The following is a 288,358-nucleotide window of genomic DNA, read 5'->3' on the forward strand; positions in this document are numbered from 1 at the left end:
AAAACATTATATTGATGGGTGCCTATGGCATACTGGCAACTGTTTTGTTTGACAACATAAAAACCACTAGTAATTTTTATAAAAGAAATGCACCTTTGGTTTTTGTATTTTAAAATTAACTAAACAGGCAAATACATAACTCCAAATTAAGTTGTTGCCTAATTCATATTTAATCAAATAATGTCAATTTATAAATTGATGATTTACATAATTAACTACCTAATTATGACCTATAATTAAAACCTTAAAAATAATGTAAACAATGTAGCCATTTAAAAAATAACAATAGAATAAATGTAATATTTAATGTATTATCCCTATAACGTTAATTTATATATTATTAAAAACTACCTAAAAAATCCCCATTTAATTGCATCACCTAAAATTAAAATGTAATTGATAGTATAAAACATTCATAGATTTAAAACAATAAGACCCTCATTACAACCCTGGCGGTAAATCCCGCTTTGCGCCGTGCAGAAGACCGCCAACATACCGTTGCTGCAGTGGAATTCCGCTACATGTATTACGACCCACAGCTCGGAATCCACCACAATACAGACACCCACACAAGTCCACCACAACAAAGGTCAGTGATAAACTGGCGATAACAAAACCAACACTGTCACCCCAACAAGAATATGCCCACACTATCACGACCCACAAATCAACGTGGTGGTCTTTCAAACGTGGTAAACCATTGGCGGTACACACCGCCGCCCTCATAATACACACACATATACAAAACACAACCACATTGGACAATTCGAAATACACACACCTGATACACATGCACACACCACACCCACATACTCAACCCACTATAAAACACACACCCACATCACACACAAACCTTTACTACCAGAATTTTGAAACCACGCTACCAAAAAAAACACCAGCATCCAAAGAGACACAACACCATCACTTACACAACATCCACGCACCTCAAACAACACACACCAACACATACCCTCACACCTCACAACAGACACCACCTCACACATAACACACACCACTTCATGGCACCTCAACGACACCCCAGGTTCTCTGAGGAGGAGCTCAGGGTCATGGTGGAGGAAATCATCCAGGTAGAGCCACAGCTATTCGGATCACAGATGCTGCAGACCTCCATAGCTAGGAAGATGGAGCTATGGCGCAGAATGGTCGACAGGGTAAACGCAGTGGGACAGTATCCATGAACATGGGATGACATCGGGAAGAGGTGGAACGACCTACGGGGGAGGGTGCGTTCTGTGGTCTCCAGACACCAGATTGCTGTACAGAGGACTGGCGGTGGACCCCCACCTCCTCCCCCACAACTAACAACATGGGAGGAGCAAGTCTTGGCTATACTGCATCCTGAGGGCCTCGCAGGAGTAGCAGGAGGACTGGACTCTGGTAAGGCAAATCATTACTACTATATCCCCCCCACCCTACCTGCATGCCATCACATACTCCCACCCTTACCCTCACACCCATCACCCCAACAACCCACAGATACCCCACCAACACAACCCACACATCCCAAAACCAAGCCCTGCATGTAACACAAATGCATGGACACCCATCACTCAAACATGTCCAGTAGAGAGACTCACTCATGCCCCAAAATCACCAATCACACAAGGACCAAGCCAATAATGCAAGCACTGGAGTACAGGGTCACTCACCCATTGCACACAATTGCACACACAGATACAATAAATATGCATTTACACCCCAACAGGACCCCTACTCAACGTCACGGGACAGGAGATGCCAGACATATCCAGTCCCCTTACAGAAGTGGCCCACAGTGATGACAGCAGCTCTGCACAACTGGATCAAAATGACCAGCCCAGCCCATCACGGACCTAGGGACAGTTGGTTCCCCTGACACTGGCACAAGCCACCAAAGAGCCTCCCCCTCAGGAAACACCAGCACAGCACCCACCCAGTGGGCCCATCCCTCTGTCCCCAGGACACGTCAATCAGCAGTGTGTCCACCACTACAGGGAACCCAGGCAAACCCACCAACCCAAGAAAATCAGGGACCTGGGGGCAGTGGCAGTGGGCACACGGTTCAGGGGACAGAGGCACAGAATAACAGGGAAACTGGGAGGACTACTGTGCGACAGGGGAAGGACAGGCCCAGGGAACCCACTCTTTATGAGGCACTCTCCAACATCATGGGAGCTTACCATCATTCACAGGAGACTATGGCAACGGTACTGGCCAAGTTTCAGGAGACCCAGCGGTGGCAGGAGGAACACTACCTTGGGATCAGGGAGGACTTGAAGTCCATTAACACCACCCTGGTCACCATTGCAGGGGTGCTGGCAGACCTCGCCAACACCAGGAGGGACACAGTTGTACAACAAGGGGCCCTTGACACTAGCCTGGACGATGAACAGCCCTCCACCTCCGCCGGCGCTAGTGGACAGGAGGCACCGCCACAGGAACAACAGGACACCAGCACCCCACCCCCTGCAGATGGGTAACCACCCTGCAAACGGTCCCTGAGATCCAGGAACAAGACAGAGAACAATGTCAAGATCCCCACCAGGAAATGAGACCCCCCTGAATGTCACCCTTCTGTCCCACTATGTCACCCTGTCCATCCTTAAACTGTCATTGCTCCACTTCCTATGCCCCTTTGGACAATGCACCTGTGAAACAAATAGACTAGACTCTGCCATGGACATTCCTCCACCATCCCCCTAGCCCATTTTACAACCCCCTCCAATTATTTGCACAGGAATAAACACACTTCAATCACAAAACAATCTGGAGTCAGTCTGTGCTTTCTTAAATGGGTAATTGCAACAACTATGGAATATAGCAATGTCAGTTTACTTGTTCACATACCAATGTAACACAGCTGAAGGCCAGCAGTAAACATAGCAGAGGGCACAAAGTGGAACCCAAATCTGTGAAATGGAAAGTCAAAGTGACAAGTCAGGGTCCATACACTGAGTGAAAATGACAGACTTATGCTAGTTCCAACAAGAGAATGAGATGTGGGAAGCAGTGGCATCTTCTTACCTGTGTCTCACTGGAAGTATTGCCTGATGATGTTGTTTTGGTTGTCGATATCCTCTTCTTCTCCCTCCTCTTCATCACTCTCCACAGGCTCCACAGCTGCCACAAGACCACCATCTGGCCCATCCTCCTGCAGAAAAGGCACCTGGCATCGCAAAGCCAGGTTGTGCAGCACACAGCAGGCCACGATTATCTGGCATACCTTCTTCAGTGAGTAGTAGAGGGATCCACCTGTCAGATGGAGGCACCAGAATCTGGCCTGTAGGAGGCCTAAGGTGTGCTTGATCACCTTCCTAGTTCGCCCATGTGCCTCATTGTAGCGTTCCTCTGCCCTTGTCCTGGGATTCCTCACTGGGGTCAGTAGCCATGACAGGTTCGGGTAACCAGAGTCACCTGCAAATGTTGAGGGACAACTGTTAGACACACACTAACCCTTAGGGACAGCCCCATACCCAGACACCGATGTCAACTGCATTGGGACGTTGACCTCACCTATTAGCCACACACGGTGCCTCTGGGGTTGCCCCAGGGATGCTGCTATTCCTCAAAATGTAAGTGTCATGCACAGAGCCAGGATGCTTGGCATTGACCTGGGAGATGTACTGGTCTGCCAAACAAACCATCTGCACATTCATGGAATGGTAGCTCTTCCAGTTTCTGTACACCTGTTCATTCCTGCGGGGAGGGGACAAATGCCACATGTGTCCCATCAATGGCACCAATGATGTTGGGGATATGTCCCAGGGCATAGAAGTCACCTTTCACTGTGGGCAAATCCTCCACCTGAGGGAAAATGATGTAGCTGCGCATGTCTTTCAGAAGAGCAGATAACAATCTGGACAACATGTTAGAGAACATTGGCTGGGACATCCTCAATGCAATGTCCACTGTTGTTTGAAAAGACCCACTGGTCAGGAAATGGAGTACAGACAGGACCTGCACTAGAGGGGGGATTCCTGTGGGATGGCGGATAGCTGACATCAGGTCCGGCTCCAACTGGGCACACATTTCCTGGATTGTTGCACGATCAAGTCTGTATGTGACCAGGATGTGTCTCTCTTCCATTGTAGACAGATTCACCAGGGGTCTGTACACCGGAGGATACTGCCATCTCATCACCTCCCCCAGCAGACGTGCCCTATGGAGGAGAATAGCGATCAGAGTGTCAGCCAACACTGAGGTATCACAGTGTTTAATTTTCAGAAACATAATAAATCCGCAATGTGCTGGTATCTGTCTATATTCCCGGCCTCAATAGGTGTGACGCAGTTAACATCCATCCCATGTGGCCTCCTGAAATGGCGGCTTCCTGACCTGTAAGGTGGGAGAATTTGGATATGAGGTTACTCCGCTGACGTTCTACACCGTTGCGTTGGGCAGTCGAAGACCGTGTTGCAATTCAGCATTGGTTAACATTGGGCCGTATGGGTCCCAGGAGCAAATGACGATGGATGCCGGCAGTGACGGTACGCACCGCCGTGGACATGACCGCCATTTTCTGTCTGTTCACTCACTTGATACTTGACCTTCAACAGGAGAGGACCTACACTGCAAGTGCTGCTGTGACCTGTGTCTGGAAGCGACGATTGCTCATGTGTCTGGGGAAAGGGCTCCTGCCGTCACTTCGGAGGAGTTGGAGAAACTAGTGGATGGGGTCCTCCCCCAGTACACGCAAATGTATGGTCCTCCAGACAAACAGGTGAGTACACTGTGAGCATGCTGCATGGGCAATGCCTGTTTTGAGTGGTGTGGATGGAAGATACATGGAGTGGGTACTGAGGCCTGCATGTGCAGATGGGGAGTGTATGTGCGTCAGGGCAAGGGTGAGAACTGGGGGGCAATGAGTATGACGGTCCGGACGGGTAAGTAATTTCCATTTCCTCCTGTACCATTCCTCTAGGTCAGCGCCCACCAGAAGAAGGGTATTTGGCGTTCCATCGCCAAGGACGTCCGGACCCTGGGGGTCTACCACAGACGGAGCACCCACTGGCGTAAAAGATGGGAGGACCTGCACCGCTGGATCAAGAAGATGGCGGAGGCCCAGCTGGGGATGGCCTCCCAAAGTGGGAGGGGTGCTCGTCGCACCATGACCCCCCTGATGTTCCGGATCCTGGCGGTGGCATATCCGGAGTTGGATGGGCGCTTGAGGGCATCACATCAGCCACAAGGGGGTGAGTACACTCTCATTCATCTGACTGCGTGCATTATGAGGTGTCTGGGTGGGGGAGATGGGCAGTGGGTTCCCCTAGGCCAGGGCGAAGTTTGTAGGCAAGGTCCCTTGTGAGGCAGGCTATTTGGCAACCCAACCCCAACAGTAGTAAGGGCCATCTTCATCTAGTCAGGCTCCTGTGACTTCCAGGTGTGCAGCAATTGATGTTAGGCCTCGTACCCCATGGTCAGGTGAAATTTCTAGGAACTGTTAGTGAATGGCATAGTGCAGAGGGCTGCTCCATGTGTGTTGTGTCCGCCAACGGTAGTGGTGTTGCATGCACTGAGCATGTTTTTCTTCTGTCTTCGCCCCCTTTTTGTGGTCTCCCTGTTCTTGTGTGCACAGCATCATCAGGCGGAGGAGCATTGGCACTGGAGCAGGAGGGAGCTGCAACTCACTTGGCCCTGGAGGGCGAAACAACGTAGTCTGAAGCCACCAGTGGGATGGAGGGCGAGGGGAGCTCCACGGCGAGGACAGGAGCAGACAGTAGTGACAGTGACTCCTCCTCTGATGGGAGCTCACTTGCGGTTTCTGGCACCTCTGTGCCCACCTCATCAACAGGTAAAGACGCCACCCCCCTATGAGCACTGCCCACCCAGCAGCCCCTCAGCGTGTGTCCCGTGCCCGCTCACCCAGGAGGGTGGACATCTCCTATGCCCCAGGCACCTCAGGCTCTGCCCCAGTCAGCCATGCTGCCCTCAATGAGGAGGCTATTGACCTCCTGAGATCCCTCACTGTTGGGCAATCTACCATTGTGAATGTCATCCAGGGTGTCGAGAGGCATTTGCAACAAACAAATGCATACCTGGAGGGCATTCATTCTGAGCAGGCAGCCCAACACAACAGAGAGCATTTCAGGCTGTGTCCTCAGCACTGATGGCAGCAATTGTCCCTGTGTCCAGCCTCCCCCCTCCAACTTCCTCCACCCAGACCCAATCCCCTGTACCTCAGCCTATCCCAAGCACATCATCAGACCAGCATACACACTCATCAACACACAAGAGTGGCTCAGGCAAACATAAGCACCACACATCCCACAGGCACTCACACAAGCACCATCCCCATGCAGACACAGCAATATATACAGCCTCCACTGTGTCCCCCTCCGCCACGTCCTCCTCCTCCCTCCCTGCCTCATCTCCACTCATACCTGCATGCACTACATCCTCAGCCACTGCCTCCATCACCAGCACGCCCATCGCCACACACCGCTCAAGTGCATTCATCACACCCACTACCATGCACACATCCCCAGTGTCCTCTACCAGTGTGTTTGTGAGCCCTCCTCCCAAAGTACACAAACACAGGCTCACACCCACCCAACAGCCATCCACCTCACAACAGCCTCCGGCCCATGCACCTTCACCCAAATTCAGCAGATGTACACCTCCTACAACCACTACCTCTGCCTCCACTCCCAAACCCCCTCCATCTTCCCCTCCCAGTGTGTCTAAGAAACTCTTCCTGGCTAATATTGACTTCTTCCCTACACCTGCCCCCCATCCTTCCCCTAGGGCCTGGCTTTCCAGGTCCCAGCCCAGCACCTCATCCACCAAATCCCCAGTCACAGTGGTGCCAGTAACTGCGGGGTCATGGAGCGCGCCACCCATCAGGGCTGCCAGTGTGCCACGTAGCGAGGGCAAGGACATTCCGCCACCTGCCAAGGTGAAAAAGGTGCCCACATCCTGGAGGGAGAAGCCTAAAGTACCAGCCACCAAGGGCTCAGAAAAAACCAAAGGGGATAGTGGCAAGACAACTGTGGCACCATCAAAGCTGGGGAAGGGCCAAAAGCTGAAGAGCAGGTCAGGAGAGGGCATGGTGACACCGACTGAGGGACCAGTGTCACACTTTCTGTCCACGACCACACCAACCTTTATGGTGGCGAACACCGCTAGCTGCCCTGCCACCACAACCGCCACCACAACCGCCACCTGCACCATCACCTGCACCGCCCCGGCATGTCTACAACCTCATCGACAGTCCCCAGCCTCTTCCCCAGTGGGCAGCCTTCCGAAGCTGCAGGAAATGTCCTGCTGTGTCTCTCTGCAGGTGCTGACCCATGCACTGCTGCCAGCACCGCCGCAAGCACCGCCACCGGCCCCGCGGTGTCCTCGGACACAGGCACCACCGCTGACATGGCTACCATCCCCAGTGGTCAGTCGTCTGAGGCTGGAGGAGAGTTCCTGTACCCTGGGCAGCTTCCATGAGGCATTTCTTCCATCGCTGTTTACATCTGCAGGTGGAAGGCGCAGCCGCAGCATTGTGGGGTATGTCGCTGCCTCCATGGCGTAGCATGCTACCTGATCCTTGCCAATCTCGTGGCACACACATCCAGGTGAGGGAATTGTACCGGCAACACTGCACGTGGAGCACTGTGGGCACCAAGCCCCCTTCGGAACCAGTGGAGAGATACATCCACTATCTCTGTCCTTGGCAGGATGAAGCACTCTGGGCACCAGGCCCCCTCCAGAACCAGTGGTGAGATACATCCACTACCTCTGTCCTTGGCTGGATGATGCACTCTGGGAGAGAGGCCCCCTCCAGAACCAGTGGAGAGATACATCCACTACCTCTGTCCTTGGCAGGATGAAGCACTCTGGGCACAGGGCCCCCTCCAGAACCAGTGGAGAAAGACATCCACTACCTCTGTCCTTGGCAGGATGAAGCACTCTGGGCACCAGGCCCCTTCCACAACCAGTGGAGAAAGACATCCACTACCTCAGTCCTTGGCAGGATGAAGCACTCTGGTCACAAAGCCACCTCCAGAACCAGTGGAGACTGTTAGCCACTTGTGAGACTGTGGCCTTGCACTTCCCAGGATAAAGCAGTGGGCAAACCACCCACTGGAGAGACTTGAGAGACTGTGGTTTTGCACTCCCCAGGATAAAGCAGTGGGCAAACCACCCACTAGAGAGACTTGAGATACTGTGGCTTTGCACTCCCCAGGATAAAGCAGTGGGCAAACCACCCACTGGAAAGACTTGAGAGACTGTGACTTTGCACTCCCCAGGATACATCAATGGGTATGGAGCCCCCTCGTGCAGCAGTGGCGTTCTGCGTTCATCCGGCTGAGGTGCCCGGCCTCCACCTGCACCTGAGGTGCCTGTATATTTTCGATTTGATGCCCAGCAACGTTCTCTCTGTTTCGAGTCAGGTATCAGGTGTGGGCCTTGCCATGCATTTTGGTCCCAGGGGTCCATGGACAATGATTAGTACACTATCCGGACTTGTGTAGTCGCTGTACATATTTGTATATACTGATTTTTTAAAATGCAGTATCTGATTTTTATTGATTACAATTCTTACAATAATTTCCTATTGTCATTGCGTTCTTTCAGGGGGTGAGAGGGGGTATATGTAATGTTGCTGCATGTATTTGTGTGTATGGTGTTGTGGGTGAGGGTGGGGGTGGAGGTATTGCGTGTTGCGTGTGTGTGTCACTCTCTTTTCCCTCCCACCCTCCCCTGTGTTGTGGATGCAGTACTCACCATGGTCAACTGCATCTTTGCTGCTCCTGATACAAGAGAAGGAAGACCAGCATTGGTAACACCTGTAGTTCGGGCTCCAGGGGGTCCAGGTTCCTCGTTGGGTGTTGAGAGGAGAGTGTTTTCCCTTCTGTGTACTGTTTCCGGCGTGCTTTGATAGCGTTGGTTCCGCCCTGGAAAAGGTGGCAGATAGACCTCTTGTAGTAGGGTGGGCGGTACTTTGTCTCCCTCCTGTCTGTTGGCAGTGACCGCCGCGCTGTTTCTTTCTTCCGCTGTGGCGCGCGGAGTGTTAAAGTGGCTGTCTATATTGGTGGTTTCCGCCACAGTTGTATTCCCATTTTTTTCCGCCAGCCTGTTTGCGCTATTACCGCCACTTTTACACCGACCGCCAGGGTTGTAATGAGGACTTAAATGTATAAAATGTTTAATATATTATCCAGTTAACATTAATGAATATATAATTAAAAAGCACTGTCTACTCAAACTTCTAAAACGCACAGCCTGAAAAAACTAGTAAGAAACAAACATTATTATAACTCTTTATTTTTAATAAAATACTTTTTACACTAACAATTATGACAGAATAATAACATAATATTATACAATAAAATAAAGCTCCAGGTCCAGACACAATCCCAATGGATCTTTATAAATGTTGCCCCCAGTTATGGGTGCCCATTTTGCTAAATGTCCTTGATGCTGCAGTTAATGTGGGTATCCCAGATACCTGGAAATAGGCTTGTATTATTCCTGTGTACAAAAAGGTGGATAGGAATGATCCTCAGTCTTATCGCCCAATTTCTCTTCTTGATTCTTTGGACAAAATTTTGTGCTGGATTATCCTAAGGCCTATTGAGGCTTGGTTGGCTGAAAATGCAATTCTGAGCTGGGTACAATTTGACTTTAGGGAAGGGCTTGGTACGCAGGAACAGTGCCTACATTTGCTGATGGTGATTGGGAAATACACTCAAGCTAGGAAAGGCACTTTATATCTCGCATTTATGAATCTTAGTTGTGCCTTTGATAAGGTCAATCGGTCTAAGCTGTGGGAGAAGCTTACCCGGCTGAGAATGGACCCCTTAATTGTGGAGCTGCTTCGGTACCTCCACCAAGGAACGTATGCAAACATGAGGGTTGGAATAAATGGGGAATGCTTGGATGCTTTTGAGCTCAGCAGGGGTGTGCTAGGGATGTGTCTTGGCTCCTACCCTTCTTCTCCTGTATACTAATGGGCTGTTTGATTTTTGGGTGGACCTCTGTAAGGATGTTCCTACAATTAATGGTAAGAACATCCCGGTATTGATTTATGCGGATGACGCAGTGCTTATGGCCCGCACTATGAATGGCCTTCGAGAGGCACTTAGAGCTTATGAAATTTTTATATCAGCTCTTGACTTAGAGATAAATTGCAATAAATTACACTTTATGGTGTATGGGAAACCACTCAGCAGGGTGGGGGGGCTGAAGATTAACGAGCAAGTAATCGGTAAGGTTTAGGAATTCCCCTATTTAGGGGTTAATTTCGATGACAAGGGTTCCTGGAAATCTTGTATTTCCAGGAGGGGGGCACTTTTCAATGCAACAGTTGGTGCCACGTTCGGGTTTGCTGCCAGGGAAGGTAATAAACCTGTTAAGGCCCTGCTCAAAGTATATAGGCAAGTGTCTCCCAGTCTTGCTGTATGGGGCTCCACTGTGGGGGCATACAGAAAACAGGGCCCCTGCTATAGAGGAAAATCCCTTCTAAAGGAGGTTGTTAGGAGTTGGCCAAAATATCTCCAGATTCTGTTTGCATGCTACTTCATAGAAGATACCATAAAGATTGCTCCCCTTATGTTATGGATCTCTATCTGGACTAACAAGTTTGCCGCCTTCAATAGAGAGACTTTGCGAGATTGCATGGCAAGTGAGCGTGCAAATGATATTCCCTGGCTGATGTATATTAGAAAAGTAGCCCATGTACTGGGGCGGTCGGATATGTACGAGGCTCCAGGGAGTCTAACCAGCTCTGATAAACGCTGGGCTAAGGAGAATTTCTCCAAAATTTTGGGGGTTAGGAGGGAGGTGGGGTAGTTAAGGAAAAAATCAGTAAGGGATTTTATAATGTTAAAGATGGGGGTTGGTCCTGAGGCTTCTCTTTTGGAGATAAGAAATGTGAGGGAGAGGACTCTTATCTCGCGATTCCGTTTAGGGGTTATTAGAAGCAATCTGTGTTTTCCGCTAGGTCAGTTTGATGAAAAATCTATAAAACCATGCCCTTGTGATGGAGTGTCTCTGCAGCCCTTAATTCATTTGACTTTGTTCTGTGTTTTTATGCCCCCTTTAGGTGTTGTTATTTACTCCCCATACTGAGGTCTAGTGGTTTCGTGCAATACCGCCCAGACTTCCTCTGGCTTCGTATGGCCTTGGAAGCACTAGTGTGGTGAGGGGTGGGGTCTTTTCTAGAGGGAGCTATAACCTGGTGGAATAATAAAGAGGCTTTTTCAATGATTCTGAATCTGTAATCTTATCGTAATATTATTTTTTAATGAACTTTGGAATGTAATTTTTATATGTGTAAAATGGCTAGTAGGATATAAAATTGGTTTAATGAATTGTTCTTAATCTCTGTTTAAGGTATTTATTGGATAGGATAGGTGTAGGAATGTATTTTTGATAGTGAGTTTTGAGAGTGCTATGTATTGTGTTGCTAATTTATTTGTATTTTCATTCCGAATAAAGTATTATGAATTAGTAAATGATATGTTGTAGTTCAAAGTTGATGAAAAATATTGAAAAATGTATAATTACCTTCAATATTCAGCCAATACTTGTGACTTGATATTTAAATGAAATATCATATGTGGAGGTCAAAACTTGTTTGATGAATGTAAAGTTGCATTGTTTGTTCCTTGGCACAGTTGTTTTTATCTTGGCCTTGTTGTGCTGGTTGACAGGGGGCTTGCTCATGAGGCGTGGTTTCAACATATTTGTTTTGGCTATGAGGTGGCCTTCTGTGGACTTTCAGAAAGTTTGAGATTGAGTAATCAGTGGTGGTGCACTCTAGGTCAGGAAATTCAATTTCGATCTTATGGAGCTTATCGATAGGGCATTCAGATAGGGCATTTAGTGCTGGATACACAGTAGTTGTGGGTAATTAGTGGTGGTTTTGTACATCATATTGTTTGCCTATGGACAGGTATTGTAAGGAAGATTGCTAGATCACTGGTATTTATGCATTTCTTTGCTTTGTTATTAGTTTTATATAGTGCTCTTCATTCTGCGGAATTAGTGGTCTTTGCCTTTCTCTGCAAGAAACAGGAAGCATAGAAACTATAGCACAGTGATAATAAACAACAAAAACTATGGAATTACACTGCATTGAAAGCAGTAAAAAGAAGGTAGTATTTTCAGGTATATGTGGATTATGTTTGTTTTTACTTGGAAAATTGATATAATTTACAGTTCATTTGTGTAGAAGTTTCAAAAAGTATGCATCTTCAGCTAAGATGTTTTGCTTCAGGTCTTGAGACGCCTTTCATTTAGCAGTTATATACTGTCTGCTTGTGTAAGACTTCTTTGGCTACAGGAGAGGTTGAGAACATGTCTTGATAAGGGGAAGGATTTAAATGTATGGCTATTACAGAAAAATATCCAGTGTTGATGATTATTTTTATTTGATGGCCAGTCAGTAAACATGTAGACGGTTGATGAGGATGGCCAAAGTGTGACTGTTTTAAAAAAAAAAAAGTTATGAGGGCGAAATACAGTAATCTAATGAATTAGTGCCTTAATATGGCCATTGAATATTATGGGGAGCTGGTCAGAACAGATTGTCAAGTCCAGAACAGATTAGTGCATATGGAACTTTTGTCAGGTTGACTGGGCGAGGTTTTTTGAAGCAGCACAAATTGAATTTGCCGATGTGCTGACTCCTGTTTAGGTGTGGGATAATTGACAAGGTGAAATCAAGTGCGAATTTGAGGAGATTGAGTTTGTCAATCAGATTTGGCTTCAAGTTGTTCTGTGGTGATGAGAGCTGAAGGGGAATACCGTTTTAGATCGTTTTAGCTAAAGGAAGGATATCCTGTTTTCAGTTTGTGAAATTGAGATGTTTTAGGATTGTAATGAGTTAATCTTTATTGATTGTAACAAAATAGCATGTGTTGATGGTTTTCAGCATGATCATTCTGGATGGGGCATTTCAGTACATGTACCCTACGGAATTGTTTTTGCCATGAAAGAAGGGAGGAACCCATGGCAATTAAAGGAAAGCAAGCCATCAGGGGTGAATTGGAGAAGTGGTGTTAAAGTTAAACTGGCAGAAATTAAATAAGGTTCTGTTTGTCAGGGATGCTCCTGTCAGGGATCCTCAAAGCCCATTGGTCATACTGCCCTCTATATCTGACAAATCCCTGATATGGCCTGATCTTCAACATTATGCCATTGAGTGCTGAGACGTGTCAGTGGGGCCTGGGGTTCATGTTCTTCGTATATTTGGTACCAGTTATCACCTCTGTAAATATGTTGAATTTCATGGGGTCATGACGCCTTCAAGAACTTGAAAGTTTTCCAAAATCTTGTTGGCCATCTTGGGGACAGTTCTTTTCTTGAAAACACAACCACTGATGTAAACCTGCTTTTCTGTGTGCATTTTGAGCAACACTCACACTAACTTCACTGTTCTGTGCGCAGCACACGTGAGAGGTTCGTTTTCCTTATAGTACGATTGCCTTCCTCCACTACCAGTACTGAAGTTGATTTCTCTTTAGTCCTCCGTTTAGGTGATCTTTCCTGGAAAACACAAAAAAAAAGCAAGGTTGCTGCAAAATAATTTGACCACGCATGTCGAGTGACATTTGAATAACTGCAATGACATTTTCAAGGTTATTTTCGTAATGAAAAATGAGTAGTGAAAATTATGTTCGAGCTATCCAAGGCTGAGATTTCGGTGACAAGCTTGCTGTTGCTTGAGACAGTGACAAAAGAAGTTCTAGGTAAATTTGAGAAGCAATCAAATTGCATATATTCTAGAACACTCAACAGTCAGAAGAAAGTCACGATTGATAAGAGTAAATAGAGCACGAGTGATGGAGCGAAAAGTACAAACATTCGTTACAAAGTATAACAGGGAATCATGCAAAATTAAGGTACTTTCTCAGCGTACTTTTTTTTTATTAAAATATGCCACTCACAAAAAACAGTAGATTGTTCTAACATTCTTCTAAGCAATAAGTTTTAGAGTTATGCTCCAATAAACGTGTTCAATTTAAGACAACCATATTCCCATTTGTGAATACACTAATCCTGAAGCCATCTCAGACCTCTTCAATCGATTAAAGCTACACCCTGCCCCTTCAGCTCACTCTTGCAACTTTCTGCTTTCTCTCATTGTGACACTTTTTCTTTTTTCTCTTCCTCCGTCTTTCCCAAACGTGTCTTTTGCTGGCAGCAAATGCTTGAGGCAGAAGACTAAGCGCCGGCCCTCAAAAATAAGTGCCGGTGCTCAGTACCGGAATCAACAAGCACAAATTAAGCACTGCACTGCCAGAAAGAGAAACTACCGAGGAATACCAATTTAGGGGAGGTTATTAAAATATATATAAACTCAACGTTTAAAAATAATTGAACAAAACATCCCATAATAAAACGTCAAACAAATAACTCAGACCTTCGTCCAGTCAAGACTGGACTACAGCAACTGCATCATAGTAAGAATTCTAAAAACACTTGTCACTAACCACCGTGGCTCTGTATGCTGCTGCTAGACTACTCTCAAGTACTACAAACGTTGAACATATTCCCTTCATTCTTCAGAGATCTGTGTACTAAGGAGCTATCTTGCAAGTAAACTATGTCTTTGGGGGGCAAAGATATCTAAGTAGCGCAGATGCTCTCTTTCTTTTAAATCTGAGGAGGAACGAGTCAAAACAACTAAAAACCCTTCTCAGGAAGCGCCCCAAACTATGAAATTCCATTCCTTAAGATATGAGAACTATTACCTTTCTAAGCTGTTCAAGAAAAAACTGAATGTATTTGTTTGAATACCACCTTTTATTGGGAAGGCGTTCATCCCCCAAACCGATAGAATATGCTGACTGCAACGTCAAATCGGTCTGCTTACCTCAATTCACACATGGTTAAGCTGAATCCAGTGCATGTATATCTTCTTATCATTGAATTTCTGTTGCTCAACCCTCTTTCAACTGTAGAGCGCTCTGATGCCCCACATAGTGTCTTCTTCGAGCAACAGAAAACGAACATGAACGACAAAATAACATTAATTGTTCTCAGAAAATATATCAAACTCAATCTTCAATTAAACTCATTTAGAAACATTTCTATATCTTGTCCTTTAATCAGAATTTCCAAGGTGAAAATACCAAGACTGAACGGAATAACTTTATTACGTTATTTTTCCTCTCTTGTCATCCTGACCTCGTGTTTGGTTTTTAACGTTACTAGAGGTAGTTGAGGCTGAGAAAATAAAGCTCGAATCCATGGCGTTCCTGTGTGATTCTCAGCACATGATAAAAGGTTGGACCATTCTGTAGCTCTGCACTGGCAGAGGTGGAGGCGTTTGTGATATGATTCTGTAAGAATTTGTTTTTGGCATAGATAAAAGCAGATTTATCGCCATCGCTTGAGGCTTTCAGTTTAATGTGTAGAATGGTAGGTTAGATGAGTTTCTATGAAGTTTCCACGTTACGACTTTTTCATCTTTAATTGTAGGGAGACAGTAGCATTATAGTCAAGGTCACCGATTATCATTGCTTAGGAGAATGGAAAAGGTTCCTATTAATGATGAAATCAACCAGAAATATGCCATTTTGCAACATCATTAGGTTGAAAGATAAAGATAGATAATCTGAGATGGGGGCAAATAATTTGGATTTAAATGTAGGAGGGTGGTTGATGATGTGAAATTAGATAAAGTACACTGATGCTATATAGAGTTATATCTTGACACATTCTAATGTTAAATACACGATGGGTGGCAATGTTTTTACTAAACTGATGTGTGCTTGTAAGCCTGCATTTTAAAATGATTCAAGCACACAGTGGTTGAAAAGCTTTCACTGTTCATATGTAGCATAGCTGTGTCAGAGTTGCTATAGTTGTTGCTCTTGTGGGAAGCGTGAAGGTGAATGTGAAGAGCTTGCTCTAGTTGGCCAGATGATTGTGGGAGGGAGAGGGCAATTCAATGCAATGGGGAACTTCCAGGTTTGTCAGGAAGGCTCCTAGCTTTTAAAGAGGTATCCGACTGAACCAGATGTGCATATCACACAGGATACCGAGATTAGTATGATTTATGGAGATGACGATGATTGCATCAAGTAAGAAAACAGTGGAATCTGGACTAAGAGAGAACTGATTTTTGTCTTGATGAAATCTTGAATGATTCTGGTTTACAATGAATCATTGAAAATGTGTTAGTCCAACTCGGGCCATTGTTTGGTCATTTTGTGCAAGAAGTTGACATCCTATGCAGGACTTGTGAAGTCTCAACTCCTAGCCATGTTCAGTGAAGAATACTAGATTTAGTTAAAATGTTATATCAGATCAGATTGAAGATATTTAAAAGGTTCTTGTTCATTTATAAAGAGTTGATAAACCATCACCTTAGCTAAGGGAATATGTAAGGAGAGGCAGATAGGGAGAAGAAGAGCTATTAGTGGGATGAGAGAACGACAAGCGTGAAGAACCGCAAGAGCAGGGAAAGGAGCGGGAAGAATGGAAGATATAAGAGACAAAAGAAGAAAGTCAAAGTTGAGTGAATGCTGAAGCGTTTTTTCTTGTTTCCTGCTCAAGGAAATTGAGTAGGGAGCTCAGACTGTTAAAATGCACCAGCAAGGCAGAAAGGTACGATTGGTAAGTTTGTGAATAGGCACAAGGGCACTTATAGGATGTTAGAGGCAGAGAGTATAAAAGGTTGCATGAAAAAGAGTGAAGATTAGAGAGATGGGGTTTGAAAGAGAATAAGAAGAGGCATGGTAGTATGGCTAAATATGCTTTTTATACTGGGCATAAGGTTAGGCTGATGATGTGAAAGGAGCAAATTAAGAGATTAATAAATCAAAATGTAGTTAATAGATTTTATGGAAGTAGCAAGTAATATGAAATTAGCACGTTCAAGAGAAAATAAGTTAGAATTAACTGGGTAGAAAAGAGATGCAACAGGAGTAGCTTGGTGTGTGGGAGAGGTGACAGAGCAGTACAAACATCATGGCATAATAATGGTGCAGATGAGGAGATATTTAGTTTAGAATGTGGAGTAGGTTAATGAGAGGGCAGATAAAGGGGGACAGAAGAGCTTGGAGGCAAGATTGAGGGTATTTGAGTAGTTATTGAGAGAGTTTTATGGAAAAATAGATTGGGGTGGGGTTAGTGAGAAGAGGAGGTGTATTTCAGGCAGAGAGGAGGAGAAGGGGCAGGATGTAGGTAGTGGATATCTAGAGGGGCTTACTTGAGTACAAGCCTATAGTGCAATTCTGAGCATAAGCTCAAGGCAGTACAGTGGTGACAGAGAAGTTGCAAGGGGGTCCTGTTAGAGTGGTGAAGAAAGATCTGAAGCTAGAAAGGGATAAGTAAATTTCAGATGGTGGAAGACATGTAGAGGACATGTGTGAGGGCAAGAGAGGTGTATAACATCTTTGTGATGAGGATATGAATAAAGCATAAAGATATTGGTAGGTGATAAGGTTTTGAAAGCAAGAGGAGAAATTAGGAGGAGTAGAGGTTATTAGGAAGATCAAGGGTATTCTTAGAGTGAGAAGGAAGTGATTTAGGTGGAGTAGAAGAAAGTAAGGCAGAGGCGGGGGCACTTGGAGTGAGGTAAGATTATCTATATGAGGGGACAGGGGATACATTTGGAGAGAGTGAAAGAAGGATGGGTGACCAGGGAGATGTTTTATCAATATGGTCTAGCAGTAGAAGAATGAGGGGTACTAGCAAGAGGAAAGGATTAGCATGATGCAGAGGATGAGGGTACATACGATCAAAGAAATGTCTGAGGAAGTTAAGTAGCAGAGTGAGAGGTTAGAGTGGGGGAATTGAGGCAGGACTAGCAATAAGAAAGGGTTAGAGTGATGCAGAGAGAGGTGGAGGATACTTACTATTGAGGAAGTGTCTGGGGAAATTAAAGCATTGGAAAAAATGTATAGCTTTCATATATAAAGTGAAATTGTTGGAACAGTAATGAGATGCTAATATTAGGCCTGAGCAGAAGTTAAATTAAGACATTGAAATGTGTGTAATTTCAGGAGCTTTGTGTTACAATTATTACTTGAACTTTCCCTAAATTACTTAATTTTGCAACTTTACCATATTAAATGCCAATGAACTGTAAAAATTTACTACAAATGGAGTGGAACAACAAAATGCAAGCAGCTGTTGTTTGTTGTACTTTTCTCTTCAGACAATGTGTTTGTCCAAAAATGATGTGAGATAAAATTTTGCACTAAAATGTAACTCAAAATAACACATTTGCATTTCATGTATTTTGTACAATTTCATGTAATTCTGCTGATATTTCAAATAATTAGGTGAATGCAAAATAAGCATATTTCACAGGAGGCTACCCAAGGGCTGACAGGGCCACAATGGTTTAGCCAAAGAGACTGGTCTTGAGCGTCTTGCAGAATCTGGTAGAATGGCAGAGGTCGGGAAAGGCAGGGGGAGGTTGCTCCATGCCCTTGCTGCAGGATAGGTGAATGAGCAGCCACCGCCCTGCTCCAGCTGATGCAAGGAGTGCAGGCAAGCAGAGGTGTTTCGGTTGGTTTTCAGAAACTTAGTCGGTGGTTGATGTAGGCTGGTCCGGAGTTGTGCAAGGCTTTGAATGTGGCATGATGAGCAAAAAAAATTGATGGATTAAACCCAGATCTATGACTGGAGTGAATGTTTGATTGGTTCCACATTCCGTTCATCACTTGAATTTGTTTGCTTTTGTCACCCTAAGTGCGCTGGGCATGCCCAGACATTGGGCCCAGGCTCACTATGGTGGTCATTCTGACCCTGGCGGTCTTTGACCGCCAGGGCGGAGGACCGCGGGAGCACCGCCGACAGGCCGGTGGTGCTCCAATGGGGATTCCGACCGCGGCGGTAAAGCTGCGGTCGGACCGGCACCACTGGCGGGGTCCCGCCAGTGTACCGCCGCCCCATTGAATCCTCCGCGGCGGCGCAGCTTGCTGCACCGCCGCGGGGATTCCGACCCCCCCTACCGCCATCCAGATCCCGGCGGTCGGACCGCCGAGATCCGGATGGCGGTAGGGGGGGTCGCGGGGCCCCTGGGGGCCCCTGCAGTGCCCATGCCACTGGCATGGGCATTGCAGGGGCCCCCGTAAGAGGGCCCCTACATGTATTTCACTGTCTGCTGCGCAGACAGTGAAATACGCGACGGGTGCAACTGCACCCGTCGCACAGCTTCCACTCCGCCGGCTCGATTCCGAGCCGGCTTCATCGTGGAAGCCTCTTTCCCGCTGGGCTGGCTGGCGGTCTGAAGGCGACCGCCCGCCAGCCCAGCGGGAAAGTCAGAATTACCGCCGCGGTCTTTCGACCGCGGAACGGTAACCTGACGGCGGGACTTTGGCGGGCGGCCTCCGCCGCCCGCCAAGGTCAGAATGAGGGCCTATGTCTCTGGATTCAAGCTAGCCTGGCTGATGAAGAGTGATACCCTGAAATCGGTCCCAGGATGCTTATTTCTGGTCCAGGGAGGACCGGGCCAGGCAGCTCAGACTGGACTGTTCACATGGGTAGCAGGATCAAGAGTGATTTGCATATGGCTGGGTCCAAACTAGGGCTGTGTGGTGAGCAAAATAATTTATGGATTAAACCCATTTATGAGACTGGAAGTAAATATTTGATTGGTGCAACATTCTATTCATCATTTGTGTTTGTTTGCTTTTGTTGCCTTAAATGCGCAGGGTATGCCCTGACCTGGGCCCCAGGTTTACTAAGCCACTGGATGCAAGCTAGCCTGGCTGATGAAGGTGATACCATGAAACTGGTCCCACAGTTTCTTGTTTCCGGTCCAGGGAAGACCTGGCGTGTCAGTTCGGGCTGTACTGTACCCATAGGGAACAGGGTCAAGACTGATTTGCAAACGGCTGGATCCAAACTAGGGTGGCGTGGTGAGCAAAATGATTTGATGGATTAACCCCAGATCTGTGACTGGGGGTGAATGTTTGATTGGTTCCGTTCATCATTTTTTTTATTTGCTTTTGTTTCTCTAAGTGTGGCGGGAATGCCCAGACGTGGGTCCCAGCCTCACTATACCACTAGATTCAAGTTAGCTTGCCTGATGATGGGTGATACTTGAAACAGTTCCAGGTTGCTTGTTTCCAGACGAGGGAAGACCTGGCCCGGCAGTTGAGGCTGGACTGTTCCCATGGGGAGCAGAGCCAAGACTGATTTGCATTTGGATAGGTCCAATCTGGGGTGGCGTGGTGAGCAACAGAATTGATGGATTAAACCCAGATCTGTGACGGGGGTAAATGCTTGATTGGTTCCACATTCCATTCATCATTTGTGTTTGTTTGCTTTCGTCATCCTAAGTGCGCGGGGTATGCCCAGACATGTGTCCCGGGCTCATTATGCCACTTGATTCAAGGTAGCTTGGCTGATGAAGGGTGATAACCTAAAATGGTTCAAGGATACTTGTTTCCAGTTCAGAGAGGGCCTGGCCTGGCAATTCGGGCTAGACTGTTACCATGGGGAACAGGGTCAAGACTGGGGTGGCGTGGTGAGCAAAATAATTTGATGGATTAAACCCAGATCAGTGACTAGGGGTGGATGTTTGATTGGCTCCACATTCCATCCATCATTTGTGTTTGTTTGCTTTTGGTGCTCTAAGTGCGCTGGGTATGCCCAGACGTGGGTCCCGGGCTCACTATGCTACTAGATTCAAGTTTGTCTGGCTGCTGAAGAGTGAAATCTGTGACTGGGGGGTGATTGTTTGATTGGTTCTGTTCATCATTTGTTTTTATTTGCTTTTGTTTCTCTAAGTGTGGCGGGAATGCCCAGACGTGGGTCCCGGCCTCACTATGCCACTAGATTCAAGTTAGCTTGGCTGATGATGGGTGATACTTGAAACAGTTCCAGGATCCTTGTTCCCAGTCCAGGGAGGACCTGGCCTGGTAGTTCGTGCTGAACTCTTCCCATGGGAAACAGGGTCAAGACTGATTTGCAAATGGCTGGATCCAAACTGGAGCGGCATGGTGAGCAAAAGAATGTGATGGATTAAACCCAGAACTGTGCCTGGAAATAAATGTTTGATTGGTTCCACATTCTGTCCTCATTTGTGTTTGTTTGAATGTGTGGATGAGCAGCTTAAACTGGCATCTCTTCTGCACTGGGGCCAGTGGAGCTTTCTGAGGTGTGGGGTGATGTGTCATCATTGAGGAAGGTTGAGGATGAGTCTGTCTGCAGAGTTCTGGTCAGTTTGGAGTCTTTTGAGGAAGTGGGTTTTGATTCTTGTGTAGATAACATTCTTCTAATCCAGACAGCTTGTGATCAGGGCCTGGGTGATGGTGCATCTGGAGTTTTGGGGAAGCCACTTGAAGATCTTGCATAGCATGTGCAGGATGAAGAAACATGAGGATGATACGGAGTTGACCTGAGCTATCATGGAATGTTTGTGTCCAGGATGATTCTGAGGTTTCCGGTATGGTCAGTCGGGGTTGGTGTGGGTCCGAGTTCTGTAGGCCACCAGGAGGCATCCCAGGGGGAGTTTTTGTTTCTGAAGATCAGTACTTCAGTCTTGTCCATGTTGAGCTTCAGGCAGTTATCCTTCATTCAGTTTGCAATTCTAGTCATGCATTGGTGGAAGCTAGTGCTGGTGGTGGCAGAGACTTTGGAGAGGGAGAGGATGAGTTGTGTGTTGTCAGCGTAGGAGATGATTTTGGGTCTGTAGGACCTAACAACTCTGGCCAGTGGTGTCATGTAGGTGTTGAAAAGGATGGGCCTGAGGGTGGAGCCTTGAGGGACTCCACAGATTATCTCTGTGGGTGTGGAGGAGAATAGCGGAAAGCAAACCTGTTGAGTTGTACTGATGGGTAAGGTGCTGATCCATCTGAAGCCAGGTGCAAGGACTCCAATGTCGTGCAATCTGTCAATGAGCCTGTGGTGGGAGATGAAGTTGAAGGCAGCAGAGAGGTCCAGAACAATTAGTGCTGTAGTCTCCCCCTGGTTGAGGAGGGCCTGGATGTCATCAGTGGCTGCGATCAGGGCTGTATCTGTGCAGTGGCTGCTGCAGAAGCCAGATTGGGAGCTGTCAGTTGTGAGTTGCTGGTTGATGGCCTTTTTGATGACTTTGGCTGGAAGAGGTAGCAAGGAGATGGGTATTTAGCTAATTAGTTGTTCAGGGAGTGATGAAGGTTTTTTCAGATGGGCACTGATCTTTGTATGCTTCCAGTCCTCTGGGAAGGTGGCCATGGTCAGGGAGACGTCGATTAAGGTGGTGAGATGTTGGCTGATCCTGGTTATTCCAAGGTTGAAGATGTGGTGGGGCAAGGGTCAGTTGGGGCCCCAAGTGTACCAATTTCATGATGGTGGTGGTTGCTTCAGTGGTGAGTTGGTTCCAGGCAGGGAGCCAGGATTCCATTGTGGGTGTGGAGTTGTTGTGCTGAATGTTGAAGAAGTCAGTGGGCCTGAGTTGGGGGTAGAAATTCGTATTGATTCTGGAAATCTCATTGTGGAAGATGTTTGCAAGGCTGTTCAGAGGTTCTGTGAGGGGGTGAAGTTGTTTGTTGAGGCTAAAGGGTTGAAGAATTACTTTATGATGCTGAAAGATCTTTGCTGTTGTTGGATCTGGTTTCAATGTGTGCCACCAAGGCTTTCTTTTTTGTTTCCCATAATTGTTGGTGGTAGTGGTTGAATGCAGTTTTGAAGGCGTTTCTGGTGGTGGCACCCCTGCATGTTTGCCATCTCCTCTCGGGGTATTTGCAGATGTGTTTGGAGTTCCTGAGGTCTTCAGTGTAGCAGCTGGCTTGTTATGTGAATTTCATGCTAATGGAGGTGATGCTGTTGGTGCTGTCTCTGAGCCAGTGGTTGAAGATCTTAATGTTTTGGTCCAAGTTGTTAGAGCAATCGGGCTGGTTGATAGCCAGGGCTTCTGTCCATTTTGGTTCTGAGATTTTGCCCTAATTGCGATGGGTGATGCTGGGAAGCATGAAGGGGTGGTCAGTGGTGTGGTGATGTTGAAGTGGACACTGGAGTGGTCGGACCATATGTGTTCTGTGGCATGGGTTTACTTGATACTGTCTCTGGAGGTGAATATGAGCTTAAGGGTATGCCCTGCGATTCACATGGGTAAGTTTGGTGAGGCCGATTTTGTCCAGGCTGTCAAGCTGCTGGGTGCACATAGGGTAGGTGCAGTTGCCGAGGTGGAAGTTGCCCAGGAATATGTAGTCCTTGGAGTCAATTGTGAGGGGGTGAGGAAGTCAGTCATGGAGTTGCAGAAGTTGGTTTTGGTCCCGGTGGTCGGTAGGTGAGGGTGTCCCTGAATGTCATTTTTTTGTCCATCTGTGGTCTGAAGTTCAGGTGTTCCATGGCTGGGAATGTGTCGATCTTCTTGGTGGTGCATTTGATGGACTCCCTGGGGATGATGGCACTTCCTCTACTTGGCTTGTTGGAAGCAGAGAGTGATCTTGTAGCCTAGTACTACAGTGGCAATGTCAGGGGCACCTGATGATACCCGACTGTGGAGTATTTATGAGTTCCCAGACCTTATTGGCATGTTTGAAGAGAGAGGGTGCATTGAGAGGTGTGCATATGAACAGGTGCTGTGGTAATGATGTGGTGAGTGCAGTGGTCTGGGCCAGTAAGTATGTTGGTGCAGGTGAAGTGGCTTTGGGTGCAGGTGAAAAATGAAGGTACAAAGAATCAAAATTGAAAAAAAAGGGGAGCAGCAGCAGCAGCAGCAGCAAAAGAGGTACAAATGGAGGGTAAAAGAAGGGAGAAAGTGAGGCCATAGAGCCAGTAAATTAAGAAAATTGCCTGGAGCAGCAGCAAAGAAAAGAGAGACGGAAGAGGAAGTGATGTGGGACCTGGACTGGGTAGAAGGCCAGACAGAGGTAAGTTGGGAGCTGGGCATATGATGCTGAGGTATATACAATATCAGTGAGATTCTGGAGAGTTCTGCACGACATGCTGCTCCTGCTGCAATTTAGTGGCAGTAGCATGAGCAGTACTGAAAAATCAGCATGAACGGTACTATGCAGTGTGCAAGAGTACGCAAACAATCAAGCTGATTTTGCTGCTACTCGAGTGGAAAATCTACTCAAGTGGCAATAAATCTACTCGAGAAGCAGCCCTCAGATCGTGGCCCCCAGAGACCACTCACATATAGAAAATGGCACTTGGGGATGCCTAATCTTACTTGCATTTCTGGAGCCTTGCAGAAAAAAATTCCACCAGACAGCAACTGGCAAAATTTGTCCAGAACATCCTTGTTAAAAGAGTAATGTGGAGTCACCAAATTCTGACAATTCTGCAGGTGAAGTGAAACATTCTGTCCACCCCCTAGTTACAAAATCCCTCATTATGAGTGTGGTGGTCTGAGGATTGCCACACTGATGTTGACAGTCGGACCGCTGCTCTCCGGGTGGTCTGACTGCCCAATTACAACTCTGGCAGGTGAACCTGCCAGGGTACCGTGTTTCCACTGGAACATTGTTCCTGACATGGTGAAGGCAGTCTGAGTTGTGCTCAGCCAGGAGAGCGCTGAACTCAGCACTGCCTTGCTGATTACAACTCCTCTCTGCCAGCCTTTTCGTAATGGTTTCACTGGCATGGAAAGGCTGGAGATGAGGGTGTGCTGGGAGCCACCTCCCATGCCCATGGCATGGGCAGTGCAGCACACCCCTGCCCAGCAAGCACAGACAGTGCACATTCTGAGGGTGCTGGTCGGCCCACTCTGTAATATGACATTGCTCTTGGCTCCTTTAAGAGAGCCGAGTGCTATTTCTTAGCACTGTTCCTGCACATTTGACTGGCAGGATGCTCTATTACAATGTTTCCGCCATTAAGATTGGCCTGAATATTGTAATAAGGTGGGAGAGAGGGGGCACCTTCGCCATGGTGGTGGTGTCCTCAATGCTAGTTTAGCAATCCTGGGTTGGGACCGTCAAACTCTTAGTGCGGCCGAAAGTCTCCTAGTTATATAATAAGTCAATTCTTTTCTATTATCAAATTGTGTAGTATGTATTTCTAAAACTTAAACATTACTATACTAGCCAGTTTGTTTCTGAATTTAAACTGTAAAGTATGAATTCCTAAACTTAAAAATACACATTGAAATTATGCACTATATTTAGACCAGGCATAAGACTGTGCTTAAGAAATGTACCTTTACATTTTTTGTTTAGGTTCATTATCCATTTGGATCTCGGCCTGGGTGAAATTTGCATAATTTACAGAAAGGAAATTATGGGAAAATAAAAAAACATGCAGAATTATACGAACTGCTGGCTTAATCATTTTGCCCTATTTTATTTTAGGAACAAATGCATCCTCATGCCTATTTCTGGTGCAAACGCTCTTTGCATGCTAAAAAAGTAGTGCAAAATCGTGCATTGTCTGAACAACAGCTGCTTGCAATTGGATTGTTCATATTTTTCTCATGCACTGTGAGAAGATTTGCAACTGTGCTGTCTCAATTACACAATGTGGTGTAATAGCATTTTCTCAGGGATAACAATCATAAGGGGAAATGCTGCAAATTACACAGGTTATTCTAGCATAAATTAAATTTTGCTGGGACTAGCCTGGATGCATGGCACTGGAGGAGGCCCATCGACTGTACCTCCCCCTACAGCCATCAAAACCATGGTGGAGACCACTCTGGAGCCAGAGGCAGTACTTGGCATCGGACACCTTGACAGCTCAGCACCAGGGACATCCATAAGTAAGTACCAAAATTAACGTATTTACACCACTCTATGCACCATGCACCTCCAGATTAGCTCCATTCCCAGTTTTGCAACCTATAGAACAGTGCATTATGGGCAATGTAGTACAGTAGTCCAAATATAGAGAAATCTTTATTCTGAGGCATCAAACATATGTGAGGCACTGACAGTGTTTCCCCTGTGTCCCACAGGTCTCCCACAAGGACCCACCAACAGCGCCACTGTGCAGAGAGAGGAACAAGGCATACACACACAAGAGGATGCTGCCAGAGAAACCAAAGGGGAGTGCATAACAACACCACCCATCCAAACTGCACCAGAGAACATGGATGATTCTGATTTGGGTTTAGAGGAAGCCAACGTGACACTGGGGCCAATGATGAGGGAGAGTCGACCACATAGGTCAGCTGGCTCTGTGTGTAGACGGCAAAGCCCAATGCAGTCAGCGCGTAGGGAGGATGTCACCGACGAACAGTTGTTGGGACTGGAGGCATCCTTACTGCAGAGTCACCGGCTGCAAAATAGACACATGCTGTTGATGAATCGTAACCTGACCAGGCTTCAGAACACACTTTCGCAGGGTTTTGCTAATGTGGACAACCAGTTCACTACTGTGAACGCAAACATAACAAATCTAACCTCTTCCATAGACAACTTGGACAGGGAAATGGTGGCAGACAGGGCACATGCAAGGCACAGGGAGCGCAACACTGCTGCCCGTTTGGACAGACTAAGGCGGTAATTACAACATTGGTGGTAAAAGCCGCTTACCGCAGTGCAGAAGACCGCCAACATACCGCCGCGGCCGTGGAATTCCGCCACAGCTATTATGACACACATCTCAAAATCCGCTGAAATTCAGACACCCACACAAGTCCGCCACACCAAGGGTAAGTGATAAACTGGCGATAACAAATCCTCCACCGTCATGCCAACAGAAACACGCCCATGCTATTACGACCCACGAATCCACGCGGTGGTCTTTCAACCGCGGTATTCCATTGGCGGTACACACCGCCGCGCTCAAAATATACACACATCTCCAAAACACTGCCACATTGGACAATTCCAAATACACACACCTGATACACATACAAACACCACTCCCACACACCCATTACAATATAAAACACACACCCACATCACCTACAACCCCCTACGACCAAAACATTTTGACGAAGGCCAGAGAGAGTGAGCACAGCAATAGACAACCCCACCACACAGAGGCACACAACACCATCACCCACAGAACATCCACACACAAAACACCACACACCACTACACATCACCACACTCATCACCACATACACCACCCCACACATCATCTACACCACCCAATGGCACGCCAAGGACACCCCAGGTTCTCGGAGGAGGAGCTCAGGGTCATGGTGGAGGAAATCATACGGGTAGAGCCACAGCTATTTGGATCACAGGTGCAGCACACCTCCATAGCTAGGAAGATGGAGCTATGGCGCAGAATCGTAGACAAGGTCAATGCTGTGGGACAGCACCCAAGAAATCGGGAGGACATCAGGAAGAGGTGGAACGGCCTACGGGGGAAGGTGCGTTCCGTGGTCTCCAGGCACAACATCGCGGTTCAGCGGACTGGCGGCGGACCTCCACCTCCTCCCCCACAACTAACAACATGGGAGGAGCAAGTCTTGACCATCATGCATCCTGAGGGCCTCGGAGGAGTCGGTGGAGGAATGGACACTGGTAAGTCAAATCTTAATTATCATATCCCCCACCCTACCTGCATGCTATCACACACCCCCACCCTCGCCCCATCCCCTATCACTCCAACTACTCACTAATGTACTAATAACACAAACCACCCATCCCAACACCAAGCCCTGCATGACACAACTAAGCGTGGTCACCGCTCACCAAAGCATGCTCACTGCACATACCCATAACAACCCCCTAACCATCATCACACAAACCCACACACAGGAATGCTTGCACTGGGTACACGCACACCCACCCATTGCACACCATTACACACACACATGCAATAATCATACCCTTATATTCCTGCAGGACCACTACGGAACGTCACCACACAGGAGGGTCCAGACATCTCCACCCCACCCACAGAAGAGGCCCACAGTGATGACAGCAGCTCTGGCCAACTGGATCCAGATGACCAGCTCCGGCCATCGTGGGCCTCAGGACAGTCGGTTCCCCTCGCACAGGTACAGCCCAACACTGACCTTCCACCCTCTGGAAACACCAGGACAGCACCCACCCAGCGGGCCCATACCTCCGTACCCAGGACACGTCAATCAGCTGTGTGTCCACCACTACAAGGAACCCAGGATAACCCACCACCCCAACAGGGACCTGGGGGCAGTGGTAGTGGGCACACGGTCCAGGGGACGGAGGCACAGGAACACAGGGTAACTGGGAGGGCTGCTGTGCGACAGGGGGCGGACAGGCCAAGGGAACCCACTCTCCACGAGGCCCTCTCCTCCATCATGGAAGCATACCACCACTCCCAGGAGACGATGGCTACGGTCCTGGCCAAGTTTCAGGAGATCCAGGCCATGCAGGAGGAACAGTTTTTGGGGTTCAGGGAGGAACTCAGAACCATCAGCTCCACCCTGGGCAGCATCGTAGGGGTGCAGAAGGACATACAGAACACCATGAGCGACACCGTGGCACTCCAAGGGGCCCCTGACGCTAGCCTGGACGATGAACTGCCCACCACCTCCGCCGGCGCTAGCGGACAGGAGGCACCGCCACAGGACCACCACACCAGCACCCCACCCCCTGCAGATGGAGAACCACCCCGCAAGCGGTCCCTGAGATCCAGGAACAGGACAGAGCACGATGGCAAGACCCCTGCCAAGAAATGAGACCACCCTGATTGTCATCCCACTGTCCCACTTTGTAACCCTGTCCAGATTGGAACTGTCCCAGTTCCAGTTCCTATGCCCATATGGGCAGTGCACCTGTGAGACTAATAGACTGGACTCTGCCATGGACATTCCTCCACCATCACCCCTCACCACTGTTCCACCCCCTCCCATATTTAGCACTTCAATAAACACCCTTGAACCACAAAAAAATCTGGAGTCAGTCTGTGTTTCGAAAATGTGCATTAGCTATAACAATGACAAAATCCGTTCACAATAGTAATGTCAACATACCTATGTCACACATCACAAGTCCATGAAGGATGCAAGCAGATGATACACATTGGTAACCACACCTGTGAAACCATAATGGAAACGTACAACTCAGTTACCAAATACTGGTTGGAATTGACAGACAGGATAGAGGTAGAAGTGTGAAAGTAAAAGTAGTAGTAAATAAAGTGTTCTCACCTGTGTGTCACTGAAAATATTGCTGTAGGACTGAGTCCCTGTTGTCAATGTTTTCTTCCTCTGCTTCCTCCTCATCACTGTCCACAGGCTCCACAGCTGCCACAACACCGTCATCTGGACCATCCTCCTGCAGAAAAGGCACCTGGCATCGCAAAGCAAGATTGTGAAGCATAGAGCAGGCGATGATGATCTGGCACACCTTCCTTGGTGAGTAGAATAGGGAACCACCTGTCATATGGAGGCACCTGAACCTGGCCTCCAGGAGGCCGAAGGTGCGTTCGATCACCCTCCTAGTCCGCCCATGGGCCTCATTGTAGCGTTCCTCTGCCCTGGGATTCCTCACTGGGGTCAGTAGCCATGACAGGTTGGGGTAACCAGAGTCCCCTAATAGCCACACGGTGCCTCTGGAGTTGACCCATCACATAAGGGATGCTGCTATTCCGCAGGATGTAGGCGTCATGCACAGAGCCAGGGAACATAGTATTTACCTGCGAGATGCACTGGTCTGCCAAACATACCATCTGTACATTCATCGAATGATAACGCTTCCGGTTCATGTACACCTGTTCACTCCTGTGGGGGGGGGTACCAAAGCCACATGGGTCCCATCAATGGCACCTATGATGTTAGGGATATGTCCCAGGGCATAGAAGTCACCTTTAACTGTAGCCAAATCCTCCACCTGAGGGAAAACGATGTAGCTCCTCATGTGTTTCAGCAGGGCAGACACTTTGGAAAACATAGGCTGGGACATCCCTGATGCCATGGCCACTGTTGTTTGAAATGACCCACTTGCCAGGAAATGGAGCACTGATAGCACCTGCACTTGAGGGGGGATATCATTGGGATGGCGGATTGGTGACATCAGGTCTGGCTCCAACTGGGTACACAGTTCCTGGATTGTGGCACGGTCAAACCTGTAGGTGATGATTAAATGTCACTCCTCCATTGTCAACAGGCCCACCAGCGGTCGGTACACCCGAAGATTCCGCCATCTCCTCACATGTCCCAGCGGACGGTGCCTAGGAAGGACAAAAGAGACCATAGAGTCAAGCAATTCAGAGGTATGTACCCACAGCAACCCAGAACACGAAACAAATTCCAAAAAGTTGTATTTATGTGTGTTGAGTCCAGGCCTCGCTATGTGTGACACAGTTGAAAATGAAGTCATGTGGGCCCCTGAAATGGTGGCTGCCTGACCTCTAAACTGGACCAATGGGATGTGAGGTAACTCCGCTGGCGTTGTACACCGTCGCGGTAGGTGGTCGGAGACCGCGGCGCAATGCTTCATTGGTTAACATTGGACCCTAGGGGTCCCAGAAGCCAATGAGGAAGTGCGCCGGCGGTGATGATACGCACCGCCGCAGACGTCACCGCCGCGGACGTCACTGCCATTTTCTATCTGTGCAATCACTCGATACCTGATCTTCGACAGGAGAGGACCTACACTGCAAGTGCTGCTGTGACCTCGGTCTGGAAGAGACAATGGCACGTGCGTCTGGGGAAAGGGCCCCTGCCTTCACTGCACAGGAGTTGGAGAAGCTCGTGGATGGGGTCCTCCCCCAGTACACGCTAATCTACGGTCCTCCAGACCAACAGGTGAGTACATAGGGTGCAAGTTGTATGGGCTATGCCTGGGTGGAGAGGGCTGGTGTAAGAAGGAAGGGGGCAGAGTTCTGCGACCATGAATGAGTGTGAATGCATGTGCCACATGGCAAGGGCAGGGATGTGGGCTACTCAATTCGACGGTGCAGTTGGTAATGACTTCTCTTCTTCCCCTGTACATGTCATGTAGGTCAGCGCCCACCAGAAGAAGGATATTTGGTGTGCCATCGCCAAGGACGTCTGGACCCTGGGGGTCCACCAGAGATGGAGCACCCACTGCCGTAAAAGATGGGAGGACATTTGCCGCTGGAGCAAGAAGATGGCAGAGGCTCAGCTGGGGATGGCCTCCCAACGTGGGAGGGGTGCCCGTTGCACCATGACCCCCCCCTGATGTTCTGGATCCTGGCAGTGGCCTACCCTGAGTTGGATGGGCGCATGAGGGCATCACAGCAGACACAAGGGGGTGAGTACACTCTCATTCTGCTGACTTTGTGCGCAGTGTAGGGGTCTGGGTGGGCTGTGGGTTTCCCTAGGCCAGGGTGAGTTCCGTAGGCTAGGCCTGTCTGTAATGCAGGCCATGTGGCACTCCACCCCACCTCTGTAGAGTGCCAAGTACAGGTATACATGCCCCTGTGTCATCTATGTGTGCAGAAGTCCACCATAGCCATGTAGGCCATATCCCAGGAACTGCATCTGTAGAGGCCAAGAGAGCGGCATAGTGCAGGGGGCTGCTGTGTCTGTATTGTCCGCCAACGGTAGCGGTAAGCCATGCACTCAACCTGTCTTTCTTCTGTTTCCCACCCCCTTTTTGAGGTCTCCCTGTTCTTTTGTGCATCAGCATCATCAGGCGGAGGTACAGTGGCACCGGAGCACAAGAGGGCTGCATCCCACATGGCCATGGAGGGCCACACCACGGACTCTGAGTACACCAGTGGGACGGAGGGCGAGGGGAGCTTCACAGCGGTCACTGCATCAGCATCCAGCGATACAGACTCGTCCTCCGATGGGAGCTCCCTTGTGGTGGCGGCACCATCTGTGCCCCACACTTCAACAGGTACAGCCCCCCTACCAGCACCGCCCTCCCAGCAGCCCCTCAGCCTTCACCCCGTGCCCGCTCACCCAGGAGGGTGGGCATCACCTTCACCCCAGGCACCTCAGGCCCTGCCCCAGTCACCCCTGCTGCCCTCATTGAGGAGGCCATTGACCTCCTCAGGTCACTCACTGTTGGGCAGTCTACCATTGTGAATGCCATCAAGGGTGTAGAGTGGGAGTTGCAACACACTAATGCATTCCTGGAGGGCATTCATTCTGGTCAGGCTGCCCATCATTGAACCCTGCAATCTCCTGCCTCAGCACTGATGGCAGCCATTGTCCCTGTGTCTAGCCTCCTCCCTCCAACTTCCTCCACCCAGACCCAATCCCCTGTACCTCAACCTATCCCAAGCACACCATCAGACTAGCCTGCACACACGTCAACACACAAGGGCAGCTCAGGCAAACATAGGCACCACACATCCCACAGGCACTGACACAAGCATCACCCACATACAGACACAGCAACATTCACTGCCTCCACTGTGTCCCCCTCCTCGTCATCTCCCTCCTCCCTCCCAGTCTCGTCTACACTCTCACCTGCATGCACTACCACCACAGCCACTAGGACTCGCACCAGAACACCCAGCACCACACCCTGCTCACCTGCACTCACCACCCCCACTACCATTTACACGTCCCCTGTGTCCTCTCCAAGTGTGTCTGTGACGCCCCCTCCCAAAGTACACAAACGCGGCCACACACACACCCAACATCCATCCACCTCAAGACAGCCTCCAGAACATGCACCTGCACCCAAATTACCAAAAGTTACACCTCCTATAACCATGTCCTCTTCCTCCACTCCCAGACTCCCTCCAGCTACCCGTCCCAGTGTTCGTCAGAAACTTTTCCTGAGCAACTTTGACCTCTTTCCCACCACCCCCCACTCCAATTCATAGGTCCTGTAGTAGCACCTCAGCCCAAAAAAGTCCGGTACCAGTGGTGCCTGTTAGAGGTATGTGAAGTGCACCGGGCACTAGGGCAGCCAGTGTGACACAGAGCCAAAGCACAGCCAGTCCCCCCCCCTGTGAAGCACCAGAAGTTGGACAGTGCCCGACGGGAGGGGAAAGACTCCTGCTGTCAAAGCCGCTCACAAGGGACCCGGGGGGGAGTGTTGAGTCAGCTGTGACTCCTCCCAAGGTGGGGAAGGGGCAGAAGAAAGCGCCAAAGTGTGGGAAGAGCAGCACGGCGGGGAAAGCCGCCATCATCCCCGCTGCCCAGGACGCCACCGCCATCCCCATCGTCACTGGTCAGGAGACCACCGCCAGAGTTAGTGCCCAGGAGGGCAACACAATCGTCAGTGTTCAGGAGACCACTGCCGGAATCAGAGCCCAGGAGGGCAGCACAATCGTCAGTGGTCAGGAGACCACCGCCGAAGTCAGTGCCCAGGAGGGCAGCACAATCGTCACTGGTCAGGAGACCACCGCCAGAGTCAGTGCCCAGGAGGGCCCCAGCAGCCACTGCCCCGCTTGGCAATGAGGGAACGCCATGGCACACACCGCTGAACAGATCAAGCACCACTGAACAGGGCAAGCACCGCTGAACTGGGCAAAGACCGCCATGGCGAGCACCGCTGAACAGGTCAAGCACCGCTGAACTGGGCAAAGACTGCCAAGGCAAGCACCGCTGAACAGGTCAAGCACCGCTGAACAGGTCAAGCACCACTGAACTGGGCAAAGACCGCCATGGCAAGCACCGCTGAACAGGTCAAGCACCGCTCAACTGGGCAAAGACCGCCATGGCAAGCACCGCTGAACAGGGCAAGCACCGCTGAACTGGGCAAAGACAGCCATGGCAAGCACCGCTGAACAGGTCAAGCACCGCTGAACTGTGCAAAGACCGCCATGGCAAGCACCGCTAACCAGGGCAAGCACCGCTGAACAGGTCAAGCACCGCTGAACTGGGCAAAGACCGCCATGGCAAGCACCGCTGAACAGGTCAAGCACCGCTGAACAGGGCAAGCACCGCCAACTCAGGCATCGCTAGCCCATGTGCGGCAGGGGCAGTGACGGAACTGGGACCGTCACGGGGAGGGTGATGCACTCTGGGCACCATACCCCCTCCAGAACCAGTGGAGAAAGGCATCCACTACCTCTGTCCTACACAGGATGAAGCACTCTGGGCACCAGTCCCCCTCCAGAACCAGTGGAGACTGTTATCCACTTGAGAGACTGTGGCTTTGCACTCCCCAGGATGGTACAGTGGGCAAACCACCCACTGTAGAGACTTGAGAGACTGTGGCTTTGCACTCCCCAGGATGGTACAGTGGGCAAACCACCCACTGAAAAGACTTGTGAGACTGTGGCTTTGCACTCCCCAGGATGGAACAGTGGGCAAACCACCCACTGTAGAGACTTGAGAGACTGTGGCTTTGCACTCCCCAGGATGGTACAGTGGGCAAACCACCCACTGAAAAGACTTGAGAGACTGTGGCTTTGCACTCCCCAGGATGGTACAGTGGGCAAACCACCCACTGAAAAGACTTGAGAGACTGTGGCTTTGCACTCCTCAGGATGGTACAGTGGGCAAACCATCCACTGAAAAGACTTGAGAGACTGTGGCTTTGCACTCCCCAGGATGGTACAGTGGGCAAACCACCCACTGAAAAGACTTAAGAGACTGTGGCTTTGCACTCCCCAGGATACATCAATGGGCATGGAGCCCCGTCGTGGATCTGACGTGGTGCTGTCATCCGGCTGAGGTGCCCCCCCTTCCGTTCCCCCTGAGGTGCCTGCTGTATTTCTATCTGATGCCCCTGCAGTGTTCTCTCCGTTTCAGGACAGGTATCGCGTGTGGGCCTCGCCCATGCGTTTTGGGCCCAGTGCTCCACGGACATTGGATGGTGCATACCTGCACTACTGATCGTGATGTTTATTTTTGGCATTTGTATATATTTTTGTATATATTGGCTTACTGTATTGTGCTACATTACAATGGTTGTATTCATTTCCTTTTGTCTTTGCATTCTTCTGGGGGAGTTGGGGGTTGTTACTGTGATGTTTTGAAATGCATTGGTGTGTGTGTTGTAGTGGGTGAGGGTCGGGGTAGGGGTGGAGGTGTTGCGTGTGTGTCTCCGTGACTATTGCCTCCCCCCTCCCCTATGTCGTAGGTGCAGTACTCACCGTTGTCTTCGGCGCCGCCGTTGCTGATGTTCGTAGAGGAGCAGGAACACAATCGCAGGGAGTATTTGGAGTTCCGGCTCCATGGTGCCCTCGTTCCTCGTGAAGTGTGTAGAGGTGAGCGTTTTCCCATTGGAATGGCTGTTTCCGCCGTGTTTTTATCCACGGTGAATCCGCCCCGGAAAAGGTAGCGGATTGGCCTGTTGTAATACTGTTGGCGGTTCTTTGTCTTCCGCCTGTCTGTAGTAAGTAGTGTTCTAAAGGTCATTGACAATCAATCATGTAGATATTAGGTCAGCTGTTAGCCTGAAAACATAAGTATATTATATAACACCTTTTGTCTGTAGAAATAGATTGAATAGAAAATAATAGTCAGAAGGTAGCCTCTTAGAAAGAAAGCAACATGGCTAAGGTAATGTTTACATACTAACAGAATGTCCAATAATAACAAAACATTACAGTATTATAAGTACGTGTCATAATTCAGAAGAAATGGATTGAGTTGATATAAGGAGGAAGAACAGAAGGTATTGGTATATTTGTGATTAACAAAACACCAGAGAAGAATGCCCTAAGTTATGTACAAGGGGATACATCATATTAAAAGGCTAATCCGAATTTATATCCATTTTAAATATATTAGATCTCGTCGGAAAAGTTAGTTATGACAACTGGACAGAAGTGGTGATGTGCGTTTTAATCTAAAAATGAAAACGCTGTAATAGCACTCACCCGTTTTTTATTGGTGTTGAAAATACAGTGAGAAGGTATTGCTATCCGTCGCCTGCAATAATGTTAGAAAAGGAGGCAGCGCGCCGTTTTTCCTTCGCGTCTTTATACGCGACCGGGGAGTAGTTTCAGTCGTCCTACCTCGATATAAACTATCGGGTATGGACAAAAAGGAAGGACTCTAACTTTACATTCGCACTGGAAGAGTGCACGAAAAAACGGCAGAGCTATCTTGGGGGTACCCAATGAAGGCGCCGGTCTGTTTTTTAGATCCAATTGACTAGGGTAACTAAGAAATTAAAGAAATTATAATAGTGAGGAAACCATATTAATAACATTTATACTAACTCCTGCCTACGTGGTGAAAGGAGCATATTATAGAGAGTCAGCATGAGAAATCGGATTGTTAATTACGAGGTAACCATATTGATAACATTTATACTGACTCATACCTGCATTGTGAAGGAGCATATTGTAGAGAATCAAATATAAGTAAAAGCAAACTTGCAAATTACATAAAGTGCGCATATAACAGGTCTATGGTACATTAGTCAGAGCGAAAAGAGAAGAAAGAGAGAAAAAAAGAAAACAAAGTTAGAAATAACAGAATTGTAGAACAAGTTTAGTACATAACTTACAAAGGTTGCAGATGACTTTGGCAATAGGTGACTCTATTTTACAACAGCCAATAGTGCCACTCATAGTCTTTATTTAGTCCATTATTTACTGTGTCAAAATGGATGATGAGTCTACTTTCCTCCTTGCGTAGATGTAAAGGAGTATTGCCACCTCGAGGGGTTGGTCTGATCCGTCGGAGACCACAGAATGTGAAGATACGTTAATGAGAATGGAATTCTGTGAAATATTCAACAAGAGGGGCTTTCGTTTCCAGTTTTTGGATGTTACGATAGTGTTCTTGAATTCTTATTTTAAGTGGGCGAATGGTGCTGCCTATGTAGGCACGATGGTATGGGCACCATATTGCGTAAACAACATTAGAACTTTCACAGTTTATGAAATCTTTGATGTGAAAACATTGATCATTAATGGTGGCGGTTGTAGTTTTTGAGAGACCCCACTTACAGATTGAACATTTGCTGCAAGTGTAAAAGCCCTTGGGTCTAGGAGGTAGAGACTGGTTGTGAAAAAACGAAGAGCAGAGTTTATCTTTTAGATTGGGAGCCCGTCTGAAGCCAATTTGTGGAAAGTTAGTTATATGTTGATTAATGGAGGGATTATTTTGTAGAAGGTACCAATGTTTGCGTAGAAGTTTCCAAATTAAATGATGACCATTATGGAATTCAGTGATGAACCGAATAGCAGGTTTCATGTTGACTGTTTGGGATTTGTTAAATAACTTGTTGCAGTCCACTTCACGTAATTTGTCCTTGATGATGTTGAGTGATTGGCGAATGTACCCCCTGGCAGATAATCTCTCGGTCATTTGGGTAGAAATGTTGTCATAATCCGATGTGGTAGAACAGTTCAGTCTGGCTCTTTTATATTCAGCCTGAGGAATATTCCGGATAGTGCTAAGAGGGTGACAACTGGTAGCATGAAGAATTGAGTTTGCTGCTGTTGTTTTCCGAAATAATTTTTTCTGTAGCTTGTCATCTTTGATAAAGATCAGGAGGTCCAGATATTCTACTGATGAGTTAGAAATTTGGTAAGTGATATCAATACCCCATCTATTAGGGACTAATGATTGTAGAAATTGGTTAAAAAGATCCATCTGACCTTTGCAGATTAGTAAAATGTCGTCGATGTAACGTCCCCAAAAAATTATATGTTGAGACAGATGTTCAGTTAGATCGTTCCATAGCCAGTGATTTTCTACTGCACCCATCAATATACAGGCGTAGGGTGGTGCAAATTTAGCCCCCATCGCGGTCCCTTGAAGTTGTAAGTAGAATTTGCTGTCAAAAAGAAAGTAGTTGTTTTCTAGGCAGAATTGCAACATTTCCATGATCATCAAGTTGCGTTCCAAATACTTCACAGACTTTGTAGATAGGCATCTTCTAACAGCTTCTAAGCCGTCACTGTGTTTTATAGAGGTGTAGAGGCTCACAACGTCAATGATAACCAGAAAATAGTCAGATTGCCAGTCGATGTTTTGTAGCTTATGTAAAATGTCTTTTGTGTCTCTGACAAAGGATGGTAAGTTTGTCATAAAAGGCTGTAATTCCTTATCAATTAGGGTGCCCAATTGAGAGCAAATAGAGTTAATACCTGATATTATAGGTCTACCTTTGGGTGGGTGGCCTTTTTTATGTATTTTTGGGAGAAGATATAGGGTAGGAATAGTGGGAGATTGTAAATATAAAGCACTTTTTTCTGTGCTGGAAATAATTTTCAGAGAGTGCCAATGTTCCAAAAGGTCAGATAACCTGTGTTGTATTTCAACTGTTGGATTATGTGAGAGTAATTTATAGCATTTCTTGTCCTGCAGATGCTGATAGGCTTCCTGTAAATAGTCTTGAGTATTGAGGACGACTATATTCCCGCCCTTGTCAGTCTCTTTAATGACAATTTGATTGTTATTACTCAATAGTTTGAGAGCCTGTGCTTGGTCTTTAGTAATATTAGATCGAGAATATTTACGTTTATCACAGTAATGTTTGTGCTCTCGGTCCAGATCCCTTAGTACTGCTGTCGAAAAAAGGTCAATGGAGTTCCCTGCCGGAAGGATGGGGGTGAAAGTAGATTTAGGTCGCAAGTCTGAAGGAAGATGTTTGTTGGTATCTAAGTCTAAATCTTGTGCTACCTGAGAGAGGGGTAAGTCAGGTTCGTCAGTATTGGACAGGTTTCGTAACAAACCAATGTCTTCCAGGTCTTGGATTGAAAAATCACTTGAATTGTGTGAAGGGGGTAGTGAATGGGGAAGGGAGGAAGGAGAGATGGTAGAGAAAAATGATTTAAGTTTAAGGTGGAGTATGAATTTAAAAAAGTCAATCTTGGTTTGGGTGATATTCCAAAAGTTAGTGGGGCAAAAGGAAAGGCCTCGATTGAGAATCTGATGGTCTACTGGGGAAAGCTCATGGTCAGAGAGGTTAACTGTTAGTTGTGTATCAGGTTTTAAGGTCTTGTGGTCTTGCTGCGGGCGCTTGTTTGTATGCCTGATGTGCTTGGCGCTTCCATTGAAGTATCTGGTGGTTTTGTAAATTTACTAATGGTCGAGTTGGCCAACATCTTTCAGTATCGTCAAAGGATTCAAAATCTGAGGATGGTAAGGTGTCAGGACAACTCTGTGTCTCCAAAGAGAGGTTAGAGCCTTTAATATTGTCATATTTTTTATGAAAGATGTAGCCTCTCCCTTGTTGGTAATCATGGAGATCCCTTCTGAATTTTCGATTCTTTCTTTGAATGATATCCTCTTCATAACGGTCAATTATATTATTGAGAATGGCATAATTTTTCGTAGTGATTTCACCCCAGTTAGCCTCCTCTATACTTTGAGTTAGTTTATCCACTTCTGTTCGGTGTTTGTCATATCCATCTTGCGATATTTCAATCAATTGTTTGATCATATTGGTTGATGCCAGTTTAAGGTTGGCTTCCCATTTTTGTAGATGTTCTGGTGAGTTGGTGTCAGTAGGTGGGAAGATCAGAATTCTAAGGCCTCGTGGGATTCGATCATTCTCCAAATATTTTTTGAGAGAGGCTACTTCCCACTATTTGTAAGTTTCCTTTTTGAGGGATTTTTCTAATGCTAGAAAGGTACTTTTGGCTGATAATCGATTGGTAGTTGCAGAACTTGGAATGCCAGAACCTGAAGAATTAAATTCTTGATCTACCTTGGAAATGCGTGATTCCCGTCTATTTGTATGAAATAACATCCTAGAGTTTTTGTTAAATTAGTCATAGGCTTAAAACAGGTAGTAAAGTTGTTGTGGTTTAACAAACATTACTAAAGAGGAGGGTCCAAAGAAACCACAAAACTCCCTGTGTATGAATGCCTAGTAATATTTATAAGGTGTAGGAACTTCACCAGAGGACATTGGACCCTAGTCCTCCATGGGAAAACGTAAGTCAAAAAGATGGTGAGGTGCCCACTATGTAAATGTGATTATACTTCTTTGAGTCCGTTTTGTCTAAAGACATTTGGATTTCATCAAACAGGACTAACGTCAATATTAGTGTTGCTCCAAATCCAGTTTATTTGTTTGGGATTTGTTTGTAGCATAGGACACAGATGTTATAGTACAAAATTGATGTACACTGAATCCAAACCCACGATCAAGTACCATTCAACACATACAATTAAGGGGTAACCAAATATTTATTAAATGCTAATCACAGATGAGGAAACTGAGGGAAAAATCTTACCTACCCTAATCTACCCTGACTACTCATCACCCACAACTGTCCCTAACTAACCTAAGATACACTTACTTATCACATGTAACGAAATGTTCTAAACATCTACCCCCCACCCCCGTTATGAAACAGGACAAATGGAGGACAACACATACTAACCTAAACACATACTATACTATCCTATACAAATATATATTTTTATGTATTATTATATTGTAAGCCCACTAACTATAAGAACAAGGAAAGAGGAGGGAGGGGAGGGAATCATGTCCATCAAAAAAGGTCTAGAGGTTGGCCCTCCGGAGGGTCCTCATAATGGACTTAACCCGCTGGTTAATGTGCCGCACATCCCGGCTCAGATGGCTCAACTTGCGCAGCACTTTGTACATCTTATATTCTATTTGGTTGAAGGCTGCAGGGTCAACAGATGGAGCAGTGGCAGTCTGGGTACCTGTGGAGGAGGTCTGTGTGGGTGTGGTGCCAGGCCTAGTGGGCTGTCCTGCACCGGTGGCAATGCTGGGGCCTGGAAGCCCAGCAGATGTTGGACCAACAGTGGCAGCTAAGGGTGGGGCCACCTGGCTCGTATTGGTGGTTGTGCTGGTGGTGGCTGTGGTGGGCAAAGTAGGCCCACCCTGTGGGAAGGCTCCCCATGCCCCGGAGGCCCGTTCATGGCGATATCGCCGGGCCATCCTCCGGAACCCCGACTCCACCAGCAGGATGTGCTAATATTGCATGGCCCGGTGGTGAAATTCACGGACCTGGTCTGGAGTCATGTTAGCAGCTGTGAAGACAAATGCAGATATTCTACATTAGTAACTGCATTGTGTGAAATGGCACAACAAGTTTATCAGACATTACATCTACTGTACTTGTAACAGCTCATATCACAATACAGAGGATTGCATGTCCCTGAGGAAGTATTTGGCAGGCCAGACTACAAAGGTCACATCACACAAAGCACATCCATAACCTACAAGATGGGTAATAACTGGCTTTGACTTGCAATCTGAGTTCTGCCAGTTATCAGCTAAGAATCATGCTGCATATCCTCCGCCAAGACCTGGGCTACAAATGTCAGTGTACGGAAAGCAAAACTAAAGCCACATGGTCTGCAAGTTGTAACTGGACTTGCCAGTATAGTACCAAGTGCCAAACCTGAGTGTGTATACTAGTATGCAACCAAACTGTCACTTATTCACATGTATGTGTAACATACTGGTAGCATCAGTACTAGGTACCCCATTCACAAACCCATGGCCGTGTTTGAGGGGGGGTGGATACACAACTATAATTTGACAACAACATGTGCACAGAGGAGTGTATAGGAAACTGCACACATATTTGTCTCTAGAGACACTCCACAGGTAAGGTCTATCTACAATTAGGAGTCAGCAAACTCTAGAGCACTCATAGGGTCAGACATGTCAGGAAATGCAGAACTTGGTACACAACATATACTTCCAGTGAGGCCTGACTTACATCAGACACAGAGTTGCTAGAACACCCATGATCATGAATTGCATGCACACCTAGGCCATTGCACTCAGGTTCCACAGACTTGTTGCACTAAATGTGGAAGTACATGCTGCTAGGAGGTTCTACCTACTGTTTCAAAATAACGTAGGTAAATAGGGAAGCAGATGTCAATTGGAAAGATATTTGCTGTACCAATCTTAGAGAATGTGGGTCTGACAGGCTGACTAAATTGGGGCTGACTTCCATTGCGACTCTTGGTGATACAAGTGTCATACACATGAATAACCCCTGTACTCACAGTGGGGCCTACAGGGATGTCCTACAATCCCTACATGATACCATTGGATATGCATTGGCAAACTCAAAACTTGTGAGAACTGCATTCCCACTCATGGAACAAGAGAAAAGCTTGCCCAACGCATCACACCTTGCTATTAGTCCAACTCACTTGAGTCCATAACTACCAAACACAACACATAACAGACATATCAACACTTACTGGAGTGGTCGGGGTCCTCAAAGGTCGCCTCCTTTCCCAGGGTGTAGGATGCCGGTCCACCTGTAAGGTATGGAAGGAAGAAATGTGCTCAAAATCTGTGTACAGTGCAACAATTTCATGAACATTTACAATGTGTAGGCTGAATAAGGAAATGGCAGCCATTCAGACATGATGGTATCACGGCCAACTTGTACATAGCATGGGTCTCCTGTGACAGTTACACACATATCTGCACACATACATTGGCCCTAACTATCATGTGGTTGCAAATATGCCCCGTAATTGGTGAGCAGTAAAAAATATGGAGTGTAATCGTCTCATCATGTGCATCCAAGAGAGACATCCAAAGCCTGGTTACTTGACGACTGCATTACCAGTCAAACATGCCTTGTGGCCATGACACATTTATTGCACATAGGTCCAATGTACAGAGGGAGGGGCAGGGACTTTTGTAAGCCATCCTGTTGTTACAGTTTATTCAATTGATGTGGCACAGCTATGGTGATTTGTACCAACCATAGAGATGTGAGGCCATGTGCATACACTTTGACTGCCATCCATATTTGGATTGTGGCTCAACTAATTCCAACAAACATCTTAAGATGTTAGCTGAGGGCACCTTACACCTTTTCACAATGTTTTCAAATCAAGAACTGACATGTATCAAAAAAGATCAAGGAACACAATAATCCTACACATTCATAGTACTTCTGTGAACGCTTTCCTTCCACACTCACCAGACTCACATGAGACATATGTCTGAGCCACTTTGCTATTATCAATTGACGTGAAGGCAGCACTCATTTTCTGCATCATGTAGTGATTCTAAAGTCAGTCTAGCAATTGCGTCGACAAAGTTGGCCTAAATGTTGGTACATCTGTACTTCTCTGTCAATAGTACCCTATATAGACATGATTGGCTCATATTTTGATAGCTGTTCTGACAAAAAGGCTGCACCAATTTCCTTCATGGAAAAGTAACCTGTAAGTTTGCTGAGCACGTGCTACCTGACAGCTAGCAATTGTGATCCTTGCCATAGTGCATCAATGATCCCTTTATATTTCCCCAGCATTACACACAGTCAGCAAGTTAGCTGGCAGACATTGTACTAATCCCATGATGTCCCTATAGAGCATTTAATCGTGCACATTAACATAATTCATACTCACCAACAGTGCCACCAATCATGATTTCCAGGTGGTCCAAGAGATCCTGCTCCCTGGTGATGAGGTCAGCCCACCGGTGCTTCAGCTGGTGGTCACTCATCTGGCTGGCATACACACGCTGCAGGTGATGCAGCACCTTTCCCCACCGGATTCTGCGTGCCTCTGTCGGATACCCCTGCATCACCCTGCCCCCTGCCTCGATCATGAGCGGCAAGAAATGCGTCACAAGCCAGATGAAGCCCCCCAACTCCTCTTCCCCCATCCTGCTAAGACGTCGCCTACCAGACATACTTAGAAGTGAAATGGAATAGGGGTAAAAGAAATAGAAAGGGGAAAAGGGGGAAAGTAGGGGCACAAAGACAGAAAAAAAGTAAACCTAAACACTAAAAGAGCCCAACTATCCCCAAACTAACACTACCCACAACAGACTCCCACAAACAAGAAAAACACAAGATAAATGGACAAATGTAGACAAAACACAGTAGAACAGTATACACCAACAATATTTATTTCACAAATTGACAATACAGATAGCACACAGGACAAAAACAGCACAAAATCTCAGGACAACACTCTCTACACAGCCACACAGTCTAGAAGGATCATAGACTGCAAAGTGAAAGTGAAAGTACACCCACTGTACATGATCTGTAAACAGGATATCCTATTACATCACTTCCTGTATGAAAAGTCCTGCTTTTTCGCATTTGCGTCATTTTTTGTTTACCAAAACTGTATTTGCGTAATTGTTTTTGATGCACAGAATTGAATATTAACCCGCATCCACATAATAGTACATGGACTGTACAAATATCTGGATGCTGGCTAAATTTCACTTCTGGGCGTCAAAAAAAATGACGCAAATACAGTTTTGGTTGTCAAAAAATGACGCACAACGCTAGGGATGTAAAAATTACACTGCATTAACTGGTTTGGGGAATTTGGGGAATTTTTACTTGTTTTTTGGTTATGTTACATTTGGGACACATCAGACATTGACTAATTGAAGACAGTATGGTGTTGATGGTGTATGTTCACATGCATGACATCATATTGCAGCGGAACATGATCCACTACTCCCTTCACAGTATTTTTACAGTTGGCTGACGCAATAGATGCTCATAAGTGTGGCCTACATATATGTGTTGCACAAATTGGGCATGTTTGGCATAAGGAGAGGATAGCAATGTGACACACATATGTACAATACCTAAATGCTTTTGGCTCAGATTGTGTGCTTTGGCAACTAATGTGTTGGTTGACCAAGTGTGTGTGTATCAAATGAAGCATGATTGTACATATGGTTGTATGAATGTGACGTCCATATGTCCAATCCTTAGATGCAAGTCATATTGGAAATGAGCGAGGGCATGTGTTAGTCATACATGTAACAACACCGTAAAGTGTACTTCCAAGTTTTAGGGTCACGTAGACACCACATGTGACATAGCATGCACCAGATGGATGGCAGACGCTTGTTCATGTCAATGGTCCACATTTTCTACATCCTATGTCCTAGAGTATTGGTAAGAGCTTCCTAGGCACTACTTGGAGAATCCCACAGTGAGTCATACACATGCATTGAGGAAGTGGGTATCATGTTCTTTGCACAGACAGACAAGTGTGAATCTCAAATGTATGATGACACCACAGTTGAGGCCATAGAAGTGAGCCCCAACTATCAGGTTGCTGGGGTAGTCCAGCATACAAGACAGCACGTGTCTAGTTATTTCCAGTGATCAATTGCACATAGGTGTCTTGTTCATGTGTGTGGTCCAATGAGGATCCTGTATATTTTTTGGGGGTGTAATTTGTCACAGTTCTGTCCAGGACTTATCATGAGTCAGTGGCAGCTATTCCTGTATCTACTGAGTATCCTTGGTTGATCAATGTGAGTAAAGTGGATGTGGACATGTGAACCAACATGTGGTTGGTCCCAACCTGTCACTAAAGACATGTAATGAGACAGTCAACAGGGCAACCTTGGTGTGCTGAGTGAGATAATGTCTCAGGTGTCATGTTCCGGTAGGTGTCATTACAACATTTGTACACAGGTTGGCCTCTGCACTTCCCACTGCATCTGGGAACATCATAGCCTCTGTGCTGATTATTCTTGCAGCTATTCACCACACACGGCCCATCACTATGTTGTGCGCACTGTGATTCTGTGTGTGAACTGTCATGGTCCTGACATTTGTGTATTATTCATGGACATTATCAGAGGTTGCTGGTTGTGCTGAAAGCCCCGTACCCAATCCCTGCCTGCGGCCCTGGGACACTGTCATACTTTGTCATTCATGCATAAATGCAACCCAGAGAAGGGATGGGCCATGAATTTTGCTTTTCCAAGAGGATGTAACTCAAATGGTACAGTTAAAAGGCAGATGATGCAATACAATGCATTTGTGTATGCATGGAAGAAGCCCATGCCCAATGCCCCCTGATGAATGAGAGGTTTGCAAACGCAAGTGTGGTACATATGTGGACACAGGGATACTTTAGTGTGACGCACAGACAGTTGCCAGTCAGGCTGCCAGAATGCAAGGTGATTCAGGATCCAGCTACTTGACAAGTTACGTAATCAGTGGTCTGACTGAGACTGTTTGGAGGACAAACTAGACAGTTGACATGTAAAACTCTGTATGTCCTGTGTTTTTGAAGGTGACAAATGAACCCAGTGGCTGTGTTACACGGCTTAATTAGTATCAATGTTTGACAGTGTATTTGACATAATGGCAACTCCTATGCTGTTCCAGGCATCATCAGGGGCAGTGCTTTTTGAAATGGGTGGTGTGCATGGAGGTGATCACAGGTGTGGGCTGCATCTGTTTCTCACCAGTCCTGTAGGTGAGACTTGCATTCTAAGGGCCAACAGACATTTTCACAGGGAAAGCAATCTACATATGCTGACAGGGCTTTGAAACTAGAAGACAGTGTATAAATTGACCTGACGTCCCTGCAGTCAGATGTTCTATGACAATGGCATACCATAGGAAAGGGTGTAGCACACTGGTTTGCTAATGTTGGTCTCTGTGTGTAGAGGAGGTAATATCAGGGTACACATCTTAGTATTCCAGGGACCTCTTCCGACAGGTGGGTTGTGACCAGGTGCATGGGTGTGTCAGGAGTTATGAACTGGGCTGACATGTACATGGAATGTCATGTGTGCAATGCTGCTCATATGTGTGGCACGTGTGCTGTCTCTGCTCTGCTTCTATGGGACTCTGGTCACAGATATTCCTTGCAAATATTGGATGCAGTTGGACTTACTGCTGTCAAGGGTCTGGTCAGGCATTCCTGTTACTGATGCCAAAGCACATTAACTGCCTCATGTATGAGGGTTGTTTTCCCCTTATGGAGTGATGGTGTTTTAATTGTGTGCCATATGCTGCGTTGGACCTTGATTTCAACATGTATGTATGAAATAGTTGTGGTCCTCTGCTATTGGCCTTCAAAGGAGAAATGTACATGATATATGTCATTAAGAGTGTGTGTGTATGTGACCATTGTATGTTAGGCATCACATTAGCGCTGGGATTTTCTGTGTCCTACTCAGTATTTCAGCAATGCTCCATGAGGCAACACTCTTATTCTGATAAGTAGAGATGAAGGTGTGCAAAAAGGAATAGCCAGACCATGATATGGTGATTATAATAGGTGTTTATTTAAATTCGTTAACTAAAGTGGTGAAGGTGATCATATTCAAAAGAAATTATTTACGATCTGTTGCCGCCTGCGTAAACCAGCGGCCGTGTTCTGTAGTTCCCCCTCCTGTTGCAGGCCAGCATCCTCCTCTTCCTCCTCTTCAGGCATGTGTGGCTCTGGTTCCAGGAGGGGAATGTTTCTTTTGATACAAATGTTGTGCAATATTGCACATGTGAGGATGATCCTACAGACCATCTCCGGGGAATATAGGAGGCTACCATCAGTGATGTTGAGGCAGCGGAACCTTGACTTGAGGATGCCGAAGGTCCGCTCGACAATGCTGCATGTCCTCCTATGGGCGTCGTTGTAGGCACGCTCTGCAGCAGTACTTGGGTTGCCAAATGGTGTCATGATCCATGGCTGGATGCCATACCCCTGATCAGCTGCAAGAGAAAATGATTGGGATCATGTTGATGTAGCTGGCACTATTGAAATGACCTTTCATGGCAGTAGTTGTCTTGTGTTGTCTGTGACTCTTTTGTGTAATAATGTGACATCCTATGCTTGTAGGATGTACCATCTGCATTGTGTTCTTTCCATGGCTGAACGAGTGTTTGTCTGCTAACCGTTTGTCAGCAGTATGTTTTGGGATTTGCAGTACAGTGTGCCCTCCCTAGCATTGTGACTTGTGATACAGGTGTCCGTGTGTCTTCACTGGGGGTGAGATGATAGTTCCATGCACAGTTAAAATTGACAGTGTTGTTAACACGTTCATATCAATGTACCCTGGACATCCCATACCTTTAGATGTATGCAATGGATTCATGTAAACGTCATTGGGACACTTACAATTTGCAAGGTGACATTTAGGCAACCACACTCATTGACGTCTTTACATTAGGCTGTACAGTAATTTCCGATGTGTGACAGGTTCAATGGTGACCGAAGAAACATGGCTAGCGATGTCACGACCTCAGTGTGTTCCTGTTCACATGTTGCTGTTGTGGTGTATGTGTTGTGTGTCCTAGAGGGTTGCTGTGCAGTGTGTAAATATAAGTAGGTTTTTGTACTTACCAACAAGTAGTCCATTGCCATACCGTTCATTGATGGTGCAGTGACGGAAGATGTATGAGTCATGTACACTCCCAGGATATTTAGCCACGATGTTGGTGATCAATCCCTGGTGATCGACTATGGCCTGCACGTTGATGGAATGTGTGTGCTTTCTGTTGCGGTAGAGGTGTTCAGTTGCAGCAGGTGGCACAAGGTGTACATGTGTGCAGTCGATTGCACCAAGGGCGTGTGGGAAGACACTGATGAGGTAGAACTAATGTTTTGTTTCCTGCTGCTTCTGCAGTGTGTTAGGGAAGCAGATGTGGCGGGGTGTCAGTCGAATGATGGTATCCATTACTTTGGGCAAAAAGGCAGAGAATGATGGCTGTGATATTCCGCCAACCAGGGCACCAGTTGTTTGGAAAGAGCCACTTGCCAGCATATGAAGTACGGCAAGCAGCTTTGTTTCTGTTGGGATGGTGCGGGGTGTCACCAAAGTGGGGGCCAACTGCTGTTAAATGTTGCGCAGCAGCTGCTGGATGGCCTGCCAGTTCAACCGGTACCTCTGGATGATGTCGTGTTCCCTGAGGCCCTGAAGGGTGGTTCTTGGGCGGAATATCCTCTCCTGCCTTCTGCGCTGCCTTTGGGGTCCTTGCTGGTGTTGTTGTAGCTGCTGTTGTTGGTGCTGGTCTCTTCGTCTGCGTGCACAATGGATTAGTATCACCTCCATGGCTCTCTGTTGCTGCTCTGCTGCTCTGCTGTTTGTTCTGTGTATTCTGATTAACCTGTTCTGTGCCTTGGACGAGATGATCTCGTCCAAGGCTACAGTTCCCCTGTGCCTTGGACGAGATCATCTCGTCCATGGCACAGGGGAACTTGGGGGAGCGCTAGAGCGCCCCCCGTGCACCCCCCTCACCCCCCAAGGCGGGGATGGAAGGGGAAGATTAGTCACAGGGGCCTCCCCCATCGCGCTGGAAGCTGATTGAAAGAGAAATGCCAAGCATTTCTCTTTCAATCACGTGGGGGAGGCCCGGTGGGGCTTCAAAGGGAAGGAAATGTATTTCCTTCCCTTTGAAGTCTCTCCGAGGGTTTCAAAAGCCGGATTGCTTGCAATCCGGCTTTTGAAACCCCACTACACACCAGGGATTTTTTTTTTTGTGAAATTGTGATAAGGGAGCGACCCCTTGGGCAAGGGTCGCTCCCAGGGGGGCATGTTTTCAGGAAGGCCTTTTCTGCCCCCCCTGGGGGCAGATCGGCCTATTACTATTTTGATGAGGCCAATCTGCCCCCAAGGGGGGTAGAAACCACTAGACACCAGGGAGTTTTTTCTTTTTGAATTTCACGCAAGGGGAGCGACCCCTTAGGCAAGGGTCGCTCACTGGGGGGGGGGGCAATTTATTTTAGGCCATTTCTGCCCCCAAGGGAGGCAGAAACCTCTAGGCGCCAGGGCAAATTTTTTTTTGTGTTTTTTTTTTGTTTGTTTTTTTAGAGATGGGGAGCGACCCATCAGGCAAGGGCTGCTCCCCTGGGGGGCAAATTGTATTTAGGCCATTTCTGCCCCCCTTGGGGGCAGATTGGCCGATTTTAGGTCAATCTGCCCCCAAGGGGCCAGAAACCACTAGGCACCTGGGGAATATTATTAGGCCGATCTGGTCTCAGGGGGGGCAGAAACCTCTAGGCGCCAGGGGAATTTTTTTTTTTGAGTTTTTTTTTTTGGGTTTTTTTAGAGATGGGGAGCGACCCATCAGGCAAGGGCTGCTCCACTGGGGGGCAAATTGTATTTAGGCCATTTCTGCCCCCCTTGGGGGCAGATTGGCCGATTTTAGGTCAATCTGCCCCCAAGGGGCCAGAAACCACTAGGCACCTGGGGAATATTATTAGGCCGATCTGCTCTCAGGGGGGCAGAAACCTCTAGGCGCCAGGGGAATTTTTTTTTTTGAGTTTTTTTTTTTGGTTTGTTTGTTTTTTTAGAGATGGGTAGCAACCCATCAGGCAAGGGTCGCTGCACTGGGGGGCAAATTGTATTTAGACAATTTCTGCCCCCCTTGGGGGCAGATTGGGCGATTACAGGAATCTGCCCCCAAGGGGGCAGAAACCACTAGGCACCTAGGATTTGTTTTTTGGCGCCAATGTCACGCAGGGGAAGCGACCCCGTAGGCAAGGGTCTCTCCAGGGGGGGGGTGGGGGTTGGGGGGGCAAATTTATTTTAGGCCATTTCTGCCCCCCCTGGGGGCAGATCGGCCTATTATTAGGCTGATCTGCTCCCAGGGGGGGCAGAAACCTCTAGGCGCTAGGGGAAAAAAAAAATTGAGTTTTTTTTTTGGTTTGTTTGTTTTTTTAGAGATGGGTAGCGACCCATCAGGCAAGGGTCGCTGCCCTGGGGGGCAAATTTTATTTAGACAATTTCTGCCCCCCTTGGGGGCAGATTGGGCGATTTTAGGTCAATCTGCCCCCAAGGGGGCAGAAACCACTAGGCTACTGGGATTTGTTTTTTGGCGCCAATGTCACGCAGGGGGAGCGACCCCGTAGGCAGGGGTCCCTCCGGGGGGGGGTGGGGGTAGGGGGGGCAAATTTATTTTAGGGCATTTCTGCCCCCCCTCCTGGGGCCGGCTGAGCTAGAGGCCAAACTCCACAGGTAGGCACTTTGTAAAAAACACCTTGTGTTTTGGGCCATTTCCTTTCGTGTGCGCTAGGCCTACCCACAGAAGTGAGGTACCATTTTTATCGAGAGACTTAGGGGAACACTGGGTGGAAGGAAATTTGTGGCTCCTCTCAGATTCCAGAACGTTCTGCCACAGAAATGTGAGGAACGTGTTTTTTTAGCAAAATTTTGAGGTTTGCAAAGGATTCTGGGTAACAGAACATGGTCCGAGCCCCGCAAGTCACCCCATCTTGGATTCCCCTAGGTCTCTAGTTTTCAGAAATGCACAGGTTTGGTAGGTTTCCCAAGGTGCCGGCTGAGCTAGAGGCCAAAATCTACAGGTACGCACTTCGCAAAAAACACCTCTGTTTTCTTTCAAAAATTTGGAAGTGTCGACGTTGCGCTTTGGGGCGTTTCCTGTCACAGGCGCTAGGCCTACCCACACAAGTGAGGTATTATTTTTATCGGGAGACTTCGGGGAACGCTGGGTGGAAGGAAATTTGTGGCTCCTCTCAGATTCCAGAACTTTCTGCCACAGAAATGTGAGGAACATGTGTTTTTTTAGCCAAATTTTGAGTTTTGCAAAGGATTCTGGGTAACAGAACCTGGTCCGAGCCCCGCAAGTTACCCCATCTTGGATTCCCCTAGGTCTCTAGTTTTCAGAAATGTACAGGTTTGGTAGGTTTCCCTAGGTGCCAGCTGAGCTAGAGGCCAAAATCTACAGGTAGGCACGTCGCAAAAAACACCTCTGTTTTCTTTAAAAAATTTGGATGTGTCCACGTTGCGCTTTGGGGCGTTTCCTGTCAAGGGCGCTAGGCCTACCCACACAAGTGAGGTATCATTTTTATCGGGAGACTTGGAGGAACGCTGGGTGGAAGGAAATTTGTGGCTCCTCTCAGATTACAGAACTTTCTGCCACAGAAAGTTGAGGAACATGTGTTTTTTTAGCCAAATTTTGAGTTTTGCAAAGGATTCTGGGTAACAGAACCTGGTCCGAGCCCCGCAAGTCACCCCATCTTGGATTCCCCTAGGTCTCTAGTTTTCAGAAATGCACAGGTTTGGTAGGTTTCCTTAGGTGCCGGCTGAGCTAGAGGCCAAAATCTACAGGTAGGCACTTTGCAAAAAACACCTCTGTTTTCTTTCAAAAATTTGGATGTGTCCACGTTGCGCTTTGGGGCGTTTCCTGTCGCGGGCGCTAGGCCTACCCACACAAGTGAGGTATCATTTTATCGGGAGACTTGGGGGAACATAGATTGTCTTTCTCTACATTTTTTCCTTCCAAATATAGGAGAGTGTGTAAAAAAGACATCTATTTGAGAAATGCCCTGTAATTCACATACTAGTATGGTCACCCCGGAATTCAGAGATGTGCAAATAACCACTGCTCCTCAACACCTTATCTTGTGCCCGTTTTGGAAATATAAAGGTTTTCTTGATAGCAATTTTTTACTCTTTATATTTCAGCAAATGAATTGCTGTATACCCGGTATAGAATGAAAACGCACTGCAGGGTGCAGCTCATTTATTGGCTCTGGGTTCCTCGGGTTCTTGATGAACCTACAAGCCCTATATATCCCCGCAACCCGAGGAGTCTAGCAGACGTAACGGTATATTGCTTTCGATAATCTGACATTGCAGAGAAAAGTTACAGAGTAAAACGTAGAGAAACATTTATGTTTTTTTCACCTCAATTTCAATATTTTTCTTTTTCAGTTGTTATTTTCTGTAGGAAACCCTTGTAGGATCTACACAAATGACCCCTTGCTGAATTCAGTCTACTTTTCATAAATGTTTAGGTTTCTGGGATCCAGCATTGGTTTCATGCCCATTTCTGTCACTGACTGGAAGGAGGCTGAAAGCACAAAAAATTGCAAAAAAGGGGGATGTCCCAGTAAAATGCCAAAATTGTGTTGAAAAATTGGGTTTTCTGATTCAAGTCTGCCTGTTCCTGAAAGCTGGGAAGCTGCTGAGTTTAGCACCACAAACCCTTTGTTGATGCCATTTTCAGGGGAAAAACCACAAGCCTTCTTCTGCAGCCACTTTTTCCAATCTTTTTGAAAAAAATGAAATTTTCCCTGTATTTTGGCCAATTTCTTGGCCTCCTTTAGGGGAACACACAAAGTCGGGGTACCTCTAGAATCCCTAGGATGTTGGGAAAAAAGGACGCAAATTTGGCTTGGTTAGCTTATGTGGACAAAAAGTTATGAGAGCGTAAGCGCGAACTGCCCCAAATAAGCAAAAAAAAGGCCTGGCACAGGAGGGGGAAAAGGCCTGGCAGCGAAGGGGTTATATACAGATTTTTTTGCCCCATTTTAACGCCTGCCCTGATCCAGGCATTAATTTTTGACGCAAATTGGGCTGTGCGTCATTTTCTGGCTCTGCCTCCCGGCCGTGCTTCATTTTTGCCCCAAAGCATAAATACGACGCACGCCCTTTAAGCCATTTTTTGTATGGGAACGCCTACCTTTCATATAATTACCACAAGGCGGGTTGCCGCATCCCAAAAATTACGCACACGGCGGAATTTTGTCGCCCGCGGTCACCGGTGTCAAAGTTTAAATACAGGGCAACGTTTGCGCTGATTGTGCGTCAAAATTTTTGACGCACAATCGGCGCAGACTGAGTATAAATATGCCCCCTAGAATCTAAATTTATTTTCCCAGCCTGGAACTCCCCTTTTACTACATGTAAGTCACCCCTATGGTAGGTCCTAGCTAGCGCTATGGGCAATGTGCTATGTATGTAATCGGCAGGACATGTGCCTTGTTATGTGGTCTGTCCTTGTAGTGGCAAACAGCTTATTTGGTTTCTCACTTCCGTGAGTGCTGCCTTACTCCGAGAAATGCATTGGAAATGCCCTGCCTTATGTCTAGGGAGTATTGTCTCATCTGTGAGGGCTAGCATAGGCATGTTTGGTATGGTTGCAATGGTAGTGAGAAATGCTGTTTACTGGTGTAGGTGGACTTTTTATCACCATAAAGAAATGCCACTTCTACAAAATTGAACATTTCTCTGTGCTTATGACTCTGGTGTTTTGCAGCTTGACTCCAATCCACGTCTGGGGCAGAGTGACAGCTGGGCGTTGTGCATACTTTTCAGACAGCCTTACACAGGGAGGGTGGAGGTGTCACAGAGGTGCATCTGCATATTAAATGGTCTTCCTGGGCTGAGAGAATGAGAAGCAGGGCACACCTGCATTTGTAAAGGCTGTGCCCTGGCCTCACACAAAGTGCTAATTTACCCCCCCACTGATGTCTTTAGCCTGGGCTGGAGGAGAGAGGGGACACTCCTAGAACCAGTTGGAACTGGTTGGAACCTCCACTACCCCTCTTTGTTAAAGCTTGTGCAAAACTGAGTGTAACTACAGGGTGTTTTCCCCATGTTAAGATATACATTCTTGGACTTCTGAATTGGACACAGAATGCTACTGGAGGGACTCACCGGAAACCGCCTTGTTTTGCTGCTGTTGTGCTGACCTGTGACCTGCTGGGTCACTAGGAGGAACTGCCAATGTCTGCAATCCCTTCCGCTGGCCTGTTGGAGTGGGCCCTACCTCCCTGTGCCCCAGTTCTGCTGTCTCCAGCAGCTGGGTGGTGTAACCCCCTGTTCCCCTGCCACATTTTCCCTACCTTGGAGACTGCGCAGGAAGAGCTCTTCACTTTTGTTGTAGGAAGCGCGTTCTCACTGCTTTATTGTGGGCCGGAAGAGCAAGTTTAAAGTGCTTCCCCTGGGATCTACGAATCGTGTTATGAGCGCCACACTTGTTGGCCTTCAAAGGGCATACCCAGTGCTCGGGTGGTAGTTGCTGTGGTAAATCCCTACCTGACCCAGGTGGGTCAACTGAGAGCACGACCCTCATCAGTGCCCCCGGGGTACACAAACATACACCGGTTTTTGCAAAGTCATTGCTGCAGCCCGGAATGAACATTAGGATTCACTTGTGCACCAGATTGGGTGAGGGCGTATGACAGAGCTACAGAAACGGCATAGGAGGGCAAAGCAGAGCTACCGGGGAGTCCCTGGAGGGCTCAGCTGAAGGAATTATGACAGCCAAGCAGGTAGGAATTCCTACCAGCCAGGCAGAAGTGCAGCTCTTCACGCCCTGTGAGCCAGGAGGCTCAATCACCATCCAGCCCCTTCTGATGAGGGAACTGGAAGATTGCAGCTGCTTTGAAAGGACACGGGCGGCTGCCACTGAACCGGCTCGTGTTTGGCCTGGCTCAGGAGACTCAGGGAGGCCTTCCGGTGGGCTAGGGGGATCACATGTGCCGCCCCTTCACACAAGGCACTGTTACGGGGACCTTGGTTTTCTTTGGCCCCATCGGCACAAATAACCCTCGCAGGACAGGTGGGCAACCTCCTAGGAGGCCCTGTCTTCCTAAGGAGAAAACCGCGCAGTATCCATTATTGTTTTCCCATTATATTTCTCCCATGTATGGTGCATTTTCTGAGGATCTATGCTACATAAGTATGTTTTCCCTTATTGTGCACACATGATGATGTTTGAGCATGTCTAATGATATTTCTCTACTGTCTAATGCATTGTCGGTAATAATGACAACCTAACTACTACTTATGTTGCTGGACAACCAGTAACTTATGTGTTTATTATGACTACTGTTGGCTTTTACAGAGTAATAGTACCTGAGTAATGTTCTGACAGCTACTTGTGTAGCAGGGTATTACTGATACTTGTTGTGTGTGGTCTAATGATGTTTTGTGCAATACAGTTCATTTTTATATAACTTGTGTTTCCTTTGTGGTGTATTTAGTGTGTCACGTGTGTTGTGTGTGTTGTTCAATCCCTTTACACATTGCCTCTGTGTTAGGCCTGACTTCTCCTGCCAAGCCACTAAGGGGGTGAGCAGGGGTTATCCTGGGTGTGTAACCCCCTCGCCCTGACTAGAGTTGGTGGGTTCTGCCTGGCTTAGATGCAGACACTAACCAACCAGAAACCCTATTTCTAAACAAACATTTCGGGGACATTCTCAATCAGAAATTACAATTAACAATGTCCTCTGAAAGAGCAGGGTGGAAAAAAACAGTATATGGATTACATCGATGTTATGTAGTTTGTTACACAGCATTAATGAACATCAATCAGAAATTAGTAGTAAATGTATACCTGGAAATACAATATTTGTATATATATGTAAAAAAAAATTGCCTTAAATGATAAGTCCCAGAAACAAAACTGTAGTTTTTTTTTTTTTTTAAAGGAAAACATTGTCCACTGAATTGGGAGTAGTTCCTATTTACTGTATAGAGGTTTTTTCCCCAGATAGTTGTTTGCTTTTTAGTAAGCACTGACATGTGCAACTACCATACATACATAGATTCTATTTGCATGCCCAAGTATTTCCCTCTCATGCTGAAAATACAACACACAGTATGCTGGAATGGCAGCCATGCTGAAGACACAGAAATCTTCACAGGGATCTTTAAATATGAAGGGGTGGGGAGTAGTCCAACTAAGGTGGTGGAGGACGTACCTCTACTACACTGATGAACAGTGGTCTCCCTGCTACACTTTAAATCAGGACCTAATTACCGTGGAGAAGTCAATAAAAGCACAGTGAGGTGGTACATAATCTGCCAAAATGTTTCAAATGATCTGAAGGCCAAGGTAGGCAGCACAGTTCATTGTCTACGTTCCCCATTACATGTCTCTATCTGTGTAAGAGGTCAAATATTGCTGGATTAATTTCATGTCTGAAGTCCTTCATATAGAATTTTGGCAATCGTTTTGCTGACAGACAAAACATGGATTGCTTTACCACATGTAGGTGGCTGGCCTGGTTTGTAGTGGGTACCTAAGGTACTTACACCTTATACCAGGTCCAGTTATCCCTTATTAGTGAAACGTAGGCAGTGTTCTAGCAGCTTAGCCTGTCTAGAGGTAGCTGTAGCAGAGCAGCTGAGGCTGAACTAGGTGACATACAAACTCATGTAATACCACTATAGTTACACAGTACTTCTACACAACAAAAGACAATACACAGTGTTACCAAAAATAAAGGTACTTTGGGCCATATTTATACTTTTTGACGCAAAACTGCGCTAACGCAGTTTTGCGTCAAAAAAATTAGCGCCAGCTAACGCCATTCTGAAGCGCCATGCGGGCGCCGTATTTATTCAATGACATTAGCCGGCGTTAGCCGCCGGCGCTGCCTGGTGTGCGTGAAAAAAAACGACGTACACCAGGCAGCGCCGGCGTAGGGGGATATGGAGCTTAGGCGCCAAAAAATGGGGCAAGTCAAGCTGAGGAAAATTTTTCGCCTCAACCCGATTTGCGCCATTTTTTTCGACTCCCAACCCAATAGAAATGACTTCTGTCTTAGCAAAGACAGGAGTCATGCCCCCTTGCCCAATGGCCATGCCCAGGGGACTTCTGTCCCCTGGGCATGGTCGTTGGGCATAGTGGCATGTAGGGGGGCCCAAATCAGGCCCCCCTATGCCACAAAAAAAAAAAAAAACTTACCTGAACTTACCTTAATGTCCCTGGGATGGGTCCCTCCATCCTTAGGCGTCCTCCTGGGGTGGGCAGGGGTGACAGGGGGGGTCCCTGGGGGCATGGGAGGGCACCTCTGGGCTCCTTCCGAGCCCACAGGTCCCTTAACACCTGCCCTGACCAGGCGCTAAAAATCGGCGCACATTTTTTTTGACCCGTCCACTCCTGGGCGTGAATTTTGCCCGGGAGTGTAAATACGGCGCACATGCCTCGGAGTCAATTTTTTAGACGGGAACGCCTACCTTGCATATCATTAACGCAAAGTAGGTGTCCACGCAAAAAAATGACGCAAACTCCATGGACTTTGGCGCTAGACGTGTCTAACGCCAAAGTATAAATATGGAGTTAGGTTTGCGTCGGAATTGCGTCAAAAAAAAGACGCAATTCCGGCGCAAACAGAGTATAAATATGCCCCTTTATTTTATTGACACAAGGCCAAAAATATCTTAGAGACAAACCTCCTTCTGGAGATAAGTATTATACACAATATGTAAACTAGTAACCAAAATCAGGTGAGTAAACAGTCACTATAGAATAGTGCAAACATCGAAAATACAATAGATTGCAATAGGCCTAGGGGCAACATAAACCATATTCTAAGAAAGTGGAATGCGAATCACAAATTCCCCCCTAGAGAAGTGTAGTGTGTAGAGGGGCACTGGGAGTGTAAGAAAACACCAACGGTAAGTAAAGTACCCCACCCCAGAGCCCAGGAAAGTAGGTGTAAAGTACTGCAAATTTCCTCAGGACACACTACAAGTCGTGATAAGAGATTTTGCAAGAACTAAGCAAGACTGTAATCAAAAACCAGTGGATTCCTGGACCTGAAGACCTGTGAACAGAGGAGACCAAGTCCAGAGGTCGCAGAAGATTCCAGGAAGAACAGGAGTCCCCGCCAACCTAGAAGATGGTGCAAAAGTGGATTCTCTGGTAAGAGGAAGAGTACAGAAGAGCACCAAAGAAGATGGCTGTGGGTTCCTGCATGGTGCAGATGTCCAAACTTGAGTTGTTGCATGCAGGCTGTTTGTGTCACTGGATTCCGCCAACAAGCCTTGGTTCAAGCAAGTTTGCGGTTTGCATCAAAGTGGAGCTGCCTGGACCCAGGAGGGACCTTGGAGTCTCAACTCAAACTGAGGAGACTGCGGGGGCTCTCAGCACTGTAGAGAACCCACAGAAGACCAAGCAGCACCCATAGGAGTCCCAGGACAGGGGGGCAAAGAAGATGCAAAGTGCGGTCATCGCAGCACAACAAAGGAAAGTCCCACGCCACCAGAGAACAACTCAGCGAGTAGTGCGTCACAGGATGGAGTGATGAGGACCTGGGCTACACTGTGCATGAAGGATTCTTGAAAGAAGTGCACAGAATCCCAAGGAGTTGGACGCAGTGCACAGGGGTACTGTTGCAGCACGGGGAGACAAGTTCTTACCTCCACTAAATTTAGACAGCTGAACCTTAGGACAGTCTGGGTCAAGTCTGTCCACCACCTGTGTTCCAGGGAGCACGCTCGTCATCAGAAGAGGAGCCCCAGAGTACCGGTCGTCGTCGCAGAAGGGTGCCTTCAGAAGCAGGGTAGGGACTGTCACTCCATGGGAGATTCCTTCGGTTCTTCTGGTGCAGGATGAAGACAGGCTGTCCTCAGAGTGTGCATACCTTGGAAACTGTTGCAGATGCTGGCTAGAGCTGAAGTTGCAGAACACAGTCGTCCTGGATACTTTCTTGCAGTTACAGCGGTTCCTGGAGCAGTCTGTAGTTGATCCAACGGTCAGAAACTGAAGCAGAGGATTCCTGGAGGAGTCTTGCAAGCTGAATCTGAGGAAACACCCAGAGGAGAGACCCTAAATAGCTGTGAGAGGGGGATTGGCCACCTACCCAGATATGCACCTATCAGGAGGGGTCTCTGACGTCACCTGCTGGCACTGGCCACTCAGAGGTCTCCAGAGTGTCCCCACACCTTGGAATCCAAGATGGCCAATGCCAGGGACACACTGGAGGAGCTCTGGGCACCACCCCTGGGGTGGGGATGGACAGGGGAGTGGTCACTCCCCATTCCTTTGCCCAGTTTTGCACCAGAGCAAGGACTGGGGTCCCTGAACTGGTGTAGACTGGCTTATGCAAGAAGGGCACCATCTGTGCCCTTCAAAGCATTTCCAGAGGCTCTGGGAGGCTACTCCTCCCAAGCCTGTAACACCTATTTCCAAAGAGAGAGGGTGTAACACCCTCCTCCCAAAGGAAATGCATTCTTCTACCTTCCTGGGACTGGGCTGCCCAGACCCCCGGAGGGCAGAACCCTGTTTGTGAGGTGGGCAGATATAGCTGCAGTGCAAGCCTCGGAAAGCTGGTTTGGCAGTATTGGGGGTCCATGGTGGAGCCCCCAGAGTGCATGGACTTGGACCCCAATACTAAATTTGGAATGGGGGGACAATTCCATGTTTTTAGACACCTCACATGGCCATATTTGGAGTTACCATTGTGAAGCTACAAATATGTATTGACATACATGTAGTGCACGCGTGTAATGGTATCCCCACACTCACAAAGTCCAGGGAATTGGCCCTGGGCAAAGTGGGAGCACCTTTGCTAGAGCAAGGGTGCCCTCACATACAGTAACTTTGCACCTAGCCTTCAGTAAATGAAATTTAGACACATAGGTGACTTATAAGTTGTCAGGACAGGACGCTCCCCCCGCCGCGCAGCGCACCCTGCAGGTGCCCTGTCCCTGACTGCCGCTGCTGCCTGAGTTCGAGGCCCTCCTCCACCCGCAGGCCCCCGCCTGCGCCTCATCCCTGGTGGCCCAGTGGTGGGCAGTAACGTTTGCTTTGTCGTGTCTGTTTCTGTCTCTGTTTCCTCACCGTCTCTCCCTGTTGTGTATTCTCTGTGTTGTATTGTGTTGTGGTCACGTTGTCACTGTTGTTCACTATTGTTCCATCTGTGCCCTGTGTCCTAGTGTCTGTATCTGTTGCCTAGTGGTCTCGTTGTCCTGTGTGTTGTGCCGCTTCTTGCTCTCTCCCCTTGCGTGTCTCCCCCCTCCTCTGGCCCCCCCCGCCCTCAATCCAGCACCATCCGCCCGCTTCCCTGACTCTTTTCTCCCAGCCTACACCCCCTGCCCTCCCACCTCCCCCGCCCCTCTAGCTACCTAGCGTTATTTTTTTTCACCACCCCCCTACTCCCCGCTCCCTTGCCCGTTTGCCGCCGCTTCGGCCCCACCCCCCTCCCGCCCCCAGCTCCTCCTCCCTCCCTCCACCCCCTCTTAATGCAGGTTGCTGCGCTCCGAGGGTGCGTTCTCTGACCTTGTTGTCAGGACAGGACGCTCCCCCCACCGCGCAGCGCACCCTGCAGGTGCCCTGTCCCTGACTGCTGCTGCTGCCTGACTTCGAGGCCCTCCTCCACCCGCAGGCCCCCGCCTGCGCCTCATCCCTGGTGGCCCAGTGGTGGGCAGTAAGGTTTGCTCTGTCGTGTCTGTTTCTGTCTCTGTTTCCTCGCCATCTCTCCCTGTTGTGTATTCTCTGTGTTGTATTGTGTTGTATTGTGTTGTGGTCATGTTGTCACTGTTGTTCACTATTGTTCCATCTGTGCCCTGTGTCCTAGTGTCTTTATCTGTTGCCTAGTGGTCTCGTTGTCCTGTGTGTTGTGCCGCATCTTGCTCTCTCCCCTTGCGCGTCTCCCTCCTCCTCTGGCCCCCCCGTCCTCAATCCAGTGCCATCCGCCCGCTTCCCTGACTCTTTTCTCCCAGCCTACACCCCCTGCCCTCCCACCTCCCCCGCCCCTCTAGCTACCTAGCATTCTTTTTCCCCCCCCTCCCTACTCGCCGCTCCCTCGTCCGTTTGCCGCCGCTTCGGCCCCGTCCCCCTCCCGCCCCCAGCTCCTCCTCCCTCCCTCCACCCCCTTCTTAATGCAGGTTGCTGCGCGACCGCGCCGATGGTGCGCCGGTGGCGCGCCAGAGGCAAGCCCGTCTGCGCCCGTCCGCGCCTGGCCCGCGCCTAGCGCCAGGACCCCTGGACCTCGCACCACGCACCGCACACCGCCCAGGCTCAGTTACAACGCCGCCTGCCTCCACGCACTCAACTACAACCATGACCAAAACCAATGCTGCTACCAAGCCGCCCGAAGCACACCCACGGACCTTTTGCCTGCCGCAACTGCCACTTCTCATGCGACCGAACCTCCAAGCCAACGACCACCAGTCCGAACCACCTCCGCTGCATACTCCTCAACACCTGCTCCGCACGCAAACACGCCGTAGAACTCTGGGACCTGCTCGACAGCACCGCCCCGGACGTAGCCTTCCTGACCGAGACATGGTGGAACGACTCATCCGCGCCAGACATCGCCATCGCCATCGCCATCCCAGACGGATATAAGATCTCCCGCAGGGACCGCATCAACGGCCACGGAGGAGGACTCGCCATTGTCCACAAATCCTCCCTCAAGATCACCACCCACACCGACGACCACTTCAACACCGCAGAGCTTCTACACTTCCGGATCAACACCGACCCCAACACCACCCTCAGAGGAACGCTCGTTTACAGACCCCCCGGACCACAAGCCCAGTTTTGCGACGCTATCGCTGACCTCGCAAGCACCCACGCACTCGCCTCCACGGACTACATCCTCCTCGGGGACCTCAATTTTCACCTCGAGAACAACAACGACCACAACTCCACCACACTGATCAGCTACCTCACGAACCTCGGCCTCAGACAACTCGTCACGTCACCAACCCACGCTGGCAGACACACACTGGACGCCATCTTCTCCACCAGCGACAAAGTTACCTTCAACGACACCACCAAACCCTACTGGACCGACCACCACTGCGTCCACTTCCCCTACAACAAAAACACCGCACACCACCACAGCCGCCAACTCCCCCGCCACAACTGGGGCAAAGTCACCAAAGAGCAACTTCTCAGCACCCTCTCCCAGAACCCACCAAACGAGCCCACTGACCCAGACACTGCGGTCTGTAACTTCAGACAATGGATCAACGACTGCGCCAACATCCTCGCCCCACTGAAGAAATCCCCCAGCAACCCCACCAGCAAAAAAGCCGCCTGGTTCACCGACGAACAACTGGCCTCCAAACGCACCTGCAGGAAACTGGAAAAGAAATGGCTCCAAGAACGCACACCGGACAATCACGCAGCCCTCAAAGACGAAACCTGCCGACACCACCACCTCATCAGGACCACCAAGAGGTCCTCCTTCAAAGACCGTCTAGACAACAACGCACATGACAGCAAAGAGCTCTTCCGCATCGTGAAGGAACTATCCACCCCCAGCACCAACATCAATGACATCCCGCCCTCTCAGGAACTTTGCGACTCCCTCACTGCCTTTTTCCACAGCAAGATCGCCGACATCCACAGCAGCTTCAACACCACGACCGCACCCACCTCCGTCACCACCTCGTACCCTAGCATCACCAACCCCATCACCGCCTGGTCCAACATAGAAGACGACGCAACACGCAAAATCATGAACTCCATCCACTCCGGATCACTGACTGCCCCCTGCCCCCACCACATCTTCAACAAAGCCGACTCTATCATCGCGCCCCAACTCTGCAAGATCATCAACGCCTCCTTCGAAACAGGCACCTTTCCAGAAAGCTGGAAGCACACAGGCATCAACGCCCTCCTCAAGAAACCAAAAGCCGACCCCAAGGACCTCAAGAACTTCCGCCCCATCTCCCTCCTCCCCTTCCCAGCTAAAGTCGCAGAAAAGATCGTCAACCTTCAACTGACACGCCACATCGAAGACAACAACGTCCTCGACCCCTCACAAACCTGATTTAGATGCAACCACAGCACCGAGACCGCCCTCATCGCCGCAACAGATGACATCAGACGGCAACTCGACTGCGGCGAGGCCTCCGCCCTCATTCTCCTAGACCTCTCCGCGGCCTTCGTCACAGTCTGCCACCGCACCCTACTGTCACGCCTCCAAGAAGCCAGCATCCAGGAAAAAGCCCTAGCCTGGACCTCATCCTTCCTCTCCGGCAGAACACAGACTGTCCGCCTCCCACCCTTCCGCTCAGAAGCCAACAACATCATCTGTGGCGTCCCCCAGGGCTCCTCCCTGAGCCCAACGCTGTTTAACATTTACATGGCCCCCCTCGCACAAGTGGCCCGCCGTTTCGACCTCAACATCATCACCTACGCTGATGACACCCAGCTCATCCTCTCCCTCACCAACGACCCTGTCACCGGCAAAGCCAACCTCCACGAGGGAATGAAAGCATTCGCCGACTGGATGAGAAATAGCCGCCTGAAACTCAACACCGACAAGACAGAAATCCTCATCCTCTGGACATCTCCCTCCGCCTGGGATGACTCGTGGTGGCCCACCACCCCCGGAACTGCCCCGACGCCACCGACCACGCCCGCAACTTGGGATTCATCCTCGACTCCGCACTCTCCATGGACAGACAAGTCAGCGCCGTCACCTCCTCCTGCTACAACACCCTTCGCACCCTCCGCAGGATCTACAAGGGGATCCCGACCGACACCATGAAGACAGTGACCCACGCCCTCGTCAGCAGCAGACTGGACTACGGCAACGCACTCTATGCAGGAATCCCAGCAAAACACCTCCAGCGACTCCAACGCATCCAAAACGCCTCAGCCCGACTCATCACCAACGCACCCCGCCACAGCCACATCACCCCTCACCTCAAAGGACTCCACTGGCTCCCCGTCAACAAAAGGGTCACCTTCAAGCTCCTCACCACGCACACAAAGCACTCCACAATGCCGGCCCCTCCTACCTCAACGACAGACTTAACTTCTACACCCCGACCCGCCAACTGCGATCCGCGAGCCTCGCCCTCGCCACCGTTCCCCGCATCCAACGTGCCTCCTCCGGCAGCAGATCCTTCACCTACCTCACCGCCAAGACCTGGAACACGCTCCCTACCTACCTCTGACAGACTCAAGACCTACTCGCCTTCAGAAGACTCCTCAAGACCTGGCTCTTCGAGCAGTAGCAGTCCCCCCCCCCACAGCGCCTTGGAACCCTAACGGGTAAGTAGCGTGCTCTATAAATGTCTGTGTTTATTTGATTGATATGTTCCGTGAAAAATGGCTGTGAAATAGTGTGTGCACTATTTTACTCAGGCTGCAGTGGCAGTCCTGAAGAAAGGTTTGTCTGAGCTCCTTATGGGTGGCAAAATAAATTATGCAGCCCATAAGGATCTCCTTGAACCCCAATGCCCTGGATACCTAGGTACCAGAAACTAGGGACTTATAAGGGGGGTCCAGTGTGTCAATTGCAATTGGAATATGGAGTCACTAAACTATAGTGACACATTTGGTAAGTAGAGAGAGCATAGGCACTTCAGTTCTGGTTAGCAGAACTTCAGTGACATAGTTAAGCATACTGACAACACACACATAGGCCACAAACTATGAGCACTGGTGTCCTGGCTAGCAGGATCCCAGTGAGACAGTAAAAACACACTGACAAACATTCACAAAGAGGCCACAAATAGGGGTAACCATGCTAGAAAGAGGCTACTTTCTCACACTACATATTTGACCATAGGGGCTAACTGTGCTCCCTTGCGATCCTTGTGTAGGGCAAATTCTTGCTCATAGCATTAATTATAGGGACCAAAGGAGTGTGCTTTTAGGAAATGATTGCACATCACACCTGGGCCTCTTGCATGTGGTCTACCAATAATGAGACTATAGACATTTTCTACAGTCACCTCCATAAACAGAGGTTCAGTGTTAATATGGTCAGTTACAAGTTTACACCTTGGAGAATTAAAAAGATCTCCCATGATCAGTTCATGTTTTAAAACGTATATGTCAATGGAATATTGGACTTCGTTTTTATTAACTATATAAAAATCAATATTCCACAACTAGAAAGGTATGCTGTAGATCATACATTGTCCCTCAACTTCTTTATTAAACATTCTATGAATGTAGAGCCATGTGGTATTTCTGAAGAAAGAACATTGTGTATACACATTAATAATGTTCAGTGGTTCTCTTATTTATGAAATGCATCTAATACCAATGTGGCAAGGTAGTAAATAATGAATAACCACAATGCATATCTACACATATAACATGGTCCTAAGTGATTCTTCATTCACCAAAGTTATTGTTACTTATTGCTGGAAACTGATTAATTAAGTTCTTTATATGTGCTGCAGACCAAAGAATACCAAACTGGTGCTGCAGTGCTCACACTGTGTGCAAGTTGTAAATGATCAAAGAAAAAATAAAAAGGTTAATGCAAAGTTTGTGGTCCACAGTTACATAACACACTTAACTGCCAAACATATGCAGTAAAAAGCAGGTAGTCATTAGGTGAGCCTAAATTTGTTGCTGTTTAATTCGTAATGGTTACCAGTCAGATAATCATTACCAAGGTATTAAAGTTGTATGGGCCAGTTGTACTTAGCTCTTGCAACTCACACATTTTGTGTGTTTTGTATATATGAAATACATTTGTAAGCTTATTTTTGCAATGCAAATTGAATGCAATTACCAATTTTTTGTGAACTTTTGTGATTCGCTTTTTGAAAATACCAACTAGTGGGGGTGCGTGGCCTAGCTGCAGACAAGAATGGGCGCTTGCTGAGGATGCTCCGTGCACCGGAGGCCTGGAATGGCAGTGACAGAGCCCATGGAGCTTAGGTGGAAACCTGCACGTCGCTCCTGCCCTCCGGAATGGTGACAGAGTAATTGCGGGCTCCACAGTTTGCCTGACATGGCTCCCATGGCCCATGGCTGATCGGACAACCGCAGGCTCAATGTTTGGCCTGAGCCCAGGTGGCTGATACTGACAGCCATCGCTCTGCTGCTCAGAAGGAGGACCGTGGTGCAGGTGTGCGAGGTGGTGAAGGGGGTGTTCTTTCCTATGCTCCCCTTCCCCCCATAGATTGGTGAGAGGCTGCCGGACAGTGCACTGTGCCTGAGGACCTGCGATTGGTGCTTGGGGTCCTGCCGGGATCCCACCCCCAATTTCACTTGCCCTCCCTCAAGGACTGCCTGCACACCTGGAGCCCTGATTAGTGGTGGGTGGTAGGTGGTGGGGTCCGGGCACCGCATAGCAGAGGGGCCATGAGACCGCCCTGGTTGGACTCCATGAGGCGGGGGTGCTGCTTGGCGACACCCGGTGGGCACAACAGACAACGGAACCCGGGACCAAAGTCCTGGGCCCCCGTCACCACTCTCACACAGCCCTGGGAGAGGAGCTAGCATCTTTGCACACAAGAAGTGCTTGATCCTGGCTGGGCGGAGTGGAGTTTGCCTGGCCTTGCTCTTCTCTTCCTGACAGAGGACCCAGCACAAAGCGATCTTTGGGTGCTCGACCTTACGGACCCCGGTTCAGCAAGTGGGGACAGGGGCAGCTTGAATTCTTGGACGTGACTTCCTGGGGGCCCTCCTCTAAACCTGAGGCCTCCTGCTGCTGCATTCTGACCTGTGACACTGGAGCGGGTGTCTACCCGCTGTCCTGTTCTCTGCCTCGGCAGCACCTATAGCACCTATAGCCTCATCCCCACCCACAAGAAAAGGACGCCCGCCTTCTCCCGGCAGTTTTGGTATGAGGTGACCATGCCTGGAGACAAGTCGACTGAAAAACCAGCCCGCCAACTGCTCTTCTCAGAGGCCCTCACTCATCAACGGTCACAACTGGTGACCCAGGCACCCCCGGTGTCCGACCTGCCGTAAACCACACAGACACCCAAAACAGATGTCTCAATGAAACACCTTCTACAGGAAATCACTGCTGTTGGCAGGATACTGGAGTGTATGGATGCCAAGATCTCAGACCTCGCAGCAGAGTCTGGGTCCATCCTGACATGGTCCCATGACAAGGACCAGGTGGACAGAACTTGCCCCATCATTGCCTGCTTTCTCTGTCATGACCAAGTTCAACAACTAGTGACCACTGCTCTTGATAATGTGCCCTACATGCATGAGGGACGGGAGGTGCGAATGGCCCCTGATTTCTCCCCTGACACCAATGGAAAGTGGAGGGCATTCCTGGTGCTGCGACCCCAACTTCGCCAATTAGACATTAAGTCACTCGTTATGACATTGGCGGTAAGTCCCGCTTACCGCCATGCTGACTTCTGCCAACATACCGCCGGCGTGGCGGATTACCGCCATCCATAGTATGACACACACATAGCAGTCTGTCACTATACAGCCACACACACAAGTCCGCCAGCCCAAAGGTCAGTAATAAACTGGTTGTACCAAAACCCACACTGTAACGCCAATAGAACTACACGCACAGCATTATGACCCACGAATTACAGCGGCGGACAGTCAACTGCGATAAACCATTGGTGGTACATACTGCTGCGCTGGAAATACACTCAACTTAACAAAACAACACTACATTGGACAATTTGAATAACACACACCTGACACCCATACACACCACACCCATACCACTATAAAACACACACCCACCCAACCCACAACCTCCTCCGACTCAAAAATATTGCCAACTGAGAGAGATAGACCAAGACCCACCCATACACCATCCACACACCTTACAGCACACACCACAACTCATCACTCCACATGCCCTCAAACACACCACTCACACTATACCCATGGCACCACAAAAACACCCCAGGTTCTCAGAGGAGGAGCTAAGGTTCATGGTGGAGGAAATCGTCAGGGTAGAGCCACAGTTATTCGGATTACAGGTGCAGCAGACATCCATTGCCAGGAAGATGGAGCTATGGCGGAGGATCGTGGACAGGGTCAACACTGTGGGACAGCACCCCAGAACAAGGGATGACATCAATAAGAGGTGGAATGATCTACGGGGGAAGGTGCGTTCCGTGGCAGCAAGACACCAGATACCAGTGCAGAGCATTGGCGGTGGATCCTACTTCCTCCCCCACAACTAACAACACGGGAGGAGCAAGTCTTGGCAATCATGCATCCTGAGGGCCTGACAGGAGTAGCAGGAGGACTGGACTCTGGTAAGTCAAATCCTTAGTACTATCACCCCCGTACCTGCATGCCATCACATACCCCACACTCACCCGCATTCCCATCACTCCACTACCTCCCCCACACCCCACCATCACAACCCACCCCTCCCAAAACCAAGACCTGCATTAAACACCAATGCATGGACCCCCATCACAGACCTGTATGGTCACCCATCACTAAAGCATGCACACTTGAGACACTCACCTACCCACCAAATATCTACTCACACAAGCCTAATCTGCCAGGGCAATAACAACCATACAGGGCAACACACCCATGCACAAGATGGCACACACAGAAACAATAACACTGCATTTACATCCCCACAGGCCCCCCATCCAACGTGTCCGGAGAGGAGGTGCCAGCAACATCCAGTCCCTCCCCAGAAGAGGCCCACAGTGATGACATCAGCTCTGGCGCCTGGATCTGGATGACCAACCTGGCCCATCAGGGACCTCAGGACAGGCAGTTATCCAGGCACAGTCCCATACCACCACAGAGCCTCCCCCCTCAGGAAATACCACCACAGCACTCACCCAGCAGGCCCATACCACTGTCCCCAGGACACGTCAATCAGAAGTGTGTCCACCACTAAAGGAACCCCAGGCCACCCCATAAACACAGGACGATCGGGGATCTGGGGTCAGTGGCAGGGGGCACACAGCAAAGAGGACAGAGGAGCAGGACAGCAGGGAATCTGGGAGGACTGCTGTGTGACAGGGGGAGGACAGGCCCAAGGAACCGACTCTCCACGAGGCACTCACCAACATCCTGAGAGCATACCACTATTCCCAGGAGACAATGGGCCAGATACTGGACAAGCTGCAGGAGACCCAGCGGCTGCAGGATGGACAGTACCTGGGGATCGCAGAGGACCTGAGCGACATCCACACCACCCTGGACACCATTGCAGGGGTGCTGGCAGACATGGCCAACACCATGAGGGAGGCAGTGGCACACCAACTGGCCCCCTACACTAGCCACACCGATGAACAGCCCTCCTCCTCCCTTGACACTAGTGGACAGGAGGCCCCGCCACAGGAACAACAGGCCACCAGAACCCCTCCCATGCAGAAGGAGAACCACCCCGCAAACGGTGCCTGAGATCCAGGCATAAGCCCCCCACACAGAAAATAAGACTCTCCTGAATGTCACCCTTGTGTCCCACTCTGTCACGCTGTCCACCTTGAACTGCCATTGCTCCAATTCCTATGCCCCCTTGGACAATGCACCTGTGATACAAATAGACTAGAACTTTACCCTGGACTTTCCTCCACTACCACATTAGCCCATTGCAAAACCTCCTCCACTTATTAGCACATAAATAAATACCCTTGTAAAAAATACAAGTATGGAGTCTGTCAATTGATTGAACTATGTATTTGTTTAATAATCTGTAAACATTGCAATTCAACTGTACAGTAATGTATACATAGGTATGACCTGTAGTTGGCTGCAGGCAACACACCAGGAGCCAGAGTGGGGCACTGATATCTGAAAACAGAGATGCCAAAGGGTACAGTAAGTGGCCAAAGTAGTCGGAAAATCAGCCTGCCATGTACACTGTCCAACACAAAACTGGCAATGGAAGGTGAAGTTACAGTGTCTTACCTGTGAGTCACTGGAAGTACTGTTGTATGATTGCTGTTCTGTTGTCCTCATCCTCATCCTCTGCCTCCTCTTCGTCACTGTCCACAGGGTCCACTGCTGCCACACGCCCATCTCCAGCCTCATTCTCCTGCAGAAAAGGCACCTGGTGTCTAAAGGCAAGGTTGTGCAACATACAGCATGCCACGATGATCTGGCAGACCTTCTTGGGAGAGTAGCACAGTGAACCACCTGTTAGATGGAGGCACCGAAACCTGGCCTTCAGGAGGCCAAATGTCCTCTTGATTATTCTTCTTTTTCGACCCATGTGCCTCATTGTAACATTCCTCTGCCCTTGTCCTGGGATTTCTCACAGGGGTCAGTAGCCATGAGAGGTTGAGGTAACCAGAGTCACCTTCAAATATCAAGGGATACCTGTTAGCCAAACACTAACCCTTAGGGCCAACACCATACACAAACATATACTGGGTGGGAACTGTGGGTTAACCTATTAGCCACACCCGGTGCCTCTGGACTTGAGCCATCTTATATGGGATGCTGCTATTCCTCAGGATTAAGGCATCATGCACAGAACCAGGATACTTTGCATTGACCTGGGAGATGTACTGGTCCGCCAGGCACATTAACTGCACATTCATAGAGTGAAAGCTCTTTAGATTTCTGAACTCCTGTTCTCTGGGGGGGGGGACAAATGCAATATATGTACCATCAATAGCCCCAATAATGTTGGGGATATGTTCCATTGCATAGAAGTCAGCCTTCACCATGGCCAAATCCTCAACGTGGGGGAAAACAATGTAGCTGCCCATGTGTTTAATCAGGGCAGACCACACTCTGGTCAGCACTATTAAGAACATTGGCTGTGACATTCCTGGTGCAAAGCCCACTGTCAGTTGGAAAGAACCAGTTGCCAAGAAATGGAGCACAGATACCACCTGCACAAGAAGGGGGATCCCAGTGAGGTGACGGATAGCGGATATCAGGTCTGGCTCCAATTGGGCACACAGCTCTGTGATTATGGCCCTGTCAAGTCTGTAGGTAAGGATAATGTGCCTGTCCTCCATGGTTGCCAAGTCTACCAGGGGTCTGTACACGGGGGATGTCTCCATCTCCTATTCATCTGCAGCAGTTGCAATCTAGGTGGCAAATAGGGGAGCAGCTGGTCAGTATTCTGCATTTCCATACTGAACACTGCATTGCATGTTGTGACTGAAACAGTATGTTGTTGGATAGGCCTAAATGATGCCTATTTGTACTGTGATGCAGTTAGGTGCCATGGTCTGCCCCCCTCCCTGAAATGGCACCCGCCTGTCCTGTGTGGATGGACAGGTGGAAATGAGGTAATTCCGCTGACTTTCTGCGCCGGTGAGGGAGGCGGTCGAGTACCACCGTGCAACTCCTCATTGGTTGTCATTGGGCCCTATGAGTTACAGTGGCCAATGGTGATACATGTCGGCGGTGACAGTAGACAACGCCGCAGATGTGACCGCCATTTTCTATCTGTTCTCTCACTTGTTACCTGACCTTCAACAGGAGAGGATCTACACTGCAAGTGCTGCTGTGACCTGTGTCTGGAACCGACCATGGCTCGAGCCACTGGCGAAAGGACCCCTGCCTTCATTGCCTTCATTGCTGCAGAGTTGGAGAGACTGGTGGATGGGGTTCTATTCCAGTACTGAATGCTGTATGGGCCTCCAGACCAACAGGTGAGTACACTGTGAGCACGATGCATGGGAATGAATGCATGGAGTGCTGTGAATGAGGGCCTTGTGTAAGGGGGGATGGTGGAAGGGTCCTGGGCAGTGTGCTGCAAGTATGGTGGTCAATGTCTGTGCGTAAGGGGAAGTGAGGGCTATGGTGGACCATGAGTGCAACAGGCCTGACGGTATGGCTGATACCTTTTCTATGTTTATTTGTCTGCAGTTCTGCGCCCATCAGAAAAAGGGTATATGGCATGCCATCGCCAATGATGTGCGGACCCTGGGGGTCTATGACAGGTGGAGCACCTACTGTCGCAAACAGTGGGAGGACCTGAGACGCTGGGCACGGAAGATGGCGGAGGCCTAGCTGGGGATGGCCTCCCAACGAGGAAGGCGTGCCTGTCGAATCCTGACCCCCCTGATGTTCCACATACTGGCGTTGGCCTATCCGGACCTGGATGGGCACTTGAGGGCATCACAGCAGCCACAAGGGAGTGAGTACAGTTTGGAAATCTACAACTTGTGCATGGTGGGGTAGACTCCGGGTGGGGGATGTGAGCCTGTGGGTGCCCCTAGGCCACGCCGGGCATTGCAGGGTAGGTCCCATGTTGGGCAGGGGACGATGAACACCACGTGCTACAAAGCGAGTAGGCATCCACTACTAGGCAGGGGTCTGTGGGTGTCAGGTATGCTGCTCTTGGCATTAGGTATTCCTGTCCTTGGGCAGGTGACTAACATTGTGACTTGTAGTGCATTGCATAATGCGTAGACCTGTTCCCTTTGTGAGGGTGCTGTGTACGCCAACTGTGGTGTTCCTTTGTCTCCTTTGTCTCCCCCCGTTTTGTTTTGTCACCCTGTCCTTCTCTGCATTAGCATCATCTGGTGGAGGAGCAGAGGCACCGACGACGGAGAGAGCTGCATCCCATATGGCCCAGGAGGCCGGATCCACCGATGGTGAGGGCACCAGTGGGACGGAGAGCAAGGGGAGCATCCGGGCTGAGACAGGAGGGGACAGTTCAGACAGTGATTCATCCTCCGATGGAAGCTCTCTGGTGGGCACCTCTGTGGCCACCCCAACCAGAGGTACAACCACCACCCCCTACAAGCACCGCCCTCCTAGCAGCCCCTCAGCATGTTTCCCATGCGTGCTCACCCAGGTGGGTGGGCATCTCCTTCGCCCCAGGCATCTCAGACCCTGTCCCAGTTAGCCCTGCTTCCCTGAGTGAGGAGGCTATTGACCTCCTGAGATCCCTCACTGTTGGGCAGTCTACCATTCTGAATGCCATCCAGGGTATTGAGAGGCATTTGCAACAAACAAATGCATACCTGGAGGGCATTCCTTCTGGCCAGGCAGCCCAACAGCGAGCATTTCAGGCTCTGGCCTCAGCACTGATGGCAGCCATTGTCCCTGTGTCCAGCCTCCCCTCCAACCTCCTCCACCCAGACCCAATCCCCTGTACCTCAGCCTATCCCAAGCATACCATCAGACCAGCATGCACACACCTCAACACACAAGGGTGGCTAAAGGCAAATATAAGCACCACACATCCCACAAGCACTCACACAAGCATCATACCCATGCAGACATATCAAAATCCACTGCCTTCACTTTGTCACCCTCCTCCACGTCTCCCTCCCTGTCTCATCTCCACTCACACCTGCATGTACTACATTCTCAGCCACTACCTCCATCATGGGCACGCCCATCACCACATACTGCTCACGTGCACTCACCACCCCCACTACCATTCACACATCCCCTGTGTCCTCTCCCAGTGTGTCAGTGAGCCCTCCTCCCAAAGTACACAAACGCAGTCACACACCCACCCAATAGCCATCCACCTCACAACAGCTTCCAGCCTATGCACCTTCACCCAAAGTCAGCAAACGTACACCTATTACAACCACTACCTCTTCCTCCACTCCCAAACCACCTCCATCTACCCATCGCAGTGTGTCTAAAAAGCTTGGGGGATCAGGAAGGACCGGTGGAAGGACCTCTTCCCTACACCCACCCCCCCATCTGTCCCTTAGGGCCCACTTTTCCAGGTCTTAACCCAGCACCTCAGCCACCACATCACCGGGCACAGTGTTGCCAGCAATAGCGGGATTTTGGAGTGCGCCAAGCAACAGAGCTGCCAGTGTCCCAAGGAGAGAGGGCAAGGACATTCCCCCATCTCCAAAACTGAAAAAGTTGCCCACATCCAGGAGGGAGAAGGCGAAAACACCTGCCACCAAGGGCTCAAGCAACACAAAAATGGAAAGTGGCAAGACAGCTGTGCCACCATCCAAGGTGGGGAAGGGCCAGAAAATCAAAGGCAGGTCCACGTTGATGCCAACCTGCATGGGGGACAAGACCGCCACCAGCACCGCCACCTGCACCGCTGACACAGGCACCACCACCAGCACTGCATGCAGTGAGCCCGCCACTAGCACTGCAGTCAGTAAGCCCGCCACCACCACCGCAGACACTGAGCCCGCCACCAGTACCGCAGACACTGAGCCCGCCATCAGCACCGCCGCCACAAAGACCGCCACCAGCACTGTTGCCACAAAGACCGCCACCAGCACCGTTTCCACAGAGTCCGCCGCCAGCACCGTTTCCACAGAGCCCGCCGCCAGCACCGATGCCACAGAGCCCGCCGCCAGCACCGATGCCACAGAGCCCACCGCCAGCACGGATGCCACAGAGTCCGCCGCAGGCACCGCCGCTACTGACACCACCACCAGCATCGCCAGCGACAGTGGCTGCCATCCCCAGTGGTCAGTCATACGAGGCTGGTGGTCAGTTCCAGGAGCCTGGACAGCTTGCATGTTGCACCACCATCAGTGGAGTGTCACATCCACTACCTCAATCCTTGGCAGGATGAAGCTCTCTGGGCACAAAGCCCCCTTCAGAACCAGTAGAGAAAGCCATCCACTTGAGAGACTGTTTCTTTGCACTCCCCAGGATAAAGCAGCGGGCAAACCACCCACTGGAGAGACTTGAGAGACTGTGGCTTTGCACTCTGCAGGATAAAGCAGTGGGCAAACCACCCACTAGAGAGACTTGAGAGACTGTGGCTTTGCACACCCCAGAATAAAGCAGTGGGCAAACCACCCACTGGAGAGACTTGAGAGACTGTGGCTTTGCACCCCCCAGGATACATCAATGGGCGTGGAGCTGATGTCGTGCACTCATCCGGCTGAGGTGCCCCCCCTTCCCTTCCACCTGAGGTGCCTGTTTCATTTCGATCTGATGTCCCAGAAGTGTTCTCTCCGTTTGATGTCTGGTATCGAGTGTGGGCCTCGCCCATGCATTTTGGGCTCAGTGGTCCACGGACTATGAATGGTGCACTATCCGGACTTGTATAGTTGGTGTACATAATTGTTTATACTGTATTTCAAGTTTTGACTAATGGATTTTTATTGATTACAATCGTTACAATCATTTCTTTTTGTCATTGCATTCTTTCAGGGGGCGGTGGGGGGTGTAAATGTACTGTTGCAACATGTATTAGTGTGTATGTTGTTGTGAGTGAGGGTGGGGGTGTTGTGTGTTGCCTGTGTGTGTCACTCTCTTTTCCCTCCACCCTCCCCCTCCCCTGTGTTGTAGGTGCAGTACTCACCGTGGTTGTCGCCGCCGTCATTCGTGCTCCTGGTAGAGGAGTATGAAAACTATCGCAAGGAGGATTTGGAGTTCTGGCTCCATGGCGTCCTGGTTCCTCGTTGGTTGTGTAGAGGTGAGTGTTTTCCCTTCCAAGTCCTGTTTCCGCCGCGTTTTTCTTCGCGTTGGTTCCGCCCCGGAAAAGGTGGCAGATTGCCGGGTTGTGATAGGGTGGGCTGTACATTGTCTTCCACCTGTCTGTTGGCGGTGACCGCCATGCAGTTTGTTCGTACCATCTTGGCAGTCGGAGTGTTAAAGTGGCTGTCTATGTTGGCGGTTTCCGCCATGGTTGTGATTCTATTTGTTTTACCGCCGGCCAGTTGGAGGTCTTACCGTCGTTTTAACACCGACCACCAGGGTTGTAATGTGGGCCATAGTGTCCTTGCCCCACTTCACTTACGTCCTTGGCATGCTACCCCTACTTACTCTGCTCCCCATAGTGTGAGCCATTGATCGAAGTATACGATTATTCGTCTGGGGAACAGCGTGACCCCCTTTATCTAGTGCTAAGCTGATGGCCATTTGTTCCTGCAGAGGCATTGGCCTCCCCTCTGGGGAACATTATGCATTGTCCATTCACCTATCACAATTTAGCTACTTGCTGCCAGGGACAGTAGGTCCACCGCAATGGGTTCAAATAGAACTGAACCTCCTGTGTAGCCCACATGCACTGGACTTGCTCTATGATGCCGGGGACACTAGAATCCGGGCTGCTCATCCGGTGGAACAAGCTATTGTGAAATCCTTGTTACGCGTCCATCGCCTATTTGACATGGAAACACACCTTCACGAGCAGACACCACTCTGGGACAATGGCAGGCTTCGCAATAGGAGACCAGACATTGGACTGGCAGGAATGGTGCAACATAGGCATTACACACCTGGGGAAAATCGTTACTGCCGGGTCCCTCAAAGCTTTCACTGAACAGGAGGCAGAATAGGGCCTTCTCTCCTGTCAAGCCTGGAAATATATACAACACTGCCTTAATCAATGTCTGGAGCCCCACCCATGGTCCCTGCCACCCTCTCCAGTGCTCTCATACCTGCGCATATAGGGTCATTGTCGTGGGGTGATGTGGGGCACTCTTGATACATCATCTCTTTTCCCTCCCCTCCTAAACATGCGCCACATTTCCTGGCAAGTAAAACTTCAAACAGAATTTGACACAAAGGAATGGGCGGAACTCATAGAGGCCCGTGATCGCAGAGCTAGGGAGGCATGCATGAAATTCTGCTTGTTCAAAACACTCCATGATTGGTACTGGATACCGGCTAAACTGAGAGCAGCAAGTCTCTTACCTCATGCACAGTGCTGGTGCTGCCCTGCCGTCCATTGTGATCTGGTACATGTCATCTCTGACTGCCCCTCAATCGCACCTTACTGAGAGGCGGTGGGAAGATTGCTACAAGAGCAAATCCCTCTCTGGGTCCCACTCTCGGGCACCCTGATATTCTTACACGAGACTGGGAATATACCTACTCTGACCTGGCTGCAAGACCGCTTACTCCACACTGCACTCACTACTGCGAAACATTGCATCTTACCCCTCTCACCTCTTTACTCCCCTCACACTCCCTTCCCTCCTCTTCTATCTTCCCTTCTCTTCCATCACCCAGCCCCACCTGTCCTTCCAGATCCCCCTACATTCATGTTACTGTTAATGTGTTATAAGGTAACCAGATACCCCTCAGGCCCTAAATTAGTCCCCCCTACTTTTTTACCACTACCATCTTGCAAAGGACGCCACTAGGGCCCAGCAGGCAAACTCCATTACCCCCATCGAGGTTCTTGCCCCCCACATCCTGTTGACGAGCCGCGTCCTCTCCACGTACGCCTCTGTAGACTTAGGGATAGCCAACACCTCTTCCCTACAATTAAGACACCCACATGGTATGCCTGTCCTTTCCCTTCAACGAGTTGGGAGCTATAATTTCTTCCCCATTGGCTACCCTCATCCTCTACCAAGTACCTCCTACCCCAGATTAGGCTACTCCCTGCTGCATCCTTCCGGACATGGAGTCCTACCAGTCATACACGATGTGTCACTGTACCTCCAGGTCCTGTGCCTTGACTATATATCCATGACTGGTGCCATTTATTTTAATGCACTGAATATGTCTTTTTGTAGTGATTCTGTTCATGTTATATGCTCAATAACAATTGTGAAACAAAAAAAGAAAATACCAACGAGTGATTTGCAAATGATAGGTTCAAGGCAGTCCTAATTTGAGAATAGGAGAGGAGTCACAAATTAACACATGCAATTTACCATCAATTCAAAATATGTGGTAAATGACTGCAACCTATAAAAACAGGCCCAAAATGCATCAGGGGATTTAAAAAATGGCACATTTGTACATTATTGCTTAGGATTTTGGCTAGTCTGAGGAGGAAGAAGAGGTGCAGGAGACGATATTCAGAGTCAGGCTGACCATCTTCAACCAAACAGAGGATGAAATCTTTGACAAATACAGTCTGAGAAGTGCTGTAATTTTAGATATTGTTGCACTACTGAAACAACACTTTGAAAGCAACACGAAGCCCAGAGTGCTTCATCCTGCCAAGGACTAAGGTAGTGGATGCCTTTCTCCACTGGTTCTGGAGGGGGCTTTGTGCCCAGAGTGCTTCTTCCTGCCAAGGACTGAGGTAGTGGATGCCTTTCTCCACTGGTTCTGGAGGGGGCTTTGTGCCCAGAGTGCTTCACGTGGATTATGGCCAGAACAATACACTTGCCTGGGTGTGTGTGCCATGTGATTGGCTAAGTACAGGTATGATGATACACCATGGAGGCAGAGACATACCCCACACTGCAGCGGCTTCGCATTCCATATGCAGATGACAACTGTGATGACAGTGATGCTTCATGGAAGCTGCCCAGGGTCCTGGGACTCACCACTACCCTCGGACGACTGACACCTGGGAATGGTAGCCATGTCTGCAGTGGAGCCACTGTCTGAGGATGTCGCAGGGCCGCTGGCGGTGCTGGCGGTGCTTGCGGCGGTGTCAGTCGCTGCGGTGCTGGCTGCGGGATCTGTGGCGGCGGTGCTGGCAGCGGGGTCTGGCGCAGCGGTGCTTGCAGCAGTGTCAGTCGCGGCGGTGCTGGTGGCGGGATCTGTGGCGGCGGTGCTGGCTGCGGGGTTTGTGGTGATGTCCAACAGTGAGGGATCTCAGGAGGTCAATAGCCTTCTCACTCAGGGCAGCAGGACTGACTGGGGCAGGGCCTGAGGTGCCTGGTGTGAAGGAGATGCCCACCCTCCTGGGTGAGCGGGAATGGGACACACGCTGAGGGGCTTGTAGGGGGAGTGGTGGCTATACCTGTTGATGCGGAGGGCACAGAGGGGCCCGCCACCACAACGGAGCTCCCATCAGAGGAGGAGTCACTGTCACTGCTGTCTACTCCTGTCCTCGCTGTGGAGCTCCCCTCGCCCTCCATCCCACTGGTGGCTTCAAACTCTGTTGTTTCGCCCTCCAGGGCCAAGTGGGATGCAGCTTCCTCCTGCTCCGGTGCCAATGCTCCTCCGCCTAATGATGCTATTGTACACAAGAACAGGGAGCCCACAAAAAGGGGGGGAAGACAGAAAAAATACATGTTCAGTGCATGCAACACCACCACCGTTGGCGGACACTACAGACACAGCAGCCCTCTGCACTAAGCCATGCACTTATAGTTCCTAGATTAATCAAATGCCCATTGGGTACAAGACATAAGCCCGATTGCTGCACACATGGAAGTCACAGGAGCATGACTTGGTGTAGATGGCACTAACCACCAGTGGGGTTGGGGTGCCACTGAGCCTGCCTCAAAAGAGAGTTTGCCTACCATGATCGCCCTGGCCTAGGGGATCCAACTGCCTACCTCCCCCACCCAGACACCTCATAATGCACGCAGAGTCAGCTGAATGAGAGTGCACTCACCCCCTTGTGGCTGCTGTGATGCCCTTAAGCGCCCATCCAACTCCGATACGCCACCACCAGGATCCGGAACATCAGGGGAGTCATGGTGCGACGGGCACCCCTCGCACATTGGGAGGCCATCCCTAGCTGGTGTGGTTCTAAAAATTCTGGACCCATGTAATTTACTTTGCCACAGCAGTACGATTTTAGTATCAAAAGACCGATAATGACTAGTACACTAAGCATGAGCATTTTCGCTCAATTCCAGCAGCGTTTTCACCTCGAAATCGCCATTTTCGTCCTGCACTCGTGGCTCCCATTTTATACACGGCAGCCATTTTTAAAAGTTGCCCTCACATAGGCTTATAATACAGTCAGATTTGATTCCAAGGACACGTACACCTTGATTGACTTTTCTCTGACCTGGGCAAGCTGGAACCATTGCCTCAGGCCAAACCTGTTTGGTCAGTCCCTCTCCCAGTGGCCGAATCAGATAGCATCAAGGCACACCAGGCCATAAAACCCTTATTATCGCTCACACACCCTGCCTAACTTGCTCACACCTGCACCTGCTCTTTTCTTCTTCTTACTTTACGAGGGGGAGGTGCCCGTTTTTATTGGGGGTCCACACTTATCTGATGTGAAATTCTAGGCCTTGCCGGGTAATTTATTATGGGCTGGATGACATGAAATATGAGGTTTCATCATGACACTGGTTTTTCCTTTGTAGTGAAAACATGTGAATGACCAACCAAAATGTCAAGAATGTTTGCCTGAAGCTTAAAAAACTGTATATAAGGAAACCTGATTTTGCATTGACACACAGTCTCCTGAGAACATACAAATCGTGCTGTTGTACTTCTAGGACACTTGTCAATTGGTTGCAGCCAATAAATTCGATCTTTGACTTCACCTAGAAGACTCTGAGTTTCTGTAGTCTGAATCAGGAAAGTACCCGAGGTCTTTGGGTGTACCCTGGCACCGCTGGGTTACCGGATCAGTACCGGTTCTGAAAAACCCAGTACCTCAGTTGGCGCCCAACGTGGGGCGATACCAGCGGTACCGGTCCAAGCCTGAGGTCCGAGGGGAGCTTTGTGTGAAAATTCTGGAGGAAGGCCGCCACTTCATCGACCCCTGCATGTCGACGTGGTCCGAAAGTCTTTGTTGCGAGGTTCCCCGCTTCCCGACGGCTATGAAGGACTGCTGCCCTGGCTATCGCCCTGATTTGGACCCTTGATTTTTGGTAGAGCGAAACGATAAGACGAGTCTTCTGGTGACGTCATTGATATTTTCAGTTAAGTATAAGTGGAGCGTCTCCCAGTCCTTAGTTGGACACTTGGTTTGGTCCTTAGTTGGACACTTGGTTTGGTCCTTAGTTGGACATTTGGTTTGGTATCCCTTTGGGATCACTTTGATTTGGAACTTGCAAGTACCAAAGCCGAAGGACTCGTGTATTCACGAGACTATCGTAAACGATAATCCTTTGAAGTTTGAAGCTAGACCAGTGAGCGTAGATGCGTGGTCTTAGCAGACTTGGAAATTTGTTTTGTCTTGGTTGTAAAAGGGACTCCCGGTTGGAGGACTCATGTCCGGTTCCTCCGATTGGAACTCCAACCTATGAACTATATGTGAAGCACGGAGTGGGCCCCATCACGTTTAATAAAGTATGGGTCCGCTATTCTTGGAAATAATTGAGAAAAGTTTTCTTTTTTTTTTTCTTGTAAATATGACTTACAACTAGGATCTGCAAACGGTTCTGTAAGTAAATTGCGACGGCGCTATTTATGAAAAATGGCTAAAGCGCGCGGTATTATGTGTACTGAATGTTTTCTGTTTATATCTGAAATGAGCTCAATGTGTGTTTGTGGGTCTTCTTGATGTTTACAGTTTGTTAAGTAAAATGTTGGTTAATTAATATTAAGTAGAAACTTAGAAAAAATCCAGAAATGAACCATGTGATGTGCTAACATAGCTATATGTTGCTCTTTAATTTATAGAATGAGCAATTGTGCACATATACAAAACTGCCGTTAAATGCTTAATAAATTAGAAAACACATTCAATAGATATAAATAGGGCCCCCCCCCCAAAAAAAACAAAATTATCTATTTTCAATTCAGCCAGCACTTTCCCAGTTAAACATGGGTGGAATTTTGCATAACCTTCCTTTTAAATGAAAGTGGCGCAAAAATGTGACGCATTTCAAGTTAGGCTTATGCGCTTAGGCTTGTGAGTTAATATATCCCAAATAATAGGCAAGGGATGCAGCTTGCTTTTATATGTGGAATTATCACAAAAAAAAAAAAAATTGGGTTTTTATTTTTTTTTAAAGAAAATTATTAATTATGGAAAAATTATTTAAAAAAATAAGTGCCTTTCAAAATCGTTTTTTAATATTTATAAAGCTTAATACCTATACTATGACCTCCTAACATTAAAATTTAATTCAAGTTATGTTGCACCACTAAAATGACATTTGTATGTGCAATTTTCCCTTGGCGCAGGAGCAAACAAGCTCATTTCTATAAAGTATAATTTAATATTTTCAATGGCTGACTCATGGATTGTGTAATAGACATTCTGGTAATGCATATTATGCAAGAAAATTGTAGGATATTGATTTTTTAATGCCTAAAATATCAAAGTCGATTTTGGGCAAAAACACTGTTTAAACTGCATTTTCTTTCATTCAGAGTACTTTTTAAAGTGTCTCAGGCTTCAGTAAATGCATACATTTAGGTTTGATATATATTTGCAGGTTGTGCCTTCTTATGATTCAATGAGTCAATGTGCCAGTACAAAGGCTTGTTTTAATATCAAGGTTGAAGGTTCTAACTTCAGCTGGGCCTACTGAGACGTTCATTCATTCGAGGTTGATGAAATATGTACCATTGCATGGGATTGCAACAAGCATTTATTCTAACAACTGGTATGTGTGTTATTAAGGTGTGTGAATTATTCACAGTAAATGTAGTTTAATAATCTGGAAATAGAGATGATTTTTTTTTACAGTGGAAATTGTAGGTGCCAAATTAATATGGAGTGTCAGTGTAACAATTTTTACTTTTAGAAAGGTAAAACTAAGGTGGCTTGATGTTGCGAAGTAACTGACAAGAGGGTAACAGTTAAGTAATGGAAATTTATTTTCATGTATTTGGTCCTATCATGAATTGTTCTTGCTGGTCCTGTATGTTAGACGAGAAACAGTAAAGTTATATTTGACAGCAGATTTCCATTGCCTGGTGATCTACTGTCAAAAGGAGGGTAAGGATTTTAAACCTGACAAATTAAACAGGCCCAAATATTGGGTTTTGGGCTGCAGGTTTACAGTGCATAAAGTACATGACATGGTATTGTGTGCCACCGCTTATTCACACATGCTATTGTTTTGTCTATGCTTTTTGTGCTTGATACACAGCAAGTATATCTGATGGCTTGACGTTTTGTGCGTTTTTATTATTTTTTATTTGTTTTTTGCATGTTTGTTGCTGCTTTTGATACTATTACAAGCTCCCCTGTGTTGTGAGGGGATGGTCATGACGAAGCCCATCGCTACGCAACAGTTGGTTGAACTTGTTCTGGTTACTAAATTCCACAGATAATGATATTTCATGCTGTGAACATAAAAGACAACACTTCACCAGTGAATGTCTATTTGGCTATAATGGTATTGAAGGAAAATAAAAAGAGATATACAGGATCAAAGTGTGTCACCTGCAGTTAGTCACGTTACTGCCCCTTCCCTTAAAGGAACAGGCAGCCCTACATTTATGTATCCTTGATTGGACCTAAGGATGAAATTATAGATCTGTGACTCAAGGTGGCCTAATTTCTATATTACATTAGTTAACGATGTTGTGTTTCCTAAGTAGCATATGGCTTTCGTTCCTTAAAAGAAAACCAGGTTTTCATTTTTTCCTGAAGAAGGAACTGAAACATTAGCTAGGAGTACCGTATATGTTGTAGTCGCCAACGGTAGAGTTAAAATTTGTGTAACTTTGGCCTTTGTGTATCACCCGTACTCTCGGTGTTGTGTCACATGCCTGACTATCACCCAAATAATTTTTTTTGTTCTTCCTATAGATGTTTTCATTTGTTACTTCCCCTGACCAATGTCGCATCATGCTTAGTTATTGAGATTTTAGCTATGTCCTAGTCCCATTTCTCTTTTTCAAATTCCTTTCACCAGTCAGCCCTTTTATTATTATTGATGTATTGTTCAGGTTCACATTTCCAGACTGCAGTGATATACCAGGGACCCGGATGTTATGTATAATTCCCTTTGGTATGACCAGACTGGTTTTCAAGAATTTGCCTTAGGCCTGCTTCAATGTTTTCCAGCCTGACTGTCACGGTAGCGATAGACTGGTTAACTGACTCAATATTATAGTAAGACAAGTTTTCCATCTCAATAGGAGATATCTTATGTTTACCTTTTTGAACATGACGAATTTTCAATGTCTATTTTAATTTGGTTTTCGGTTCCCTTCTGTTCCTGCTACTTTAATTTTTGGTGGGATCAGATGTGTCCTAATCATGCAAATATCAGGACCCTCTAGTTCTTGTCTTTTTGTTTGCACATTTGACTATTACCCTGTGTATTGCATAGTGCACCTGATGCACAGTTTTTAAAGGAAGGTTTCTACATGTCCCTGATAATCGGTATCATCTGATTTCTCTATTGAGATGTTCTAAGGTAAGGAGGAACACCTAGACTTAATCATTGAGGCAAATATGTGTTTACCCCATTAGACAATGCCACTGTGTGAGGAAATCCATTCAGATAGAATTCTCATGTAGCTATAGATGGCAGAGAATAATGGAGAGAACCCAATTAAAGATGCTAGAGACCCTGTTTTGCCCTTCTGCCTTTGTCTTTGTATTTTATGCCCATGGTGTATGGCTACTCCTTTGAAGATTGCAGACCACCTGCTTGCAGTCCCCTTGTTAAAAACCATGAACTGTTTTTGTACTAAATTGAAGGAAACTAACAGCTGTGGCACACTTCCTAAGTCACTAGATTCTGCAGGTATCAAGTCATAATAACCTGCAGGACATTGATTTAAGCCTAATTCCTATCAGTGACAGCTACAGATGAAAGACGGACGTCTTGGCCCTACAGTCTCAGCACCCAGAAAGTAGCAAAGCTGGACAGCGATCGCCAGCGCATGGTATCGTACTTGCTCCATCAGACGGCGTTGGACATCACAAAACCAAAGTTTCAGTGTAAAAGAGCTAAAGAGAAGGATTCCTGTTGTTGATGGCAGAGCTGTTTTGAGGTTTCATTTCTCTACCTGTCATGTGCTGGTAACCTCTGACAGTGTGCAATCCCTTGAGCCCCTTGGCCTGAGTTTTGGCCACACACACCCTTTTCTTTGCTCCAACGGAAGAAGGGCAGTGCACCGGAGATTTCAAGTTTGGAAAAAGGCACTATATTTTGGTGCCCATGAAAGAGCAGCTTGAGCGTCCTCTGACACTAAATAATGAGTGTTGGAGTCTGAAAGTGCTGCTGAGCTTGAGCTATTTCCCAATTAATGGTGCTTGGGTCTGCACGAGATGATTTGTGCCCTTGATCAATGAAGAGCACATTGTTTGTAGTATCTGCCACAGAGGAGAGACACTGGTGCATTGCTTTAAGACATTGAGACTTTCGAGTGAGCTGTGGGTGTTTGCCAGGAGGGCACTCCAACTAAGCAGTACTTTTCTCACGAAGAGGCCTGAATTGAGAGGCCCATGCGAAAGAAAACAACAAAAGAGAATTTGATGGACAATAGAAGCCTGCCAGAGAGGCCTTTTGAACGGACTCTGGGCATAGTTGGTTTCACAAGAGGTTTCTGTGTGATTGTATAGACTAGGTGTTAGGAGACTGATTGTTTTGCTGGCATTGTTTTAAAGTACTATTCTGTTTAGTAAAAGCAGAATAAAGTCCATTTTCTGTGGAAAGAGTACCCCCTTTTCACCTTAGAGCATTGATGAGAGTCACCACTGTTCCACCTGAACATACAAAAATTACTGAAATGCAGAGGAGCCCTAAAAATGTTACTAGATAATTTTAGGATTTGCTTTTTGGTTAGGGTTGTGAAAAATTATTATTTCATAGTGGTCACTACTTTCTCCCGTTGTCTATATGTTCTTAATAACGTGTTTTCTAGTGTCTTTTAAACATGACGTTGTCATTTATGGGTAGGATTGTTTTTCTCTACTCAATTGACTTCTGCACCCACTTCCCAACCTATGTCTTTTCCTACTATTGTTTCTTTGCACTCTTTTCACCCTTTTCCTGAACATGAGCAGGTTAGAAGATCAGAATTCGTAAGCAATTCTTTTGTACAGCTTCTGCATCAACACTAGTTAGTAGTGAACATCACTAATTGTTGGGTGTGTGATCTTATGCCACCTACTGCAGATAGAGGTATTCCTTATTTTGTCCTGCCATATGTGGCCTTTTGTGCTACTTCATGTTCAAGGAGACCTGTCCAGAGAGAGTTACCAAGTACTAGAATTTTGCTCCAGCAACATCTCCATGGCCTTATAAACATAGACCTGGACTCAGATTAGCATGAGAATAGGTTTATTGCCTATGTAAGGGCAAAAGGAGGGTTTGTGGTTCTAAAAATTCTGGACCCATGTAATTTACTTTGCCACAGCAGTACGATTTTAGTATCAAAAGACCGATAATGACTAGTACACTAAGCATGAGCATTTTCGCTCAATTCCAGCAGCGTTTTCACCTCGAAATCGCCATTTTCGTCCTGCACTCGTGGCTCCCATTTTATACACGGCAGCCATTTTTAAAAGTTGCCCTCACATAGGCTTATAATACAGTTAGATTTGATTCCAAGGACACGTACACCTTGATTGACTTTTCTCTGACCTGGGCAAGCTGGAACCATTGCCTCAGGCCAAACCTGTTTGGTCAGTCCCTCTCCCAGTGGCCGAATCAGATAGCATCAAGGCACACAGGCCATAAAACCCTTATTATCGCTCACACACCCTGCCTAACTTGCTCACACCTGCACCTGCTCTTTTCTTCTTCTGACTTTACGAGGGGGAGGTGCCCGTTTTTATTGGGGGTCCACACTTATCTGATGTGAAATTCTAGGCCTTGCCGGGTAATTTATTATGGGCTGGATGACATGAAATATGAGGTTTCATCATGACACTGGTTTTTCCTTTGTAGTGAAAACATGTGAATGACCAACCAAAATGTCAAGAATGTTTGCCTGAAGCTTAAAAAACTGTATATAAGGAAACCTGATTTTGCATTGACACACAGTCTCCTGAGAACATACAAATCGTGCTGTTGTACTTCTAGGACACTTGTCAATTGGTTGCAGCCAATAAATTCGATCTTTGACTTCACCTAGAAGACTCTGAGTTTCTGTAGTCTGAATCAGGAAAGTACCCGAGGTCTTTGGGTGTACCCTGGCACCGCTGGGTTACCGGATCAGTACCGGTTCTGAAAAACCCAGTACCTCACTGGGTCTCCGCCATCTTCTTGCTCCTCCGGCGAAGGTCCTCCCATCTTTTACACCAGTGGGTGCTCCGTCTGTGGTGGACCCCCAGGGTCCGGAAGTCCTTAGTGATGGCACGCCAAATAGCCTTCTTGTGGTGGGCGCTGACCTAGAGGAGTAGTACAGTGGAAAAGGACATTCTTTACCCATCCGGACCGTCATACTCATTGGTCCAAGTTCCCACCCTTGCCCTGACGCACATACACTCACCGTCCGCACATGCAGGCCTCAGTTCCCCCCCCATTTGACTTCCATCCACACCACTCCAAACAGGCATTGCCCGTGCAGCATGCTCACAGTGTACTCACCTGTTTGTCTGGAGGACCGTACAGATGTGTGTACTGTGGGAGGACCCCATCCACTAGTTTCTCCAATTCCTGTGAAGTGAAGGCAAGGGCCCTTTCCCAGACACATGAGCCATCGTCGCTTCCGGACTGAGGTCACAGCAGCACTTGCAGTGTAGGTCCTCTCCTGTTGAAGGTCAGGTATCAAGTGAGTAAACAGACAGAAAATGACGGTCACATCCGCGGCGGTGCGTACCGTCACCGCTGGCGTACATCGTCATTGGCTCCTCGGGCCCATAGGGCCCAATTTTAACCATTGCAGGATTGCGCTGCGGTCATCGACCGCCAACCGTGATGGTCTACAACACTAGCGCAGTTACCTCATATCCCCTTGTCCCGCCTTACAGGTCAGGCAGCCGCTATTTCAGGGGGCCACATGGCATTAAGTTTAACTGCGTCACACCAATGTAGGCCTTGAATACACACAGTAACAGGCACATTGCGGATTAATAAATGTGTGCAAATGACATTTTGTGACACATCAGTGTTGGCTGACTATCTGCTCACTGTTCTCGTCCATAGGGCACGTCTGCTGGGGCAGGTGATGAGATGGCGGAATCCTCCTGTGTACAGACCACTGGTGGACCTGTCGACAATGAAAGAGAGACACGTAATAGTCACCTATAGACTTGATTCTTCAACAATCCATGAACTGTGTGCCCAGTTGGAGCCAGACCTGATGTCAGCTATCTGCCATCCCACAGGAATCCCCCCTCTAGTGCCGGTCCTGTCAGTACTCCACTTCCTGGCAAGTGGTTCCTTTCAAACAACAGTGGCCATTGCATCAGGATTGTCCCAGCCAATGTTCTCTAACGTGTTGTCCAGAGTGTTGTCTGCCCTGCTGAAACACATGCGCAACTATATCATGTTCCCCACAGTGAAAGGTGAGTTCTATGCCCTGGGACATATCCCCAACATCATAGGTGCCATTGATGGAACACATGTGGCCTTTGTACCCCCCCGCAGGAGTGAACAGGTGTACAGAAACGGATGAGCTACCATTCTATGAATGTGCAGATGTATTTGACGACCAGTACATCTCCCATGTGAATGTCATATTTCCTGGCTCAGTGCATGAGGCTTACATTCTGAGGAATAGCAGCATCCCTTATGTGATGGGGCAACTCAAGAGGCACCCTGTGTGGCTAATAGGTGAGGACAAGGATCGTATACAGTGTGAGTAGTTGTCTGGGTATGGGAATGTCCCTACTGGTTAGTGTGTGTCTAACAGTTGTCCCTCAACATTTGCAAGTGACTCTGGTTACCCCAACCTGTCATGGCTACTGACCCCAGTGAGAAATCCCAGGACAAGGGCAGAGGAACGCTACAATGAGGCACATGGGCGAACTAGGAGGGTGATTGAACACACCTTCGGCCTCCTGAAGGTCAGGTTCCGGTGCCTCCATTTGACAGGTGGTTCTCTCTACTACTCACCAAAGAAGGTGTGCCAGATCATCGTGGCCTGCTGCATGCTGCATAACCTGGCTTTGCGACAGCAGGTGCCTTTTCTGCAGAGGATGGTCCAGCTCGTGGTCTTGTGGCAGCTCTGGAGCCTGTGGACAGTGAAGAAGAGGAGGCAGAAGAAGACGATATCGACAATAGAAACAACATAATCATGCAATACTTCCAGTGAGACACAGGTAAGAAGATGTCACTGCCTCCCACATCTCATACCATTGTTGGAGCTAGCATAAGTCTGTCATTTTCACTCAGTGTATGGACCCTGACTTGTCACTTTGCCTTTCCATTTCACAGATGTGGGTCCCACGTTGTGCCCTCTGCTATATTTCCTCAAACCCTACAGCTGTGTTACATCGGTATGTGAACAATTAAATTGACATTGCTATATTCCATGGTCATTGCAATTAGACGTTTGTGAAGGCACAGACTGACTCCAGATTGTTTTGTGATTGAAGTGTGTTTATTTCTGTGCAAATAAGTGAAGGGGGTTGTAAAAAGGGCAGGGGTGATGTGGAGGAATGTCCATGGCAGAGTCTAGTCCATTTGTTTCACAGTTGCATTGTCCAGAGGGGCATAGGAAGTGGAGCAATGGCAGTTGAAGGATGCACAGGGTGACAAAGTGGGACAGAAGGGTGACATTCAGGGGGGTCTCATTTCCTGGTGGGGGTCTTGACAATGTTCTCTGTCTTGTTCCTGGATCTCAGGGACCGTTTGTGGGGTGCTGGTGTTGTGTTCCTGTGGTGGTGCTTCTTGTCCACTAACACCTGCGGAGGTGGAGGGCTGTTCATCGTCCAGGCTAGTGTCAGGGGCCCCTTGTTGTGCCACAGTGCCCCTCCTGGTGTTGACAAGGTCTTGCAGCACCCCTACAATGGTGACCAGGGTGTTGCTAATGGACTTCATGTCCTCCCTGATCCCCAGATAGTGTTCCTCCTGCAGCCGCTGGGTCTCCTGAAACGCCAGTATCGTTACCAACTTCTCCTGGGAATGATGGTAAGAGTGGGTTCCCTGGGCCTGTCCTCCCCCGGTCACACAGCAGTCCTCCCATTTTTCCTGTTTTCCTGAGCCTCTGTCCCCTGAACTATATGCCCACTGCCCCCAGGTCCCTGATTTTCTTGGGGTGGTGGGTTTTCCTGGGTTCCCTGTAGTGGTGGACACACTGCTGATTGACATGTCCTGGGGACAGAGTGATGGACCTGCTGGGTGGGTGCTGTGCTGGTGTTTCCTGAGGGGGGATGGTCTGTGGTGGCTTGTGCCAGTGTCAGGGGAACCGACTGTCCTGAGGTCCCTGATGGGCCGGGCTGGTCATCTTGATCCAGTTGTGTAGAGCTGCTGTCATCACTGTGGGTCTCTTCTGTGGAGGGACTGGATACGTCTTGTACCTCCTGTCCGGTGACGTTGGGTTGGGCTCCTGCAGGAGTGTAAAGGCATGGTTATTGCATCTGTGTGTGCCATTGTGTGCAATGGGTGAGTGACCCTGTACTCCAGTGCTTGCATTCTTGTCTTGGTCCTTGTGTGATATTTGGTTTGGGGTCTGTGTGGGTATCTGTAGTGGACATGCTTTGGTGATGGGTGTCCATGCTTTGGTGTTGCATGCAGGGCTTGGTGTTGGGATGGGTGGGTTGTGATAGTGGGGCATATATGAGGTGTTGGAGTCATGGGGGTGAGGGTGGGGGTTGGAGTATGTGATGGCATGCAGGTAGGTTGGGGGATATAACAGTAAAGCTTTGACTTACCAGAGTCCAGTCCTCCTGCTACTCCTGTGAGGTCCTCAGGATGCAGTATTCCCAAGACCTGCTCCTCCCATGTTGTTAGTTGTGGGGGAGGAGGTGGGGGTCCACTGCGAGTCCTCTGTACAGCAATCTGGTGTCTGGAGACCACGGAACGCACCTTCCCCCGTAGGTCATTCAACCTCTTCCTGATGTCTTCCCGTGTTCTGGGGTGCTATCCCACTGCGTTGACCCTGTTGAAGATTCTGCGCCATAGCTCCATCTTTCTTGCAATGGAGGTGTGCTGCACCTGTGGTCCGAATAGCTGTGGCTCTGACCGGACGATTTCCTTCACCATGACCCTGAGCTCCTCCTCAGAAAACCAGGGGTTTCGTTGAGGCTCCATGATGTGGTGTGGGTGATGTGTGAGGTGGTGTGTGTTGTGATCTGTGAGGGGATGTGTTGTTGTGTGTTGTTTGAGGTGCTTGGATGTTGTGTAAGTGATGGTGTTGTGTGTCTGTGGATGCTGGTGTTTTTTATGGTGGTGTCTCTCTCTGGCTTGGTATCAGAATTCTGGTAGTAAGGGTTTGTGGGTGTGTGTTTTATATTGGATTTGGGGTGTGGTGTGTGTATGTGTGTCAGGTGTGTGTACTTCGAATTGTCCAATGTGGTTGTGTTTTGTAAATGTGTGTGTATTTTGAGCATGGCGGTTTGTACCGCCAATGGAATACCACGGTTGAAAGACCGCTGCGTGGATTCATGGGTCGTGATGGTGTGGGCGTATTCCTGTTGGCGTGACGGTGAAGGTTTTGTTTTTGCCAGTTTATCACTGACCTTTGGTTTGGCAGACTTGTGTGGGTGTCTGTATTATGGCGGATTCTGTGCTGTGGGTAGTAATAGCTGTAGTGGAATTCCGCGGCCGCAGCGGTATGTTGGCGGTCTTCTGCATGGCTCTAAGTGACATTTACCGCCAGGGTTGTAATGAGGGCCATAATGTGAGTTCCAACAGTCATTATGCAATCACAAGATATTACTTGGGTATAAATCATTGTCTTAATGGTGATAATACTGTACCAATAAAACATGTGCAATCAACATGAAAACCCAATAAAACACATCAGAAATTAACTTTGTATTTTTGCTTTCTTTCACATGTAGTGGTCGGAATTATCCCTAGAGAGCATCTATCACCTGGTATATCAGGAATTAATTTTGCATTGGTGCATTCTTTTAAATATTTGACATTGAACTGTAGTGCTCAGAATTACCACCATAGAACATCCAATAAAATAGTATGGTGAAAAAGCATTGCACTGCAACCATACAATCATCCCCTAGAGAGCGTAAACACATGAAAACATCATGAAAAGCATTGCAGTGTAACCACATATTCAACCACGAGAGGGCAAAACCACATGAAACAACATTACACTGCAATCGTACAATCAGTATGTAGTGCAATACACATTTTAAGGCCCTCCAGGCCTTCTAAAATGTTATCATACACAGGTCCCCTAGAGAGCGAACTACTCCCCATTGTACAGCGAAAGGTCTAGTCATGGGAAAACTTGAAGATGCAAGTTAAACTTGAGAAGGTGATGATTTTGCCCCTTCCAACTTAAGGTGAGGACCAGTAGATGATTAAAGGAGCAACGGCTCTTCGTGCTGAGTAATTGGTGGTGGTGCCATCGTCCTAGGACCACCACAGGCAAAGGTATGGGCAAAAATGTACTTAAAAAGGAATGCCCTGCAAGGCATTAGGAGTGAGGTTCCGGAGTCCAGTGAATGTTATAGCAGAGGCTCTCCGGCTGTGCTTGGAAGAGCCACAAGGAGGGTTTCCCTCTCTTTTGCTTTCAACAGCGGCCTCCCGTCATGTTTTCGCTTTGTGTGTGGGGGAGCTGGGTCCCAGCCGGGTACCCCAGTTACTGCCTTTAATGGAGGGCAGCTCAGGAAGTCCACCCCAGGCTCCCCTCGCCGGCAAAATGAACACATGCAGCTGAGCGAGCCGGAAACCTGCGTTCAGGTTTGTCTGCTCCAGCATGCAGACATGCATCTATCGGTGGCCGGCTCCAGCTCCCCGCAGACATGGGCTTGGGGAATGTAGACCAGGTGGGGGGTACGGCAGCACTGCCCCACCCTCCTTCTCTTTAACGGGGCCCAGGGATGGGATCCTGGGCCCCTCCTCCCTTCCACAGGGGAGCGCAACGGGGCTCCCCCCATAGTCAACTCTCTGGGGAAGCAAGATGGCACTTTCCCACATCATTGCAGCACTCAGTGGTCTGAGGATGGGATCCAGGGTCCCCCATCGGAATTTGCCCAGGGGCTGGGGTAGCCAGATGGGGAGGGAGCCATATGCATGCCCTCTCCCCTGGCCTGATGAACCCCAGCTTCTTGGCACCATCCTCCCAGGCCCTGGTCCAAAGTGGTAAGATTATTAGGACAGCAGTGAAGCCTCACAAACTCCGAGGCAGGTAAGTAGGTCAATGGTCACCATACTTCAAAATGCCATAGCACCGGCCCTATTGGGCGTATTTGGATGATCCTGGGCTCACTGTATCCCTGGTGGCAAGCTCCATCCAGCAGAGGCAGTTCCCTTCACCTCTCACCTCCAATGTGGTGCACTTCTCCAAAAGCTGGTGCTCCTGGCTCCATGCACCATTTCTCCTTTGTAGCTTTGTTGGTGGGCATAGAAATATATAGAGCTTCCCCTACCTGTCTCTCGGGAGGAATAAGGGAGCCAACCTCACTGGCCCTTAGGGAGACCCACTGATCCTGGGCTCAACTGGACAGAGTCCTGGGTTCTGAGTGATGGTCAAGGGGTTCCTCCTTCCAGTTCTCTATATATGTCCCAGGATCTAGTGGTGCATGAGTTGGAAAATTCACAGTCAAAAGAAAGTCTTCTTCTGTAGCAAGAGTTTATAAAGGAGAGAGGAATATTCCAGAAGACCCTCAACCCCTAATCAATCCTGGGGTGCCACATCACCTCCCCACCCCTACCCCAATCCTCCTGCTCAGCATGTTGGGACATTACAAATTGGCATCATCAACGAGCCACTGGTCACATCAGCTCCTGGGATCTCAGCTCCACCCCTCACTGACATCACTACCAGAGACTGGCACACTAGAATTTTAAAGGCAGCCCTCTGGTTGTTTGGCTTCAGTTGTCTGGGCACTCTCCTTTGTTCAGTGGGCTTGAGCTGGCCCATCCCTTGTGCATTGTGACAGCTGGGTGATTTGTACAGGTCATCCCGCCTCACCCTTTCCGTCCCCAGGAGCTAGGAGAAATAGTGCTAATTTCTCCTTTTGTGCGGGGCCAGCCTTTATTCCTGCTGCTGGAGAACATGTAATTACTGGATACAGCAGAGTGACAACAGACATTGGTTGTGGTTCTGAGCAAACAAGTTGGTGCCTGGACAGGGAGGTAGAAATGTCAAACACCTCTAGGGTTAGAATCCTCAAGAACTTCTCTTACTTCAAAGCAGGCATTAGGTATAAATAACAGACCCTCAGATTGAACTCTTTAGTAGATCCCAAGATCTGTAAAAGACCCAGAAGTACTGCTATGCTGCTCTGCAAGAAGCATTGCTACTCTGTTGCCCTACTGCCCCACTGGCTGCTGCCCTGCTCCCTGAGTGAAAGGACTGGACCTGCATCTTGAGCCAATGAGCACAAGAATGACTCCAAGGGCTAGCTTGCTGGCCTTCTGATCAGAGCCTCAGGAATAGATAAGGCCCCAACCACCTTGAACCCAGCATTTGGACTCAGTCTGCAGAGACTCCTGCCTCCCAAGTGGTACCACCCGGTTGGACTTTGCACTTTCTGCAGGGTAATCCACAAACATTTTACCTTCCCTCCTCCAATTTTTGCTGAATTCATTTTTGTAGGCCTTAGTACTCTGTGCATGTTACCAGTGCTACCAAATGCTAAAACGCTTCTGCTCTTTACTCTAAGAATGGTAACATTAGCTTATACCCAATTGATATATTTAAATCACTTGTAAGTCCCTAGGAAAAAGGTACTACAGGTACCCAGGGCGTGTATAATAAATTCTACTTATTGTCCTGCAGCAGTCAATGTACTAACTTCTTAAGTAGCCCTTTAAACATGTCTCATGCTTATCATTGTAGCATGTGTGCACAATTTGAAACTGATATTTTAACCTGGCAAAATAAACATTTTGCCAGGCACAAACCTTCCTTTTTAATACATAAGTCATCCCAGGGGTACGTTCTGGAGTCTAATGTATTTGAAAGGAAGGACATGTACTTTTAAGTTTTACATGTCCTGGTAGTGAAAATCTCTTAAATGTATTTTTCACTACTGCAAGGCCTGCCTCCCTCTTTAGGAGAACATTGGAGCTGTCCTAGTTAATTGTATGTGTAATTACTAAATGGGAGTAGGGAACCAGTTTATGTTTGGTATATCTGGAAGCATAGTTCAAAATCCTAACTTATGATGAAATACTGAAAATGCCTCTTTTAGAAAGTTGGTATTTTCTTGCCTCAGCGATTTGGTACCTGCAGCCTGTCTCCGGGTCATGTGGCTTGGTGTGATTGACAGTTGGGCCTTATGTATTCCATGTAGGCAGTGACTCATAGTGAAGTGCTTAGGATGGGATAGAAGAGCTGGACCCAGCCCCAATTACCCTTGAATAGGCTGTGTTTGGAGCCAGGGACTGGAAGGCAGGGCATCAGTGCACTTCAAAGACATGCCTCCTGAAGCTTCTCCCCACTTCAAAGGCACAATTGTGTATCAGTACTGAACCTCAGACACCAAGCCCCAAATTTATGGATGGTTAGTGTCATTTTGGGCCATATTTATACTCCGTTTGCGCCGAAATTGCGTCGTTTTTTTTGACGCAATTTCGACGCAAAACTAACGCCAACTAACGCCATATTTATACTATGGCGTTAGAGGCGAATAGCGCCAAAGTTCCCGGAATGTGCGTCATTTTTTAGCGTGAACCCCTTCCTTGCGTTAATGATATGCAAGGGAGGCGTTCCCGTCTAAAAAATGACTCCCAGGCCTTTACGTGGTATTTATACTCCCGGGCAAAAGAGACGCCCGGGAGTTGGCGTGGCTAAAAACGGCGCATTTGCGCCACTTTTTAACGCCTGCTCAGGGCAGGCGTTAAGGGGCCTGTGGGCTCAAAATGAGCCCACAGGTGCCCTCTCATGCCCCCAGGGACCCCCCCTGCCACCCTTGCCCACCCCAGGAGGACCCCCAAGGATGGAGGGACCCACCCCAGGGACATTCAGGTAAGTTCAGGTAAGTATAATTTTTTATTTTTTATATTTTTTTTTGGTGGCATAGGGGGGCCTTATTTGTGCCCCCCTACATGCCACTATGCCCAATGACCATGCCCAGGGGACAGAAGTCCCCTGGGCATGGCCATTGGGCAAGGGGGCATGACTCCTATCTTTACAATGATAGGAGTCATGTTGATGGGGGATGGGCGTCGTTAAAAAATGGCGCAAGTCGGGTTAAGACGATTTTTTCGACGTAACCTGACTTGCCCCATTTTAAGACGCCCATGCGCCATTTTCCCCCTACGCCGGCGCTGTCTGGTCTACGTGGTTTTTTCCCACGCAAACCAGGCAGCGCCGGTCTGATTGCGCCGTCTAACGCCATTCCATAAATACGGCGCCCGCTTGGCGCTTCAGAATGGCGTTAGACGGCGCAAAACTTTTTGACGCTAAACTGCGTTAGCGCAGTTTAGCGTCAAAAAGTATAAATATGGGCCTTTATCTCCATGAATTTTGGTGCTAAAACAGCGCTAACTTAACTCCATATTAATATTTTGTCGCTAGACCCGTCTAGTGTGAAAATATTGGAGTTAGCGCCATGTTTATGATGCATGAAATCACCTTTCATCAATGAGATGCAAGGTAGGTGTTCCCCTCTTAAACATAATGCTAACTCCTAGTGCCATATTTATCTCCAGGCACTGAAACAATGTCCAAGAAGGAGGCAGACCTAAATAATGGTGCTAAGCACCATTATTTAATGCCTGGGTCAGACCAGCCGTTAGGGTTCAGGTAGGACTATTTCCATGGTGGAACACCATGGAATGGGCACAAAGATGCCACCCTAAACTCCAGGAACACCACCACCCACACCACAGGGACACTACAGGAGGGGGACCCCATCCCAAATAAGTTTAGGTAAGCATTAAGTTTATTTTTTTAAGTGTCATTGGCGGTCCCTTACATGGGGCCCCTTGCCTGGCACTGGGTATGTTGGCCTTGCCCAGGGGACAATAGTCCTCTGTGGTGAGAATTGGGGTGGTGCTAATGACTCCTGTCTACACTTAGATAGCAGTCATTTTGTGGCTGCTTCGGTGTAAAAAAAATTATCCCAGGCAGGTTAGCAGCATATTATTTGCCGCTAACCAGTCTAACGTCATTTCAGACCCACTAGCGTCATTTTCCCTAACGCCATTCCTGACCGGCTGTCGTATTATTCTTTTAGACGCAAGCCATTACTTAGCACCATCTTACATAATTTAATAAATGTGGTGCTAAGATGGCTCTAGGGAATGGCGTTAGCTGTTGTTAAGAAATATGTCACAAATCTGCATTTTTCATAAATATGAGCCCAAGTATTTGGTGCACTTCTGGACCTGTCAATATTCTGCCAGGAAGAAGAACTGATGTGATGCTGAAAGGAACCCACTCTGCCCTCTACACTGAAGGAGCTACTGCTCTGCCGTGCTGACCTGCTGTTCTCTTTCCTAGGGAGGAAAAACGATACCTTCAACCTCATCTTGAACCCAGGACCCCAGAGTAACTCCAAGGACTAGTCTGATGGCCTCCTGATCTTAGCCTGAAGGACATAAAAGGCCCCCAAATAGCTCCTAGACCCAGCTGCAATGAGTTTCTGCGCCCAAATGGTCCTGGACTGTTGGTGTGGCCCAACAAGCTTAAAGCAAACTATTGGCCTGTTGCGACTGCAAACGGTCCCATCCGTACCAAGACTGCGCTGCTCACACTGAAAATCAGCGTTATGCACGGCCAACTCATCTCTTCACACTGAAGCATCAACCATTCATGGGGTATTGCCAATGCAAAACTTCAGCCTGCCCATCCACAATGCCAGGCCTGATCTTTGTGCAATGCCAACAGCAAATAGGACTTTTGGTACAAAACTTGAGAAGGTAAAACTTTAGCACAACTAATCTGGGACTGTATCCATCCTGCACTCCATCATACTCAGCCTGAACATTTGATTTCGACTCGGTCCAGAATGACCAGATAGCCACAGCTGGCACTTTGGCCCTCATTACAACACTGGCGGTAAATGCAGCTTACCGCCGTGCAGAAGACCACTAACACACCGCTGCGGCGGCGGAATTCCGCTACAGTTATTACGTCCCACAGGCCGGAATCCGCCAAAATCCAGACACCCACACAAGTCCGCCACACCAAAGGTCAGTGATAAACTGGTGATAACAAAATCTAAACCGTCACGTCAACAGGAATACGCCCACACTATCACGACCCACGAATTCAAGCGGTGGTCTTTCAACCGCGGTATTCCATTGGCGGTACACAACGCCGCGCTCAAAATACACACACACATTTACAAAACACAACCACATTGGACAATTCAAAATACGCACACCTGATACACATACACACACCACTCCCACACACCCAATACAATATTAAACACACACCCACATCACCCACAAACCCCTACGACAAAAATAGAGAAAGAAGCACAGAGAGAGACACCACTATCAACAATACTAGCATCCACAGGCACACACCATCATCACTCACACAACATCCAAGCACCTCAGACAACACAAACAAACACATCCCCTCCTACATCACAACACACACCACCCTACACATCACCCACACCACATCATGGCACCGCAAAGACACCACAGGTTCCCTGAGGAGGAGCTCAGGGTCATGGTGGAGGAAATTGTCCGGGAAGAGCCACAGCTATTAGGATCACAGGTGCAGCACACCTCCATAGCTAGGAAGATGGAGCTATGGCACAGAATCGTAGACAGGGTCAACGGAGTGGAACAGCACCCAAGAACTAGGGATGACCTCAGGAAGAGGTGGAACGACCTACGGGGCAAGGTGCGTTCCGTGGTCTCAAGACACCAGATTGCAGTTCAGAGGACTGGCGGCGGACCCCCACCTCCTCCCCCACAACTAACAACATGGGAGGAGAAGGTCTTGGCTATACTGCATCCTGAGGGCCTTGCAGGAGTAGCAGGAGGAATGGCCTCTGGTAAGTCAAATCTTAACTATTACATCCCCCACCCTACCTGCATGCTATCACACACCCCACCCTCACCCAAACCGCCATCACTCTAACACCTCACATATGCCCCACTATCACAACCCACCCATCCCAATACCAAGCCCTGCATGCAACAACAAAGCATGGACACCCATCACCAAAGCATGTCCACTACAGATACCCACATAGACCCCAAACCAAGTATCACACAAGGTCCTAGACAAGAATGCAAGAACTGGAGTACAGGGTCACCTACCCATTGCACGCAATGGCACAAACAGATGCAATAATCATGCCTTTACACCCCTGCAGGACCCCTACCCAACATCACCAGACAGGAGGTTCCAGACATGTCCACTCCCCCCACAGAAGAGGCCCAAATTGATGACAGCAGCTCTGTACAACTGTATCAAGATGACCAGTCCTGCCCAACTGGGACCTCGGGTCAGTCGGTTCCCCTCACACTGGCACATGCCATCACAGAGCCTCCCCCCTCAGGAAACACCAGCACAGCACCCTCCCAGCGGGCCCATCTCTCTGTCCCCAGGACACGTCAAGCAGCAGTGTGTCCACCACTACAGGGAACCCAGGCAAACCCACCACTCCAAGAAAATCAGGGACCAGGGGGCAGTGGCAGTGGGCACACGGATCAGGGGATAGAGGCACAGGATAACAGGGGAACTGGGAGGACAGCTGTGCGACAGGGGGAGGACAGGCTCAGGGAACCCACTCTCCACGAGGCCCTCTCCATTATCATGGGAGCGTACCATCAATTCCAGGAGACGATGGCAATGGTACTGGCCAAGTTTCAGGAGACCCAGTGGCTGCAGGAGGAACTGTATCTGGGGATCAGGAAGGAACTTAAGTACATCAACACTACCCTGGTCACCATTGTAGGGGTGCTGAAGGGCCTTGTGGACACCAGAAGGGACACTGTGGCACAACAAGGTGCCCCTGACACTAGCCTGGATGATGAACAACCCTAGCTGGCGCTAGTGGACAGGAGGCACCGCCACAGGACCACGACACCAGCACCCCATCCTCTGCAGATGGAGAACCACCCCGCAAACGGTCCCTGAGATCCAGGACAAAGAGAGAGAACAATGTCAAGACCCCCACCAGGAAATGAGACCACCCTGAATGTCATCCTTCTGTCCCACTTCGTCACCCTGTCCATCCATCAACTGCCCTAGCTCCACTTCCTATGCCACTTTGGATAATGCACCTGTGAAACAAATAGACTGGACTCTGCCATGGACAATCCTCCACCATCACCCCTGCCCATTTTACAACCCCTTCCACTAATTTGCACTGAAATAAACACCCTTGAATCACAAAACAATCTGTAGTCAGTCTGTGCTTTCACAAATGTGTATTAGCAATAACTAAGGAAAATAGCAATGTTGATTGTATTGTCAACATACCTATGTCACACAGCTCTAGTCCATGAGGTAATATAGCAGAGGTCACACAGTGGGACCCACATCTGTGAAATAGAAAGGCAAAGGGAAAAGTCAGGGTCCATACACTGGGTGAAAGTGACAGACTTATGCTAGGTCTAACAATTGTATGAGATGTGTGAGCCAGTGACATCTTCTTACCTGTGTCTCACTGGAAGTATTGCTGGATAACGTTGTTTCTGTTATCGATATCCTCTTTTTCTGCCTCCTCTTCTTCACTGTCCACAGGCTCCACAGCTGCCACAAAAACTCCTTCTGGACCATCCTCCTGCAGAAAAGGCACCTGTTGTCGCAAAGCCAGGTTGTGCAGCATACAACAGGCCACGATGATCTGGCACACCTTCTTTGGTGAGTAGTAGAGAGAACCACCGGAACCTGGCCTTCAGGAGGCCGAAGGTCCTTTCAATCACTCTCCTAGTTCGCCCATGTGCCTCATTGTAGCGCTCCTCTGCCCTCGTCCTGGGATTTCTCACTGGGGTCAGTAGCCATGAGAGGTTGAGGTAACCAGAGTCACCAGAAAAAATTGAGGGGTAATTAGACACACACTAACCCTTAGGGACAACCCCAGACAACTAATCACAGGGTATAGGGTCCTTGTCCTCACCTATTAGCCACACACGGTGCCTCTGGAGTTGCCTATTACATAAGGGATCCTGCTATTCCTCAAAATGTAAGCGTCATGCACTGAGCCTGGTAACGTGGCATTCACATGGGAGATGTACTGGTCGGCCAAACACACCATCTGCACATTTATTGAATGGTAGCTCTTCCGGTTTCTGTACACCTGTTCACTCCTGTGGGGGGTACCAAGGCCACATGTGTCCCATCAATGGCACCTATGATGTTGAGGATATGCCCCAGGGCATTGAAGGCACCTTTCACTGTGGGCAAATCCTCCACCTGAGGGAAATCAATGTAGCTGCACATGTGTTTTAGCACGGCAGACAATACTCTGGACAACACGTTTGAGAACATAGGCTGGGACATCCCTGATGCAATGGCCACTGTAGTTTGAAAAGACCCACTTGCCACGAAATGGAGTACTGACAGCACCTGCACTATAGGGGGATTCCTGTGGGATGGCGGATAGCTGACATCAGGTCAGGCTGCAACTGGGCACACATTTCATGGATTGTTGCACGATCAAGTCTGTAGGCGACTATTACATGTCTCTCTTCCATTGTCGACAGGTCCACCAACGGTCTGTACACCAGAGGATGCCGCCATATCCTCACCTGCCCCAGCAGACGTGCCCTAAGGATGAGAACAGCGAGCAGAGAGTCAGCCAACACTGAGGTATTTTTTTTTTTTTTATTGCACACATTTGTCAATCCGCAATGTGAGTGTCACTGTGTGTATACAAGGCCTAGATAGGTGTGACGCATTTAAAATTAATGCAATGTGGCCCCCTGAAATGGCGTCTGCCTGACCTGTAAGGTGGGACAAGGGGATATGAGGTAACTGCACTGGCGTTATACACCATCGCGGTAGGCGGTCGAAGACCACGGCGCAATCCTGCATTGGTTAACATTTGACCCTATGGGTCCGAGGAGCCAATGACGATGTACGCCGGCGGTGACAATACGCATCCGCCGCAGATGTGACCGCCATTTTCTGTCTGTTCAATCACTTGATACCTGACCTTCGACAGGAGAGGACCTACACTGCAAGTGCTGCTGTGACCTTAGTCTGGAAGCGACAATGGCTCCTGTGTCAGGGGAAAGGGCCCCTGCCTTCACTTCAGAGGAGTTGGAGAAGTTAGTGGATGGGGTCCTCCCAGTACATGCTACTCTACGGTCCTCCGGACAAACAGGTGAGTACACTGTGAGCATGCTGTATCGGCAATGCCTGTTTGGAGTGGTGTGGATGGAAGATACAGGGGGGGACTGATGCCTGCATGAGCGGACGGTGAGTGTATGTGCATCAGGGCAAGGGTGGAAACGTTGGTCAATGACTGTGACGGTCCGGACGGTTAAAGCTTTTCCTTTTTCCCCTGTACTATTCCTGTAGGTCAATGCCCACCAGAAGAAGGATATTTGGCATGCCATCGCCAAGGAAGTGCGGACCCTGGGGGTCCACCTCAGACGGAGCACCCGCTGCCGTAAAAGATGGGAGGACATTCGCTGCTGGAGCAAGAAGACAGTGGGAGGGGAGCCCGTCGCACCATGACCCCCTGATGTACCGGATCCTGGCAGTGGCCTATCCAGAGCTGAATGGGCACTTGAGGGCATCACAGCAGCCACAAGGGGGTGAGTACAGTCACATCCATCTGACTCTGCGCGCATTAAGAGGTGTCTGGGTGGGGGAGGTGGGCTGTGGGTTCCCCTAGGCCAGGGCGAGTTTTGTAGGCGAGGTCCCTTTGTGAGGCAGGCTATGTGGCACCCCAACCCCACCAGTGGTAAGAGCCAACTACACCTAGTCAGGCTCCTGTGACTTCCATGTGTGCAGCAATCTGGCATAGGCCTTGTACCCCATGTCCCTGTGAGCAATTAGGGAACTCTAAGTGCATGGTGTTATGCAGAGGGCTGCTGTGTCTGTAGTGTCCGCCAACGGTAGTGGTATTGCATGCACTGAACATGTCTTTCTTCTGTCTTTCCCCCACCCTTTTTGTGGTCTCCCTGTTCTTGTGTGTATTAGCATCATCAGGCGGAGGAGCAGTGGCACCAGAGCAGGAGGGAGCTGCGTCCCACATGGCCCTGGAGGGCGAGACAACGGATTCTGAAGCCACCAGTGGGACAGAGGGCAAGGGGAGCTCCACGGCCGAGACTAGAGGTGACATCAGCGATAGCGACTCTTCCTCTGATGGGGGCTCCCTTGCGGTGGCGGGCCCCTCTGTGCCCCCTGCATCAACAGGTACAGCCGCCACCCCCCCACCAGCACCGCCCTCCCAGCAGCCCCTCAGCGTGTGTCCTGTGACCGCTCACCCAGGAGGGTGGGCATCTCCTTCGCCCAAGCCACCTCAGGCCCTGCCCCAGTCAGCCCTGCTGCCCTCAATGAGGAGGCTATTGACCTCCTGAGATCCCTCCCTGTTGGGCAGTCTACCATTCTGAATGTCATCCAGGGTGTTGAGAGGCATTTGCAATAAACAAATGCATACCTGGAGGGCATTCATTCTGGGCAGGCAGCCCAACAGAGAGCATTTCAGGCTCCGGCCTCAGCACTGATGGCAGCCATTGTCCCTGTGTCCAGCCTCCCCCTCCAACCACCTCCACCCAGACCCAATCCCCTGTACCTCAGACTATCCCAAGCACACCATCAGACCAGCATGCACACACCTCAACACACAAGAGTGGCTCAGGCAAACATAAGCACCACACATCCCACAGGCACTCACACAAGCATCATACCCATGCACACATACCAACATCCACTGCCTCCACTGTGTCCCCCTCCTCCACGTTTCCCTCCTCCCTCCCTGTCTCGTCTCCATTCACACCTACATGCACTACATCTTCAGCCACTACCTCCATCACCATCAAGCCCATCAACACACACCTCTCACGTGCACTCACCACCCCCACTACCATTCACACATCCCCTGTGTCCTCTCCCAGTGTGTCTGTGAGCCCTCCTCCCAAAGTACACAAACGCAGCCACACATCTACCCAACAGCCATTCACCTCACAACAGCCTCCGGCCCATGCACCTTCACCCAAAGTCAGCAAACGTACACCTCCTATAACCACTACCTCTTCCTCCACTCCCAAACCCACTCCATCTACCCATCCCAGTGTGTCTAAAAAGCTTCTCCTGTCTACTATTGACCTCTTCCCTACACCTCCCCCCCATCCATCACCTAGGGCCCGCCTTTCCAGGTCCCAACCCAGCACCTCAGCCACCACATCACCGGGCACAGTGGTGTCAGCAACTGCGGGCTTTTGGAGTGCGCCAGGCCTCAGGGCTGCCAGTGTTCCACAGAGCGAGTGCAAGGACATTCCGCCACCTCCAAAAGTCAAAAAGCTGCTCACATCCCAGAGGGAGAAGGCGAAAACACCTGCCACCAAGGGCTCAGGCAAAACAAAAGTGGATAGTGGAAAGACAGCTGCGCCACCATCCAAGGTGGGGAAGGGCCAGAAAATCAAGGGCAGGTCCACATCGACGCCAACTAGCACGGCGGACAAGACCACCACCAGCACCGCCACCTGCACCGCCACCTGCACCGCAGTCACTGAGCCCACCACCAGCAACGCAGTCACTGAGCCCACCACCAGCACTGCCGCCACAAAGACCGGCACCAGCATCGCCGCCACAAAGACCAGCACCAGCACTGATGCCACAGAGCCCGCCACCAGCACTGATGCCACAGAGCCCGCCACCAGTACCGATGCCACTGAGAGCACTGCCAGTACCGCCAGCGGCCCGCGACATCCTGAGCCACTGGGCTACCATCCACAGTGGTCAGTCGTACGAGGCTTGTGGTCAGTTCCAGGAGTCTGGACAGCTTGCATGTTGCATCACCGTAAGAGGAATATCACATCCACTACCTCAGTCCTTGGTAGAATGAAGCACTCTGGGCACAAAGCCCCCTCCAGAACCAGTGGAGAAAGGCATCCACTACCTCAGTCCTTGGCAGGATGAAGCACTCTGGGAACAAAGCCCCCTCCAGAACCTGTGGAGAGATACATCCACTACCTCAGTCCTTGGCAGGATGAAGCACTCTGGGCACAAAGCCCCCTCCAAAACCAGCGGAGAAAGGCATCCACTACCTCATTCTTTGGCAGGATGAAGCACTCTGGTTACAAAGCCCCCTCCAGAACCAGTGGAGAAAGGCATCCACTTGAGAGACTGTGGCTTGGCACACCCCAGGATACAGCAGTGGGCAAACCACCCACTGTAAAGACTTGTGAGACTGTGGCTTTGCACTCCCCAGGATACAGCAGTGGGCAAACCACCCACTGTAAAGACTTGTGAGACTGTGGCTTTGCACTCCCCAGGATGGAGCAGTGGGCAAACCACCCACTGTAAAGACTTGTGAGTCTGTGGCTTTGCACTCCCCAGGATACAGCAGTGGGCGAACTACCCACTGTAAAGACTTGTGAGACTGTGGCTTTGCACTCCCCAGGATAGAGAAGTGGGCAAACCACCCTCTGTAAAGACTTGTGAGACTGTGGCTTTGGACTCCCCAGGATACTGCAGTGGGCAAACCACCCACTGTAAAGACTTGTGAGACTGTGGCTTTGCACTCCCCAGGATACAGCAGTGGGAAAACCACCCACTGTAAAGACTTGTGAGACTGTGGCTTTGCACTCCCCAGGATACAGCAGTGGGCAACCCACCCACTGTAAAGACTTGTGAGACTGTGGCTTTGCACTCCCCAGGATACAGCAGTGGGCATGGAGCCCCCTCATGGAGCTGGCATCGTGCACTCATCCGGCTGAGGTGCCCCCCCTTCCCCCTTAGGTGCCTGTTTCATTTTGATCTGATGTCCCTGCATTGTTCTTTCCGTTTGAAGTCTGGTATCGAGTGTGGGCCTCGCGCATGCTTTTTGGGCCCAGTGGTCCATGGACTATGAATGGTGCACTATCCGGACTTGTGTAGTTGGTGTACATAATTGTATATACTGTATTTAAAGTTTTGACTAATGGATTTTTATTTATAACACTCGTTCAACTCATTTCCTTTTGTCCTTGCGTTCTTCCAGGGGGGGTGTAAAAGTAATGTTGCAGCATGTATTTCTATGTATGTTGTTGTGGGTGGGGGTGGGAGTTTTGCGTGTTGCGTGTGTGTGTCACTTTCTTTTCCCTCCCCCCTCAACTGTGTTGTAGGTGCAGTACTCACCGTGGTCATCGCCGCCATCTTTCGTGCTCCTAGTGGAGGAGCAGGAATACCATTGCAGGGAGTATTTGGAGTTCTGGCTCCATGGCGTCCTGGTTCCTTGTGGGGTATGGAGAGGTGAGTGTTTTCCCTTCCTAGTCCTGTTTCCACCGCGTTTTTGTTCATGTTGGTTCCGCCCCAGAAAAGGTGGCAGATTGGCCTCTCATAATAATGTGGGCAGTACATTGCCTTCCGCCTTTCTTTTGGCGTTGACCACCGCAGTGTTTGTTTCTACCGGCGTGGCGGTCGGAGTGTTAAAGTGGCTGTCTATGTTGGCGGTTTCCGCCATGGTAGTGATTCAATTTTTTTTACTGCCGCTTTAACACTGACCGCCAGGGTTGTAATGAGGGCCTTTATGCTTTTAGGTGCTATTTTACACTTTATTCTTAAACATTTCATACCTACATTTCTACTGATTGGCTTTTTGTTGTTTTGGTCTTGTTTTGTTTTTTGAATACAGCTCTACTTTTCTAACCTGGTATGGGATTATTTTTATGTAGTCTTTTCACTGTTTTACTACTTGAACCGTTGCACAATTACTCTTCACCTTGCCCCTAAGTTAAGCCTGACTGCTCTGTACCAAGCCACCAGGAGGTTGAGCACAGGTTAATTTCGGGTTTGCTTGTGCCTTACCCTGACATGGATGGTGGTTGCTGCATGCCCAGGGCTCATACCTCAGTTAACCAGTAGCCCATTTTCTCATAAATCCCATTCCTGATTTATTAGAAGTCAGCCAAAAGGTTATCTCCCAGCCCAGCTGTGGTCTTGTAAGCAGAACTGGCCCAGTGTGATGCATCTCCTCATAGCCAATTCAGACCCAGCGCATCCCGGCACATCGTCAACACCAGACCTTGCATTGCAGCCTGCAGTCCAGTGGGACTGCCACTGGTTGACACATCCTCAACACAGGCCTTCATATTGCAAGCCCCTCATTTACAGCATCCTCGATGATGAAGCAGGACTCTACACTACGACCCGCAGCTTCTTCAGAACTGTTGGTGTGCTACTCATCTTCAACAGAGGACTTTGCTTCATAAGCCCCTCATTAATGGCATCTTCACAAATGACACAGGCCTCCATATCACAGCCCCCTGATTCTTCTAAACCACCAGTGTGTTACCAATCTCTGACGCAGGACTTCACATCACAAGCCCCTTGTCGATGGCATCCTCGAAGATGACACAGGACTCTACACCGCAACCCCACAGCTTCCTCCAAACGGACACTGTGTGATGCATCCTCGGTGCGGGATCTGACAACAATCCACAAACCAGGATTTAAGATACTTTTTTCAGTGGGTGCCTATATCTTGGCTACGTTCCTTAGTGGTCGCCCGGAACATGTGATTTTATCCCTGTCTGGCACCATTAGATGAACACAGTTGACACTTTTTGCTTCTAAGCAATGTTTTTAATTAAAACTGTGATATTGCATATCTCTGGTTATATTAATTGGATTCTTGTTTTTTTTGGTGTCAAATTATTTTGTTACATTTTTTTAAATTGGTGGCAGATTTTCATTGTGTTGCATTTTCACTTTGTTATTGTTTGAAGTACTGCATACATACACATGAAATACATCTCAATCAAAATCATGCTTGTCACTGAGGTTGGACTCATCCCCTGAAAAATACCTCATTAGGATCAGAGATATCCAAAAGATGCAAAACCAATCATCAGTGGATTTTCACGATTATACCAGCAAGGCACTGAATGGTTGGGTGAAGGGCAGTAAAGTTGATGATTTTACTAGGTGGTTGAAGCTGAGAGCACATGTTCAATATCTGTTTTACACAGCTGTGCCAGCACTGAGTTGATAGTCAGCTCATTGATCCCAGGAAGCTTGCTAAGGAGGTGGACTTCTGGTTCAGCACCAGAGTGTCCCAAAAGGTACCTTGTGGGGAGTGTACGAAGTATAGGAGAGAGAAATCTAAGGCACCATATGCCCTATGATGGCACAGCCCCCTACTGGTGGGAATACACTGGGGTTGGCAAGTGGAGCACTTGAGCAGGACGTGATTCCAGTTAGCTTGAGAGAGAGAACAGAGGTTACCATAGTATCCATAGGGGTTGGCGAGATAGTGCCAAAAGTCCATATGCGTTCAAATACTTCTAAGTTTAGGTACTGGTTCACCATCAGTGGGCACAGGGTGGAGGCTCTGAGAGACACAGAAGTCAGTATGACTACTGCAAAGTTTCATCTGTTGTCCTCAGAGCTGATTACCCCTACTACATTCCGCCAGGTCATAGTCGCAAACAATGAGAGGTGCCAGTCAGCTGGGGGGCTCAGCTTCTCTGAAAGTACCTGTGAGGATGTCATGCCTGTATATTGTCTGTTGTGCAATGACTTAGAGCACACCATCTGGAAAAAGGTAGAGCTCAGGTCACACCTGGAGTTATTAGGCTTTTCTGAATGGGTCTGTATGACCACACAGTCCATGGTCACCCAATAGGGGAGTAAAAAAGGCATGGAGTCTGGAAGAATGCCCTAGGTAGCTGCCAAGAAATGGAAAGGCAAGGGGTGGGACAAACCAGCTCATAAAGTTCCCATGGTCCAGGTTGACAGGGCACCTGAGGAAGCTGTTCCTGTGCTTAATGGGGAGGATATTGCCTTCTGGGAAATTTGCCTGAGCTTGCTGAATGGCAGGTTTCAGGTGGACCTACCAGGGAGTAATAATGCATGGCGCAGAATCAGTGGCCATTTCTAGGTTACAAGCATAGGCTCAGGCAGCAGGTGATACCTCTGAAGAACACCTGACCGATTAGGAGAATTACCTCCTATGCAGTGAGTCTAAGGTTCCTGGACCTGGGGCAGCCCAAGTGCTAGTGGTCCGCTAGTGTTACCGGACCTTCCTACTGGGATTGGCTCATGATATATTGTTTGCCTGTGAAGAACAACATTTGTATGTTGTCAGACAAGATGAGAGCTGGCATCAGAGTGGAGGTCTCCAAGATGCTGACCTTAGGGGTGTTGAGCCCTCCAGCAGTCCCTGGTCCAACCCACTAGTGCTGGTATCCAAGGCTGCCTGTCTGGGTGCCACTCCAGAACTTCTGTGCTTCTAGGCATTATTTTTACCTGTCAACCCAATTTCCAGCATGCCTCATTTACAAACCAACACACCTCAGTTCCTACAAGACGTAACAGAACTATTCACACAGACCAAGCCAAATAGAAACTGAGGGACTGTTTTAGAGTTTGGGGGGAGGGTTTACTCTGTTACGACTCTGTCGTCCCATCTCTAGGGGGCGCTGTAAGGAGACTGTCGGAAGCCTGGGAATCACCTTGAACAGTTATCTAAAGTCCCTTGCTGACTCCGGTTTGTTTCTCTTTTCTCCATGGTGCATTTGTGTAGTACTACATTTCCTTCCTGGGACTGCAAATCCCATAATGCACAGCCTGGTAGTCAGGAAAGCCCGGATTCTGTTTCCCATTGTTTTCAATGGGAGAAGTCCAGTTGCTCCTTTTTACTGGATCCTCTCCTCCAGGACTTGCATGTGTCTGAAACTACACACACCTGAAACCTCTCCTGTGCAGCCCAGCTTGGAACTGCTTATAAGCAGCCATTTCCTCAAGATCCCCGTCGTGCATCGGACTTCAATTCCTTTGTGTTACAGACCCCTTGTCGGATGGTGTTCCAGTTTTGTTCCTGTTCTGTTCCAGCCTGATCCTGTTTCCTGTTTCTCTGCCCTGCTCCTGATTGTTCCAGCCAGAGTCTGCTCCCTATCTCATAGCCTTGTACCTGTTTGTTTCTTCCAGAGCCTGCTCCCTGTTTCTCTGCCCTGCTCCTGCCTTGTTTCAGCCTGAACCTTCTCTCTGTTTCCCAGTCCTGTTTACTGCTCATTTCCTACTCCCTGTATTCCAGTCCTGTCCTTGCCTGTTCCAGCCAGAGCCTGTTCTCAGTTTCCCAGTCCTGTCTCTGTTTGTCCCAGCCAGAAGTTTGCTCCCTGTTTTCAAGTCCTAGTCCCGCCTTTGCTTCAGCCTGAGCCTGTTCCTAGTTCTTGCCTCTGCCTCTTTGTTTGTTCCCTTCTGTTTCTATTTCTTCTTGGTTCTTTGTGTCTGGTAAGTGTTCTATCAGTCTTTACCAGTGTATACGTGTCCTCCTGTGTTCTGGGGTTGGCTCCTGGTTTCCAGGAGGCAATTCCAGCCCCCATCCTTGTCCAGTGTTATACGTTGTATTTCGTGCCTAACAGTGACAGTGTGCTATTGCTGTTTTCTCAGGAATCGCCACTGTGTTTCTAGCTGGACCCACAAGAGCGTGTCCTGTGTATGTAAGTACTATCCTTGTTTGTGCTCTAGGGTCCAGAGACAGAATCACTTCTGCTGCCTCCTTTCTATGGGGCTGGCAGGGTGACTATCTGTAAAAGCAAACTGCACAGAGGCATTGAGATTCCCTGTCACTGTGGAAGGTTCTGCGTCTTACTCTGTGTACAACCCCAGCGTGTTTGTCCACTGGTAATCCGTTTCCTGTTTGTTCACACAAGGGTTGCTCTGCTTTTACTTTCCTGTTTCCTGTGCCTGTCCATAGCTGTCCTTTCCGTGTATGCCTTTAGCTGCTCTTCTGCCCCAGCACACTACCGCTCTAGGATATTCGGTGACCTCAAGGGGTGTCCCAACCATAATCCTGATCAGACCCGCCCGAAACCGTGACATACTCTGCCACAAATGTGACAGATATCCTGTCTGCTGTATTATAAATTCCATAGGCTATAATGGAATTGCAATACAGTGGATGTGATATCCGTCACATTTGTGATGTAGTAGCCCCCTCTGCCAAACCTTAGGCACCAAAAATGATACAAATTTTTCTATACCCAAACAGAGAAAGAAAGCCTAAAATGGAAAGAATTCACTACAGTATGTAAAGAACTGTAGAACACTCTACTTGCATTGTGAAATCATGTCTCCTGACTAAAGATCTTCCAAGCCAAGCTGGAAAACCACCTAATGAAAAGCACACTTCTGATACCCAATAAGCTTGAATCAGCTTGTATTATCCTATTTTGTATTCTATGTCCCAGAGGATCTTCAAACCCAAGCTCAATAAGCATGAACAACACCTCTCCTGATACCTAATTATCAGTCAATTTGTATTATCTTCTCTTTTATTTTACCTCTCCCCGATTTAAGCTGAACGTTGAAGGAACTGAACTGTGCCTAATGTCTCTCACGCTATCCCCTCCAAACACTGTCTTTTACCCACCCCTCCATTCCTTCTCCGTTCTTCCTTGGGTATTAAAACTAGATTTCTTTACCTATTTATTGCACATAAATAAATGAATGCAAATACAAATGACAGACACCTAGGGACTAAAGCAAGCGGTCACATACGATGTATAAAATAGATCTATCCTGAATGGACCTTCTATTGATTATCCTTAAATCTGAACAGAAAAATGCAATTAAAAAAACTGTATTTGTGTTAACATTTAACTGTAAAGGTATAAATACAAAATTGTATTGATTAATACAGGCAAAACATCTAAGCCACCTTACTCTTAGCAAGCATCAATCATTAAAACAACACTGAAATCTTTTAAAGGGAATGTAATTTTCGATCTTGATTTTTCACTGCATGACTTAAAATCTGTTTCCACTGTGAGACAACCAACATGAGTATGTAACTATGAAAAAGTAAATCTAATTTGCAACTCCTAAAAATGTTTTAGCTTAAGTGCCAGTTTGGAAAATTTGTTTCACATAACTTTGTAAGTTCTGTAGAAAAACCTAAACTGAATTGTATTTTGAATAGAATTATCATGATAGGGATAAGGGCAGAGTGTTTAAAAAAATGTCCATCATTTGGGAAAGGTAAGACATGATGCACTATGATACAGCCTATTTCTTGTGCGGAGGTTTCTTTCATGTTAGGAAGAGATTAAGCAGGAATAAGGTTCCAATGGGAATGCAATTTTCAGAACACAATGCAATCTAACTGAAGATTTACTAAACTCAAATATTCCCTAGCAAGGTCCATTCTATCAAAAATAGCTCTGTTAACCTAATCGTAGATTTTTCTGAAGAACTCATGTGATTTCAAATAGTTCAGGGAGACCCAATTCAGAACAGTGAGTTTTTGCATAGTTTAACGATTGGAATTGCCCCCTTGGCTTCATATTTAAACAATTCTTAATATTTTCACAAATAAGAGAGAGGACACACTAGACTACAGAGTAATCCACAATAACAATAGTGCAACATAGATTTAATCCACTTGATACCCTAGGTCAAGCGCCTGTTGGCAAGAAAATTAGGGAGAACTGTGTAGAAAACCTAAAAGTCTCCAACAAAATCTGTTGCCTTCAGTTTGCAATGAGGACACCCTTGAGAATCTTCATATTGCAGCTCCTTATGTCAGTGCGATAAAACATTTGCTTTTATACATATTCAACATATGTGTTAGAAGTTCACATTTCATTCTTGATGTGAGGTCAAACTCCACCCTTAAGAATTGAATGAATACTAATCTCCTGTCTCTCAGTAAGTGAGACCACCACTTACCATTTTCAAAAAATCAGGTCTAACGATTCTTAGACTTTGGTTTTTTCCAGTTATGATCTCCAAAACAATTTTATGGAGCGGTAACTCGCTTTTTTCATGTATAAATATATTGGACAGTTTGGTTTCCTTTTCTAAATTTTCCATAAATGTGATAGAGGAACTAATCATGTCTTCAGGCCTTTAGAGATTTGAACTTAAAGACTGCATCATATACATACAAAGGGTTGTGGGGGAATTTCATGCCTATCCCAGGAGTTACCTAACCTATTCAATTCTGCTCACCCACAACATGGACAGTAAAGAGTCAAGGGCATATCCTTTAGGAAATGTAAATTCTAAAGCCTTATCTTCACTTCATTTTCTCCTCACTTCAATTTGGTCTCCCTGGACATCGTGTAAACTAGAACAAAGTTTCTGCTGCAGTATGAGATCCTAGTGTTGGACAATGACTTTTGTTGGTAACTTGAAGGCAGCTGAATCATTCCATGCACAGGTTAGTGCATGCATTTGTTCTGATATTTTGTGTTCTCTAATTGCCTGATCATATACAAGGGATTTACTTTTGACAGTTCAAGATGTGAATCACACTGCTGAATGTGCTGTCAAACCACTTAATACATTGAGGAATTGTTCTCCTATTCTTAATAACCCTGAGAGGATTCAAAGCAGTCAAAGCAATGGAATTTTAAGGCTTTAAAAGTGGTGTGTAATCTGCTATTTCTTCAAAACATGTATAAATAAACAGCAAAGAGGCTGCCACTTCTAGATGTCAATATACCTGGTTTAATAGTGTGATCCTAACCTTAAAACTCTCTCTGTTATACTCTCTTGATAGGAGGGTCATTTTGTGAACTGGATTCTGCAGCTGAAATCTTATTACTAAGGACTGTAATGACAAATGAGCTTTAGGAATTACATTATATTTTTATGCTCTACATATACCACTCACTAGTAAAATATCCAGGGCCAGATGTGCAAACTTTTGCTTTTGCGATTAGCAATTTGTAATCCATTTGGAAATTGCAAATTGCTAGTTGCAAAACAAAATGTACAATAGTGTTCAGTACACTGTTTGTGACTCTAATGGGTCGCAAATGAACTACCTCATCAATATTATGAGGTAGGTCGCAATATGTGACCCCATTGTGATTGGCTGCACTCAGAGAGATTGTGGCTTGCTGTGGACAGCAGACCACCATGTCTGTGACTTCTTTTTAAATAAAGCAGGTATTTTTTAATTACAGTCTTTTTTCTTAAATGAAAATGGGATGCACTTCAAAAAGAAAAATTAAAAGTTTTCTTTTCATTTTTTCAAAGTAGGCAGTGGTCCTTGGGACCACTGCCTGCTCTGAATAAATATTTTTGCTACCATTCACAAAGGGGAAGGGCTCCCGTGTTGACTTCTTCCTGTTTGCAAATGGGTTCACACCAATTTGAAATTGGTGTTCACTGCAATTGTTTTGCGACCGCATTCACATTAAAAAAATCATACATACCATTCAGATTCGGTATTAGGAAGGGATACCCTGAACACGCCCCCTCCTAATACCGAATCGCAAAACCCAAATTAATATTTGGTAACTAGTTACTGGTTCACAATTTGGACTTTGTACATCCAAAAAATAATTTTTGTAGGCACAAACAGGCCAATTATGCGAATCAGCCCATTTGTGACTAGAAAATGCTCTGTACACTTGGCCCATAATCCACAATGCTCAGGCAATTACAGGCACAAGAGGGAAGTGTTAAAGACTCATTAAAGGTAGATATTATTAACATTGTGCATATCACACTATAGAACCAGTGGTGCTTTGAGTCCATCTTCTGACAAAAAGTATATGAAAAGGAAAGTAATGGTCAATGATGACCTTGGGTTGTGTGAACTCCAATATTATTTTTGCCTAATTTGCATAATCGTCCATCAGTTGTAAAATTATATGGTAACTACATTCATAATCTGACCTCCTTGTACATTAGTCTCAGAAAAATTAGATATCATTGAAAATGGATCCTTGCAGGAAGGTCAAAATCATCATTATAAATGGGCTAAAGTACCCTCTAACACACATTATGAGGATAATGTAAGTCACCAAGGAGTTCCTTTATTAGGTTATGGAACTTCAAGGTCACGTACAATATCCTTATCATGTACTGCAGAGGGTGCTTTATTCCTTATTATACATGGTCACACCATCTTCTTTCCTGCAAACCACTTAGGGGCATATTTATACTCTGTTTGCGCCGGGATTGCGTCGTTTTTTTTTACGCAATTCCGACGCAAAACTAACTCCATATTTATACTTTGGCGTTAGACCCGTCTAGCGCCAAAGATCTTGGAGTTTGCGTCATTTTTTAGCGTGGACACCTACCTTGCGTTAATGATATGCAAGGTAGGTGTTCCTGTCTAAAAAATGACTCCGAGGCATGTGCGCCGTATTTACACTCCCGGGCAAAAATGACGCCCGGGAGTGGGCGGGTAAAAAAAAATGACGTCCAGCCGTTTTAGCGTCATTTTTTAACGCCTGGTCAGGGCAGGCGTTAAGGGACCTGTGGGCTCGGAAGGAGCTCAGAGGTGCCCTCCCATGCCCCCAGGGACACCCGCTGCCACCCTTGCCCACCCCAGGACACCCAAGGATGGAGGGACCCATCCCAGGGAACTTAAGGTATGTTCAGGTAAGTATTTTTTTAAAAAAATTCTTGTGACATAGGGGGGCCTGATTTGTGCCCCCCTACATGCCACTATGCCCAATGACCATGCCCAGGGGACAGAAGTCCCCTGGGCATGGCCATTGGGCAAGGGGGCATGACTCCTGTCTTTGCTAAGACAGGAGTCATTTCAATGGGGGTTGGGAGTCAAAAACAATGGCGCTAATCGGGTTGAGGCGAATAATTTGCCTCAACCTGACTTGCCCAATTTTTTGGCGCCCAAGCTCCATTTTCCCCTACGCCGGCGCTGCCTGGTGTAAGTCATTTTTTTTTACGCACACCAGCCAGCTCCGCCGGCTAACGTCATTCCATAAATACGGCGCCCGCATGGCGCTTTGGAATGGCGTTAGCCGGCGTAAAATTTTTTGACGCACAACTGCGTTGGCGTAGTTGTGCGCCAAAAAGTATAATTACGGCCCTTAATTCCTTGATGGGTAGCTCTTTCATTTGAAAGAGAGAGAGCGCATGTTTGCAAACTCGAAAAATGAGAATAGAATCTCAACAATAAACAGCAATAAAGCTGTTAGATAGCTGTTGCAAAAATATATTACAAGCAGTTTAATACAAGTTAATTTTTGTTTTCAAAAAGCTGCAGTAGAAACATGCAGAAAGAGTCTAAGTTTTCTAGAATTACTCCAGGAGCACACAAAATAAACATCTTACAATAAATATCCCCATTCTTTTTCTCAATGTACAACTACAAGCACCATGCAGAAGAAAGTAAAACAATCTTTAGTTTTTTTGCTGTTTAAAAAGCTTCTTAATTATCCTCTGCTCTGTTACCTGATCTGTCATTCCCTTCAGCTGCTATCTCTGACACAAGGCATTATGACATCAGAACTTAGCTGCAATAATTTAACACTGTTGGATTCTGACATCATTACTTTATAATCGTCAACTGGGTGTGTCAAAAGTTGTTGATTATAAAGGAATGAGAGACCTGTTTTTATACAGGGATTGGAGAATTCCATGTATTATAGAATTAAATATTATGAAATGATTACCTTTCCGTAAGCTCAGAATTAGGTCTGAATTATTTTGATTGCCTTCCATTATTGAAGTCATTTCACAGTGAATCGAAACCATTAACCATGTTAAACAACCATCCTTTGTTCCTCCACAAAAAGAAGGTGTAGCAGGCACACTGAAAAACACAAATCCATATAAATGATAACCTTTAATAGCTCATGTATTGTGCAAAAGATTAATACTAATCTACTTATGAATGCAAACTAATGTATATCTTTCATTTTGGACCTAAAACTAACAATATTTCATGAAGTAAAATGTATGTGATTGAAAGAATGGGCCATTAAAGTTCCTTCAATGAATCCTCATTAATATTTTTTTCGGAAAAGAAAGAAAGTCAAAGGCATCTGTACAGACTTTTTTTGGTTAGATAGTCAGTCTCATTCATTTACTCAATGATTCCAAGGAAGAAAATGTATTGAAGCGGGGACATGAAATTGATGCATAAACATTTTTTTGAGAGCTGCTAGGCTACAACTCTCCTTGTTCTAGTTTCCATCGTCAACCTACTGTAGAACCCAAGTGGCATAGGCTATAGGGATGAACTAATAAACCTCGTCCTCTAAAAGCCACAGCCATCCGTAACAGATGTGGGTGAGTTACCAACAAATGTAACTTGCCAGATCACACTAATCTCACAAAACCACACTTTTTTTTACAAACCAATTTAGTATTTAACCAACTTACTGTTTATTTTTAAATTGTTCTATGTTTTCTTGTTCAGAGGGCTTTAACAGCGGATATCCGTTCACCACATATTGATGCACACACACCAATCCGTCACTATTCAGCCACAGACACAAGTCTGCCACACCAAAGGTCAGTGATAAACTGGCAGTATCCAAACCCACACTGTTACGCCAACAGAACTACACCAATCACGTTATGTCCCATGAATCACCATGGCGGACATTCAACCGCAGTAAACCATTGGTGGTACATACTGCTGCGCTGAAAATACACACACACATAAAAAACAACATTACATTGGTCAATTTAAATAATTTAAATAACACACACCTGACACCCATACATACACCACACCCAGCCACTCACACCACTATAAAACACACACCCACATTACCCACAACCCTTTATGACTACAAATAATTGCCACCAGAGAGAGACAGCAAGACCACTGACACAACCAGAGCCACATACCACTCACACCTATATACCACTCACGCACCCTCATCACACACCCCAACACATTACCCTACACACCTTACACAACAACCATGGCATTACAAAGACATCCCCGATTCTCAGAGGAGGAGCTAAGGGTCATGATGGAGGAAATCATCAGAGTACAGCCTTAGCTAGTTGGAGAACAGGTGCAACAGATATCTATAGCTCGGAAGATGGAGCTATGGAGGAGTATCGTGGACAAAGTCAATGCCGTGGGACAGTACCCAAGAAGTAGGGATGACGTGGAACAACCTACGGGGGAAGGCACGTTCTATTGCTGCAACACCCCAGCTCACTGTACAAAGGAGTGGCGGTGGACCCCCACCTCCTCCCCCACAACTAACAACATGGGAGGAGCAAGTCTTGGCAATCATGCATCCTGAGGACCTGGATGGAGTAGAAGGAGGACTGGACACTGGTAAGTCAACTCTCTACTATTGTCACCCCCCTACCTGCATGCCATCACATACTCTCACCCTCACCCTCATTCCCATCACTCTACCACCTCCCACACTTCCCACCATCACATTCGACTCATTCCAAAGCCAAGCCCTGCACGCACTACCAATGCATGGACATCACTCACAGCTCTGCATGGACACCTATCACAAAACCATGCACACTAGAGAGAATCTGCTAGCCCACCATATACCAGCTTACACAAGTGAAAGCTGCCAGGGCAAATACAACCAAAGAGGGCAACCTACTGATGCACAATATGTCACACACAGAATCAATAACACATCATTTACATCCCCACAGGTATCCCAGCCAATGTTACTGGAGAAGAGGTGCCAGCACTATCCAGTCCCCCAACTGAAGAGGCCCACAGTGATGACAGGACCTCTGGTGGCCTGGATCTGAATGACCAACCTGGCCCATCAGGGACCTCTGGACATTTGGTTACCCAGGCCCAGTCACACACCACCACAGAGCCTCCCCCATCTGGAAAAACCACCACAGCAACCACCCAGCATACCCACACCTCTGTCCCCAGGACACGTCAATCAGCAGTGTGTCCACCTCTACAGGGACCCAGGGCAAACCTCATACCCAAGACAACCCGGGATCAGGGGTCAGTGACAGAGGGCACACAGGTCAGGGGACAGAGGTGCAGGACAACAGGGAGATTAAGAGGAGTGCTGTGCTCAGGGGGAGGACAGACCCAGGGAACCGACTCTCCAGGAGGCGCTCACCGAGATCCTGGGAGTATATCAACATTCCCAGAACACGATGGGCCAGATCCTGGACAACGTGCAGGCGAACAGGCGGCTGCAGGAGGGACAGTACCAGGGGATCAGGGAGAACTTGCAGGCCATCAGCACCACCCTGGTCTCCATTACAGGGATGCTGGCAGACATGGCCAAAATTATGAGGGAGGCAGTCTCACAACAGCGGGCCCCTGCCACTAGCCAGACATCTGAACTGCCTTCCACCTACGTTGCTGCTAGTGGACAGGAGGCCCTACCTAAGGGCTCACAGGCCACCAGAACCTCTCCCCCTGCAGAAGGAGAATCACCCCACAAACATTCCCTATGATCCAGGCAGAAGCCAGAGACTATTACCAAGACCCCCGCCAGGAAATAAAACTCTCCTGATTGTCACCCTTGTGTCCCACTCTGTCACCCTGTCCACCTTGAACTGACGTTGCTCCCCTTCCTATGTCACCTTTGACAATGCACCTTTGCTACAAATAGACTGGAACAATACGCTGGAATTTCCTCCATCATCACCCTATCCCAATGCACTTTCCCCTCTTCTTAGCACTTCAATAAACACCCTTGGAAAAAAACCATGTATGGAGTATGTTACATTTTTAAAGTATGTATTCGCTTAACCAGTTTCAAACATTGCAATTCAACTGTACAGTAATTGTGCATATAGGAAAGACCTGTATTTAGCTGCAGGGACCACCCCAGGAGAAATAATGGGGCATCAACATCTGTAAAATGAATTACCAAAGGGTACCGTAAGTGGGATAGAAGTGGGAAATAATAGCATGCCAGTTCCAAAGACATGCAAAATAATGACAATGAAATGTGAAGTAACACTGTCTTACCTGTATGTCATTGGAAGTATTTTCGTATCACTGCTGTTCTGTTGTCTTCATCCTCATCCTCTGCCTCCTCATCCTCACTGTCCACAGGGTCCCCTGCTGCCACATGGACATCTCCAGCCTCCTCCTCCTGCATGGCGTCTCAAGGCAAGGTTGTGCAACATGCAGCATGCCATGATTATCTGTCAGACCTTCTTGAGTGAGTAGGGCACGATCCACCTGTTAGATGGAGACAGCTGAACCTGGCATTCAGGAGACCAAAGGTTCTTTCAATCATCCTTCTTGTTCGCCCATGTGCCTCATTGTAACATTCTTCTGCCCTTGTCCTGGCATTCCTCACAGGGGTCAGTAGCCATGATAGGTTGGGGTAACCAGAGTCACCTGCAAATACAACATTTAGCCACACACTATCCCATATGGCCCACACCATACCCATGCACCAACACCTATGGGGTGGGAACCAGGGCTCACCTAGTAGCCACACCCCGTCGCTCTGTAGTTTGCCCATCACATTTGGGATGCTGCTATTCCTCTGGATAAAGGCATCATGCACCGACCCAGGATACTTAGCATTGACATGTTAGATGCACTGGTCCGCCAAGCACACCATCTGACCGTTCATGGAGTGGAAACTTACAATTTCTGAACACCTGTTAATTGTGGCGGGGGGCAAGTGCAATATGAGTTCCATCAATAGCCCCAATTATGTTGGGGATATGTCCCATTGCATAGAAGTCAGCCTTCACTGTGGCCAAATCCTCCACCTGGGGGAAAATAATGTAGATGCACATGTGTTTAATCAGGGCACACAACACTCTTGTCAGCTCTATTGAGAACATTGGCTGTGACATTCCTGCTGCCAAGCCAACTGTCACTTGGAAAGAATCAGCTGCCAGGAAACGTAACACTGATAGAACTTGCACAAGAGGGGGGATACCAGTGGGGTGATGGATAGCAGATATCAGGTGAGACTCCAATTGGGCACACAGCTCTGTGATTGGGTCCCTGTCAAGTCTATAGGTGAGGATGATGTGCCTGTCCTCCAGTGTTACCAAGTCCACCAGGGGTCTTTACACAGGGGTATGTCTCCATCTCCTATTCATCCGCAGCAGTAGCAATCTAAGGGACAAAAGAGTGAGGAGCCGGTCACAAACTGAACATTGGAGCCACAACAGTAAAATGCATGATGTCAATGGTTAAGTGGGATTTGCCCTGTATGTCCATGTTTTAACAGTGATGCAGTTACTATCCAGGGCTTGCCCCACCCCTGAAATGGCGTCCGCCTATCCTGTGTTGAGTGACAGGTGGAAGTGAGGTAATTCCACTGACGCTGTGCGCCCTTATGGGAGGTGATCGGGAACCGCCATGCAACTCCTCATTGGTTAACATTGGGCCCTATGGGGTACAGTGGCCAATGGTGATGTACGCCGGCGGTGACACTATGCACCGCCATTTTCTATCTGATCACTTACTTGCTAACTGACCTTCAACAGGAGAGGACCTACACTGCATGTGCTGCTGTGACCTGTGTCAGGAACCTACCTTGGCCCGTGTGACTGGGGCAAGGGCCCCTGCCCTCACCTCGCCGGAGTTGGAGCGACTCGTGGATGGGGTCCTACCCCAGTACGGACTGCTGTATGGGCTTCCAGACCAACAGGTGAGTACACTGTGGGCGCGATGCATGTGGCATGAATGCATGGTGTTGTGTGTGTGAAGGACTGATTAAAGGGGGGGTGGGTGGATGTCCTCTGGGCGGCATATTGGTTGTGTGCTGGGCCATGTGTGTGCAAATGGTGATGTGAAGAGGTATGGTGGGCCATAAGTGTAACAGGCTGTACTGTCTAACTGATACTATTTTCCTTTGGGTATTACCTCTGCAGGTCAGCGCCCATCAAAAGAAGGGTGTATGGCGTGCCATCACCAAGGACGTGTGGACCCTGGGTGTCTATGCAGGTGGAGCACCCACTGTTGGAAATGGTGGGAGGACCTGAGATGCTGGGCACAGAAGACGGTGGAAGCCCAGCTGGGGATGGTTTTCTAATGAGGAAGGGGTGCCTGTCAATCCCTGACCCCCCTGCTGGCCTGCATACTGGTGGTGGCCTATCCTGAGTTGGATGGGTGCATGAAGGCATCACAGCAGCCACAAGGGGGTGAGTACAGTGCCCGTCATTACAACTTATGCATGGTAGGGTGGTGTCCGGGTGGGGGATGTGTGTCAGTGGGTGCCCCTACCCCAGGCCTGACAATGCAGAGTAGGTCCCCTGGTGACAAGGGTCCTGAAGGGATAATCCTGCTACCTAGATCGTGGGCAGGTCAGGGCTGCGTGGGTCCCAGGTGTGTTGCATTTGGCGGTGTGTGCCCCTGCCCACGTCTTGGTGGCTAGCAAAATAACTGATAGTGCAATGCATAGTGTGAGAGTGGTGTGTACACCAACGGTGGTGTTGATGCAGCCATTGACCAGGTGTATCCTTTATCTCTTCCCCCCTTTTTGTTTTCTCACCCTGTCCTTATGTGCATTAGCATCATCTGGCAAAGGAGCAGAGGCAACGGTGATGGAGGGAGCTGCATCCCACAGGACCCAGGAGGCAGAGTCCAGTGACTCTGAGGGCACCAGTGATATGGAGGGCAAGGGGAGCACCATGGTGGAGACTTGAGGGGACTGTTTAAATAAAGACACCTCCTCCAATGGAAGCTCCCTGGAGGTGACAGACACCTCTGTGACCAACCCAGCTACAGGTACATCTCTATCCCCCTTACCAGCACCGCCCTCCCAGCAGCCCCTCATCGAGTTGCCCATGCCCGCTCACCCAGGAGGGTGGGCATCTCCGTCGCCCCAGGCACCTCAGCCCTGCTGCCCTGAGTGAGGTGGCTATTGAGCTCCTGAGATCCATCTCTGTAGGGCAGTCAACCACTGTGAATGCCATCCAGGGGTTGGCAGCCCAAATGGAACAACTAATGCATTTCTGGAGGGCATTCAGACTGGCTTGGCTCCCACAGGCACTCACACAAACATCACCCAGATGCAGACATACAAACATCCACAATTTCCACTGTCTCCCCCTCCTCTTCCTCCTCCACCTCCCTCCAAGTTGTGTCTACACTCACACCTGAATGCACAACAGCCTCATCCACTACCAGCATCACCACTACACCTAGCAGAACACACACCTCACTGGCAGACACCTCCATAACAGCCATGCACACATCCGCTGTGTCCTCTCCCACTGTGTCTGTCCCCCCAAAGTACACAAACACGAGCACTCAGACACCCAACAGCCATCCACCTCACAACAGCATCCAGCCCATGCACCTGCACCCAAACTCAGCAGACAGACACCTCCTACAACCACTCCCTCTTCCTCCACTCCCAAACCTTCTCACTCTTCCCGCTCTAATGTCCCTAAGAAGCCTTTCCTCTCCACCATTGACTTCTTCCCTACCCCTCCCCCATCCTTCACATCTGGCCAGGGTGCCAAATGCCCGGGAAGCACCTCAGCCAACCAGTCCATGGGCCCAGTAGTCTCCACACCCACTTGTGGTGGGAAAGGATCCAGGGCACTTGTGCAGACGGTGAAGGAGCCTGCACCAGGCAGCCTCGAGGAAAGGGAGCCTGCCCCAGCTGCTGCCAGGAAGGTCAAGTAGCCAGCCCCAGCTGCTGCCAGGAAGGGCAAGGAGCCAGCACCAGCTGCTGCCAAGAAGGGCAAGCAGCCAGCACCAGCTGCAGCAAGGAAGGGCAAGGAGCCAGCACCAGCTGCAGCCAGGAAGGGCAAGGAGCCAGCACCAGCAGGCAGGAAGGACAAGAGACCCCCACCACCAACCATGGTTGTGCAGCCGTCCAAGGCTGCAGGGGATGGGGTGGAGCCTTCCCCACCAGCAGCAGCACCACCACTACCACCACTAGGAAGCTGTCACCACGGCATCCATGGGCTGCTGTGCGGCCTGCCCCTACAAATCCAGTGTGTATGACACCCACCTGAGAGACTGTGACCTTGCACTACCCCAGGATCAAGAGCACAGGGCACGATGCCCCCTCCAGAACCAGTGGGTAAGACACCCACCAACCCCAGCCTAACCAAGATCAAGAGCACAGTGCATGATGGCCCCTCCTGAACCAGTGGGTAAGACAACCATCAATTCCAGCCTCTGCAGGATCAAGAGCACAGTACATGTTGCAAGACTGTGGCATTGCACTCCCCAGGACAGAGCACAGGGACTGTTGCCCCCTCCAGAGCATGTGGGCAAGTTACCCTATTGAGAGACTGTGGCCTTGCACTCACCAGGACAGACCACTAGGCATGTTGCTCCCTCCAGAGCATGTTGGAAATTCACCCACTTGATAGACTGTGGCCTTGCACTACCCAGGACCAAACACTGGGCATATTGCCCCCTCCAGAGCATGTGAGCACGTCACCCATTTGAAAGACTGTGGCCTTGCACTCCACAGGACCAAGCACAGGGCATGTTGCCCCCTCCAGAGCATGTGGGCACGTCACCCATTTGAGAGACTGTGGCCTTGCACTCCACAGGACCAAGCACAGGGCATGTTGCCCCCTCCAGAACCAGTGGTCTTGTTCCATCTGCCGGCTGAGATGCCCCTGTTCCCCGTCCCCCTGAAGTGCCTGCCTATTTTCCAACTGATGCCCCTGCAGTGTTCTCTCCATGTTGGTGCAGGTGACAAATGGGGCCTTGGACTTTGGCCTGTGGCTCTGTGGCCCACGCACACTGAGGGCTGGGCAGTGTCTCTTGAACTGTACATTTGTATATACCGGTTACATTGCATATTTCTTATTTATACTGTGTTTATCTTATTACACTCACTTTAGTAAATTCCTGTTTTCCTTACATTATTCATCTGAGGTACGGGGTATACATGTTTTGTTACTGCAGCTGATTGTGTGTTAGGAGTTGGGTGTGTGTGTGTTGTGTGTGTGTGTGTGTGTGAGACTCTCTTTTTCCTCCCCCCTCCCGTGTGTGCTAGACGGCTGTACTCACTGTCGTCTTTTTCGCCATAGTTGGTGTTCGTGGTGGAGCAGAACATAGAAAATCATTGGGAAGACATGCAGCTCAGGCTCCATTATGGTGTGGTTGTTCCCTGTGTCTCCAATGGTGAGTCCTTTCACATCTGTGCAGTGTTTCCGCCAGGGTTTTGATGTCATTGGTACCGCTCCAGAAAAGGTAGTGGATTGCAGAGTCTTAATACAGTGGGCTGGACATTGGCTTCCACCTGGGTGTAGGCATCTACCGCCATGATGGCTGTTGTTTCCGCTCTGGCGGTCGGTGTGGTAAAGTGGCTGTCTATCTGAGTTCTCACAGCCGTGGTCATAATCTGGCGGTAATTACTGCCAGCCTGTTGGCGGTATTACCATCACTTTATCAACGTCTGCCAGGGTTGTAATGAGGGCCTTAGACTGTATATAATCACCTTAGATAGACAAAGAAGCAGTGGTAAAATTTGACCCCTCTCCATTTTTTTTTTTTACCGAACTGAATGCCATAAAAAATCTGTACCAAATCTATTTTGCATAGATTTATCTATGACACTGTTAAACCTGCCATCCTTGGTGTGGCTTCCTCTAACTTTTTGCCCTCTTTCCTCCAGTGTTTATGACTCATTTTTGCTGACTTATAGGATTCTGGACACTTTACCACTGATAAGCAGAGCCAAAGTGCAGGTGCTTTTTACTCTAGACATGATAACATTGGCTTCTCTGGAATTGGCCTATTTACTTTACTTATAAGTCCCTAGTAAATGCATTGCATGTACCCAGGGTCTATAAATTAAATGATACTAGTGAGCTTGCTGCATTGATTTTGCCTCCCACAACAGTAGCCTTTCAAACATGTCTCAAGCCTGTCCTTGCCAGGCCCAAACTTTCTTTTTAATTACATGTAAGTCGCCACTAATGTAGGACCTAGCTCACCCCAAGGGCATGGTGCAGTGTATTTGAAAAGTTGGACATGTATTGTTAAGTTCAACATGTCCAGGTAGTGAAAAGCTTTTAAGGGCTCATTATGACATTGGCAGTCCCACCACAGGACCGCCAAGGTCATGATGTGGTGAAAAACGGCAAAGTCATGCTGGCCGCATCCCCCCCAGTCATCTTACAATGTTGTATTACAGCGTTCCCTCCAGTCAGTCCGGTGGACATGGTGCTATGGTATTTGTCTCAGCTCCCTTAAGGGAGTTGAGGCCAATACCATAGTACTACAGCACTCTCGAATGCGCACTGTGTGCAAAGTAGACAGCACGCATTCTGAAGGTGCTGGGCAGGGGGCAGTTGCACTGCCCATGCCATGGGTATGGGCAGGTCAAGGTCCCCTCTGTGGCCCCCAGCAATGGCTTTCTTCCAGCTTTCCTTGGTGGGGTGACCGCCATAGAAAGGCTGGTGGAAAGCTGAGTTGTAATCAGCAAGGCGATGCTGAGTCCAGTGCCCCTGTGGCTGAGCACAACCACGACTGCCGTCTACCCATCGGGAACCATGTTCCTGGCATTGATGGTGGTCACCTGGTAGGTCTGCCCACCAAGGTTGTAATGTGCCGTTCGGACCACTTGGAATGCGTCAGACCAACCTTTATTGCGAGTCTGGCAGTCCTCAAACCACCAGACTTGTAAGGAGGCATTTAAACATGTTTTTCAATATTGCAATGCCTATCTCTCACATAGGATAGAATTGGGATTACCTTAAAACATCTTTTAATTGTAACTTTCAATTGGGAAGCAATAGACATATGGAGTTTGCGGTCCCTGAGCTCACAATTTAAAATCACAATTTATGATGAAGTCGGATTCTAAATTGTAAATCTGAAAATGCCATTTTTTGACCATTCTGTGCCTCTGCCTGTCTAAGAATACACATCTGAGGTGGATGGCATCTTGGCTTTGGCATTACCACTAGACAGTCACACACAAAGGGAGCTAGAATTTGGCATTTCCATACTGATGGCCCATCAACAGGTTGATGGTTCTTCCTGGGCAGGATGGGTAGGAGGAGCTGACACTTACTTCTGAATAGGGCTGTGCCTCTCCTTTACAAAGGGCTGCATGACTCCAAGACAATTGTTCTGGAGCCAGGGAGGGCAAGGCAGGATCCTGGTGGACTTCAAAGGAAGTCATGGACGTTTCTCCTACTTTCTAAAACAAGGGAACCAAAGTATAAATAGTGGACCCCAACACCCCACCAAATCAGATGCCTGCTGGAACCAAGGACACCCTGCTAGGAAGAAGGACTGCTGTGCTGCCAGGAGGGACTGTAGTGTGGTTAGTTTTACGTATCCTTTGCGCGTTAGCTTCAGGCTTTAGGCCTTTGTGCACTATGCCCTGGATGTATTTTATTCATTTGTTGGCAGCTTAGAGCCTCTGTGCACTTTGCTCTAAATGCTTTTTATTAGGATTCGTACTGTTATTTTTCAAATAGCCAGTTCTACGGTTTTGTTTTTTATTCATATCACACTGTTTAGCCTACTTCAGCACTGAAGTTCTCCATAACACATTCACTCTGTGCTTCAGTCAAGGATACAGTCTGGTACATTGCCGATAGACGTGGTAGGAGTTTAGACTTGGCATTCCTGTGTAGGGACATTTTGTGATCACGCTGACATGTTAGTTATAAAATCACTTCCTTGTCCCAATACACGGCAGAGGGAGATTCCAACCAGGGAACCACAACTAGACGCTGATTGCCTCCTTGCAGATGCTGAACCAAGATCACAGGCCTTTGCTCAGGTATGAGGGCTGATGTCTCCCCGGTGATTCAGAAAGGCAAGTTAGAAGCTTAACATGCTGTGCTCGAAATAAATCAAGCAGAGGAAGAGTAGAAACTAACAGACACGATGATAGCTTTGTTCTTATGTTTTACTCTCCTGGTGACTATTTCAATCCTACTGTGTTGTATGGTTCTGGTTATTGCGGCTCACACCTTATTATCTAAAATACAGTTGTTTTATTAAAACATTATATAAAACCTATACTGTCTTTGTCATTTGTATATGAGATCATACTGTAAATGAGAGAGTTGGTTTGGATCTGAGTGACCACGACTTCCCTGAGAAGTTCCAAAGATTTCATGCGCTCGGCTGCCCAATCATCTCTTCCCCGTGGGAGAAATGAGGCACTGCTAGTTAGCTGGAGCAAAACCTGGATTTAGGGTGACAGAGTTCCTTACACGTGGGTCTGACTCAGTCCCCCACACCGTTATCGATCCTGCTGCCTAGAAATCCAGTAGTCTCATTTAGGATAATGAGAGCCCACGCGACAGGACTACTGCTCTGCAACTGCTTTGCTGTGGTGGCCTAATGCTTGTTGTGCTGTAGGAGGGACTGCCACTTTTCTACTTGCTTTGCTGTGTTATCCTGCTTCATCCTGTTTCTTGCCTGTGAGAAGTACTGGCTTTCTCTCCACATCCTCGACCCCAAGAGTCTCGAAGGGCTTGTTGACTTGCTTCCTGTTCTGCTGCTGTGTCAAAGATATTAAAGACTGCTTGCAACTCTGCTGGTGCTGCTATACTGTGTCACCTGTGAGCCCTAACCTTGCCTGAGGTCCCCTCTCCAGTCCTGACCCTCAGAAGTGGGTTTTGTATCTAACTCCTGCAAAAAGCGATGCATGGCCTCAAGTGCAGCAAGAGAATTGGTGCATCGTGTCCCTGACGGCAATGCAGCAGCTGCCGGGCGATGACAGATACATAGCCTGTGCCATCTGACAGCACCACTCGGTGGGGCTTGACAACGATGCAATGTCTTCACTTCCACAGAGTCCAAAGATGATGTTGACCCCTGAGTGTGGTGAAAATACCGACGTATTGTGCCCTCGCCATCAATGCATTGCTCTATCACAGGTACTGTTCAGCTGACCCTGCTTGGGTCCTACAGTCAGCCTACCCTCCATCACGGTCAACCACTATTTTGGATTTGCATCGTTCCCTCACAACCTCGAGTAACATTTTGACAGCTGGTAATTTCTGAGCATTGGTTTCACATTTCATCTTTTGGAATTCATATCTCGAATACTAGTTATTGGATTTTGTGCAGTTTTGGTCTTATTTCAATCAAATATGTGTTACTGATTTTTCGATCCCGGTGTTGAGTCTTTTTCTGAAGTCTTTCACTGTGTTGCTATAATTAAGTGTTGCACAATTACTTTACACATTGCCTCTTAAGTTACACCTGACTGCTCTATGCCAAGCTACCAGAGGGTGAGCACAGGTTAATTTAGGGAGTGTAACTGACTTACCCTTGTTAGGATTGTGGTCCCTACTTGGACAGGATGCAAACCTCTCCCAACTAGAGACCCAACTTCTATCAGGCACTCCTTCCTGATTTTACTTATTAGGGGACCACTTATTGGGTCTGTGCACCATATTATCAAAATTGCTGTGTACTAAGGATTTAGCCACCAGTGGTATACTTCCCTAGAGGTCCGTGGTAAGCAAGATCCACCAGCAGTGGCCTAATTTTTCAATACAGGCTTAGAAAATCAGTCTGTATTCAAGCTCCCTTGTACATTATAAATTCACTGTTCAGCTTGGATAATTTCACCATAAATAGCCTCTAAGGTGTTTGGCAAAAATATTTAAAACATTTTTGTCAGACAGTGTCTCTTACAGAAGAGGGAGGATGTGGTAGAGTTGGAAGTCATCTAAAAATTTCTAGTTAAAAAAACACCTAAATTTTACTCAGTGACAAACCAAACTTACCGCCTGGTCACTTGCAGATGATTGACACTGATTTGTCGTGAGGCCATTTTTCTTCAGTACTTTATCCTTGAGCTCTCTACAAACCCTCTGCTCTGTTTACATGAATTCAAGCTTTTTGAGCTACAATTCTGGTGTGCAATGTTTCAGCTCCTTTTCTGCTTGTTTTTGATGTCCTTAAAATTGTTCTAGAGTTTGTTATAGCATTGTCTAGTGGAGCCTTCTGTTGTGGTTGAGATATTTTAAGATGACTACAAAGATCCCAGAGAAGTGGTGGTAGGTTTAATTTATTAAATAATCAGGAACTCCACTGACTAGGCTGATTGTAAAAGTCAACTTACTTCTTTGCTGTCTATATGTGACCAGGTATGTACAAGCTTAATTTGCATAGTGTGCACATAAATGTGTATGAACAGGAAAGAAATGGCAATCCTGACAGCATAGTGACTGCTGAATGCACGTGTTCCATCTCTACTAGCAAATTATCTAGTCCCTTCCCCCTTTCAGGACTGTTGAAGCTGCACTGATTCTCTGACTGATTCAATCCATTCCTCACTTGCCCCACACTGCTCATCACCTCTCTCGTTTTATCCCAGTACTGCTCTGGCATGTGCCCTTGTCTCAAGACATTCTCCAGCTCTCTTAGGCCAAGGGGGTGACAATGGAGTAAAGTGCTCACCTGTCAAATGAGCTAGAGGGGGACATAGCAGATTGTTATGTGTGTGTTTATGTATGGATACAGATGTGAGAATGGGTGTTGACAGTGGTGGCTGCCACAATCTCAAGGGGGGGACAGGGAGGGGGAATGAAAGATCATTTAAAAAAAGGTTACCTCTTCCCGCCGCCACCTGCCAACTCAATCCTCTTCTGGTGTCCCAGCTTTCTCTGGGACACCATCACAGGCCTCTCAACAATCCTGGTGCTGCTTTCATGCTAAACCTAGCATGAAAGCAGCTTCAGGATTGGTCTGAGTGGCTTGGACTGCCGCTCAGACACAATCATGGGGTCTGTACAGTTTCTGCAAATTGGCTGTTCAACACACCCAAGCTGGAGAAACCTATGTGTTCATGTGTGTTTGTCTGGCCTGAGATGTCCCTCTCATCATCCTCCCCCTTACCATCTCGCATTCCCCAGCCCACCCCTCCCTTCACATACTGCTGACTGAACCAGCAGCTGAAAGATAAAACAATGAACAAAGAAATATTGTGTTATATTTCAGCTCCTGGCTTAGCCATGGTGATGATGCTACTTGGCCATTGCGAAGGTGCCCCCCTGGTTGTTGATGCATACGCACCTATGCATTTGTTTGGTGTGGGGGGTATCTTGGCTATATGAGACTGTAAAGAGATACGTAAAATAAAGGATACATTAGGCTGGAGCTTAACATGAGCGTTTCCTTCATTTTATGGTTAGAAGTGGGTGTGTGAGAAGCGTGCTTAATCAGGAGAGTTCACCTGAGAAATTATACGATACCTCCTATTTAGCTATTCGTGGATATTGGTGTGTTATGTTAGCAAAGAGAACTGTATGTGCACATAATGAACAAACAAGAAGAATTTGGGTCTCAAAATGGATATTAACTTTTGCTTGCATTAGATGGTAGTTTATAATAGTAATTATTGAATAAAGCAGATATTGCCTCCGAACCCTTAAAGAATACACAAAACAATAGGTAACGTACACTGAGCACAGTGTCAGGCGCACTCTTATCTGATCTGCACTGGCGTAAAATGTTTCACTCTTAAAGAGTTAGTTAGCCGGAGCAAAACTCGGATTTAGGGTGTAAGAGTTCCTTACACGTGGGTCAGACTCAGTCCCCTACACCGTTATCGATCCTGCTGCCTAGAAATCCAGTAGTCTCATTTAGGATAATGAGAGCACACGTGACATGGCGCCGTCAACGATTGGTCTGGCTCTAATATTTAGGTACGACTGACTCTCTCGGTCTCATATATATTTTGACTCCTCGGTTCCGAAAGCGGAGACGTCCGTGGGGCTGAGGGTTTCCGCCACCACGGGATAGGTACATCCTATTATTTAGTGGTTGGTTGTTCAAGCTTGAACTTTGAAAGGAAAAACCCCGTTATTGGTGTGCCCTCTCTACCCAGGTGCTGTTTTTCTCTAGATGGTGAATCCGGTAGTGGTGCAAGTAGCGCTTAATATGCGACACCCGCTCACAGGACATCTGATTGCACATGGACTGACGGTCCAGGGGGGTCCGGTCACTTTTGTGGTGGACGCCCATGCAGCCTATAGAACAGAACTTTTTTATTCTTGGGTCGTATTTCCAGCAGTTGATGGGGGTACGAACACTTTTCACGAATACACTGTTGAGAATGTCCCTGGACAATACAGGGCTTATGCATACTTAGAGATACCTTTATCTTATCAAGAACACCATAATTAGCTTGATGGCGACCTCCCACACTTAGTAGCACAAGTTAGGTTAGGTCCACTGAGTAATGATGATCCTACCTGGCCTTTATTGGCTACATATACACCACATCCTGCGGCTGCACAATTGACAGTGGTTGAAGTTCGTCGTTTATACACAGACTTAACGGCTACATATAGACGATTGATTCAGTTTGTAATGCAGACACTAAATACGAACGCAGCGCGTGCTGCTCCGGAGCACCCACAGGCGGTGGTTCCGGGTATCAATCCGGCCACTGTACACTCAGTTATGGGTAAAGTACCAGCTAAACGTGAGGAAACTCCATTTTGGCTGGCGCAAAAGATTTATACGCTGGAAGCAGTATTTCCCCATACGGGACCTCAGGATAAACATAGAATATTGACGATGTGTTCGCCGTATGGGATGGTTCCTCCGGTGGACCTTTGTAATACCTGGGGCACGGTGTTTGCCGCGCTCTACACTACGGCACACGGTACACCGACATTAGCTAATTTACCGGAAGTGCTTAAACAAATTCAAGATGAATATGGGGCTGCCCCTGCTGTTAATGGGCAATTTTGCCGCAGTTTCTTCTATTATTTTGAGTAATCTCAAGGGAGAGGCAGTAGCACTAGCAGTGCGAATGCGTCTTCGGGATTTTCCACAGGGTAATCAGGAAAGGGAACTCCGAGAATAATAGCAGAAACATATTCCAGTATTGGTCGCGATAGCCTAGGGGCTAGACCGCAAAAACCCCAATTACAGGGTAAAAATAATAAAGATAATGCTAAACAGCAGCAACCTGAGGGTACTAAAAAGCACTGGGAAAAGAAACAGCAAACACCTAAGAAAGATGGGGGACAGTCTCCGCAACCGGAGACCCCGCAGAATAGGTATAATTTGAAGACGCTTGATAGATATCAATATACTGATACACGCCAATCTCGTTCCTTTCAGGACTCCTCAGAGAAGAGAAGTGAGAGAGGTGGGCGGTCAGAGCGGAGAACGGAGTACGTGAAACCAAGACAGGATTCACAACGCTCAACTGAGGTTTCTATTAAACAAGAAGAGAAACCGCTGCAACAAAAACAGCAATTTAAAAAGAAGAAAGTGGCAGCAGTCTCAGTTAGACATGCCGCTCAAGAAGAGAGTTCTCTTGACGAACAAGACATGGGCGTTGGCACTGTTAGACAGCGCGGCAGAGGTCACACTAGTTCGCCGGAGTCTTCTAGAGCATCTGGAGGTGAAAACAACTGATGACTTCATACAAGTCGAAACGGCGGATATGCGAGTCTCTGATCCTGATAGAGTATATAAAGTGACTCTGCGATTAGAAGGGGACATTGACCGCATTGTACACGCCATCTTTTGGGACCATCAGGTAAAATCATATGATGTTCTGCTGGCCGAACAGGATTGGCCACCTGACTTTGTTTGCGACTGTCCGGTTAGGGAGGAGGTTATTACACCTTCCTTCTCACCACTTGTTCTGAGAGAACTAGCGGAGTCCTATAGTAAAACATGGGCTCTAGCACAGGCTCCCGCCCTATATAGAAATAACGTGGGGTGGGATAGACAATCACCTTATCATGTAATTCTGATAAAGGGCGAACCTCAGCCACAGCTGCAGTATCCTATCAAATTTGAGGCAAGGGCATCGGTTAGGAAAATTCGTACACAATTGGAGTACCAGGGTGTAATTGAGCCCTGTGTCTCGCCGATGAATGATCCCTTATTTCCAGTTGCTAAACCGGACCATTGATATAGGATAGTGGTGGATTACAGACATTTAAATGGTCATACACGCACATATGCAATACAGAATTCACATAGTGCAGCGCTTATGAATAATATAGTGCGTAAGAAATACAAAACAACGTTAGATATCTCGAATGGGTTTTTCTGCCAAAATATAGCGCCCGAAAGTCGGGACTATACCAGTTTCAGTGCGTTTGGCTCTCAGAAAAAGTTTTGTCGTTTGCCCCAGGGGTATAAGAATAGCCTAGGACTGTTTTCGGCTCGTGTGACTGAGATGCTGCACGAGTTGGACCCTGAAGCGTTATCATATGTTGATGACATATATCTGACAGACGATGAGATTCTGCAGCATCTAAGGCGTGTATCGCGCATTGTTGTGGTGTTTGCTGATATTGGCTATAAGTTTAATTTTAAGAAATCGAAGATTGCCTTCCTCAGCGTCATTTTCCTGGGATATGAGTTGTCGAGTGAGGGCAAGAGCTTAGAGCCACATTTTTTGGAGAAATGTGCTTTATTGAAGCCTCCTAATACAGTTAGGAAGCTCCAATCATTGTTGGGGTTTCTGAATTTTGGCAGAACTTACATTCCTGATTATGCTACACGTATAAAACCCTTATACGAGTTGATTCGCCCAAATTTTTCGAGTAGATTTTGGACGATTGAGCATACACGTATGCTACGGGATTTGCAGACTGATCTCTTAGCGGTTAAACACTTACACACACGGGACAATAAGACACATTTAGTCATCAGTGTGATACCTGGGGCTGTTGGCTTTACATATGTCACCTTTAATGAGGGTGAGACAGTCCTGATTGCATACAAGTCCCACTTGTATTCTGCTGCAGAACAACGATTTGCACAGACTGAGAAAATACTCACTGCAGTGCAGATGGCTGTGATTAAAGAAAGACCACTTGCCCAAGGCCAGCGCATTATTGTCGTTATCCCGGTTTCGGCCTTAGAGGCTGTTACAAAAGCGAGTGTTCCTAATTCGAAAGCTTTACACCCGCGATGGATACAATGGGCTACGTCTTTGACAGCCACTGATGTAGATTACATATTTGACCCTAAACTGCGGACTCAAGAATTTCTTCAATATGAAATAGAGTACCCAGTCCCTGCTGGCACATTGCCTATAGACCAATATCAGGTGGTCATGTATACCGATGGCTCTGCGCAACCAGCGGTTGGGACTAAACAACAGTATTCTGCTGCATTTGCGGTGGTGAGCGGCACGATGGAGGGGGAAGTGTTCTGCCCCCGACATACTTATAGTAAAACCTTGGGAGATTGCACGGCACAGCTGGCTGAGCTCAAAGCTCTATTGTTAGCGTTGGAGCACGCGGATCCGGCGATTTCAACCTTGCTGGTCTGTGACTCCTACTACTGTGTTCAATCTTTCAATGAATATCTACACTATTGGAAGTTGAATGGGTTTAGAGATTCTAAGGGCAACACCATTAAAAACAAATTGTTGTGGGGTAAGGTTGCGGACCTGAAGGAAACGCTTCCTAAGGTCCATGTTGTGCCTACACTTGGACACCAGCGCGTTGGGATACAAGTTGCTGGGAATACTTTGGCTGATGAAGCCGCGAAATCGCCAGTGGCTATCGCCACTGTGGCCGCAGTAACTCGTTCGAGTTCCAAACCAGACACAGAGATTTCGGCTGCCATAAACGCTACGGCTGATGGCACGCCATTTCCTAAAGGATTTCCTTCTAAATATAGTTACTGCTTGACTAGTGCACTAAATGCTGTTGTTAATATTCCAGGCATTGGTGTACGTGAACTACCCAATAAAATTGAGAGACCTCGATTAATTTCTGCAGCACATGAGGGGGTGGCGTCTGCACATGCTGGTGTGGCTGCCACGATTTCACTTTTACAGGCTTGTTACTGGTGGCCTGGTCTCTATAAAGAGACAAAGCATTATGGGGGTCATTCTGACCCTGGCGGCCGGTGACCGCCAGGGTCACCGACCACGGGAGCACCGCCAACAGGCTGGCGGTGCTCCCTCGAGCATTCTGACCGCGGCAGTTCAGCCGCGGTCAGAAGCGGAAAGTCGGCGGTCTCCCGCCAACTTTCCGCTGCTCGGGGGAATCCTCCATGCGCCGCCATGGGGATTCTGACACCCTCTACCGCCATCCTGTTCCTAGAGGGTCTCCCGCCAGGAACAGGATGGCGGTAGGGGGTGCCGCGGGGCCCCTGGGGGCCCCTGCAGTGCCCATGCCAATGGCATGGGCACTGCAGGGGCCCCCGTAAGAGGGCCCCGCATAGTATTTCAGTGTCTGCAAAGCAGACACTGAAATACGCGACGGGTGCAGCTGCACCCGTCGCACCCCTGCAACTCCGCCGGCTCCATTCGGAGCCGGCATCCTCGTTGCAGGGGCATTTCCGCTGGGCCGGCGGGCGCTCTTTTGGAGAGCGCCCGCCGGCCCAGCGGAAATGTGAGAATGGCCGCCGCGGTCTTTTGACCGCGGTGCGGTCATTTGTCGGCGGGACTGTGACGGGCGGCCTCCGCCGCCCGCCACAGTCAGAATCAGCCCCAATGTCCTTTGTTGTGACGTTTGTCAACAAATTAAAGCTTCGTCGGCTAAACGCCCACAGCAGACGCCCCTTATGATTTCAAATAAACCTTTACAGTGTGTGTACTTGGATCATTGTGGTCCGCTGACACCAGATAGTGCATACAAATATATTTTGGTTGCTGTAGATTCGTGCTCCAGATTTGTGTGGGTCTGGCCACAACGCTCGGCTGACGCTCGGACTGTTATTAAAGATTTGCGCATCTTTGTCGATACATTTGCAGTTGGGGCTTTTCATTCGGACCAGGGCCCTGCTTTTGCCTCTAAGGCATTCAGGGACACCATGGCTTTGTTGCGGGTCCAACTCCAATTCTCGTCTCCATTTCATCCCGAGGGAAATTCTGTCGTGGAGCGTTTAAATCGTGATTTAAAGCAATCCTTAACGGCCAGGGTTATAGGTACGGGTCGTGGTTGGCTAGCCCACCTGTATGGAGTACAGAGAGCACTTAATAACTTGCCTAGACGGTCACTGGGGGGTCGTACTTCATATGAGTGCCTGTTTGGAACATGAATGTATGTTCCTGATCTAAATGGTCCTGGTGTGGAGGCGGCAGTTACGCCCTTTGACATAAATGATCGTGTCACTGTTTTACAGGATTTACAACAATTCCGTGAAGATAACTCTTCTGCAAGTGATGCCTCCTCAGGAATTAAGGATGAGCCAGTAACACCTACTGGTTGGATACCCAGGATTGGGGATCTAGTGCATGAAACGGTCGCAGTAAAGAAATAATTTGGTCCTTCTTATCGAGCACCTGTCCCTGTGTTAGGGGTTAGCGGCACGAGAACTGTGATTTTACCGCCACTGCAAGGGGCCAAAGGAAATAACTTTGTTTCCATTGATAATTTCAAGTTACAACATGTGGCCGATTCTGCACAGCAGACCAAGAGGGACACCCAGTAGTTCCGGAATCCCTCTCACTACTGGGGAAGAAATCCCGCTGCAGGTGATTTACACCAACGCTGTTTCCTCTCCGAGCTTGGGGAGGGTGGAAGATGATCTTGCGATTGTTCCACAGACGACGATTAATATGGAATTTTTTGATCAAGTTGCTGTACGTTCTACTGATGTTTCTGAACATGTGGTTTATAGCGTGCCTGGGCGAGAGCCTCCATCTGCTTCTTTGTTCACAGTTGCACCTTTTGCAAGAACTGCCTCTGGCTGCTTCAACGACAGTGATGATGCAGTGTCCAGCTCCTCTTCCTCGATGTCTACAGTCCGAGGTCCACGTAAGCTGCTGTGTTGGCTTAAACGCACACATTTTGTTTTCCCTTGGAACTATTTGTGGCTTTCTATGGCAGTAATGACTCTTTTTTTTGTGGTTGGGATTTGTGGTTACTTTTTTTCTAGTAATACATGGTCATTTTCTTCCTGATCGATCTGACATTGAGCACATGGAGACTGTGTTAAAACCACATTTTTCGTCTCATATGGTTTGAAGAGACTTGTCCAATGTAAACATTTCTGCAATACCGATTCCGGATAGGATTGTGTGGGATAAAGTAATGTTTGATATATATGGTCCCACTGAATTTATTCAAATACCGTATGTCCTCAAGTTATCAATGAATGATATTGTTATACCAGGCATTGTTTCTGATGATTGGGATGTGAAGACAGTAGATTCTATGCTGACAGATTTGCAATATTATACTGTCTATGACGATGAAGATGCTTACCCATTTAGAGATAATCATGGTGACATGTTTTGCTACAACTATTATGGACACCACTTTATTCATAAGGCTAGTAGCCCTAAGTCCATATTTAATTATGTGCAATGGGAACATTGCTCGACTCCTCCACAAGGGAGTTCGAAAACGTATTATGATATCAAATCAAATCAAATAGTAACTTTATTTCAGCTAAAAGCCATAAAAGTAAACAAAAAGGTATAACATGATTGTGCAACATATCAGTTATAAGAAAGAGAAAATGACGAAAAGATGACAGAGTTTACTTTAAGAATCCTGAATAAAACACGGTTGTGGAAAATGGAGCAAGATAAACATTATTCTTAAAATCTTAAAATCACAGGGTTCCTAAATATAAAAGTAATTGGTCATTATATTTTGACTCCAATCAATTAAAACTTGTTAAGCTAAATAAATATAATCTAAAACCAATATATTAAAAACATTTAATTATAACAGTTCTCTGGTTCTTATCTCCCGTATATTCTACAGATACCTTGCAGCTGGAGGAACAATTTTATCATTTGTCTCAGTTGTTAAGGATAAGAGGAAGGAATTACAATTTACTTTCAAAACCCTAGATAAATAATAGGATCCCAAAATTGTAGGGAACAAAGCAAACCATCATTGTTCTTAAAATCTTGAAATCCAGGATAAAATATTAAGCCATTGTATCTTGACTACAATCAGTTAAGACCTGTTATATTAAATAGGTGTAAGCTAAGACCAATGTGTTAAAATCGCACTATTATAATAATTCTCTGGTTCTTATAGCCCATGCACTTCGCAAATATCTCGCAACTGAAAAAACTATTTTGTCATTTGTGTCAGTTGTTAAAAGACGTAATGCTATGTTCCATTCCCTTATCCCAACTGACCTACATAATGGAACAATCCACTTTTTCCTAGCTGCCAGATATCTAGGGTAAAAAAAAACATAAAGTGTGCAAGTGTCTCTTTTGTCTTATGACAATGATGGCAATATATTAAGTTACAGTCCTCCAATCTCCATTGCGCTGTAAATGTCTTGAGCTGGAGGGTCCCTATTCTGAACTTGATGAATAGTGTTTTGGTATAGGGAGGATTTACATTATCCATATAGGCCTCAAATTTGGGGCTACATTTGTGGTCTAGGAACTGTAGAGTCCGACTGCCATGATTTTTCAACCAATTTTGGGCCAAAATGTTCTCCCAATAGCACCTTTTTACACGCTCCTTTATTTCCGTGGTCAAATTATGAGGCGCACGCCACACCTCCTCCATCTTGAGAAATTTACATGCATCTCTAATATATCTGAACCAGGGGATCTTTAGTGCACTGTCACTTACGAGGAGTTCATCTAATGTTATACGGAGAGTGGACAGATGCTCGGAAGTCCAAATACGAATCCAATACATTAGTGGTCTTAGTGCAATTTCGTTATGGATCTCATTTAGGGCTAGGTCAAATCTAAGGGGAGTGAGAGGGGTGCTCATTGGCAGCCTCAAAAAGTTTCGTATAAAACGGTTTTCTACCGTGGTCAGACACCTAGAATTAGTGTGTCCCCAAAGCTCAGCACCATAAATTGAGGCTGCTACTGCCACTGCTTTATAAACAGTGATGGCAGGTGTTATCTCACCTTCCAAAGTGTTGGCAATTTTCCTCCCTATCACTGTAGACCTCTGCCTGAGTGCTGTCAGACTCTTCCCGATCTGTGCTGACCAATGTTGGTCGTCGCTTAACCTAATCCCCAAATAATCAAATTGTCTGACTCTCTCCACTGGTTGGCCTGCTATCGTCATTTTCCCCCTGAACAGTTTATGCGGGTTAAAAGCCATGAACTTTGATTTTGTTGGGTTAATTTCAAGTCCTCTGTTAAGACAAAAATTATAAAAGGCATCCAATTCATTTTGTAAACCCATAGGTGTTCTTGAAATTAATAAAGTATCATCGGCGAACATTAAAATAGGAACGGGGGATCCAGCAAGCCTTGGGGTGTCATGATTGCAGTGTAACAATTGGTCCGCGGCACCATTGATGTAAAGATTGAATAGTGGTGGTGCCAAAATGCACCCCTGCCTAAACCCCCTGTCGACAGGTATAGTTTCTGATAGGTCGCTGTTTTCTGACCAGCGTACGTGAGCATAAGTCCCTTCATGTAAATATCTAATCAGTCTTAGAAGTTCACCATCAAGTTGATAACTCTCCATGACTTTCCATAATATATCCTGAGGTACTGTGTCAAAGGCAGCTTTTAAATCAATAAAGGCTACATACAAATGGCTTTTGTTGAGTAATAAGTATTTCCAACAAAGAAGGTTAAACCTAAATGCCTGGTCTATTGTACTCATACCTCTTCTAAAACCTGCCTGAGAGTCTGAAAGAATTTGTGAATCTTCTATCAAAATCTGTAATCTATTCAGTACCTGCTTGCTAAATATCTTTTGGCTAACATCAATTAGACTAATAGGCCTATAGTTGGTAGGTTGTTCCCTTGGCCCTTTCCTATAAATGGGGACTATGATTGCTCCTTGCCACGTAGTAGGAAGCCCACCCCGCCTCAATATCTCATTACTAAGCGCATTTAAGTACAGAGACCAAGTTGTTGGTCAGGACAAATATAAATCACCTGGAATGACATCAAGACCAGGAGCCTTCCCTTTGCGTATTGATTGGAGAGCCACTGTTGTTTCTTTTAGGGAAAAAAGGTCCAGGTCAAATTTGGGTGGTGTTGCTCTCCCACCCGTTATGGTATTGACAGAAAGGTCATTATGTTTTAGGGGAGGAATAATAGTGCTACTAGTTTCAGGCTTTCTGTATACGTTTGAAAAATGTGTCATCCAAGTCTCTGGTTGAATTACAGGGTAGTTTTCCATACTTTGAGAACTACTTTTATCTGCCACTAATTTCCAGAATAAATTAAAATCCTTCTCATGAAGTGCCTCAACCATCCTATTCCAATATCTGGTTACCCACTCTTTTTTTGCATTTTTAAGTACATCTTTATATACAGCCCTGGATTTCCTTATCTCTCGGCAGTTCCCTTCCTTAAGTGCTCCCAGTAGCTGCATTTTGGCCTGACGGCAGGAGTTAGAGAACCACCTCGATACTCTAGTCCCGATCTCTGTTCGTCTCCTTACTGTCTGGAAATGTGGTTTTAACCGGGTACACAGGATACTATGCAGATTGATCAAATCTACTGATATCATATTTATATACTTCAATGGGGAAAGTGTTGTTACAACTATTCTATAGATTGATAGCTGGAAATTTACATCACCTTCAACCCATTCCCATTTTACATTTTTACAATCATTGGTCGTAGTTAGGGCACTGTTTTGGGTCCATGTTGTCAATGTCTTACAACTGAATAAGGTAGTAGAAAAGGAGGTGGTCAAAGCTTGATGGTCACTATCAATACGAGGGAAAACAACCATGTCAATGAGAGATTTCCAAAGAGCGTCATCTACTAAAACGTAGTCCAAGTGACTAGAATATAAACCTCTCCTATATGTAGGTGACGCTGGGGTATCTGATCTGGTGTTTCCACTTGCTATTCTTAGTCCCTTCATTTTTATTAGATCTTCAAGTAGTTCTAATGCTCCTCCTTCTTTCTTAGATGTGGCTTGCACCGGCCCAGATCTATCCCATGGGTCTGCAAGCTGGGTTCCTTCTTGCTGGTTGCCGGATCTGCAATTCAATTGCATATTGAAATCTCCTGCGGCAATTAAACCCCGCCCACCAGGAAGGGAGTTAAGAAAATCTGATAGCGTACTCATCTGAACAATCTGGGTCTTTTGGGAGCCAGGTCTAACATATATATTTACAATTATTATATTAACAGGACCCCTGGCAGTACTAATTTCAACCACAACGGCTAATAAATCTCTCGTAGGGGTTACTATCTCCTTTACTTTTGGAAACAAGTCATGTTTTAGCCAGATTATCAGACCACCTGAGGCCCTGCCTGATGATGATGGAAGCGCAGTCTTCTGGAAGGTCCAGTAACCTTCTCTGTTTACTATAGATGGAGCCCATGTCTCCTGTAATAAAATAATATGGTGTTGATCTATAAATCTACACCAGTCAGGGTTAGCTATCTTCTGATTCAGCCCTGCCACATTCCAAGATAAGATCCTGATTGGTAGGTCATGACCGTCAACATTTTCTGGCGGATTCTCCCTAGTCTCATTTAGGCAGGTTATTACTCCCTGGACCTTCTCCTTTAATAAATCGCTGCAATGGACTTTTGGTTCCGCTCCCAGAATATTTAATATGTGGTCAGTTGGTATACAAGGATCGAGACTGGATATGCCATCACTCCCGATTTCAACCGCGGGGGCTTCACGTCAGTCTATGGCTGAGGTCGGGCTGTGCTTTTGATCCTTTCTATAGGCACTATTATGCTGGGCCATTGTGGTATTAGTTCTCTCTTGGGGAAACATATTTATCAGCGATTGGGGAAGTTTATGGGCAAGTGTCACTTGGGATAAGGCACCAGGTCTCACTCTTTCATCAAGTGCCAGAAGGCCCTTAACTAGACTCTGACTAGTCAATTTTAGCCCTTATAATGAACCTACACTTCTTTATCCCCCTTATCCAATGGATTACTTTATTTTTAAGAGATTCCCCTTGCTCTAGTTGGCCATTACTTAACTTGGGAACATTTCTCATATATATATCGTAGTCACTATGTCTAGTCTGGCTTTGGGGGATATTTCCCGAGAAGCGTGTAGACCTTTTATCTAGGAGTCCTTCTCTGTGCATCTCGCAGTTAGCCCCCTTATCAAAAATGTTGTCACATTTGTTAGGGACGCTTATTACCGGAGGTATACTATCGCCCCGTGAGTAATCTGGGTTGCCATTTCCGCCCTTTGACCCCTACACCTCTTTGTCGTGAGTGTCTCAGGTATTAAGGTAGGCTTTTCAAGGAGTTAGGGTCAGATTTTAGTGATGACTTCCTTATATCCCCGATTACCACGGATATACCATCTAATTTCTCGTATATCATGTGGGTAAAGGATGTAAGGTACTCTCTAAGACTTAGAATTTCAGCTCTTATCTGTACTAGCTGTAAGTTAACCGGTTGTTCGTTCTGGGTGGTTAAAACTGGTATTGGCTCCTCAATTCCCCTTGGCATAGTTCTCTCTGATTCAGATGGCGATAGTAGGGCAAGGGGTAAGAAGCGATTATTGCAATTTATCTGGGAGGACACACCATTTTGCTGTCTTGCGGGCTTTGTTTGTGGCTCTCTATTAAATTATTAGAGCTTACTTCCTTGTTAGATTCTAAGTTAGTATCTTGAGATATAGGTGTCTGCAAGTCTCTATTGAGAGGGGCAAAAAAGGATTTTATATCATTCGAAAAAGCATCTTTCCTACAAGGTTTTGAGGGCTTAGTGGCTAACAAACTCTCCACTTCCTCTATAAGATCATCAATTTGGGTAAGTGTGCAATTTTCAGCCGCATGTCGAGATACTCTTTTTGCCCCTCCCTGCTTGGTGAGATTGCTGGTAGCTTTCCTTTTCCCCATCCTGGTAAATTGCTATCCTCAGGCACGCTGTTACAAAAGGAAAAAGGGAAAAATATAAATGCTGCAACAGATAAGTTTCAGAAGCCAGCCAGCCCTAATTGTAATGGCACAACAATGGTGATTCTAGTTTTACTTGGTTTAGTCTCCAAACACAGGTAGTAAGGAAAGTTAGAAGAGAAGTAAAACTAACAAAACACCAACACAGTACCTTCCGGCAGCCATGCACTTTTAGGCTGCCTAGTCCAAAAGACTTTGGAGAATGTCAGGGGGGTGGCCCTGCCCTGCCTCTTCCTGGCAATGACAGGCAAGGACGGGCCCGCCCTTGGCCCGGGCTTTGCCCGGCGTCGCCTGCGCGCTTCCCGCGGCAGCGGGAGCGCGAGTGAAATTTAAAGGGCTCCTGCCCCTCTGAATGGTTCCCCCGGCTTTGGCTTCAGCTTGGTCTCTAAGCAACGCGCTTCCCGCAGCAGTATTATGATAAATTTGCACATTTTTCTGGGCATAATGAACGAAATGCTAGGTCTTACTATTTTAAAGTTACTCCGTATTCTAATAAGCAAATGTTATTGACCGATACTAAATTACTGTATTCAAATTTGTTTGTATCTAAACTTTCGGTCGAGAGGTATGAATACTGGTTTAAGACTGTTGACTTGAAAAGTGTTTGGGGTACGAAAAATTGGCAGATGCAAGGCAGGGACACATTATTTAGAGCATGTATTATCCCTGTGCAGATGATTTTCCTCAATGACACAGTACAACAGACTAGCTGTTTGGGCTTGGCAACAATTAGAGAGTTGAATTTGCCTAGTATACCTGTCCCTTCCAAATTAAACAACTGGCAGCACTATGTGAATGCTACTTTTAGTGAATTTACAACTTGGGTCCTGAATGGTACGCTTAACACTTCATCGATACATCCGGGTGGGTGGTTATTATGGCCTGTAGACACTAATAAGTGTCATCAACGTTTTGTCACCTCTTCAAGGGGGTTCAGGACTAGTAGGGCAGACCCTCGTTACATTTCACCAGAACATGCTGATATTATAACTACATACAGCATGGGGAAGCTTTGTCAGCAATGGTTGAAGTCATCCACGCTGGATGCAGTTAAGTCACATCTCACGTTACTGTCTAATGATACTGATTTACAAGATTTTTTGTCAGGTCCCAAGGTACCACGGAAGAAAAGATTTTTATACGAAGTTTATAATGAGATTTGGAAGCTTTCACAACAGGAGGCTGCAGCCCGGTTGAGGCAGATTGATCAGGAAAACCTGATGCAGACTTTGTCTGTTGTTGATAATGGCATGCATACCCTTTCTGACCGTGTTTACACGATCGACAGCATTGTTTCCTCTGCTATTGACATTATTAAATCGGACATGTCTTCTTTATATCATGGGCAGAGTCAGACGCGGTCCATCATGCAGCTGGGTTGGACTCTTCAGACCTTGAAGGCAGGTCGCGTTCCATGGCAGCACATTCGTGCCAGAGAGATCTTTGTCTCCTTTAATTTGACTCGTCAACAACAGCTGATGGCTAAAAAGGAAGCGACGTATGTCATGTTGAATATTGAGAAATTGGAGAAACTACCTTTCACGGTTGCTGAGATTCCGTCAGCTGAGTGGTTGATTCATGGGGTTATTAATATGCCTATCTCCACTCTGCAATTTACTTCTTGTTTGAAGCACATTCCGGTGGGTAGATATGAACTATTGGGAGACAGTTACATACACGAGGTGTGGGAGCTTCCCTTTCAATACAGATGTGTTAATGGTTTGAGGGAGGTTTTTCTTAGCGGTAGTGAATGCGAAACTTCTGTCAGCCATTCTATGGTTTGTAAACAGCCGTCCTTTCACGGAGCGTGGAACGATTCGATTGCTAACTTAGCTTGTTATCTGAAGGGAGTTCCAGTCCCGGTTATTAAAAACACTTTCCAGGTGCTTTCTAACGGCAGTTACATTGTTCTTAACAGCGAACGCTGCTGTGGCATGCGTGCCGGAATAGTTTACGTTGTCGTTGTCAACATGGCCGTTACGTGCTGCGGGAATGTGTTGTTTCCCCCCACTCAAATTATGGAGGTAGCGGACATCTGGCCTCCTATTGCTACTTCCAAGGTTAATTTCGACAAGTTGAGTCGACTAAAAGCTTTATTGTTTCAAAAGCATGTGGCTCTTACATCTGCTAGCAAGACCTACGCACTTCAGGTGGCAAGGTCATCAGCGGAAATACATTCCCTTTTGAATACTAACTTTCCAAGTCACTTCGGTGAACTTGTGGGATGTATATTTAATGCATCCAGCACTGCTGGTATTGCACATTTTTTCAAAGCCGTTGGTGTTGGTTTTGCTCACACCTTCTCTTCCATATTCGGTTTGATACCTTCGGCTATTCACTCTATTTTCGGAAGCATTTTCGGGGTTTCCCGATTACTTTGGCTTTAATGGCTAGAGTCTTGCTGTTGTTGCTATTTTTTCGCAATGGCTGTCCCGCCACGACGAGATCCTATCTTGCTGCTCCCGTCAGCGCAGCTGTGTCGTGAACACATGATGCAGCATTTTGGAGCAACACTCCTGGGCCATTTGGAGTGTGACTGGTCTCTGTCATTCCAACCGGTTTTGGATTGTGTGCAGCCTGTGTTTCGGCGTCTTTGGTGCTCATTTGAACATGCACTGGCTCTCTGTCTCTCACTGCAGCGCCCTTCAGTGGTCGATCCTGATCTGTTGATGTTCCCGATTAGGGCTCATTCCCAGACTTGTGCACTACGGTTGCGTTTGCTTCGTGAGGCAGTTTATGAGATTCCCTTCCTGGAGGAAGATGGTTTTGTCTCATTCATAGGCCCTGCACGGGGTGCCGCCCTGAATGGTTTTGGGGCTTTGGAACACACCTGCTCCATGGTACTTTGTGGCGTGGATCTTCCGATATTGACATATATCGAAGTGGAGGACCTCCTACTTTCTATTGCTTCTGTTTAACAATTGGATTTTTTTCCTCTCCTGCAAAATTGACTTTATTGTCACATGTTTCCTAAATTTATGACTTTGTTGTCTTCTGACCTTGTCGAAATATGTATATAATTTTAGGTATTGTTTATATCTGTGGCATATTTTTTTATTATTAGGACCACTTGCTACCGACAAGGGGAGGGTGTAGTGTGGTTAGTTTTACGTATCCTTTGCGCGTTAGCTTCAGGCTTTAGGCCTTTGTGCACTATGCCCTGGATGTATTTTATTCATTTGCTGGCAGCTTAGAGCCTCTGTGCACTTTGCTCTAAATGCTTTTTATTAGGCTTCGTACTGTTATTTTTCAAATAGCCAGTTCTACGGTTTTGTTTTTTATTCATATCACACTGTTTAGCCTACTTCAGCACTGAAGTTCTCCATAACACATTCACTCTGTGCTTCAGTCAAGGATACAGTCTGGTACATTGCCGATAGACGTGGTAGGAGTTTAGACTTGGCATTCCTGTGTAGGGACATTTTGTGATCACGCTGACATGTTAGTTATAAAATCACTTCCTTGTCCCAATACACGGCAGAGGGAGATTCCAACCAGGGAACCACAACTAGACGCTGATTGCCTCCTTGCAGATGCTGAACCAAGATCACAGGCCTTTGCTCAGGTATGAGGGCTGATGTCTCCCCGGTGATTCAGAAAGGCAAGTTAGAAGCTTAACATGCTGTGCTCGAAATACATCAAGCAGAGGAAGAGTAGAAACTAACAGACACGATGATAGCTTTGTTCTTATGTTTTACTCTCCTGGTGACTATTTCAATCCTACTGTGTTGTATGGTTCTGGTTATTGCGGCTCACGCCTTATTATCTAAAATACAGTTGTTTTATTAAAACATTATATAAAACCTATACTGTCTTTGTCATTTGTATATGAGATCATACTGTAAATGAGAGAGTTGGTTTGGATCTGAGTGATCACGACTTCCCTGAGAAGTTCCAAAGATTTCATGCGCTCGGCTGCCCAATCATCTCTTCCCCGTGGGAGAAATGAGGCACTGCTAGTTAGCCGGAGCAAAACCCAGATTTAGGGTGACAGAGTTCCTTACACGTGGGTCTGACTCAGTCCCCCACACCGTTATCGATCCTGCTGCCTAGAAATACAGTAGTCTCATTTAGGATAATGAGAGCCCACGTGACAGGACTACCGCTCTGCAACTGCTTTGCTGTGGTGGCCTACTGCTTGTTGTGCTGTAGGAGGGACTGCCACTTTTCTACTTGCTTTGCTGTGTTATCCTGCTTCATCCTGTTTCCTGCCTGTGAGAAGTACTGGCTTTCTCTCCACATCCTCGACCCCAAGAGTCTCGAAGGGCTTGTTGACTTGCTTCCTGTTCTGCTTCTGTGTCAAAGATATTAAAGACTGCTTGCAACTCTGCTGGTGCTGCTATACTGTGTCACCTGTGAGCCCTAACCTTGCCTGAGGTCCCCTCTCCAGTCCTGACCCTCAGAAGTGGGTTTTGTATCTAACTCCTGCAAAAAGCGATGCATGGCCTCAAGTGCAGCAAGAGAATTGGTGCATCGTGTCCCTGACGGCAATGCAGCAGCTGCCGGGCGATGACAGATACATAGCCTGTGCCATCTGACAGCACCACTCGGTGGGGCTTGACAACGATGCAATGTCTTCACTTCCACAGAGTCCAAAGATGATGAAAATACCGACGTATTGTGCCCTCGCCATCAATGCATTGCTCTATCACAGGTACTGTTCAGCTGACCCTGCTTGGGTCCTACAGTCAGCCTACCCTCCATCACGGTCAACCACTATTTTGGATTTGCATCGTTCCCTCACAACCTCGAGTAACATTTTGACAGCTGGTAATTTCTGAGCATTGTTTTCACATTTCATCTTTTGGAATTCATATCTCGAATACTAGTTATTGGATTTTGTACAGTTTTGGTTTTATTTCAATCAAATATGTGTTACTGATTTTTCTATCCCGGTGTTGAGTCTTTTTCTGGAGTCTTTCACTGTGTTGCTATAATTAAGTGTTGCACAATTACTTTACACATTGCCTCTTAAGTTACACCTGACTGCTCTATGCCAAGCTACCAGAGGGTGAGCACAGGTTAATTTAGGGAGTGTAACTGACTTACCCTTGTTAGGATTGTGGTCCCTACTTGGACAGGATGCAAACCTCTCCCAACTAGAGACCCAACTTCTATCAGGCACTCCTTCCTGATTTTACTTATTATGGGACCACTTATTGGGTCTGTGCACCATATTATCAAAATTGCTGTGTACTAAGGATTCAGCCACCAGTGGTATACTTCCCTAGAGGTCCGTGGTAAGCAAGATCCACCAGCAATGGCCTCATTTTTCAATACAGGGTTGGAAAATCAGTCTGTATTCAAGCTCCCTTGTACATTATAAATTCACTGTTCAGCTTGGATAATTTCACCATAAATAGCCTCTAAAGTGTTTGGCAAAAATATGTAAAAAAATTTTGTCAGACAGTGGGGGTCCTTTTGACCTTGGCGGACGGCGGAGGCCGTCCGCCAAGGTACCGCCGCTGAATGACCGCACCGCGCTCAAAAGACCGCGGCGGCCATTAAGACATTTCCTCTGGGCCGGCGGGCGCTCTCCAAAAGAGCGCCCGCCGGCCCAGAGGAAATGCCCCTGCAACGAGGACGCCGGCTCAGAATTGAGCCGGCGTAGTTGCAGGGGTGCGACGGGTGCAGTTGCACCCGTCGCGTATTTCAGTGTCTGCTTAGCAGACACTGAAATACTTTGCGGGGCCCTCTTACGGGGGCCCCTCGGCACCCCCTACCGCCATCCTGTTCCTGGCGGGAGACCCGCCAGGAACAGGATGGCGGTAGGGGGTGTCAGAATCCCCATGGCTGCGGAGCACGCTCCGCAGCCATGGAGGATTCTGAAGGGCAGTGGTAAACCGGCGGGAGACCGCCGGTTTACCCTTTCTGACCGCGGCTGAACCGCTGCGGTCAGAATGCCCTCGGGAGCACCGCCAGCCTGTTGGCGGTGCTCCCGTGGTCGGTGGCCCTGGCGGCCACCGGCCGCCAGGGTCAGAATGACCCCCAGTGTCTCTTACAGAAGAGGGAGGATGTGGTAGAGTTGGAAGTCATCTACAAATTTCTAGTTAAAAAAACACCTAAATTTTACTCAGTGACAAACCAAACTTACCGCCTGGTCACTTGCAGATGATTGACACTGATTTGTCGTGAGGCCATTTTTCTTCAGTACTTTATCCTTGAGATCTCTACAAACCCTCTGCTCTGTTTACATTAATTCAAGCTTTTTGAGCTACAATTCTGGTGCGCAATGTTTCAGCTCCTTTTCAGCTTGTTTTTGATGTCCTTAAAATGGTTCTAGAGTTTGTTATAGCATTGTCTAGTGGAGCCTTCTGTTGTGATTGAGATATTTTAAGATGACTACAAAGATCCCAGAGAAGTGGTGGTGGGTTTAATTTATTAAATAATCAGGAACTCCACTGACTAGGCTGATTGTTACAGTCAACTTACTTCTTTGCTGTCTATATGTGACCAGGTTTGTACAAGCTTAATTTGCATAGTGTGCACATAAATGTGTATGAACAGGAAAGAAATGGCAATTCTGACAGCATAGTGACTGCTGAATGCACGTGTTCCATCTCTACTAGCAAATTATCTAGTCCCTTCCCCCTTTCAGGACTGTTGAAGCTGCACTGATTCTCTGACTGATTCAATCCATTCCTCACTTGCCCCACACTGCTCATCACCTCTCTCGTTTTATCACAGCACTGCTCTGGCATGTGCCCTTGTCTCAAGACATTCTCCAGCTCTCTTAGGCCAAGGGGGTGACAATGGAGTAAAGTACTCACCTGTCAAATGAGCTAGAGGGGGACATAGCAGATTGTTATGTGTGTGTTTATGTATGGATACAGATGTGAGAATGGGTGTTGACAGTGGTGGCTGCCACAATCTCAAGGGGGGGGCAGGGAGGGGGAATGAAAAATAATTTTAAAAAAGGTTACCTCTTCCCGCCGCCACCTCAATCCTCTTCTGGTGTCCCAGCTTTCTCTGGGACACCATCACAGGCCTCCCAACAATCCTGGTGCTGCTTTCATGCTAAACCTAGCATGAAAGCAGCTTCAGGATTGGTCTGAGTGGCTTGGACTGCCGCTCAGACACAATCATGGGGTCTGTAAAGTTTCTGCAAACTGGCTGTTCAACACACCCAGGCTGGAGAAACCTATGTGTTCATGTGTGTTTGCCTGGCCTGAGATGTCCCTCTCATCATCCTCCCCCTTACCATCTCGCATGCCCCAGCCCACCCCTCCCTTCACATACTGCTGACTGAACCAGCAGCTGAAAGATAAAACAATGAACAAAGAAATATTGTGTTATATTTCAGCTCCTGGCTTAGCCATGGTGATGATGCTACTTGGCCATTGCGAAGGTGCCCCCCTGGTTGTTGATGCATACGCACCTATGCATTTGTTTGGTGTGGGGGGTATCTTGGCTATATGAGACTGTAAAGAGATACGTAAAATAAAGGATACATTAGGTTGGAGCTTAACATGAGCGTTTCCTTCATTTTATGGTTAGAAGTGGGTGTGTGAGAAGTGTGCTCAATCAGGAGAGTTCACCTGAGAAATTAGACGATACCTCCTATTTAGCTATTCGTGGACATTGGTGTGTTATGTTAGCAAAGAGAACTGTATGTGCACATAATGAACAAACAAGAAGAATTTGGGTCTCAAAATGGATATTAACTTTTGCTTGCATTAGATGGTAGTTTATAATAGTAATTATTGAATAAAGCAGATATTGCCTCCGAACCCTTAAAGAATACACAAAACAATAGGTAACGTACACTGAGCACAGTGTCAGGCGCACTCTTATCTGATCTGCACTGGCGTAAAATGTTTCACTCTTAAAGAGGGACGTAATCACATTCAGGAGAATATTTCAACTACAATTTGGTATGCTTTCCTGTTTTACCAGAACTCAAGTATTTGCATGTTTATGAGCATTACGAAGCCCTTTCTCAGAATTGTAATAAGCAGAGAAACCTTTCATAAATATTACAAATATTTGTTTTCAGCTTCCAAAAAGTTTCAGTAAAGCAAAATTAAAAACGTCTGTTTTCAACATTTAAGACATCATTAAGTATTCCAGTAGCAGTCATAGCAAAATATGAATATATTTTGAATCAACCATGTATGAAGGATGTAATTAAGAGGAATATGCAATTAGAATTAACCTCAAATGTGCAAAAAAGTTCTTGTTTCGTGTATATTTCTCGAACGTACATGCTGAGCATCTACAATGCCTAATTATTTCACACACAGTAGTTTAAGAAAATATATTTTTATTATTTCATCTCGCTACAGACAGCTTTGACTGAAAGTCAAAGATATTGTGCCTGATTTTGGGCCAGATTTAAGAAAAGTGGTGCTGCACCTCCGCCAGTGCCCCCTAACGCCACCACGTGTGTTAGGGAATTTGTGTCAATAATTTAAATTTTTAATGCAAGTTCAGAGCTTTCCAGGATTAGTGTAAAAAATGTTGACGCCAATCCTGCAAAGCCCATTGAGGACCATTATAAATAATGGTGTGCCTCCTTTAAATGCCTGCTCCGAGCAGGTGCTAAAACTGCCCAAAACACTGATGCAAAGAAATCTCTTAGATTTCTTTGTGCCATTTTTTCGGCTCCCCGAACGGGGGAACGCTGCCTTAGCATTCATTATGCCTGCCACAGGCATAATGTAGCTGAAAGTGGCGCAATGCATGCATAACACCACTTTATACATTTGGCATGGCGATTTTAGCTTTGTTAGGCCACATTAGCATACAAAAATAAAATGACGCTAATGTGGCTCAAGGGGGCGCTTTGGGCTCTTAAATCTGCCCCTTATTGTTTTACCGATCAGCCACACAGTTACAAAGCCGAATATCCCATACACAGTATTGAAGTTTTCAAGGGATTATGGGTCAGATGTACGACCACTTCATTTTGCTATTCTCTAATTGCGATTCATTGCAAATCACAGTTAGAAAAACAGGATGTATTTCAAAAAGAAAAAGAAAACGTTTTCTTTTGATTTTTTCAGAGTAAGCAATGGTCCATTTGCTGCTGTGTGCAAGATAGGAGCTCCTCTTATACTTCTTCACTCAGTTGCTACCTCCTCCCCATTCCAGCTGCTTCATTCTCTTTCTTCTGCCATCCCTTTGCTGCAGGAAGCAGCATAGCAGTGTTGCAACTATTCTCTCTCAGCCAAGAACTTCAATATCTTGAGTGGTTCTGCAGTTTCCAGATCTCAGGAATGGTGTCAGGAAACACTGCATGAAGCCCACAGCTACTGGCTGTGAGTTTTGCTCACTTGGGGCTGTCATTCATTGTGCTCCTGGGCACCTAGCTGCTGCTCCTTCAGCTCCAAAATGGCACTCACCTGCCTAATGATGTGTAGCCACCTTTTAAAGCTGCTGCACAGCTGGTCCAGTTTAAGTTTTTTTCCTGTTTCTGTCCCTTTCCCATCATGGCTATTTCATCCTTTATTCCATTCAGGTGAGATGTTTGATTTCATGTCATTTTCCCATTCTTTTACTATGTAAAGGCCTCAATCTGGTTGAAGTTTGCATCGCAACATAGCTGCATTCATTTGCTTGTTTTCTCGCTCCCTCCACTTGCTAGTCCTGACTCCTCTCTCCTAATGAATCCCACTATCAAATTCCGAAATTCTGGTTTTATTCAATCCTCTGTCTTCCTCCAGAAGGGAGGTCTTATACACCTATGGCTTTTCCTACTGAGGGGTAGCAGCTTCTCGAATGCACTAGCCTACAACATATTGTAGCGCATGGTGAAATCTGACTGCTGATAACTGCCCAGACCTGAACAGGTTGCAACACCATAACAATTCTGAAAGCTTCTGGCCTGGATCCTGGTGTAGACCTGGCCACAGTCCTTCAGCAACAAACCCTGGAATTAGACCAGGTAAGACCGAGAATGCTGCCCTTCACCAAGGAATCCATTCCAAATCCTGTGACATTACTGCCATCAGTCCTTCAACTTCTAAGAACTCTAGAGACCCGTTAGGAATAATATTGTGTTGGGATGACCTGATGGTTTATTTTTCCGTTTGACCTGGGTAATTACCCTGGTGCAGCTTAGGCTGGGGCAACTCCCTCGGCAGAGGACCCTTGTTTGAACAATTATCTCAATTCATTGGAAAACTTCAAGACATTGCTTAAGAGACCCCATCATGAACATTCTGCCAACTCCTTGTGTGGGATATCCCAGGGAATTATGATGTACTGTCCAGATGTACACAATTTTGTGAGATATTTGCTGAAACCACCTGAATTGGACACACTCAGATTACCTTATTCTAAAGAGGTTTAATACAGCAGTGAAAGGTCGTATTGGCAAGAGTTCCCAAAGCTTCCTTACTTGCCGAACTCATAGACCAAGTTCTGATTGAATGCCAACTTAAAGAAAAGAAAATGGAAAAACAGAGAAGCCAGAGTCTCACTTCTATTCCTCTTTCCCAGGTCTTTAGGTGTATTTACATAACTACTGAGTCTAATAATTCTTTGACTGATGTGCCTGATGAATCAATGCAGATTAGGTCCACTACAGGCCCATTGTTTAACTACGAAAGGGATCAAAGATGTAAAAAAGGCTTGTATCACTAGTGTGCAAGGCCAAATCACAAGCAGCAAGGCTGCACTGTTCAATCTTCCAGAGCACATGGTAAATGCCAGATGTCTTTTATAATGGAGAGAGGGGTGGAAGAAGCTACTCTTCTTAACCCCTTCGCTGCCAGGCCTTTTCCCCCTCCTGTGCCAGGCCTTTTTTTGCCTATTTGGGGCAGTTCGCGCTTAGGCCCTCATAACTTTTTGTCCACATAAGCTAACCAAGCCAAATTTGCGTCCTTTTTTTCCAACATCCTAGGGATTCTAAAGGTACCCAGACTTTGTGGGTTCCCCTGAAGGAGGTCAAGAAATTGGCCAAAATACAGTGAAAATTTTGTTTTTTTCAAAAAAATTGGAAAAAGGGGCTGGAGAAGAAGGCTTGTGGTTTTTCCCCTGAAAATGGCATCAACAAAGGGTCTACGGTGCTAAACTCAGCAGCTTCCCAGCTTTCAGGAACAGGCAGACTTGAATCCGAAAACCCAATTTTTCAACACAATTTCGGCATTTTACTGGAGCATACCCCATTTGTGCAATTTTTTGTGCTTTCAGCCTCCTTCCAGTCAGTGACAGGAATGGTCAGGAAACCAATGCTGGATCCCAGAAACCTAAACATTTCTGAAAAGTAGACAAAATTCTGAATTCAGCAAGGGGTCATTTGTGTAGATCCTACAAGGGTTTCCTACAGAAAATAACAGATGAAAAAGAAAAATATTGATATTGAGGTGAAAAAAACATCAATTTTTCTCTACTTTTTACTCTGTAACTTTTCCCTGCAATGTCAAATTATCGAAAGCAATATAGCGTTACGTCTGCTGGACTCCTCTGGTTGCGGGGATATATAGGGTTTGTAGGTTCATCAAGAACCCGAGGAACCCAGAGCCAATAAATGAGCTGCACCCTGCAGTGCGTTTTCATTCTATACCGGGTATACAGTAATTCATTTGCTGAAATATAAGGAGTAAAAAATAGCTATCAAGAAAACCTTTGCATTTCCAAAAAGGGCACAAGATAAGGTGTTGAGGAGCAGTGGTTATTTGCACATCTCTGAATTCCGGGGTGACCATAGTAGCACGTGAATTACATGGAATTTCTCAAATAGATGTCTTTTTTACACACACCCCTATATTTGGAAGGAATAAATGTAGAGAAAGACAAGGGGCAATAACACTTGTTTTGCTATTCTATGTTCCCCCAAGTCTCCCGATAAAAATGATACCTCACTTGTGTGGCTAGGCCTAGCGCCCGCGACAGGATATGCCCCAAAACACAACGTGGACACATCACAGAAAACAGAGCTGTTTTTAGCAAAGTGACTACCTGTAGATTTTGGCCTCTAGCTCAGCCGCCACCTAGGGAAACCTACCAAACCTGTGCATTTCTGAAAACTAGAGTCCTAGGGGAATCCAAGGAGGGGTGACTTGTGTGGCTCGGACCAGGTTCTGTTACCCAGAATCCTTTGCAAACCTCAAAATTTGGCTAAAAAAACACATGTTCCTCACATTTCTGTGGCAGAAAGTTCTGGAATCTGAGAGGAGCGACAAATTTCCTTCCACCCAGCATTCCCCCACGTCTCCCGATAAAAATGATACCTCACTTGTGTGGGTAGGCCTAGCGCCCGCGACAGGATATGCCCCAAAACACAACCTGGACACATCACAGAAAACAGAGCTGTTTTTAGCAAAGTGACTACCTGTAGATTTTGGCCTGTAGCTCAGCCGCCACCTAGGGAAACCTACCAAACCTGTGCATTTCTGAAAACTAGAGACCTAGGGGAATCCAAGGAGGGGTAACTTGTGTGGCTCGGACCAGGTTCGGTTACCCAGAATCCTTTGCAAACTTCAAAATTTGGCTAAAAAAACACATGTTCCTCACATTTCTGTGGCAGAAAGTTCTGGAATCTGAGAGGAGCCACAAATTTCCTTCCACCTAGCGTTCCCCCACGTCTCCCGATAAAAATTATACCTCACTTGTGTGGGTAGGCCTAGCGCCCGCGACAGGATATGCCCCAAAACACAACGTGGACATATCACAGAAAACAGAGCTGTTTTTAGCAAAGTGACTACCTGTAGATTTTGGCCTCTAGCTCAGCCGCCACCTAGGGAAACCTACCAAACCTGTGCATTTCTGAAAACTAGAGACCTAGGGGGATCCAAGGAGGGGTGACTTGCGGGGCTCGGACCAGGTTCTGTTACCCAGAATCCTTTGCAAACCTCAAAATTTGGCTAAAAAAACACATGTTCCCCACATTTCTGTGGCAGAAAGTTCTGGAATCTGAGAGGAGCCACAAATTTCCTTCCACCCAGCGTTCCCCCACGTCTCCCGATAAAAATGATACCTCACTTGTGTGGGTAGGCCTAGCGCCCGCGACAGGATATGCCCCAAAACACAACGTGGACATATCACAGAAAACAGAGCTGTTTTTAGCAAAGTGACTACCTGTAGATTTTGGCCTCTAGCTCAGCCGCCACCTAGGGAAACCTACCAAACCTATGCATTTCTGAAAACTAGACACCTAGGGGAATCCAAGGAGGGGTGACTTGTGTGGCTCGGACCAGGTTCTGTTACCCAGAATCCTTTGCAAACCTCAAAATTTGGCTAAAAAACACATGTTCCTCACATTTCTGTGGCAGAAAGTTCTGGAATCTGAGAGGAGCCACAAATTTCCTTCCACCCAGCGTTCCCCCATGTCTCCCGATAAAAATGATACCTCACTTGTGTGGGTAGGCCTAGCGCCCGCGACAGGATATGCCCCAAAACACAACGTGGACATATCACAGAAAACAGAGCTGTTTTTAGCAAAGTGACTACCTGTAGATTTTGGCCTCTAGCTCAGCCGCCACCTAGGGAAACCTACCAAACCTGTGCATTTCTGAAAACTAGAGACCTAGGGGGATCCAAGGAGGGGTGACTTGCGGGGCTCGGACCAGGTTCTGTTACCCAGAATCCTTTGCAAACCTCAAAATTTGGCTAAAAAAACACATGTTCCTCACATTTCTGTGGCAGAAAGTTCTGGAATCTGAGAGGAGCCACAAATTTCCTTCCACCCAGCGTTCCCCCACGTCTCCCGATAAAAATGATACCTCACTTGTGTGGGTAGGCCTAGCGCCCGCGACAGGATATGCCCCAAAACACAACGTGGACATATCACAGAAAACAGAGCTGTTTTTAGCAAAGTGACTACCTGTAGATTTTGGCCTCTAGCTCAGCCGCCACCTAGGGAAACCTACCAAACCTATGCATTTCTGAAAACTAGAGACCTAGGGGAATCCAAGGAGGGGTGACTTGTGTGGCTCGGACCAGGTTCTGTTACCCAGAATCGTTTGCAAACCTCAAAATTTGGCTAAAAAAACACATGTTCCTCACATTTCTGTGGCAGAAAGTTCTGGAATCTGAGAGGAGCCACAAATTTCCTTCCACCCAGCGTTCCCCCACGTCTCCCGATAAAAATGATACCTCACTTGTGTGGGTAGGCCTAGCGCCCGCGACAGGATATGCCCCAAAACACAACGTGGACATATCACAGAAAACAGAGCTGTTTTTAGCAAAGTGACTACCTGTAGATTTTGGCCTCTAGCTCAGCCGCCACCTAGGGAAACCTACCAAACCTATGCATTTCTGAAAACTAGAGACCTAGGGGAATCCAAGGAGGGGTGACTTGTGTGGCTCGGACCAGGTTCTGTTACCCAGAATCCTTTGCAAACCTCAAAATTTGGCTAAAAAAACACATGTTCCTCACATTTCTGTGGCAGGAAGTTCTGGAATCTGAGAGGAGCCACAAATTTCCTTCCACCCAGCATTCCCCCACGTCTCCCGATAAAAATGATACCTCACTTGTGTGGGTAGGCCTAGCGCCCGCGACAGGATATGCCCCAAAACACAACGTGGACATATCACAGAAAACAGAGCTGTTTTTAGCAAAGTGACTACCTGTAGATTTTGGCCTCTAGCTCTGCCGCCACCTAGGGAAACCTACCAAACCTGTGCATTTCTGAAAACTAGAGACCTAGGGGAATCCAAGGAGGGGTGACTTGTGTGGCTCGGACCAGGTTCTGTTACCCAGAATCCTTTGCAAACCTCAAAATTTGGCTAAAAAAACACATGTTCCTCACATTTCTGTGGCAGAAAGTTCTGGAATCTGAGAGGAGCCACAAATTTCCTTCCACCCAGCATTCCCCCACGTCTCCCGATAAAAATGATACCTCACTTGTGTGGGTAGGCCTAGCGCCCGCGACAGGATATGCCCCAAAACACAACGTGGACATATCACAGAAAACAGAGCTGTTTTTAGCAAAGTGACTACCTGTAGATTTTGGCCTCTAGCTCTGCCGCCACCTGAGGAAACCTACCAAACCTGTGCATTTCTGAAAACTAGAGACCTAGGGGAATCCAAGGAGGGGTGACTTGTGTGGCTCGGACCAGGTTCTGTTACCCAGAATCCTTTGCAAACCTCAAAATGTGGCTAAAAAAACACATGTTCCTCACATTTCTGTGGCAGAAAGTTCTGGAATCTGAGAGGAGTCACAAATTTCCTTCCACCCAGCGTTCCCCTAAGTCTCCCGATAAAAATGATACCTCACTTGTGTGGGTAGGCCTAGCGCCCGCGACAGGATATGCCCCAAAACACAACGTGGACATATCACAGAAAACAGAGCTGTTTTTAGCAAAGTGACTACCTGTAGATTTTGGCCTCTAGCTCAGCCGCCACCTAGGGAAACCTACCAAACCTATGCATTTCTGAAAACTAGAGACCTAGGGGAATCCAAGGAGGGGTGACTTGTGTGGCTCGGACCAGGTTCTGTTACCCAGAATCCTTTGCAAACCTCAAAATTTGGCTAAAAAAACACATGTTCCTCACATTTCTGTGGCAGAAAGTTCTGGAATCTGAGAGGAGCCACAAATTTCCTTCCACCCAGCGTTCCCCCACGTCTCCCGATAAAAATGATACCTCACTTGTGTGGGTAGGCCTAGCGCCCGCAACAGGATATGCCCCAAAACACAACGTGGACATATCACAGAAAACAGAGCTGTTTTTAGCAAAGTGACTACCTGTAGATTTTGGCCTCTAGCTCAGCCGCCACCTAGGGAAACCTACCAAACCTGTGCATTTCTGAAAACTAGAGACCTAGGGGAATCCAAGGAGGGGTGACTTGTGTGGCTCGGACCAGGTTCTGTTACCCAGAATCCTTTGCAAACCTCAAAATTTGGCTAAAAAAACACATGTTCCTCACATTTCTGTGGCAGAAAGTTCTGGAATCTGAGAGGAGCCACAAATTTCCTTCCACCCAGCGTTCCCCCACGTCTCCCGATAAAAATGATACCTCACTTGTGTGGGTAGGCCTAGCGCCCGCGACAGGATATGCCCCAAAACACAACGTGGACATATCACAGAAAACAGAGCTGTTTTTAGCAAAGTGACTACCTGTAGATTTTGGCCTCTAGCTCAGCCGCCACCTAGGGAAACCTACCAAACCTGTGCATTTCTGAAAACTAGAGACCTAGGGGAATCCAAGGAGGGGTGACTTGCGGGGCTCGGACCAGGTTCTGTTACCCAGAATCCTTTGCAAACCTCAAAATTTGCCTAAAAAAACACATGTTCCTCACATTTCTGTGGCAGAAAGTTCTGGAATCTGAGAGGAGCCACAAATTTCCTTCCACCCAGCGTTCCCCCATGTCTCCCGATAAAAATGATACCTCACTTGCGTGGGTAGGCCTAGCAGCCGCGACAGGAAACGCCCCAAAGCGCAACGTGGACACAACCAAAATTTTGGAAGAAAACAGTGCCTACCTGTGAATTTTGGCCTGTAGCTCAGCGGGCACCAAGGGAAACCTACCAAACCTGTGCATTTCTGAAAACTAGAGACCTAGGGGAATCCAAGGAGGGGTGACTTGCGGGGCTCGGACCAGGTTCTGTTACCCAGAATCCTTTGCAAACCTCAAAATTTGGCCAAAAAAACACTTTTTCCTCTCTTTTCTGTGGCAGAAAGTTCTGGAATCTGAGAGGAGCCACAAATTTCCTTCCACCCAGCATTCCCCCAAGTCTCCCGATAAAAATGATACCTCACTTGTGTGGGTGGGCCAGGTGCCTGCAACAGAATAAGGCCCAAAACCTGAAGAGATAGAAGGGATAGGTATTTTTGCAATATATCATTTTGATGTGTGCACATACGTCCGTGATGTGCCAAACACTAAAATAGTGAAAAGAAACACTTAGGTTATGTGAAGAAGACCCCTCACCCACCAACCAAGTTGGTGGCATGCTTCATCATCGGGGTCCCACCCGAGGCACCTAGCGTGTCACAGGTGTGCTGCGACGCCTGATTACAGCGGAGCAGGTTTTGTCATTTTTTACAACACATACTGGTTGGATTTGGCACGAGGGTGAGTGATGGTTCAGTGGATCAAATTTTATTAACAAGAGATTTCACAAAAATGAAATGCACTGCTAATAACTGAAAGGCAAAAAAGTGAACCAATGACTCACAGCTCGTGAGCTGTAAAGCCGCGACAAGGCACCAACCGCTTTACAGTCCATTCACACACCTTTCATACATGACACGCACAAGACCATTCACACCGCCAGCCACGGGCCCAGCACATTACAACACTCACATCGACAGACCGCGCCACTCAAGGGCCCATCACTTACATACGCCACATGCCTGATACAAGAATCACACCAGCTGATGGGAGTGTGGACTGCCGTTTGGCTGGCACCGCCAGCCAAGCGCCACCCCACGCACACCGCCAGCCAAGCGCCACCCCACGCACACCGCCACCCCACGCACACCGCCAGCCAAGCGCCACCCCACGCACACCGCAATCACTTTTTTTTTATTTATAAACAACAAATAAACTACTAATTATAAAATAGGCACAAAACTACAAACACAAAACCTCAAACTAAATACACGACAGATGCCAACCGTGGAAAATATAAAACAGACAGCTTACGCTCACGGTATTTCCCAAAAGTTTTTCCTTGTGTGGTAACTTCTAAAACAGCTAGGCACACACAGCCCAGGCTTTGAAGGGCATTCGGGGCAGTACATCCGGCTCTCCCTCCGGATTGATCTCCGGGCACATACTCTACATTTCTTTGTGGGCATGTCTTTTTTGGGAGTGGCAGGAATGTGATCTGGAAAGTGCCGATCTTTCAATCTAGCCACATCCTCCACCACTTCTACTCTAGGAACTCTTGCCGGTTCCACCACAATAAGGCTTTCTATCACCGACTCCTGAAATTTAACAAAAGTCATCCTTGACTCAGGTGAACAATCCTTGTATACAATAAAGGCATTAAAAGTTGCCAAATGAAATAAATGTAGGGCCAACTTTTTATACCACACATAGGACTTACGAAGAGCAGTGTAAGGTTCCAACCTCTGATCTACTCTATCAACACCACCCATGTGCCTATTGTAGTCCAAAATGCACGCAGGTTTGCGCACTTCCGCAACCTGACCCCAAACAGCCACAGGGGAAGTACTCTCATCATGGATGGTCGATAGCATGTACACATCCCTCCTGTCTGAAAATTTCATAGCTAACAGCTCATTATTCCGCAAGGCACTGCACTGTCCCCTCTCAAGTTTTTTACAGACAAGCTCCCTTGGATAGCCTTTGCGGTTAGAACGGATTGTGCCACAAGCAACAGTGTCCACCCTAAACAACTCCTTGAACAACTGCACTCCAGTGTAGAAATTATCTACGTACAAATGGTGACCTTTGTTAAACAGCCGTCTAGCAAGTTCCCACACAATTTTTTCGCTAACTCCAAAAGTGGCCGGACAACCAGGAGGGTCAATACTGGAATCCCTACCAGTGTAGACCCGGAAATTATAAACATATCCTGTACTGCTTTCTGACAGCAGATACAATTTAATCCCATACCGTGCCCTCTTACTAGGGATGTACTGCTTAAAAACTAAACGCCCCTTGAAAAGGACCAAAGACTCGTCCACACTTATCTCTTTGCCTGGAACATAGACCTCTGAAAACCGATCCACAAAATGATCAAGGACAGGCCTAATCTTAAAAAGGCGGTCACAATCAGGGTGATCTCGTGGCAAGGCTAAAGCATTGTCTACAAAATGCAGCATACGAAGAAGAAGCAAATACCGATTACGTGTCATAGTTGCAGGAAATATAGCAGTTGCCATCAAGGGACTAGTAGACCAATAAGAAGCCAGTGACGGCTTCCTGATCAACCCCATCAAAAAAGACAAACCTAAAAACCTTTTCATCTCTTCCAGATATGTGGGAACCCAATGAGTAGCTCTAGACTGAGGCTTAAGTCTGGCAGCGTTGTCCCGCAAATATTGCTCTGCATACACATTTGTCTGCTCCACAATCTCTTCCAAAAATACATCGTCCATAAACAAGTGAAAGAAATGGACAGGCAGAAAGTTTTCCGTATTAACTCTACACCCTGGGAGACTAGTAAATGCAGGTAACTGTGGCTGCTCCATGTTTGGGGCAATCCAGGTGTCAGGTCTTCTAATGGGAAACCCTTCAGCCCCAGGCTGCTGCACTCTTGGCACATCAATGTCCTCCTCTAACTCAGGCCCTTCATCTGCACTGAGAGTAGCTTCCTCATCAGAAGAATACTCTTGGACAGAAAACTCACTTCCAGAATCTCCTGCTTCCTCCTCTGCCTCAGATGCAGAGTCAGTGTCGTAATCATGGTCTGAAGACGACTCAAAGAGCATGCGAACAACCTGCTGAGCGGTCACTTTGCGGCTAGCCATGATCCTAACAACAAATGGATTGCCAACAACAACTAGCACTAAAATAAGTAATAAACAAAGTGTAGCTTTATCACAAAGAGTTATGTACTACAAAAAACTATACCACTCAGTTGCCTGAAATAGCTACTCACCAAGCAACTACTCTGCACAGACACAGCAATCACCAATGATATCCCACTAAAAAGAAAAAAGAAAAAAGCAAATTAGACATATGACAACACAAACATCACTGTGCTCAAATCTAAGGACAATGTCAAACACACAATACTGCATTTAGTACACCACCTACAAACATGTCATTCATGCATGTCAACAATACTCCTTTGGAGTAAATTGCTTTCACTTACCTAAAACATGCAGCTATGCAAACCACTGGACAACTACTGCCAAAACCGCTAAGATCCACAGCAAAGGAAGCAAAAGCGTTGAACTAGAAGAAAAAGAAGAAATAAATTGTTATAATCACAAATACAAATACTTTGCCTGTTGACAAACACCCCACCACCAAGAACTTAGAAGTTGTCCCTGGTACCTAAGTGGATCCTGCCCCCCCTCGGGGGTAGATGGGCGTAAAAAAATTAGCCGAAATGGGCAACACCTCTGTGCCCCCTTTTAGGGGGCAACCCTTCCCAAAGGGGGCACCCCCAGCACAAAACAAAAAAATCCCTGCCGTATTGGTGGTTTCTGCCCTCCTTGGGGGCAGATGGGCCTACAAAATTACACACACACCACACAATCCCTGGCGCCTAGTGTGCTTCCACCCCCCCCGGGGCCAGATCGTCCAAAAAATGACTGGTCTGCCATCGGGGGGCCGAAACAGAAAAAAAAAACTCCCCAGGGGAGAGACCCTTGCCCAAGGGGTTGCCCTCAAAATAAACAACAAAAACAAAATCCCTGGTGTCTAGTGGATTTTGCCCCCCCGCCCCTCCCCGGCGGCAGATCAGCCCAAAAATTGGCAATCTGCCCCCGTGGGGGGAGGGGGGGGGGCAAATACTAAAAAATGTGTCCCCCAGTGGGACGCCCCTTGCCCAAAGGGTCGCCCCCCCCAAAAAAAACTTTACAATAAAAATAAATCCCTGGTGTCTAGTGGTTTTCAACCCCCCTCGGGGGCAGATCTGCCAAAAAATCAGCGGATCTGCCCCCCGGGGGGGGGGGCTAAATACAAATAAAAATTCCCCGGGGGGCCACCCTGGCCCAAGGGGTCGCCCCCAAAACATACACAAAATATAAAATCCCTGGTGTCTAGTGGTTTTCGCCCCCCCCCGGGGGCAGATCCGCCGAAAATTCGGCGGATCTGCCCCAGGGGGGGGGCGAAATACAAAAAAAAATTGCCCCCGGGGTGGGGCGACCCTTGCCCAAGGGGGTCGTCCCCAAAATAAACATAAAATACTATATCCCTGGTGTCTAGTGGTTTTCGCCCCCCCCTGGGGGCAGATCCGCCGAAAAATCGGCAGATCTGCCCCCAGGGGGGGGCGAAATACAATAAAAAAATGCCCCCGGGGGAGGGCGACCCTTGCCCAAGGGGTCGCCCCCAAAATAATAAATATAATACATTTTCCCTGGTGTCTAGTGGTTTTCGCCCCCCCCCTGGGGGCAGATCCGCCGAAAAATCGGCAGATCTGCCCCCAGGGGGGGGCGAAATACAAAAAAAAATTGCCCCCGGGGGGGGGCGACCCTTGCCCAAGGGGTCGCCCCCAAAATTATGGCAAAATAACACTATCCCTGGTGTCTAGTGGTTTTCGCCCCCCCCTGGGGGCAGATCCGCCGAAAAAACGGCGGATCTGCCCCCAGGGGGGGGCGAAATACTAAAAATAATTGCCCCCGGGGGGGGCGACCCTTGCCCAAGGGGTCGCCCCCAAAATATTGAAAAAAATAAATCCCTGGTGGCTAGTGGAGATTCCTGCTCCACGATCGCGGGCTCTGCCCGCGATCGTGGAGCAGGAATCTAATGAAAACAGGCACCGGGGGAAAGGAAAAACCCTTTCCTTTCCCCCCGTGTCTGTTTCCCACCACCCCCGACCCCCAAAAACGAAGAGGACTCACCTTTCGTGTCCTCCTCGGTAGACGCGCTGGAAGCAAATGGCTTCCAGCGCGCCCGGCAACACTAGATGACGTCAGCGCGCTGTGCGCGCGCTGACGTCATCGGATTGCCGTGGGGGGGGGCGGGGGTGGAAGGGGAAGGTCTTCCCCTTCCATCCCCGCCTGGGGGGGGGAGGGGGGTGCACGGGGGGGCGCGCTAGCGCGCCCCCAAGTTCCCCTGTGCCTAGGACGAGATGATCTCGTCCAAGGCACAGGGGAACTGTAGCCTTGGACGAGATCATCTCGTCCAAGGCACAGAAGAGGTTAAAGTGTTCAGTTCCTCTAGTGGGTCCTGGTCAGGCTTGTTTATATTGGACAAAGGAGCACATGTACGAACAGTTGGAATTGCAATTTCCTAATTGCGATTCCATGAGAATCGCAAAAAGGAAATCACAATTCTAAATGTATGAAACTCCATTGCATTTCTTTTGCGATTTCCTGTTGGCCGCAAATAGACTTACCTCATTTAAATTAATGAGGTAGGTCACAATTTGTCACCCACTAGGAAGTCAGCAGACCACCATTTCTGTGATAGCTTTTCAATAAAGCAATCTTGTTTTTAAACGCAGCTAGTTTCCCTGAAAGGAAAACGGCTAAGTTTTAAAAGCAAAAACTAAAACATTTCAGTTTAATTTCTGGGACCACTGCCTGCTCTCAAAATACATTTTAGTTACCATTCACAAAGGGGAAGGAGTCCCTTGGGGACCCCTCCCATTTGTGAATGGGTTAACACCATTTGAAATTGGTGTTATCTGAGATTGTTTTGCGACTGCATTCACAGCAGCAAAACAAACATACATACCATTCAGATTTGGTATTTGGAAGGTATGCCCTGAACACAACCCTTCCTAATACTGAATCGTAAAACTCAAATTGCGATTTGGTAACAAGTTATGGAATTGTAATTTGGGCTTTGTACATTCCAAACAAACATTTTTCTAGTCGCAAATGGGCCAATTCTGTGAATCGGCACATTTACAACTAGAAAAATGCTTTGTACATGTGGACCTTAGTTCTTTATGTCCAACCTAGCCAGTCTATCTCTGTTTCAGCCTTGTCTCCTGAATGTATATGTAATTCAGTTGTGCCTAGAGACTTGAAATTCCAATCAGGAAGAAGTCATTGCCAGGGCATTGTGGAAGCTATTGACAGATCTCTATCGATGTTAGTTCTAGTGTCCTTCATCACCATTCCTCTCTTAGGGGTATATTTATGAGAGATTTGCATCATGCTTGCACCACACAACCTGGTACATGCTTGACACAAATCTTTAAGTCAGATTTTTGAAGCCAACCAAAGCCACTTTGCGTGGCTTTGAATGGCTTCAAAAATCTGAGTTATTTCCATGCAGTGCAAATTGCTGTGTTCCATTACTCTGCGCAAGGCATCCCATGTGCATTTGGTGGGACTACCCACGCAACTCCCATGTTTTTTTTATGCATTTCCAGACTTACTATAACTGATAAACCTGGTAATGCACCAGAAGTTAGTCCTCCCCAAAAAAAGTCCACAAAGAGCTCATAAGTGTAAGCCTTTTATTGATGTGTGAAATCAGTTCTTCTGCAAGCAACAAAATATCCACATCTACAGCCAGCACGTGTCTCATCACTGTGTGATTTTTTCAAGGCTAAAAGGATTCAAGGTCGAGTCAAATGATAAGCATGACATGATCCCACCAAACATACACAGTAAAAAGTGAAATAGGCTTCCAAAGACAGCACAACTCATGCCCCAAATGGAGAAGTAATACCTCTCCCACCAACATTAGGCCTGTCCAGTCAATGACAATTGGAATAAGCAATGTGTCAAACAAATTCATATAATAACTCCAGTAGCAGCAATGATCAACATGTTTCCTTACAGTAAACGCCTTTCAGTAAACTGAAAGTGGTATTGGCAGTGTGTGACCTTAATAAGTCACATGTTTGCATAGCTTTCGGCACAAACATGTGATAGTCCCAGGCATGCTCATTTGGACATTTACCTCATGTCACACTTATCATTTGACTGGAACTCGAACCTTGTGTAGCCTTGAAAAAGTCATGCAGGTGACGAAAAACGTGTTAGCTGTAGCTGTGATTATTCCTACATTTTGTCACTTACAAAAAAACACATTTCACACATCAATAAAATGCTTCAGCCTATCAGCTCTTTATGGACTTTTTGTGGATGAAAATTAATTGTGGACTTCTCTTAATGCACTGCTGCATCTTCTTTCTTTCATGTAGTTTCCTTTTAAATAAAGCAAATGGGATGCATTTCAAACAAAAAATGAAAAGTTTTCATTTCATTTTTTCAGAGTAGGCAGTGGTCCTTGGGACCACTACCAGCTCTGAAAAAATATTTTTGCTTCCATCCACAAAGGGGAAGAGGTCCACTGGGGATCCATTCCCGTTTGTGAATGAGTTAAAACCAATATGAAATTGGTGTCTACCGGGATCGTTTTGCGGCCTCATTCATGATCACAAAACAATCATACACACTACTGCGACTTGCAGTTAGGAAGGGACACCCTTGGAATCCCCCTTGCTATTTGCGATTCACCAACCCTTTTTGCGGTTCTGTAACTAAATTACAGAATTGTAAAACTGGGTTAGTACCTTGGCAAATGCTTTTTTCATGTTGCAAATGGCCTGAATCGTTTGTGAGAAGAAAAAAGCTGTGTACACCTGGCCCTAAGTCCTTTCTTCATCACAGGAGACTAGAGATGTCATAAATCTCCTTTAGTAAGATATTCAAGACAGGCCTTTCTACAGGGATTGCAGCATCCCATGGATATATCAAATTATTTCTTATGAAGTTAGCTTTTCTATCCATCATTCATCCTCACCTCACTACCTGTCTAAGGACAGTGTGTAAGCTAGAATAAGATCACCACTCTGTTTAACCCCACAAAATGAAAGCAGTTCCCAGATTAGGCACATTGAAATTGAATATCCATCCAACTATGTACTCCTTACAGTGTGTCATGCAAGGTGTCTGCTAGCATACTTTGGGGTATGGTCCGGGCTAAAAAGCGTTATATTAATGCAATTATAGCATGATGCAATTACACTTCTCTTTACCCTCAGAACTTTGTTGCCCCTAAAATGTTTTCTTAATTTCCTAACTATTTCCTCCTGTCTCCCCTGATTTGCATTGTGTCTCAGGTTTTCTGACAACCCTGTAACATGTTTGCTTTGCATGCTTGTGATAGACTGTTTCTCCTCATTTTTGCAAAATAATGCATTTATCAAAAAGCATTCATTTCTATGCTGAAAGACACATGTATAATAAACATAAAATGTAGAATAGACAAACATATATAGGTATTATAAGCATGATAATGACTTAACATTGAATTGACTTAAGTTGGCTTAACTACTGATGTCATATTAAGTAACAACTTTACGTGTAAGGACTTAAAGGCTTGTTTTCACATTTAAACTGCTGTTTGGCAAAAAAATGTTTTTCTGTTTCCACTACAGATGCTGTAATTTTCCAGAAGCCTTCTGTTAGCTTGTGAATAGGCATTTGTTATGTAATAGACAACTGAAAGTGTGGTTTACAATGGAAGGAGAACAACACGTCTCATGGAAAGAGCTGTCTGAACCACACAAACTGTTCAAAGTAACAAAGGAACAAATCAAGGTTATATTTGCATAGCTGACTGTGAAGACTTCAGAAACTGGGGAGCTTACCTGTCTTAGAGTTTGCTGAAGAATGATTGCTTCACAGGAGCAGGGAGTGGGAATATTGTTGCCATTAATATTTTATTTGAATTATATTATTGTGTGTTCCTTAGATTAGTCAGAGTCCTTCCCAGAGAGAGACCTTTTCTTTTCCGAGAGCTTTTTCTCCAGAGACCTAAAATTAGGTGCAGAGAGCTTGCTGCAGACCTTAGAATGCAGATCTTAGAGATGTCTGCTTACTTTCTGCTGAGAATACCTTTCCAGTATTTGCTAATTTCCACTGCTTGAGGGCAAAGTTTAACTTCTTAGCTGCTGGGCCTTCCCCCCCTCCCCCCCCCCCAGTGCTGAGCCCTTTTTTGGCTATTTGGGGTAGTTCGCGCTTAGGCCTTCATAACTTTTTGTCCACATAGGCTATCTGCGCCAAATTTGCGTCCTTTTTTTCCAACATCCTAGGGATTCTAATGGTACCCAGAGTTTGTGGTTTCCCCTGGAGGAGACCAAGAAATTAGCCAAAATACATTGAAAATTGTGTTTTCTCCAAAACAATGGGAAAAAAGGGCTGCCGAAGAAGGCTTGTGGTTTTTCCCCTGAAAATGCCATCAACAAAGGGTTTCTGGTGCTAAAATCACCATCTTCCCACCTTTCAGGAATGGGCAGAAAAGCACATTTTTCAACACAAATTTGGCATTTTACTGGGACATACCCCATTTTTATTATTTTTGGTGCTTTCAACCTCCTTCCAGTTAGTGACAGGAATGGGTGTGAAACCAATGCTGGATGCCGGAAAGCTAAACATTTCTGAAAACTAGACAAAATTCTGAATTCAGCAAGGGGTCATTGTGTAGATCCTACAAGGTTTTCCTACAGAAAACAACAGCTGAAATAAAAAATTATTGAAATTGAGCTGAAAACAACAGCCATTTTTCTTTACGTTTTACTCTGTAACTTTTTCCTGCGATGTCAGATTTTTTTAAAGCAATATACCGTTATGTCTGCTGGAGTCTTCTGGTTGAGGGGATATAAAGGGCTTGTAGGTTCATCAAGAACCCTAGGCACCCGGAGCCAATAAATGAGCTGCACCCTGCAGTTGGTTTTCATTCTATACTGGGTATACAGCAATTTATTTGCTGAAATATGAAGAGTGAAAAATAGGTATCAAGAAAACCATTGCATTTCCAAAATGGGCTCAAGATAAGGTTTTGAGGAGCAGTGGTTATTTGCACATCTCTGAATTCCGGGGTGCCCATACTAGCATGTGAGTTGCAGGGCATTTCTCAAATAGACGTCTTTTTTACACACCCTCTTATATTTGGAAGGAAAAAAATGTAGAGACAGATAAGGGGCAATAACACTTGTTTTGCTAATCTATGTTCCCCCAAGTCTTCCGATAAAAATTATACCTCACAAAGTGCCTAGTTGTGTATTTCGGCCTCTAGCTCAGCCGGTACCTAGGGAAACCTACCAAACCCTGTGCATTTTTGAAAACTAGAGACCTAGGGGAATCCAATATGGGGTGACTTGTGGGGCTCTGACCAGGTTCTGTTACCCAGAATCCTTTGCAAACCTCAAAATGTGGCTAACAAAACACGTTTTCCTCTCATTTCGGTGACAGAAAGTTCTGGAATCTGAGAGGAGCCACAAATTTCCTTCCACCCAGCATTCCCCCAAGTCTCCCGATAAAAATGATACCTCACTTGTGTGGGTAGGCCTAGTGCCCGTGACAGGAAATGCCCCAAACCACAACGTGGACACATCCCATGTTTTGACAGAAAACTGAGCTGTTTTTTGCAAAGTGCCTACCTGTAGATTTTGGCCTCTAGCTCAGCCGGCACATAGGGAAACCTACCAAACCTGTGCATTTTTGAAAACTAGAGACCTAGGGGAATTCAAGATGGGGTGACTTGTGGGGCTCTGACCAGGTTTTGTTACCCAGAATCCTTTGCAAACCTGAAAACGTGGCTAAAAAAACATGTTTTCCTCACATTTCAGTGACAGAAAGTTCTGGAATCTGAGAGGAGCCACAAATTTCCTTCCACCCAGCGTTCCCCCAAGTCTCCAGATAAAAATGATACCTCACTTGTGTGGGTAGGCCTAGCGCCCGCGACAGGAAATGCCCCAAAACACAACGTGGACACATCCCATTTTTTGACAGAAAACCGAGCTGTTTTTTGCAAAGTGCCTACCTGGAGATTTTGGCCTCTAGCTCAGCCGGCACATAGGGAAACCTACCAAACCTGTGCATTTTTGAAAACTAGAGACCTAGGGGAATCCAAGATGGGGTGACTTGTGGGGCTCTGACCAGGTTCTGTTACCCAGAATCCTTTGCAAATCTCAAAGCGTGGGTAAAAAAACATGTTTTCCTCACATTTCAGTGACAGAAAGTTCTGGAATCTGAGAGGAGCCACAAATTCCCTTCCACCCAGCGTTCCCCCAAGTCTCCCAATAAAAATTATACCTCACTTGTGTGGGTAGGCCCAGTGCCCGTGACAGGAAATGCCCCAAACCACAACGTGGACACATCCCATTTTTTGACAGAAAACTGAGCTATTTTTTGCAAAGTGCCTACCTGCAGATTTTGGCCTCTAGCTCAGCCGGCACATAGGGAAATCTACCAAACCTGTGCATTTTTGAAAACTAGAGACCTAGGGGAATTCAAGGTGGGGTGACTTGTGGGGCTTCTGGCCAGGTTCTGTTACCCAGAATCCTTTGCAAACCTCAAAATGTGGCTAAAATAACACGTTTTCCTCACATTTCGGTGACAGAAAGTTCTGGAATCTGAGAGGAGCCACAAATGTCCTTCCACCCAGCGTTCCCCCAAGTCTCCCGATAAAAATGATACCTTACTTGTGTGGATAGGCCTAGCGCCCGCGACAGGAAATGCCCCAAAACACAACGTGGACACATCCCATTTTTTGACAGAAAACAGAGCTGTTTTTTGCAAAGTGCCTACCTGTAGATTTTGGCCTCTAGCTCAGCCGGCACCTAGGGAAACCTACCTAACCTGTGCATTTTTTAAAACAAGAGATCTAGGGGAATCCAAGATGGGGTGACTTGTGGGGGCTTCTGGCCAGGTTCTGTTACCCAGAATCCTTTGCAAACCTCAAAATGTGGCTAAAATAACACGTTTTCCTCACATTTCGGTGACAGAAAGTTCTGGAATCTGAGAGGAGCCACAAATGTCCTTCCACCCAGCGTTCCCCCAAGTCTCCCGATAAAAATTATACCTCACTTGTGTGGGTAGGCCTAGCGCCCACGACAGGAAATGCCCCAAAACACAACATGCACACATCCCACTTTTTGACAGAAAACAGAGCTGTTTTTTGCAAAGTGCCTACCTGTAGATTTTGGCCTCTAGCTCAGCCGGCACCTAGGGAAACCTACCAAACCTGTGCATTTTTGAAAACTAGAGACATATGGGAATCCAAGATGGGGTGACTTGTGGGGCTCTGACCAGGTTCTGTTACCCAGATTCCTTTGCAAACCTCAAAATGTGGCTAAAATAACACGTTTTCCTCATATTTCGGTGACAAAAAGTTCTGGAATCTGAGAGGAGCCACAAATTTTACCCAGCGTTCCCCCAAGTCTCCTGATAAAAATGATACCTCACTTGTGTGGGTAGGCCTATCGCCCGTGACAGGAAATGCCCCAAAACACAACGTGGACACATCATATTTTTTCATAGAAAACAGTGCCTACCTGTGGATTTTGGCCTCTAGCTCAGCCGGCACCTGGGGAAACTTAGCAATCCAGCGCATTTTTGAATACTAGAAACCCAGGGGAATCCAATATGAGGTGACTTGTGGGGCTCTGACCAGGTTCTGTTACCCAGAATCCTTTGCAAACCTCAAAATGTGGCTACAATAACACGTTTTACTCACATTTCGGTGACAGAAAGTTCTGGAATCTGAGAGGAGCCACAAATTTTCTTCCACCCAGTGTTCCCCCAAGTATCCCGATAAAAATGATACCTCACTTTTGTGGGTAGGCCTAGCGCCCGCGACAGGAATTGCCCCAAAACACAACGTGGACACATCACATTTTTTCATAGAAAACAGTGCCTACCTGTGGATTTTGGCCTCTAGCACAGCTGGCACCTGGGGAAACCTAGCAAACCAGCGCATTTTTGGAAACTAGAAACCCAGGGGAATCCAAGATGGAGTGACTTGTGGGGCTCTGACCATGTTCTGTTACCCAAAATCCTTTGCAAACATCAACATTTGGCCAAAAAAACACTTTTTCCTTTCATTTCGGTAACAGAAAGTTCTGGCATCTGAGAGGAGCCACAAATTTCTGTCCACCCAGCACTCCCCCAAGTCTCCCGATAAAAATGGTACCTCACTTGTGTGGGTAGGCCTGGTGCCCGTGACAGGAATAGATCACACAACGGTCAATGTTGGTCCTTACATGAGGCAGCTGTTGACCCTGGGGTGATCCATTCCTGACGCAGGCACTAGGTGAAGGCACTCAAGTGGGGTAGTGTTTTATTCAATATGTCTGTTTTGCAGGGTATTCTGGGTAAGAAAACTTTGGGGAATCCACACAAGCCACACCTCTGTGGACTCCCCCGAATGTCTAGTTTCCAGAAATGTTTGGGTTTAGTGTGTTTCTCTATATGGCCGCTGAACCCAGGACCAAAAACATTGATGCCTGCCTTACAAAACCAGTTTGTTTTGCAATAGATAATTTTGATGTCTCCACAATACGTTTTGGGCGGTGGAAATTGGGGCTGAACTAAATTGGGGAGCTCCCAAGAGAGCACTCTCTCTCTCTCTCTGCTTGCCGCCGCATTCACCTGCTCTCTGAGTTGGGCTAACCCACTATTACCCAGTTGCACAGACTGCTTGCGAAGGGACAGCAGGACTGTCCTCATCACCTCCCTCATAATGTACTGGAAGAGGAGTTATTGAATGGGACTCCTCTGAATGAAAAATCACGCCCAGACTCTGCGCCATTGTCCTATCCCTCAGATGCTGTCTCAGTATCTGATGTCTCAGTCTCTGATCCTGTGTCAGAGCTGTCCTCTATAACCCGAGTGCCGGCAGCAGTCATCCATCAAGATGCCACCTCTGCTATTGGCTAAACTGTTGCTCTAAAACACTAGCCTAGGTAGACAGTCACAAAATCGATGGTGTGTGTGAGATACGTGCAACAGTAGAGGCCACCTTACCTGCGCTTCTTCCCTCAATCAGCACGTTCTTTCAAGACACTCAAAAACACCTTGTCACATACCATTCGTCACAGTCTTTAGCACCTCCTGCGCCCAGTCCAACAATCATTATTGGTGCTCCCACTCCCTCCTCCTCATATTCCCTCATTACCATCCATCAAAAGTGCCCTTCATCTCTCCATAGCCGCCCGCACATACATTTCATTTGTATTATAGCGCAGGTAATGGCTGACTTTACTAATGTACTCAGCTATTGACATAAAATACAGATTTGCTCTTTGCAGTAGGCATATAAACCTTCTGCGCTTCTTTATGGCACTAAAACTGCCACTAGACAAAAGTCTGATCCTTTCGTAGCAGAAACATATTCACAATACTTACTTGACTTTTTTGTTGCTGCCTAAAAGCTACAGGTGAAATGCGTCAGTTGAAGTATGTGCATTGCTTTGAAGACGCAAGCTGCAACTGCAAGACAACTGGTGGCAAATCTATTTATAAATATATATGTATATATATATATATATATATATATATATATATATATATATATATATATATATATATATATATATATATAAATAAATAAATATATATATATATATATATATATATATCACTTTTATATGTGGGTCTGGTTTTCCTGGGGGCCGATTGCAGCCCCCAGGGAAACCACACACATATTGACAAAAGTGATATATATATATATATATATATATATATATATATATATATATATATATATATATACATAGATATATCTATAGATAGATCTATATATATCTATATCTATAGATATATCCATGTACATAGATATATCTACATAATGGCCCATAGGGAAACCCTACAACAACAACAAAAAAATTGCCCCCACAGGTGGTCGCCCTGTCCACCGACGACCCCCTGTCCATTTATTTTATTTTTTTTATTTAAAAAAAAATAATACTAATTTTGCCCCAGGGGGCACCTACCTTTAAAAAAAAAAAAATATGCCCGGGGGGGGGGGGGGGTGGCCTGTTTTCCGATCGGGCCGACCCCCCCAAGTGAAATCCCTGGCGTCTAGTGGTGTTTCCTGGCCCCCGATCGCAGCTGGAAACACTTTCAGAAGGCCTCGTAAGAAAGGGGAGAGTCTCCCCTTTCTTACGAGGCCTTCCTGAACGTGGGGAAGGCCGTTTTCCCCATCGGAGCAGGAAGCGGCCGCAAGGCTGCTTCCTGCTCTGATGGGGAAATCAACTTTGTTACGTCAGCGTACCTCACGGCGCGCTGACGTCACAAAGGGGCGGGTGGGGGGTGGGAGGGTGGAGGGGGAGACACGGAAGCTTCTGTGTCTCCCTGGGACACCAAAAAAAAAAAAAAATCCTTGGGTGCGACACACCGAGGATTTATTAACCCCCTACCTGGTGTCGGCCACTGGTCGTGACCTGCACATAGATGTATCTATAGATAGATCTATATATATATATATATCTATAGATCTATCTATAGATATATCCATGTACATAGATATATCTACATAATGGCCCTAGGGAAACCCTACAACAACAAAAAAAAAATTGCCCCCACAGGGGGTCGCCCTGTCCACGGACGACCCCCTGTCCATTTATTTTATTTTATTTTATTTAAAAAAAAAAAATAATAATTTTTTCCCAGGGGGCACCTACCTTTAAAAATAAAATATGCCCGGGGGGGGCGGCCTGTTTTCCGAGGGGGCCGACCCCCCCAAGTGAAATCCCTGGCGTCTGCGATCGGGGGCCAGGAAACACTTTCAGAAGGCCACGTAAGAAAGGGGAGAGTCTCCCCTTTCTTACTAGGCCTGCCCGAACGTGGGGAAGGCCGTTTTCCCCATTGGAGCAGGAAGCGTCCGCAAGGCTGCTTCCGGCTCTGATGGGGAAAACAACTTTGTGACGTCAGCGTGCCTCGCGGCGCGCTGACGTCACAAAGGGGCGGGTGGGGTGTGGGGGGGCGGAGGGGAGACACGGAAGCTTCCGTGTCTCCCTGGGACACCAAAAAAATAAAAAAATACTCGGGTGCGATGCACCCGAGGATTTATTAACCCCCTACCTGGTGTCGGCCACTGGTCGTGACCCGCACCAGGGAGGTAGTGCGGGCGTCGGCCAGTGGCCGACGCCCGCAGTGAAGGGGTTAACACTTAGGCATTTTTCCTCTCTCATAAGAGCACTTCTTTTTGGTTTTCTGAACTGACACCTTACTTTGCTTGCTGAAATTAGATGACCTTTATACCCAATTTTCATTGATTAGAATTAGAGTTGTTTTCTCTGTCTTATTTGTAATTCTTACTAATGTGGTATTTTTATCTTGTCCTGAAACATTGACTTATGGATTATTTGAATATGTAATAATGATGACTAATTTTTAATACTTACTGAATTAATATCTGATTTTGAATTAATTTGTTAAACTCTTTAAACTCATACTAAGGGCCTGATTTAGATCTTGGTGGTAATGCCGCCAATCGGCTGTGGTGGCAGACCTTAGGTAACCATCAAGTAAACAGTGATCCGCCAGCCTTTTAGACCTGGCATCCTTTGCGTGGTCTCCCCTGTCTTTTCTGATTCTGCTTCCCATGTTTTTACTGTGTGCTGGACTCTGTTTTTGATGTTTTTGGTACTCTGTGCACTTTACCACTGATGACCAGTGCTAAATTGAAAGTACTTCCTGTGTAAAATATATGTGTGACTGGCTTTTCCATGGTTGGCACATTTGATTTACTAGTAAATCCCATAGTAAAGTGCACTAGCAGTGCCCAGGGCCTGTAAATCAATAGCCCGCAGCTGTGGTTGTGCCACCCATGAGAAGCCCTATAAACATGGCCCAGACTTGCCACTGCAGGGTCTGTGTGTGCAGTATTGCACTGCCATCCCACCCAGGCTCAAACCTTCCCTTTTTATATATGAAAGGAACCCCAAGGTAGGCCCTAGGTAGCCCTATGTGCACGGTGCAGTGTATGTTAAAGGTGGGACATGTACTGATGTGTTTTACATGTCCTAACAATGAAATACTGCCAAATTCTGTTTTCACTGTTTCAAGGATTATCTCTTCCATAGGTTAACATGGGGGTCTACCTTTTTAAATATCTTTTCAGAGCAGTTTCCTTTTGGGAGCAGATAGAAATTTGGAGTTTGGGGTCTCTAAACTTACGATTTGAAAATACATCTTTTGGTGAAATTTATTTTTTAATTGTCAGTTTGAAAATGCCACTTTTAGAAAGTGGTCATTTTTTTGCTTAAACCATTCAGTGACTCTGCTTGCTTGTGTACTCCCTGTCTAGGCCAGACTGACAGTTGGGCTGTTTGTGAATCCCCTCTAGACAGTGATACAAAGGGAGCTGGGTTGTAGCCTGCAGATCCTGATGGGCCATCTGTGCTAGGAGGGAGGGGAGGAGTGGTCACTCCTACCTGAATGTGCTGTGCCTGCCCTCACACAATGCAGTCTGCAACCCCCTGGTGTGAATCTAGAGCAAGGCCTGGGCAAGGCAGGATCTATCTTGTGAACAACAGAAACTTTTGTTTGATTTTTGCCTACTTCAAATGCAAAAAGGGATAAAAGAAGTGGACCCAAACCCCCAGATTTGTAGATTCTGGAACCAAGAGGAACCTCTGCCAAGAAGAAGAGCTGAAGAGCTGGAGGAGGAGAACTGCCACCTTTGCCTGTGATTGTGATTTGCTGGGTTGGCCAGCAATTGCTGTTTCTGCTTGAAACACGACAAAGACTGGACCTTGTGGTATTATCCTGCTTGTGAAGAATCTCCAATGGCTTCGATTGAGCTTGCCTCCAGTTTTGAAGTCTCAGGGCCATCAAAGACTTCACCTGCCAGCACCTGGACTCTCTGCCGAGATTCCTGCCTGCCAAGTGGTGCCCTTTCCAGTCCCTGGGCCCTTGAAAGGTGAAGCTGATAGAAGAAGGACTGAAATTCATGCACATGACACTGTGCAGGAATATTTAGATGAACCACCTGCAATGAGGCTGTAAAAATGATGTGCCACCTGCCTCGCAGCTGGGAAATTTATGCCTGACCTGCATCTCGGCTGGAGAAACAACTAAAACACCCACTTGCAGCTGCTGAACATGATGCAAACGCCATGCAGCATGGTTTTCCATTACTGTGCGGCTGGATTTCTCACACATCATCACTGGGCTTCAAAATTATCAGGAACCTGCATGGATCCAAGGTGCCCCATCCAGAAATCGATGTATTGCTCCCTTGTGGGAGAGAAAAACAACGCATTACCTGCCTGAATGGAGAAGAAACGATGCACGGCCTCGCTTGTGAGTAAGGAATCGACGCATCTCTGACTTCTGACTCACGCTCTCCTGTGCGGCTTTATTTTTTACACAAACCATGTACTTTGTGGAAAAACAGCATTTTCATTGTTTTCTATGTAGTAAGCATCTATTCTTTTCGAAAAATTTTACCTTGACGTGAGTATGTGTTGATTTTTGTCATTTTGATCTTGTTTGATTTAAATAAATATTTCCCATTTTTCTAAACTAGTGTGGTGTTCATTTTGTTGTGTATTCACTGTATTACTGTGTGTATTGGTACAAATACTTCACACATTGCCTTTGAGATAAACCTGACTGCTTGTGCTAAGCTACCAAGGGGGTGGGCAGGGGTTACCTTAACTGGCGTAAGGGTCCATACTTGGACAGTGTACAAACTGACTGCCAGTCAGGGACCCCATTTCTAACACTGCCATGTTTAGATTTTACAGTCCTGCAGGCAGTATACTGGTGCCACATTCCTGAAGCATGAAGCCCGTCCCTGGACCCAATGAACATTGTACAATGGCAGTGGATATGGAATAGAGGTAAGTTACACATACACTATACCTTAGCCATATGTGTCCATCTGTAAAACACATGACAAAGCACACCACATAACCACAATTATCCAGTGCTGTTCCAACACCACACACCCCAAACATGCCAAAAGCACACACTGACATACATCCATTACACAACATACACACACTATTGATACTACAACCTCCCACACTACAACAACCAACACAACTTCACACTTATCCTCACAAACACACTCACACAAAGGTACAACTGCACATAGCACAACAACTGCCATACAACAACAACACTCACCTGAATGTTGCACACATCAACAATGTGTACACAGAAACACAGTTGACAAGTGTGATTGTGATGTCATTATAGTGCCAGCATTAACTTGGCAATGAATACTGACACCAGAATGACAGCTGTCTGTGTGTGATATGTGTCCTGTACAAGTGTATCCCCATCCATGTTGGGCACCATTAGTTTTAAATAATTACCATGACACGTATATGTCGACATATGCATGTCACAGTAATATTTAAAAAATTACCGTGACACGGATATGACTGCAGTGGCCCTGAGCTCATGTCCAGGGACCACTCAAAGGACACATGTTAAGCTGGTTCCCTACCTTCAAAGCTGGTGACCAGGGGTCCGTGTTTTCTATGTGGTCCAGTGGCAGCAGCGACATAATTTCTTGTCCATTTGCATCCAGTTGAAAATAGAAGTGTAATCAGGAAAAAAGGTATGTTTTTACCTAATTTCCCTCCAATCTGTCAACTCAGTTTTGGATGTCCGAATGCCACAGTTGGTATAGCAGTATTGCACACCAAATCTGCATAACGGTAGGGGTTGCTGAAGTCTAGCTGCCAGCCACTATTTTCAGTGGCACGGTCGGCATGGATGTTTTATTTTGGCAGAGTCAGTAAGATTCAGGTGGTCTTTCATCTATAGGACTGCCCACATTTAAATCGGGTGACCAGAACACCAGGTTGGCAGACGGATTTTCCATCAAAAAGTGGCAGGGGATCCATTACTGCCAAGATCTAAATCAGGCACTAAGGGGGTCATTCCAACCCTGGCGGTCGGTGTTAAAGCGGCGGCCAACCCGCCAACAGGCAGGCGGTAAAAAAAATGGAATTCTGACCCTGGCGGAAACTGCCAACAGAGACCACCACTTTAACACTCCGACCGCCTCGGCGGGACAAACAAACAGCGCGGCGGTCACCGCCAACAGGCGGGAGATAATGTACCGCCCACCCTATCACAACCCACCAATCCGCCACCTTTTCCGGGGCGGTAGCCCCGCCGATAAAAACACGGCGGAAACAGACATTACGAATGGAAAACGCTCACCTCTACACACTCCACGAGGAATCTGGACAGCATGTAACCTGAACTACAAATCCTACCAGCTATTGTCTTCCTGCTCCTCTACCAGGAGCACGAACGCCAGCGCAGAAGACAACGGTGAGTACTGCACCTATACACAGGGGAGGCAAAAAATTACGGGGACACACATACGCGACACACCCACCCTCACCCTCAACTACATACACATCAATGCAGAACAACAACTCAGAGTGACACCCCCAAACCCCCCGGAAGAATGCAAAGACAAAATAAAATGATCAGGAAATTTGAAGTATACTGTACGGCTAAGTAAAAAAATATATCAAACATCTATAACTATATATACATATGTAAATTGTCCTGTCCAAATTGGGTATCAGCCATTGTTTGTGGGCCAATGGGCCTAAACACATGGGCAAAGCCCACACAGAATACCTGACTCCAATGTAGAGAACACTGCAGGGGCATCAGATAGCAAAACTACAGGCACCTCAGGGGGAAGGGAAGGGGGGGGCACCTCAGCCAGATGAGTCCATGACGCCAGATCCACGAGGGGCCTCCATGGCCACTGTTCAATCCTGGGGAGTGCAAAGCCACAGTCTCACAAGTCTCTACAGTGGGTGGATTGCCCACTGTGCCATCCTGGGGAGTGCAAAGCCACAGTCTCACAAGTCTCTACAGTGGGTGGGTTGCTCACTGTGCCATCCTGGGGAGTGCAAAGCCACAGTCTCACAAGTCTCTACAGTGGGTGGATTGCCCACTGTGCCATCCTGGGGAGTGCAAAGCCACAGTCTCACAAGTGGATTACAGACTCCACTGGTTCTGGAGGAGGCATGGTGCCCAGAGTGCTTCGTGCAGCCCGGCCCGACACAGATGCGGGCCTGCCCCTACTGCCAATGGGCCAGCGGTGCTTGAGACGCCGGTGCCCAGCGGAGCGTTGCAGAGACGGCGGTGCCCAGCGGAGTGGTGCAGAGATGCCGGTGCCCAGCAGAGCGGTGCTTGAAATGAAGGGCCCAGCGGAGCGGTGCAGAGACAGCGGTGCCCAGCGGAGCGGTGCGTGAGATGAAGGGCCCAGCGGAGCAGTGCTTGAGATGAAGGGCCCAGCGGAGCGGTGCAGAGACAGCGGTGCCCAGCGGAGCGGTGCTTGAGATGAAGGGCCCAGTGGAGCGGTGCTTGAGATGAAGGGCCCAGCGGAGCGGTGCAGAGACGGCGGTGCCAAGCGGAGCGGTGCAGAGACGGCGGTGCCCAGCGGAGCGGTGCTTGAGATGAAGGGCCCAGTGGAGCGGTGCTTGAGATGAAGGGCCCAGCGGAGCGGTGCAGAGACGGCGGTGCCCAGCGGAGCGGTGCGTGAGATGAAGGGCCCAGCGGAGCGGTGCTTGAGATGAAGGGCCCAGCGGAGCGGTGCAGAGACGGCAGTGCCCAGCGGAGCGGTGCTTGAGATGAAGGGCCCAGCGGAGCGGTGCTTGAGATGAAGGGCCCTGTTCAGCGGTGCTTGACTTGAAGGGCCCTGTTCAGCGGTGCTTGACTTGGAGGGGCCCTGTTCAGCGGTTCTTGAGACGGCGGTGCCCTGTTCAGCGGTGCTTGACTTGAAGGGCCCTGTTCAGCGGTGCTTGACTTGGAGGGCCCTGTTCAGCGGTTCTTGAGACGGCAGTGCCCTGTTCAGCGGTGCCTGACTTGAAGGGCCCTGTTCAGCGGTTCTTGAGACGGCGGTGCCCTGTTCAGCGGTGCTTGACTTGAAGGACCCTGTTCAGCAGTTCTTGACATGGCGGTGCCCTGTTCAGCGGTGCTTGACTTGAAGGGCCCTTTTCAGCGGTTCTTGAGACGGCAGTGCCCTGTTCAGCTGTGCATGACTGGAAGGGCACTGTTCAGCGGTGCTTGACATCTGTGTCCAGGTCACCAGATCCGGCCATTACATGGATTTCACTCGCCACCTGACATGTGGCTGCCGGTCCCTTCGTGCACATCTGTCTTCTCGCTTGCGGGGCCCTCCTGTGCTGCCGTCCCGGGCCCGTGGGTGTCCTCCTGCACACCTGGAATGGGGCTGGTGGGGCCCTCCTGGGCAGCTCGCCTGCTGCCGGACTTGTCGGGCGTGCTGCCCTTGCCACCCTTCCCTGCTCGTCTGTGGCCCTTTCCTCCCTTTGGCGGTGTGCCAGGTGGCACCCCACTCCCTGACGGTGCCAGGGTAGTGCTTTTGGAGCCTGCTGTCTTTGGCCTCTCGCGCCGGGCACTGGCTTTCTTGGCTTTTTTTTCTGGGGGTGGGCTGGCCGTCTCTTTACTCCTGGCAGAAGTAGCTGGCCCTGAAGGTGGTGGACTCCAAAATCCTTGGACTATTGTCTTTGTAGGTCCAGGTTTTGTGGTGGCTGAGGTGCTGATTGGAGTCTTATGAGATGGAGGGGGTGGGTCAGTTGTTGTAAAGAGGTCAAGGTTGGAAAGGAAAATCAATTTAGAAAGACAGGGACGGGTAGTTGTAGTGGGTATGGGAGTGGAGGAAGAGGATGTGGTTGTAGGAGAGTGAAGTCTGGTGTCTTTGGGTGCAGGTGCTTGTGCTGGAGGCTGTCGTGAGGTGGATGGCTGTTGGGTGGGTGACTGCCTGCGTTTGTGTGGTTTGGAAGAGGGGGTGACAGACACACTGGGAGAGGACACAGGGGACGTGTAAATGGTAGTGGGGGTGGTGACTGCACGTGTGCGGAGTGTTCTGGTGGGTGTGCTGGTGATGGACGTAGTGGCTGAAGATGTTGTGCATGCAAGTGTGAGTGGAGACGTCACAGGGAGGGAGGAGGGAGACGAGGAGGAGGGGGACACAGAGGAGGCAGTGGCTGTTGGCATGTCTGCATGTGGATGTTGCTTGTGTGAATGCTTGTGTGATGTGTGGTGCTTATGTCTGGATGAGCTTCCCTTGGGTGTTGAGGTGTGTGCAGGCTGGTCTGTAGGTGTGTCTGGGATAGGCAGAGGTACAGGGGAGTGGGACTGGGTTGAGGAAGTTGGAGGAGGGAGGCAGGAGACAGGGACAATGGCTGCCGTCAGTGCTGAGGCCAGAGCGTTGAACGATCGCTGATGGGCAGCCTGACCCGAATGAATGCCCTCCAGGTATGCATTACTCCGGTGCACCTCCCTTTCTACACCCTGGATGGCATTCAAAAGGGTAGACTGCCCAACAATGAGCGTCCTCAGGAGGTCAATGACCTCCTCACTGAGGGCAGCAGGGGTAACTGGGGCAGGGCCTGAGGTGCCTGGGGCGATGGAGATGCCCACCTTCCTGGGTGAGCGGGCACGGGGCGAAGGCTGAGGGGCTGCTGGGAGGGCGGAGCTGGTGCGCTGGGTGGCGGCTGTACCTGTTGATGCGGTGGGCACGGATGTTGCCGCCACCACAAGGGAGCTCCCTTCCGAGGACGTGTCTGTGTCGCTGGTGTCACCACGTGTCCCTGCTGTGGAGCTCCCTTCGCCCTCCATCTCACTGGTGAAATCCGAGTCAGTTGCATGGCCCTCCATGGCCATGTGAGATGCAGCTCCCTCGTCCTCCGATGCCATTTCTCCTCTGCCTGATGATGCTAATGCACACATGAACAGGAAGATCACAAAAAAGGGGGGGGGAGAAAGAAAGACATGTTGAGTGCATGGATTACCGCTACCGTTGGCGGAGAGGACAGACACAGAAGCCCCCTGCACTACGCTGCGCACTTGGGGTCCACTACTCAATCCGTGGGACATGGCCTACAAGCCTATGGATGACAACTCCACACATAGGTGACACAGGGCCATGAATAGCTGTACTAGGCAACCTACCGAGGTGGGGGTGGGGGCACAGGGCCATGCCTAACGGAGGGGCCTAGCCTACAGAAATCGCCCTGGCCTAGGGATACCCACAGCCCTCCTCCCCCACCCAGACACCTCCAATGTGCGCAAAATCAGCAGAATGTGCTTGTACTCACCCCCTTGTGTCTGCTGTGATGTCCTCATGCGCCCATCCAAATCGGGGTAGGCCACCACCAGGATCCGGGACATCAGGGGGGTCAAGGTACGACTGGCACCCCTCCTACGTTGGGAGGCCATCCCCAGCAGAGCCTCCGCCGTCTTCCTGCTCCCGCGGCGGATGTCCTCCCACCTCTTCCGGCAGTGGGTGCCCCGTCTGTTGTGGACCCCCAGGGTCCGGACGTCCTTGGCGATGGCACGCCAAATGTCGATTTTCTGATGGCCGCTGACCTATATGACATGTACAGGGGGAGAAAAATAAAAATCATCACCTTCTGCATGCTCGATGTGAGTGGCCCCCATCCCCACCCTTGCCATGTGTCAAATGCTCTCATCTGTCGTTTGATGCATGCCTCATTCGCTCCCCTCCCCACCATCTTTCATTCACCCCACTCAACCCAGGGATTGGCCACAAAGCATGGTCCCAGTGTACTTACCTGTTGGTCTGGAGGACCGTAGAGTAGCGCATACTGGGGGAGGACCCCATCCACGAGTTTCTCCAATTCTTCAGAAGTGAAGGCAGGGGCCCTTTCCCCAGTCGCAGCAGCCATTGTCTCTTCCAGACCGAGGTCACAGCAGCACTTGCAGTATAGGTCCTCTCCTGTGGATGATCAGGTATCGAGTGATTAAGCAGATAGAAAATGGCGGTCACGCCCGCGGCGGTGCGTACCGCGGCGGGGCGTAGCGCGACTGCCGGCGCACATCGTCATTGGCTCCTGAAACCCATAGGGTTCAATGTTAACCAATGCGGCTTTGCGCCGCGGTCTTCGACCGCCTACCGCCACGGTGTGCCATGCCAGCGCATTGACCTCACATCCCACTGTCGCACTTCACAGGTCAGGCAGCCACCATTTCAAGGGCACCCATATCTTAATTTCTACTGCGTCACACATGCCTAGGCCTTGCATCAACACTCATACAAGCCATTCAATGCATTGAGAATCGTGTACTGTGCAAGTTGTGGGAACGTACCTGTGGGTTGATTGACTCTGTGCTCCATGTTGTCCTTCCTAGGCACCGTCCGCTGGGACTTGCGAGGAGATGGAGGAATCTTCCTGTGTACAGACCGCTGGTGGACCTGTCGACAATGGAACAAAGACATGTCATACTGACATACAGGCTTGACAGAGCCACTATACAGGAACTGTGTGCCCAGCTGGAGCCAGACCTGATGTCACCCATCCGCCAACCCACAGGGATCCCCCCTCTAGTGCAGGTTCTGTCAGTACTCCATTTTTTGGCAAGTGGGTCATTTCAAACAACAGTCGCCATTTCATCAGGGATGTCTCTGCCTATGTTTTCCAAGGTGTTGTCCAGAGTGTTGTCTGCCCTGCTGAAATACAGGCGGAGCTACATTGTTTTCCCTGAGGTGGGCGATTTGGCTACAGTGAAGGGTGATTTCTATGCGCTTGGACATATTCCCAACATCATTGGTGCAATTGATGGGACACATGTTGCTTTGGTCCCCCCCAGCACGAGTGAACAGGTGTACAGGAACAGAAAAAGTTATCATTCCATGAATGTCCAGGTGATCTGTTTGGCTGACCAGTACATCTCCCATGTAAATGCCAAGTTCCCTGGGTCAGTGCATGACGCGTACATCATGCGAAATAGCAGCATCCCTTATGTGATGGAACTACTTCAGAGACACCGTGTGTGGCTAATTGGTGACTCTGGTTACCCCAACCTGTCATGGCTACTGACCCCAGTGAGGAATCCCAGGACCATGGCAGAGGAACGGTACAATGAGGCCCATGGGCGTACTAGGAGGGTGATCGAGCGGACCTTCGGCCTCCTGAAGGCCAGGTTTAGGTGCCTCCATATGACAGGTGGATCCCTAATGTACTCACCAAAGAAGGTGTGCCATATCATCGTGCCCTGCTGTATGCTTCACAACCTGGCTATGCGACGCCAGGTGCCTTTCCTGCAGGAGGATGGTCCAGATGGTGGTGTTGTGGCAGCTGCGGAGCCTGCGGAGAGTGAAGAGGAGGAAGACGAAGAGGACGACACAGACAACAGGGACACAGTAATACAGCAGTATTTTCAATGACATACAGGTAAGAATCAACACCGGCATTTTACATTTTCTTAAAGTCTCCTGCTGTCTGAGTTTCCCCCAGTGTATGTTAACTGAGTTGTGACTTTCCCTTCCAATTTCAGAGATGTGGGCCCCACTCCGTGACCTCTGCTTTGTTTCCCCATGGACTACAGCAGTGTGACAGTGGTATGTTGTTATCACAATGTAACAGGACATTTTGGCACGGTTCTGTGTAATACATTTGTTCAAAAATACAGGCCGACTCCAGATTATTTTTGTGCAATAAGTGTGTTTATTAAAGTGCTCAATTTTGGGTAATGGTTGCAATTCGGTGATGGGTGATGGTGGAGGAATGTCCATGGCAAAGTCCAGATTTTCAGTCTCACAGGTGCATTGTCCATATGCCTGTGGAAGGTGGAGCTGGGGCAGTTTAAGGTTGGACAGGGTGACAATGTGGGACAGTGGGATGACAATCAGGGGGCATACTTTCCTGGCGGGGGTCTTGGCATCCTACTCTGTCTTCTTCCTAGATCCCAGGCACCGCTTGCGGGATGGTTCTCCTTCTGCAGGGGGTGGGGTTCTGGTGGCCTGTTGTTCTTGTGTCGGGGCCTCCTGTCCACTAGCGCCGGCGGAGGTGGTAGCCTGTTCTTAGTCCATGCTAGTGACAGGGGCCCTTTGTGGTGTCACATGGTCCTGCAATGTGCTGACAATCTGATTGAGAGCCACAACGATGGTGCCCATTGCGGAACTGATGTTTCTGAGTTCTTCCCTGAACCCCATAAGCTGTTTCTCCTGTAGTACCTGGATCTCCTGGAACCTGGCAAGGACCGTCGCCATCGTCTCCTGGGAGCGGTGGTATGCTCCCATGATGGAGGATAGGGCCTCGTGGAGAGTGGGTTCCCTGAGCCTGTCCCCCCCCTGTCGCACAGCAGCCCTCCCAGTTCCCCTGTTTCCCTGGGCCTCTGTCCCCTGGACTGTGTGCCCACTACCACTGCCCCCAGGTCCCTGTTGTTGTTGGGGTGGTGGGTTAACCTGGGTGCCCTGTAGTGGTGGACACACCGCTGATTGACGTGTCCTGGAGACAGAGGCATGGGCCCGCTGGGTGGGTGCTGTGCTGGTGTTCCCAGAGGGGTGTAGGTCTGCTGTGGCTGTCTGAGGGGAACCGACTGTCCCGAGGTCCCCGATGGGCCGGGCTGGTTATCTGGGTCCAGGGAGACAGAGCTGCTGTCATCACTATGGGCCGCTTCTGGGGGTGGAATGGGCATTTCTGGGCCCTCCTGGGCGGTGTTGTGGCGTTCGGGTCCTGCAGGGGTATAAGAGTATGGTTATTGCTTCTGTGTGTGCCATAGCGTGCAATGGGTGGGTGCCCCTGTACCCCAGTGCTGGCATTCCCTTGTGGGGGCTGTTGTGATGTTGGTTAGGGGGGGGGATGTGTATGTGCAGTGGGCATGCTTAGGTGATGGGTGTCCATGGTTTGTGGTCGCATGCAGGGCTTGGTGTTGGGATGGGTGGGTTGTGATGGTGAGACATTAGCAAGGAGGATGTGTGATGGGGGTTGTGGGGGAGGGTGGGCTATGATTTGGCATGCCGGTGGGTGGGGGGGATGAAGTAGTTGAGATTAGACTTACCAGAGTCCATTCCTCCGCCTACTCCTGTGAGGTCCTCAGGAAGCAGGATCGCCAAGTCCTGTTCCTCCCATGTTGTAAATTCTGGGGGTTGAGGTGGGGGTCCGCCGCCAGTCTTCTGCACCGCGATGTTCTGTCTGGATACCATGGAACGCACCTTCCCCCGTAGGTCGTTCCATCGCTTCCTGATGTCGTCCCGATTTCGTGGATGCTGACCCACAGCGTTTACCCTGTCCACTATTCTTTGCCATAGCTCCATCTTCCTGGCAATGGTGGTGTGCTGCACCTGTGTCCCGAAGAGCTGGGGCTCTACCCGAACTATTTCCTCCACCATGACCCTGAGTTCAGCATCTGAAAACCTGGGGTGTCTTTGGGGTGACATGGGGTGGTGTGGATGAGGTGTGGGGTTGTGTTTGTGGTGATGAGTGTGGTGAGTGTGGTGGTGTGTGGTGTTTTGTGTGTGGATGTTGTGTGAGTGATGGTGTAATGTGCCTGTGAATGTTCTGTACTAGTTGGTGGTGTCTCTCTCTGGCCTTAGTCAATAAATGGTGGTTGTAGGGGGTTTGTGGGTGATGTGGGTGTGTGTTTTATATTGTATTGGGTGTGTGGGAGTGGTGTTTGTATGTGTATCAGGTGTGTGTATTTCAAAATGTCCAATGTGGCCGTGTTTTGGAGCTGTGTGTGTATTTTGACCGCGGCGGTGTGTACCGCCAATGGAATACCGTGGTTGAAAGACCGCCGCGTGGATTCGTGGGTTGGAATGGAATGGGCGTATTTCTGTTGGCGTGACGGTGGAGGTTTGGTAATCGCCAGTTTTTCGCTGGCCGTTGGTGTGGCGGACTTTTGTGGATGTCGGGTTTTTGGCGGTTTGCCTGTTGCGGGTCAGAATGACCGTGGCGGTTTCCCGCGGCCACGGCGGTGTTATGGCGGTCTTCTGACCGGCGGTAAGCGCCTTTTACCGCCAAGGTCAGAATGACCCCCTAAATCTCTTTGTTGATTTCTGTGAAGCACCAATTGGACTTCACTATTCATAATGGTTGATGTAAATGAGCGCTCCATGTCATCTCTCTTTGTCCGCTAACATAGGTCCATACAGCCAATGGCGGGGGTTATTAGACGATTATACTTGAGGTTTAAGATATAAGGATCTCTACTCTGGCACTTGGTACATATTGCTTTTATGTTTGATAATTGTTGTTTAGTTAATCATTCTAAAGCTTCTACAACTACACTTTTCACTGTGCCCCTAATAGGCCAGTTCGAGTCCCACAACCATTTCTGTGAGTTCCCTTCTAAATGCGCTGCTCATAATTGTACCTCTTTCCTCTCTCATGGAAGCAGTGTGTGGAAGGGCTACCGTAAGGACGCTGTTTCCTTTACTAGCATCAGCTATGTTTGAAATGTGAATTAAACACATTTCTGCAATCTCATCTTCTCCTGGAAAGAGACTGCATTTGCAAGCAAATAAGCTCAGTTTGTATAACCAGTTCTATGAATCAAACAGTGTTGGATGATATAACAATGGAGGTAGCAAGTTAGATTGATTCCAGCATAAACACCTAGGGGTTAAGGGTGAGCAAGTTAAGGGTTCATTTTGACCATGTCTGGAGAGCAAGTTGGTGAGACAAGAGAAATGTTGGAGGAAGGATATGATGGAAGGTGAAATTTTTGTTCTGTAATAATTAAGGAAAATGAAGACCAGGAGAAAAACTAAGAAGAAAAAGGGGCAGGGTCAAAATACTGTTTAGAAGGATCATTACTTTAATGATCTTTTGAATGCTGTACTACCCCTTTATGCTAACAGTGCACAAACTGGTGCTGGTCCTAGCAGGGTACATGATATGGCTGCGTTGAGAGTTTACGCAGCTGTACAGAGGTAAAGAACAGCCACATATGTTGGTGCTGGTTCAATAGAGAGTCTCCCACTTGAAATTGCAATGACAGCAGTGCTGACTACTAGTGGAAATGCACCCACTGCTTCTCAAACTCACATACTTACTGACATACGTGTTAATGAAATAAGATGTTTGATCAAAGAAACAGCCAGATGTGCAAATGCCGCATATGGTAAATTAGAAGAGGTAGCTGATGAGCGTAAAGTCGATATTAATAAGATGAAAAATTGAGGAGAAATGATAAAATGGATCTTACATATAATAAAATAAAGAAACTGGGATTGATGACATTAAGAGTTCCTATTAGGGATTTATTTGAAACAACCAGGCAATGGAGTGTTATGAGGAAATACAATGAAAGGTGAAAGAGAGGGACAACAGCCACAAAGAAGGTGAAAGAATCAGAAACTAAGGCAAATACATGGGTTAGTGATTTGAAAGTGAGATCAAGGATGATTTCAGTTTTCATTAAGAGAGATTCATTGGGGAATTCTAGTACATGTCCCATTGACAAGTGTAGATTTTTATTTCTTTACTACAAGTTTTCAGAAAATGAGAGAGGAGGCAGAGATGAGGTACGAGGAGGTTCATAGATTGACAAAAATTTCACAGATGCTGTGGACTGATAGGAACTTGTTATTTCAGATAGTAATCCCTAGTCATTTATGGACTGAATGTAAAGCTGGGTGGGCATAGCCAACAAATTAACTAGCTGGAGTTGTCCCTAATAATGTTTCTTCTGAGCAAGTGGGCAATAAATATAAGCAAGTGAGTGTGCATTTGAAAAAGTGGTGCGTGAAAAGGATTCTAATTGGGCAAAACGTTTGAGAATTTCACAGGAACTAAAGGAGTCAGTGCATGCTTATTATGAGAGGCTCATACAGATTTATTAAAAAACATACTGGAGTTGATGATCCAGAGAAAGATGATGTCAGTGGGTTAGTTTCTGCTTCTGCTTTTGTTATGGGTTTGTGTCCGAGCATGAGTATTCATACACAACAAACTAAATTATGCTGGCAGACAAAAAGTAAAGATGACATTTTAGAGTTTGTAAAAGTGCAGTAGTGATTGGTGTAATGCAAAGCAGAAGAAGCTCAATGAAAAGATGATGGTTGCAATTCAAACAATGTCCAGAATCAGGTGATGGGTTCAGACATGCAATATTTTCAAACTGGAAATGCCGGAGTGAAGGGAATGAATCAGATGCAAGGTGTGAGGATTAGAAATGGTCAAGTGCAAGATGCTAGGAGAGAAACAATGGTGAGTAATGCTGGAATTAATGCAAATATTGAATTGAACACTGCTTGTCACTTGGCACTGGGAATGGGGATCCAGGTAGTATCCAGATAGAATTCATAATGAATTTGGTCCTCAGATGAAGAAAATACATTGCCCTTGGTCCCGACTCAACAGAAATCTGTGCAGGGTGTGCATTATCTGAAATTGTTTCAAATGACAATGCTTTTCAGCAAAATGTTAAGAACAAAATGCCATTCAGTGGAGGATCCCAGTGGAATTCATTCATTCTGAGCAATGAGTCTTCCCAATTTTCTTTATGGAGTAATTCACAATGATGGTTCCTGAAAAGGGAGGAGGATTGTTTATTGGAGCAGTCCTAGAGGAAGCCCAGCATAGCCCATAGATTGATGGCAAGGTCAATGGCTACTCTATTTAATTTTTGATTGAGAAGGGGGCTACCCATTCTACAGTTTGCTCTGTGGAAGTCCCACACTCTTCCTCTTGGGAAGAGAAATAAAAGTTGTAGTGATCGGTAATAATCAAATTCGTAATTAGGTCAAACAGAAAAAAAACAGCTATTCATTTTGTGTGATTCGAGCCCTGTGAATTTGCTTGTAAGTGTCATGCGTTGTAAAATGAATTGTGTGACTTACTTAACAATGGATGGTATTGTGATTGAAACACAAGATCAGTATTCAGTGTTCAAAATCAAAGACTCAGGAGTCCAGTTTTTCCTATTTTTAACAAAAGAGGACCTACCTCTGGATTTAAGACATGCTGTCAAAGAAGAGGTGTGTTTTTTTTTTCCGCAAAAAGAATAGGATTAATAAAAAGTGCAGAGCCAGTTACAATTAAAATAAAACCTGATGCCTTTTTCCCAAGGCTTAAGCAATGTAAACTTTTGGGAGAAGCTGAAGAATGTAAGAAACCTGTCACTGAGAAAATTATTGAGGAAAGAGTCCTCTGGAAAGTGCATGGAAGCCCTTGCAACACTCCCATGCAGGGTATAAAGATAGCTAGCTGGAAATTGCACATTGTGCAAGATCTTCCAAGAATTGACATCATTGTCATCTTATGCTGTCTTTGCTGCAGAAATCCAGGAGTGTTTTCTTTCCAAAATCCATCAGATGCAGAATGTTGGACAGCCATTGACCTATTTAAAGTGTCCTACTCAATTACCTTTGCACGAGGAAAGTCAATTTCCCTTTGTGTTTCAATTTCAAAATAAAGTTCTCAGGTGATTCCACCGAGGGTATACAGAAAGTGATTCAATCTTTAGTTATAAAGCAAGACATAGAAATTGTATATTTAACCTGCAACTCAGTTAAACCTCACATGTACAATGCGGTTTCTGAATATACCGCCGGTTAGCGGCATTCTCAGATGCAAACACTTGGGATGCGGCCCGTGTCACCCGGAAATTGAGTCCCATAGAACGGAAGACGTCAATATGAGTAAAGAATAATTCGCCCATCTTAGAGCATGTGCAGAGCGTAGATATGCCACAGTATAATAAGCAAATCACGAACGTCATTGTATTAAAAAAACAATATTACTTCCTATAAGTGCTCGTGTACTTTTTCGATTAAATGTCACACAGTGCCCACTAGACATTGAGTGCGTGAACTGTCCCGACCCAGAAAGAAGTTGTTTTTATGCTGTTAGTCAAAGGACATGCCTAGTCAACATCGTAATAAATACGGCAGCCATCTTGAAGAATGCATAAAGCATCAAAATTCCAAAGCAGACAAAATAAGAGCGTTCTTCATTAAGAACACACCCTGTGCTGCTTCCTAGCTATGCTGAAGTACTTTACAGTTAAATACAAGGAAACATCTACTATATATTATTCAAATAATACAATATGCCAGATAGTGACTGGGCACCACAGTGGCCATCTTAAAATATATAGAAACAGGAATTTCTATAAATATGCTAACCAATTAACCAATCCAACTAAGATAGTTATTGATCATTTAAGTGTATGTAATCAAAATGTTCCACAGTTCCACATATTCCTGACAATGCATACAGCCATACAGCATATAGGAACAAAAACTTCTCTAAATGTACTAACCGATCCAATTAAGATAATTATTGATAATTTATGGACATACAATTAAATGATTCGACAGTTCCACAAATACCTTACGATACAGCCATACATCCATCCACTGAGTGTCAGAACCCTCAAATATTGAAACAAGAGACAGAACGTACCTATCTTCTAGAGTATCACTTTTTCATGGCTGCACCGATCAGGACAGCCTCCATACTAATATACATCAAAAGAGTTATATACACAGGAAACAAAATCAAGATTTAAATAGTCATGAAATTCATTATCTGTATTATGGCCCATTTCAACCGCTCGCAGTCGGCAAATTCATGCTGCCTCTTTCTGGTGTCAAGTTAACTCTCTGTTTCCTCCTCTTTGTTGGGGGATACACAGTCCACCCCCTGAAACCAGATGCGCATATCATCAGCGTGGAATAGCATCATATGGGATGTTAATGGATATCGAATATCTAAATTTTTTATAGCACGTACATGTTCCTGTATCCTTTATTTCAGGGGCCTTACAGTACTCCCTACATATATCTTATTACAAGTGCAGCCCAAAACATGGATCACATATTTCGTCTTGCAGTTAATAAAGTGCTTGATTGTATACTTCCTAGTAGTATTGTAACAAAAGTCTTTTGATTTGTCTAGACCCAGGATACAAATATTATATTCATGACAAACATAGAACCCTTTTGGTTTAGTGGGAAGCCACGTTTCATTGTTAGTCACAGTAATGTAACTTGGACATAGTTGGTCCCTTAGTGTCATACCTCTACGGTAGGTCACCTTGGGAGATTCAGATATACATCCTTTAAATCCCGGTGTGTCCATAAGTAGATTCCAATGCCGTTTTAAGATCTTAAAAATCTCCTGACTCAAAACCGAATATTGGGTCACAAATGCCACCTGATCAAGTTGTTCCTTTTTATCAACCTTAGGCTTCACTTACAATTTCTCTTTTCTTGGAATTTTCATGATCTGTTTTATTGCCTTCAGCAGGACCTTATTATCGTATCCCCTCTTAATAAATCTCTGTTTGGTGTTTTCAATCTATGTTCGAAAGATATCAGTAGTACTGCAGTTTCGTCTTACACGTACCATCTCACCAAAAGGGATGTTATGGATGACTGATTTGTGATGGGCAGTTGTCGCATATAAAATGCTGTGACAAGCCACAGATTTTCTGAACATTGCACTTTATATTCTGTTATTTGCCACCAAAAATTGAATATCCAAGAAGTCTATTTTTTCATTACTGTACTGCATAGTGAGTTTTACATTGTATGGATTATTGTTAAGCAAGGCATGGTATAAGGTCAGTTGATCTACCGTCCCATTCCATAACATAATGATGTCATCTATGTACTTCCCCCAGAACACAATAAATTCTGTCCAAGCGGAGGCATAGTTGCCCCATGCCTGTTGTTTCTTGTACCAGCCCATAAAGAGGCATGTATACGATGGAGCAAATTTCGAACTCATCGTAGTACCTTGTATTTGTTGGAACCACCTGCCATTATGTCAAAAATAGTTTTTTGACAAAATTATATAAATCATTTCTATGATCATATGGTTATGTTCATAATGATCTGCTGTTCTGGTATTCAGAAAGGACTTGATGGCTTGGATTCCAAAATGCGTCTGTATACATGTATATAGACTGTTGACATCCATTGTGACAAACTTAAGGTCACCTAACCATGGGAAATCCTCAAACTTATTGAGGATATCCTTGCTGTCTTGCATAAAGGCTTGTAAATTACATACACATTTTTGTAAGAAAGAGACAACGTACTCTGACAACCTTTCAGTGGGAGAGGAAATACCTGATATTATAGGCCTACCTGGTGGAAAGTCTCCCCCTTTGTGTATTTTTTTGGAAGAATGGATATACAAGGATACTGAGGATTTTTAACAGTAAGATATTTATATTCTTCATCAGTAATCAGACCACATTCATGTCAAACTGTGAGTTTCATGTTGATAAAATCAATCAATCAATCAATCAATCAAACAATTTATAAAGCGCTCTACTCACCCGTTAGGGTCTCAAGGTGCTGAAGGGGGGGACTATTGGTTTTCTGAAGGCCAGGAGGTCTTGGGTCTGGCGTAGTTGGAGCTGTAGGGAGTTCCAGGTCTTGGTGGCGAGGTAAGAGTAGGATCTTACTCCGGTGGTGGTGCTGTGAATGCAGGGGATGGAGGCGAGGCTGGCGGAACGGAGCTGGTGGGCGGGGGTTTGGAAGGTGAGTCTGTCGTTGATGTAGGCCGGACCTGTGTTGTGGAGGGATTTGTGTGCGTGGGTGAGTAGTTTGAAGGTGATCCTCTTCGATACGGGTAGCCAGTGTAGCTGAGATGGGCTGAGATGTGGTTGCGGCGTGGGACGTCAAGGATGGGTCCGGTGAGGGCGTTCTGTATAAACTCAGTCAACCTATACATCAGTCAACCTATACATCAGATTATCCAGGATGTTCTTATAACAGGTAGAATCAGCCAGTTGTCTTTCTATTTCCCCAATGTAGTCGCCTTTGTTCACTATGACCACATTTACTCCTTTGTCCGCTTCACAGATCACTATTGTTTGATCAAGTCTTAAAGACGCAAGGGCCTTTCTCTCCAATTCAGTTAAATTACCACTTTTATTCCACTTCTTGGTCCTTGTATCAAAACATTTATATAAATCTTTTGTGACCTTACTAGTGAATAGATCAATATTATGATGGGTTCTAGCAGGTATGAATGTCGAGCGTGATTTTAATCCACTATTCACCTCCAAGTTTTCCTTAATACCTAAATGTACCCTTAGGTCATCAATTTCATTTTCCTTATCATCCTGCAAGGACATCATTAATTGTAAATTACATAGGTCAGAAACAAGGTGTGTGGATGCCTGTACATCCTGTGTACAGTGTATAAATTATCTGACACCACGTTGGGAGCAGACATTCTTTGTGGGGAATTAAAATAATCCTTCAATTTAAGCTAGTGTGTAAATTTGAACAGACCTACAAAGACATCAACTGGATCGTTCATTTGAGTGGGACAAAACCCAAGACCTTTACTAGGTACATCAGATTCCACTTTACTAAGAGGGCGGTCAGACAGGTTTACAATAACCAACTCACCCCCATTTGTAACTTCTTCATGGGGTTTTGTGGATACTAGTTATTCTTGGAGCGTGTTCATACTTCCTGTTTTTCGGGTCCTCTGTTTCCATCGCTTCCAGCCCCTTCGGGTCAGTTTTGTTCCTAATCGTAACCTTTCCATTTCTACTAAAAAATTGGATGCGCCATGTGGAATAGATTTAGATGAACCAGCTTCATTTGATGTCACACTATCCAATGAAGTAGCAGAACTTGCATTGGACAGATAAGTGTCACTTAGATCCTCACCTCCTCTTTTTCCTGTATCTGCCACCTTTACATTATCATATTTGCGGGCAAAGGAATAAACCCTGCCCAATTTATAGTGCAGATCATCTTGTGTAACCTTACGTAATTTCTTATCACGTAGGTAGATTTGATAATCCTCCACTATTCTGTCTAGAATCTCATAGTTCTTCTTAATCAGATCTTTTTGAGGAGCACTGTCAATTTCTTTTTCCAATTTATCTATATCCTCCTGTAGTTTACCAATCTTTTTATCTGTATGTTTTATTAATATACGCATCATCATGAATGATGCATACTGTAAATTTTCCTCCCATTCTATAAGTGAATCGTCATCCAAGTCTTCATATGTTGGGAAGATAAGAATTCTAAGTCCCCTGGGGATTTTACCATTATCAAGATATTTTTGTAAGGTTATCCCATCCCACCATCTCACCAATTCTTGTTTTTTCAATCTTTCAATTTTTTGAAATTTTACCCTTAAACTCTCAGTACTGGGTGTTTGTACATTTGTAGCATTATGACTCATCTGATTCGAAAATGAATCCCTTGCCAATTCTTCTTGTCAATGTTCACAGATCTGGAGAGTGTGCTACAGAGGAACTTCTCAACAACCTTCAAGATTTCTCCTTTAGTGGTGATACTTGGCTCCGCATATGCCTTATGCAGTGCTAGCTGATGTAAGACCTTGGTCTTCTTGGTACTGATTGTGAGGCTGAAATATTTCTGCTGGCAGTGGAAAAGTGGTTCATGCTCTGCTGCATCTGGGCCTCTGTGGAAGCACTGAGGGGGTTATTACAACTTTGGAGGAGGTGTTAATCTGTCCCAAAAGTGACGGTAAAGTGACGGATATACCACCAGCCGTATTACGAGTTCCATAGGATATAATGGACTCGTAATACGGCTGGTGGTATATCCGTCACTTTACCGTCACTTTTGGGACGGATTAACACCTCCTCCAAAGTTGTAATAAACCCCTGAGTGTGCAGTCATCTGTGAAAAGGAAATTGCGCACAGAGTCTTCTTCAACTTTGTACTTGGCCTGTAGCCTCTGCAGGTTGAAGAGCCTCCCATCAGTCCTGTATATGATCTTGATGCTAGTTTCTTCTTCATCGCAGAAGGCATCTGATAGTATGGCCAAGAAAATCAAGCTGAACAGAGTGGATGCCCGTAAGCAGCCTTGCTTGACTCCGTTGGTGACTGCGAAGGCATTGGAGGAGTCTACAACGTCCAGTACTTGAGCAAGTATACTGCCGTGGAACTGGTGCACCATACTGATGAATTTCCCTTGGCAGCCAAACTTCTCCATGATCCACAATAGCCCCTCATGACTGACGGTGTCAAAGGCTTTGGTCAGGTCCACGGACATTGTGTAAAGGTCCCTGTTTTGTTCCTGGCACTTCTCCTGTAGTTGATGTGGTACAGATATCAAGTCCATTGTCCCCTGGCCCTCTCTGAAGCCTCACTGACTCTCTGGCAGTTGTCTATCTTCCATGTGTTGAGTGAGGTGGTTGAGAAAGACTCTGGCAAGGATTTGGAATATGATTAATAGAAGTGTGTTTATTAACATGTTATAGTTATGCCACATTTTCCTATTCAACCCATCTCGAACAAGATGGATGCCATCTCTGACACTCACACCTGCCTCCCCCTCCTGCATGCAACCTCTCCCCACAGGTTTTGCAGAGTACTCTCCCTTGTGATTACATTTCTTTGAATGAACTTTCTCCTGTTCCCTATGACTTGAAATGTTATCAAGGTTTTTCTGCTGCCTTCCTTTGTGCATACTAGTCTATTCATTAACTGAAAATTCCACAGTTTAAATGTTTTGTATTTGGTATAATATCTCCTGATTATATTGACATAAAGGGGGTTATTACAACTTTGGAGGAGGTGTTAATCCGTCCCAAATGTGACGGCTATACCACCAGACGTATTACGAGTTCCATAGGATATAATGGATTCATAATACGGCTGGTGGTATATCCGTCACTTTACCGTCACTTTTGGGACGGATTAACACCTCCTCCAAAGTTGTAATAACCCCCAAAGTGTACTGCATACTCTATGTAACCCTGCATCTGAGAGCCCTTATGGAATTATTTCTATGCTGCTTATTTTTTAGTTTTGTAATAAAACCCTTTAACTTCTTATTGATCCAGATCTCGTTTATGGAACGGGCTCTATAATTCATCTGAACAGTTTTTACTCTGCTAACTGATGTTTAAGAGGTGTCCTAATGGATGATTCAACTTGTGAAAGAAGAAGGATCAGATGTGCAAAGCATTTTCCCGGTCACAAACACCACAATTCCCAGAATCAGGCTGTTTGCGACAGGAAAAATGTGTTTTCTTATGCACAAAATTCAAAATGCAATTCTGTAGCTTGTATTTGCGATTAGGTATTTGAAAGGGGTGTGTTAAGGGCGTCCATCCCAAATACCGAATCAGTATGGTATGTATTATTGCTTGCAACCGAATTCTAGTTGCAAAACAGTAATAAAATACCACCAGTTTAAAACTGGTTGCAACCCATTCACAAAGAGGAAAGGGTCCCCAATGGACATATTCTCCTTCGAGAATGTTAAAAAAATATTTTTTAGGAGGTCCCATAGACCACTGTCTATTCTTAACAAATGAAGTTGCAAAAGTTAACTTTTTCTTTTTAAACACTTCCCACGTTCTTTTAAGGAAAACAAATTATTGCTTTATTAAAAAGCAGTCACAGACATTGTGGTCTGCTGATCTCAGCAGGCCACCATCCCTGTGATGCTGCGATTCATAATGGGTCGCAAATTGCGACCAATCTCATTATTATGCATGACGTAGGTCTGTTTGAGACCAACTAGGAATCGCTAATAAAACTCAAAAGAGTTTCATACTAGGCATACTGATTTCCTAATTGGGATTTGGAGAGAATCACAATTAGGAAATATGCATTCATAATGTTAGTACATCTGGCCCCAAATGAAGAAACATTTTAGGCTGTAAAAATTTCAGAGTATAAGGTTTTGCTCCCACAAATTTGCTTGGAAAGACTCAGGCGGTCATTCTGACCCTGGCGGTCAAAGACCGCCAGGGCGGAGGACCGCGGGAGCACCGCCGACAGGCCGGCGGTGCTCCAATGGGGATTCCGACCGCGGCGGTAAAGCCGCGGTCGGACCGGCAACACTGGCGGGCTCCCGCCAGTGTACCGCCGCCCCATTGAATCCTCCAAGGCGGCGCAGCTTGCTGCGCCGCCGAGGGGATTCCGACCCCCCCTACCGCCATCCAGATCCCGGCGGTCCGACCGCCGGGATCCGGATGGCGGTAGGGGGGGTCGCGGGGCCCCTGGGGGCCCCTGCAGTGCCCATGCCACTGGCATGGGCATTGCAGGGGCCCCCGTAAGAGGGCCCCTAAATGTATTTCACTGTCTGCTGCGCAGACAGTGAAATACGCGACGGGTGCAACTGCACCCGTCGCACAGCTTCCACTCCGCCGGCTCGATTCCGAGCCGGCTTCATCGTGGAAGCCTCTTTCCCGCTGGGCTGGCGGGCGGCCTGAAGGCGACCGCCCGCCAGCCCAGCGGGAAAGTCAGAACGGTAACCTGACGGCGGGACTTTGGCGGGCGGCCTCCGCCGCCCGCCAAGGTCAGAATGAGGGCCTCAGTGTACTCTTTATTGATGAAGCATTATAAGATGGTCTGTATTAGATTTGAAATTTATCACATGTCATGAATGACAAGATTGTGGGACATGTTATCCATCAGTTGAGATAGATAACACCTATTAGCAGTGTTTCCGATTGAATGAGGAATAATATGAAGCTATTGGTGCTTACATCATCAAACTCCAAATGTCCTGGTATTTACCAAACATGTATTACTCTATAAATGTCATCAGGTTTGACCTGCTAAAATGTATCCAGGGCTACATACCCAGTATGTACCTACTGCAAATAAATTGCAAAACTCATCATTACTAGATGGGCAGTAACAGGAGCTGCCATAAATACTGGAAATTATCTATCAACTCATATGACCACTGAAAATTGGCAGAATTTAGAAGGTTACATTTGGAAAGTAGTGCATCACCTGTTTTCAGTAGAGAACTGCACATATGTACATATAAAATGTCTAAAATGTCCACGAGGAGGTGAAGTCTAAAAATTAAATTGTGTATCCAGATGCTGAATATGCAGTGCTGTCAGCCTGACCTCTCTCATGTGTGCAAAATTCTATTTGCATGAGTTTCCCTGTGCATGCCAGTGTCCAGGAAGTCTACTATTTTTCACTTTCCCCTGTGTAAGTGATATAAGTATGTCATAAACAACCCATGTCAGTACAGGCAGATATCTAATAATCAAATGTAGGGATGTGCTCATAAGCAGAGCTAGAACATTTAATTACTTTCTATTAATTTTTTGTTTATTCCTTTTCTTTTTAAGCATATGTTTTCCATGGAATGGTTTTGCATCTTAAACCACTTTATCGCTGGTAGGCATGTTGGTACCCTTTCCCAATTTTTCTCAAACATGTGGTCATGTACAATCAATTGTTAGGTTGATTTTCTGACCAGTGTTAGGTATGCTTCAACAAATGGTTGTGACTCACTACCAAGTTCAGAATGAGTGGGTGTTATTCACATTTGCATCAAATGTCCCATTCTGCTCATCTTACAGAACACTATGGGACCAATTTAAATCTAGGTAGGGAGGGAACTCCATTGCATTGGCAAGCGAGTTCCCTCACTGACAACATTATGGTCCGTCCACCTGATTTTGATCTGGGCTGACAATAGTTTGACTATAGTTGTGGTCAAACTTCTCTGATAGCAGAGTAAGGACCATCAGAGATTTAGCTACATGTCTGCCCACCAAATTTAGATGAGAAGACATATAGGGGGTCATTCTGACCCTGGCGGTCATGGAGTGCCAGGGCCAATGACCGCGGAAGCACCGCCAACAGGCTGGCGGTGCTTCCGGGGGCATTCTGACCGCGGCGGTAAAGGTTTCCCGCCGGCTTCCGCTGCCCCAGCAGCGCCGCCATGGGGATTCCGACCCCCTTCCCGCCAGCCTGGTTCTGGTGGTTCTCACCGCCAGAACCTGGCTGGCGGGAACGGGTGCGTGGCAGACACTGAAAATCGCGACGGGTGCAACTGCACCCGTCGCACACCAGCAACTCCGCCGGCTCCATTCGGAGCCAGCTTCCTCGTTGCTGGTGCTTTCCCGCTGGGCGGGCGGGCGGCCTTTTGGCGGTCGCCCGCCAGCCCAGCGGGAAAGTCAGAATGACCGCCGCGGTCTTTTGACTGCGGTACGGTCTTCTGGCGGTTCCCGCCAGGCCGGCGGCTTCCGCCGCCGGCGGGGGTCAGAATGACCCCCATAGCCATTTTTCAGTTACCATCACTGCAAAAAAAAACTTGTGATAAGGAGCGCTGAAAAGTGCTCAGTGCTCTAATCACCATCCAAGGAAGCTCGATGGCAAGGGCGGCATAGTACCTGCTTTGGGATTTGCTTTTTGAAAATAAAAAACAGAACTATAACTTTTTTGCACAGCTTCTTCCTGTTTGACAGAGCTGTCCCGCAAAGATGGAGATAACCACGAACTCATAGTGAGGGTCCAAGTCACATAAAAATATTGGCAGCCATACATTGAGTCCTCACAGACCATGCCAATTTTTCCCGTTAACAAAGTTCTGGAGGAAAGAAACACGGCAAAATACACATTTGTTTATTTTACATATTTATTATAATGATAACAACCCATTGGAAAACTCTCACTGTCAAGGGCCGATTCACCATGTTTATTGATGGGATTTAAATGATCACATATGTGTAGGTGTGGTTCAGATCATGTATGTATGATTCTATGTGGCTCCGAACAAGTGAGGTCAAATTTAAATTTTAGTGTAGTGCCACAATATTCTTATTAATCAATACCTCTTATTGTCTGTTCACCTAATGATAGTCTAGAAATATCTTTTTTAGATATACTCTTTATGCTCATTGCTATAGTTTAACTCCTTTGTTGCTATGCCTTTTCTCCCCCTGTGCTAAGCCTTTTTTGGCTATTTGGGGTAGTTCATGCTTAGGCCTCTAAACCTTTTTGTCCACATAAGCTATCCACGTGTTTGGGGATTACCCTGGAGGGGACTGAGAAATTAGCCAAAATACATCAAAAACATTTTTGGGGGGGAAAAATGGGAAAAAGTGCTGCAGAAGAAAATTTCTGTTTTTTTCCTTGCAAATATCACAAATGGAGGGTTTGTGGTGCTAAAATCACCATCTTCCCTAACTTCAGGGGCAGGCAGACTTGAGTCAGAAAACCACATTTTTCAACACAGTTTTGGCATTTTACTGGGAGAGAGCCCATTTTTCCTAGTTTTGTGCTTTGAACCTCCTTCCAGTTGTTGGAAGTAATGGGAGTAAAACCAATGGTAGATCCCAGAATGCTATACATTTTTGAAAAGTAGACAAAAATCTGCGTTCAGCAAGCAGTCATTTGTTGATCCGTCAAGGTTTTCCTATAGAAAGTGACAGTCGAAATTGAGTTAAAAGAACAGCAATTTATGTCTACTTTTTCATCTGTAACTTCTTCAAACTATTGCAGGCTTTCAAAAGCAATATACCATTACATCCACAAGACCCTTCTGGTTGTGGAGATATATAGGGCTTGTAAGTTCACCAAGGACCTGAGGTACCCAGAGCCAATAACTGAGCTTCTACTTGCAATGGTTTTACATTGTGCACCAGATATACAGCTATTCATTATTTAAAAAATATAAAGAGTGAAAAATAGGTATCAAGGAAAACCGATTCAAAAATGGGCACTGAATATTGAGTTTAGAAGCAGCAGTTATTTGCACATTTCTGAATTTTGCAGGTACCCATTGTAACACGGGAATTAGAGGGCATTTCTCAAAATGGCTTTTTTTATACATTGCCTTACATTTGAAAGGCTCATACACAGAGAAAGACAATTGTCAATAACACTTTTTCTACTATACTGTATTCCTCTAAGTCACCTGATAACAATGGTACCTCACTTGTATGGGTAGGCCTAGTGCCCATAACAGGAAAAAGTCCAAAAAGCAATGTGGAAACATCACATTTTCCACCCAACGACTGAGCTTTATTTGCAATGTGCCTAGCAGTGGAGTTTGGTTCCTAGTTCAGGCCGGCACCTAGGGAAACCTAGCAAACCTGTACATTTTTTAAACTAGACACCCAGGGAAATCTAGGATAGGGTGACTTGTCTGGCTTTCACTAGGCTCTGTAACCTATAATCCCTTGCACACATCAACATTTGTCTAAAAACACATTTTACTCACATTTCTGTGATGGAAAGTTCTGGAATCTGAGGGGAGCCACAAACTTCCTCCCACCCAGCATTCCTTCCATGTCTCTCTATAAAAGCAGTATCTCAATTGTGTGGGTATGTCTAGTGCCCGCAGCTAGAAATGGCCCAAAAAGGCGATGTGGACACATCACATGTTTCCACTGAAAACTGACCCTTTGTTTGCAATGTGCCTAGCTGTGAATTTTAGGGCTTAGCTCAGCCAGCACCAAGGGAAACCTAGAAAACCTGTACATTTTCAAAAACTAGACACTGAGGGGAATCTAGCATGGGGTGGCTTGTGTGGCTCTTACCAGGTTCTGTTACCCAGAATCGCTTGAAAACCTCAAAATCTGTCAAAAAAACTCATTTTCCTCACACTTCTGTGATGGAAAATTCCAGAATCTGCAGAAAGCCCTAATAAAACTGATACCTTGCCAGTAGTGCTAGTCCACGTACATTTCCAGCCAAGCACAAGTCCACACATACCACCAGCAAAATGCCAGTACTCACACAGCCAGACAAATGCCAGTAAACACAGACTGGCAGCCAAACTCCATTTCAGGTACACACAGAAACATTCCCTTGTATCTAGTTTTTAAAAAATATCCCAAGGGGGGGCAAAAATGGCCAAAATGTGCCCCCCTCAAAAAAGAGGAGCAACCGTTGCCTATGGGGCCACTCCCTGACATGCCCATAAACATATCCCTGGTGTTTAGTGGGCTTTCGTCCCCCACCGGGGAAGCGGATCAGCTTTATTTACCACCATATTACCCCTCAGGGGGGGGCAGAAAGACTTTGCCCTTTTTTGTGGGAGGTGAGGCCATCGGCATACTTATTCTTGGCAGCCTCTTCCCCCTACATGATGAAAAAAATAGTACCTGGTACCTAGTGGGCTTTCTGCACCCCCAGGGGGTCTGCTAGGCAGACAGTGAAAAGCTGGCTGGGGCCCTGTTAGGGGACCCCTGCACTGCCCATGCCAGTGGCATGGGCAGTGCAGGGGCCCCCAGGGGCCCCAGGACACCCCTTACTGCCAGCCTCTTCCTGGCGGTGAAAACCGCCAGAAACAGGCTGGCGGTAAGGGGGTCAGAATCCCCAGGGCAGCGCTGCTTGCAGCGCTGCCCTGGTGGATTCGGCCAGCCGAGGCAAAAACGGTGGCAAACCGCCGGCCCCAGTTTTCCGACCGCGGCGGTAAGAATGGGCTTGGAAGCACCGCCAGCCTGTTGGCGGTGCTTCCGTCATTCTGCGCCCTGGCGGTCAAAGACCGCCAGGGTCAGAATGACCCCCATTATCTGCAAAGACATCCAACTCATGCATCACAAACTGACCACAGACAGATTGCAATCTCCCATCACCCAACAAAATACCCATTATAAAACACATATACACATATCCTCCAGAACTACAACAGTCAAACATCTTCATTCTCAAAGCAACGACTACTCTGTCCACTCCCACTAACACAACCCTAAACTACAGTATACATTTCTCTCAATCTCAGCCTTCCAGATACACACTCTCTGCTCATACTAACCAACAGCACTATCCTCTATTTGCTCCACACAGACCACCTTTCATCACAACAATGTCAAAACCCAGCCTTCCAACACACCATCTACAAACACCCTTCCCCATACTCCATCCACACTAAACAGATGCAAACAAAATAAACATGCCACTCTTAGCAACCTTGCATCCCGTTGTCTATTACACAATAAAACTACCCTACAAAAAACAGTACACTCTTCATGTCTCTCTCAGCCACCAAGTCCACCACCCACACACAGACCCAACAAAATGCCTCCTTAACCTGCTGGAAGAGGAACACTATATTGAAAAGCAAGACTATTATGAACCTCAAACAGTTATCACAACTAGTAACACTCCTGCTTCAAGCTCATATTATACTACTTACCCTTCTACTAAAAAAAATAACCCTACCACCAACACACCTTTTCTAAACTGCCAACTCATAAGTGCTCGATCAATCTAAAAAAACAAGCACCACATCTATGACCTGCTCACAGACACACAACCTGACTTACTATTCATAACAGAATCCTGGTTGGGAGATGACATGGCCCCAGAAAACTGTATAGGCAGGAGAGGAGGTGGACTAGCTATTATATTCAAATAGGCTATGAACCTCAGTAAAATAGACAACATTTCCATACAACGTTGTGAAGCCCTCCTCACCAGATGCCACCCTACTCCAACTTTCTCCTGTAACTTTCTTCTCCTTTACAGACCTCCACCTAACAACTCAACATTCCCAGATGCTTTTCTAGATACAGTCTCAAACCTTATTACACTATACTCCAACCTATGCATTCTTGGGGATCGAAACATCTGGTTTGACATACCCAATATGCCCCATCCAAAAGCTATCACCACTAGCCTAGTCGCAATGATCCTACATCAGATTGTACACAATCCCACACACATCGCTGGACACATCCTAGATTTCATTTTTGCTAAGCCTGAACTAGTTACCGTACATAGCATTACGCCAATCATTTGGTCAGACCACATTTTGATAACTTTCCGACATAAAATTCCACAAATAAACACACCCCACAACTACTTACATACATGCACCTATCGACGATGGAGCAAACTCAATTTGGATGACTTAGAAACACAACTAACAGCCAACACAGATCAAGATACAATTAATTCTGTGCCAAAACTTTGAGTGGCTACAGGAAGCTTTTAATATCCTAATACCACTCAGAAAAACTAAACACGACAAAAGAAAACCAACACCTTGGAGAAGCACAGAACATAAAAAGATAAAGCAACAAATCAGAAAGTTGCAGTGGACCTGGCTCAAAACAAACAGTCAAGACAAACAGCAGCTACACAAACTTAACAGAATATACAAATCATCAATCAAAAAGGCTAAAAAAAGGTACTACTCAGACAGAATTCAAAATGCTCAATCTACAACCAAGGCATTTTATAAAATTATCAATAAATTTGCATGGAAGGAAGTCATCCCACTACTCAAGATTTCACAAACAAATTGGCAGCTCACTACACAACCAAGGCAGACACATTGGACTCCTATGTAAAACAGAAGAAAACCATCAGCACCAACCCCTTTCCTAAAATATCCTCTAAGAATAAACCAACCCAGCCTCTACAGTCCTTCCAACAAATATCCCATGGTAAATTTATGGATTTGGTCAAAGCAAGCAGACCTTCCGGTTGCCCTTCTGACCCTTGCCCACCACAAATCTTCAAGAACATTCTTCTATCTACTTCTGCTGCCACACCTGTAAGAAGAATCATCAACAACTCTTTAACTACAGGAACATTTCCTATAGACCTGAAAAAGGCATACATACGACCGTTATTAAAGAAAACAAACCTAGACCCGCAAGACCCCAACAACTACAGACCAATCACAAATGGACCTTTCCTGGGCAAATTGATAGAAAGAGCAGCATTCGCCCAGATGTCACAATTCATTGAAGACAATTCTATACTTTCAGACTTCCAAACTGGATTCCGCCCAGGAAGAGGCACGGAATCGGCACTCATAGCAATCTGGGATGATCTTAAAAACACAGTCGACCGTAATGGAGTTGCTGCACTACTTCTCTTGGACCTCTCAGATGCCTTTGATACTGTTGACCATGACACCCTAATTCAAAGACTCCACGAAGCCGGCATAAAAGGAACTGCTCTCGTCTGGATTACTTCCTATCTTCAAAAAAGATCTAATATCATCTACTGGCCCCCTTCTCGTCCAAACCCTACCTCACAAAAGCAGGGGTCCCCCAAGTATCAATCATCTCACCTTTGCTTTTCAACATCTACATGATATCATTACCAGAACTGATCAATGATTCCCCTCTCTCATGCTACAAGTATGCAGATGACACACAAATACTACTTAAATTAGAATGCCCAAAAAACATCAAACTCAGAAATCTTGAGTTGCCTCAGAGCCGTTGATCAGTGGATGACCTGGAGCCATCTCAAACTAAATACCTCCAAAACAGAAATAATCACATGTGGTGACTGGAAAAGTTATGACCCTCTGTGCGTCTGGCCTGACGATCTCGGACCACCGCCTCAATTATCCAAGGAAGTTAAAAACCTTGGAATCACCATGGATTGCAAGTTAACTATGAATGCCCAAGTGGATAAATTAGCACAAACAAGCTTAATCACCTTGAAGACTCTACGACGCATCTTCCCCCACCTCGGATTTCCACACCAGGTGCAAGCTACTATCTCGCTTGTACTATCCAAACTGGATTATGCCAATGGCCTCTACCATGGATAATCTCTATCTATTATGAAAAAACTACAACGTATTCAGAACTCCTCATCCAGGCTAATATTACATGTAAAGCCGCAAGCCAACATCTCACCCTGCCTTGAGAGCACTACACTGGTTACCTGTTGCCAGAAGATGCACTTTCAAGCTGCTTTGTATCACCCACAAAGCTATACATGGAACAGGACCGCTTTTTATCAGAACCAAATAACCAAATACATCCAACAAAGAAACCTCAGCTCAAGATTGGCACCCCGCCTTAGAACACTACCATACAAGAAAAAAGACTATAGGTGGTACATCCTTCTCCGTTCAAGCAGCCAAACTATGGAATTCATTACCCCCAACTATAAGAGCCACAGATAACTTTCTTGTCTTCAGAAAACTACTCAAGAGTTGGCTTGTTCCTTCATAACCACCATATTCAAACAACTATGGACTGCATATGCCTATGTTGATAAATATTTTTTCTGATTGTGTCTATTTCTAGTTATGTATAGTTCTTTAGAAAATATTTATTGCTACTATGTCATAACAATAAAATACAGACACACTCTTTAAACCTGTTTGGCTAAGTGTATTTACCCATGGTTCTAATTATGTATTGTATGTACATATATGTGTGTGTATATTCATGTGTTTGTATGTGTGTGCGTGTATGTGTGTATGTATGTATGTGTGTATGTTCTGTGCTTGGCATGTTCGTGGGTCATTGCATGGCTCCTGGGTTGGTTGTTATACTAGTTATGTATGAATCCCTGCTCTCATCTTATCACACTTATCTACCCATCATCTACCCATCATCATATGTCATGTCTCTATCAATCTATCCTCCATTCCCACTGACTCATCCCAAATCCATTCTACTACTTTCATCTCCTAAATAACTCTGCCTAACCTCTTCCCTCCGCTTCCACATCTAACTCACCAAACCTCACTCTACTACCATGACCTCCCAAGCAACCCTAATAAAGTCTCCCTCATTTATCTCACCCTGCTACTGTGATCTCCCTAACCCTTCCCTCCCCCATCCCCCTTTACTCATCCCAAGCCTTTGGGATGAGTAAATGAGGGATATACTCCCAATGAACACTTCTGGATTTCTTTCTTCCTCCACCCCTCCATTACTCCAGTCAATCTAACTAACAAACTCCCATATCTGCGGCTCAAATTAACTCAGTATAATACTAAAACTGTACTCATATTTCCCGATACTAATCCATCACTAATTCTTGTTGGGTTCCGGAGTAGCGTGCTACTTGCCGAAAAGCGATTTGACGCCTTGTCAGGGGTAGTAAGCGGTATATAAATACTATTACAATACAATACAATACAATACAGCTACGCCATGGAGATACTTCTATTCCAGCTTGGAGCACTAAGCAGAAGATAGCCACCACTATCATTCAAACCCCCACCTCCACAGAGGTAGTGCAAGAGAAGGGAGTGGATATACCGACAATGGACTACCCTCATTGACCTCAGGGAGGAGGAGATCATACCCTACTATAGGCTCAGGCGGGAGTCCACTGTCCAGCTCCTACGCCAGATTACACCAAGGCTGCAGACAATATCATAGAAGTCCACCAACATCCCTCTGCAGGCTAAGCTAATGGCAGTATTACACATGCTAGTGTCCTGCACATTCTATACCACCACAGCCAGAGTCGAAGGAATATCATAGCCATTATTTTCTGCAATCCTACCCTCCGTCCTTGATGCCATCATTAGCCTATCACCACATTACCTCATGTTGCTCGACACTCACCAGAACCAACTGGAAAACAAACAGGGCTTCTGTGCCTTTGCTGGTTTTCCACATGTATTGGGCTGCAATAGACTGCACCCATTTGCAACTGGTGCCTTCTGCTAATACCTACCACCTGTATTGAAACCAGAAGCATACATATTCCATCAACATGCAGGGAATAGTGGACCATATGGATGTGAATGTGCTGGCAAAGTACACTGGAATAGCTCATAATTCATACATCTTCAGACATTTCATCATCAACAAGCACTTCCAGAACAGGAGATATGGGAATGGCTTACTGGTTGGTAAGTAATTTCAAGCACATGAGTCACCTCAGTGCAGTCAGTCATGGTGTTTAGTTTAGACATATTTGGGTTGGGTGAGTGAGACAGTCTATATGTAGCAGGCATATGCCTCATATATTCAAAATAACAAATGGCACATGTGCTATTAAACACAACAACTTACACATGCCAAGACCTGCAAAATCACTGTGGACCTCATGTACAAGAAGCCTGTACTTCTGGGATGTCTACTTCCATTAAACTCTTGTGAAGCAGGTATCCCAATCACACATATGAGGCTATGCAAATTCTCTATGTGTGCTTTGACATGGCCTCTTAGATATGGACAAAGGCAAGGCAGTGCAAAGTGCTGTGTTATCTTACTCTACATCAAGGATGTGTCACATGGGCCTTCCATTGAGTTTATCTATGCAACAGCTAAAGCATTTGATATGTTCCCAGATGTAAAAGGACATGGTGAACTGTACACTTTCCACATATATATGCCTCCCCATGAAAGTTGTAACAGGGACGAGCATAACTTCATTTTTAATCACTAGTCACTCTTCATATGTATGCTGCATTCTGCAGCACACATACAAAGTGTCACAAGCCTACCTTGTCTGTCCTTATGCAGGAAGGTTTCCCTTATAGCATAAAAACACGTGAGCCCACAATGCAGACACACCTGCATCATGGTACAAGGGCGCATGGGTTGCCACCATTCACCAACCGGCAATATTGTGCATGCATAACAAACATAAATGTGTTGTATGTCATTATTATGACACATTCATGCCCTTTTCATTTAATGCAGGGCAGTGCAGCTAAGTGAACTCCTGTGTTGCCCTGTACCCACAACCTGGAATTGAGTCCCGGTGTGTGCACCTCAGAATGGTTAAAAGATCCTCAGCAATGCAACAACATATAAACTGATATGCTACAATACAGTGTTCAAGAAGTTCCTCCACTTTTTTATCTCAGTGTTCACACAGATAACTCCAATGGTCATGAGGCATGTCATGCATCCAATATATTTGATCACACCCAGCTCATGTACACCTTGAAAAAGTGCCTCACTTGTCATATTAACACACTTGCCATCCTGTGTCGGCTACATTTTGTAATAAAAGCGCATACGCCAACAGTAACCCAAGGCTTCACATTGTGCAGCAAGGTAGGCCCTTAGGCTCGAAGTTTAGCTCATTAACCTGTCTTGATGCAATGCTTTCCTTTGTCTGCAAGTGCAGGTGGCAAACCCACAACAATGCTTCACGTGTCAAATGTTTCCAATACTGTCCTCGATAATTGAAGCAGGGTAGTTTTGAGAGTTTCACAGTTGCACTGTAAACCGATGAACTCTAAAAAATCTCTCAAGGTTCGTACGGTCAACATAGTGGACACAGTGCATTTCCATGTGTAGACTATCATGTAGCACAATGATATGCACTTATAAATTCTCCATGGCTCTAGCTAATGCATAACAATGACTATTACTGTCACATTCAAATATGTGTCAATGAATGGGAAAACATCCTCAGCACAATTTTGAACATTCCAACATGCATGTGGTCCGAAATGCCAAAATAAGTATCAAAAAGAAAAAGTGTGATAGAAGTGTCAGCTCATTTGCCAATTGACTATCCCTTTTTTAGACAAATAATAAGTGTAACCCAAAGGCCAGGACACTTGTATGTGTAGTGCAGTGTCAGTCATACCAAAAATTGAAGTGCATGTATGTCAAACAATGTCAGTACACCTCGTGTACTGTGTGAAAAGTGATTAAGTCAACTAGGACATAAAACAATATATAAATGTATGTGGGCACAGCAACGATTATGAACATTGTCTCATTGTTCCACTCCTTGCATTACAGCTGACCAAGTATATGATTTGCAGCCACGGGTCATGACCCCAAATGCACATCCCCAGATGGAGGCACAGTGTGGGGTCTCTAGTTGGCAGCAATATACACCTTTGTCCAAGGAGGGCCCACAATCCTAGTCAGGGTATGTCACAATACATTCCAAACTATCCTGTGCTCACCATCTGATAGCTTGGCACTGAGCAGAAGGCAATGTGTAAAGTATTTGTGCAATAAATCATACAGTAACACAGTGAAAACACCAAAAAATAGATGTTTATCTGAATAAAATAAGGTCAAAACGACAATGATTCAATAAGCACAATTTGAAATATCACTTTTATAAGGGTCTCAACCCTTGGAAATAAACAGTTGTCTCTTTGTCATACACAGTACTGGTCTGCGTCAAAAATAGCAATGCACGGAGACTGCAGAGGAACAGATGTTTGGAAAAATAAGGTGTAGCATCGAGTTTTCCGATGCAGTACAGACGATGTATTGTTTCTTTCCATGCTGCAAGGGATTGCGTCATTTTTTGGCATGCGGTCATGGTTTATCACTGCGATGCGGGGATATTTTGACGCCCAGGGACGATGAGTTGAAAATCATTGATGTGTTGGAAGAAGGCACAGACGCTAAGTCAATCTAGTAGTTGATGCATCAAATTTTCGATCGCAAGGCAGGCATTGCATTGAATTTCTATTTGGGAAGTTAGGACTGCGTTGTTGCGGTCGGCAGTGCGCCATATTCTCATCCGCAATGCAGGCTTTGCAATACTTTCTGCAAGTGTAACATCGATTTTTCAAAACACAGGGATTCTCTTGAAGAGGTGAAGTCTTTGTTGGCTCTCAGACTTCAGAAACAGGAGGCAAGCTCAATTCCATCCCTTGGAGAGCCCTTTTAGGGAAGGAAGAGTTCTTCCAGCAAAGACAAAGGCCAACAGGGCAGCAGGGCAACAGCAGGGCTGCAGTCCTTCTCAGCAAAGCAGTCCAGATTAGTCCTTTGGGCAGCCAGACAGCTCCTCTGAGAGGGTGCAGGTGTAGGTCCAGAAGTGTCTGAGTTGGTGGGGTCAAAGACCCAATTTATATATGCAAAAATGCTTTGAAGTGGGGGCAATTTCAAAGAGTGGTTTAGAAGTGCACACGTTCCCCTTTCAGCCCAGTCCTGTTTGCCAAGGTCTCAGTGGGGGTTATCAGTCCATTGTGTGAGGATAGGCCACTGGCCTTTGAAATGTAAGCATCAGGCCCTCCACCCTTCCATCCCAGGAAGACCCATTCAATATGCAGGTGAATGCAGATGTGACTGAGTGACCTGTGTTTGTGGTTGTCTGTCTGTCAACCAGCACAGACCAGATGTTGATTGTACACAGGCTGTAAGGCACACATAGTTTTAAGTGCAGGGAAATGCTCACTTTCTAAAAGTGGCATTTCTAAAATAGTAATACTAAACCCAGCCTCACCAATAAGCAGGATTTTCTATTACCATTCTGGCCATTCTAAATTTGACCTGGTTACCCCTTTTAGATCAGAATCTACCACTCAAAAAGCATCTGAGTGGAGTCCTAATGCTAGCCTGTGAAAGGAGCACGCCTCACAGAAGGTGGGAAACAAATTTCAGATTTTTTCACACCAAGGCCACATAAAACATATATGTACATGTCCTGCCTTTTACCTACATAGCACCCTGCCATATGGGTTACCTAGGGCCTAAAGTATGGGTGATTTATATGTAGAAAATGGGGTGTTTAAGGCTTGGAAAGTACATTTAAATGCCAAGTCTATGTGGGAGTGAAATTGCACAAACAGGCCTTATAATGGCAGGCCTGAGACATGGTTAAGGGGCTACTTATGTGGGTGCCACAATCAATGCTGCAGACCGACTAGTAGCATTTAATTTTACAGTTATGGGCCCATGTAGTGCACTTTACTAGGGACTTATAAGTAAATCAAAAATGCCAATTGTGGATGAACCAATGTTACCATGTTTGAGGGAGAGAGCATATGCACTTCAGCACTTCAGCACTGGTTAGTAGAGGTAAAGTGCACAAACCAGCACAAACATTGTCAGAAAAGTGGAGGAAGGCAGGCAAAAGGTTGGGGGTTGACCACACTAAGGGGGTCATTCTGACTTTGGCGGGCGGCCAAAGTCCCGCCGTCAGAATACCGCTGCACGGTCAAAAGACCGCCGCGGTAATTCTGAGTTTCCCGCTGGGCTGGCGGGCGACCGCCAGAAGGCTGCCCGCCAGCCCAGCGGGAAACCCCCTTCCATGAGGATGCCGGCTCCAAATGGAGCCGGCGGAGTGGAAGGGGTGCGACGGGTACAGTTGCACCTGTCGCGATTTTCAGTGTCTGCTTGGCAGACACTGAAAATCTTGGTGGGGCCATGTTAGGGGGCCCCTGCAGTGCCCATGGCATTGGCATGGGCACTGCAGGGGCCCCCAGGGGCCCCACGACACACGTTACCACCATCCTGTTCCTGGCGGCGAAAACCGCCAGGAACAGGATGGCGGTAAGGGGGTCGGAATCCCCATGGCGGCGCTGCAGGATTCCACAGGGCAGCGGGAAACTGGCGGGACACCGCCGGTTTCCCGTTTCTGACCGCGGCTGTACCGCCGTGGTCAGAATGCCCATGGATGCACCGCCAGCCTGTTGACGGTGCATCCGCGGTCCACGGCCCTGGCGGTAGTCAACCGCCAGGGTCAGAATGACCGCCTAAGTCTGTCAAGTCTAAATGTGGAACAAGAAGGCCCTGCTGAAGATGAAGATGAAGAAGGGGGCCAACATCAAAATGTTGCCTTAATTGCCAGGACACACAAGAAAGAACAAATTGTGAATATTTATTTTCACTGAGGCATGAGGAAATTCAAGCCACTAATTAATGAATAGTCTACGTTACAAAAGAATATTTAACCTAAAAGTGCTTTGTACCACTTACAATGTGTAATCATTCTTGATTCCAAGTTATTGTAAACCACTAAAACATCTATTCATATCTGCTAGGCATTAGCACACAACACATGTGTATTTCAATGTGTAACAAACAGAGCTAGACAACATTTTGTAATCCACAAAAAGATGTCAATGACTGTGGAAAATGCATGTCTATTGGGAATACAGATCAGAAACAACTTTTGTAATGTGGTAAAATCTGTATACAGCAAATCATGTGTTATGTTGCTTTGTAAATAACATCAGACAACAAAAGACTTAAAAAACATTTGTGTAAAACTAGATACTGTCCAAATACTATGTGTGTGTTGTTCTGCTACCCATTTGTACTGCCACATACTTGTGAAGGCTAGTAGAATGAAATCAGGTGATGCCTGTCAGCTGAGTTACTTAGTATGTGCTTAGGAATACAATCCAACCCATATAGTAGACAAATGCTTCATCAATGTGAAAAACATTATGACATGTCACAACACATATCTAAAAAATTCACAAATATTTGGGGAATAAGATTGCTTATCTACTACCATTGCTGCCATATTAGTCCCACTAGGTGATAATATAAATGTAGCAAACAGAGATGTCTTATACCATGTGTGAATATTAAAATACAATGGTACCAGTCTGACCATGAAATCTTTACACAGAAGCAAGGACAAATGCAAGCTAAATACAGCCACAGAAACATGCACTAATGCATTCCAGGTCAGAGTGGCTGAATGTGACAATAAATGCACAGCTTAACAACTTGCGTGAATGCGTTACCCATGAATATTTCCACATATGGTTATGCTTGTCAATAGCAAAAGGAATAAATCAGACCCTTTTTTGGCTAGCCAAGCTAGACCCGTCAACACAAAAATGATGAGAAAGATATTACTCAAAAACTATTGCATGATGGCACTGTGCCTATGCAACACATATCCTTCCAGACTCAAGTTCATTCAGCAGATGATTGTGTACCATGACATGATATGGTAACTGTTGAACATGACTCTCTGGTGTCTGTTGGTATGCACATATCAACATAGACCTCAGATAGCACAAGCATCTCAAACATGTCCATGAGGACAAGCCAAATCATCCTGGGTGGCTCATCCTGACTCATAGCTATAAGGTAAATCAAGGCACATCAACAGGCTGTCTTTATTTACTCTGTGGCATGTGTGTTCTATGTGACTTGAAGGGTGTTTTGATCTTCAACAAACATGGATATACAGGATGAGTATAGTTAATTTTCAGATTATAACATGGAGTGACTGAAAAGGCTGATGCCTTCATCCAGTCAGATGTTAACTTCCATCAAAGACACCTGTGCAGCTTTATGTACTTGAACCAAAGATGGTTTTGTTTTGCATGTACCATGTGTACTGCATGTTGCAGCACACATGGTAAATTGTAAGACAGGCATGGGTTATGAGGATTCACCTTGTTGCGCCTCTTCTGGGGATGTGTAAAGGTTTGGACCTGCACAAGGTTCGTGTGGCCCTAAGAACCTGGGTCAGTGTCAAACTCCATGGGTCTTTATTGTGAACAGCCACTGCAACCCACATGCCACACCTCCTTGATACTGACTCAAGCTATGCTGTGCTTCATGCTTCTTTCCCTTACCCAATAATCATGAGGCCATGCACATCTTTGCATGCATTGCACAAACAGTATGCGTGAGAGTCCTGTTAACCACAAATTTCAAGAAAGGATTTTTTCAGAGGGGCAGGATCCTTCTATATGAACAGCATAATGTCAAGAAATGTAGAACGTTCATGCTTTAATCACCTACCATGTTTTGTCAGCATTGCACCACTGTTACGCATCCATTAGGCAAAAAATCCAAACTCAATCCAAAACCGAGGGAAGATGCAATCTGACACCCCTTGTGTACCCAGTGATGCAATGTATTGCATCTCATTCAGGAATGTATTCCATGTGGGGAGCCTTACTGTTATCATGTACCCACCCATGGATTTCAGGCAATACCTGATTAGACAAGGTATGTAACCCAAGGATTGAAACTAAGCTAATGCATCACGGAGGGTGGTGTAACCATGAGATAAATGTATCTGTGATATTGTCAATGACTATTTCCATGTGTGTGGTATTATGCAGCACACATAGGTAAATGGAATCAACTTTGTTTGTATTCTTTTGTGCAGGATGGCATCCCTTCCTCCACATAAACAATTATGCAAACAACACAGACACCCTTGCCCCATGTGCAAGGGAGCCTGTGTTGGTTATAGTCTGCTTTCTTTGCATCTGTGCAAGGAGACCTAGGCAGAACGTTATTTCTTTGTGTTCATGGTAGATGTTTGACCTCTACATACCTCAAAACACAGTGCATCAACTTGCCTTGCTGCTCTACATAGCATCAATTATTAGTCTGCAATGAGATCTGTGATAGCTCATAAAGTGGCAGCTTGATGCGGCATGCACAGTGCAAAATGGAGCTGTTCAAAAAAATTACTTTGTGTAATAGTTCAATGTGCAGCCACCGGGGCAATCCAACTCTGCCCCATTCCTGGCCTTAGGTAAAATTTTAAATTGTGTGCATTTTCAGAGTTAGTGTGGGATGCACCTTTTGTAGCCTGTTTTGCTACATAAATCGAAAACATGTCCTCTATAGGTAGTGGCTCACCAGTGATGCAATTGGTTACAATTATGTGCACTCCTAGCATGCACTTGCAACACATTCATAGTTGCCAAGGTGCTTATTTACAAGCCCCAGTGTGCCACGGAAAGATCACTTTTAGATATGGTCTGGCAGCACGCACTGAGGAGTATATCTACAAGGCCACGTAAAGCCACCCAGCATGGCTTTCCAAGGTCTTGTAGATATGGACTGAAGCAATGCAGCTCAAGTTGCTGCATTGTCTCACCTTGCAATAGGTAGGCTTTACGGTGGGTATTCCCACATAGCACCCATGGGATTTGACACATTCCAAGATTTACAAGATTTTGTAAACCTGGTAACACCTCAAAAGGCTACAACTCCCCAGGGGAGACATAGGGGAAGAGTAAGGAGGAGAAATACCTTTATCTTTCCTCATTTTTACTTTTTCTATACATGCTGCATTCTGCAGCACAAATTGTAATAATAAAATGCTTCTGGTGATTGTTTATGTGTCAGAGGTTCTCCCTTCCAGCATAAAAACAATCATCTCTGCAACACAGACACCCTTGCACAATGGTGTATGGGTTCCTGCATTGGTGCATAGCAGCCCATTGTACACCAGCCAGGGGATAAGGACAGGAATGCACCATATCTCATAGATACTGCACGTTCCTGCCCTTTTCTTTTGATGCAGGGCAGTGCAGCAAGAATGATTGTAGTGCTGCCCTGCACTTAAACCTCATAAATGAGGCCACAAGCATGACCCCTCCAATCAACACACAGTAAAGCACACATTTTCACCATTGCATCAAAAAGAAGATGCATTTGCATAATGTGTGACTTTTTGCAGCCATTGTGTCACGCTGATGTGATGCATCGCAGCCAATGCTTCAGAATTACCGTATAGTACATTGTCAGGCCTTGTATGAAATTCATGCATTGGCTATGTATCCATATAAAGTATAAAAAAAATGACAAATTAGCTGAAAACGTGATGCATTCACCCAGGAAATGATGCAATGGCTCTGGTGTGCTGTAAACCAGGAACCGTTCAGTTACTTTCACTTTGCTTCACAGGCTTTCTGTAGGTGCTTTGTGGAGAGTGTGTTTTGGCTGTGCTGGCTATGGACTTGGTGTCTTTTTGCAGTTGTTACAGTGTGCTCTGACCCTGTAATGTCCTTAAAGTTTAATTGGTGCTTTGTATTTGTGTAGTGTATTGCTTTGTGCTGTGTAGTATCAGGTGTCTGTCTTTTAGGGGTATTATTGTTCTGAGGGTTAGTTGAGGTTTGTTTAGGTAGTTTAGGAATTTTGAGGGTCAGATTGTAGTTGGCAAGGGGCATATCTGGGAAGGGCACATAATATGAATGCCCAGGAATTCGGAGGCTTCCTGTTGTTCATGACACACTATCTGTACAACATGATAGTGGTGGACAGGTGATCCAAGCATACCGAGCAAAAGAGCGGAAGGCTAGGTGGTAGATAGTGCAGCAACATATGATTCACCTATACAGCACTAATCAGATTATCCACCGAATCAAACATCACTGGGTGGATGTGATCTGCTGAGAGGGTGACCTGAACTAGATTGGAGTGCTAGTTGGTGGAAAAATTGGTAAGTACTCATATTCTGTGAGTGCTTCCCTGTGTTTCATTTGCCTCTAGTGATTTGTGTTCATAGTTTCTGTGGCTCACATATGTGTTTGCGCAAACGTGTCATGCTCTCAAAAAAGTATGTAGGCACTGTCAGTGCGCCTCCTGACAGCTTCATTGCCTCTGTGTCCACGTCTAATCTACAGCGCAAACACAGAGGCAAAGGAATTCCCTCAATTGCATGTGCCCATGCCCCCATTAATATGAGGGAACATGCTGTGGTGATACACAATGGTAACTCCGAATATGGCAATGTAACATTTCTAAGATCATGTAATTGTCCCCCCACACCAAATCTGGTATTGGGGTGCCAATCCCATGCATCCCCGGGGCTCCAGCATGGAACCTGGGTACTGCCAAACCAGCTCTCTGGGGTTTTCACTGCAGCTACCGCTGCTGCCAACCCACAGAAATTTTCTGCCGTCCTGGGGTCTGGGCAGCCCAGTCCCAGGAAGGCAGAACAAAGGATTTCCTCTGCGAGAGGGTGTTACACCCTCTCCCTTTGGAAATAGGTGTTAAGGGCCTGAGAGGAGTAGTCTCTCCTGGCCTCTAGGAATGCTTTGAAGGGCACAGATGGTGCCCTCCTTGCATGAACCAGTCTACACCAGTTCAGGCATCCCCCAGTCCCTGCTCTGGTGCGAAACTGGACAAAGGAAAGGGGAGTGACCACTCCCCTGTCCATCATTACCCCAGGGGTGGTGCCCAGAACTCCTCCAGTGTGTCCCAGACCTCTGCCATCATGAATGCAGAGGTGTGAGGGCACAATGGAGGCCTCTGAGTGGCCAGTGCCAGCAGGTGACATCGGAGACCCCTCCTGATAGGTGCTTACCTGATGGGTTGACGGAATTTCCCCCTGCTAATGCAGGCACCAAACTTCTGCTTCACCAGTCCTCTGGGTCCCCTCTCATTGTGACAAGCATGGTCCCTGGAACACAGGAGCTGGATCCAAGTGACCCCGACAGTGCAGTGGTCCATCTGTCAAAATTTGGTGGAGGTAAGTCCTTGCCTCCCCACGCCAGACAGTAACCCTGTGTACTGCGTGAACTGCAGCTGATAGGGCTTCTGTGCAATTTTTCAAGGAATCCTTTGTGCACAGCACAGCCCAGGTCCCCAGCACTCCGTCCTACATTGCTCAACTCGCTGAGTTGACCACCATGTTCGTGGGACCCTCCTTTGTAGTGTTGAGATGACTGCTGTGCTCAGTTTTCTTGAACCTGTGTTCAAGTACTTCTACCGGTGCTGCCTGCTTCTGCATAGGCTCTCTGTGCTGCTGAGCATGCCCTCTGTCTCCCCCTCCAGTGGGCAACCTCCTGGTCCTTCCTGGGCCCAAACAGCACCCATTTTTCTAAACAGTGATCTTTGCAGCTAGCACGGCTTGTTTGCGTTTTTTGTGTGTTGAAACAACTCTGCATCCTCCAGCACGCCGTGGGACATCTTCTGTGCAAAGGAGAAGTTCCTGGCATCTTCTGTCGTTGCAGAATCTTCAGCTTCTTCCACTCAGAGGCAGCCATTTTGCACCTTCATCCAGGGTTAAGTGGGCTCCTGCCCCCCCTGGACACTTTCATGACTCTTGGACTTGGTCCCCTTCCTTTGCAGGTCCTCAGGTCCAGAAATCCATCTTCAGTGCTTTGCAGTCAGTTGTGTTCTTTGCAGAATCTCACGACTTTAGTGTGTTTTTGGGGAAGTAGGGTAACTTTACTCCTAATTTTCAGGGTCTTGGGGTGGGGTATCTTGGACACCCATAGTGTTTTCTTACACTCCCAGTGACCCTCCTCATACTACACTAGGCCTGGGGTCCCTAAGTGGTTCGCATTTCACTTTCTTAGTATATGGTTTGTGTTGCCTCTAGGCCTATTGCATCCTATTGTATGCTACAGTGTTTGCACTATTTTTCTAACTGTTAACTCACCTAATTTTGGTTTGTGTGTATATTTTGTGTATTTTACTTACCTCCTAAGGGAGTATATCCTCTGAGATATTTTTGGCACATTGTCACTAAAATAAAGTACCTTTATTTTTAGTAACTCTGAGTATTGTGATTCTTATGCTATAGTGCTATCTGACATAAGTGGTGTAGTAGGAGCTTTGCATGTCTCCTAGTTCAGCCAAGGCTGCTCAGCTATAGCTACCTCTATCAGCCTAAGCTGCTAGAACACTACTAATCTACTAATACAGGATAACTGGACCTGGCACAAGGTGTAAGTACCATCAGGTACCCACTATAAGCCAGGCCAGCCTCCTAAAGGTGTCCTCATACTTAGGCCCTCATTACAACCTTGGTGGTCAGTGATAAAGCGGCGGTAAGACCGCCAACTGGCCGGCGATAACAAAAATGGAATTATGACCACGGCGGAAACCGCTCAGACAGACAGCCACTTTAACACACCGACCACCACAGCAGTAGCAACAAGTACCACGGCAGTAACCGCCAACAGCCAGGCGGAAGACAATGTACCGCCCACTGTATTAAGACAGGCCTATCCGCCATCTTTTCCGGGGCGGTACCAATGGCATCAAAAGCGCGGCGGAAAAAGAGCACAGAAGTCAAAGGACTCACCTCTCGAGACACAGGGAACAACCACAATTCCATGGAGCCCGAGTTACACATCTTCCCCATGCTTGTCTACCTTTTCCTGCATTACGAAAAATCAATGCCGGCGAAGACGACCACAGTGAGTACTGCCACCTAGCACACACGGGAGGGGGGAGGAAAAAGAGAGTTACACACACGCATCATACAACACCTCCACCCCCAATACCATACGTACAAACAAATGCAGTAACATTACATATACACCCTGTACTCCTCAGGAAAAATTCAAGGACAACACCAATAGATTAAAGTGAGTTTAATAAGATAAAATAGTATAAATATGTGCTTCAAAATCAAAAGGTATATACATATTTACAAATGTAGGGACCCTCCCAGTCCTCAATGTCCGTGGGCCACAGGGCCACAACACATAGGCCAAGGCCCCACCTCACTCCTGCAACAACACAGAGAGAACACTGCAGGGGCATCAGGTTGAAAATGCACAGGCACCTCAAGGGGATGGGGAATATGGGGGCACCTCAGCCGGAAGATGGTACAACGCCACTGTTCCTGGAGGGGGCAACGTGCCCTGTGCAATGTCTTGGGGAGTGCAAAGCCACAGTCTCTCAAGTGGGTGGTTTGCCCACTGCTTGGTCCTGGGGAGTGCAAGGCCACAGTCTCTCTAGTGGGTGGTTTGCCCACTGCTTGGTCCTGGGGATTGCAAGGCCACAGTCTCTCAAGTGTGTGGTTTGCCCACTGCTTGGTCCTGGAGAGTGCAAGGCCACAGTCTCTCTAGTGGATGGCTTCTCCACTGGTTCTGGAGGGGGCCTTGTGCCCAGTGTGCTTCATCCTGGTGAAGGATGGGGTGAGTGCATGGCTTCTCCACTGGTTCTGGAGGGGGCTTTGTGCCCAGTGTGGTTCATCCTGGGAAGGATGGAGTGAGTGGATGGCTTCTTCCACTAGTTCTGGAGGGGGCATTGTGTCCTGTGATGCAGATCTTGGTGAGTGCAAGGTCACAGTCTCTCATCTGGATGTCACACCTACAGGATTTGCAGGGTCCAGGATGCACTACAGCCCATGGAGGCAGGACTACATACTGCCCGCAGGAGGTGATGGCTGCTCAGTGGTCGCAGTGGCGGGGCTGGTGTCGGGGCTGTCATTGGTGGCGGAGGCTACAGCCCATCCCCTGCAGCCTCGGACTGCTGCCCACTGGGGCTGCTGCTGCTGGCAGTAGTGATGCGGCTGGTGCTGTTGGCGGTGCTGGCAGTGGTGGGGGGAGGCTCCATAAAAAGAAAGAGACAGATAATGCTAACTCACTGATATTATATTGCTACTACTACCACAGTACAACTACCTTAGTGACAGGAGGTTAGACGAGCCTGTAAGACGTATTAAATAATCTGCCCAAGTGAGCACCTACAGCAACGAGCACAACTAGGTAGCACCGAGCACCTGGCTCCCTCAAATTGGATCACATAATATTCATAACATTACGTGAACCTAGCTTAATTCGGAGCGTGAGCAGCATGCTATTTGAAAAAAAACATTGTAAGACACAACAAAATTAGACATAATTAATTATTAGTGCTCACCAAACCCCCCAATCTAGACACACAGCAGGCAGAGAAAGTCCCTCTCCAGGATATCAGCCCTGAGGTGCATCAGCTGCTGTGGGATAAACCATACCCCAGTACATTAGTAAATGCAACAACATACCCTCCCACATAGCAGCTGATGCTCCAGCAGGGCATACCTACTCCCAGGCCTGCCGTCTGCTGCCAGCATGTAGGAGAGGAGGTGTTGTGGATCAATTTTAGTTCCCTGCTTGAGAGCAGGAAATACCGTAGCTTTTAGCTTGCCAACCTGTTGCCCTTTTTACCGGATCCCCTTTGACCTATTGTCACGTTCTGTTTCTATTTAATTATTTATTTCCTTTTAGCACTGTTAGCAAGTGCATGAATTTTTGAGAAACGTTTCAATTTTCCTAATCTGTGTTATTCTGAGAAAGCGTTGTTATCAGTGATGTACTAGGGTAGTGTATTCATGCTCCTTTTGTTTTACATTGACAAGAACAGAATGCAAACATGTCAGGTATCTGTTATGTAATTGCCGGGACAAGTTTACATACACAATCCAATACTTAGGTACATACTTGCCTCAGGATTCCTGCCCAAACACTAACATGTACCTAATAAAAACACCTCACAAGACCAAGGTCATTAGAGGGGGTTACTCCAAGATATATCATCTATACTCCACACTGCTTTGCAGTGAATCACAGGCTTGTGTCTCTACAACTCCTGATCTGGAGGCTAGGGAGCCAATATCATCCCAGTGTGGCGGGATTGGGGCATATCTCAAGACACTGTACTGGCAGATTAGGCTTATCATGCCCTGCTCTTGGTTTAGGTTAGGGTTTAGGCCTTATTACTTGGAATTACATATTTCAGGTTATTGCACTAAGTTGGGTGTTTCATATTTACCACTTTTATCCTCACCATTCTGCTTCTGTTATTTCTCATTGTCATAATCTTCACAGCACATACTTTTATCGTAGAGTGCAGTCTTTTCATGTTTACTACTCAGGGATTGGGTGAGGAACTGCCAGAGTGAGGGGAGGTTTGGGCCAAAAGCTTCTAACTGGCATAGGAGTGACTCAGTCACCTATGAATAAAAGGATTTCTGTCCCTAATCGAGCAGTCTAGCTGAGAGGTGAGAGTCATTCAGGACATGGCGCAACCAACTATGGTGTTTAGGCACTAATTTACAAATCACCCTGAGTATCTCTGTTTCATAAATACCAGGTAACCTAGGTATCAACTTAGAGAGATGTCTTTGGTCATAGGGACAATCCTCAGTTAATTAGGGAGTACCTACCTAAACTATAGGTTGTTCAAGCTTAAACTTTAAAAAGGAATTCTCCCTATTTGCTGTTCCGTTCTCTGTTACCTATTATTTAATATGGCTAAAGCCATAAATATTCGGTAGAACTGCGGACAAGCCTTAACACAGTATCTCCTAGTCCTGGGCTTAATAGATGAGGGTGGGGAAGTAACATTTGTTGTAGAAGCAAATGGAGTTTACCAAACAGAAACATTTTACTTTTTGGTCACCTTTCCTGAAATAAACGCAAATATACATGTCTTTCATACATACGGAGTAGCAAACATATCTCAGTGGTACCACGCTTATCAACATCTAGAAATACAACTTTCTTCTCAAGATCACCAATGCTGGTTTAATGGTGCCCTACCACATATTATACAACCGTGAGATTCAGTCTTCTAAGTAATGATGGTCCAACGTGGCCTATGTTTGCCACATACACTCCTCATCTTGGCAAACAAGTTGCTGATGTATGGACACTTTACAGTGAGCTAGTATCAATTTACAGATGACTAGTACAGTTTGTTATGTGATCTTTGAACACCGCCCCAGCAAGGACAGCACCAACTGTACAGCAATTAGCCATTGCAGGCATAAATCCACAAATAGTCCACTCAATCATGGGTAAAGCACCCACAGAGTGGAAGGAAATTCTGTTCTGGATAGCTCAAAAAACAAACTCAGCTGAAAGCAGTGTTTCCCTATATGAGACCCCAAGACATACATAGAACTCTAACAGTGTGCTTGTGATTTGGAATGGTTCCCTCCATAGAGGACTGAGCCACTCGGGGTACATTCTTCACCGCAATTTATACTACCACACATGGGGGCATATTTATACTCCGTTTGCGCCGAATTTGCGTCGTTTTTTTCGACGCAAATTCAACGCAAAACAAACTCCATATTTATACTTTGGCGTTAGACGCATCTAGCGCCAAAGTTCATGGAGTTAGCGTCATTTTTTTGCGTGAACACCTTCCTTGCGTTAATGATATGCAAGGTAGGCGTTCCCGTCTTAAAAAATGACTCCGATGCATATGCGTCGTATTTATACTCCCGGGCAAAAATGACACCCGGGAGTGGGCGGGTCTAAAAAACCCGCATTAGCGCCGGATTTTTGCGCCTGGGTCAGGGCAGGCGTTAAGGGACCTGTGGGCTTAGAATGAGCCCAGAGGTGCCCTCCCCTGCCCCCAGGGACACCCCCTGCCACCCTCGCCCACCCCAGGAGGACACCCAAGGATGGAGGGACCCACCCCAGGGACATTAGGGTAAGTTCAGGTAAGTATTTTTTTTAAAAAAAAATTGTGGCATAGGGGGGCCTGATTTGTGCCCCCCTACATGCCACTATGCCCAATGACCATCCCCAGGGGACAGAAGTCCCCTGGGCATGGCCATTGGGCAAGGGGGCATGACTCCTGTCTTTGCTAAGACAGGAGTCATTTCAATGGGGGTTGGGAGTCGTAAAAAAATGGGGCAAATCGGGTTGAGGCGATTTTTTTGCCTCAGCCTGACTTGCACCATTTGTGGACGCCCATACTCCATTTTCCCCCTACGCCGGCGCTGCCTGGTGTACGTCGTTTTTTTTAACGCACACCAGACAGCGCCGGCGGCTAACGCCGGCTAACGTCATTCAATAAATACGGCACCTGCATGGCGGTTCAGAATGGCGTTAGCCGGCGCTAATTTTTTTGGCGCAAAACTGCATTGGCGCAGTTTTGCGTCAAAAAGTATAAATATGGCCCATGGTACTCCAACATTTGCTAATTTACCAGAAATGTTGAAACATTTTCAATTTGAACATGAGGCTGCCCCAGCCCTAGACTTGGGAATGAAACTGATGCACAACTTTGACAGTCTCCTCAATCGTTCTCAGTAACATTAAAAGGGAAGCAGTGGCTCTGGGAGCTTCCTCAACAGGAATAGGGGCGCAAGCTGGCAAAAATGATTTCTGAAACCTATACAAGTATAGGATGGAATAGTCTGGGGTCCAGACCAACAAAGTCACAAATACAAAGTACCACCCCTTAAAAAGGAAGGTACTTAACAAGCCCAGGAGAGGTCTAAAAAACGCTGGGACAAAACAAAAAACATAAAGGCAGAACAAGTTAGAGAGCAGGTTCTCCACATCCGGAGACCTCTGAGAGGAGATACCATGTCTAAAAATGAGAGACATTAAACACCTGATAGAAACCAATATACTGAGGTTGGAAAGTGGATTATTGGTAAGAGCAGGTAAGAGCCTACACTTAGCAATAGGTCACTAACCCTCACTAGGTCCAGTCAGTCACTCAATAAATTAATCCAGCTCAACCCTTGGTACCTTAGCAATGAGCAGTTAGGCTTAACTGAGGAGCCAGGTGTGTAAAGCATTTAAAAAACACAAAACAGTGAATAAGTAAAACACAAAACTTAAAAAATAAAAAATTAAAGTCAAACAGCAATTTATAAAACAAAAAAGATTATATTTTTATCTTTAAAATTACACTAAAATTACAAAAATCCAAGAAAGGGAACCAGAGATATGATTTTTTAAAGAATACATATTTTTTAACATATAGAAACTAAAAGCACTAATCTGAACATCTGGTCACACTCAACTGGGGCAAAGTCAAAATTTGAAGTAGACCATGATGGCGACCTGCTCGGTTACAGTGAGCGGGAGTCCTCGGTCAAAGTTTTACGTTCGGACTTAGAGGCTGATTGCAACCTTGGTGGATGGGATACTCCATCACAAATGTGACGGCTATCCCGTCCGCTATACTACAAGTTCCATTATATCCTATGGAACATGTAAAACGGCGGGTGGGACATCTGTCACATTTGTGACAGAGTATCCCATCAGCCAAGGTCATAATCAGGCTTTAAGGTATTTTCTTGAAGATTTACTTTACCGGGACACAGTCGCCAGTCGGATCTGACCTGCCTGGAGCCCTCTTCGTATACACGTTGCATGAGACCTCTGTGAAGGAATCTACGTTCGGACTTAGATGATTTTTCATGACAGAAACCTTCATTCGGGGTGGACTCGAAATTGAAGCCAACCTCCCTTGAGCCCTGTTCCAGCACGCTGCATGGCAAGCCCCGGTCAACTTTTTTTGTTTGGACTTAATACATTTTTTGGGAGCTTTTTTTGGTTTACCTTTCCACAAGCCCCCGATGAAATCCTGGAAGTCTGGAGTTCCGGAGATTTTCAGTGGGATGAACCTGCAAGTCAGGCCAGGTTGTTGTCGACGTAAGTCAGCCTCACTCAGGTCGGTCCACAAATGAAGCTTATTTCCAAAGTTGCTCCAAACTTCTCCAAACTCCTGGATCTTCTTCCAAAAAGTCTTTGAAGGTCCTTTACGAGTCCTCCACTCACCCCAAGGTTCCAGAAGCCCTGAATTTGCTCCTTGATGGTCAGGACTCCAACTCCCAGAATGCACCTGGCTGAAATCCAAAAATGACCTCTGGTCAGCTGGTCAGTTTCTTCAGTACTTGATGCATGGGACTCTAATCAGCTATTTTCTACCTGTAACAAACAGGGGGCCCCTTCTTGAAGCAGTGGAAGACAGTTGTATCCTTGCTCCTTGGGGTAGAAAGCAGTGGGGGCTCTTTCCAATCACCTGCAGGTCACCACCCTTCTGAGTGACCACTTCCTGGGAAGTGTGGCAAAAACTGATTCCATGGAACAACATTCTCCAAAAATCCAGGGTGGCAAAAATTCAATCTCAGAGGTTGGGTCCGGATAAGCTGGGGAAGGTTTACTTGCTGGACAAAATGACCTTTCCTCCAATGAAGTATAGTTTGGCTACCCTCCCCCGATCCTGTTTCACCATCTGCTGAGGTCGTTATCCTCCCCAAGCCCTTCCTTTTGTTCATCCCAGGCTACTTCACACCTCATCATACAGCCTGGCCAGGCTGCCAGAGGCTGGCCAATCAGAGAAGGGCACTACGGAGGTGACACTGGTAACTTTTAGAAGAAGTTCTCAAATTCTTTCTAGGTGCAACTTATAGTACCTTCAACAGTGGCGCGTTAATGGATTTATTACAACTTTTAATTTGGTACTAAGCATGCCATATTTAGCTCCTTTCCTTGGAAAATAAGACTTTTTTTATCTTAAAATAAAGTCTCCCATGTTAGTCTATGGAGACTATTCACTAAAATGGGGGGAAACAAATATAGATATTCTTCCCTCACCAGGGCTTATAAAACATCTTTTATAAGGTCTCTGCTTCTGCCTGATGCTGTGGCCTACTGTATACTTTACAAGGCTGCTTTGTTGCTCTGATTTCAGAAAAACCTGCCTTGAACCCTCAAAGCCTGCCCGGCTGTATGAGCCCTGATCAGTTCTTGAAACCAGGACTACCAGAGTGACTCCAAAGGCTTGTTGGCTGGCCTCCTGATAAGAGCCTCAGGGACAGAATAGGCTTCAATCTTTTTGAACCCACACCTGAGCCCAGCCTGAGTGAGTCCTAACCACCCCAAGTGGTGACTCTCCAGTCCTAGACCCTTGGTATTGGTTTTGAAGGTGCTAGGTTAGCCAAAATGAAAGATTTGGCTAAAAACTGCCCTGAGAACTGAGAGGAGATCTGGACCAATCTGCTCGTCTATCCACCTAAGGTGCATCACTGGTTTACCTGACTTTGAGGCATCTCCCACCTCATTCTTCTCTACAGCAGCAAATCCTGTTCAGCAGTTCTTAGCAGAAGGAATACCAGGCCTCAATGAGCCCTCTTCAGCCACATCTATCAGCATCGATCTGCTGGAGATTTTCGACATCCAAAAAAGACACTAATGGGCATATGTACAAGATGCGCCACTTTTTTTGCTTCGTCCCTATCCTAATGACACTATGGTAGAGCCATATTCACAATACAGTGCACCAGGGCAGTCATTAGGATAATAAAGTCAATTTGTTGATGCAGTTGTGGTACTTTGCTGCACTAACATCCAAAATGTTGATGCTAGTTCAGCAAAGAACAGGGAGGCCCATTGATTAGAATGGGTGTGTCATGTTAACGCCTGCTCTGAGCATGCATTAAAAATGACAGATAAAATGGTGCAGTGAAATGTAAATTTAACTGCACCATATTTTTGGGCCTTCCTGCGTTGCAACGCCCTCCTTGCATGCATTATGCCTGATGCAGACATATTGTGGCGCAAGGGTTTGCAAAGTGGTGCCACTTTGTAAATATGGCGTAGGGGAAAAGCATATAAATATGGCGCAACGGTGGTGAAAGTTGGCACTAGGGGCTTGTAAATATGCCCCAAGTCTTAGCATTGAAAGCTTCACCCCGATTTCATCCAGTGACTCCCGGAGGATGGCGATGATGCATCCTTCTTGGATACCACCTCTAGCCTTGCCTTACTGAATTTTACCTTCTCAGACATACTTCTGCTGAAATATTTTTTAAGCCTGAAGGTAATTACCTATGGGGCCCAATCCACTGTCTGTCGCACTCTCCATCATGATCGGTCAAATATTTTGACTTAGACCCGTTCTCTCCTGACTAGGGCCCTTAATTATATTTTTTCTGCATCATTTTTTGACTCCAAAGCGGCGCAAATATAAAAAATACAATTATATTTTGTATGTGCCTCTTCTGCATAAAAAAATTATGCAAATGCAGCGCAAAAAAAAGTATAAATATGGGCCTAGATGTCCACAGTTGGTACTTCACCCTTTTAAGTGCTAGTTTTTACTTTAAACTTAAAAAAATTATAATTCAGGTTCTACGGATTGGATTTTTGTTGTTTGGTGTCAAATGCCTTCTTAAACTTCACTCTATTTTTCTAAGTTGGTGTGGGATTTTGTTTTGTGATATGTGTTCACTTTATTGCTGTTTATGTGTGCTGCATAGATACATTACACATTGCCTTTAAGTTAAGCCTAACTGCTTTGTGCCAACCTACCAGAGGGTTAAGCTCCGGTTAATTTAGGGACTTTTGTGGTTCACCCTGACAGGGATTGTGGCTGTTGCTTGTGCAGGGTTCACACCCCACTCAACCAGGAAGCCAATTTTTCACAGTCCCCCAGCAGAACCATTCCTCGGGTGACATGATGAAGCCAATGCCACTGACTCTAGAGAGACCCATCATAGTCCTAAAGGGTCAGTTGGAGTCAAAGTTGAAAAGTCTATCTTTGGAAGGCAACAAATGGTTACTGCTTCCGTTCGATCATTCTTTCTTTGCTGTCGTTGCCAGCTCCATTGTCTTCTTTTTTGCCTCTCCCTTGTGGAGAGGCATTTATGTGGCATTAGACATTTTAATTTCGACCCCTGTCTAAACCATTCTGCACAGCATTCTCGGACAAAGCAATATTGCAACTTCAAGTTGTCTTACGAATGTATTCACCTGAGAGTCTTAGCATTGCCCATTGATGACATAGCAGTCTGAGCTCTTCCCACCAAAACCTCAAAGAGGAGCCCCTACTGTATTTGTTTCAGAGGTCTGGCCCAGGTCATCTTTTCTGGTGGGTTTGGGATGTCCCAGGTGCAGTATAACAAACAGATTAACAGTTGCAGAATTCCTCCTGACTCCTGTATTTTCCAGGATTTGGGTCAAATATTATTCTGTAGTGTGTGGAACCCTTTGATCCCCCTGATTAAAGCAGAGTAACCAATTTGGTCCAGTGGGGGGGGGGGGTAAGGTCCTGGAGTTTGATTCTGAGCTGACCCAGTGCACCATGGCACAGGGTAGGGGGCAATATTGTCTGTTAGATTTCCGTGCACCATTTCTTTGGCCCCCTCAATGTGGGAACGCCCCTTTTGCATACTTTATGCCTGGCACAGGCATAATGTAGTGCAAAGGGATAAAAAAGTGGCACAATGCATCCATTGCACCACTTTGTAAATGTGGCACAAGGATTTTGACCTCATTAGGCCACATTAGTGTAAAAAAAAATGACGCTGATGTGGCGCAAGGTGGCGCTAGGGTCTTATGAATATGCCCCTAGGTGCTAACTATAACTACATATGTATAATATAAACAATAGCATCATATACAATTAATATATCAACTAAAGCACTTTAAAATAATTATAAAACATTATTTTTAACCACTATTTGACATTAAACACATCTATATTATTTACAACAATATCACTTACCTCAAAAAACAATATTTATGTCAATAATATTTATGCATCACAATATATGTGTGTCACTCTATTTAATTTCCAATATATTTGTCTCCCAATATTTTTAAACTGATATTTTGTCCAACCACTCACCCATCCCAGCACACTTCTCCTCCCCTCACAAAGATGTGCTTTCTATTCTCCACTGAAGCAGTGCCAGTACTGTACTGACTGGCTCTGAGAGAGCTCTGTCATATCAACTTGGAATTATTTTACGGTGTAGGATCAGTAGGAAGCAACTTTTGTTTCCCACTGCTACTATGTGATTACCGTGAATAAACAGATTTAGAATCTAGTATACTTTGTAGTGGTGCTTAGTGAGTGGTATACATAACAAAGGTGTGTGAAATGTGTCATTAGTTGAGGTAGATAGTGGCCCATCACAAATAATAATGATACCATTCCTGTTAGGTCTAGAAAAATCTCAGTACTATAAACCTGAGTTCCACCACTGGTAGCTATGTCAGAAAGCACATGCCTAACTTAAGGAAATGTGTAAAGCATATAGAAGTACTAAAACTTCTATATGCACCTGGACTCTGCCATTTGTGAGTCTGCCCTGCTAAGTGGTACCACCCCAGTCCTGGACCCTTGGAAGTGGTCCTAAGGTGTTATGCGCTTTGTGGTCCTCATCAGAACTGCCACGAAGGCTTGCAAAGCAAAGCTGCACAGTCTGTGCACCAGGATTTAAGGTACTATGTTTAGCGGGCCTAAGTGGGTCCCTGTATCCAGCCCACACGCTATCACAGTCAGCCTGAACTCTTGATTTTGTCCCGCTCTGAGATGACCAGATAACCACAGTTGGTGCTTTGTGCTTTTATGCACTAGGCTGGGGCAACCAGATAACCACAGGTGGTGCTTGGCACTGGTATGTGCTATTTTCACCTAAATCTTTAAAATTGCATCTTTCAGGATCTACTTACTGAATGTTTTTGTTTTTATCTTGTTTTACTCAGAGAAATATTCTCTATTTTTCTAAACTTTTGTGTAGTCTTTTTGCAGTGTTTGCCACTGTAATTTAAGCCTTACACCGATACTTAACACATTGCCTCTTAACTTACGCGTGAGTGCTCTGTGCCAAGCTACTAGCGAGTGATCACAAATCAATTTAGGGAGTACAACTGACTTACCCTGACTAAGATTGTGTTCCTTACTTGGAAGGGTGCATACCTCTTCCAAATAAAGATCCAGTTTCTAACAATCAGTAAAACCATGAGTGTGTGCACATTTAGTGGCCTTTTCGATGGAAAATTTGCTGTCTCAAAAATACAGTGTGCTACTGCGCAGTGTTTTAGTGATATGTTCACAACACTGTGCTAAAGAATGCATCACTAGCTACATACTACACCCTTACCACTCTACTGACGGATACATTTGCTACACTTTGTGTAAAGCTAGAATTTTTCACAACCCCTGTGACTTTAGTGATGTAACTTTGATGTCAGCACACTTACAATTGTTCCAGTACCACTGGTGCAAGGGTGCCACACTAAGGGAAGTAATTACGAGACCTATGGTGCACGGCAGCACAGCAAGTGACCTAGCTGCTCTGCCCTGCACCGCAGGGAAAAGACAGAAATAGATCACATTTCTAGATACAGTGCATTTCTGTCATTTCTCTCTGCGCTGGTGCAAAAATTGTGGCCTAGTGCCAATGCACGCACTCTTGCACCATGCTGTGTTGTCAGCAGGATTTTTGTTTTGCAGGAAGGAACACCTTCCTGCACAGAAACACTACAAAGAGCCATTTTACTCTTTCTGTGTGTGCTGCATTCTGCAGCATACATGGAAAGAGGAAAGAAACAGTGAGGAGAAATAAACATATTTCTCCTCACTGCACCTTCCCTGGAGAGGTGAACAGTTTTGATGTATTCCCAGGTTTACAGATTCTTGTAAATCTGGGAAGGATTCAAAACCTATGGGTGCTGCATGGAAACACCCACCTCAACTCCCATGGTATGCCTTCCTCACACAGTGTATGGCAGCGTAGTGACTTTTGCTATGTTGCCGTACACGATATTTACAAGGCCATGAAAAAACACACAATGTGGTTTTGTGTGGCCTTTGTAGATATGGGTCTACACCTTGCATTGCTAGTGCGTCACAAAAGTGACGCACTGCTGGTGCACTGGGCTTGTAAATAAGCCCCTAAGTCCCATAGTGCAGTTTTAAAATAAGCCCTGGCCAATATTCCCCAGCAAGACTCAAGGTGCGTCTCCCAGTAGTTTATGCTGATGTTTTTTTTTTTTTGCAAAACCATTTCATTGGAGAATGTGCTCATTATTAGTAATCATGCACAGTAATATCACTTGTGCATTACCTTCACACATCAATTTAGAAATATGGATGTAGCGTAATAACCAGAGCTACTGACTTTGGATCTTGGAAACGTGATTTGTGTCCCAGAGTTGGCTCTGATATGTTGGAGGAGTGGAAACTCCATTGCACTGGTGATGGAGTATTCTACCTGTCAAAATAGTGGACAGCCCGAGAAAAATGCAGGTGGACCACAGGCTTAATAATGGCAGAGACTACTCCATCTCCACCCTGATTAAATACTTCTAACAGCCCTATGGATTATGGGCAGTCAGAAACAGACCTGTCATTCTGACCACCTGAAATTACGAAAATGCTGGCCAAAAGGCACAGTGAAAACTGCTATAGGCTCCACTAGCCATGGTGGGGGGAATATTTTCTTTTTTATTTCCTCTTCAGGATTTTCTCTCTGAAAATAAAATGGGAAAACAATCACTTTGACCACATTTTGAAAAGCATTGGGAGGAACCACCATGATGGCCTAGCCCTCCACCTACCTCTGATGGTCCTCAGCCAACTCTAGGTTGTTTGAGGCCCTCTCACCTCTGCTGCATTCTTCTTCCTCTTCCTGTGCGTGCCACTCTCTTCTTGAGCCTCTTCCTGTTCTTTCCCTCCCTTTTTGCTGCTCCTGCTCTTCTTCCCAACCTTTTCACTGCTCTTGCTCTTATTCACCCTTTTTGCTGCTCCTGCTCTCTTTTCTACCCTTTTGATGCTCCCGCTCTCTTTCCCATCCTTTTTGCTGCTCCTGCTAGCTTTCCCACCCTTTCAGCTGTTCCTAATCCCACCCTTTTTGCTTTTCCTGTTCTCTTTCTTGTCCTTTTGCTGCTCCTGCTCTCTTTCCTGCCCTTTTCACTACTGCTCCAGCTCATTTCCAAACCTCTTTTTCTTACCCTCCACATCAATCTTTACACTATTGCTTCATTCTCACCAGATTCCTTTATTCTTTTTTCCTCTCTTTTTTCTTTTTTCTACTCTATTTAGGCCCCTTTAGTCTGCTTTTGGTGCTGTTTATTTTTGTCCTTTATCTACTCCTTTCTCTCATCTTCCCCCATCTCCCCCCCTCCTTCCTAAGTTTTTGCCAGCCCTGCCCTTGCCTCCTTCTGTACAGTCATATGTCAGATGTGCCCAGCAGGTGTGCCACTGGTACATCAAAGGCAACCCCGGCTGCGCCCATTTGGGCCTGTCTCATGCCCAGTGCTAGAAACCCTGGTATTACTGGTTCCCACAGCTACACTTCTACTGCTCTCCATGTCCGCGACCCTGGACGCTACCACAAACACTGCTACTGCACAGCACCACACTCCACATTAGGACCTTTCACCTGCACCATCTGCCACTTCACCTGCCGCAACACACATACCTCTACCAATCTCAGTAACACCCATCCCACTCGATGTGCAACACAAGATACCTACCACCAGCTTGCATGCACCCTCCTCAATACTTGCTCACTCAGCAAATACACCACCAAGGCCTGGGTCCTTTGCAGCACTCTTGGGATTGATATTGGTGTTTCACACTCTAGTGACATCTTGAATGGATTATGCCAATAGACTCTACCCGGGCCTTTCTGCTTTTTTGATCTATATACTCCAGATTATACAGAATGCAGCTGTCAGGTTAATCCAGTGTGTTCCTTTCTGTCAACACATTTCACCTCATCTATAACAGCTACATTTCTGTGGCAAGAGGATTGAATTCCACTGGGACTTCTACAACGTCAACACCGATTTTAATGTCCCCCTCACCATTTTCTCAAAGGACTACATTTTTTGCTGGGCAACCTCATCCTCAACTTCCACCTCGATGACATAAGTGGCCCTAAGTCGAACAATATCCTCGACAGCCTGAGCAACATTGACCTCACCCACCTCATACACAACCTTACGTACATCACAGGACACATGCTTGACTCCATATTCACCTATAACAACTGCATCAAATACAGCCACGTCACCAAACTCATATGGACTGAGTACTCAAATCAACCCCCATGCTCTCTAACTGGATGCAACCCAAAGCCACCTTTTACAGCTGGAAAAATGGGCCAACCCCATCACCCACAACCCGCCCAAACACCACAACCACATGAACCAGGATGCCAGAAACTTCAACACCCGGATCACAGAGTGCGCTAACATAGTCGCCACATCAAGAACAAGAAACACATAAGATCCACCAAGCAAGACATCTGATACGCTGTGGACCTCTGGACAGTAAAAAGCCAATGCAAACAGCTCAAGAGAATGTGGCACAGCAACAAAGACCCAGATGACAGAACTGCCTACAAATCATCACTTAACCTGTACCACCACTTATTACTTGAGATGAAAAAAAGCCCTGGGATCATGCATCAAAGCTAACCCAAACAATAATGAGGAGCTCTTCTGCATGGTCAAGGAATTCACAAACCTTGCAATGGAAACAAGCAACATCTCTCCCTCTCAAGAACTATGCGACAGCCTCGTAGAATTCTAGAAATCTTGACCCCCAACTCCAGCCTGAACACTTTTTTGATTACCATACCTACACACACATGACCATTCAAGGCTAATCACCTGGAACCACCTCACCACTCAGGACACCATCCATTCAGGAGCCCCATCTGACCCATGCCCCTACAACTTCTTCAGTCAAAGAGCATCCAGCATTGACATTGATCTTTCCATCCTAATCGGCCAATCATGGGATTCAGCAAATAAAGACCCATCTCCATGCTCCCTTTTCTAGCCAAAGTCATTGAAAAAGCCATCAACCAACAACTCACCATCTACTGGGAAAACAATCACCTCCTGGATGAGCCAATCCGGATTCCATAGCAGCCACAACACTGAGACAGCTCTGATTACATCAACAGACAACATGTGGGCCCTCTTTTACAAAGGAGAGGCAACCATCCTTATCCTCCTAGAACTTTCAGCAGCCTTCAACACTGTCTCCCACCACACGCTCATCACAAGACTACATAACATAGGCATCCAACCAGCCACCCTCAGATGGATTGCCTCTTTCCTCACTGACAGACCACAATGAGCTCACCTTCCACCCTTTACCTTCGAACCCAAACCACTCATCTGCAGATTCCTCCAAGGCTCATTACTCAGCCCCACCCTCTTCAACATCTACATGTCCCCCCTTGTCAACATAGTCAGATCTCATGAACTCAATGTAATACCCTATGCCGATGACATACAACTCAGCCTCTCCCTTTTCAAAAACACCACCACCACCGGAACCAACTTCCACCAATGCGTGACCAGTGGCCCCAATTAGAGGAGTAAATTCTGACGCAAGTTCAACCAGACAAGAGAGAAATGTGGATTATTGGCAGCAACAACTGGAATGCCTCCTGGTGGCCCACAGAGCTGGGGCCCACTCCAACCCCAGCTGAGCACACCAGGAATATCTATATCATCCTGGAGAGCAAACTCCCCATGAGGTCCCAAGTCAACGCATTGTTATCCTCCTGCTTCTTCATCCTGCACATGTTATATAAAATTTATAAGTGGCTGCCCCAAAACGCAAGAGAGCCCAACAACCAAGCCCTCATCACCAGTCTTCTGGACTACAGAAACACCTTTTATGTGGGAATTGAGGCCCACCTACTTCAAAGACTACAGAACATCTAAAACATAGCAACAAGACTCATCCTGGACCTCCCTCATCTCACCCACATCACCATCTACCTCACAAATTCCACTGCCTCTGGGTTCAGAAGACGTGCCAGTTCAAGCTACAAGGCCCTGCATGACTCCAGACTGACCTAAATCAACAACCACTTGAGATTCTACAAACCCTCCAAACACCTCTACGTCACTCACTCTGGCCCATACCCCAGACATGACTTAGCAGAGCAGAAGAATAATCCTTCCCCTACCTTGCAGCCAAAGCCTGGAACAGCCTTCCAACTTAACAGGAGTTCCATAGGATGCTGAAAACCCGGCTCTTCAACTGACACCCTGGACCATGCCAGCACCTGAATACTCTTACTGCTGACAAGTTGTGCTCTACAAGTCGACTGATTGATTGATTGAAATGACCGCCAGCTTCACAGACATTTTCAAAGTAGGTGGGCATCATCTCTGTCATTGCAATGGAGTAATTTACTGCATCACCCTGACAGAGAAATGGGTTACCCCCTACATTTAAATCGGGCCCTTATGTACATGTGTCTTGAGTAATGCTATATGTGTGGTCATAAGCAGTGCATGGTTGGGACACAAGTTGTTAATACTGCTGCTAACTCTAACTCATGAATTTCTGTTTTTTTATTTTAGCTAAAAATGTTAATGTTTTCTCTGAGGAATTCACCTAACTATAATGTTATTTCAACCTTTGGTTTTGTTAGTGAATTTGTAGGTATTTCTAAATGAAAACATATCTTTTAATTACACCAACTGTAACGTTACTTTAACATTTGATTTTTCAATGAATTTCTAGGTATATTATTTTCTGTTTGTGTATGGATGGGTAGATTATTGTATAATATATGTTGTGTGCAGACATTAGTTTGAAAATAAATGCTATTTGAACATAACAGGATACGGTTCACAATTTGTGAAATGTTTCTAAAAATGTGTAAGTATTAAACAGATTAATATAGCAATATTTCAGTGGAGATTGTGTATTTGCTCAGTTCTTGTAACTCTCATATTAAGACATGTTATCAGCAATCTATTTTTGAGATGTCATTACTCTCATGAGAGACTTGCTGGACAGCCAAGAGTTTGTAGAGTTATACATTTCATTGTAATCTATTGTATGCAACTCTTCATCAGGTAGTATTTAATGGTAATCTATAAAATCATAATAGTCAATAAAAGATGTTTGGATTTTTTATTTTAAAGTGATGGCTCTTATGAAACGCTTGCTGAAGCACATTTTTCCTGCATGGACTCTGAGGAAGCTGTACTTCCTTTGTGGTTCGTGCGAAACACTTGCAAGATTGTAAATTTATAATTAAGTTAATGACAGTGTGCTCTTCTAATGTTGACGAAAGTAACATATTAAAGATGTTGACTACATTAGAAAAATTGATTATGCATTATGCTTTATTTCCCTTTTGGACTTTGGTGAGGGTAGACATATCTGACTTGCTCTATGTCCCTGTTTGCTTTCCAACACAAAGATGTTTTCATTAGAATCTGATGAGCAGCTGGGGGCAGTTCAACCAGCTCAGCTACCTCAGCCTTCCAAGGTATATTTGGTGTGGCAGTTCTTCAGCATAAGGCCAGATGGTAAAAACATATCCGCAAAGTATGTCATCTGTAAATTTTGCAAGAAGGGGTTCAGCTGGGGGAGCAGAAATAAACAGTATGGTATGATTGCCACAGACATGCTGAGGCACCTCAGAACTATGCATCCACAAAGGCTTGCCGGAGCAGAGTTGGCTCATGTTGCAGAGCTAGACAGCTCTTTGGGGGCTTCCACATTACTCCGACCTGGAAAGACTGTGCTTGTGTAGGTAGTAAGTGCAGAAGCAGACAGTAACTCTGCTTATCTGCATAAAGCACTATTTTGCTACATATGTAAGGAGATTATCTTTTAATCAGTGACACACAGGTCTGCCCAGGATGAGCTTGTCCAAGATTGCAAATGCCTCCCAGCAGTAGTATTTTTTAACAATTTTTTTTTTCAAATTTCTCTCCTTTTTGTTTTCAAGAAGATGTTGTTGGTGTGTGTCTCACCTGAAATTCTACTTGTTGAAAATTATTAGCAAAAATGGTCCTTTTTATACATTGAAAATTGATGTGTTTTTTGGAAAGTGCTGAGCTGTGGATTTTGGCCTGTAGCTCAGCTGGTACCTAAGAAAACCTACCAAACCTGTGCATTTTTTAATACTAGACACATAGGGGAATCCAGGATGAGGTAACTTGTGTCGCTCTCCCCCGGTTGGGTTACCCATAATCCTTTGCAAACCTCAAACTTTGGCAAAAAAACACTTTTCCTCACATTTCGGTGACAGAAAGTTCTGGAATCTGAGAGGAGCCAGAATTTGGATCCACCCAGCATTTCCCCAAGTCTCCCAATAAAAATGGTACCTCACTTGTGTGGGTAGGCCTAGTGCCTGTGACAGGAAATGCCACAAAATACGACATGGACACATCACATTTTCCCAAAGAAAACCAACCAGTTTTTTTACAAAGTGCCTAGTTGTGGATTTTGGCCTCTAGCTCAGCCAGCACCTAGGAAAACCTAGCAAACCTGGACATTTATAAAAACTAGACATGTAGGGGAATTCAGAATAGGTTGACATGTGGGGCTCTCACCAGGTTCTGTTACCCAGAATCCTTTGCAAACCTCAAAATCTAGAAAAAAACTTTTCCCTCACATTTCAGTGATGGAAAGTACTGGAATCTGAGGGGAGCCACAAACCTTCTTCTATCCAGCATTTCCCAAGGTCTTCCAATAAAAATGGTACCTCACTTGTGTAGTTAGGCCTAGTGCTCGCAATAGGAAATGCCCCAAAACACAACATGGACACATCAAAATGATCTCTTACAAAACTACCTGTTTTTGCAGGGAGGGGACCTGCGTTTTTTGTCCCAGGTGCAACGGCCATCTAGGGAAACCTACTAAACCCAGACTTTTTTTAAAAACTTGACACCCGGAGGAGTCCAGGGAGGTGTGGCTTGTGTGGATCCCCCAACATTTTCTTACCCAGACTATCTGCGAACCACAAATTTCAATTTTCACAAGTCTCCTTCCGGATACCTCTTTGAGCACGGACTCCACATCTCCCAGCAGGAAAGTCTTTTTTGGCCATAGGAGGAATGTGCTCAGCAAAGTGGAGATCTTTCAATCTAACCACATCTTCCGCCACTGCCTCTCTAGGAACTCTTGCCTGTTCCAGCAAAACAAGGGTCGCTATGACAGACTCCTGAAATTTCACAAATGTCTTCCTGGACTCAGGAGAACTATTCCTGAGCCGCCAATTTCTTGTACCAAACACAAGCCTTACGAGCATCAGGTTCCAACCTCTGATCTACTCTATCAACACCACCCATGTGGTAATTGTAGTCCAAAATGCACACAAGTTTGTGCACTTCGGCAACCTGAGCCCAAACAGTCACAGCGGAAGTAATCTTGTCATCGATGGTAGTTAGCATGTAGACATCCCTCCTGTCTTCAAATTTCAGAGCTAGCAGCTCATCATTGCACAAGGCACTGCACAGTCCCCTCTCAACTTTTTTTACAGACAAGCTTCCTTGGATAGTCTTTCTGATTAGAACAGATAGTGCCACAAGAAACAGTGTCCACTCTGAATAGTTCCTTGAACAACTGCACTCCAGTGTAGAAGTTATCTACGTACAAATGGTGACTTTTGTTAAACAGTCACCTACCAAGTTTCGACACAATTTTCTCGCTAACTCCAAAAGTGGGCGGACAACCAGGGGGGTCAATACTAGAATCCCTATCAGTGTAGACCCCGGAAATTATAAACATATCCTGTACTACTTTCAGACAGCATTTACAATTTAATTCCATACCGTGCCCTCTTGCTAGGAATGTACGACCTAAAAACCATACGACCCTTGAACAGGACCAAAGAGTCGTCCACAGCTATTTCTTTGCCTGGAACGATCTACAAAATAATCGAGGACAGGTCTAATCTCAAAAAGACGGTTAGAATCAGGATGATCTTGTGGCAAGGCTAAACCATTATGAGCAAAATGCAGCACCTGAAGAAGAAGCTCATACTGGTTATGACTCATGGTTGCAGGAAATATAACAGTTGCCATCAAGGGACTAGTAGACCAATATGAAGACAGTGATGGCTTCCTTAATGGCCCCATAAAAAAAGTTACATCCAACAACTTTTTCAACTCTTCCAGACTTGTGGGAATCCACTGGCTAGCTCTAGAGTGTGGCCTAAGTCTAGCAGCGTTTTCTTTCAAATACTGCTCCCCATACAAATGAGTCTGCTCAACAATCTCTTCCAAAAATACATTGTCCATAAACAACTGAAAAAAAATTGCAGGCAAAACATTTTCTGTATTCATTCTACACCAGGGGAGAACAGTACAGGCAGTCATCTCTGGCTGTTCCATGTTTGGGCCAACCCAGAGGTCAGGTCTTCCAATGGGAAGCCTTTCAGCCACTGGCTGCTGCACTATTGGCACATCAATGTCCTCCTCTAAAACAGGCACTTCATCAGCACTGAGAGTGGCTTCATCATCAGATCATTCCTCTCTGACAGAAAATTCACTTCCAGAAGCTTGCACTTCCTCCTCTGCCTCAGATGCTAAGTCACTCTCATAATCATGGTCAGAAATTGACTCAAAAAGCACACCAACAACCTGCTGAGCGGTCATCCTACGACTAGCCATGATCCTGCCTATGAAAAGTAACTGGACAAATGCACCACCAACAACCAGCCCCGTGTAAGATGAGTGACAAACAAAGTGTGGCTTTATCACTAAGAGCTCTAAACTCAAAAACTATACTGCTCACTTGCCTGAAAAAGCTAGTCTCACCAGCAACTACTCTGTACAGCCACAGCAACCACCAATCATATCCCACTAAAAAGAAAAAAGAAAAGAAAATTACACATAAGACAACACAAATATCATTGTGCACTAATCTAAGGACAGTTTCACACACAATCCCGCATTTAGTACACCACTTACAAAATGTAATTCATGTATGGTAACAGTAGTTATTTGGAGTAAATAGTTTTTTCTCACCTAACACATGCAACTATGCTAACTGCTGTTCAACCACTGCCAAAACCGCAAAGAGTCACAGCGAACAAAGCAAAAGCTTTGAACTAGAACAAATAGGCGAAAGAAAACATTATAATCACAAATGCAAATACTTTGCTAGTTGACAAACATCCTACCACCAAACATTTAGAAATTTCCCCTGGTGCCTTAGTGGCTTCTGCCCCCCCTACAGTGCTGTGCCCCCTATGGGCGTGACCCTTACCCAAGGGGCTGCCCCCACACAAAGATTACAAAAGTAAATAATCCATTGCACTCATGCGCTTTCTGTCCCCCTAAAATAATAGGCCGATCTGCCCCCAAGGTGGGCAGAAATTGTGTAAAACGTATTGCCCCTTAAAGGGGAGTGATCCTTGCCCAAAGGGCCGCTCCCCCATACAGTAATTGACGAAAAAATAATCCCTTGTGCCTTAGTGGCTTCTGCCCCCCTTGTGGGCATATGGACCTAGAGAAAATGGGTCAATCTGCCCCCAGGAGAGCAGAAATGAGCAACAGTGGTGTTCCCCTTTTGGGAGGGTGACTCTTACCCAAGGGGCTGCCCCCACATAAAAAATACAAATGGAAGCAATCCCTGGATTTCATGTGGTTTCTGCCCCCCTTGGGGGCAGATAGGCCTGAAAATAAGTCGATCTTCCCCAAGGGGGGCAGAAATGGTGATAAATTATGTGCCCCCCTAAGGGGAGTGACCTTTGCCTAAGGGGCCACTTCCCCTTAATGAAATATACAAAAAACATTAATCCCTGGCATCTAGTGGGCATTCCTGCAGCCCGATCACAGTGCAATCAGGTAGCAGGAATGCTGAAAAAGACATTGAGGGAAAAGAAAACCCTTTCCTTTCCACCGATGCCTCTTTCTTTGCTCTCCCGCCGGGCCGGAGAGGAAACTCACCACTTTCTCCAAGGTGGTGCTTGAAGAAAATGGCTTCCAGCATGACCAGTGCCTTCTAATGATGTCAGCACGCAATCGTGCTCTGACGACATTAGATGGGTGGGGGAGTGCAAAGGAAGTGATTCCCCTTTTATCCCTGCCCTGGGGGGTGGATGGGATGCTCATGGGGGCAGTGCTAGTGCTCCTTCCATGAGCCAGTCCCAGGACATAAAGGTTACGTCCTTGTTGCCTCAGCGTCCCAGCCAATGACGTAACCGTTACGTCCTTGGCGGTTAAGGAGTTAAATTATTATATAGTCATTATCCCTAATAGGCAACATAACAACAATGAATATGAACTTTAATGCTTTCTCTCTGTTTATATCTACATGGACATTTGATTTCCTCTAGAACTTTGGTTATAGAAATATAAAATAGGAATTTGGAAGTGTACAGGGTAACCTATGCTTTACTTTAAGAGAAGCATCAACACATTCAGACCAACCAGATGCATTTTTTAAGCTAGACTGTGTAGCAACCACAGTTTATTGAGTGTCCATGATGAAAAATGATAGACACGCCAGTGTATGTTTTCTAATGGATTGATATCTAGTCAGCTTTAAAGTTGGTGATATCAGTACCTACATCTTTGTAGCATAAGAATGACTTATTTTGAACTGTGTCTTACAACTAATGTAGACAACACTTCTGATGTGCAGTCTGGACAGGAGTTGGTCTGTACAGCTTTTACAACAAATAGTTTTTCAAAAGGCATTAAAAACCACTGATCTGCAATCTTGTACTGCAAGGTACACAAATCACTCTGATTGAATATCTGTTCTGCCTGGATAGTAACAATTGACACATTCATTATTTCATGAATAGCTTGTTGTAATAGTAATTCCTTTATTTTCTAAAACATTTAGCACTACTATTCAAAATACCTGTGCATCTTTTTGCATTTTCAAAGTGAACTGTGTACCACAATTACAGTGGTCAGCCATATTGGGTATAAATGCTCATATATTTGCACATATGTTTTTCACTGTGTACTAAGCTGAACAGAGTTGTCAAGGCTTGACATAAAGGTTTCTCTTTGTTTTGTACAATATTTTGAACCACCAACTGTAGGAGGAATAGAACATTAAGGGGCATATTTATACTCTGTCTGCACCAAATTTCCGTCAAAACCTTTGAAGCACATTCGGTGCAATCCTAACACCATATTTATACTATGACGCCCTAAACCGCAAACATCAAAATTCCTCTGTGTGCGTCATTTTCTGAATGCAGGAAACCGCCTTGCGTAAGTGACATGCAAGGTAGGCGTTCAAGTCAAAAAAATTACTTTAAGGCCTGTGGGCCTTATCTATACTCCTGGGTCATTTTGACACACAGGAGGGGCGGCCTTAAAAACATGGCGCACAGCTTGATGTGCGCTGGTTTTTTACACCTGGGTGAGGGCAGGCATTAAGGGGCCTGTGGGCTCACTTCCATGGTCTCTGACCATGAAAGCATCCCAGAGGCGCCCTTTCCTGCCCCCAGAGACACCCCCTGCCACCCTCGCCCACCCCTGGAAGATAACCATGGATGGGGGACCCATCCCAGGTAAGTAGAGGTAAGTATAATTTTTTTTTTTTTTAAAGTGACATGGGGGGCCTAACTTGGGCTCCCCTACATGCCACTGTGCCAAATGGCCATGCCCAGGGGACAGAAGTCCCCTGGACATGGCCATTGGGCAAGGGGGCATGACTCCTGTCTTTGCTAAGACAGGAGTTATTTCAATGGGGGTTGTCAAAAAATGGCACAAGTCCGGTTAGAGCCATGATTTTTTACTCTAACCTGACTTGCACCATTTTTTGACACACAACCCCCATTTTTCCCTACACCGACGCTGCCTGGTTAGAGTCATTTCTTTTTACTCTGACCAACCCACAGCGCCGGCTAATGTCAATCCATAAATAAGGCACCCACCTGGCGCATAGGAATGGCGTTAGCCGGTGGTACATTTTTTGACGCAAACCAACGCTGGCGCTGGTTTGTGTCAAAAAGTATAAATATGGGCCTAAGTGCTACATTACAGTATCATAAAACTCTGCAAGACCTGCAAAATCGAAAACATATTACATTTGTGCATTCATTTGTTTTTAGTTTTTTTTAGGTCTTTGTGGATTTTTCACTTTTGTCTAGGTGTAGGAAAGCTTTTTGAGGTTGCAAACAGCCCAGTTCACAGAATCAAGCCATTTGCAAACACAAAAAGGCATTTAGTTATGTATTAATCCTAAATTTGGAACTTCAAATACATACCAATTCAGTATTTGGAAGGGGTGTGTTTAGGGCGTCCCTTCCAAATACCGAATCAGAATGGGATGCATGAATGTTTACCCTTGGGACCCTTGCCCCTTTTAGAATGTTTAAAAACATTTGACCCACTGACCACTGCCTATTCTTAAAGAATGAAAAGGAAACGTAGGGCCTCATTTACGAGGCCCTCGCTGCACACTGCACCACGGAGCGTAATTTTTTATATGCTCCAGTGGCACAGTGTGTCAGCCCATATTTACAAAGCCATGCAAATCCACCTTGCGTGGTTTTTCATGGCCTTGTAAATATGGGCCCATTTCATGCATAACATTGCATGAAAGGGGCATTCCATTGGTGTTGTTTTGGGGAGGGAGGGTGTTCCCCTCCATGGAACCTGAAAGAATCTGATGCATTCCAAGATTTGCAAGTCTCAGAATGCGTAAGATTCTTGCGCCACCTTAGAATGACACAACAGGGAGAAACATCTTTGTTTCCCCTATTTTTTTCCTCTTTGAATGTGTGCTGCATTCTGCAGCACACATAGAAAGAGGAAAACACCTATTGTGAATTTTTTTGTGCACAAAAACAATCACCAATGCAACATAAGCATCCTTGCACCATAGTTCAAGTGTTGCTGCGATGTTGCTAGGCAGCAATTTGTGCACTAGCTTAGATGGAGAGGACAGAAATGAACTGTATGTTATAGATACAGTGCATTTCTGCCCTTTCCCAGTGGTGCAGGGCGGTGCAGCAAGGTACTTGCTGCACAGCCCTGCATCACCGGCCTCATAAATGAGGCCATCAATTTTTTTTTTTCAAACGCATCTTGTTTTCCTTCAAGGAAAATAGGCTACATCATTTTTTTTTTAAATAGTTTCTTTAAAAGCAATCACAGACATGGTGTTCTGCTGAATGCAGAAGGCCACAATCTCTGTGATGGCAGTGAATCGTAATAGGTCACAAATTGCAACCTACGTCATTAATAGCCATGAGGTAGGTCTATTTGTGACCCACTATGAATCTTCATTTAGGGAATAGCAGTTCAATAACCTATTTGTACATTAATTTTAGCGATTAACAAACAGTCATTTGCAAATAAATCCCTAATTTGGTAATCTCTATTTCTATTCCTTGTACATCTATCTCTTTGTTTTGAAAGTTGTGAAAAACCTACAATCTCAAAACGTTTTTTCTTTCTATAACTTGGATGCTAGTCAACAATGGGATATAATGCTGAGATGAGCATATAGTCCTCAGAAATTATTATACTCTATCACACATGATGAGTTACACCTGATAATCTATCACACATGATGTTCTCTCATCAAAATCAAGAAGGTACAACCCTGACAATGTCCTCACCCATGATAAAAATTAACATATGACATTCGTTCTTTAAAGGCTGTGTGACCTAAATTCCTCATTGCTGCATCCAAACTTAGGGTCTGATTTACAGCTTGGCGGATGGGTTACTCCGTCACAAAGATTATGGATATCCCATCAGCTGTATCATAATTCTCATAGGATATAATGGGATTGTAATACAGTGAATAAGATATACTTCATGTTTGTGACAGAGTAACCTCATCATTCAAACTCCAAATCCAGTCCTTAATCATTGATATTTGAAAATGGTGACAGTATAGGCTAAACGCAAGGAAAACTGTTGCATTTTCACCTATACAGCTTTTATCAGTAGAAATTTGGCAATTCAACTTTCATTTTTTCTTTCCTCAATGTGATCAATTTTAATTAAAATATGTTCAGACTCTGGTTGGTTGGGATATATAGTGAAGTCTTATACATTCCCCATTTCACCATTCACTAATCCCTCCTCTCCTTCTCATTATTGGTAAGGGTCACTATCTCCTGCTTTGCTAGATGAAGCATTTCTAAGTTAAATTGTATGCACTCATCCAATGTTGGCATTAGGCACACAGGGGGTTATTCCAACTTTGGAGGAGGTGGTAATCCGTCCCAAATGTGACGGATTTACCACCAGCCGTATTACGAGTTCCATAGGATATAATGGACTCGTAATACGGCTGGTGGTATATCCGTCACTTTACCGTCACTTTTGGGACGGATTACCACTTCCTCCAAAGTTGGAATAACCCCCACAGTCTGTTTCTGAGTTTTCATAATGTGTTACATTTTAGAAGCTGTCGACTTTTTTGTGGGAAAAGAAATCTAACCATGCAAGAAGTAAAAGCATTCTTAACTTGTTTGCTAAGTATTACTATTCTAATGTCTTTTAGTTTATTTCTATACTCTACATCTCCTGCCTGTCCCATATGTTCTGCCAACTCAGCAATATTGGAAATGTAACCATATGTTAACATTCCCAATACTCCCTAATGACGTTTTAGTTTCTTCATGAACATGTTTTTTAAACATTGATTGACCTTTTACCAGAGTCAACTGTAGTAGGTCACCAAAACTATGACATGTTTCTCCCCAAACAAAACATCACAGTCAGTTCTGATGACCTCTTACATCCTCAGATGAATAAAAGCTAGCATAAGGTTTGATACCATGCTAATTTCATTAATGATGTGAACATTCAATTTCTTGAGAACTCTGGACACTTCATGACAAGCATCATCAGATAACCCTAGCTACTGTAGTGTATTATCATGTTCCACAGGCAACATAAGTAGTTTGTGCAATGTGATTCCTTTAATGTTGTGAGCAGGTAGTCCAGTAAGAGTAGTCACAACACATGATAGGTCACAGCTAGTTTTTCTGTGAACAAATGCAGTCAGCACTTTAACAAAGAAAACTTTTCCCTGTACCTGCCAGACCACTAACATAGAGAAGTATCAGATTTAATATTGTATAAGTATATTCAAACTTATCATGTAGCAGTCCATGCTCTACAGATTTTGTTATTTACTTGAAATTCTTTAGCTGTTCTGCATTTTGTTGTGAGATCAAACTTTCTAAATCAATGCTCTCACTCCCACTTACCATTTTTACTTCATTCACAACTATGAATGCCTCATTTTCAATGATAGGCCGACCAAGGGGATCTTTACCATTAGGCCCTGAGCTATGGCTATTTTGTGAACTGGCCTTTGCAACTTCCATAGCAATTGTTCCCTCCTGTTAGATTTAATAATTGAACATTTTCTGATTTGTAGGAAACACTTCCTTTTGGAAGCTATCTTTGACAGCACTGAAAGCATATTTGTAGCAGCAATCGTCACCTAGCAGTTCAGTTTCTAAATACCAAGATTTAAAAAGTTGCAAAAGAGGCAGGTAAAAGAATTTTGTTTTCACTCCTGTTTGACATCTCAGTTTGTAATGATTAATGAAACTTGTTTATAAATGCCTGACTAAGCATCTGTTACAGCCATTCATTCTCCAATGTTCTCATCTACATTATTTCTGTATGTATAGTACTGCAGTACTTCACACAAACACATGTTTTCTAGATGGACACTTCGACTAGGGTACTAAAGTTTCATCATATTTGTTTTCAGGATCTCAGTGTTCTCTGGATCAAACTGAGCTAGCTACTCAATTTCAGGAAACAGTCTCAACACATATTTTTGTGTTAATGCCAGACCTAAACTGGTCCAAGTTATTGATTTGGAATTCCCATATAACCTTGAAGAACTGAGTTCGTCACAAGCTTCATAAGATCCAATTTGTTTGTTTGAGAGCATCATTAAACTGAAACAGTAAACCTTTCTATTTAACAATTTCTCTGCTGCTATCTCTTCCCATACATCCTTTATTGTTGTCTTTTCTGTCTGTGCTATATATGAAGTAACATATTGAGCTACAGCAATAGAAATGTCTGCTACAAATTTAATATCCTTGTTGCCTTTCCAGATGGACAGGATTAATTGATTGTAACCACTGATAAGTATTCAAGATTCAATTCTTTCCAGGTTATATGTATTGTAGGTGAATTCCTTGTAATAGTGTGTCTGACCACATACATAAAACTGTTCACTCTTCCTTTGGAGATTACAGGTCTAGGAAATCCAAAACGACACCTAATGTAGTAGTTCCCTTTTGCTATGCATCTCCATCAACAATTCTTGCTACATTTATGGGACTGGAATTCCAAGATTTGTTGCCTAAGAATTATGTTCTGATGCTCTTCTGGAATTTCACAAATTACACATTGCTAAATAAATGACACAACTCAGTCATCAGTATCTTTACATAACTTTGGTGCATTTTTTCATTGATAATAACATATAAATATGTGATGTTCCTCTGGCTTGGTGTTCTTTTCTCCAGAAGAAACACACAACCTCACCTACTGGTGCATTATTTTTTTTGCCAATAAAAAAAGAAGCATGGCTCCAATCTGTGCTTGAAGTATCTTCAAAAATATGCAGAATCAATGGAACACAATTCACCGGCAGATTTAAAATCAATGCTTGGAATGTTTGCATTAGCTTGCCTGTGAAAACCACGAATATCATCCCAAGTATACTCTGCACAACTCAAAGTAACAAACAAGGTAGGTGCACCTAGATTGCATAACATACACTTTAGCTCACCATGGCAATGAAAACCATATTCATTGGTAGCATTTTCACAAGCCATAATGTTCAGCAAATTACTTTCTTGTACATCATCTTTACCATGTACATTTTCCACTAAATCTCTCACAGTGATGTAAATAAACAGTATACTGATCTCATAACATGGCCCACAGCATAGGATAGCACTGACAGATTACTCTCATACAAAAGGTGGAAAATGTTTTGCCGAAAGCAGGGATCTTCAGAATAGCAATCTACAGGAGGTCTATTTTGATGCAGAAATCTGTAGTAGATGTTCATCATAATGACAACATTGGAAAATAAAGTGCTTCCAAACTCTTTCTCCACACATATACTAGTTCTCATTTTGCTTACTTCATTTGGTACAATTCTAAAGCATCACCCATCCTACCTCTGTAATGTAGAGAGTGAATGATGTAATGTTAATAAATTTCTTCTGTTTTCCCTTAGTCACATTTTTGGAACTGAGCAGAAGCACCTGATGGAAAACGTTCTGTTCTAAGACAGGTAGCATGTTCCTCTACATCAATATCTTTATTTTTTCTAATTGTAGGTATTGCAGAGCTCTTTTAACTCTATCAATGCTCACAGGTTCCTGCCAGTTTGCTTCTCTTTAGTAGGCACTCCATTCACTTTTTCTTCTAGATCTAGCCATATAGTTTCAATATTATCATTTATATTCATACATAGCTTTACCATTCAGACCTTTTAGAAGTTCAAAAAGAGGTAACTTTTAGTCTCCGTTCCAATGATATTCTTATAGTGGATTGGAAGGGATGCACTACTTGCATGAGAATAGTCTCATACACATTCAAATTTTGAAGCTCAGTAAGAATTGGAAAATGTTCCAATCTGTTATGAATTTCTCTAGGAGGCATTTAATTATTATCCAGTTTGTAAATACAATATTTTTCAGGCAATATGGGTTATCAAACCTATCTTCAGCGACCAAATAAAGAGCAGGTATAAAATATTGTAGGCAATCGCTCTCTTCAGTTTTTTCAAAATTTTCTTGACATGTAATTTGTAGTAAGTTTGCCTGAAACAAAAACACATCTTGGCTAGAATTTTTGCAGTTGTTCTTGACAATGCATTCATTTCCTTTTTAAAACTTTCTCTCACTTTACTAGTATTAACATTTTCAGTATTGTTCCCCACAGCCATCTCAGTCTCTTCACTTGGCCTTTCAGACCCAAAGTATTGCACCTGAATGTCATCTATTACAGAATTGACTTCAGAATGAGTATCTCTTTATAGCATATTATTTAGTTTTTGAAGCACTGGATTTTTAACAAAATACTATCTTCTTACAAGATTACATACACAAGCGCTGTGCACAGACAGCTTTCATGTATGATGGAAAGTACTATCACACAGTTGCTGTGATAAGCAAGCCAATTAATGCCCTTAATTGTTTGTCTTTCTCCTAACTCAACAAAGATAAAGGCTTTGGAATAAATTTAGGGCCAGATGTATGAAAATATTTTGCACTCGCAAACGGTGCGAATCGCTAAATTCGTCCGTTTGTGAGTGCAAAAAAGTGGTCTGCGATGCATGAAAGGCATTCGCAGACCACAAATAAGAAATCGCTAAAATTGTGATTTCTTGCGTTGCGACCTGGTTTTTGCGAGTCGCAATTTGCGATTTGCAAAATCCACATTGCAAGGCGATGCTGCAAAAAATCGCAAAATACCATGGGATGCAACCAGGTGGTATCCTGGTGCAAAATTAAAAAATGCATTTGAAATGCATTTTTAAATTGAACATGTAAACCACACATGCCCTTTTGACATGTGTGCACCTTACATGTCCCCCAAAACATTTTTGGGGTGCAGCAGAGGGGGCCATAGGCTCCCAGCACCCTGGGGATTTGCATTTACAAAATTGCGATTTCTGGTACAGAAATCGCAATTTTGGAAATGCAAAATATTTGCAGCTATGGGCCAACAGGCCCATAGCTGCGAATGGGGCCGGTATCGCAATTTGCGATTCGGTAATAGCATTTGCGATTTTTAAGAAATCGCTATTACCGAATCGCAAATGTGATACAAGGCACTTTGCGAGTCGGAAATAGCGATTTCTTAAAAATCACTATTACCGAATCGCAAAGGGCCGTGATGATACATCTGGCCCTTAGTTTTTTTGTTTCACTGTTCCATTGCTGTATTTGTTGAAGAAGAGTCTAAGGCCCATATTTATACCTTGTTTGCGCTGAATTAGCGTAATTTATTTTGACGCTAATTCAGGGCAAACTTAACTCCATATTTATATTCTGACGTTAGACCTGTCTAACGCCAAAATATTTTGAGTTAACATCATTTTTTGGATGCGTGAAACCTCTTTGCGTCAATGAGATGCAAGGTAGGCATTCCTGTCCAAAAAATGACTCTAAGCCCCTAGCGCCATATTTATCCACCCTTTCAAAAAAGACACACGGGTGGGAGGAGGAGACAAAAAATGATGTTAACTCTGATTTATGTCAAATTTCAACACCTGGGTCAGACCAGGTGTTAAAATGAGGCAAACACATCACTAATTAAGGAAAACACACAGAAGCAATATCATAAACCCAAAGGACAAGATGGAACTGCTACTGTTCCAGCTTGCTGGACAACGCAGAAGACAGCAAAAACCACAGCAACTACCACCAACACAACCAACGCGACCCACAAAGGCAACGCAGAAGGCAGGATTGAGTATTCAGAAAAAGGACAACCCTCAATGTCCTCAGGGAACAATACATTATAAGAACATACAGACTCAACCGGCAAGCCATACTTCACATGCTGCATCACACTGAGCCACAAATCACAGCCAGGCTGCAGACCCCACACAATATACCACCTGTGACAAAGCTGCTAGCCCTCCAGCACATGCTGGCAATGTGCTCATTTCAATCAACGGGTGCCCTGGTTGTTCGTGTGTCACAGCCGCCCTTCTCTGCGTTCCTGCCAAAGGTGTTAAATGCAATAATCTCCCTCACACCCTGCCATATCAGCTTCCCCAACACCAAGCAAAAGCAGAATGAGATCAAACAGGGGTTCTACCAATTTCACGGCTTCCCGCATGTGCTTGGTGCAATTGACTGCACCCATGTCTGACTTGTGCCACCTGCAGCAACTGAGCACATTTACCGGAGTCACAGGCACATGCATTCCATCAATGTGCAGGCCAGAGTGGACCACCAGGATCTATTCCCAAACATTTTGACCAAGTATCCTGGAAGTGTGTATGACACCTACATATTCCGCCACAGCAGGATCAACAAATACTTCCAGGGTGGACAAGATGGAAATGGCCTAATTGTGGGTAAGTCAACACACCTAGCAATATACCCACAACACACCAACCCTGTAGGGCACACAAGACACACACCACTTCACAAACGCATGGCCAGGGTAACACAGATGTGCAGCTAACATCACATACACACCATGCTGCAGTACAGCACAATCAGTGCACACCACAAACACATGCACCCACATGTATGTAACACACCCACAACTTGTGAGGCACACCACTTGAAGGACAGGTGCAGAGATGTACCCTTTGCCAACAGTAGAAATACACAAACCACTACAAGCGGCCACAGGTTGTCTACTATGTACTCTCCACACACAGTACAACAAACAAAGAATAGCACAGCCATGTCAATGGCATACACCATGCTCATGTCACGTAAGTCTCACATAGGCATAGATCCCCCAAATCATGCCGTGCAAGTCGCTGCCAGAACAAACATCAAATGCCAGACAGCTGCTGCCAATACTACCAACATCTCTTAAACACATACCTGACATACCTGTAGTGTGCATATATATTTGCCTGATGCATTGGCTTACACACATAGGAATACAAAATGAATGCCTATCACATACCATGTGCCATATTTGTGAGAAGTGGCACCACACCTACTGTGGTGCCACCTCACATGCACCACTTACTGACCCACCACACCATCATGTCTGTACCATAAACAATAAATGGCCCACCATGGGGTAGAGTCACTGTTAGATAGGGCAGATCATGGATGCCATAGTGCGACCCTGTAGGAGTATAGAGGACATCACTGACCTTACATGCAATGTGCCAAGGGACACATTTGCTAAGCAGCTGAGCACCATCCCATAGTCTGCACTGTGCATAGGTTGACAGTATAAATGCTGAATCATGTTTTGAAAGAAAGAAGAGACACTGGTAATAATGTTAATCATCCTGAAACAATGGGATACACACCCTTGGACACCTGATGGCTGGCACACACATCAGCTGCCACTCAGGATAACTAAGGGACTTATGTAAGAGCCCCCAGTGCCATGGTCATGGCCTGCACTGTATGTATAAGTTTGCAGATGACCGGTCTTATGTGACATGAAGTCACATTTGAAATCGGCTACCCTCCCATGCAGCACTTCACATGGAAGTGACGTGCTATGTGAGATGGTGCAGGCTTGTCACCACAAGATACATAGCTTGATGATGCTGACTCAGATGTAGGTGTCACCAAAAACCTGAGGCAGTTCCAACATCAAACACCCATCCAGGGATGCTGTTTGCAGGTTGCAGTAAGGAAATAGTCTGTGATTTGAACCTATATTAATGTGCCAACCAATGCATGCTGCAACTGCTACACACGCAGAAAGAGCCAATTGTCCATCTAAACAGCATATGTATAGGAAGGTGTCCCTTACTGCACAGACATATCCACCTCCACAGGGCAGCTAGCCAAGCACCCTGGTGCAAGGTTGGTAGTGTTGGTACACGACTGCATATAAGCCACTGGTGTAGGGACAACAAAGGGTTGCCTAGTAACATGTCACACATGATGCATTCCTGCATAGTCAAAATATTGCAGCACAGTGCTGCCAATGTTGGAGCTGTGTTGTGCATTGTCACTTACTCATTGAAATGGGCCTAAGTGTTGCTCTTCATCTTTAATGACACGTCAAAATGGCTGGGATGTCCAGGCTCTGTAGTACTACCATGGTGACACCACATCTGACCACATTGTGTTGTGAAGATGTGTCATGTCCCCTCTGGTGATAGCACACTGATACAAAGGTGCACAACACAAAGCATGGTACATACATACTGACCATCAGTTAGGATACAAAATCATATGTCCCAGGTCCTTGAGCCAATACTCAAGATGGTCATGTCCAACAACACAGTTCTAAGAAAACTTTGCTTAAGGCCAGGACCTCACACCAAACACATATGAGTCACAACCACCTCAAAATTACAACTGCCATGCTAAATGACGAACCTGTTGCAAGCCTCAACAACAACTTACTCCTGTTATCTTTTGCAGTGGATCAGGGTTATGGCATACAGCCATGGATTATGACCTCATTTGCAAACCCAAGCACAGCAGCAGGGCATGCATACAATGAGGAGCATCGTAGTACACATAGGCCCTCATTACAACCCTGGCAGTAAATCCCGTTTCTGCCGTGCAGAAGACCACCAACATACCACTGCGGCCGTGGAATTCCGCTACAGGTTGACCCACAGCTCGGAATCCGCCACAATACAGACATCCACACAAGTCCGCCACACCAAAGGTCAGTGATAAACTGGCGATACCAAAACCGACACCGTCACGCCAACAGGAATACGCCCACACTACCACGACCCACGAATCAACGCAGCGGTCATTCAACCGCGGTAATCCATTGGCGGTTACACACTGCTGCGCTCAAAATACACACACACTTACAAAACACAACCACATTGGTCGAACGAAATACACACACCTGATACACATACACACACAATCCAATATAAAGCACACATCCACATCACCCACAAACCCATACTACCAACATTTTGAAAGAGAGAGAGAGACTACCGAAAACAACACCAGCATCCGCAGACACACAACACCATCACCTACAGAACATCCACTCACCTCAAACAACACACACCAACACATCCCCTCACACATCACAACAGACACCACCTCACACATCACCCAAACCACATCATGGCACCTCAAAGACTCCCCAGGTTCTCTGAGGAGGAGCTCAGGGTCATGGTGGAAGAAATCGTCTGGGTAGAGCCACAGCTATTCGGATCACAGGTGCAGCAGACATCCATTGCAAGGAAGATGGAGCTATGGAGCAGAATTATCGACAGGGTCAACACAGTGGGACAGCATCCAAGAACTCGAGATGACATCAGGAAGAGGTGGAACGACCTATGTGGGAAGGTACGTTCCGTGGTATCCAGACACCAGATTGGTGTACAAAGGACTGGTGGTGGACCCCCACCTCCTCCCCCACAACTAACAACATGGGAGGAGCAAGTCTTGGCAATACTGCATCCTGAGGGCCTCGCAGGAGTAGCAGGAGGACTGGACTCTGGTAAGTCATATCTTTACTACTTTATCCCACACACCCCACCTGCATGCCATCACATACCGCCACCCTTACCCTCACACCCATCACCCCAACAACCCACAGATACCCCACTAACACAACCCACACATCCCAAAACCAAGCCCTGCATGTAACACCAATGCATGGACACCCATCACCAAAGCATGTCCAGTACAGAGACACACTTATGCCCCAAAATCACCAATCACACAAGGACCAAGCCAATAATGCAAGCACAGGAGTAGAGGGTCACTCACCCATTGCACAAGATGGCACACACACATACAATAACTATGCATTTACACCCCAACAGGACCCATACCCAACGTCACCGGAGAGGAGGTCCAGTCCCCCCAGATAAGGGACCCACAGTGATGACAGCAGCTCTGTACGACTGGATCAAGATGACCAGGGACCTCTAGACAGTCGGTTCCCCTGACACAGTCCCAACCCACCACAGAGCCTTCCCCCTCAGGAAACACCACCACAGCACCCACCCAGTGGGGCCATCCATCTGTCCCCAGGACACGTCAATCAGCAGTGTGTCCACCACTACAAGGAACCCAGGCAAACCTACTAACACAGGGTGATCAGGGACCTTGGGGCAGTGGCAGTGGGCACACGGTTCAGGGGACAGAAGCACAGGATAACAGGGAAGCTGGGAGGACTGCTGTGCGAACGGGGGAGGACAGGCCCAGGGAACCCACTCTCCACGAGGCACTCTCCAACATCATGGGAGCTTACCACCATTTTCAGGAGACTATGAGAAGGTACTGGCCAAGTTTCAGGAGACCCAGCGGCTGCAGGAGGAACACTACCTGGGGATCAGGGAGGACTTGAAGTCCGTCACCACCACCCTGCTCACCATTGCAGGGGTGCAGGCAGACCTTTCCAACACCAGGAGGGACACAGTGGCACACCAACGGGCCCCTGACACTAGCCTGGATGATGAACAGCCCTCCACCTCCGCCGGCGCTAGTGGACAGGAGGCACCGCCACAGGAACAACAGGCCACCAGCACTCCACCCCCTGCAGAAGGAGAACCACCATGCAAACAGTCCCTGAGATCCAGGAACAAGACAGAGAACATTGCCAAGACCCCCGCCAGGAAATAAGACCCCCCTGAATGTCACCCTTCTGTCCTACTATGTAACCCTGTCCATCCTTAAACTGCCATTGTTCCACTTCCTATGCCCCTTTGGTCAATGCACCTGTGAAACAAATAGACTGGACTCTGCCATAGACATACCTCCACCATCACCCCAGCTCATTTTACAACCCCCCTCCATCTATTTGTACAGGAATAAACACACTTCAGTCACAAAACAATCTGGAGTCAGTCTGTGCTTTCACAAATGTGTAATTGCAATATCTATGGAATATAGCAATGCCAGTTTACTTGTTCACATATGTTAGACTTTTCATCCTTGGCGTGGTCTCCCTTAACTTTTTGCCTCTGTTCCCCAGGTTGTTGATGTGTGCTGGACTCTGATTTTATTGTGTTTGTTACTCTGGGCACTTTACCACTGCTAACCAGTGCTAAAGTGCAAGTGCTCCTGTTTAAAATGTGTACGTAATTGGTTCTCCATGATTGGCATATTTGTTTTACTGTTAAGTCCCTAGTAAAGTGCACTAGAGGTGCCCAGGGCCTGTAAATCAAATACTACTAGTGGGCCTGCAGCACTGGTTGTGCCACCCACATAAGTAGCTCTGTAATCATGTCTCAGACCTGCCACTGCAGTGTCTGTGTGTGTATTTTTACACTGTAAATTCGACTTGGCAAGTGTACCCACTTGCCAGGCCTAAACTTTCCCTTTTCTTACATGTAAGGCACCCCTAAGGTAGGCCCTAGGTAGCCCCAAGGGCAGGGTGCAGTGTATGGATAAGGTAGGACATATAGGCCCTCATTCTGACCTTGGCGGTCGGCGGAGAGGCGGCGGTCGGACCGCGAACAGACCGGCGGTCAGAAAAATGGCATTCTGACCGCGGCGGTCACCGCCGCAATCGACCGCCACTTCCCCACTCCGACCGCCACGGCGGTCATGACCGCCGGGCTGGAGTTTGCGCACTCCGGCCCGGCGGTCGTCCCAAGACCGCCAACGGTATCATGACCCTGCCTACCGCCGCGGTTTCTGGCGGTCGGGAACCGCCATGCGAACCATGGCGGTAAGCACTATCGGGGCCAGGGAATTCCTTCCCTGGCACTGATAGGGGTCTCCCCCACCCCCCACTACCCACCCGAGTCCTCCCCCCACACCCTCCACCCCCCTGCCACCCCCAGAGGTGGTACGAACCCCCTCCCCACCCCCACCCCGACATGCACATACATGCACCCCGACATGCACACACCCCCAACATGCCCATATACACACCCCCTGCACACACATACACAACGGGGACACATACCCGCACACATACATGCAGACATGCGCACCTGCCGAACAGCACACATTACCCATAGACACAGCAGCACCCCCCGCCCGCATACACGCACTCACACACCCCCTCTACACACTCACACGCACACCCCCATGCACGCCCACATCACACAACACCCCCCTCCCCCTCCCCTCACGGACGGTCAACTTACCTTGTGCGTTGGTCCTCCGGGAGGCGACGGGAGCCATGGGGAGGTGACCGCCAACAGAACACCGCCAACAGAAGACCGCCACACAGATATGTGGGTCGTAATTCTGTGGGCGGTGTTCTGCTGGCGTGGCGGTGGAGGTTAACCAGTCTCCACTTTTCCGCCGACCGCCAGTGTGGCTGCTGGCGGTTTCCCGGCGGAACGCTCCCAGCGGTCGGAATGCGCACAGCGGCATACCGCCGCGGTCGGCGGTCTTCACCGCGGCGGTAACTCGCCGGTCTCGCGAAAAGACCGCCAAGGTCAGAATGAGGGCCATATTAATGTGGTTTATATGTCCTGACAGTGAAATACTGCTAAATTAGTTTTTCACTGTTGCAAGGACTGTCTCTCTCATAGGATAATATGGGGGCTACCTTTAAATATGATTAAAGTGTAGATTCCCCCAGAGAGTAGATGGACATGTGGAGTTTGGGGTCCCTGAACTCACAATTTAAAAATACATCTTTTAGTAAAGTTGATTTTAAGATTGTGCGTTTGAAAATGCCACTTTTAGAAAGTGAGCATTTTCTTGCTTAAACCATTCTGTGACTCTGCCTTGTTTGTGGATTCCCTGTCTGGGTCAGTTTGACAGTTGGGTTGTTTTTCACCTCACACCAGACAGTGACACAAAGGGAGCTGGGGTGTAACCTGCATTTCCTGATTAGCCATCTCTGCTAGGAGGGAGGGGTGGAGTGGTCACTCTCATCTGAAGGGACTGTGCCTGCCTCTAACAATGCCGGCTCCAGCCCCCTGGTGTGTGTCTGAGGCCTTGCCTGGGCAAGGCAGGATTTCACAAGTAGGTGTGAGTCCCCTTTGAAGAAAGGTGACTTCAAAGACTAAAATGGGTATAAGAAGGGCACCCAAATCTACAGACTTCAGAAACACTTCTGGAACCAAGAGGAACCTCTGCCTGGAGAAGAGCTGAATAGCTGAGGAAGAAAAGCTGCCCTGCCTGTGACTGTGCTTTGTGGAGCTATCCTGCAGTTGCTGCTTCTGCCAGAGTAAGAGGGCAAAGACTGGACTTTGTGTGCCTTCCATCTTGAGAAGAAATCTCCAAGGGCTTGATCTAGAGCTTGCCTCCTGTTGTTTGAAGTCTCAGGGACAGCAAAGACTTCTCTCTGCCAGCACCTGGAGTCTCTGGAGAGACTCCTACTCTGCCCTGTGGTGCCCATCCAGTTCCTGGGACCCTGAAAGGAGAAGCTGGCAGCCTAAAGACAAGAAAATCCACGAACAGAGCGCCGTGCGGGGAAAAGATCGACGCAAATCCGATCCGCAGCTGAGAAACGACGCTCGCAGGAAACGCGACCGAAAAATCGACGCACGGAGCAGGAGAAACGACGCGCAGCATCGCTGACGGAGGCTGGGAGATCGCAACCTGTGCGGCGGGATCTTCAACTCATCGTGCGTGGTTATTTTCGACGCACACCCGCCCGTGCGGGGTTATTTTTGACGCACACCAGGTAAATTTTCACTCTAGCAGCGCTAGTGTGTTTTTAAAACTACTCAAAGACTCTTTTTGATTTTTAATTGATAACTTGACTTGTGTATGGTGTATTTTTGTCGTTTTGGTCTTGTTTTGTTTAGATAAATATTTCCTATTTTTCTAAACCTGTGTTGTGTCATTTTGTAGTGTTTTCATTAAGTTACTGTGTGTGTTGGTACAAATACTTTACACCTAGCACTCTGAGGTTAAGCCTACTGCTCTGCCAAGCTACCAAGGGAGTAAGCAGGGGTTAGCTGAGGGTGATTCTCTTTTACCCTGACTAGAGTGGAGGTCTTTGCTTGAACAGGCGGTAACCTGACTGTCAACCAAGGACCTCATTTCTAACATTGGTGATCAGCGGTTGGGATTTGGACTTGTATTTGTACTTGACATACAGTGATTAAGTGTACACTACTGTTTTGAGTTCAGACCACTACGTGACCACATACTACTAGTCTTGTGATTTTTGTTTTTCTCTATTTGGACTGTTTTTGCTCTGCATTCAGTTTCCTTTTTCGCTGATCCGGTGATTGACTTTTCTGGAACTTCATTTGAGAACTTGCTTTTCTGCATTTGGAACTTTGCACTCTTTTAACCTTTTATCATGTCTCTACTTGGAGATGCACCAGTTGAAGCTGTTTTTGACCTGAAGCAATTGGATAGTTACAACAAGGCTCAGCTAAAGCAGTTTTGTAAACATTTTGGTTGTCCCATTAAGAGCTCTTCCAAGAAGGATGAGCTGAAAAAGGCTCTGAGGGCCTGGGTGACAACCAGAAGCACTGGAGGGCACACTGAGGATGAGGAGGAGGATGAGGATGAGGAGGGAGAGCAATCAGTACATAATGGTATAGTGGGGGGGCCTGTTATTTCCAGGGAAAGAGTCTCTAGGGCAAGTAGCAGTGTATCCTCCAAGGGTCTGACACCTGAAGAGTTACAGGACAGACAGGCAGAAAGGGAGTACCAATTGGAGCAGAGAAGGCTAGCCCTTGAGGAGAAGAAGATAACAATGGCTCATGAGCTTAGCTTGAAAGAGATAGATCATAGAAGCCAGTCCAGTAGAGATGGTGGCAGCAATCCTACAGTGCAGCCTGAGAGAAGGGTACACATCCCAAAAGACCTTGTGAGGGATTATAAGAGGGAGGATGATATCTACTTGTGGTTCAAGGGTTATGAGTCAGCTCTCCACATGAACCTGGTCCCTGAAGCTCATTGGGGGGCAGCCCTGTGGAAGCATTTTGAGGCAGATGGGAGGGACACACTGACAGCCTTAGGGGATGCTCAGGATCTCACCTACCCTGTCATGAAGGAGGCCTTACTTACCAGGTATGGTCTCACCCCTGAGCAGTACAAGGAGAAGTTTAGATCCTACAAGAGAAAGGAATCCCAAACATGGTTGGAATGTGTTGATTCTTTTTGCAGGTCACTGGATGGTTGGGTGAAGGGCAGTAAGGTAAACACATATGAGGGGCTTTACAATTTAATTGCTTGGGAGCACTTGTACAGTTTATGTTTTCCAGAGCTGCGCCAGCACCTCATTGACAGCAAGCTGACTGACCCCAGGAAGCTTGCACAGGAAGCGGACCGCTGGGAGAGCACCAGGGTCCAAAAGAGGTATGGGGGAGACCACGCCAAGGGTGGGCAGGGTCCCTCTCAGAAGAAAGGGGGGGGGTAAGGGCAAACAGGGGGAGTTCTCGAAAGGGCCCCAAACTGATTCCCAGGGTAAGGATTCCCAACCCCCCAGTGAAAAGCAGCCATGGTTGTCCAAAGGGAAGCCAGTGGCAGGTGGTCCCCCACGTAAGTGCTATGCATGTGACCAGGTGGGTCATGTGAGGGGGGAACCCAAATGCCCCAGAAGTACACCGGCACCCACTGGTGCACCGTCCCAGGGTTTGGCCAGTGTAGCGCTTGGGGAGGAGTTGGTTTCAGGTGGGTGGGAACCAGCAGAAATGACCCTTGTCTCACCAGGGGACAGTGAGATGGTCCAGAGAAACCTAGTGCCTGATAACACTAAGAAGTACAGGCAATGGGTGACCATCAATGGACAGAGGGTAGAGGCTCTGAGAGACACAGGAGCCAGTGTGACTACAGTGAGGAGTCACCTGGTGTCTGAAGAGCAGATTGATCCCCGGGTACTTCACCAAGTAGTTGCGGTAGACAACTCTGAGCGCCTCTGCAGAGTGGCCAGGTTCCCTTTGAATGGGGGGGGGGGTCTCAGGTTCCTGGAAAGTAGCTGTGAGTCCAACCATGCCTGTTGATTGTTTGCTAGGTAACGACCTGGAGGATTCCCCTTTGAAGGAGGTGGAACACAGGTTTCACTTGGAGATGTTGGGTCTGCCTGGGTGGGTATGCGTATCCACCCGGTCTATGGCAGCCAATCAGGGTAGTCAAGAGCCCCTGGAGCCTGAAACAGTGGCCCAGGGGACCGCCAAGAAGAGGAAGGGCCGGGGGCGCGGGAAACCGGCCCCAGAAGTTCCCACGGTCCGGGAGGAGGCAGAGCCTGAGGGTGATGCCCCGGAGCCTACAGGGGAACAGGTGGCAGAACTGGGGGAGGTCCCTGAGCTGTCACAGTGGCAGCAGGAAGGGGGACCCACCAGGGAAGCATTCTGCACAGCGCAGAAGGAGTGCCCTACTCTTGAGGGGCTGCGGCAGCAGGCTGCAGCCCAGGCGGCTGGCGAGGCGCCAGGTACTCACCTGATTTATTGGGAGGATGGCCTCCTGTACAGTGAGCCTAAGGTTCCTGATCCTGGGTCAGCTCGTATGCTGGTGGTACCCCAGTGCTTCAGGGCCTTCCTACTGGGTTTGGCTCATGATGTGCCTTTGGCAGAACATCTAGGGCAGGACAAGACCTATAAGAGGCTTGTCTCCCACTTTTACTGGCCCTTGATGCACCAGCAGTCAGCTGCTTATTGTAGGTCTTGTCAGACTTGTCAGGCAAGTGGCAAGAGTGGGGGGAAATGCAAAGCTCCCCTCCAACCTTTACCTGTAGTCAGCACTCCCTTTGAAAGGGTAGTAATTGACATTGTGGGGCCTCTGGATCCCAAGACAGCCATGGGCAACAGGTTCATCCTGGTCTTGGTGGACCATGCCACACGGTACCCAGAAGCCATTCCTCTAAGGACGGTCACTGCCCCCGTGGTGGGACGTGCCTTGATGGGGGTTTTTACCCGCATGGGGTTCCCCAAGGAGGTGGTATCTGATAGAGGTACAAACTTCATATCCACTTATATGAAGTCTCTGTGGAAGGTGTGTGGGGTAACCTACAAGTTCACCACCCCTTACCACCCCCAAAGTAATGGTCTGGTTGAGAGATTCAACCGCACCTTGAAAGGCATGATTCAGGGTCTGTCAGAGCCCTTGAGGCGTAAGTGGGACGTTCTCTTGCCATGCCTTCTGTTCGCTTACTGGGAGGTGCCTCAAAAGGGACTTGGCTTTAGCCCCTTTGAGCTCATCTATGGCCACCCTGTGAGGGGACCGCTCAGTCTGGTGAAGGAAGCTTTGGAGAAAGCTCCTAGTAAACCACCCCAGGATATATTTAGCTACATGCTGGCACTAAGAAACCAGACTGCCCGCTTCAGGAGTCTCGCTCAGGAGAACCTGGAAGCAAGCCAGGAGGATATGAAACGGTGGTACGACCAGAATGCCACTCTGGTTGAGTTTCAGCCTGGACAAAAAGTGTGGGTCATGGCACCAGTGGAGCCTAGGGCTCTCCAAGACAAGTGGACTGGGCCTTTTGAGGTGGTGGAAAGAAAGAGCGAGGTCACCTATCTGGTAGACTTGCAATCCCCCAGAAACCCTTTGAGGGTCCTACATGTCAACCGCCTCAAACCACACTTTGAGCGAACTGAGCTATCCATGCTCCTAGCGAAAGATGACGGGGTGGAGGAAGAGAGTGAGCCTCTTCCTGACCTCCTGTCTGCAGGAGAGAAAGATGGGTCTGTGGAGGGAGTGATCCTCTCCCCCTCCCTGACTGAGGAACAGCAGAGGGAATGTCGCCACGTGCTGGGACAGTTCGCCTCGCTGTTTTCGCTGGTCCCAGGAGTCACACACCTGTGCACACATGATGTGGACACTGGGGACAGTACACCTGTTAAACATAAGGTTTACAGGGTGACTGACAGGGTCAGGGCTTGCATTAAGGAGGAAGTCTCCAAAATGTTAACCCTAGGGGTTATTGAGCACTCCAGCAGTCCTTGGGCCAGCCCCGTGGTCTTGGTCCCAAAGGCTGCTGCTCCTGGTGCCACTCCAGAACTTAGGTTCTGTGTGGACTACCGGGGTCTCAATGCGGTCAGCAAGACTGACGCACACCCCATCCCCCGAGCTGATGAGCTCATTGATCGGTTAGGAGCTGCCAAGTACCTCAGTACGTTTGATTTGACATCTGGGTACTGGCAGATTGCCTTAACTGAGGGGGCAAAGGAGAGGTCAGCATTCTCTACCCCAGATGGGCACTTCCACTTCAAAGTGATGCCCTTTGGGATGAAGAACGCCCCTGCCACCTTTCAGAGGTTGGTCAACCAGGTGTTGGCAGGACTGGATGAGTTCAGTGCCGCCTACCTGGATGACATTGCTGTGTTTAGTTCCACATGGGAGGAACACCTGCAACACCTCTGGAGAGTGTTAGAGGCCCTGCAGAAGGCAGGCCTCACTATTAAGGCGAGCAAGTGCCAAATAGGGCAGGGTTCTGTGGTGTACTTAGGACACCAGGTGGGGAGTGGCCAGGTGGCACCCCTACAGCCTAAGATTGACACGATTCTGGCTTGGGAGCCTCCCAAGACCCAGACTGAAGTGAGAGCCTTTTTAGGTCTCACAGGATATTACCGGAGGTTTGTTAAGGGATATGGTACCATTGTTACCCCCTTAACTGAGTTGACTTCCAAGAAGCAACCCAAGAAAGTGATCTGGACAGAGGCTTGCCAGAACGCTTTTGATGCCCTGAAGGCTGCCATGTGCACAGCACCTGTGCTGCGGGCACCTGACTACTCCAAGGAGTTTGTTGTGCAAACAGACGCCTCAGAGCATAGTATTGGAGCAGTACTCTCACAGCTTAATGAAGAGGGACTAGATCAACCCGTAGCCTTCATTAGCAGGAGGTTACTACCCAGGGAATGTAGGTGGAGTGCCATAGAACGCGAAGCGTTTGCTGTGGTCTGGGCACTGAAGAAGCTAAGACCCTACTTGTTTGGGACTCACTTCCGAGTTCAGACCGACCACAGGCCCCTCAGATGGTTAATGCAGATGAGGGGTGAGAATCCAAAACTGTTGAGGTGGTCCATTTCCCTACAGGGGATGGACTTTACGGTGGAACATCGTCCTGGTACAGAGCACGCCAATGCTGATGGTCTGTCCAGGTTCTTCCGCCTTAGTGATGAGAACTCCCATGAGGTTGGGTAGTTGCTCCCCACTTTTAGCTGGGGGGGACACGTGTTAGACTTTTCATCCTTGGCGTGGTCTCCCTTAACTTTTTGCCTCTGTTCCCCAGGTTGTTGATGTGTGCTGGACTCTGATTTTATTGTGTTTGTTACTCTGGGCACTTTACCACTGCTAACCAGTGCTAAAGTGCAAGTGCTCCTGTTTAAAATGTGTACGTAATTGGTTCTCCATGATTGGCATATTTGTTTTACTGTTAAGTCCCTAGTAAAGTGCACTAGAGGTGCCCAGGACCTGTAAATCAAATACTACTAGTGGGCCTGTAGCACTGGTTGTGCCACCCACATAAGTAGCTCTGTAATCATGTCTCAGACCTGCCACTGCAGTGTCTGTGTGTGTATTTTTACACTGTAAATTCGACTTGGCAAGTGTACCCACTTGCCAGGCCTAAACCTTCCCTTTTCTTACATGTAAGGCACCCCTAAGGTAGGCCCTAGGTAGCCCCAAGGGCAGGGTGCAGTGTATGGATAAGGAAGGACATATAGTAATGTGGTTTATATGTCCTGACAGTGAAATACTGCTAAATTTGTTTTTCACTGTTGCAAGGACTGTCTCTCTCATAGGATAATATGGGGGCTACCTTTAAATATGATTAAAGTGTAGATTCCCCTAGAGAGTAGATGGACATGTGGAGTTTGGGGTCCCTGAACTCACAATTTAAAAATACATCTTTTAGTAAAGTTGATTTTAAGATTGTGCGTTTGAAAATGCCACTTTTAGAAAGTGAACATTTTCTTGCTTAAACCATTCTGTGACTCTGCCTTGTTTGTGGATTCCCTGTCTGGGTCAGTTTGACAGTTGGGTTGTTTTTCACCTCACACCAGACAGTGACACAAAGGGAGCTGGGGTGTAACCTGCATTTCCTGATTAGCCATCTCTGCTAGGAGGGAGGGGTGGAGTGGTCACTCTCATCTGAAAGGACTGTGCCTGCCTCTAACAATGCCGGCTCCAGCCCCCTGGTGTGTGTCTGAGGCCTTGCCTGGGCAAGGCAGGATTTCACAAGTAGGTGTGAGTCCCCTTTGAAGAAAGGTGACTTCAAAGACTAAAATGGGTATAAGAAGGGCACCCAAATCTACAGACTTCAGAAACACTTCTGGAACCAAGAGGAACCTCTGCCTGGAGAAGAGCTGAATAGCTGAGGAAGAAAAGCTGCCCTGCCTGTGACTGTGCTTTGTGGAGCTATCCTGCAGTTGCTGCTTCTGCCAGAGTAAGAGGGCAAAGACTGGACTTTGTGTGCCTTCCATCTTGAGAAGAAATCTCCAAGGGCTTGATCTAGAGCTTGCCTCCTGTTGTTTGAAGTCTCAGGGACAGCAAAGACTTCTCTCTGCCAGCACCTGGAGTCTCTGGAGAGACTCCTACTCTGCCCTGTGGTGCCCATCCAGTTCCTGGGACCCTGAAAGGAGAAGCTGGCAGCCTAAAGACAAGAAAATCCACGCACAGAGCGCCATGCGGGGAAAAGATCGACGCGAATCCGATCTGCGGCTGAAAAACGACGTGCCGCTGGCTCCGCAGCTGAGAAACGACGCTCGCAGGAAACGTGACCGAAAAATCGACGCACGGAGCAGGAGAAACGACGCGCAGCATCGCTGACGGAGGCTGGGAGATCGCAACCTGCGCGGCAGGATCTTCAACTCATCGTGCGGGGTTATTTTCGACGCACACCCGCCCGTGCGGGGTTATTTTTGACGCACACCAGGTACATTTTCACTCTAGCAGCGCTAGTGTGTTTTTAAAACTACTCAAAGACTCTTTTTGATTTTTAATTGATAACTTGACTTGTGTATGGTGGATTTTTGTCATTTTGGTCTTGTTTTGTTTAGATAAATATTTCCTATTTTTCTAAACCTGTGTTGTGTCATTTTGTAGTGTTTTGATTAAGTTACTGTGTGTGTTGGTACAAATACTTTACACCTAGCACTCTGAGGTTAAGCCTACTGCTCTGCCAAGCTACCAAGGGGGTAAGCAGGGGTTAGCTGAGGGTGATTCTCTTTTACCCTGACTAGAGTGAGGGTCTTTGCTTGAACAGGGGGTAACCTGACTGTCAACCAAGGACCCCATTTCTAACAACATACCAATGTAACACAGCTGTAGGCCAGGAGTAAACATAGCAGAGGGCACAAAGTAGGACCCAGATCTGTGAAATGGAAAGTCAAAGGGACAAGTCAGGGTCCATACACTGAGTGAAAATTACAGACTTATGCTAGCTCCAACAATAATATGAGATGTGGGAAGCAGTTGCATCTTCTTACCTGTGTCTCACTGGAAGTTTTGCATGATGATGTTGTTTCGGTTGTCGATATCCTCTTCTTCTACCTCCTCTTCTTCACTGTCCACAGGCTCCACAGCTGCCACAAGACCACCATCTGGCCCATCCTCCTGCAGAAAAGGCACCTGTCATCGCAAAGCCAGGTTGTGCATCATACATCAGGCCACGATTATCTGGCACACCTTCTTTGGTGAGTAGTATAGGGAACCACCTATCAGATGGAGGCCCTGGAATCTGCCCTTCAGGAGGCCAAAGGTGCACTCGATTATCCTCCTAGTTCGCCCATGTGCCTCATTGTGGCATTCCTCTGCCCTTGTCCTGGGATTCCTTACTGGGGTCAGTAGCCATGACAGGTTGGGGTAACCAGAGTCACCTGCAAATGTCGAGCAACAACAGTTAGACACACACTAACCCTTGGGGACAACCCCATACCCAGACACCTGTGTCAACTGTATTGGGACCGTGGCCTCACCTATTAGCCACACACGGTGCCTCAGGAGTTGCCCCATCACATAAGGAATGCTGCTATTTCTCAAAATGTAAGTGTCATGCACAGAGCCAGGATACTTGGCATTCACATGGGAGATGCACTGGTCTGCCAAACACACCATCTGCACATTCATCGAATGGTAGCTTTTCCGGTTTCTGTACAGCTGTTCATTCCTGTTGGTGGGGGACAAATGCCACATGTGTACCATCAATGGCACCAATGATGTTGGGGATATGTCCCAGGGCATAGAAGTCACCTTTCAGTGTGGGCAAACCCTCCACCTGAGGAAAAACGATGTAGCTGCGCATGTGTTTTCAGCAGGGCAGATAACACTCTGGACAACACGATAACATTGGCTAGGACATCCCTGATGCCATGGCCACTTTTGTTTGAAAAGACCCACTGGCCAGGAAATGGAGTACAGACAGGACCTGCACTAGAGGGGGTATCCCTGTGGGATGGCGAATAGCTGACATCAGGTCGGGCTCCAACTGGGCTTACAGTTCCAGGATTGTTGCACAATCAAGTCTGTATGTGATTATGATGTGTCTCTCTTCCATTGTCGACAGGTCCACTAGGGGTCTGTACACCGGAGGATGCCACCATCTCATCACCTGCCCCAGCAGACGTGCCTTATGGAGGAGAACAGCGAGCAGAGAGTCATCCAACACTGAGGTATCACAATGTGTTATTTGCTAAAACGTTATTAATCCGCAATGTGCCGGTATCTGTCTGTATTCCCGGCCTAGATAGGTGTGACGCAGTTTTTATCCATCCCATGTGACCCCCTGAAATGGCAGCTGCCTGACCTGTAAGGTGAAACAAGGGGATATGAGGTAACTGTGCTGGCATTGTACACTGTCGCAGTGGGCGGTCGAAGACCGCAGCACAATTCTGCATTGGTTAACATTGGGCCCTATGGGTCCCAGGAGCCAATTGCGATGTACGCCGGTGGTGACGGTATGCTGTACATACTCCACACACTGCTGACACTGAAGGTTGCCTGTCTCAGTTTAACAGCTTCCAACATGAGCAATCCTTGCAGGTGAATCTGGGTTCCGGAGGATGGCTCGCCGCTATCAAACTGAGAGATCAACTGGGGAATGGTGGTCATTCACCCAAGGGGGCCTCACACTGGCAGTGGCCACATAGAGAAAACTCAGCTCCACAGCAGTGCAGGGGGGCACAGCTGCCACCACGTCTGCAGCCACACCAGCAACATCTTCAACTTCCTTGAATCAGCCCACACCAACTGCTGCCATGGACCAGAAAATGCTGCAGGATCTGCAGAGGGAAGTAACACTTGTCTTGGAAAGGTTGGACAGTTTATACAATGAGGTGGCAGCCAACAGGAAGAGACTGAAGTAGATAAAGAAAACCCTCAAGAAGGCAAAGCTGTCATTGTCTTTGGTACTCTCACTTCCCAGTTCTGTCCCCTCCCTTCTCATTTGTATTGATGTTTTATAGCAGGTTTTAGGGGGTTAGTGTTAGGTTAGAGTAGGTATGTAGTTTAGTTAGGATAAGTGGGTGTGAGGGGTGCATTTTCTACTTTTATATGTTACTTTGTGGGCGGGTGGGTGGAGGGTAATGTTGGGGTGTATATGTGTTCTAAAAAGAAAAAAAAGAAAAACAAAAGATTTTTTTTAAAACAAATACCAAAACAAATATTTCTTTAGATATAGTTAGTGTATGTGCAGTTTAGTATATGTTGTCCTGCATGCGTCTCGTAACATAATGGAGTTGGGGGGGCAATGATTAGAGTGTGTTGTTAAATGTGTTAGGTACGTTTAGCATAGGGTAGTTAGGTTTAGTTCAATATCAATATCAATATCAATATCAAACAAATTTATACAGCGCGCTACTCACCCGTGAGGGTCTCAAGGCGCTAGGGGGGGGTCACTGCTGCTCGAAGAGCCAGGTCTTGAGACGCCTCCGGAAGGCGAGGTGGTCCTGGGTGGTCCTGAGATGGGAGGGGAGGGAATTCCACATCTTGGCTGCCAGGTAGGAGAAGGATTTCCCCCCTGCAGTGGTTAGGCGGATGCTAGGGACAGCAGCGAGAGCGAGGCTGGTGGAGCGAAGTTGACAGGTGGGCGTGTAGAAGGTGAGGCGACGGTTGAGGTATTCGGGGCCCTTGTTGTGGAGGGCTTTGTGTGCGTGGGTGAGGAGCCTGAAGGTGATCCTTTTGTTGACAGGTAGCCAGTGCAGGTGTCTCAGGTGGGTGGAGATGTGGCTGTTGCGGGGTACGTTGAGGATGATGCGTGCTGAGGCGTTTTATATGCGCTGAAGACGTTTCTGAAGTTTTGCGGTGGTTCCTGCGTATAGGGTGTTTCCGTAGTCCAGGCAGCTTCTGACGAGGGCGTGGGTCACAGTTTTTGTGTTGTCGGCGGGGATCCAGTGGAAGATCTTTCGGGGCATGCAAAGTGCTAGGAAGCAAGAAGACGAGATGGCGTTGACTTGCTTGGTCATGGTGAGAAGGGGGTCCAGGATGAATCTGAGGTTGCGTGCGTGGTCTGAGGGGGTCGGTGCGGTGCCCAGGGCCGTGGGCCACCAGGAATCGTCCCAGGCGGACGGGGAGTTTCCGAGGATGAGGACTTACATCTTGTCTGAGTTCAGCTTCAGGCGGCGGAATATCATCCATTCTGCGACGTCTTTCATTCCATCCTGCAGGTTGGTTTCGGCGGTGGCTGGGTCTTTGGTGAAGGAGAGTATCAGCTGGGTGTCGTCGGCGTAGGAGCCGATGTTGATGTTGTGTTTGCGTACGATGTTGGCCAAGAGGGATCATGTAGACATTGAAGAGAGTAGGGCTGAGCGAGGAGCCTTGTGGGACGACGCAGATGATCTCGGTGGGATCCGAGCGGAAAGGCGGGAGGTAGACTCTTTGGGAGCGGTCAGAGAGAAAAGAGACAATCCAGTCCAGGGCCTGTCCTTAGATACCGGTGGAGCAGAGGCGGGTTATTAGGGTGCGGTGGCAGACGGTGTCGAAGGCAGCCGAGAGGTCAAGGAGGATGAGGGCGGCTGTTTCTCCGTTGTCCAGTAGGGTTCGGATGTCATCGGTGACTGCGATGAGGGCGGTTTCCGTGCTGTGGTTGGCCCGAAATCCGGACTGGGAGGAGTCGAGCATTTTGTTGTCTTGCGGAGGAGTGTCTGAAGGATACGTGGTTGCTGGCGGAGAAGATGGGGTTGAGCGTGTGTCCAGCAATGTGGGTGGGGGTGTTCACCAGTTGCTTGAGACCGAGGTTGGCGAGGTTGTCGAGCAGGGTGGTGGTGTTGGTGTCGTTGTTCTGCTCCAGGTGGAAGTTCAGGTCTCCGAGGAGGATGTAGTCTGGCGAGGCTAGGGCGTGCGGGGAGATGAAGTCTGTGATGGATTCGCTGAATAGGGCGCATAGTCCAGGGGGCCTGTAGATGAGAGTTCCTCTGAGGGTGGTCCTGGGGTCGGTGTGGATCTGGAAGTGCATGTGTTCGTCGGCGAGGAGGGTGTCTTCGGTGGAGGTAGTGACGTTGATGGAGCTCTTGTATATGATGGCGATTCCTCCTCCGACTTGGTTGGTGCGGTCTTTCCTGGCGATCTTGTAGCCGTCGGGATGGCTATGGCGATGTCGGGGGCCGATGAAGCGTTCATCCAGGTCTCAGTGATGAAGGCAATGTCCGGTGCGGTAGAGTCCAGGAGGTCCCATAGTTCAATGGCGTGCTTGTGGACGGAGCGTGCGTTGATGAGGATGCACTTGAGGTGGTTGTTGGAGCGTGGGCTGGTGGATGGGATGAAGTCGCGGTGGAAGGTATGTTTGCAGGTTTGACAGGCGAAGGGTCCATGAGTGCGTTTCGGGCTGGCTTGGTAGCAGGTGGTAGTACGTCCCGGGTTGAGTGCATGGAGGGAGGCGTCGTCGTAGCAGTGCAGGGGGTTTTGGGAGCGCTGGGGGCCAGGGGTTCTGGCGATGGGCACGGTCCAGGCGCGGATAGGAGCCGATGGGCTTGCCTTTGGCGTGCGGTGCGGCCGCACAGCGGCCGCCATAAGAGGGGGGTGTGGGGTGGTCAGCTGGGGACAGGAGGCGGGAGGGAGGGCGACGAATGGGAGCGGGGGCGGGCCGCACTCGTGGCAGCGGCGGGAAAGCAGAGAGCGGGAGGCGGGAGGCCAAAAAAAGAGAGAAAGTGGGAGGAAAAGGGGAAATTCACAGAAGAAAGGCGAAGATGGCAGGAACAATCAAAAAGTAGAAAGAGTCAGAGGGGTAAAGAAAGCGCAGTGGAAAAAGAGGGGCGAGATACACAGGAGTAGAAAGGCGCAGTGGCAGAGTGTAGAAAGGGAAATTCAAGAGGGGAGAGCCAGGAGAAGAGGAGAAAGGTTGAGGAGCTGGACAGGAGAGTTCCAAGAGGAGAGGAGAAAGGACGAGGAACTGGACAAAGAGAGAGCACAGAGGAGAAAAACGGGAAACTGGACAAGGGAGAGCCAAGAGGAGAGGAGAAAGGACGAGGAACTGGACAAAGAGAGAGCACAGAGGAGAGGAGAAAAATGGGAAACTGGACAGGGGAGAGCCAAGAGGAGAGGAGAAAAGACAAGGAGCAGGACAGGAGAGTGCCAAGAGGAGAGGAGAACAACGAGGAGCTGGACAGGAGAGAGCGTAAAGGAGCACTTACAGTCTACTGGAGGTGGCAGGGGCCTGGGCAGGTGGAGCTGCAGCGGCGGGGGAAGTATAGTTAGAATAGAATAGGTTAGGTAAGGATAGGTATTCTTGTTTTTTTTGTTTAGTTTCATTGTTCATAAAAAAATGTGGGTACTCCCTTACTTTATGTGTCATATGCTTGTGTCTCAGGGTCTTCCCATGAGTGCACAGTGAAAATTGTGTGTTGGCCTAGGGATTCCGTCCTGCCTCCAAATCCCTCTCTTTACATGTTTATCACCTGTTTACAACTGAGCTGTCACATTTGCAGCAACAACACATCTACTTGTCTATCCATGTGCCACCACTCAAGGTGACTATGTTTACTTTGTATTGGACAGGTAGGTGTGGTAATTCAACTGTCAGTGTTAGGGTTCTGAGTAGGAATGTTGGGCAATGTGGCACATCTGACAACAGCCTACATGTAATACCTAACCTGCAAAACTGAACAGTGGCAATTACAGATTAGATTAAGTACCTCTGTTTCACACCAATGTGTTCTACTGGTACTCCCAGCTGAAGATATTGCCTGAGAACTGTTTGACAGTCATTCCTGCCATTTGTAGTGGGCGAAGCAAACATGTGTTTCTACATTTTTGACATACTCAGTGAATTGCTTTTAGGGATGAGACCAGCATTGTTGTTTATCATGTAGTAACCTTGTGCGTAGATATGTGCCCTATATTCCTGCACTCTTGTACCGACACTCTGTGACTAAAGACATGGCTCCACACATCACAATTCATAAGCGTAGTAGATGTGTCACAATACACAAAGACATGCTGGTTGTGTAGGAAGTGTTTATTTACAAGCGTTGTAGCGCAATATTTACAATGTCCAGGTCTGTGACCCCATTAGTGAAATCCATACAATTGTGACACAACACAAGTTCAGGGATCAAGGACGTGTCATGAACATGCTTGGATGAAGTGTCGTTAAGTGCCGAGGAACATGATTTGCCAATTTGTGGGTGAGAGACAATGATGGTCCAAAGCAGACAGGTCAACAGTGTGTCTTTGAAGAATGCACATATCCAACTGTGCTAACACTGGCATGATCTCAAGATCAGGACAAAGGAAAACTCTGCCCATGTGGCATGGGCTGCTGCTACTGGGAAGTCTTACGGGTGAAGATGATCTGTTCCACATCTTCATACTCCGATGTGTGTGGTGTCTCCTCTGCCCTTGATGGTGGTGGTATGGAGATAGAGGGGGCCACACACACTTCAGTGGTTGCAGATGTGGACTCCCAATTCCCGGCAGCTGCCATCTGTGGAACAACATATGACATCACTAGAGCAAGGTGGAACTGCTGATTGTTTAGAATAGCAGCAACATTACTGTGGTAGGCAACCATGTCTGCTCTGAGGGAGGTAAGTTCCTGGTGCATGGAGTCCATCTTGTTCTCAAGCACGCTGATGCCAGTTTGGGAGGGCAGTTGTTGTGGCCTCTCCATCATGGCAACAGCTATGTCCCTCAGACACTGCTGGAGTCCATTTATAGGAGAGTGTGTGCCTCATTTTGCTGCAATCTGTTCAGTGGTCGTAACGAGGCACATGCGCATACCCTCTAGGCTTACTGCCATAGTCTGCATCCCCACCCGCACCTCCTTGGCCAGCTCCCGTTGAACTCCTACCACTGTCCTCTCAAAGCTGGTCCCTGGGTCCTCGGAGTCCTCAGCTGTGTCGGTGCTGGCACGTCACACTATTGGAGTGTTGGGTCGGGTGTCTGGGATGGCTGCTGCATTATTACTCGTCCTTGCAACTGGAGGTGGTGTCTGGAGGGGTACAAGGACTTCTTGAAGGGTCCCTTGGCTGATGGTTGTCAGCTGGTCATCCAGGGTATCAGGGTACTCCCAGACAGGCACATCAGCAGATGGGCAATCATCCTCTGCAATGAGATTGTGTAAAATCAATATTTCTGTGTTGTGGCAGTTGATATGTCACATCACTGACTTGCTATTGGAGGCTCATTGTTATCTTAGTTCCCAAACATTGTTCCTGTACATCATGGTTGCAGTCTATCAGCTCTTTGCCCCACCTGAGTGTCACATGAGGGGAATGTCAGAGTCACCAGATCCTCGGGGTCTATGCACATTCCCAACACGTCCACCACTGAACAGCTTCAAGACTCTGACAGATAAATCACAGAGACTGAGAGAGTTCAAGAGGGGAAGAGTGGATTAGGAAGGGAACAGCTGGGAAGGAGACCTGTAGTAAGAAAAAGGTTAGAACGCACAATATGGAAATTATATCTCCTGAAATCAATGCTAGACTATGATTCTAAGCCTAGTCACTCTGAAAACATGAACAATCTAAGAGTTAAGTTTAAAATGACTAAGGGGGTCATTACAACATTGGCGGTAAAAGCCACTTACCGCAGTGCAGAAGACCGCCAATACACCGCCGCGGGCGCGGAATTCCACCACAGCTATTATGAACCACATTTCGGAATCCGCCAAAATTCAGACACCCACACAACTCCGCCACACCAAAGGTCAGTGTTAAACTGGTGAAAACAAATCCTCCACCTCCACGTCAACAGAAACACGCCCATGCTATTATGACCCACGAATCCACGCAGCGGTCTTTCAACCGCGGTATTCCATTGTCGGTACACACTGCCACGCTCAAAATACACACACATCTCCAAAACACCACCACATTGGACAATTCCAAATACACACACCTGATACACATACAAACAACACTCCCACACACCCATTACAATATAAAACACACACCCACATCACCCACAAACCCCTAGGACCAAAAATGAGTCACGAAGGCCAGAGAGACAGCACTGATTAGACAATCCCACCACACAGAGGCACACAACACCATCACCCACACAACATTCACGCACAAAACACCAAACACCACTACACATCACCACACTCATCACCACATACACCACCCCACACATCACACACACCACCCCAAGGCACGCCAAAGACACCCCCGCTTTTCCGAGGAGGAGCTCAGGGTCATGGTGGAGGAAATCGCACGGGTAGAGCCACAGCTATTTGGCTCACAGGTGCAGCACACATCCATAGCCAGGAAGATGGAGCTATGGCGCAGAATAGTCGACAGGGTCAACGCTGTGAGACAGCACCCAAGAAATCGTGAGGACATCAGGAAGAGGTGGAACGACCTACGGGGAAGGTGCGTTCAACGGTCTCCAGGCACAACATCGTGGTTCAGCGGACTGGCGGCGGACCCCCACCTCCTCCCCCACAACTAACAACATGGGAGGAGCAAGTCTTGACCATCATGCATCCAGAGGGCCTCGGAGGAGTCGGTGGAGGAATGGACACTGGTAAGTCAAATCTTAACTATCATATCCCCCACCCTACCTGCATGCTATCACACACCCCCACCCTCACCCCCTCCCCTATCACTACAACTCCTCACTAATGTACTAATAACACAAACCACACATCCCAACAACAAGCACTGCATGACACAACTAAGCATGGACACCCATCACGAAAGCATGGCCACTGCACATACCCATAACAACCCCCTAACCATCATCACACAAGCCCCCACAAAGGAATGCTTGCACTGGGGTACACACACACACACCCATTGTACACCATCACACACACACATGCAATAATCATGCTCTTATGCCCCTGCAGGATCACGAAGGACCGTCACCACACCGGAGGGTCCAGACATCTCCACTCCACCCACAGAAGAGGCCCACAGTGACGATAACAGCTCTGCCCTACTGGAGCCTGATGACCAGCCCGGACCATCGTGGGCCTCGGGAAAGTCGGTTCCCCTTGCACAGGCACAGCCCAACACTGACCTTCCACCCTCTGGTAACACCAGTACAACACCCACCCAGTGGGCCCAAACCTCCGTACCCAGGACAGGTCAATCAGCTGTGTGTCCACCACTACCTGGAACCCAGGATAACCCACCACCCCAACAACAACAGGGAGCTGGGGGCAGTGTTAGTGGGCACACGGTCTAAGGGACGGAGGCCTAGGAACACAGGGGAACTGGGAGGGCTGCTGTGCGACAGGGGGCGGACAGGACAAAGGAACCCACTCTAAACAAGGCCCTCTCCTCCATCATGGGAGCATACCACCACTCCCAGGCGACGATGGCGACGGTCCTGGTCAAGTTTCAGGAGACCCAGCGCCTGCAGGAGGAACAGTATTTGGGGTTCAGGGAGGAGCTCAGGACCATCAGCTCCGCCTCAGGCACCATCGTAGGGGTGCTGAAGGACATACAGCAGACCATGAGGGACACCGTGGCACTCCAAGGGCCCCTGACACTAGCATGGACAATGAACTGCCCACCACCTCCGCCGGTGCTAGTGGACAGGACGCCCCGCCACAGGACCACCACACCAGCATGCCACCCCCTGCAGATGGACAACCACCACGCAAGCGGTCCCTGAGATCCAGGAACAGGACAGAGCAAGATGGCAAGACCCCCACCAGGAAATGAGACCACCCTGATTGTCCCCCCACTGTCCCACTTTGTTACCCTGTCCAGACTTAAACTGCCCCAGCTCCACTTCCTATGCCCATATGGGCAGTGTACCTGTGAGACTAATAGACTGGACTCTGCCATGGACATTCCTCCACCATCACCCATCACCATTTTACAACCCCCCTCCATTTTTGAGCACTTAAATAAACACACTTGAACCACAAAACAATCTGGAGTCAGTCTATGATTTGGTGAAATGTATTATCAATGACAGTGTCAAAATGCGTTTTTATTTGTAAAGGCAACATACCAATGTCACACATCACAAGTCCTTGAAGGATGCATGCAGATGACACACGTTGGTAACCACACCTGTGAAACCGTAATGGAAAGGAACAACTCAGTTACCAAATAATCCCATGAAATTACACACAGGATAGAGGAAGACGTGTGACAGTGAATGTAATGGTAAAAATGAAAATGTTCTCACCTGTGTGTCACTGGAAATATTGCTGTATGACTGACTCCCTGTTGTCGTTGTCTTCTTCCTCAGCTTCCTCCTCATCACTGTCCACAGGCTCCACAGGCTCCACAGCTGCCACAACACCGTCATCTGGACCACCCTCCTGCAGAAAAGGCACCTGGCGTTGCAAAGCAAGATTGTGAACCATCGAGCAGGCGATGATGATCTGGCATACCTTTTTCGATGAGTAGAATAGGGAACCACCTGTCATATGGAGGCACCTGAACCTGGCCTTAAGGAGGCCGAAGGTGCGTTCGATCACCCTCCTAGTCCGCCCATGGGCCTCATTGTAGTGTTCCTCTGCCCTGGTCCTGGGATTCCTCACTGGGGTCAATAGCCAGAACAGGTTGGGGTAACCAGAGTCCCCTAATAGCCACACACGGTGCCTCTGGAGTTGACCCATCATATCAGGGATGGTGCTATTCCGCAGGATGTAGGCGTCATGCACTGAGCCAGGGAACATAGCATTAACCTTGGAGATGTACTGGTCTGCCAAACATACCATCTGTACATTCATCGAATGATAACTCTTCCTGTTCCTGTACACCTGTTCACTCCTGTGGGGGGGGGGACCAGAGCTACATGGGTCCCATCAATAGCACCTCTGATGTTGGGGATATGTCCAAGGGCATAGAAGTCACCTTTCACTGTAGCCAAATCTTCCACCTCAGGGAAAATGATGTATCTCCTTACGTGTTTCAGCAGGGCAGACAACACTCTGGACAGCACGTTGGAAAACATAGGCTGGGACATCCCTGATGCCATGGCCACTGTTGTCTGAAAAGACCCACTTACAAGGAAATGGAGCACTGACAGCACTTGCACGTCAGGGGGGATTCCAGTGGGATGGAGGATTGGTGACATCAGGTCTTGCTCCAACTTGGTACATAGTTCCTGGATTGTGGCACGGTCAAACCTGTAGGTGACGATTAAATGTCGCTCCTCCATTGTCAACAGGTCCACCAGCGGTCGGTACACCGGAGGATTCCGCCATCTTCTCAAATGTCCCAGCTGACGGCGTCTAGGAAGGACAACAGTGACAATCGAGTCAATTTTTTTCAAGGTATGTACCCACAGTTACACAGAAGACGACACCAAACACAAAACCCTTCCTTTATGTGTGTTGAGTGTAGGCCTAGCTATGTGTGACGCAGAAGTAAATGAAGCCATGTGGGACCCTGAAATGGCGGCTGCCTGACTTCTAAACTGGGACAATGGGATTGGGGGGTAACTGTGTTGCCGTTGCACACGTCACGGTAGGCGGTCGTAGACCGTGGTGCAACACTGCATTGGTTAACATTGAACCATATGGGTCCCAGGAGCCAATGAACAAGTGCGCCGGCGGTGATGATACGCACCGCCGCGGATGTCACCGCCGCGGACGTCACCGCCATTTTCTATCTGTTCAATCACTAGATACCTGATCTTCGACAGGAGAGGACCTACACTGCAAGTGCTGCTGTGACCTCGGTCTGGAAGCGACGATGGCTGCTGCATCTGGGGAAAGGGCCCCTGCCTTCACTGCTCAGGAGTTGGAGAAACTGGTAGACGGAGTCCTCCCCCAGTACACGCTACTCTACGGTCCTCCAGACCAACAGGTTAGTACACAGGTAGCACTTTGTATGGGCTAGGCCTATTTGTAAGAGGGAAGGGGGCAGAGTTCAGGGAACATGAATGCATGTGAATGAATGTGCCACATGGCTATGGTGGGGGGGGGAATCACATCGATGGTGCAGTTGTTAATGACTTCGCTTCTTCCCTTGTGCATTTCATGTAGGTCAGCGCCCACCAGAAGAAGGACATTTGGCGTGCCATCGCCAAGGACTTCCGGACCCTGGGGGTCCACCAGAGACGGGGCAACCACTGCCAGAAAAGATGGGAGGACATTCGCCGCTGGAGCAAGAAGATGGCGGAGGCTCAGCTGGGGATGGCCTCCCAACGTGGGAGGGGTGCCCGTCGCCCCATGAGCCCCCTGATGTTCAGGATCCTGGCGGTGGCCTACCCTGAGTTGGATGGGCGCTTGAGGGCATCACAGCAGACACTCTCTCATTCTGCGGACTTTGCGTGCAGTGGAGGGGTCTGGGTGGGGGAGGAGGCCTGTGGGTGTACCTTGGCCAGGCAGAAATACGTAGACTAGGCCCTTCCGTAATGCAGGCCATGTGGCACTCTACCCCACTGCAGTAGAGTGCCAAGTACAGGTATAGATGTCCCTGTGGCATCCATGTGTGCAGATGTCCACTATAGCCATGTAGGCCAGATCCCAGAAATTGCATCTGCAGAGGCCAGGAGCACGGCGTAGTGCAGGGGGCTGTATTGTCCGCCAATGGTAGCGGTATGCCATGCACTCAACCTGTCTTTCTTCTGTCTTCCCCCCCCTTTTTGTGCTCTCCCTGTTCTTTTGTGCATCAGCATCATCAGGCCGAGGTACAGTGGCACCGGAGCACGAGGGAGCTGCATCCCACATGGCCATGGAGGGCCACACCACAGACTCAAAATGCACCTGTGGGACGGAGTGCGAGGGGAGCTTCACGTCGGCCACCTGGTCACCAAATAGCGACACGGACTCGTCTGCAGATGGGAGCTCCCTTGTGGTGGCGGCACCATCTGTGCGCTGCACTTCTACAGGTACAGCCGCCACCTCCCCTACCATCACCGCCCTCCCAGCAGCCCCTCAGCGTTCGCCCCGTGCCCGCTCACCCAGGAGGGTGGGCATCACCTTCGCCCCAGGCACCTCAGGCCCTGCCCCAGTCACCCCTGCTGCCCTCAGTGAGAAGGCCATTGACCTCCTCAGGTCACTCACTGTTGGGCAGTCTACCATTGTGAATGCCATCCAGGGTGTAGAAAGGGAGTTGCAACACGGTAATGCATTCCTGGAGGGCATTCATTCTGGTCAGGCTGTCCTTCAGCGAACCCTGCAATCTCTGGCCTCAGCACTGATGGCAGCCATTGTCCCTGTGTCTAGCCTCCCCCCTCCAACCTCCTCCACCCAGACCCAATCCCCTGTACCCCAGCCCATCCCAAGCACACCTACAGACCAGCATGCACACATGTCAACACACAAGGGAAGCTCAGGCAAACATAGGCACCACACAACCCATAGGCACACACACAAGCCTCACCCACATGCAGACACAGCAACATCCACTGCCTCCACTGTGTCCCCCTCCTCGTCGTCTCCCTCCTCCCTCCCAGTCTCATCTACACTCTCACCTGCATGCACTACATCTACAGGCACCAGGAGTCGCACCAGAACACCCAGCACCACACCCCGCTCACCTGCACTCACCACCTCCACTCCCATTTACACGTCCCCTGTGTCCTCTCCCAGTGTGTCTGTGACGCCCCCTCCCAAAGTACACAAACGCGGGCACCCACACACCCAACATCCATCCAATTCATGACAGCCTCCAGTACCTGCACCTTCACCCAAAACACCTAAAGTGACACCTCCTACAACCACCTCCTCTTCCTCTACTCCCAGACCCCCTCCAACTACCCATCCCAGTGTTCGTCAGAAACTCTCCCTCTGTAAAGTTGACCTTTTTGCCCCCACCCCCCCTCCAATTCATCAGTACTGTCGTAGCGCCTCAGCCAAAAAGCCTCCAATACCAGTGGTGCCTGTTCAAGGTGTGTGGAGTGCACTGGCCACCAGGGCAGGCAGTGTGACCCGGAGCCAAGGCACTGGCAGCCCACCCCCTGTAAAGGCTCTGAAATTGTAAAGTGGCCGACGGGACCCAGTGAAGACTCCTGGAGGCAAAACAACTCACAGGGGTCCCAGCGGGATTGCAGAGTCAGCTGTGACTCCTCCAAAGGTGGCGAAGTGCCAGAGGAAGTCTGCACAGCCTGGTGTGAGCATCACGGCGGAGAAGGGTGGCATCCTTCCCGGCGGTCAGGACGCCACCGCCAGCACTGTCGTCACTGGTCCGGAGACCACCGCCAGAGTCATTGCCCAGGAGGGCCAAAGTATCGTCACTGGTCCGGAGACCACCGCCAGAGTCATTGCCCAGGAGGGCCCAAGTATCGTCACTGGTCCGAAGACCACCGCCGGAGTCATTGCCCAGGAGGGCCCAAGTATCATCACTGGTCAGGAGACCACCGCCACCGCCGGAGTCATTGCCCAGGAGGGCCCAAGTATCATCACTGGTCAGGAGACCACCGCCGGAGTCAGTGCCCAGGAGGGCCCAAGTATCGTCACTGGTCAGGAGACCACCGCCGGAGTCAGTGCCCAGGAGGGCCCAAGTATCGTCACTGGTCAGGAGACCACCTCCACCGCCGGAGTCAGTGCCCAGGAGTGCCCCGGCTGCCACAGCCCCGCTGGACAAAGAGGGAACGTCATGCCACACACCAATGCCCAGTACAGAGAACGTCATGCCACACAGTAATGCCCAGTCCAGAGACTGCCTTGGCAAAGCACCGCTGGACAGTCCAGAGACCGCCATGGCAAAGCACCGCTGAACAGTCCAGAACCGCCATGGCAAAGCACCGCTGAACAGTCCAGAACCGCCATGGCAAAGCACCGCTGAACAGTCCAGAACAGCCATGGCAAAGCACCACTGAACAGTCCAGAGACCGCCATGGCAAAGCAACGCTGAACAGTCCAGAGACCGCCATGGCAAAGCACCGCTGAACAGGGCATGCACCGGGGAAGAATGAAAAGGCCGCCACATCAAGCATCGTTATCCCATGTGCAGCTGGGACAGTGACGGGACAAGAACTTTCACGGGGATACTAATCCAGTCTGGGCACCAGTCCCCCTCCAGAACCAGTGGAGGCTGTTATCTACTTGCAAAACTGTGGCTTTGCACTCCCCAGGATGGTACAGTGGGCAACCCACCCACTGTAGAGACTTGAGAGACTGTGGCTTTGCACTCCCCAGGATGGTCCAGTGGGCAACCCACCCACTGTAGAGACTTGAGAGACTGTGGCTTTGCATTCCCCAGGATGGTACAGTGGGCAAACCACCCACTGTAGAGACTTGAGAGACTATGGCTTTGCACTCCCCAGGATACATCAATGGGCATGGAGCCCCGTTGTGGATCTGGCTTTGCACTCATCCGGCTGAGGTGCCCCCCCCTTCCCTCCCCCTGAGGTGCCTGTAGTATTTTTATCAGATGCCCCGGCAGTGTTCTCTCCGTTTGTGGACAGGTATCTTTTGTGGGCCTCACCCATGCATTTTTGGACTAGTGGTGCACGGACATTGATATGTGCATATCTGCACTACTTCTCGTAATGTATATACTTTTGAATGATTTTATAATATATCTGTATATTTTTGAGACATGTATATTGATACACTATAATGTTTGAACTGATTTCGTTTTGTCTTTGTATTCTTTCGGGGGGGTTGTGGGTTGTTACTGTGATTTTTGTGAATGCATTGGTGTGTTTGTTGTAATTTGCGGGGGTGGGGTTGGGGGTGTTTTGTGTGTGTCCCCCTAACGTTTGCCTCCCCCCTTCCCCATGTCGTAGGTGCAGTACTCACCGTTGTCTTCGTCGGCGCCGGCGTTGCTCTTCGTAGATGAGTAGGAATACAAGGGCTGGTAGGATTTGTAATTCCGGCTCCATGGAGTCCTCCTTCCTCGTGGGATGTGTTCAGGTGAGCGTTTTCCCATTGTAGTAACTGTTTCCGCCATGTTTTTATCCACGGTGAATCCGCCCCGGAAAAGGTGGCGGGTTAATAGGTTGTGATACTATGGGCGGTACATTGTCTTTCGCCTGTCTGTTGGCGGTGACCGCCGCGCTGCTTGTCTGTACCGCCGTGGTGGGCGGTGTGTTAAAGTGGCTGTCTTTGTTGGCGGTTTCCGCCAGGGTCATGATTCCCTTTTTTTCTCCGCCGGCCTGTTTGCGGTATTACCCCACCTTTAACACCATCCGCCAGGGTTGTAATGACCCCCTAAGTTTCAAGATGGCCGGATACCTGTAGGGGAATCAAGATGAATTAAATGAAAACTTTCTTATTCAAGTACTTTCCTTTACATGAGAATCAGAAAAACATTCTGACTAAATTTTAAACCAGTCATATAAATCCTGTTTTGAGAATGTATACTAGGACCATACAATATTGCATCTAGAAACTCTGGCCTTCTGTGTACTCTTAAAATTTTTCAACACAAATTGCGCATATTGCAGATATATATATATATAGTAAACACCATAAAAGGATTGTGCACCATGAATAACACAATATGGATTCAGGAAACAAATCACATAACTTGTAAACTCGAATATTACATAATAAATATCTTAGAATGGTGGCATACAATAAACAACATGAATTAAACTCGAGGAGAGAATCGTGCGTCTTGCCGATTCGAGTGTCACCATGTAAAATACCAAGAAATGGTAGCACGCAATGAATATCAAAGTCAAATCATCATTAATTGAATCGCGCGTCTTGCCGATTCGTAAAACAGAATGTAAATGTCAAGAAATAACAGCTCACAATAAATAACAAGATCAAAGTACAATGAAAACGAATCGCGCTTCTTTTGCCGAATCTTAAGCCACCGTGTAAATGTCAAGAAATGGTAACGCGCAATGAACAACAAAGTTAAATCCTCATGAAACGAGTTGTGCGTCTTGCCAATTCGTAAAACATCATGTAAATGTCAAGAAATAGTAGCGCGCAATGGACAACAATGTTTAAACACCATAAAACAAATTGCGCGTCTTGCCGATTCTTAAGCCACCATGCCAATGTCCAGAAATGGTAGCACACAATGAATAACAAAGTCAAACCTTTATGAAATAAATCGCGCGTCTTGCCTATTTGTAAACTACCATATAAATGTCAAGAAATGGTAGCGCGCAAGTAATCTGTTACTCATTTAAGAATTAAACCAAGAATATGAAAATTCTCAATAACGGTGTCGGGACAGTCCAACCACCATCTTACCGCCTGGAACAATGATCACCAATGAAGGATGAAGGGCAGAAGACTGGAAGATCCAAATAGGCCACCGGGACAGGAGCTCAGGAAGAAGCTGCTGCTCTGCACCGGGACCTCTGAATAGTGAGCACTGGGAGTTGGCCTGGCTCTCTTTTATAGAGTCTTGGCCCAGCCCAGAACCACGCCCAGGCATGTTGCAGGGAAAGTCTCTGGAAGGCCCTGGAAGGGGGCCACACCCTAATACACGCTGAAAACCTGCAGAAATACATTGCAAAGGAACAGTATTTGTAAGCATATTAAAAATAAGTTTTCAGGATTAATCTCTGCAATGCAAAAGGTTAAACCACAACATATCAGCACAATGCTTAAATTACGTTGTTTTGAGAGTGCTGGGTTTCTGCATTTTTGTCGTCAGTAGAGCGCGTACTGCTCTGGTGTTGACAGGGAAGCTCAGGTGGGACAATTTGCTGCATCATATCTACTAGGTGTGATGTATACCCTTTCTGTGGCTTCACACCATCTTTTCATTGTCAACCCTCACTATGCATCCATTAGCATGGTGAGGCCTTGCAATGGGTGTTGCAGTGCTCTAGCCACAGCACCACACATGTCAATATGCCACTGTCCCAGTCTTACATGTTTCACTTACTGTAACCTTGTACCACCCCAGAGTTGGCATTGGCAGGTCACTATGCTCTTGCTACCATTGATAGCTCCTCATGTTGATGTATGTGTATGTGTGCTACATTGCACAGCACACATGGACCTAGCAGAGTTCAATTTCATCTTCTCTCTGTGCAGGTAGGTCCCCCTCAATGCAGCCATCATTGCACCATGATACATGAGATGCAACATAGTGGCAGTGCAGCTAATTTGACACAGGCACAGGGGTAGACCCAGGGTTGGCCAGCATGGGTATAATATTGCTGTGTACATCATTTTGTATGTGACAGTGCCTAGGTTTATGGACATGGCCAGTTAACTGGAGTTGAACTTAGGTCAGGGCTTCAAGCTAGTTGATGGTGATTCTGCAGGTAGTCATACTGGTCCCTCATTTCAAGTGTGACAGTCCTGTGACCACCTGACTGCCATTGTCTATATGACCACCCCCAACAGCGTAACTGGTAGTGGCAACTGTTGTCAGTGGGGAATGCCCCAGGGGCCAATGGCCTCTCACTGCAGGTTTCCAGCATCTTACGGACTGGTAATGGCACCTGTCTTGTGACACCAGACCAGTATCATGTTCAACGCTACACTCCAGGTCTATTTCTGCATTTCCACCTGCCTTTGCATGGCGGTGAAACCCCTATGCAAAGGTTGGTGGTGATGTGGTGTGGTGTGCCCCTGGGTGCCATGCACCTGTCATGGGCAATGCAGGGGGTCCCATTCCCTGCCCCTTCAGCCCTTTCTACTGCCTGATTTGCAGAGCTAAGTGTAGAGTGTACTGTCACACCCAATGCACCCCAAGACTGACACTGACTCTATTTGATGCATCAACAATGTTGTGTAAGTGGCTCACAGAGCTACCATGAGCAGACAGATTTCTACCCGGCTTCCTAACATGTGACTAATCATGCGAACTGCAAAGGGTATACTTTGGACTGGCAGTCTTATCAACACCAGACATAGCCATGCACCATCCCCCGTCACTGTGGAATTATACGCCATTATGTTCACTGTCATACACCATGTGTTGTGTGTGTGTATATTTTCCCATTCGTATGTGTCTCACATGGTTGTGTCAGAGTAGTTGGGGGCTCAGCCTGTGACCTACAGTTTGCTATCTGTGGTACATAATTTCTGTAGTCGCACATTTTTGTTCAGTATCTAGATGTGTGGTTCCACACTACACTAATTTAGTTGGTCTGGGTGGTGGCATGCGTCTAGTGATTCTAGTGATACAGGACCACCCTGCTATTCCCCCAGCGCCTGCTCAGATTATTATTCCCTGCACCAAGGGGGTTTCCTCACTGCATAATGGAGTGGTGGCTACCTTATGTGGATGTCTTGTCAATGTGCGGGTGGTGGTGCTACAGGCACATGTCTGGGACAGTTACAATGAATTGTGTGCTGTAAAATGTAGCACACATGTGTTTGGGCAAGAAGGCAAGGCAGATGCAAGATGTTACTGCAAGGGAGACTATCATGACGTGACCCCATGTATGGCATTGACTGACTACCTAGTCTCTGAAGTCTAGCTCATGTTGGCAGGGTTAATATGTCTATATGCAAGGGATGTTGTGATTACACAACCAGATGCATAGTCATTATACATGCCATCCATCCCATGTGCTGCATATGTACATGTAGGTATTTAGGTATGGTGATTGACATATGTCCAGGTTGTGCGTGTGTCATGGTGCATGGCACTACCAAGGTGTAGGTACATGTGTAACTTATGTCAGCATGGTGCAACTTGCTTAGTGTGCAATGTGTCCTTCTGCGCTTCTTTGACATGCATTGTGTGAGTCCTATGTGCCTTCCCTTTCTAGCAGTTGACAATTTGACCTTTATTTCCCCCATGCAACTAACCCTGCATTTGTGGTGTTTTCCTGGTAGTCTGTGCTGTCCTGTCTTGCGATTCCAGTGACCAGTTTCTCCAGGATGACCCCTACAACCATCTCCTCCATCTTGTCCAAGTCCTCTTGTGGTGCTGGACAACCACCTCCAGTTTGCGGTGCTGCCTTCCTGTACCTTGTCATTTTTAGCTTTGTCCTTCGCTTACAATCATGCCAGCATTTCTTGATCTCTGTTATGGCTCTCTTCAACTCAGACACACTAATAATCTTGTCTACTATCTGCTGCCAAATTAACTCTCAACTGCCAATTGGCAATTTTGAGATGATGAAGAGTTGATGTTGATGCTCTGTTACCTCTCTCACCAGCATTTCATGCTCTTCCGCACTGAAACAACAATTTCTCTTATTCTTCTCCCTCCCCTGGGTCTTGTCTGTGTCTTCCTGGCTGGTTCTGATTGATTGGGGTCCCCCTGGGGTCACTACTGGCTTTCTGGGTTTATTTTGCATCTCCATTGCTCTATTTTCTCCGTTAGCAAAAATAGCACATTTCAGTTTTGCAACATGTTTTCGTGTCGTAAAATGGGTTACAGTCATTTTTCTGGTGTTAACGTAATTTTTCCTTACGACAAAGCGCAATGGTTAATGTAAAAAATGTTGACTCGAACCTATTTTTAGCACCACCTAGCGTCACAGTATAAATATGACGCCTAGGTGGCATAAAAAAATGGCACTAGTCAGCGCTAAACTTTTTTACGCAAAACTGCGATAGCGCAGTTTCGCGTCACAAAGAATAAATCTGGGCCTAAGTTTGTCAACGGATTGTTGTCTTGCGTTGCATTTGCTTCAACATTTCCACTCAAAAACTGGATTTTGAGGGTGTTGACCTAATATTTCATTATATACTTCTACACTTCTAGGTACTAATTTGTCTTTTTCAGTCAATCTGCCTTCATTGATTCCATAGCGGTGACCACGTCTTCAATTGCAAATACCATCTCATTTTCTTGTAAATATCTCTCCTCATTAAAAACTACTTCAGCATGGGAGTGTTTTTTCCCACTCTCTCTGTCAAACCATGCAAAAGTTTGCTTTACTCACTTGAACCTTTAGGAAACATTTATTCTTCATTGAATTAATCAGCTTATATAAACATCTCATTCTCTTCAGAATAAGAATACATAGCTTTCTTATTTAATACAAAAGTCATGTCAACTAGACACTCAACAACATCAGTTGTGGTTTTGGAAAGTGCTTTTTTCTTTTTACTGTTTTCATGCTTTTCATAATATTAGACACTACTCTACTATGAAAGCACTTCTCACAAAAGCTGCTAGGGCAACCAGGAAGAGCCTTACTATTTAAGTAATTCAAAGGCCTTACTAATTAAATGTAAGGAATTGCAGAAAGGCCATCTACAAAGAAAATCAGAGACACTCTAACCTGTTTTGGGCAAAACCTATAATAACCAGTAAAGACTCGAATTCAATAAACTTTTGGTCCCTTATTAACAATCTTACAGTCGTGGGGGTATGGTACTGTTAACATCTCAGAGGGCGAGTGGGCATCCTTTTTTTTTTATCAGACACCTCTCTGTAAGCACGCCTGAAGAAAAACAGTCGGTAGTGGGGGCACAGACCTTTACAGTAGCACAGATTAAATCCCAGCTTAAGCCATTGGGCTTCCCGT

Source organism: Pleurodeles waltl, chromosome 3_1, assembly GCF_031143425.1.
Source record: "Pleurodeles waltl isolate 20211129_DDA chromosome 3_1, aPleWal1.hap1.20221129, whole genome shotgun sequence".
NCBI lineage: Eukaryota > Metazoa > Chordata > Amphibia > Caudata > Salamandridae > Pleurodeles > Pleurodeles waltl.